The sequence below is a fragment of the Trichomycterus rosablanca genome, chromosome 7 (genome assembly GCF_030014385.1).
Source record: "Trichomycterus rosablanca isolate fTriRos1 chromosome 7, fTriRos1.hap1, whole genome shotgun sequence".
Lineage (NCBI taxonomy): Eukaryota > Metazoa > Chordata > Actinopteri > Siluriformes > Trichomycteridae > Trichomycterus > Trichomycterus rosablanca.
Genome location: NC_085994.1, coordinates 14,582,812 through 14,852,659, shown reverse-complemented (window position 1 = coordinate 14,852,659; position 269,848 = coordinate 14,582,812). Strand labels below are relative to the sequence as shown.

Genomic DNA, 269,848 nt, shown 5'->3' with positions numbered 1-269,848 from the left:
CTTGATCCTAGATATGACCATCCAGCCAAACTGGACATCCCAGTAAAAAGGCCTTGGTCATGGAGGTAAAAAAAAAATCCAATGATTACTCTAAAAGAGCTCAAAAATCCTGTGTAGAGATGGTAAAAACTGTTGGATAGACAGTTACCTTCTGGCAAAATGAAAGCCACCATTAGGTAAAAGGCAAATGACAGTTTGTTTGGAGTTTGCTAAACAGCATGAAAAGGACTCGTGCAACACGAGGGAAAAGATTCTCTGACTGATGAGATGAAAAATGAACTCTGTCAGAATAGCAAGCACTATGTCTGGCAGAAAAATGATCCTGCATATCGCCTGGCTAATACCATCCCTACTATAAAATATGGTGTATCATCATGCTATGACCGTGCTTCTGAGTAGAAGCAGGTGGAACATTTAATATTTGAGTCTCCATTTACATAATCAGCTCTACATAATCAATCACAAACATGAGTTTCACTTTTTATTTACTTTTATTTTTTTTACTATCACTTTCACCTGTCAAGCATGCCGTTGGTTCAGGTCACCTAAAACTCTGGTAACTAAGGCAGGAATACACCCAAGACTAATTAGAGTGCTAATCCATCACAGAGCAACACACTCAAACAGTCCTTCATATACAGCAGACCCTTGACTTACGAATTTAATTGGTTCCAAAGGGCTGTTCTTAAGTCAAAATGTTCGTTAGTTAAACCTATTTTTCCCATAAGAAGTAATGTAAATAGAATTAATCCGTGCCAGACCTCCCACACCACCCCCTTACCTAACCCTTCTAATGTCTTAAATGGTCTTTTTTGTTATAAATACAAGTAGATTTTCCATTAAATCCTAAATTATAGAATATACATTAATGTAATAAACAATAATAAACAACAATACACAGTAGTACTGTACTGTACATAAAAACACACATCACATTTCAGTACAGTACGTGTGCTGTACTATACACCATAATACATTTCCTTCTTTTTTATAAAATGTATTTACCAGAAACAACAATAACTCTCATATTTCTCTATTATTTCCTTCTTTATTTCAGAAGTGTTGTATTTTGTAGGTGTAACTGCTAGAAAGAAAGAATACTTTACTCAGCGAATTCCTTCTTCTCTCTCACTCACTGTCCCCTCTGTCTGATACACAGTGACAGCTACTGGCAGGAGTAATTATACAACAACAAATGTAATAAATTTGTTCATTTTCTCACCACTGCGCTCTCTCTGCACATTATTTGGGGACATTTTAATATTGAATTTCACAAAATATAAAGAAAACATCGGAAAAACACAGTCCGCTGTCCGAATGTTTGCTCACTGTATATACAGTGTATCACAAAAGTGAGTACACCCCTCACATTTCTGCAAATATTTCATTATATCTTTTCATGGGACAACACTATAGACATGAAACTTGGATATAACTTAGAGTAGTCAGTGTACAACTTGTATAGCAGTGTAGATTTACTGTCTTCTGAAAATAACTCAACACACAGCCATTAATGTCTAAATGGCTGGCAACATAAGTGAGTACACCCCACAGTGAACATGTCCAAATTGTGCCCAAAGTGTCAATATTTTGTGTGACCACCATTATTATCCAGCACTGCCTTAACCCTCCTGGGCATGGAATTCACCAGAGCTGCACAGGTTGCTACTGGAATCCTCTTCCACTCCTCCATGATGACATCATGGAGCTGGTGGTTGTTAGACACCTTGAATTCCTCCACCTTCCACTTGAGGATGCGCCACAGGTGCTCAATTGGGTTTAGTCCATCACCTTTACCTTCAGCTTCCTCAGCAAGGCAGTTGTCATCTTGGAGGTTGTGTTTGGGGTCGTTATCCTGTTGGAAAACTGCCATGAGGCCCAGATTTCAAAGGGAGGGGATCATGCTCTGTTTCAGAATGTCACAGTACATGTTGGAATTCATGTTTCCCTCAATGAACTGCAGCTCCCCAGTGCCAGCAACACTCATGCAGCCCAAGACCATGATGCTACCACCACCATGCTTGACTGTAGGCAAGATACAGTTGTCTTGGTACTTCTCACCAGGGCGCCGCCACACATGCTGGACACCATCTGAGCCAAACAAGTTTATCTTGGTCTCGTCAGACCACAGGGCATTCCAGTAATCCATGTTCTTGGACTGCTTGTCTTCAGCAAACTGTTTGTGGGCTTTCTTGTGCGTCAGCTTCCTTCTGGGATGACGACCATGCAGACCGAGTTGATGCAGTGTGCGGCGTATGGTCTGAGCACTGACAGGCTGACCTCCCACGTCTTCAACCTCTGCAGCAATGCTGGCAGCACTCATGTGTCTATTTTTTAAAGCCAACCTCTGGATATGACGCCGAACACGTGGACTCAACTTCTTTGGTCGACCCTGGCGAAGCCTGTTCCGAGTGGAACCTGTCCTGAAAAACCGCTGTATGACCTTGGCCACCATGCTGTAGCTCAGTTTCAGGGTGTTAGCAATCTTCTTATAGCCCAGGCCATCTTTGTGGAGAGCAACAATTCTATTTCTCACATCCTCAGAGAGTTCTTTGCCATGAGGTGCCATGTTGAATATCCAGTGGCCAGTATGAGAGAATTGTACCCAAAACACCAGATTTAACAGCCCTGCTCCCCATTTACACCTGGGACCTTGACACATGACACCAGGGAGGGACAACGACACATTTGGGCACAATTTGGACATGTTCACTGTGGGGTGTACTCACTTATGTTGCCAGCTATTTAGACATTAATGGCTGTGTGTTGAGTTATTTTCAGAAGACAGTAAATCTACACTGCTATACAAGCTGTACACTGACTACTCTAAGTTATATCCAAGTTTCATGTCTATAGTGTTGTCCCATGAAAAGATATAATGAAATATTTGCAGAAATGTGAGGAGTGTATTCACTTTTGTGATACACTGTATATATATAGATAGATAGATAGATAGATAGAGAGAGAGAGAGAGAGAGAGAGAGAGAGAGAGAGAGAGAGAGAGAGAGAGAGAGAGAGACGCTCGGAGTCAACTTGTTCGTGACGTTCGTACACTAAGTTGAAAAAGATCGTTCGTAACCCAAAATGTTCGTATGGTAAACCGTTTGTAACTCAAGGGTCTACTGTACTCACTTACTCATTCACACACAGAGGCAATTCAGAATGACCAATTCACTTTTTTTAGTGCTTTTAGAGGGTGGAATTAATTGTGAGTATCCAGACGAAACTTAATATTCGCAGGGCATGTGACCTAAAGTACCAGTTTCATGGACCTTAAGACCCTGATGGCTGATGTGATAATAGTGGACCAAATATACTGATGTTACCCAATTATCTTCTGATGAAAGAACTTAGAATATTTCTGTTTTAATGTGAGCAGTGTTTCTGTGATTACTAATTTGACCTAAAACCAAATTTTATGATCATAATCAGCTATTTAAGATCACATGGAAATCCTTTTTTTTTTTTCAAAGCACAGTAAGAAATGTTTCCAGCATTTCCAGCATTTTGAGCAGACAAAGGCACTAGCAATCTATTGCAGACTTACAGTGAGGGGAAAGCATCCAACACTTTTGGTAATGATTTAATATACTTTTAGTGCAATTATCCACTTTAAATGTACACATTTGTCTTTTAAATATGAATAAACATACGTATTCATATACATTGATATACACTGACTAGGCATAACATTATGACCACTGACAGGTGAAGTGAATAACACTGATTATCTCTTCATCATGGCACCCATTAGTGGGTGGGATATATTAAGCCGCAAGTGAACATTTCATCCTCTAAGTTGATGTGTTAGTAGCAGGAAAAATGGACAAGCATAAGGATTTGAGCCAGTTTGACAAGGGCCAAATTGTGATGGCTAGATGACTGGGTCAGAGCATCTCCAAAACTGCAGCTCTTGTGGGGTGTTCCCGGTCTGCAGTGGTCAGTATCTATCAAAAGTGGTCCAAGGAAGGAACAGTGGTAAACCGGCGACAGGGTCATGGGCGGCCAAGGCTCATTGATACAAGTGGGGAGCGAAGGCTGGCCCGTGTGGTCCAATCCAACAGACGAGCTACTGTAGCTCAAATTGCTGAAGAAGCTAATGCTGGTTCTGATAGAAAGGTGTCAGAATACACAGTGCATCACAGTTTGTTGCGTATGGGGCAGCAAAAAGGGGGGCCAACACAATATTAGGAAAGTGGTCATAATGTTATGCCTCATCGGTGTATATATGCCATAACAAATAAAAAAAAAAAAATAAGATAGAGGAATAGGAGTACTCAGACTCCACAAATTTATAACATTAGTATTTTGGTGTATTACAATTCCAGTCTGATTAGGTTAATACACCTGTAATATGTTTCTTTGCATTTATTAATTTAGGCTTACTTTAACAATGCCCCAGTAGCATTCACATAGAAGCAACTTCAAATCTTTTTGCTCTTTTATACTTTGCCTCTGGTATGATGTTCTTGGTATTATGCACAGCCCTTCTTTCCAAACATAATAAGCTGGATGATTTCCAACAAAGTTCTACATTTGTTTTATCTGACCATTGTACAGATTTTTTCACATTTATTGATAGATTGGGGCGGCATGGTGGCACTGTTGCCTTACAGCAAGAAGGTCCTGAGTTCGATCCCCAGGTGGGGCGGTCCGGGTACTTTCTGTGTGGAGTTTGCATGTTCTCCCTGTGTCTGTGTGGGTTTCCTCCAGGAGCTCCAGTTTCCTCCCGCAGTCCAAAGACACGCAAGTAAGGTGAATTGGAGACACTAAATTGTCCAAAACTGTGTTCGATATAACCTTGTGAACTGATGAACCTTGTGTAATGAGTAGGGATGTGACGATACACTCTACCCACGATGCAAAAAAAATCCTGAACCTGGCAACCCAGTAGTGACATCAACCAGGCGAGGTGAATAGCGCCAGTGCCCTCTGCTGTTTGAAGTGAATATCGATTCATTATACATGTAAACCAATTTGAATCGTTACACATGTGAATCGATTTTTAACTGTCTTGTGGTGCATCGTTACATCCCTAGTAATGAGTAATTACCGTTCCTGTCATGAATGTAACCAAAGTGTCAAACATGATGTTAAACTTCTAATAAACAAACAAACATTGATAGATTGATAGCATTCTATCTTGTATCTGAATTTGAATAAAAACTTTATGTTTAAAGTAACCTTTACATGTATAAATAAAAATAGTATTATTTTTGTCCATATTTGGAAGTACATCATAAAAACACTATGTTTCTAAATTTAAATTAAATTAAAAAAACCACTAAAATAAATGAAAGAACAAAAACAAAAGAGGTTAAATACTTGTTTTCTTTTACTGTACTTTAGTGACCCATCATATTGTAGTCCTGTGATGTGTTTTTTCAAAAGACCATTTGGCCCTGTTTTCCACAGTCTACTGAAAGGAGAAAAATCAATGGCCAAAGCTGTGTATATAAGCTTGCATAACCTAATCCTTATGTAAACTGTACAATGCATCTCTGATACATACATGCATCTAGTATTGTAAGTACAAAATACATATTAGCTAGGAAGTCAAGTTTTAATTGAAGTCCTGTATTAGTCTAGACTTCTAGACAAATACAGAATTGTTTAATATACAGAGGAATATATTGATGCAAATGCTATTACTCACTCAAGCCTCCAGGCTGCTGCTCTTATAAAACAAATAGAATTTTACATGTAGTGCTTGCTTCAACAGTCCACAGACGGCACTGCATCAAGAACACTACAAAGATCCGACCATAACCCCACTGAGCACTATTGGTTTTAAGTCAGGTGAGAAACATGATTGTTTACTTCATAGAACAAGTGTTAGTACATCACATCAACCAACACTCTGCATTGCACATGGTAAATTGATCTTTACATCTGGACTTCACCAAATGAAGTCCTACCTTGCCTACCTTATTATGAACAGTAAAGAATCTAGGAGTCAGGAAATATGACACAGACTGGTACTTGGCAGAACTAGAATAAATATCTAGAACTAGAACTACAAAAGATCTTCAGATTAAAGTTTTTAACTCTCCAAACAAAGATCAGATATGTCCAGATGACAGCCCTCTCTAAGGTTATTTCAGGATGTTGAAGCTAGACAATAAAATGTGGGACAGGAAGAATATTGATGCTGAATATTGATAATGAATTTTGGATAGCAAAGAAGACAAGAAAACAAATTGATCCTCAGCCAAATTAAATCCAACCTTTCACTCGAAGCCCATTTAACCAAACCAAAGCTCTTCAGCTGCCAGTTTGTGTAAGTCTGTGTCCATTCTAACCTTACATTTCTGTTGCTGCCTGACAGTAATGGAACCTGATTTAGTTTTCTGGTGGTCAAGTCAACTCATCTTGTGCATTCTAAGATGCTTCACAATTTGGTTTTTGATGTAAACATTAACTGAAACTCTTGATTTGTGTCTCTATAACATCATGCTCACTGCTGCTTCCACATAAATGATTGGAAAATGACATTAGTAGGTGTACGTGTTCCTAAAAAGAGGCCAAGTGTCAAGATTATAAATACATACAGCATGATTTAATTCATATACTGTCAAAACACATTGAGAGTAAATATGAAGTGAATATATGCACTGACAGTAATGATGATTTTAATTTATAGAGGTGGTAGTGTTGGTGCTGCTTCTGGTTTTGGTAGTACAGGGGGTCTTTTCGGTATAGGAGATCTCTCTGAACAAATAGCAGAGAAACTGGGCCTTTATTCTCTTTCCCTGGAGCTTGAGTGATAAATATTTGATGATGTTGGAGCTCAGTGTTCGTAGTGTCAGTCAGAGTAAAAAGGGCAATAATTTGTCTGTGATAAAGTCAGTCTCTCTTCATATCTAAAGGGCTCAGCAGTGTTGCTCTTTTAGATGTTTTCCTCTGATTAAATCGTCCTCACGTCACCTTGCCCAGAGCTACAGTAATTTACGATTTAGGATTTACTGACATCTAGAGGTCAGTGCTATGCAGTGCAAGTTGCTGGCCTATTTTTATGAGCCTTTTTAGGACATTTTCACTTGTCACTTTTTTCTTGTCCCTGACATTAAGGGCTGAGTCAGAAATGTGTAACGCACTCATTAACAGGTCATTTAAAACCATGAAATAAAGAAATGCCTTAAGAAAGACAGACAGACAGACAGGCAGACAAAAAGAAAGAAAGAACTTTATTAATTCCAATGAAAATTGTTTCGTTAGATCAGCAGGAACACAAAAAGTAAACAAGACAGAAATAAGTCTACACTATTAGCTCAATGAAAATGAAATATACTTAAAAAAAGCCATCTTACTGCCATCTTACATCCATCTGTAGTACAATAGACCCTCGAGTTACGAACGGTTTACCATACGAACATTTTGGGTTACGAACGATCTTTTTCAACTTAATGTACGGATTACGAACAGAAATTCGCGAAACACGTGACGTCATGAACAAGTTGACTCCAACCGTCTCTCTCTCTCTCTCTCTCTCTCTCTATATATATATATATATACAGTGAGCGAACATTCGGACAGCGGACGGTGTTTTTCTGGTGTTTTCTTTATATTTTGTAAAATTCAATATTAAAATGTCCCCAAAGAATGTGCAGAGAGAGCGCAGTGGTGAGAAAATCACTATTTGTTGTTGTATAATTACTCCTGCCAGTAGCTGTCACTGTGTATCAGACAGAGGGGACAGTGAGTGAGAGAGAAGAAGGAATTCGGCTCAGTAAACTATTCTTTCCTTCGTGCAATTACACCTACAAAATACAACACTACTGAAATAAAAAAGGAAATAATAGAGAAATATGAGAGTTATTGTTGTTTCTGGTAAATACATTTTATATAAAAAGAAGTAAATTTATTATGGTGTATGGTACAGCACACCTACTGTACTGAAATGTGATGTGTTTTTTATGTACAGTACTACTGTGTGTTGTTGTTTATTATTGTTTATTACAGTAATGTCTATTCTATAGTTTAAGTTTAAGATGTAAGGAAAAATATACTTGTATTTATAACAAAAAAGACCATTTAAGACATTAGAAGGGTTAGGTAAGGGGGTGGTGTGGGAGGTCTGGCACAGATTAATTCTATTTACATTATTTCTTATGGGAAAAATAGGTTTAACTAGACGAACATTCTGACTTAAGAACAGCCCTTCAGAACCAATTAAATTCGTAAGTCAACGGTCTACTGTAGTTGGTTGTGTTAACATTTTAATTTGCCACAGGTAGACTTTAGAATCTGTTTTTTGATGGATCCTAAATATCATAATATATCTAGGTACATTTCTTTTTAGAATAAGGTCACAAATATAACAGTTACCTGTTTAACTACAACTAATGCATACATTTCAGCCTGGTAGGTGTGTGGATCTGTAGGGTGATAAAATGTTTAAAACCCTAGCAAATTGTATGGATTGGGCCCCTTGTTGTCGCTCAACCAGTCACACTAATAATTTATAACCTAATGTTTTAGTTATAATTACATAATTTTGGCTAATAATTCCTACTTTACTTGCATATATCTGCTTGAAATTCCTTGCAACAGACTGCATACAGAGCACGGGAGAGCCGCTGTGTTCCAAATACCATCCTATGTACTAAATAGTATGCTAAATTGGAATTTGACCAAGTGCAAGACCAATACTTCCAACACGTTGTATAGAATTTTATGTGCGAATTGAGACACAGCCCTTCAGCATCAACAAGCTGCTGTGTTCCACATACAACCAGAGGAACTAAATGTTGGAAAATTAGATTTCGGCCAAGAGCGAGACCACTGCTTTGAGCACACTGTATAGAATTTTGTGTGCAAACTGAGACACAGCCTTTCAATTTTCGGTCAGAGACGGTGCGTTTTGTATATTCTTCCAAATATTTTATGTTGAGTTATTGTGCATTCTGTAAATGAGTCTTATTTATATATTTTAAATGTAAATACATTTTTACAATACTGCACCGATCATGCAACATATTAAGCAGTCAGTATATTTTAACTTATCTTTTAAAATATTTTTATTTAATTGACATTATAACTTTTTATTTATTTTTTTTAAAAATCATTTGTAGGTATTTCTGTTATCTAGGCCTACTGATTAAACATTTGATTAGGAAGTGTATTATTTAAACAGTGACTTGACCAATCAAGGGCATTTTCATTTGTATTAAAATAACCACAAGGTTGCCAGATTTCCGACAATGCTGCATCAACATTCCACACTGGGTTATTTACAGAAGGTTCATATTGCTATTTAAAAGCACTATGATTTAAAAGATGTTGTCACACTTAACTGTTATGCAACTGTCTCATAAACATTCTGCACGAATTTGTTACAATTAAGACAATATCCATTAATTGAACATTGGAGGGACCAACACTACCAGGGGGACATACTGCCATTCTAAAATACAGTATTTAAAGATTCACTAACACATGAGATGAACCTACTTTAAATTTTTTGGCTAATAGTGTATTGTAATGGAATACACAATGGATAAGGGATTAATAAAGCACAACCATAATCATCAACAGAAATTTATGCATTTTTATATTAAGCCAAGTGCTTGTTTTTATTTACCTACAATTACACTTGGGTGGGTGGCTGGGACATCTGCCCTGTTTTGCATCTGCTCTCCTCTTAACCTATCATCTCCTCTCCAGCCTTCTCTCCTGCTCTCCTCTGGTACTATATTCTAAACGCCTCTTCAATATCTGTTAATTTTCTCACTCACCTCAATGTCACTTGTTCTCACTGCCTTGCCAGGAGTGAACATGAAAGACATATTATCAGTAAACAACTGTTATTTTTTACCATGGTGTTCAGGAGTAGAGTATTAATCATAACTGATCTGACTGGCCATTATTATATTAAGAAACACTGACTAATCTCTTGTACTACTGTATACTTTCATCATCTGACTAGAACCCATTAAAATGGTGAATGTGGAATGTGATTGTGGTGAAAGCTGTTGAATGAAATATGTTTACATTTTTACATCATTATATTGTGGTACATTTTGAGCATATTGGAATATTAATCACAATATGTTTTAACAAGACAATGACTTAAAACACACAGACTTAATACACAATTAAAATAAAGAAATCATACATTTGTAGAAACCAGTAACAAACCAATTTCAACTATACTAGCTGGGGCTCACATGATGTAACTGACCAGGAAAACAAACCTAGAGGAGGGGTTTTCCCACCAGGAAGACAAAAATGCTCCTTCTTCCACCAGAGAGCAGCTAAACGGTGCTAAACGGTGAGTAATGATTTCACTATCTCTGTTGGGACCCAAGCACCTCATCTGTAAGGTCAGATTTGAATATGGCTACAAGTCCTTTCTGATAGATCATCTACATGAACATGTACAACATGTGTTACAACAAGTAGAGGTAAACTAGGGAATAACTGTTATGAACCGCTAACAAACACTAACACTGATTAACAAATTAAATGAAGTTGACTAGGCAAAACATGAAATATCTTGGGTTCATACTGTCTGCAATGAAATAAAAGTCAAAGAAAATATAAGAAGCCCTGGGTTTTTCATTTGCATTTTCCATACTGTCCCAGCTATTACTGATTTGGGGTTGTAAAGCACTCTGCCATTACCTTCCAGAGCAGTGGAAAACACATTGATAAATCAAGTTCACCCACTGCAAATCTGATAGATAAATCTTATAGTTTGGATGCAGAACACTACATTTGGCTGCAGTATTTCCCATCTTTGCATGACATTGCAAAACGAATGCACAAAGCGAGGTGCATCTAGAAATATTTTGCTCACATCCGTATAGAAGAACTTTTATTAAAGAACTCAAGTTTGTGCAGAACTTAACTTCAAAATTTTAATCCTTATATATGAGTGGAAATGGTGACTGTGAATCAGATCTTATCATGCAACATCATTGCTTTTTTCAGTAATGACACTAATGAAAATGAATTCCAGCAGTTATGTTCCAAAACTCAGCAGCCAAGGATGGAACTCATATTAATGCCCATGGATGTTGGGTGTAGACAAACCTTTGGTAATGTACACTGATCAGGCATTATGACACTCACTGTCCATTTTGTCAGCTCTACTTACCACATAGAAGCACTTTGTAGTTCTACAATTACTGACTGTAGTTCATCTGTTTCTCTACATACTATTTTTAGCCTGCTTTCACCCTGTTCTTCAATGGTCAGGACCCCCACAGAGCAGGTATTATTTGGGTGGTGGATGATTCTCAACACTGCAGTGACACTGACATGGTGGTGGTGTGTTAGTGTGTGTTGTGCTGGTACGAGTGGATAAGACACAGCAGCGCTGCTGGAGTTTTTAAGCACCTCACTGTCACTGCTGGACTGAGAATAGTCCACCAACCAAAAATAGTGTCCTGTGACCACTGATAAAGGTCTAGAAGATGACCAACTCAAACAGCAGCAATAGATGACCAATCGTCTCTGATTTTATATCTACAAGGTGGACCAACTAGGTAGGAGTGTCTAATTGGAGTAAACATTGAGTGGACACGATATTTAAAAACTCCAGCAGCGCTGCTGTGTCTGATCCACTTATACCAGCACAACACACACTCCACCACCATGCCAGTGTCACTGCAGTGCTAAGAACCATCCACCGCCTAAATAATACCTGCTCTGTGGAGGTCCTGTGGGGGTCCTGACCATTGAAGAACAAGGTGAAAGCAGGCTAAAAAGGTATGTAGAGAAACAGATGGACTACAGTCAGTAATTGTAGAACTACAAAGTGCTTCTATAGGGTAAGTGGAGCTGATAAAATAGACATGTAGAAACAAGGAGGTGGTTTTAATGTGATGGCTGATCGGTGTAGTGTATGTGTGTACATGTGTACATATTTCAACACTATAGTACTACTATAACTTCAAATGTTAGCCTGCCTAAAATTTAAAACCACTCAAAATGTCCTGTTGTGTTTTTGACCGAATAAACATCATTTAATGTCTGACAGGATCTGTGTATTCCCTCAAACTGATGAAAAACCAACTGCTGTTTCATTCATTATGCAGCCTAATAAAAGAGTAATGTACTAAACGCAGTGTGAATGTCAAACCGAAGTCAACAGATATTTGTCACCGTTGATTTCTCGCCATATCCTCTCCCGTCTGTGGCTCTTTTGTTTCATCTGCCGTGAGCTGGGCGCTCTCAGCCAGATGCTACAGCACATTAATATTCATGAGTGTATATTACCTGAGAGAACACATGCAAGTATGCGTGGCTGATGAATAATGAAAGAGCGAAATGCGCGAGAGCAAATTGAACAGTGTTAGTGTTGTGTGTAGTAGTATCTAGGAGCTGGTGTGGATGGGTATCTGTGTCCGCGTATATCCATCTGCAAACCTTATTTCCACAAAAGTTGGGACACTGTGTGATTTGTTCATTCTCTTAAATCTTGATTTAACTAAAAGTTACAAAGATAAATATTCAATGTGTTCAATGACTAACTTTATTGTTTTTTCATTTAATTTCATCAATTTTTTTTTTGGTCAGGGTCATGACAGTGCCGGTTCAATATGGGTAAGGTAGGAATACCCTGAAAAGGGTGCCAATCCATCGCAGGACTTCGGCCACCCTCTTCCACTCAGACACAGCCAATCGGCTGGGCCAATAGCATACCTGAGATTCAAACCATGCACTGTCCCACTAGAGCATTCCACCATAATTATATTTTGTAAATACAGAGGAACCTCGATTTAACGGGCTAAAAGGGAGGAGCACTGGTCCGTAAAATGCGATTGTCAGAAATAGCGAGGTTCTTTTCCAGGGGGTGCGAAAATATAAAAAAACGCAGCACTAAGGTCAACAGCACAAAACACAGAGTTAAAAGGCAAGAACAAAGCGAGCCATCCGATAAAGCCTATGAATCATGTAAACAAAAAGACGTGCACCAGCTAGCTGACACTTACTGAACTACTGGTCTTGGTACATTTCTCGTGGGAATTTGAAACAATTGGACTGGACGTTCGGTTTTCCAGCTTTGGTCCATTAAATCCGAAATCTGCTAAATGGAGGTCCGTTAAATCGAGGTTCCTCTGTATAGACCATCTTTAGAATTTGCACAAAAAAGTTGGACAGAGGCAGTTCCCCACTGTACTACATCACCCTCTCTATTAATTACACTTTTTAATCATTTGGAAACTGAGGACACTAATTGTTGCAGTTTTGTCTATTCTTGCTTGATACAAGACTTCAGCTGATCAACAGGCTGTGGTCTCTGTTGTCTGTTCTCTGTTGTCTATCCTATTTGTGATGCGCTGTGCATTTTCAGTAGGAGTCAGATCTGGACGGGCGGTCAAGCACACACACTCTGTCTACAAAGCCACGCTGTTGTAACATGTACAAAATGAAGCATGGCATTGTCTTGTTGAAATAACCATGGACTTCATGGGAAAAGACATCACCTTGATGGTTGCATATGTCTCTCTTTAATCTCAACATATGCCTCCGCTTTAATGGTACATTCACACATATGCAAGTCATCCATGCCGTAGGCACTGATGCACCTCCATACCATGACAGATGTTGGCTTTTGCATTTTTTTGCTGTAAGAAGTCTGGATGGACATTATTGTATTTGGCATTTACGTTACATTTACATTTTCGGCATTTATCAGATGCTTTTATCCAAAGCGACTTATAGTACTGTGACAGTATACTGTCCAAGCAATTAAGGGTTAAGGGCCTTGCTCAAGGCTCCAACAGTGGCAACCTGGCAGTGGTGGAGCTTGAACCAGTGACCTTTTATTACTAGTCCAGTACCTTAACCACTAGGCTACAACTGCCTTATTTGGCACGGAGGCCTGTTACTCTTATTTTGACCGAGTCCCAACTTGTGTTGAGTGTGTTGCAGGCATCACATTCTAAATTTGTTCATATTTACAAAGTACAATCAAATTAGTCAGTTAAATAAAAAAGCAGATAAGTTATCAAATCAAAGACAAAACAAAGATTCTTGTTTTATTGCATTTTACAAAATGTCTTAACTTATCCAGAAATTGTGTTTCGGGTTTGTATTTGTATGTTATGTGCATATTATTATACATTCTACTATACTATACATGCTTCTGTATATACTATGTATGAGAGTATTATTTTATTTGGCACTATCAAAAATCCATCCATCCGCCCGTTCGTCCATCCATCCATCCATACACCTCTTTTTTTTTATTTTATATTTACATATATATATATATATATATATATATATATATATATATATATATATATATATATATATATATATATGATATGTATGATATGTATTGTTTTGTTTGGCACTATTAAAAACCCATCCATCCATCCATCCGCCCGTCCGTCCATCCATCCATCCATACACCTCTTTTTTTTGTTAATATTTTTTATTTATGCATTTTCTCCCCTTTTTCTCCCTTTTAGCGCGTCCAATTGCTCGATTGCGTCATGCTTCCTCTCCACCAATGCTGATCCCTGCTCTGATTGAGGAGAACGAAGCTAACCCACGCCCCCTCCGTCACGTGGGCAGTATGCCGTATGCATCTTATCACCTGCACTTTGACAAGTGCAGTGCAGCTCAGCGCTGTGTATGGAGAGACACACCCTGAGAGCACTCTTTTCTAATCTCTGTGCAGGCGCCATCAATCAGCCAGCAGAGGTCATAATTGCACCAGTCATGGGAGAGAGTCCCTATCTGGCTTAGTCCCGCCCATATCTAAACAACTGGCCAATCTTTGGTCATGTGGCCGCTCAGCCTTAGCCGACAGGCAGAGCTGAGATTCGATACAATGTATTCGAGATCCCAGCTCTGGTTCCAGCATTCATACACCTCCTAATCATTGAACTTGGATGTTTTATACAGTCCCAGTCCAGTTTGCAGTCTACCTTTACAAACACATGAAAAAATAGGTTGTTCTAAAATTCTAACTGAACTTGAGCGTGCTTCTTGTAATAGGATACCATAGCAACTCAGACACAAAGTGGCAGACGACATAACTGCCGAGTTCCAAACCTCATCTTACATTAACATCAGCAAAGAAAGTGTGCCAGGAGCTTCATGGCACAGGTTTCCATTTCTGAGCAGCATTAGATTGATTGGTGTAAATCATGTCACCAATGGACTCTGGAGCAGTGGAGACGTATTCTGTGAGGAGATAATTCAAGTTTGGTGATTGCCAGGAGAATTTTACCTGTTTGACTGCTTTATGCCAACTGCCAAAATATTGGTATTGGAAGAGATAATGCTATGGGATTGTTTTTCAGAGGTTGGCCTAGCTCCAGCTGTGATGTTTAATATACAGTATGCATAGAGCAAACCAAGGTTGTTATGATACCAATAGTGTTTAAGATCAGCAATATTACATAGGGGTTGCTTCTGTAAAATAATTAATTATTAATTTTCTTTGTTCATTTGCTATATATTTGAACTAATTTTAATAAAAATCCTTAATGTGTAAGAATATATCATAAAAATAATTTCTGTTCAGTCTGCAGTAGTTGTTTAGCACACATTCTCCAAAAGGTGGCAGTAAAGGAACAAGCAAGTGGAAATGTGCAAGTGGATTTTTTTTCCCTCCACATGAAGGTTTTGGATCCTAATGAGAGCTGTCCTTTGTACTGATTTGGAACCAAGTGTCATCCAAATCCAAACCTCAGTTCAAGAAGTTTCTTTGCGCTCAAGCTCACCTGTAATGGACTGATGCACATGCATTGTGGTCTGACAAAGTCAACCATTTAAATGTTTATGAGTGGCACAATGGCTCGGTGGGTAGCGCAGTTACCTCACAGCAAGAAGGTACATGTTCTCTGCGTGTCTGTGTGGGTTTCCTCCTCGAGCTCCAATTTTCTACCACAGTCCAAACACATGTAAGTAAAGTGAGTTTGAATGACAAAATTGCCTGTGATGATGTTTGACATTAAGCTTGAACTGATGAATCTTGCAAGCCGTAGCCTAGTGGTTAAGGTACTGGACTAATAACCAGAATGTCGCTGGTTCAAGCCCCACCACTGCCAGGTTGCTGCTGTTGGTCACTTGAGCAAGGCCCTTAACCCTCAATTGCTCAGACTGTAATCAAAGTGTAAAACATGACGTTAAAACCCTAATAAACAAACATTGTCTGTCTTACCAATGCTTTATCCTATTGGGTCACGGTGGGTACAATTCACTGGCCAAAAGGCAACCCCCAGGAAACCCCCCAAAGACAGATCACCAGGTTAAAGTACAAAAGGTATGTGTTATTGGTACATATGGGTGTATGGGTGCACTGTTCTATAAATTCATTCATTCATTCATTGTCTGTTTTGGGTGGCACGGTGGCAAAGTGGGTAGCACTGTCGTCTCACAGCAAGAAGGTCCTGGGTTCGATCCCCAGGTGGAGCCTTTCTGTGTGGAGTTTGCATGTTCTCCCCGTGTCCGTGTGGGTTTCCTTGTGTAATGAGTAACTACCATTCCTGTCATAAATGTAACCAACGTGTAAAACATGACGTTAAAACCCTAATAAACAAACATTGTCTGTCTTACCACTGCTTTATCCTATAGGGTCACGGTGGGTACAATTCACTGGCCGAAAGGCAACCCCCAGGAAACCCCCCAAGGACAGATTACCAGTCTATCACAGGGCAAACACACACGCACCTTGGGGGACTTCAGTATCCCCAATTAACCTGGCTGCATGTCTTTGGACTGTGGAAGGAAACTGGAGCTTCTAGAGGAAACCCACACAGACACGGGGAGAACATGCAAACTCCACAAAGAAAGGTCCCAGACTGCTCCCCCTGGGAATCAAACCCAGGATCTTCTTGCTGTGAGGTGACAGTACTACCCACTAAGCCACCATGCCATCCTGTATTATACACTGCCTGGCCAAAAAAAAGGTCACACACTCTAATATTTCGTTGGACCGCCTTTAGCTTTACAGCACGCATTCACTGTGACATCTTTTCCACAAGCTACTGCAATGTCACAACATTTATTTCTGTCCAGAGTTGCATTAATTTTTCCCCAAGATCTTATATTGATGATGGGAGATTTGGACCACTGCGCAAAGTCTTCTCCAGCACATCCCAAAGATTCTCAATGGGGTTCAGGTCTGGACTCTGTAGTGGCTCTTTCACAATTTGAGACCGATCTTGGAATATGCCCGTGCCATCAGGGAAGAAAAAATCCATTGATGGAATAACCTGATCGTTTAGTATATTCAGGTAGTCAGCTGACCTCATTCTTTGGGCACATAACGTTGCTGAACATAGACCTGACCAACTGCAGCAACCCCAGATCATAGCACTGCCCCCACAGGCTTGTACGGTAGGCACTAGGCATGATGGGTGCATCACTTCAGCCACCTCTCTTCTTACCCTGATGCACCCATCACTCTGGAACAGGGTAAATCTGGACTCATCAGACCACTTGACCTTCTTCCATTGCTCCAGAGTTCAATCTTTATGCTCCCTAGCAAATTGAAGCTGTTTTTGCCGGTTAGCCTCACTGACAAGTGGTTTTCTTAAGGCTACACAGCTGTTTAGTCCCAATCCCTTGAGTTCCCTTTGCATTGTGCATGTGGAAATGCTCTTACTTTTACTATTAAACATATCCCTGAGTTCTACTGTAGTTTTTCAACCATTTGATTTCACCAAACGTTTAAGTGATCGCCGATCACGATCATTCAAGATTTTTTTCTGACCACATTCCTTCCTCAAAGATGATGTTTCCCCACTGTCCTTCCACTTTTTAATAATGTGTTGGACAGTTCTTAACCCGATTTTAGTAGTTTCAGCAATTTCCTTAGATGTTTTCTCTGCTTGATGCATGCCAATAATTTGACCCTTCTGAAACATCTTTTTTCATGACCACAGAATGTGTCTTTCGACATGGTTGTTTAACAAATGAGAAGCTAATCACTGCATCAATTAGGGTTAAATAACTTGTTGCCAGCTGAAACATAATCACCCATGCAGTAATTATCCAATGGGAGGCTCTTACCTATTTGCTTAGTTAAATTCAGGTGGTGACCTTTTTTTTGGCCAGGCAGTGTATATGGTTATAGATATATAGTCATTTTGCAGACCTGTCAAAACAAACAAAAAAATAAATGCCAAGAAATACTGGATAAAGTTGCTCTTACCCATGAGAATGAATGCATAAAAAGTAAAACATTGCATTAAACCATTAACAGAAGGAAATAAAGAGTTAAATTTCCTATGCTGAATGCTAAATCATCATTACAATAAAATATATTGGTAAGACAGCAGTGTGTCCCATGTTTAATTTAATGAGGGATGACGAGGGATAAAGAGTAAAATATCAGCTCACACAGCAGAATATGACACTTATACATTTAAGTATAAAACCATAAAAATCAGGTGTGTGTGACAACAAAAAAGTAAAATTTTTGTATTAGGCCACTATCAGTGCAGCCAGCTGTACAACGTGGAAAAAGATGTGTTGTACAATAACCAAATTGGACGACCAATTTAAAAACCAGGGACATTAATATTACATCCCCTTTCTTTGTGGCTATAAAAGCTTGCACTCTTCTGAAAAGGCTTTTACAAGATTTTGGAGTGTCTGTGGGAATTTGTATTCATTTAGTCGAAAGAAAAATGTAAGATCAGGTGTTTCAGTTCATCCTGGAAATGTTCAATGGGATTGGAGTCAGGTCTCTTTAAACCATGTCTGTATGGACAAAATGTCAAAGGCATGTAATGTATTTTAAATAACTGATTGGGCAGCACGGTGGCTAAGTGGGTAGCACTGTCGCCTCACAGCAAGAAGGTCCTGGGTTTGATCCCCAGGTGGGATGGTACAGGTCCTTTCTGTGTGGAGTTTGCATGTTCTCCCCGTGTCTGCGTAGGTTTCCTCTGGGAGCTCCGGTTTCCTCCCACAGTCCAAAGACATGCAGGTGAAGTGAATTGGAGATACAAAATTGTCCAAGACTGAGTTCGATATAACCTTGTGAACTGATGAACCTTGTGTAATGAGTAACTACCGTTTCTGTCATGAATGTAACCAAAGTGTAAAACATGACGTTAAAATCCTAATAAACAAACAAACAAACAAATAACTGATTAGTAGGGCCCTAATAAATTTACAAGACAATGTGCTTAATTTTACGAACCTCATTTTTCAAAAAATCACAGATTTTACGTGTTTTTACAGACGGCAGTCATTAAATAACACTCATAAATTGAATGATAGAATAAATAGAAGCTACAATACACAGCACAGCCTACCTTAATAGTTGAACGTAAACCTAGAACCTAAGACAGTCCATGTTTTGACACCCCCGTTACTCAGTTACCTAAATAGTGTTTTTAGCTGCTTTAGACTTCAACATCTTGGACATTTTGACTAACTGATTGCTAACTGAATTGCCATAGGATTGCTAGGGTAAGAGACTTTCCTGTGGTGTAGTGTGCTGACAATGTTTGATGTACTCAGCAAACTCTAGGACCGCCTCATAGTGCAAATTTCCGGGTCCTTTCTGTTTGGAGTTTGCATGTTCTCCCCATGTCTGCGTGGGTTTCCTCCGGGAGCTCTGGTTTCCTCCCACGGTCCAAAGATGTGCAAGTGAGGTGAATTGGAGACACTAATTTGTCCATGACTGTGTTTGACATTAAACTTGTGAACTGATGAATCTTGTGTAACGAATAACTACTGTTTTTGTCATGAATGTAACCAAAGTGTAAAACATGACATTAAAATCCTAATAAACAAACAAACGTAGTGCAAATTAACCAGTAAACGAGAGGCACTTGAATGCTATGCGAATGAAAAACATTAAATCGCTAAATACAAACCTCAAATTTTTCAGACTGCATATTACATGGCTCATTTCACGGTGTGATGCAATTTTCATGACCGTACTGATTAGAAATAGAGGGATCTGAATATAAGGGTTGTTTACTTCTGGCCTGATTTACTGATGAACATAAAGCTTTTTTAATTAGTTAGAAAACTTTGCCAGGTTGTTTATGCCTTGGCAGATGACTGAGCATTTATCTGACCTTTGGACACTTACTTTTCCAGAAATAACTGACCGTTGTTAAGTGACCATCTCGCCCTGTGCTGTCCTGCACTGAATATCGTTCCCTGGAACATAAGGGCAACAAAAGATTATAGTTCCAAAAAATGGCACCAGAGAGATGCAGTGAACAGATGTTTGCCTTTTTATGAGCCAAGTATGAAAAAAGAAACAAGTCCACAGTGTGGTAAGTGCGGTAATTGTGATTAATAAGCGCAGGTGTGGGGGCCATAGGAGCGAATGTGGAGAGAGCGTCGGCTGAAGTGTGGGCTGTTGACTGGCTGCAGGCTGATATTTTTGGATTTCTAAGCACCATTGACATTGCAGCTGCGATGGTTTTTGAGTGCTGCTGGGAGGGGTGTTGGCACTCTTGAGGATATTAATGCTTACTGGGGACTGTGTGATGAAGAGAGGAGCATAAATGGAGAAGAGGGCAAACAATAGGCAGTTAATAATATTTCATAGCTTTGTATAAAAGCATCTTCTAAATGCTATAAAAGTAAATGTAGATACAGAGTGTATGTGATTGACTGGCTTGCCTGCAGTCCAGATCTGCACATCATGAAGAGGTGTATCAGACAATGGCATTCACTGCCTGTTGAGCAGCTGAAGTCTTGCATCATGCAAGAAAAATGTGGCAACAATTAGTGTCCTTAGTTCCTAAGTGATTAAAAAATGTAATTAATAAAAAGGCGATGTAAACATGGTAAACATGCCAACTTTTTGAAGTGTTTAGTAGCCAACAAATTCTTAATTTGTTTATATTTACAAAGCAGAATGAAGTTGGTGTTCAAAAACATTGGAAATCATTTCTTGTGTACTTTTGTCAGATAAATCATGAAGAAAAACAAATAATTTGATTACATTTTATAAAATGCCTGAACTTTACTTGGACTTATATGATTTTTTAAATACTGGGTTAACCTATCATACAGCACATCTTGATGTTTGTTTGTTTATTAGGATTTTAACGTCATGTTTTACACTCTTTGGTTACATTCATGACAGAAATGGTAGTTACTTGTTACACAAGATTCATCAGTTCACAAGTTTAATGTAAAACCTCTCTTGCATGTCTTTGGACTGTGGGAGGAAACCTGAGCACCCGGAGGAAACCCACGCAGACATTGGGAGAACATGCAAACTCCACATAGAAAGGACACGGCCCGCCCCACCTGGGGATTGAACCCAGGACGTTCTTGCTGTGAGGCGACAGTGCTACCCATGCACATCTTGAAGTTATCTAAAACAGTTTAATACGGTGGCTGGTTTGAGTGCCTTCATTATTATTTATTTATTATTTATTAAGATTTTAACATCATGTTTTACACTTGGAGATGTGGGAGAACTTGCCAACTCAACATAGAAAGGACCCGGACTGCTGCACCTATAGGAGGATCTTTTTGCTCTGAGAAGACAATGCTACCCACTGAGCCTTTATGCTGCCCTACTGCCTCCTTTAAAAGTCCTCTTCCAAGGTTGAAAAGTATACCCAAACTGTAACCCTTTCTGCATAGTCATATTAAATTAGAACACCACCAAAAAGGCAGATCTACCATGAATTAGAAGCTGGAAGATGGGTGACATTGTCCACAGTCAAGCAAGCTTTAAAGAACATTAAAAGCTGCATTTTATTTAAGTAGCTTTTAAGTTCTAGCAAAATATGTTTAACCATTAAGCCAAATAACCTCTCAGCATAAGATGACAGTGTAGGTATCCTTCACAATCATGGCAAGAAACCACTGTCCTCAAAGTACTGAAAGTACTGAAATTAGAAAAAAAATTATATAATATCTTGACCAGCTGTGCCCACATGGGACTCGGGAAGCTGTCATGCCACCGGTTTTAAAATTTGAAAATAAGGGAAGCCAGAGCTGAAGAATGCTAGCAAGGGATTTTTAAATCTGCACAAATGAAATATAACATTCCTTTTTGGAAGCTGTACTGTAGCAGAACTTCAGAATGCAGGTAGGACATGGGCTTACTGATAACACTGCTGCTGTAAAGTGAGGGTTCGATTATTCAGCACCTGTAACAGCACCTACGAGAAAGTTCACAGTGCTGTTGGTAACATGGCTGCTGTGCAGTTGCTTGTTGGGGTTATTTATTTCAGTCCCCGTTTATGTGTGTGCACATGAGTTCATTTGAATTACGTTGCTTCAGCCCACCTTCATAAAACATCTTCCCGCATGCCTGCATGGGTCCCATGTATTTGGAGATTGACCTTGGGGATTGATTATATCTAAGGCCCTAGCTAATTCATGGCCTTGAAAATCGTGTCACGGACCGTGAAAATGAGCAGTTTCCTGTGTAATATACAATCTGCTGTGAAATTCAAAATTTAAGGTTTGTGTCTAGTGATTTACCATTTTTATTTGTGTAGCGTTTGAAATATGAGGCACAATATGAAGCAGTCCTAGCAATCATACTGCAATTAAGTTAGTGTAACAGACTTTTCTGTGGTGTAGTGTGCTGACAATGTTTGATGTTTATGTATCGAGTGCATTTCGTCTCTTTGGGGATTCCATAATCAAAAGCTTCTCTACACACGTGATCATCCCTCTTTGACGAGTGCAGTGCAGCTCAGCGTTGTGTACAGAGAGGACACACCCTAAGAGTGCTCTTTTCTAATCTCTGTGCAGGCACCATCAATCAGCCAGCAGAGATCGTAATTGCACCAGTCATGGGAGAGAGACCCCATCCGGCTTAGTACCGCCCATATCTGAACAACAGGCCAATCGTTGTTCATGTGGCCACTCAGCCTTAGCCGGTAGGCAGAGCTAAGATTTTATACGATGTATTTGAGATCCCAGCTCTGGTTCCAGCAAGTGTTTTTACCGCTGCGCCACCTGAGCGGCAACCCAGGACCTTCTTGCTGTGAGGCAACAGTGCTACTCACCAAGGTTTATATAGGGCAGGATTTTATGTACAAATATCAAGATTCAGATCTGGCATCTTTTCTTGGCATTTATTTATATCAAAATCCCATTTTTGTCATTGGCAAAACCTTTAATCCATTTTATCCCTAATGGTTTTGCTCAAAGCTGGTTGTGAGAGCATGTTCTAGAAAGCATGCATAATGCAAAACATAGCAAAAACACAAAAGTCTGTTGCATGACTACTTACACATTCTTTCTGATTCACCCCCCTTCTTCACCATGCCCTTACTCACTAAAAGCTTCTTTCATTGATGCATAGAGAAGGTCTGCCCTCACTAAGCTCCAGATATAGAATGCAAAATGTCTTCACATGATTTCATTCTGGTAATTGCTGAAGCAGCTTTTGTGCGAGAGACAGAGTGAAAGAAAAAAATAGGAAGAGATTTCTGCAATACGTCTCTCTCCCACAAGGCCAAGGAAACTTAATCCCAGATTTCTGTTTTTTTTTTTTATAGGATTATGGAGCCAGGGCAGCAGAAGAGCAGCTCAGTGGCACCTGAAGGATTAGAGAAAACCCTTTTTGCAATGAGAGGATAAGAAGGCCAAGAAGAACAGCACAAAATAAGTTTGGTGCCTAAATGAATAAATTTTCTTGTTATGTTTTACAAAGCTGAATAGCGCAGTCCCAGAAGTAAAAGTACATTTACACCAATTAGATTTTTGTTCAAACCTCATAAAATGGAGTGATGATGACCTAGATGTTTTTAAACAAGGGCGGCATGATGACTAACACTTTCACCTCACAGCAAGAAGGTCCTGGGTTTGACTTCTGGGTGGAGTGGTCGGTGTCCTTTCTGTGTGCATGCAGTCAGGTTATTAAGGGATACAAAAGTTCCCTAGGTATTAGTGTGTGTGAAGGTGTTTGTGAGTGTGTTTGCCCTGTGATGGACCGACGGCCTCTCCGGGGTGTTTCCTACCTTTCGCCCAGTGAATTTGACCCACCGTGATGACAAACTTATGACTGTTAAGTGTATATTATTACTATTATTTATTAGGATTTTAACATCATGTTTTATACACTTTGGTTACATTCATGACAGAAATGGTAGTTACACAAGATTCATCAGTTCACAAGTATAATGTTAAACACAGTCATGGACAATTTTGTATCCCCAATTCACCTGACTTGCATGTCTTTGTACTATGGATTAAAAACTGGAGCTCCTGGAGGAAACCCATGCAGACATGGGGAGAACATGCAAACTTCACACAGAAAGGACCAGGACCATCCCACCTAGGGATTAAACCCAGGTCCTTCTTGCTGTGAGGCAACCATGCTGTTAAGTGTGCTGTTAAGTGTATATAAAAACACTCTCATTAAGAAACAGTATCAAACATATCCTATTTGTACTATTTTTAACCACTAAATCTAAGTTTTATTAGTAAACACATCACTTTTACAAAAAAATTGCATTGATTTGACTGTCTTCTGTAATTCAGTTTTTATAATGTACTTACTGCCCAGCACAGACATACAGTAAATGTGTTTCTTCAGTCACAAAAGTAGCTATGCAATTAAACAGAATATACAAAATAATGTCTATTATAATAAGGATACATATAGCAATCAAAGGTTTATTCATCAATCGGGATTAAATAAGATTAAATTAAAGCATTATCACACTAATATTAATACCTTTATTTTGGTTCTGTATAATGTTTCATGTTTAGTCCTATTACCTATAATTTACCTGTATATTATAATATACCTATAATATATTTATAATTACCTATAATTTTGTTATAGCCTAAATTTATACAAAAGTCAATGCTTTTGTATTCTGTATTAGGCACTATTGTGATTGTTGTTGATAAATTTAGTAAAATGCCATGTAGGTGATTAAAATAACAGAAAACTATCACTTATTATATTTTTATTTTACTAAAACAGACAAAGGCGTATTGGAAAATATATTAGGGGTCCACTCGCTAGCACAAAAATACGCTAGCACACCAGAGCTGGGATTTTAAATACATCGTATTGAATCTCAGCTCTGCCATCCGGTTGGGCTGGGTGGCTATATGAACAACGTTTGGCTGTTGTTCATCCAGGTAGGGAAAAGCCGGATAGGGACCTCATAACTGATGCAATTATGACCTCTGCTGGCTAATTGATGGCGTCTGCACAGAGTAGAGGAATAATGCTATCAGGGTGTGGCTCTCTGTGCACCAGGCAGATCCGCATATAAACTCACCTCGTGCAGGTGAAAAGATGCAGTCGGCTACTGTACACGTGTCAGAGGGGGCTTGTCAGGAATGGAGATCAGCATCGGGAGAGGTGAAGCATAATGCAATTGGGTAAAATTGGATGCGGTAAAAATCGGAAGAAAAAGGGAGAAAATGCATTAAAAAAAAAGAAAATATATTAGGGGAAGGAAGCATCTGACAACATTCAGAAAATAATTTAGGAATCTATAAAGCACTAAAAAACAAATATGAGCTCATATTATTATTACAAAATATGACCAAAATGAGACTGTAATGTATATAATAAACAGAGATATTGAAAACTAATGAGCCAAGAGAAAATCTCTAAAATGCCAAACAAAAAAATGCCTGCTTTCGGAATCGTCTGTGTCATTATATTCTATTTGGCCCCAAATGGCTTGTATTTTCTTTTTTCTTTAGTTACTAAAGTTTGGAATCAATAGTTAATAGAATATCTGACAGCTTCCAAAAGTAGTCATTTAATTCAAATTAACAAAAAGAGAGTCCCTTTATGTTAAACTAAATACTGATTTATCACATTGGTAATTCATTTATTTAATGTCTGTTTTACCACAGCTTTATCCTGGTCAGGGTCACTTTGGGTCTGATTTATTGGGCAGAAGGCAGGATACACCCTGGACAGGTCACCAGTCCATCACAGGGCAGACACACAAAAACTTAGGGCAGTTTATTAACTCCAATTAACCTGACTGCATGTCTTTGGACTTGTAGCCTCAAAAGAAAACCAATGCAGACACAGGGAGGAAATGCTCCACAAAAAAACCCAGGCCCTTCTTGCTGTAAGGTGACAGTGCTACCCACTTCAACTCTCTTTAACTTAGCGAGCTTGTTGACTTTCCCAATTAATTAATGAATTAATTCTGGCTGCTTTGCCATATGGCTGCAAGTGTAAATAAAGGTTTGCTCAACATAAACATCCCAGTTGTGCTAACTCTGGCTGGAAAAATATAATCTGATGCTCTAAAAATATGTGACTAATTACTCAATTTGTCTAAACTGACCTCTCCAAATTGCTTCCACCTCTTTAGTATTCTCATGACGTAAGGAAGCATAAAACAAGATTTAGATCTTCTTTAAAGGAACAGTGCAGCAAAAAATGATACCATAAAAGACCATGCCTAAAATCCACTTTATTATTATTCTTATTTTATTTATTTAATTTTTTATTTTTGCCAACCTCCCCCCCCAATTTTCCCCCCTAATCTAGTCGTGTCCAATTACCCTAATTGCATCCTCCACTGATTTAACCCGCCACCGCTGACTAAGGACGCTTCTCAACTGACACACGCCCCCTCCGACACATGCTCAGTACAGACTGCATTTTCACCTGCACGAGTCGAGTTCATATATACCGATCAGCACTGTGCATGGAGAGCCACACCCTGATCAGCATTATTCCTCAGCCCTGTGCAGAGGTCGTAATTGCACCAGTTAAGAGGACCCATGATCTGGCTTGCCCCTAACCCTATGAACAACAGCCAATCGTTGTTCATGCAGCCTCCCAGCCCAGTCGGAGGCACGGCTGAGTTTCGATACAGGCTTTATTTTTATTTTATTAATTTTATTAATTAACTATGAATTCACTTTATACACTTCAGTAATTGTCTCATCAGTAGAGGTCTGGCTGTTAAGCCTAAAGCAGAAGCAACCAAGACATCCAGTGCAGGTTCTCAAGTTCCCTCTGATTTAACAGCCTCACAAACACTTCCCACAAAACTGTTATATGGAATTGTAGTCTTCACTCACACAAGGAAATGATTTTCCTTTTCTCCCAATGTAGTATATTAGAAAATACATTTTGGTTCTAAAGTGATGACCAAAAGTGTATTTTTCTTGGTGAAGGGTGATTTAAAAAAATTTTCCCCAGTATTCTTTAGTTATGTTGCTATTAATCTGCATTTTTTGTAATATCCGAAAGAAAAGCCCAAAAAGGATGTTTAATTTTACCTGCAGCGTTTTTCCTGTTGAACAATGTGGATACACCCCAGACAGGTCACCAGTCCGTCACAAGTCCATCCAAGGCAGACACACAAACTTAAGGCATTTTATTAACTCCAATTAACCTGACTGCATGTATTTGGACTTGTAGGTGGAAACCGGAGCAGACACAGGGAGGAAATGCAAACTCCACACAGAAAGCACCCTGGCCATTCAGCCAGGGAATCAAACCCAGGCTTTTCCTGCTGTGAGGTGACAGTGCTACCCACTTTATCTCTCTTTAACTTAGTGAGCTTGTTGGCTTTCCTAATTGATTAATGAATTAATTGTGGCTGCATTGTCATATGGGTGCAAGTGTAGATAAAGGTTTGCTCAACATAAACATCCCAGTTGTGCTAACTCTATTTGTATTAATTTTATTAATGAACTATGAATTCATTTCATACACTTCAATAATTGTCTCATCAGTAGAGGTCTGGCTATTAAGCCTAAAGCAGAAGCAACCGAGACATCCAGTCCAGGTTCTCAAGTTCCCACTGATTTAACAGCCTCACAAACACTTCCCACAAAACTGTTATATGAAATTGTAGTCTACACTCACACAAGGAAATGATTTTCCTTTTCTCCCAGTGTAGTATATTAGAAAATACATTTTGGTTCTAAATTGATGACCAAAAGTGTATTTTTGTTGTTAAAGAGTGGTTTAAGTAAAGCCCAAAAAAGATGTTTCATTTTACCTGCAGCATTTTTCGTGCTGAACAATGTGGATGTTGTTTGTGTAGATGACTGAATAAAATGGAAATCCTTCTTTACAGTACATAAACACTCTCTCTGCACATTCTGTAGCACTCTCTGCAGTAATCAAATGAAACATGTGAAACAGTGTAAATGTTATCAGTTAGAAAAGTGCAGTAAAAGCAGGATGTCTCATCTCTATAGTATATCATTGCACCGTGTTGTGCACTTATCTTACTTTAAAATTATTATGATTTTTTTTCCAACCCTGATTGCCGGGGTTTGTCCTTTGTTCTTCAGTTGTGTGTGTGTATGTATGTGTGTGAGTTTGATAGTGCTTGTTGCTCTGGGAGAGAAAATGTGATTCATTTTCACTTTCTCTGTCTGAGTTTGGATCAGCTCTAGTGGAGCAGAGAAGAGAGAGCAGAGAGAATACAGAACTGTTAAATCATATAGTGTTTTCCTTTCTGCTGTTGCCTTAATAGCTCCAAGGTTGCAATGTTCCAAGGTAATGAGAGAAACATTCTTATACTGTAGTAGTTTGACTTCTCTTATCTTATATTCTTTTCTTTACACTTCTTTTCATTTCTTTTCTGTTCTCCAGGGTTAAATTGAAATATTCTTATTGCATATTGACTGACAAATTGAGTTCAGTGAGAAAGTGGCACAGGATGGAGTTTTATGTGACATGGGTGATGGGGTCTTAAGTTGTATTTTTTAATCTGCTTAACTTTTTTTTAATATACAGTATATATATATATATATATATATATACACACACATATGTAGCACTTTGTAGCTCTACAATTACTGACTGTAGTCCATCTGTTTCTTTACATGCTTTTTTTTTAGCCTGCTTTGACCCTGTTCTTCAATGGCCAGGACACCACAGAGCAGGTAAGGTATTATTTAGGTAGTGGATCATTCTCAGCACTGCAGTGTGTTGTGCTGGTATGAGTGGATCAGACACAGCAGTGCTGCTGGAGTTTGCCACTCACTGTCCACCTTGTAGATGTAAAGTCAGAGACAATCGCTCATCTATTGCTGCTGTTTGAGTTGTTCATCTTCTAGACCTTCATCAGTGGTCACAGGACGCTGCCCACGGGGTGCTGTTGACTGGATATTTGTTTAGGTTGGGGAACTATTCACAATCAGCATTGCTGTGTCTGATCCACTCATACCAGCACAACACAAACTAACACACCACCACCATGTCAGTGTCACTGCAGTGCTGAGAATGATCCACCACTTAAATAATATCTGCTCTGTGGTGGTCCTGTGGTGGTCCTGACTATTGCAGAGAAATAGATGGACTACAGTCAGCAATTGTAGAACTACAAAGAGCTCCTATATGGTAAGTGGAGCTGATAAAATGGACAGTGAGTGTCGAAACAAGGAGGTGGTTTTAATGTTATGGCTGATCTGTGTGTGTGTGTGTGTGTATATATATATATATATATATATATATATATATATATATATATATATATACATACAGTGTATCACAAAAGTGAGTACACCCCTCACATTTCTGCAAATATTTTATTATATCTTTTCATGGGACAACACTATAGAAATAAAACTTGGATATAACTTAGAGTAGTCAGTGTACAACTTGTATAGCAGTGTAGATTTACTGTCTTCTGAAAATAACTCAACACACAGCCATTAATGTCTAAATGGCTGGCAACATAAGTGAGTACACCCCACAGTGAACATGTCCAAATTGTGCCCAAAGTGTCAATATTTTGTGTGACCACCATTATTATCCAGCACTGCCTTAACCCTCCTGGGCATGGAATTCACCAGAGCTGCACAGGTTGCTACTGGAATCCTCTTCCACTCCTCCATGATGACATCACGGAGCTGGTGGATGTTAGACACCTTGAACTCCTCCACCTTCCACTTGAGGATGCGCCACAGGTGCTCAATTGGGTTTAGTCCATCACCTTTACCTTCAGCTTCCTCAGCAAGGCAGTTGTCATCTTGGAGGTTGTGTTTGGGGTGTTATCCTGTTGGAAAACTGCCATGAGGCCCAGTTTTCGAAGGGAGGGGATCATGCTCTGTTTCAGAATGTCACAGTACATGTTGGAATTCATGTTTCCCTCAATGAACTGCAGCTCCCCAATGCCAGAAACACTCATGCAGCCCAAGACCATGATGCTACCACCACCATGCTTGACTGTAGGCAAGATACAGTTGTCTTGGTACTTCTCACCAGGGCGCCGCCACACATGCTGGACACCATCTGAGCCAAACAAGTTTATCTTGGTCTCGTCAGACCACAGGGCATTCCAGTAATCCATGTTCTTGGACTGCTTGTCTTCAGCAAACTGTTTGCGGGCTTTCTTGTGCGTCAGCTTCCTTCTGGGATGACGACCATGCAGACCGAGTTGATGCAGTGTGCGGTGTATGGTCTGAGCACTGACAGGCTGACCTCCCACGTCTTCAACCTCTGCAGCAATGCTGGCAGCACTCATGTGTCTATTTTTTAAAGCCAACCTCTGGATATGACGCCGAACACGTGGACTCAACTTCTTTGGTCGACCCTGGCGAAGCCTGTTCCGAGTGGAACCTGTCCTGGAAAACCGCTGTATGACCTTGGCCACCATGCTGTAGCTCAGTTTTAGGGTGTTAGCAATCTTCTTATAGCCCAGGCCATCTTTGTGGAGAGCAACAATTCTATTTCTCACATCCTCAGAGAGTTCTTTGCCATGAGGTGCCATGTTGAATATCCAGTGGCCAGTATGAGAGAATTGTACCCAAAACACCAAATTTAACAGCCCTGCTCCCCATTTACACCTGGGACCTTGACACATGACACCAGGGAGGGACAACGACACATTTGGGCACAATTTGGACATGTTCACTGTGGGGTGTACTCACTTATGTTGCCAGCTATTTAGACATTAATGGCTGTGTGTTGAGTTATTTTCAGAAGACAGTAAATCTACACTGCTATACAAGCTGTACACTGACTACTCTAAGTTATATCCAAGTTTCATGTCTATAGTGTTGTCCCATGAAAAGATATAATGAAATATTTGCAGAAATGTGAGGGGTGTACTCACTTTTGTGATACACTGTATATATATACATATAGACATGAGTGGCTATGCTACTGCATTGCGTCCAGTGATTTTGGTAAAGCCGGACCCATCAGGATCCTGACCAGTGGTAAAAATATTAAAATGAAATAAAAAAAGACTAGACATAGACATGTATTTGGAGGTGGGAGAAAACAGGAGGACACAATGTATTATTTCCTGCTGTTGTATCATCCTACCCACTAACATAGTCCTATCATTTAAATAAATATTTAATCATACGTTTTATTTATGTAGCACCCAACACAAACAAAATACACACAACAGAATTCTGTAGCTGTACTCGTACTCATATTATTGTGTTATTGCTAGTTACAGTCATGCTGATGTCTGTATGGCCGCAGCATCAGAGCTGTGCTGGGAGGCTATAAAGTAGCTTATGGCATAATAATGGTAATGCTAACCATCACAAACTGAGAGCGAATATAGCAAAATACACCCTCATTTCCTCCTCATTAGCAAAATGCTGCAAAACTTATGACAAACATGCAGGTGTTCCAGAGCACAAAGAACAGCTGGATTAAAGACCATGAAAACCGCAACCCAGCCACAAGCCTATTAAAGTTCCACTGTGACTATAAACCATAAATCAGCTTTATGTGACAAGCAGGTAACTGTAGAACACAACAGATCTGAAGACATCAGTAAGAAGGGGTATAATATTTACCATAGAATGGTATGTCGACATTGCTCCAAAATGTTTAGTTTAGGTGTTTAGGCAATGCCTATACCTAAATAACAGGTGTATAAAATTTATGAGGGTTCTTCAAAAAGTTTCCGCACGTTTTTAAACTCTATTGATTAAGAATTTCAAAAACAAATTACATGACTTTTTTACATAGTCACCTCCTGATGCATTTTTCTCAGCATCGTACCATCGTAATGCCATCAGCAAAAAATGTTTGTTTGTTTCTTCCCCTTAAAGCTTCTTTGAGCGTCCAAAAAGGTGGAAATCAGATGGCTCTAAATCCGGACTATAAGCTCTCTCAGTTTTTCAGACACGACCAATTACTACTCCTCCCTCTCCTACCGGTTCCAACCAACATCTCCCTTCAGATACCGAAAACTGTTAAATTGTCACTGAGTCAGGGCCGCTCAGGTGGCACAGCGGTAAAAACGATGCATACGGCATGCTGCCCATGTGTCGAAGGGGGCGTGGGTTAGCTTCGTTCTCCTCAATCGGAGCAGGGATCGGCATTGGTGGAAAGGAAGCATGAAGCAGAAGGAGAAAAAGGGGAGAAAATATAAAAAAAATACAAAATTGTCTCTGAGCCAGAATTTTCAAATAAATTACATTGTGAGCCTTTAAAAAATTAAAAATCAATAAGAATTCATTTACATTTGAAAGTACCTATGTTCACTGCGCCACATTTGTCCATCATATTTGTAATTTTTTGTGAGAAAAGTTGTTCCGCACTGAATGCTGGGATTGCCTTTATCACTAAGGAAGCACTAGATGCTCCCTCGTTATTCAGTCAGTTTATAGCTTTGAAATAATGCACCTTAGTAGGCAGCATGTTAAGGTATCTAAGAATTTAAACAGACATCTTCTCAGAAGAACATGTAGGATGACGTAAAATGCTGTCTATGTAGAGAGATCACTAGGTTTTCAGACCGACCCAGTGTGACCCGTCATTCTCTTAGTGACAGTCACCTGTGACTCATCAGCTCTGATGTGCTCCAGGAGGCAGGTTTTCTATTTATATCGTAACTTCTACTGTCCTCTTTGTCAGCGCATTAGCTGGCACATCTATTTTCTCTTGAAATCGTGACGCCGGATTGCTCGGCCCGCTCTGGTTTTCGCTGACGCATAATGTCAGCATTATTTTGTTTTCTGGGAACTCACTGCAGTGTTTTGGTGTTTAGGGCCTTGTGAGAGCGGAATGCCCCAGTTGTGCTGCAACATTCCTGTTTCCTGGGGTTAGACATACACGTAAATCCACTTGGATTTACAGAGAAAGCGAGAGTATGTTGTCCACTTGTTAAGGACCAGCACTGGACAGCACGGAATGTTCCCCTTACTGTCACCTTTCCAAGAACTTGATAAGTCGTGGGCGGCCAGAGCAGCCTGTCATATCGCATATCTGCACTGTCCTCTTTACTGTCCACTTTTCTGTCCACTTTTCTCTGTAGCAGGTTGCCGACATGGTATTTTGTTCCATTATTTCTTTGTTACTTTTTATTTATTTATTAGGTGCTTTATTATTTAAATTTGTTTTTTTAGCCACAGTATTATTCTAACTTGGATTAAATATCTGCATAATGGGGTCTAATTTCCCCCAATTAGGTGTGTGGGGAAGCGTTCTCCCTTATACTGTTTGTATTTTGTAACTGGGTGGCACGGTGGCTCGGTGGGTAGCACCGTCGCCTCACAGCAAAAAGGTCCTGGGTTCAGTTCCCAGGTGGAGCGGTCTGGTCCTTTCTGCGTGGAGTTTGCATGTTCTCCCCATGTCTGTGTAGGTTTCCTCCCACAGTCCAAAGACATGCAAGTGAGGTAAATTGGAGATACAAAATTGTCCATGACATTAAAGATTTAAACTAATGAATCTTGTGTAGCCAGTAATTACCTGTCCTGTCATGAATGTAACCAAAGTGTGTAAAACATGACGTTAAAATCCAAATAAATAAATATTTTGTGACTAAATGATTGGAACACATACCTCTTTAAGTTCTATCGTAACTTTATTGAGGTTTTTTTAAATATACAAAAACATCTAGTGATGTAGAAAGTTTGATTATGTAATTTAACCTTGTGGTATGGCCTTTTGGTATGGCCATTAATGATTATAATGGGCCCAAATAAATAGGGGTAGCTTGACTATACATATAACAAAGTACACAAACATTGGTCCCTTTGCCAAGGTTGAAAAAAAAAAAATACAGACTGAAACACAACCTTTTCATTCTATATTAAGAGAAAATGTGTCTAGATGGTTGGGTGTAGTCCAATAACAAACCAAAACAAGTCTGCCATGATGTAGAACTTGCTGGAGCAGAAGTGACTCTTCATGGTCAAGTGAGCTTTTTATCACCATGAGCTACAATGCAAGAGAAAAGTTTTGGCCCCTGCTTATTTTTTTATCTAGTGATCACAAAAAATAAAAGAAATACATTATTTTTATTTTATTTATACTTAGGTGGTGCAGCAGTAAAACACGCTAGCACACCAGAGCTGACATTTCAAACTCGTCGGTTCGAAACTCTGCCATACGGCTGGGTTGGGCGGCTACATGAACAACGATTGGCTTGTTGTTCATACAGGGTGAGAAGCCAGATAGGGACCTCATAACTGATGCAATTACGACCTCTGCTGGCTGATTGATGGCGCCTGCACAGAGTCGAGGAATAATGCATTGATCAGGGTGTGGCTCTCCGTACACAAAGCTGATCCGCATATGAACTCGCCTCGTGCAGGTGAAAAGATGCAGTCGGCTACTGCACGTGTCGGAGGGGGCTTGAGTCAGTCTCGCTCTCCTCAATCAGAAGTGGAGATCAGCATTAGTAGAGAGGAAGCATAATGCAATTGAGTAATTGGATACGACTAAATTGGGAGGAAAATTGGGAAAAATGCAAAAAAAACTCCAGTTGAGCCTAAAGGTGCTGATCTAAAAACAGAGGCTTTTTTCTTGTGTTACAGGCTTTATGATCTTTCTGATGTAAAGCTTGTTTGACTGTAAACCTTCAACATCAAAAAATTAATGATTATATATTTTTGTATATATAATAAACATGAAACAAAGATCATGAATTCAAAAAAGATGTCTTTTTATTAGGGCTGTCAAACGATTAAAATTTTTAATCGCGATTAATCTCAGAATTTCATATAGTTAATCGCGATTAATCGCATTTAAAAAAAATCTGTGTAAATGTTATAGAAAACAAGGATTTTTAAGTGAAATGTTACAATTACAATGGTGAACACATTTTATGCTAAATGTACTAATGTTAAAAACTGCTGGGACAAGAGAAAACTGTAAGGGAGTTTTATTCACTCACATACTAGGCAGTAATACTATCCAGTGGTTTAATGGACGTTTCTACACGAACTGAGTGTGTTTAGACTAGGGTGGCCAGATTCATAGTAACAAAAAAAATTCATTACACCCCAAAAAGCCGGACATCTTATTAGGAACAGGGGGACATGCTATTGCAACACACAGAATGAATCCAGAACCCATATAACAGTTTTTGACCAATTTAAGCAAGAATTATATAACAAATGACTGTTTTACTCACTAAATGTTGTGTCTTTTCATATTTAGGTCCGTTCATCGCTGCCTCAAAAGTTTACTTTTTGGCATTTTCACCGCGTTCCTGATCATGAGAGCTGAGTGATTGACTCAGGTAGCGCGGTGTTTACAAAACAGAGAGGGCGGGCGAAATTCAACCACCCAATCACAGACTAGCATTTAGAGGGCGGACCTTCTCCGATTGGCCAGTGGTAGCTCTATAAGGAGTCAAATGAGGCTGTTAAACCAATGAAATAAGCAAGCATTATAAATAAATAAGCAATAAATAAGAAATAAATAAGCATTTGTTTCGACATGTACCTGAGCCAATGGTAAATAATATTGATCAAAAATGAAACCAGTTCACTCCAAAAGGAGGATTTTTAAGTGTCCGTCCTAGCGTTACGTGAATGGAGGACTGGCAGCTTCTTTATTATGCAAGTGCATTACTACGACACAACCACGCTCGGTAACATTATGTTAACAAACCGCAAATAAAAAACGGTGGCAAGTCCGACATTAAAACGTTTGTTCTACCAGTCAAGTCTCAACATGAACTAGAATTTGCGTTAACGGCACTAATTTTTATAATCGCGTTAAATTGAGATTGCGTTAATGCGTTATTATCGCGTTAACTTCGACAGCCCTACTTTTTATACATGTACTGTACTTAGACTGTACTTAGACATTCAAAACTGGTTCACCAACACAGACACAGGTGCAGCTTTCATATGCTAATACTGGCATTTTACTCTTCCAGAATATCTCTCTCTCTCTCTCTCTCTCTCTCTCTCTCTCTCTCATATTTTGATTTTCAAAAAAGAGGACACTTGTTGGGGGGTTGGCGGTTTGGATTGGCAAAGTAATTTCATGTAATTGGTGGCACCATGGCAATGTGTATGGGTTAGGAGTTTAAATATTTGACAAATGCATTAATAACCATGCAACTATTTATTGCATTTTTTTTCTATTTTATTTATGCATTTTATTCCAATTTAGTGTAGTCAATTTATCTTCCCCTGCTGGGGGATCCCTGATTGCAGTCGAGGTGGGTATATTGCTGCTCACGCCTCCTCTGACTCGTGCGCAGCCCTCTGCGGAACCCTTTTTCCCCCATGCATTCTGCATAGATGACTCTCCATCCGCCAGTCAGGGTCCTTACACAGCGTTTGAAGACCCCACCCACATAGTCCGGTCATCCCACGCAAGCAGAACCGTGTCTGCTGCAGGCACTGTCAATTATGCCCGCTAGATGGCACCCAGCCGTTTCAAACCAAGGAGTTCAGAATCTCGATGCTGGTGTGCTAGCGGAATATCCCGCTGCGCTACCTGGGCACCTGAAACAGCTACTTTTTAACAAGACACCTAACAAATGCATTTATGGTCAGATAATCTTAATTCTTTCCATTCAGCGTTTGTCCCTAAACAATAATAACAACAAATCAAATAATTCATTAGTAGAGCTATTTCGACAGAATGTGGCACTATCACTGCATTACAATGACCACTATCTTAGTGCTTCCCAAGGATCCCGACCGAGACACAAACACAAATTTTGTTTCTGTAATTTGTCTGTGAATATTTATTTGCATTTGGGCATTTTTTAAGAGAAGTGCGATAAGGAGGGACCTAAAGAGAAAGGTAAGATAAGTGCAAAAAAAACCCACAAAGAATAGTGCACGCAGACTACAAAAGCCGAATTCCAGACATTTTTGGTGATTTACAAATCGGATGCATTTTATAGGTCCTAAAAATAGGACATGTCCAGGAAAAAAGGACATATGGTCACCCTACTTACAATTATGACTGAATACAATTGAAGCAATTGATGTTTAGGATCCTTGCCCAATATTGTAATGGAGTTTGAACTGACAACCTTCTGATTACTGGTCCAGTACCTTAACCACTGAGCTAACACTTTTTTATTAGTAGCACTTACATACATAAATTACTAATTCATTATCCATTTAATAATGAGCTACATTATATGTATACAACCTTTTTTCAATTTTCAGTAGAAGCAACAGTAAATAAATTACATATTTAACAAGTAAACCCTTAGTTCACTCTTAATTTGTAGTTATATGAATTAAGACTATGTACACATCAAATTAACTGATGAGAAATAACTCTCATAAGAACTTATTAGCACTAGAAATGTAACGATGCACCACCAGACAGTTAGAAATCGGTGCACATGTGCCACGATTCGAATCGGTTATTCATTTAAGATGAATCGATATTCACTTTAAACAGCAGAGGGCACTGGCGCTAGTCACCTCGCCTGGTTGACGGCACTTCGCAAAGTTGCCAGGTAGGGGATTTTCCAGTCAAATTTATTTATGTGAGGATACTTTCTTTATTTGTATTATTAATGTATTTATATAATGTTGGATTTGTTTTAAAATTTCATTTAAGTTTTTTTACACAATAAGCATTTTTTTTGGCATAGTTTGTACCTACCTCAGAAATAAAAGGGCATTCATTGTTTAGATAAATAAAAGATGAGCACAAATACATGAATACAGTATTTTATTTTTTAAAAGAGAAATAATAAAAGGAAACTTTGTCATAATTCATCTTCAATTTCATTTCGTTTAAAAAAATCGGGAAAAAATTGTATCGTGAACCCAGTATCGTGAATCATATCGCATCATGGGTAGAGTGTATCGTTACATCCCTAATTAGCACTCATATAAGTCCTGGTAATCAAGCTAATGCTCCACAAATTAAGCTAATGATGTATAGCTACACTTTAAATGTGTATTAAGCAAAGCAAATGTGTAGAAATAATAAAAATGGTCAATAACAACCCCCTGTTGGGCTGCCTAATGAAAATAGAAAATGTAGCTTTACATCATCAGCTTAATAAGAAGATCATTAGCTTAATTAACAAGTCTAGTGCATTAGCATTAGTAGATCCCTATGCTACTTCATTATAAGATCTAATCTGCTTATCAGTCAACTGGCTGTGTAATGAGCAGTTATAGATTGTGAGTATATGATATGCAGTATATATAAATGAATGTTACGTTATACCACACATGATACATACACTATATGGACATATTGGTCCCATTTTAATTTTTGAATTCATGTGTTTCAGCCACAACAATTGCTAACAGGTGTAATAAAACATACACTGTTTAAAGGAAATTATATGCAAAGCAAGGTCTACAAAGTCACTAAGAAAAGCTTGGTTTGAAGAAACAGAACCCTGACCTCAGCCCCACTAAACAGCTTTGGAATAAACTGGAACATCAGTTATGGCTTTCTTGACCTACATTAGTGCTTATTTGTCTCAGTGGGCACAAATTCCCACAAACATATTTCAAAGTCTTGTGAAAAGCCATTTTCTTTTGAAATGGGATGTCCAACAAGCTCCTAGTCAGATGTCCAATTACTCATACTATACATCGATCAGCCATAACATTAAAACCACCTCTTTGTTTCTACACTCACTGTCCATTTTATCAGCTCCACTTACCATATAGAAGCACTTTGTAGTTCTACAATTACTGACTGTAGTCCATCTATTTCTCTACATGCTGTTTTTAGCTTGCTTTCACCCTGTTCTTCAATGGTCAGGACCCCCACAGAGTAGGTATTATTTAGGTGGTGGATGATTCTCAGCACTGTGGTGACAATGACATGGTGGTGGTGTGTTAATGTGTGTTGTTCAGGTATGAGTGGATCAGACACAGCAGCGCTGCTGGAGTTTTTAAATACAGTGTCCACTCTATTAGACACTCCTACCTATTTGGTCCACCTTGTAGATGTAAAGTCAGAGACGATCGCTCATCTATTGCTGCTGTTTGAGTTGGTCATCTTCTAGACCTTCATCAGTGGTCACAGGACGATGCCCATGTGACGCTGTTGGCTGGATGTTTTTGGTTGGTGGATTATTCTCAGTCCAGCAGTGACAGTGAGGTTTTTAAACACTCCAGCAGCGCTGCTGTGTCTTATCCACTCATACCAGCACAACACACACTAACACACCACCACCATTGTCACTGCAGTGCTGAGAATGATCCACCACCTAAATAATACCTGCTCTGTAGTGGTCCTGGGAGAGTCCTGACCATTGAAGAACAGCATGAAAGGGGGCTAACAAAGCATGCAGAGAAACAGATGGACTACAGTCAGTAATTGTAGAAGTACAAAGTGCTCCTATATGGTAAGTGGAGCTGATAAATTGGACAGGAGGTGGTTTTAATGTTATGGTTGATTGGTGTATATTATACATATCACTGCTTTTTCCTGGCCAGGACTGTGGTGGGTCTGATTCATTTGGCAAAAAGCAAGAAACACCCCAGACAAATCACCAGTCCATCACACACACACATTCACATTAACATTTAGGGCAATATTTAGTTGCTCCTATTGGCCTGACTCCATGTCTTTGGACTTGGTGGGGAAGGGGGGGGGGGGGACCAGAGCACCCAGAGGAAACTCATGTGGACACAGGAAGAACATGCTAACTCCACACATAAAGTTTACACATTTACACTATCATACTCACATTACTACCATACATCATTTTGCTCAGTGTAAAACTACCAAAACACACACATTTTTCCACCCACATGTTACCAGAACATCTATGGGTACTGGTGCTTGAGTCTTCTAAATGTAGGTCTGACATCCATTCTGGGTACATTTTGTATTACAGACTCTCTCTCACTCTCTCTTATCCCACACAAACACACTATTGTGCTATTTATTTGGATGGCATTGAACGCATCTCAGTATGTCAGTCACAATTTCCAAAAATTGTAGGTCAGCTGAATGGTCTATGAACAAAAACTACTGAAGGACCTCTTTATTTAATGAGCCAAAACAAAAAGGACATAAAGGTTATGACATTAACAAAACACTTAACTTGTTTTTGCCAGGGAGATGGAGTGTTTATAAAAGGTACATTTATGTTCAAGCCTCTTACTGCCTAGTTACCTTTAAGCAAGGCCCTCAACCCATTGTATTTGTCCACTATTGTAATTTGCCTTAACTAAAAGTGTCTGCCTTTATTGTAAATGTAACAGACTGTCTTATCCAGAGGGACTTACTGAAGTGTTTTGTATTTGCCCAATGATTTCCGCCCCACTTTAGTATAAACAGACAACAGTTTATGGACATCTGCTGAAAACCTGTCAGTAGACAATATAGGTAGGATAAATAAATACCGTTTAATAAAATCACTAGGTGCAACGTGACTTTAGTCTTTAGAACAGAACAGACAGTGGAAGTTCATTCTACCCCCTAGATGCTGGTACAAACAAAAAAACCTTTATGGCACCCCTAGTAAATGTACAACCCCAAATTAGAAAAAGTTGGGACAGTATGGAAAATGCAAATGAAATAAAAATGCAGTGTTCGTTACATTTACTTTGACTTTTATTTGATTGCAGACAGTTTGAACCCAAGATGTGGTTTCATGTTTTATCTGCTCAACTTAATTTAATTTGTTAATATACCTCCATTCCTGCATTTCAGGCCTGCAACACATTCCAAAAAAAGTTGGGAAAGGGGCAATTTAGGGCTAGTAATGAGGTGAAAAAACTAAATAATGATGTGATTCCAAACAGGTGATGTCAACAGGTGATTGTAATCATGGTTTGGTACAAAAGAAGCATCCAGGAAAGGCGTCTTTGCTGAGCAAAGATGATCAGAGGATCTCCAGTCTATCAACAAATGTGTGAGAAAATTATTGAAATGTTTAAAAACAATGAACCTCAAAGACAGATTGGAAGGGGTTTGCATATTTCTCCCTCTACAGTGTATAATATCATTAAGTGATTCAAGAAATCAGGAGGAATTTCAGTGCATAAAGTCCAAGGGCGCAAGCTTAAACTGAACGCCCGTGATTTTCGATTCCTCAGACGGCACTGCATCAAGAACCGCCACTCTACAATAGCTGATATAACCACATGGGTGAGGGATTACTTTGGCAAACCTTTGTCAAACACTACACAACTTTGCAACTTTATTGTGCAAAAAGAAGCCTTATGTTAACCATGTCCAGAAGCGGCGTCAACTTCTCTGGGCTCGGAGGAATCTAGGATGGACCATCACACAGTGAAAATGTGTACTGTGGTCAGATAAATCAGCATTCCAGGTCTTTCTTTTTGGAAAAAATGAATGCCGTGTGCTCCGGACCAAAGACAAAAAGGACCCTCCAGACTGTTATCAGCAACAAGTCCAAAAGCCAGGGTCTGTCATGGTAGGGGGCTGTGTCAGTGCCCTTGGCAAAGGTCATTTACACTCCTGTGATGGCAGCATTAATGCAGAAAAGTACATTCAGATCTTAGAGCAACATGTGCTGCCTTCAAGACGTCATCTGTTCCAGGGACATCCATGCATTTTTCAACAAGACAATGCAAAACCACATGCTGCACACATTACAAAGGCATGCTGCAGAGGAAGAGGGTACGGGTACTGGACTGAAGAATGGGACGAAATAAAAGCTAAAACAGTAAATCACTTGGTATCCTCGGTGCCAAAACGTCTTTTAAGTGTGGTGAAAAGGAATGGCAACATTACAAAGTGGTAAATGCTTTACAAACTTTTTTTTTTAAATGTGTTGCAGGCCTAAAATGCAGGAATGAATGTTTATTAATAAATTAAATGAAGTTGACCAGACAAAACATGAAATATCTCATGTTCATCCTGTCTGCAATCAAATAAAAGTCAAAGTAAATGTAAGAAACTCTGTTTTTTTGTTTTATTTTTTTATTATTTGCATTTTTCATGCTGTCCCAACTTTTTCTGATTTGGCATGCTAGAAAATTAATACTATTATTAAATTACAAAATATGAAACAATTATTATTATTGTTTTTTATTAATAGTAATAATATCTTTATTAACTGGGCACCAATCCTATTGATCAAACAGCTTAAATAAGATAAACTTATTTACAGTAACATCAAGTAGATATGAAACATCAATAATCTGCATAATATCTACAGGGAATTTCATTGCTCAAATTAAGTGAATTCTTTGTTAGTTTGTAGAACTCCATTGTGACAGTAATTAAATACACACCAGTAAAACTTACACAGTTTACAGTTACAGTTTAATAACAACAGAAGAAAAAGAGAAAAAAATATAGAACATAAAATTAGGACGCATTCACATGAGAAGCGGCAAAACAACTTTTGCACAGACTGTTCCATTGTTTTCTATGTGTGGTGGTAAAGAAACATTTAGCTTGCCGCTGCACTTCCCTGCTGTGCCTGATTAAAGTTTACCTGAATGAACTCTCACCCAGTTTGCCACTGACTTGTTCAAAGCGCCTCCAATGAGACAAACTGTTTGATATGATGTGGTAAAGCGACTCAGGCAGTACAAGCGATGCTCAACATGAACAAAGCTTAACGTGACCTATTGATTTAAAACAACAACCGAGGAATTCAATTAGTGGAGAGAACTTATGACAAGTAATAAATAAGAGAAGTTTAGTGATCCTCTGTCGTTCTTTTAGTACATTAAACCATGTTAAGCTTTTATAACGAGAAGCATTTTAAACTCTCAGAAAAGCTATTTCTCAGCACCTCGAGCTGTAACACAATATTAAAAATGAAACAGTGAGGAAAATACAGTTAAACATAGATAAATGTGGATGCTTTCAGAGTGGTTTTAACAGTTATATCACACAAATGTATATTCGTGCTGTGGTGCACTTTGATGACGTTTTACCACACTGATTAAGCGAAGCGCTGAACAAAGCAGCGATTTGCTTGGAGCCATGTGGTTTTGCCGCTTCTCATGTGAATGTGCTTTTATTGATATTAATTTAAAAAGATAAATAATGAAATAATTGTATGATTAGTAATTCAGTGAATTTAAATGGTAAACATATACTGATGTAGGGTGGCACGGTGGCTCGTAGTAGCTTGTAGTGTGTAGTGCTGTTGCCTCACAGCAAAAAGGTCCTGGGTTTGTTTCCCAGGTCGAGCAGTCTGGGTCCATTCTGTGTGGAGTTTGCATGTTCTCCCTGTGCCTGTGTGGGTTTCCTATGGAAGCTCTGGTTTCCTCCCACAAGCCAAAGACATGAGGTCAGGTTAATTTGTAGCTACTAAAATTGCTGTGAGTATAGGTGTGTGATAGGTGTGTGTGTGTGTGTGTGTGCTTGCTCTGTGATGGACTGGCGACCTGTCCAGGGTGTTTCCTACCTTTCACCCTGTAAATTGGACCCACCACAATCCTGAATAGAATAATATGGTAGTAAAACAGACAATGAATGAAAAAATAAATGATGTAGGTTCTGATTTTCTATACATGTCTGATCCACTATACCAACATTTAGGAAGGTAAGTAGAGAAGCCTCATTAGATAAAATGATTTAAGATGACGATCCATGATGAGTCCTCAGTTATACTGACAGACTAAGATCCCACTGATTGTCCACCTCTTACATCAACTGGGATTGGCCTTGGTATTAGATGAGTCCACTTGTCCACTAATCAGGGATGAAGTCTTATGACTCATTTGCACTGATTCTAGAGGAGATTGCACTAGAGATTAGCCATGCCACTAATCACTTAAAAGAAATTGCACTCACAGTTTTACCTTAGTGTCCTCTTCTGGTGATTAAGCAGGGCGAGATTAATAGGAGATCAGATCTGAGCTGCTGGAGATCCAGTCTGATGGAAGTCCGATGCTAACTGACGTGAAAGTCTCAGATGTTCTCCTTGGTGTCATAGTGGAGTCTGACTAAGATTGACATGTGAGAAGCCAGAGGTTTGTAATTGGTCAAAAACATGACTGAAGTTGATCAGGTATCCTGAATGGACTGTCCAATACTCAGCTAAATATTTTAGTGAGAAGATGTTATGTACACTCCTAGGTGATAGAGTTGGAGTTGTTTTTCTGTTGTATGCTGGGTATTCTGGGCATCCTATTAATTTTTTAGAGTGAAATCGTTACACACTGGCACTGCTTTTTTTTTAACATAGGGGCCACCACAACCTTGACACATAGATTTGAGCTGGTGGCTGAGTCACAAGTGTATCATGACTCATAGTTCCAAAAAACGTAGATACCAAGTCAAGTGGTAAAAAGAATTTTGTCTGGTAAGAACACTCATCATTTTAGAAACTAAATTCTAAACGCAATAAGGTATGCTGTTAAAAAGTAGCTAAAAGGGCTAAAATGATAAAATGGACAGTGAGTGTAGAAACAAGGAGGTGGTTTTAATGCTATAGTTGATACCATAACCATAACATTAAAACCACCTCCTTGTTTCTACACTCACTGTCCATTTTATCAGCTCCACTTACCATATAGAAGCACTTTGCAGTTCTACAATAACTGACTGTAGTCCATCTGTTTCTCTGCATGCTTTTTTAAGTCTGCTTTAACCCTGTTCTTCAATGGTCAGGACCACCACAGGACCACCACAGAGCAGGTATTACTTAGGTGGTGGATCATTCTCAGCACTGCACTGACACTTACATGGTGGTGGTGTGTTAGTGTGTGTTGTGCTGGTATGAGTGGATCAGACACAGCAGCGCTGCTGGAGTTTTTAAATACAGTGTCCACTCACTGTCCACTCTATTACACTCCTACCTAGTTGGTCCACCTTGTAGATGTAAAGTCAGAGACGATCGTTCATCTATTGCTGCTGTTTGAGTTGGTCATCTTCTAGACCTTAATCAGCGGTCACAGGACGCTGCCCACGGGGCGCTGTTGGCTGGATGTTTTTGGTTGGTGGACTATTCTCAGTCCAGCAGTGACAGTGAGGTGTTAAAAACTCCAGCAGTGCTGCTGTGTCTTATCCACTCATACCAGTACAACACACACTAATACACCACCACCATGTCAGTGTCACTGCAGAGAATGATCCACCACCCAAATAATACCTACTCTGTGGTGGTTCTGAGAGAGTCCTGACAATTGAAGAACAGCATGAAAGGGAGCTAACAAAGCATGCAGAGAAACAGATGGACTACAGTAAGTATTTGTAGAGCGACCCTAATTGGATAAGCGGTTAAGAAAGTGAGTGAGTGAGTGAGTGAGCATTTAGCAGACGCTTTTATCCAAAGTGACTTACAGTACTGTGACAGTATATTGTCCAAGCAATTGAGGGTTAAGGGCCTTGCTCAAGGGCCCAACAGTGACCATTCCATTACTAGTCCAGTACCTTAACCACTGGGCTATATTTAGTGAGAAAAAGAGAGGTAGAGAGCAGCCTTTAATCTAAAGTCAAAATAGAAAAAGGGAAGAGGTGCACAGCTATCTAAGTAACTCAGACTTTCCTTATTGTCCTGCAGCACTATGAGCTGCTGTTTTTCAAAAGCAAGAATGCCAGACAGCCAGGGATTGAAAATTGCTGGTCTAGATGGTTTGGAAATAAGAGGAAAGAGGGAGTCCAGAGACTTGGAGAAAGTGTTGTAAAGGGTAGCAGCAGCTGTATCAGCATGGTTTTCTGAAGAAGAATCTCTGGGTGATAGATGTGAGAGCTCAGCTAAGGGAATAAAGAAAGGGACAGAGTTTTAGGATTTCTTCTAACTGTGGAGATAGTGAGAAGGAAAATTGTGCTCAGGACCAGTGGAAGGAAAATGATGCAAACACTGGTCAGAGACAAAGCTGAGTTACTGGGAGGATAAATACAGTAATTCTCAGTAAAAATAAATAAATAAATATGAAGGTCGTCTTTTGGCTAATGATATTTTACACAAAAATATTGTTTTGAAGATTAACATCTTTCGATTTTAGATTAAAGTCACCAAGATGACCTGTTGGGCAATAAACTACAATCCTTCAAAAGTCTATTTAAGTTCTGAATGTAATGGTGAAAAAGGCATAGACTATTTGGCCAGAGTTATGTGGACAGTAGGGGTGTGTGATATAATATCGTTCACGATAATACCGGTATAGTTGTAAATTCGATATTGCGATATTGTTAGCAAACACACGTCACTCACTCTCAAGCGCGTAACAGTGAAATAATGGCGACCAATGCAGAGAGTAGTACCGCAGTTAGCACTGAGGACGAACTAGTCCCTAAAAGGGGAGCTACATCACTAGTTTGGAAGTTTTTTGGATAAAGAAAGACTCCAAACAAATGACTGTAATTTGCAAAACGTGCAAAAATCCTGTGACGACAAATGGGGCAACATCACATTTATTTCACCACCTAAAGCAAAAGCACCCGCGTGAGTACAACAAGTGTCAGTCACTACGTGAGTCCGAGAATGATGTGAGGCCAAAAACTGTGTCAGTGAACGAACACAGAATACACAGGTTACCAACCGAGAATATTTAAAACACAAAAGCGCTAAGCGGAACGCTTTCCTTCGCGTATGAGCATGAAAACTGAATCACTGAGTCAATGAGTCAGAAACGACATCGCAAAAATATCCCAAAATATCGTGATATTATTTAAAGGCCATATCGCCCCCACCCCTAGTGGACAGCCCCTCTAATTACTGAGTTCAAGAGTTTCAGCCACAACTATCGCTAACTGGTGTACAAAATCAGGTATATAAAGCAAATGATATGCTTTCTTTCCTGTTCTTCCATGACTGGCCTTGTGCACAAAGCGAGCACCTTCATTGACCCATACAGATCTCAGACCTGCGCCATTTGAAATACACTAGTGATTAATTCAAACATTGATTAGATCATCAGTGCCTGACCTCACCAATACTCTTTTAAATAAGAAAACATTTAACAGAAACGCCTCCAAAAAGCCTTCAGTAAAGAGCGGAAGCTGTTATGGCGTCAAAACTTTGTTATGGTGTTTCATCACATTAATGGCCATTTTTTTTATATAAGATGCCCAACAAGGTCATGGTCAGTTCAGTTGTCTATGCACACACACACATACACCGACAAGGCATAACATTATGACCACTGACAGGTGAAATGAATACCACTGATTATCTCTTCATCATGGCACCTGTTAGTGGGTGGGATATATTAGGCAGCAAGTGAACATTTTATCCTCAAAGTTGATGTGTTACAAACAGGAAAAATGGGCAAGCGATTTGAGCGAGTTTTACACAGGCCAAATTGTGATGGCTAGACGACTGGGTCCTCAAACTGCAGCTCTTGTGCGGTGTTCCTGGTCTGTAGTGGTCAGTATCTATTAAAAGTGGTCCAAGGAAAATTTAATCCAATCGAGCATCTGTGGGATGTGCTGGACAAACAAGTCCGATCTATGGAGGCCCCACTTCGCAACTTACAGGAGTTAAAGGATCTGCTGCTAACATTTTGGTGCCAGATACCACAGCACACCTTCAGGGGTCTAGTGGAGTCCATGCCTCGACGGGTCAGGTCTGTTTTGGCAGCAAAAGGGGGACCAACACAATATTAGGAAGGTGGTCATAATGTTATGCCTCATTGGTGTGTGTATATATATACAGTATATATACATTTATTAAAATATTTGTCACCATGACAACCATTTGTGTTTCCATTTAACAGCAGCATAAAAGCAGTAACCATAAAGGTAGTAATTATTAATAAATTCTTAATTATTATTAATTACTAATTAATTCAATGTTATCACCGTATGAGATTATTTAAATTTCCAGAGAAAAACTAGAAAAAGAGAGGACTTGATTTTTGAGTAAGATCTGTCAAACTGGTAGCTATGAAAGATGAAAGCGTGCATAATTATGACAGAATAACACAAGTTCAAGAACTGGTGCTCGGCCAAGAGGACAAACCTCTGAACCATCGGTCAACGTGTTAAATTTCTAGGGAAACTGGACTTAGCCAATCGTCAGTCTGAGTTATTATTATAATTTTTTTTAATGCATTTTCTCCCTTTTTCTCCCCCTTTAGCGCGTCCAATTACCCGATTGCATCGTGCTTCCTCTTCGCCTATGCCGATTCCTTCTCTGACCGAGGAGATCGAAGCTAACCCACGCCCCCTCCGACAAGTGGGCAGCAAGCCGTATGCATCTTATCACCCACACATTGACGAGTGTTGTGCCACCTAGCGTGTATGGAGAGACACACCCTAAGAGCACTCTTTCCTCATCTCTGTGTAGGCGCCTGTAATCAGCCAGCAGAGGTCGTAATTGCACCAGTCTGACAGAGAGAGAACCATATCCGTTGTTCATGTAGCCGCTCAGTCTTAGCCGGCAAAGCAGAGCTGAGATTTGATACGATGTATTTGAGATCAATTAACATGTGCCAAAGTTATAGGCAAAGGTACATAGCTTCAGAGTTATAGATGAATATGAGACAGATCACCTCTTTAACCTGTAGCTACAAAAAACAAAGCAACATGTGACTGTTATGAAATACAGACAATACGGTTTACAGCTGGTTTTCATACACTGAGATTTGTTATGACAGGAAGACGAGGAAGACCAAGAAAAAGTAGGATTGACAACGTGACAACATGACTGCATTATCAGGGGCTAGTCTGCTACAAGCTACATAAGACAGAAGGCATTGAGAAATCTGTGCAGCCAACCATCGCAAATCGATGACAGCATTGTGACATGACAGAGATTTACACTTCTAGAAGAAAGGGAAAGGGGAGGAAAAGAACGCTTGTTTTACCGGGTGTCTGTACATTCAGGTTATATCTCTGTTTTAAATCTGTGTGTGAGGGATGAAGAGAGTAATAGAATGCCGGAGAGGGACTTGGCCACCTTGATGAGGCGTTGACAGATGAGAGGTGTCAGGTTGTGCTTGTTACACCCACAAACACGCAAATACATTGGCTGTTCTGCTTCCCGGAGACACATCTGCCACACCAACTGCTGTTCAGCTGCTCGCTCATACATAAAACGAGGTCAAGTGTTGATCTAGCGCTACCATTTAGGCACTGTTATGCAAACCCTAAGCCAGAGGTTACATCATAACATAATGGAATAATGTTAGGGACATGCAAGCTTTGCAGCTATGCTAAGCTAGACACATGCCATTAAAATTTCTGAAATATGTTCATGACTGTGCAGTCCCGGGAGTAGCATTAGCAGGATTCGCTAAGGTGAGCTATAGTCTTTGTATCTTGCTCTCTCTGGCTCTATCTGGCTTGCCAGGGTGTCAGAGCAGCTGCCTTAAAGGCTGCCAATGCAGAACAAACAAACAAGTGTTGCCAATGTTCCCGGATACATAAACAGCCACACACACACACACACACACACACGAAGGCATGAAGTGCTAACAGGCCTTTTCTCTGCTGCCATGAGGCGTAAAAGCACATGATGATAATGTGTAAATACATACCACTTTCTTTTTCTTACTAGATACACATGAGAGCACCTCTCTCTAATATTAATGCATTGCAGCAGGCAGCAGATGCCATGAGCTATTCACACGCACACACACACACACACACACACACACACACAAGCTAAGCTGATTTGGCCAAGACTGAAACATTATGTGCATGCTATGAGAAGCAAAGGCTTACATTTTACTGGTAAAATTTTACTGGATTTTACAGTCCCCTCCACAATTATTGGTAAGGATGAGTTAAATGGTTATAAGAAAAATACAGCTTTTGGTAAATAAAACTAATCTTCAAATAAAAAAATACTGTATTAAAGTCACATGTGCTACAATTATAGAAACACATTTCGATTTGAAGTTTATTGGAATGTCAATGATTTTTTTTTGATTAAGCTCACTCACTCACTTTCTTAACCGCTTATCCAGTCAGGGCCGTGGGGGGTTGCTGGAGCCTATCCCAGCTTTTCAATGGGCGCGAGGCACACAGTAACACCCTGGACGGGGCGCCAGTCCATCGTAGGGCAGACACACACACACACACACCCATTCACCTATAAGGCAATTCAGTGTCACCAATTAACCTGACTGCATGTTTTTGGACTGTTGGAGGACACAGACATGGGGAGAACATGCAAACTCCGCACAGAAAGGACCCGGACCACCCCGCCAGGGAATCGAAACCAGGACCTTCTTACACTGTATAATCTTACACTGATAATTTATTTTTATTTTATTTATTAGGAATTTTACATCATGTTTTACACACTTTGGTTACATTCATGACAAGACAGGTAGTTAGACTGTGGGAGGAAACCGGAGCTCCCGGAGGAAACACAGACACAGGGAGAACATGCAAACTCCACACAGAAAGGACCCAGACCGCTTTACCTGGGAATCGAACCCAGGACCTTCTTGCTGTGAGGCGACAGTGCTACCCACTGAGCCACCGTGCCACCCCACACTGGTGTTTTTAAAAGTTTATTGGAATGCCAATGGTTTTTTTTTTATATATACGATAGTGCTGGAGCCTATCCCATCTTTTCAATGGGCGCAAGGCACACAGTAACACCCTGGACAGGGCGCCAGTCCATCGCAGGGCAGACACACATATACACACACACACGTACACTCAACCATTCAGCAATTCAGTGTTTCCAATTAACCTGACAGCATGTTTTTAGACTGTGGGAGGAAACTCACGCAGACACGTGTGAGGCAACAGTGCTACCCACCAAGCCACCGTGCCGCCCTCTAAAGATTCAGCTTTTCACTATTCAGGTTAAACTTTTCATTTTAAAAATATGATCATACACAACACTGTATAAAAAAGGAGTGTGGCTCGGTGGGTAGCACTGTCACCTCACAGCAGGAAGATCCTGGATTAGATTCCCAGGTGTAGTGGTCTGGGTCCTTTCTGTACAGAGTTTGCATGTTCTCCCTGTGTCTGTGTGAGTTTCCTGCGGGTGCAACGGTTTCCTCCCACAGTCCAAAGACATGCAGTCAGGTTAACCGGAGATACTAAAAATTGCCTTAGGTATGTGTTTGCACTGTGATGGACTGGCGACCTGTCCAGGGGTGTTTCCTACCTATCCTAAATATGAATGAAGAAGGAATGCAAAAATGTGGTACTTCCACTGGTGGTCTCAGACTTTTGGCTCCCATTGTGTACAGTATAACAGCTCAGCACCTGGTGTGTGTTCTCATGAGGACTAGAATTTCAACCTTAAAGCTCAGCTATATTTTATTACTGTTAGCACGGGCAAAGGAAAGCAGGAGTATGGGTTTCTTACCTTCATGGAAACCTTAAAGCTCATGGCTTCGTCGTGGAAATTGACACCTGTGTTCCAGCAGCTAATATTTAATGATGAAGCTGTTTTGGTGAGAAGCCAACAACTGTCTAGCATAGAGACTGTGATTTAAATACACACACCTCCACTTGGAGCAAATCTCAACAAGGTGCAGGTTAGGAGAAACTTGAATGTCAATCATGTAGCATTTCATTTTATCACATTATTTATTTAAATTGTTCTTTTTCACATAAATAATCCTCTTGCAGGGAGCTAGATTTTTACACCACAAAACTAAAACAGTAAAGTAAAGACTCATCCCTCATCATTTATATGCAAGCATAATTTTATTACAGATCCTTTATTACCTCACTTAGTATCCACCACTGTCTTGGCCAAGCGTTCCACACTTTAGTAAGCATGCTAGCATTTTCTCTGGACATATTTTGACTTTGAAGCTCCAGTTTTGGCCCAGGAGGCTCGTAAAAGTGACACAGAGACCATGACAGAGTAAAGGTTGTTGTTTGTAGATGCAACCAGTTTCCAAGGCCAGCAACATATAAAAATGACAGCTTTGTATACATTTTTGTGGTAGCAATCACCCCCAGCTCAATACAGACACCATAAACAAAGACACTTGTCTGATCAAATACCAGTGCTCTAAAAGTATTTACTGTATGTGTAAATAATAACTACACTTTCCTAAAGTTCTTTGTTGTGTTTTCCATTAAAAGACAAAGAACAATTGAATATATTCTGAATGTATAAATACAGTCATAATTTTCCTATTACCTAACAATAGGTTTGCTGGACATACGATTCTAAAATCATTGGCAATAATTTGGAGTTGACAGCTTTGATTTTAGATGTCTGTGGGAATTTGTGGCCATTCAGTCAACAGAACATCACACCACAACTCGACAGATGGACACAGTCATAATAGGACAGGAAAAGGTCTTTACCTGAAATTAAATGCATATTATTGATCATTTGTAATAGCTGATTTGGGGCGACATGGTGGCTAGGTGGGTAGCACTGTCGCCTTACAGCAAGAAGGTTTTGGGTTTGATCCCCAGGCGGGGTGGTCCGGGTCCTTTCTGTGCGGAGTTTGCATGTTCTCCCCTTGTCTGCGTGGGTTTCCTCTGGGAGCTCCGGTTTCCTCCCACAGTCCAAAGACATGCAGTCAGGTTAATTGAAGACACTGAATTGCACCCCGTCTAACTGTGCCTTAAATAACTAACATTTATTTATTAGGATTTTAACATCATGTTTTACACACTTTGGTTACATTCATGACAAGACAGGTAATGACAGGTTACACAAGATTCATCAGTTCAAGTTTAAGGTCAAACACAGTCATGGACAATTTTGTATCTCCAATTCACCTCACTTGCATGTCTTTGGACTGTGGTAGGAAACCGGAGCTCCCGGAGGAAACACAGACATGGGGAGAACATGCTCCACCAGGACCTTCTTGCTGTGACGTGACAGTGCTACCCACTGAGCCACCGTGACACCATTTACACACAGTTAAATGCATAAAATTGATTATTTTTAATAGTTGATTTAGAAGTAGGTGTGACTAAGACATCTGAATTCTATAGTTAGGAAGGGCGACCAAGCACTTTTGACCGTAAAGTGTACATACATTACATATACATTACATATCTGGTCCCATTGTGGTTTACAATATGTAACGTAAAGCCTCCATGAAGGGGCGTTTGTGTACAAGTTAATTTCATGTTTATGTGCCTGTTAAAATTAGTTAATTTTTTTCTGCGACCCATTTTTTTGGTTTCCGACCCTCCCAAGGGTTTGAAAAACCCTGCTTTAAATAATTTAAAATATTTGCAACAAAATGTGTGTTTTTTCCTTAAAATCTTTTATTTATATTAATAGCTGCAGTAATATGTGATCAGACCGGTCTTAATTACTTTTTTGCACCAGTGTAGAGTATAAATAGGTTCCGTCTTTTGTGTTTTGCAGACTATGAACTATCTGTTTTATTTGTTAAGGACATACTTAACCTTGGAGTGCTAACAAGCATGATGAATAAAACCAAGCGATAGGTGGTTATTACATTTCCATTTGCACATCACTCTCACATATTACTAGCCATATTTACATGCTTGAGTGAAGTATTGCTCTAGACCTAGGACTAATAAACACATTTGTGAAGTGCCGTCAGTAGAAATAAATAGGTATGGGTTCTAACAGTTCATTCAGTGTGGCATGCACTAAACAACAATGCCATTTAAGGACACATCACATAGAGAACTGTACCCATGAGTAGTATGAGTCAGGTACCTTATATAAAATGCCCTAACACCTCTACACACATTGGACATTCAGGAGATGTATGCCCTCTAAACAATAGCTGACACTCCATACGTCCTCAAAAGTGCTTTATGCTGTGACACATCTATAAATCTAAAAGTCTTCTAGTCTTGGCCTCAAAAAACTTCATCCTAAACACATCCCACTTTAAACTATGATACAAGAGTACTTTCTTTTCAGTGTTTACTCATTAATCAGTATAGGATACATTACATCACTGTTTCTCTGTAAGGTACTCAGACGTGCACTGCACCATTACTCAGGAGGACACCTTCCCTTCAAATGAAAGGCCAGAGAGCAAGAGAGGTAGAGCGAGGAAGGAAGGTAGGTCTGTGAAACATCTCTTTTAAGTGTAATGGAGGACATTACTTACCATCAAGAGAAATAAACTTCAGCCAGTTGTTATAGACAACGACAAATACCTTTTGAAAGGCTTTTAGCAAAGCCATCTAAGGCCAAATTACCCAATCCTACTTACCCCTCTCTTTCTTTGTCTCTTTACCTTACTGTTTTCTCCCTTTGCCTGCTTTATGTTACTATTGTAACCATTTCTTTATGTGTTAAGGTGGTTGGATGCCACTTACAATGGGTGGAGCCAGGCTTTGCAACCATAAATACCCCAAAATGATCTTCTCTGTCAGCTTTTGTGAGAGCTCGTTACTTTTCACCATGGTTGAAACACCCTGGGTGAGGTAGTGTTTATATAACACACCAAAGCTAAAGCAAATTAATTGTTGTTATTATGTTGCTTATGGTTTAATCATGCTGTAACCCAAGTTTAGGTCATACAGGCTAGAAGTGAATGTAAAGATCAGTATGTACACTGATCAACCATAACATTAAAACCACCTCCTTGTTTCTACATTCACTCTTTATTTTATCAGCTCCACTTACCATATAGAAGCACTTTGTAGTTCTACAATTACTGACTGTAGTCCATCTGTTTCTCTGCATACTTTTTTAGCCTGCTTTCACCCTGTTCATCAATGGTCAGGACCCTCACAGGACCACCACAGAGCAGGTATTATTTGGGTGGTGGATCATTCTCAGCACTGCAGTGACACTGACATGGTGGTGGTGTGTTAGTGTGTGTTGTGCTGGTTTGAGTGGATCACACACAGCAGTGCTGCTGGAGTTTTTAAATACCGTGTCCACTCACTGTCCACTCTATTAGACACTCCTACCTAGATGGTCCACCCTGTAGATGTAAAGTCAGAGATGATCGCTCATCTATTGCTGCTGTGTGAGTTGGTCATTTTCTAGACTTTCATCAGTGGTCACAGGACGCTGCCCATGGAGCGCTGTTGGCTGGATATATTGTTGGTTGGTGGATTATTCTCAGTCCAGCAGTGACAGTGAGGTGTTTAAAAACTCAATCAGCGCTGCTGTGTCTTATCCACTCATACCAGCACAACTTTCACTAACACACCACCACCATGTCAGTGTCACTGCAGTGCTGAGAGTGATCCACCACCCAAATAATACCTACTCTGTAGTGGTCATGGGAGAGTCCTGACCATTGAAGAACAGCATGAAAGGGGGCTAACAAAGCATGCAGAGAAACAGATGGACTACAGTTAGTAATTGTAGAACTACAAAGTGCTTCTATATGGTAAAAGAAGCTGATAAAATGGACAGTGAGTGTAAAAACAAGGAGGTGGTTTAAATGTTATGGCCAATTAGTGTTCATACAATTTAAAAAACAATAATATGACATGTTGATGATTAAATTAGTGGCAAGAAAAGTTTGTTACATATAAGAGTTTAAATTAAATGTCCTACTTATATCTAATTAAAAAGCCCTAAACAATAAATTCACTTCATAAAACAAAACAAACATCTTATGAATCAAGGGAATTGCTCTAATATAAATTTTGATTCTAATATAAGATTACGCTCAATGAAATGAAAAAGCCATTACTTAGTAATTAACAATTATTTTACCCCGTGGGCGTTTCCTCCAGTGCAATATATTCCTATTATATAAATTATGTATGTGTTTCTTGAGTTAGTCACTATCACTGAAGAAACTGCTGTAACATTGCAAGAAATGTTACTTTTGGCTTTGTGTTACTGTGTGCAAGGGAGGTCATGTTGCAAAACTAGTAACTAGTAAGCTACTGCAATTTTATTACAGGTATTTAAGTGCTAACCTATCTAGTCATTTATTATTATTATAATTATAGTTATTTATTTCTTTATAAATGTTTGACTCAGTAATAGCTCTGGCTCTTGCTCTCCTGCAAGGTCATTGGTTGACAGTGATGTACAGTATATGTTCTATAATATAATGAAATGTATTTGTTACAGTAAGATTAACTAAAAGCAAAACTTTTGGGTGTGTCTGAAAACCTAGTAAGCTCTCTACATAGACAGCATTTGACATTGAAGAAGACTGTCTAAATTATTACGTACCATAAATGCTGCTTACTCAGGTGCTTTATTTTGAAACTACAAACTGACTGAATGATGAGGAAGCATCTGGTGCGGCTTTTCTCACCAAAAATTACAAATATGGTGGATGAATGCGGAACATCTAACGGTTGGATAAAGGTGTACAAGTGTCATTGATTTGCAAATCCAGGCTTGTCAGTGACATTTTAACAGTTCTACACTGAGGGAGATGTTGGCTGGCATGCTGGCGGGTTGTGCTGCCTTAGCCCACTGGTCGGAAACTGCGGTGACGTAAACACTGTCTAGGTAGTGGGTCTAAATAACCTGGCTGATAAGTTTGATGTCTTATTAGAATCCTCTCTACCTAGGCACATGCCTAGGTAGGCAGTAGGCAGCAATGGAGCTCCCTAGAGAGCTCATTTCAGACAGACCCACAGTCATTTAAGATATTTATTATAGTATTTATACAGTATTAAAAAGATATAACAAACACAATTGAATACAGAAACTGTAAAGTGAACTGTAAGTGAACGCATTGTACATTCTTTGGTGAATATTTTGCAGTGATTGTATTATGAAAATATTCTCCTTAAGTAACCAAGACTATGTTATAAAGATGTGGAATCATTTTACTTGACTAAAACTATAATTTTGCTTGTTTTCGTGGCAGGGTGTTGCCAGCTCGGTGCATTCTTGTCTTTATTGCTTGGATGTTGGTGGTTCACTTTTCTCTTTCTTCCTTTTTAGGATGCAGCAGTGACTTAGGAATGTTATTCTGAATAAATGATCCACAGGCATTTAAGAATAACTTCCACAAATAATCCAATAATAATTCTAAGCTAAACATTGTTTCCTGGAGCATTATTTTGGTGTGATTATTTCTCACCCAAACTGACCCCATAAGCTTGCATATGCTTTAGAATCTACTTGCTTATGCGCCGAGATAACTAATTCATATACACGACCAAAAATGTGGCAAATAACACAATAATAGCTCTGTGGTGAATTCTAAATAATACAATAAGCACCAGAATCCTCCTTGCTTGCTTGCTTGCTCACTCACTCTCTCTCTCTCATGGGCAATTTACAGTTTCTGTGAAGTGAAAGGAAAGCAGCTGTGGGAAAAAACATGCCAAACTCATAAAGGAAACTGACTGTAGATCAAGTATTGCCTAACAGAGAGCACATGTGAGCACATTGTGGAACATACCATAGTTAGGGCACCAAAACATTAGAAGGCATCACACACATACACACGCCTGGAGCGAATGTATTGCAACCAATTTACCTTCTGCTTGTTTTTGGAAGTTAAAAGGAAAACGCAGGCATTACACCGAGGTGGGATACCAGAAACCCTCGTGATGTGCAGTGCCCACACTTCAACTCCTAAAAGGTTTGCATATTCTTTTGGTTCTAGCATGGATTTCCTGACAGTATCAGGTAACCCCTACATCCAGGGTTTTTTTTGTGTTTGTACTGTTTTGTGACCTACTGAGACCCTGTTTAGGATGAAGCAGTTAGTGAAACTAAATGCCTGATGATATTCTGATGATAAAATCTCTACCTTTTCTCAACTCGACCCACCCGCAGGTATCTATACAAGTCAGCCTGCACGTCAGTAATGTTCCCGCCGCTGGGGGGCGCTAGAGGACCGTCAGCATCAGTCGGTACAGACTAGGTGGAGATCAGTACAGAGAGAGACAGTGGCACAGAGCTTCACTTTAGTCAGACCTTCCACCCTCTCCAGTCCTAACGTGTTAGACGTAATCGGATCTCACCTCTGCCTTTTCTCTCAGACTCACAGCAGGAGAATATCGCACAGCACTGCGCACAATACAAACTGTACCGAGGATTTAATTCATCTAACCAGCCCGAGAAGCTCTGATGCCAAGTTTCTGAGAAACATCCAGCCGAGAGCGCAGCGCCAAGCGCAACTTTTCCGCAGGCGCGCAGCCGACACGCATCCAGCGCTGACTTTTCCGATGCGTCTGAGAGGACCAGGTCGGAGTTTTTTCGGGTAGTGCACGATAATCCGATTGTTTGTGGGTACATTTCAGAGGGACAGGGGATCAGAAAGCGCGCAGTGGAGTGGATGGCCCGAGCCTGGTGCTGGGCAGAGATACAGGATACCAGAGCGCGTATTCAGTCCGATAATGGACCGGCAATGAGAGAGGACTTTATACAGGAATAAATACAAGCGCCGCACCAACAGGTAAGGCACACAAATATTTGTTTTTTGTTTCTCTATTTATTTATTTTATACTTTTTTACTTACTTAGGCAAAATCTAAAATCTAAAGTGCTTCATATGTAACTGCATATGTAACTACACCACTATATATATATATATATATATATATATACAGGGGTTGGACAAAATAACTGAAACACCTGGTTTTAGACCACAATAATTTATTAGTATGGTGTAGGGCCTCCTTTTGCGGCCAATACAGCGTCAATTCGTCTTGGAAATGACATATACAAGTCCTGCACAGTGGTCAGAGGGATTTTAAGCCATTCTTCTTGCAGGATAGTGGCCAGGTCACTAAGTGATGCTGGTGGAGGAAAACGTTTCCTGACTCGCTTCTCCAAAACACCCCAAAGTGGCTATATTAATATTTAGATCTGGTGACTGTGCAGGCCATGGGAGATGTTCAACTTCACTTTCATGTTCATCAAACCAATCTTTCACCAGTCTTGCTGTGTGTATTGGTGCATTGTCATCCTGATACACGGCACCGCCATTGGATGCACATGGTCCTCCAGAATGGTTCGGTAGTCCTTGGCAGTGACGCGCCCATCTAGCACAAGTATTGGGCCAAGGGAATGCCATGATATGGCAGCCCAAACCCTCACTGATCCACCCCCATGCTTCACTCTGGGCATGCAACAGTCTGGGTGGTACGCTTCTTTGGGGCTTCTCCACACCGTAACTCTCCCGGATGTGGGGAAAACAGTAAAGGTGGACTCATCAGAGAACAATACATGTTTCACATTGTCCACAGCCCAAGATTTGCGCTCCTTGCACCATTGAAACCGACGTTTGGCATTGGCACGAGTGACCAAAGGTTTGGCTATAGCAGCCCGGCCGTGTATATTGACCCTGTGGAGCTCCCGACGGACAGTTCTGGTGGAAACAGGAGAGTTGAGGTGCACATTTAATTCTGCCGTGATTTGGGCAGCCGTGGTTTTATGTTTTTTGGATACAATCCGGGTTAGCACCCGAACATCCCTTTCAGACAGCTTCCTCTTGCGTCCACAGTTAATCCTGTTGGATGTGGTTTGTCCTTCTTGGTGGTATGCTGACATTACCCTGGATACCGTGGCTCTTGATACATCACAAAGACTTGCTGTCTTGGTCACAGATGCGCCAGCAAGACGTGCACCAACAATTTGTCCTCTTTTGAACTCTGGTATGTCACCCATAATGTTGTGTGCATTGCAATATTTTGAGCAAAACTGTGCTCTTACCCTGCTAATTGAACCTTCACACTCTGCTCTTACTGGTGCAATGTGCAATTAATGAAGATTGGCCACCAGACTGGTCCAATTTAGCCATGAAACCTCCCACACTAAAATGACAGGTGTTTCAGTTATTTTGTCCAACCCCTGTATATATATATATATATATGTGTGTGTGTGTGTGTGTGTGTGTGTGTGTGTGTATATATACAATTATGAAGTATTATTATTATGAATTATTATTAAGTATTATGAAGTACTGCATTTCGTTGCCTTGTACTTGTACATGTGTAATGACAATAAAGTTTAATCTAATCTAATCTAATCTAATCTAATCTAATTAAGTCGAGTTAAATTTATTTGTATAGCGCATTTTGCAATAGACGCTGTCTCAAACCAACTTTACTGATTATCAGACTAAAAAAACCCATGCTGAGCAAGCCGAGGGCAACAGTGGCAAGGAAAACTCCCTTAAAAAGAAGAAATCTTGAGAGCAACCAGGCTCAACAGGGACCCATCCTTCTTGGGTGGCCTGGAGTATAATTTAAACAAATATTTGGGTAACTTCGGTAATACATACTGTATTAAACAGGTTTGGAATCATTTTACTGGCCAATCAGGACATTACATATGACCGATACTATACTGTAATGTTGCACTTTTTAGTGGCATGGTGGTGCCAGCTCTGAGCATCCTTGTCTTTATTGCTTGGATGTTGGATTTCCTTTTCTTCTTTTTTATTAAGCAGCAGTGACTTAGGAATGGTCTTTGTAATAGATTGTCTACACCCACTTAAGAATAACTTTCCCAAATAATAGAAAAATTATTCAAAACTAAGGAAATATTATTTCCTGGAGCATTATTTTGATGTGATTATTCCTCACCTGACCTGACCCCATAAGCTTGCATATGCTTTCGAATCTATTCGCTTATGCACTGCAATAACTAATGCATATACACCACCGAAAACGTGGCAAATAACCCAATAATAGCTCTGTGGTGAATTGTAAATAATACAAAACACTTCTTCGCTTGCTCGCTCTCTTTCTCTCTGTCTGAGCAAGCTGAGAACAGCAATGGCAAATAAATAAAAAAAAACTCCCTTAAAATCACAAGAAAGAAACCTTGAGAGCAACCTGGCTCAACAGGGACCCATCCTCTTTGGGTGTCCTGGAGTATAATTTAAACAAATAATTAGGACCCTCGTTTGACCCACACATCACATCTCTGAAACTTTATGCAGCCTACAAATAAGTATGATTAAAAATGAAAACACAACCTGATTGTGTAAATACATGGGAGAACTTGATTGGCAGAAAAACAACCTGAAATCAATATGCCAGTCAATCATAATGAACATACTCAATTAATGCACTCACTTACATGCTCACACCTAAGGGAAATCTAGAACAGCCAGTCCACCTACTGGTATAAAGTGGAGGACAACCAGAAGTGCTCACAAGAAAAGCATGCCAACATTAGGTTGAAAACAGGTCATTTTGACTTTAAATCTATGCAACACACTGACCATCTAAATGAACATCGGAACCACCTACCGTTATCTACATTGTTGAAGTACTTTGTGATGAAATCTACCACAGTCACCTAGTCACCTGCACTGCTGAATAACCATATGGTTTAAATTAACTCGTATCACAGCATTACATGTAACCTTCCACAGTCTTTCTGTCCTTGCTTTAAATAAGGGCCAGATGTAATGACAAACTGGCCAACCAGTGAAAATATATGATCAGCCTAGGAATTATGGTTAAGACTTGAGTGCCTAGGACCAATAGGGTTAAATTAACACCATTGTCTTCAGTATGAATAATATCTATTTTGGCTGAATTAACATCTAAGGTTTGAAATGTAGTTTTACTGCGCTGAATTTATACCTATATATATAATTTTTAGAGTAGGTAAAGGTTCTGAAATTACTCCTAAGAAAAAAAAATTGTGTAAAATAACTGCAATAATTTAAAATGCCAAATTTAAATCTAAGATGTTAATAACAGAAAGCTGTGATTTGTAAAGTGTCTTGTAGAAGTAATTGAAAACCTTGATTACTGTATTTATTGATTATTGTAATTCTATGCCTAAAATACCATTCAAAAAAGTTGGTAAGCTTGTTGGATGGGCGAAACACCTGTTTTGAAACCATTTACAAAAAAAAAGTAAATTGGTAGCAGGTAATGCTATAATAATGGGTTTAAAGGGGACTTTAATGAAAAGCATCCTTTACAAGCAAGAATAGGTCAAGGTTCACAACTTTCCCAATGATGATAGTAAAAAAATCCCATATCCCATATATACAGTACAGCTTATGTGGAATTATTGCTTAAAATGTCAATATCTGTTTAGATGAGTTAAGAGCTGTAATGCTTAACACCTAGAATATTCATTTCATAATACAGTGTGAAACATAACATCTACAAAGTGCCCGAGGGCCAACAGTCCCTGATGACTTTATTTTAAACAATAAAATATGCATATAATACGCTGTTATTTAATAATTTTATTTTCACACAGTGAACAATAACCAAATGTAAGCATTCATGTGCCAAACATGGTTTGGGTTTAAACTATAACAATGCATGGCTACCTTTGGAGTATTTCCTGGCATACATAACCATAAGACAAAAGAGAAAAAAAGACGTTCATATTGAACAATCCTTGACATTTTGCTTATCTGGCTAACTCAGAAATCATGCTTTTCAAAATATTTTAATCTAATATTAGGCATCAATAAAGCATCAAAACACAGATACGATTATTTCATAGATCTATTAAGAAAACCTTTAATACTGTGTTGTGAAGAAACAAGACTGGGAAATACTGTTCTAAATTACCATTTAATACCTGTAAATACCTGAAACAGTCAAGTTACCAGACAATATCTTTACTTTGTAAATCAAGTTATTGCCTGTAGCTACAAAAAAGTTCAATTGTGTTAATTAATACAGTCCGTGTAAAAACTTAGTCCATATAAATATCAGATACAAACATCACAAATATAAACCATATGATTGAATAACCTGAATAAACTGTAGAGATCAAACATCAAGCAGCAAACAAGTTTCACTTCTTCTCAAACAGTACCGAGAGGAAGGAGGCGGAGATGTACGGTTTTGATGGACAGGTCTAGCAGCCAGTGGAGATACTTGTTAAAGAGAATGTGTGATTTTCATCTTTTTATTGGTCATTTTGATATTCGCTGCTATGGACAGACAGAGATTTATACCCACAATCAACACATGTAAAACCGCTTAAAGTGGAGATACGTGTTTTTCATCAGACAGAGACAATATATTTTTTTCTGTTTGACTGTGCTGGCGGGCCACAAGTAATGCAATTTAAGACAAAAGATGCGGGCCGTATAAAATCCGGCCTGATCTAGGGTGTTAAATTTACTCTAAAGGTTAATGAAATTAGTCCTAAGGAAAAAAAAAAAAAACGTATACTTACAATACATTATAATCTTAAATTAACATATACAATGTTAAGTTACTGTTTGCACTGCTGAGTTACTATGTTAGCTTACCAGCTTCAGAGCCAAATTACTCTTATTGGGTCAGACTTTTACTCTGTTGAGATTAAAGTCTAGTGAATCTGTTGGATGATTTTGATTGGAGAGATGGGTGGGAACAAATATTCATCAGGAAGGGAAACAAACTTAGTCTATGCCCCCGGAAAGTGGAGCTTAAAGTTAAGAAAGTTAGGGCAGCTTTATCCTAGTGGTTAAGGTAGTGGACTAGTAATCAGAAGGTTGCCTGTTCAAGCCCAACTTTTGCCAGGTTGCCACTGTTGGGCCCTTGAGCAAGGCCCCTAACCCTCAGTTGCTTAGATTGCATACTGTCACAACTGTAAGTTGCTTTTGATAAAAGCGTCCACTAAATGACATAAATATAAATGACAGTGTTTGAAGCAACTGTGTCTCAAATCCTGCACCACTGTATTAAACAGGGAGTCTTATTAGTGTACTCTTTATTGTACTATTTATGCATTTTCCCTTTTTCTCCCAATCTTGTTGTATCCAATTACCTTGGTTATATCTCTTCTTCACTGCTGCAGACCCCTACTCTGACCTACCTAACACACACCCCCTTTCACATGTGTGCAGTTGCTGACCACTTCTTTTCACCTGCACAAGGCGGGTTCACACAGGGATCAGAATCTTGTACTGAGAGTCACGTCTCTGTCCAGGCACCATCCGCCAGCCACCAGAGGCCGTAGTTATGATCAGCAGTGATGAGGACTCCCTCCGGCCCTCCAACCCACCACACATTAGCCAAACAAGTCTGCGTGTGGGTGCCTGGTCAGCCAGTAGGTCTCAGCACTGATGGACTAGTGTGTTTTACCACTGCACTATTATCAGCTATGCAGTATCTAGGACAAAGGATGTGGTTTGGGACGCAGCCAGGAGATTACTTGTAAACTGTGTGCATAAGTAAAAATGATCAGATAAAATATTAATTAAGTGTGAAGTTAATGTTGCGTTACAGGTAACGTTACAGTATTAGGTAGGCTTAATCATTTATAAGCAAGGTCAAGGTTCACCACTTTGGGAAAACAGCTTAGCAACAGTTTAAGAGTAATGCACAGTTGACAGGCCAGACCGGTCTCCCATTAAAAATGTGTGGCGCACTATAAAGCACAATATACGACCTGGACCTCAGGCTGTTGAGCAGGTGAGGTAGTATATCAAGCAAGAATAGGAAAGGCATAACATATTTACTCAGTCATTTACACAAATCAACACTTAATAGGGCAAAACAGTGAACTTGCTTAGGTAGATCGTTTCCTTTAATGATGTTATGTGTTGAGTTTGGCATGTTCTTTTGATCCATGTGAGTTTTCTGTACATACATCCTCTCACCTTCCAAAAACAAGTCATCAGGTGACATTGGATGCTCTAAATTGGACTTAGACATGAGCAAGTTACCTGTTGTTGACCTGACCTGTATTTCTTCCTGCATCTAGTGTTTCTGAGACTGGCTCCAAACCCACCATGACCTTGACCAGGACTGAGCAGTTCCTAAATGGAAACAAATTAGTGATCACCTTGACAAGTCCTATAAATGTCTGCAATGTCAAATTAGGGCAATTCACTGCCGCAAGAGTGTTTGCTGCATTTCTAACTATTCTACTTATCCTGGTCAAAGTCATAGTGAAACAGGAGCCTACTGATGTTGAAAAGCAAAATTAAACCTGGCACTCTTTTGGTATATAGGAAGAAACCAAAGTACCAAGTGGAAACCTACACAAACACTTAGAGGATGTCGAAAAACCACACAGCGAGGCAATTAGGGGCAAGATTTACCCTGGGTTCCTGAGTATGTGCAGTACCAGAACTATTTGTTAAGCCACCATACTGCCCTGTTTGCAGCACTGAAGGGACTATTTCACAACCGTACGTGTAAATTGGACCATGTGCATGCTAATTCAGTCCTACGGATGCTGAAATGAGAGGTTTAGCTGTTCTGTAGATGGTAGCAGTCCCTCGTGTCTGTCGGCAGGCATCACTCGTCTCTCTCTGCTCTTAACAAGTTGCTGAGCATTATGGGACAAAGGTTGTCTATGTGGATTGACTTTTAATTTACAGCGAGAAGTTTTTTGACAGATTTAGGCTGCCAGACTAATAATTCTTTTTTTAAAGCCTGCAAAAACGACGCCTCAAGAGAAAGTTGTGAGTAGGACACCAGTAATAGCAGATATTAAACTCCCCTGAAGCGGCTGCTAGATTTGGGCCATTTATGTGACAGCCTATTCTACAGTTTCATGGGGGCAGGTCATAGCAGACCACACATATAAATCTGCTCTGTTAACACCCACAGTGTTTGTGAGCGCAGTGTTGAGTTAACAGTTAGCTCAAAGCACTGTATTAAGTTTTCGGAAGGTCTCTGGTTCAAGCCCCAGCACTGCTAACTTGCCATTGTTGGGCCTCATTCTATATAAATAAATACAGACCGCTCTCCCCTTAAAAATGTGTGGTGCACTATAAGGCATGATATACGACCCAGACCTCGGGCAGCTAGTGTTGGGCTCCTGATTCTGTATAAATAAAGATTCTACGTATATAAATTAATAAATAATGACAGGTTAAAAAATTAACATCCTTTTTTTGGAATGCATAAAAATGCTGCCCAAAGCCAGTTAAAAATAAAACAAAATAATAAATAAATAATTAATTAAATAAATAAGAAAAAAATAAATAATGCCTCTGGGATATTTAGACAGGTAAAAAATTAACATCATTTATTTAAAATGCATAAAAATGATGCACAAAGCCAGTTAGAAATAAAACAAAATAAATAAATAAATGAACAAATAAATGAATAAATAAATAAATAAATGAATACATAAGTAAATAAATAAATAAATAATGAATTATTCAGACAGGTTAAAAAATTAACATCCTTTATTTGGAATGCATAAAAATGCTACACAAGGCCAGTTAAAAATTTAAGTCCATGATGTTGTCAAACTCAGTTGACTGTGGACTGTCATCCATGTTTCAGCAACTTCTAATTTATAACATGTTTCCTGTTTTGGTGATTGTTGGACTTGATCTGATCATCCAGAAAAAAGCTGCACAAGATATCAGTAGGTTTTCCTCAACCATGTGTGTGTTGGATGTTTAGCTGGCTTGACTCTGGACAATGTTTATATGGAAAAAGAGAAGTCACCAGCTTTATCCATTCATGGCACAGGGACTTCTTTAAGGTAGATCATAAATGGTTCACCTTTGTGGGCAAGCATTATTGTTTTAAACTATATGCGAGAAGCTACGAGAAGCCAGTGAAGAGAACACATCAGTTGGGTGATGTGGCACTGTTTGGGTTGGTTAAAAACGGGAAGCTGCATTTTGAATTAGTTGCAGGGGTTTAATAGTGGACATGGGAACACTTGCCAGGAGCGAGGTGCAGTAGTCCAGCTGTGAGATTACACGTGATTGGACAAGAATCTGAGTGGCTTCCATGGAGAGAAATGGCAGAATCTTCTTGATATTGATACTGACGTGATCTTGTCATGTTGGCTACATGAGTAAAGAAGGACAGGACAACACATTATCAGATGGTACACCACCAAATTAAATAAATTTAACATTTAGAAAACCCACAACAAACTTTGCAGATAAAAAGTAGTGAAATTCCAAAACTACATTGATATGCATGTTCTTTATCTTTTGCTTGTCAACTGGCAAATAAGCACAAACATTTTGAACAGAGTGATGCTGCAGACGGCAATCGAGGTCTGCTGCCAGCGCTCCAGAACTTTGAATTGTAATTAGACTGAGTTTACAGCGAGCTGAACACTCATGATGGTGATTTACTAATCACTATACCAGCAGGAAGCATCTGCTGAGAAAAACTGAGAGACTAAGAAAGAAGAGAGGAGAAAGTGAGCAGAAAAAACAAAAAACAAAAACAAAACGGGGGAGATAATTACGTTTGGCAACTTCCTCAAAAGAGGTTGTGTAAAGTAAAAGCGTTTCAGAGCTTTGTGTATCCGGGTGCATTTCCTTTTACTTCAGAAAGCACTGTTTGAAACCACTTTCTCAGGTCATCACATCCTCTCCATTTGCCTTATCCGTCTAACTGCCTGACAGTCTCTTTTATCTTCATCGAACTGTCTCTCTTATACCTGTCTGTTTCTTCTGTGATGTCGTGCTTGCTCCATTTTTCCATTATGAGAGTATTTGCAAGTTTAGAGACAGTGGTAGCTTAGTGGGTAGGGCTTTGAGCTATCAATTCAAAGTTAAGATGTGAGTTCAAATCCTGCCTCTGCCACTGTTGGGCCTATGAGCAAGGCTCTTAAACCTTTTGGCTTTAGGGGCATCGTACAATGACTGACCCTGCACTCTGACCCCAGCTTCCAAACAAGCTGGGATATGCGGAAAAATAACTTAATTGAACTATACACATGTAAACACTGATCAGCCATAACATTAAACCACCTCCTTGTTTCTACACTCACTGTCCATTTTATCAGCTCACTTACCATATAGAAGCATTTTATAATTCTACAATTACTGACTGTAGTCTATCTGTTTGTCTACATACCTTTTTAGCCTGCTTTCACCCTGGTCTTCAATGGTCAGGACTCTTCCAGGACCACTACAGAGTAGGTATTATTTGGGTGGTGGAACATTCTCAGCACTGCAGTGACACTGACATGGTGGTGTGTGTTGTGCTGGTATGAGTGGATGAGACACAGCAGCGCTGATGGAGTTTTTAAGCACCTCACTGTCATGGCTGGACTGAGAATAGTCCTGGGTAGCGTCCTGTGACCACTGATGAAGGTCTAGAAGATGACCAACTCAAACAGCAGCAATAGATGAGCGATCGACTCTGACTTTACATCTACAGGGTGGACCAACTAGGTGGGAGTGTCTAATAGAGTGGGCAGTGAGTGGACACGGTATTTAAAAACTCCAGCAGCGCTGCTGTGTCTGATCCACTCATACCAGCACAACACACACTAACACTAAATAATACCTGCTCTGTGGTGGTCCTGTGGGGGTCCTGACCAAAGCATGCAGAGAAACAGATGGATTACAGTTAGCAATTGTAGAACTGCAAAGTGCTTCTATATGGTAAGTGGAGCTGATAAAATGGACAGTGAGTGTACGAACAAGGAGGTGGTCCTTTTTGATGATGGTTCTTTCTATATAAATAATGTAATTTTGGGGAATGTAATAATGGTGGAATGTACTCCTTTAATTCTATTACCGTCTGATTAATTAGAGTTGCCCCACATGAGGGTTTGTATGAGGGTGTGTGTGTGTGATGCAGAGTTGGGTATTATTACTATGTAGATATTTGTGGGAATTGCTGATGGCTAAAGGTGAGAGTTCAGTTCTCATGAGAGTAATATAGAACTAAGTGTCACTCTGTGTGTGTGTGTGTGTGTGTGTATGTCCCACACAGTGTTAAATTTCATCTACTTTAAAACCACTGAGAGCTGTCTGGGAGGCAGGATTAATGTCTAACAGACCTCTGCTCACCCATTATCCTGTAATTGATCGCCTGTTAGGTGATTAATCCATCAAAGACATTAACAAAGACAGAGCGTCTGAATATCTGTGTGTGTCTGTGTGTGTGTGTGTTTGTGCATCCAGGGGTGCTGATAAGCTTGAGGTTTTCTTATGTTAATACAGATCTTGTTCCTCCAGCACAAGCAGCACCTGTAGCTCGACTAGGATAATTTGCTGAACAGTGTTGTGTTTTCTGCTCAACGAAAGACAAATAGTGTTTTGCCAACGTTAACCAATCCAATAACCAACACGGGTCCAGATATAAAAAAAGTTACATTAAAAGAATGAAATTGAAGTAAGGCAGCATCTAATACAAATGTACTCAGGTACAACGGTACTCGTTACACAGGATGATGAGAAAAAAACTATGTATAGATTAATCACTTCACTGACATTATTGAGCAGACTGTACGAATGTACATACAGGTTTAACCAAGCTATACAATACAAACCAGCTATTCAGCAGTCAGAAACTGAAATCACCATTAGATCAAACATTCCTTAAAATAAATACCACTCTTATAGGAAAACACTGATTAAATTTTTTACAACACAAGCACTATTTTTGTTGTTATATATGGTACCTGCCTTACACAAACAAAGCCTAGGTAACATAGCCTAGGTAAAGGTCATGGCTGCTGTACACATTTTGGTTAGTTCCAAGTTTTAGTATTTGAATATGCTTAAATATGTCAGCCTATTCGTAAAAATGTCAAATAGTATGTCAGCACAGCACAGGCAAAGTAAATATAGGTTAGAGCTAAAGCTCAGATGTTGTTTACCCATAGACTTGCTTTTAAAATGATCAGTTCTAAAGCATAGACCACACCTGGGCATTGTACGGCCCACATCCGGCCCTTTGGTTGTCCTTAATAAATATATAAATGAATGCACATCACACATAAAATATAACCGGATTGTTTTATTTTGAAGGGACCGCTATTTCTTTCAATTTACGTGTGTGCGAGTGTATCCAGCTTCACCGTAATGTGTTGGCGAACAAAACTGAGTGTGATTGATAGAGACGGTACAGTTTTTAACCCAACATAAACTTACTCAAGGATCATAATTTAAATCTAGGCTTTAAATCGCCATTATGGTCCTAAACACACAGAGAAAAAAAGAACTTGAATAATGTGAAGAGGTCACATCTGAAGCTTTGATAGCTAAACTGCAAAATAAACAAGGACTTTTACACATCCAGGACTGGAGCCATCCAGATCAGCTTTGTGATTTTCAAAAAGAATACTGTACAATAACAAAGGACTGAAAAACAGCAAATGATGTAATTAGACTCCAAACAAAACAGCATTAGTAATTTGTGTAAAGTTAATAAAAAAACCTGCACATTTTGTTTACAAAATGCATTCGAGAAATTTGATTAAGTAATAAAATAATGTTGATGTTTTTATTCTGCCTGCTTCTCATTTTCATTGCCTGATTGTAAAATGTACTCTATACAATTTACAATTTATAATTCACTAAACAATGTACTGCTTTTTTTATAAAGAGATCAAATTAATATTGAGCAGAATTAAGTTCACCCTATTGGTCTGGCTCTTAACAGTCCCAGTTTTCCATGTGACCCCTTGGAAAATTTAATTGTCCACCCCTGGCTTAGACGATTGCTTTCCCCATAGACTTACACTTAAGATCATTAATCTTTTTTTGTATGTGAATATGAGTAAAAATGGGTTACAACTAAAGCTCAGAAGCTTTTCACCATAGACCTACATTTAAAATAATTAGTCCTTTTGTGTTGTGTGTGTGTTTTTTTATTTGTATGATTATAATCAAAGGTACTTGGTGAGTCACATTGTTATATTCCTATTGTCATGACGTCATTAGTCCTTTTTTCTTTTTTTTTTTACACAAATATGAGTAAATATGGGTAACAACTAAAGCTTAAACTATAGCTGCGTCCGAAATCCCATACTTCCATACTCAATAGTACGCGAAATGAGTACACGAGAGCGGTTAGTATGTCCGAATACATAGTATACACAAAAAGGTACGCGAGAAGTACCCGGATGACCTACTTATTGGGCAGCCATGTTTGAGTATGCAAGCGATGCACACTTGTGGTCCGCGAATGTATCCCATAATGCAACTGGAGATGCGTAGGCATTCGAAGCGGAATAAGAAACAAGAAAGATGGCGGAAAACGGAGAGTCCTCTGTTTACAAGTGTAAGTAAGATAAATAAAATAAAAAATTTAAAGACGAATAAATAACAAAAAGACGATAAATATCCAAAATTTTGGCGAATGGGGTTTGTAATGAGTCTGTAACTATGGTGATATTACGTCATCACATCCTCACGTCATCACTTGACGTTGGTAAGATGGCGGATGTAGTACGTAGCGGTGTTGTGTGCATACTGCACACTTCTGTACTGAAAGTATGTACTTTTTTACCGGCCGAGTAGTGCGTACTTCCTCCAATCTAGTACGTACTCTGTAAGTATGCGATTTCGGACGCAGCGTGTGTCTTTACCTCATAGACTTACACTTTCGTCTGACCATAAGACTTTTTGTGTTGTGTGTGTTTTTTATTTGTATGAATACAATTATATTTTCTTAGTAAGTCACATTGTCATACCAACTGGCTCCTATTGGTATCATCAGTCATTTTTTGTACGTAAACATGAGCAAATATGGGTAACAACAAACCTCAGATATTTACCCATAGACTTATATTTAAAACCATCAGTCCTTTTTTGTCTTTTTTTCTACGTAAACAACTTAAGCTCAGATGATGCCTTTTTCCCATAGACTTACACTTAAGATCATTAGTCTTTTTTTGTATGTGAATATGAGTAAGTATGGGTAACACCTAAAGCTCAAATGATGCCTTTTCCCCATAGACTTACATATAAAATCATCAGTTGTTTTGTGTTGTGTGTGTTTTTTATTTGTATAATTACAATTGAAGTTTCTTGCTGAGTCACATTATCATACCAACTGGCTCCCATTGGTATAAGATCATCAGTCCTTTTTTCTTTTCTATGTATGTTAATATGAATTACAACTGAAGGTCATATGTTGTTTACCCATAGACTTATATGTAAAACCATCAGTTCTTTTTTTGTCATTTTGTACATAAATAAGAGTAAATATGGGAAACAACTAAAGCTCAGACAATGCCTTTTCCCCAGTTCTTTTGTGTTGTGTGTGTTTAATTTGTATGCTTACAATCACAGTTTCTTAAAGAGTCATAACAACTGACTCCTATTGGTTTGACTGGGAAAATGTGTCTATGCGATACCTTGCATCTTTAGCAGCCTTCACTTTTCTGGAAAGGCTTTACAGGTTATAAAAAGTGTCTGTGGAAATTCAGAATAAATACAGTAATGGTGCACTGTTTTGTTTCAGAGATTAGAACTCGGATTCATGCTCACTAACCAGTGCATTCTAGTTATATTATAGTGGGCTGGGCGCCACCTGAAAACACTAGGTGCAGGAAAGGAATAGTATAGCAATTTAAGACATGGTTAAACATTTACTTACTCACACCTAGGGGAGTTTTAGAGCAAACAATTTATCTCTGTCATGTTTTTGGAAGGTAGGAGACAAGGATCAAACAAGGTTGCTGTGTAGCTGTGCCACTACTTATTCTTTTTTATTTTGCTCCTTTTTGTCCTCTTCCTTTTTCTTGTAATCACTTTTTATTTCCATAACATTTTAATTTTCTCCTCCCTTTATGTCCCCTGTTTATACTTCTTCTCCCTTTCTTTCCTGCATTGTTCTTTATCTGTATCATTTCCTTCTACCTATAACGTATTTTCTTTGCTACCTCTCTTTCTAGATAGATAGATAGATAGATAGATAGATAGATAGATAGATAGATAGATAGATAGATAGATAGATAGATTAGATACTTTATTAATCCTGAAGGAAATTTCTTACATACTTTTATCTTCAGTTAGGTCCAGATTTTTCTCAATTCTTAACCTCCTTACACCTTTTTTGCCTTCCTATTTCTTCTATACCAATTTTAGCTGTGCTTAAGTAGACTAAAAAAGCCAGGATTGCTATCTCTCCTTGGCTCTTTTTTCTCCACGGTGAAGGACAGAGATAGATAATAGTCCCAAAAGAGGCTCACTGGGAATTCTCAGCTTGCTTTTCACCTGCAGGCACCATCTCTCTTAGCAGTCTATCAGGCAGAACTTAAACAATGGTTACTCATCTGAGTCCATGAAATGCTGCCATGTCTGAAGATATCACGCCTAGAAATTTAGTGTGTGAACTGTTTAAAATAGTGAAGTCCTTCCAATAACTTTCCTATAACAATTAATAAGCATGCACAGTAGGTTTCTACAAATATAAAACAATGCAGAAATCAAGGGCACCACTACACTAAATCATACCAGTTTTATGTAGACTGTCAATACTGTTATTAAAAAGAGTCTTCTTTTATACATGGCAGTCTCAAAGCATATTATGTTGTATAGCTTGCTTGACAGTAGAAAGTGTCACTTGCGTTCCAGTCGCTTCGTATTTTTTGTTGTTCTTGAATTGCATCTGACCAGCACAACACATTTTCTCTAAGTGTAAGTTGAGACTTGAGATTTTCTTCCTGACCTTGGTAAAGAAACCACTATTCTGTGTGCCTTGTAATGGGTGAAGTCTAGCCCTTTTTATGAATACTGAAAAGTCTAAGCTTTAGTCAATCACAATTTCTACCAAGAGATTAGGAAGTCACGCCACAAAGTTAATATTCAAATGTTACAGACATTTTTATAGCACCAAGTTATTAATCTGAGTTGCTTAAAATGTGTAACTATTTGAATGAAAAAGCAAGTTCCAATCTTTAAGTTACAGAAAAAGAACAGTTGCAGATAATCCCAAGACTGCCAGGGCTTACATGTGCTTGCAAACATTTAAATTCATCTGGACATGCATGTTTAAACTGACTGATGTTTAAGCCAGTTTCTGGCTTGGGACCACCAAGCAGAAGCTGGAATTTCAGGCCAGAGAAGGTTGGGCTCCTGAATATTGCTTATTTATAACCAACTTCATTTACAATAAACAGATCTAATCCCATTTGAGTTTAGGCAGTAAGTAGGGATAAGGCTGGTCAGTAGTGGAAGTACCAGGAGATATAAGCATCTTAGGTGAAAGTTGGGGCTCTGAAGTGTAAGCCCTGGGTTAATAATTGAAGAGCTGGCTTTACCAACCTGCCTTTAACTAGAGCTTGCTAGAGCTAAGGGTATAATAGAGGAAGTAGAAAAAGCTGCACAAGTCTAAGACAAGCACTTTAGTGTATAGTCCAAAAAAGAAAAAGAACCCAACTAACAAAAACATGTACCTTTTTGTTGAGCACATGATACCAGAGAACAAATGACAAATGGGTCTTCATTATATCAGTATGTTTCTTTATCATGTGTACATACACTCAGATCAAACAACTGATCTGTCATTGAATGTTAATGGTGTCATTTTTTATTTAATAAGAGGGTTTATGGTTTATGGCGGGGTAAAACTTATTTTAATATACTAGCTTACCTTTATGGAGACCTGGGTTTGAGTCTCAGCTATGCCACTGTGTAGTTTTATAATTTTATGGCCTGTAGTTTTATAATTTTATGGCCTGTTGTTTTAGAGATCGAGTTATATTCTACATAAATTTACAAGACATGTAAAGTCTATCTATCTATCTATCTATCTATCTATCTATCTATCTATCTATCTATCTATCTATCTATCTATCTATCTATCTATCTATCTATCTATCTATATGTCTGTCTAGCTGTCTATCTATCTATCTATCTATCTATCTATCTATCTATCTATCTATCTATCTATCTATCTATCTATCTATCTATCTATCTATCTATCTGTCTGTCTGTCTGTCTGTCTAGCTGTCTATCTATCTGTCTGTCTAGCTGTCTATCTATCTGTCTGTCTATCTATATAGCCGTCCGTCCGTCCGTCCGTCCGTCCGTCCGTCCGTCCGTCCGTCCGTCCATCCATCCATCCATCCATCCATCCATCCATCCATCCATCCATCCATCCATCCATCCATCCATCCATCCATCTATCTATCTATCTATCTATCTATCTATCTATCTATCTATCTATCTATCTATCTATCTATCTATCTATCTATCTATCTATCCTTTGAGAGTTACCACAACTGTAAGTCTGATTGGACACTACTCTACAAGCAAGGTTATTCCAGTTTTCATAGAACCCCCTCTCAAGCCCCATCTGACTGGATGGCAAGCTTCTGTGAACTACAATCATCTGGTCTCTCCACAGAACCTTGATAATTCTATTGAAAGTCTATTTGTGGGTCTTAACTGGGTCTTTACGGCTTGGGTTTGTGTCCTGGCAATGCAGTGTAAATTGTGAGCCCTTTAAACACACAGGTGTGTGCTTTTCCAAGTGAAATTGCAACAGGTGGACTGCTATATATTGTGCTTTGTGTTAACAACTGGCTGTTAATCATATGGAAGGGGCATGACAGTTCGCTAGTGTAATTACAACATTATAAGCATTACACCATAATATGAGCTTAATATAAACTAAATGGAAATATATTTAATCACTATGATAAATATTGGAGAAAATTTCATAATCGAGGTGAGTCATGCTGCCGCTCTCACAGCCACAAGCAGATAAACAGAGGGAGCAGCTTGCAAGTGCCGTAAGGCAAACAGCCTGTGGTTACAGACCAATCACAGAAGATAGTATGGTTCTGATTGTGAACCTACACACATCACGCTGTACAAACCTGAGTCATACTCTCTTGTTCTTTGATTGTTTTTTGTTCAGAAGAAAGGTTTCTAAACCTGTGGGCTTGTGTGCCATTTGTGGCCATTGATACATATAGGTGCAGCCTGCAATTTGAGTCTTGCAGCCTGCAATTCTGTGTCTTAGACCTTTTCTTTCTACATTGATGCTTGAGCGCAGACTGCGTGTGGCTTTGAGCCTTAAAACAAATGATCTAAAGTACAGTACTAGTTCAATCATGTTCTACACAGGATAAAATGTGTAATAACAGCACATATTTGCCATCTGTCTGTCTTTTCACTGTATATTATGTTGCATATATCAACATTCTGTGCATTCAATAAGTATTCTGACCCCTTGACATTTTGCACACATTTCCCAATTTTGAATGGATTTATCTGCCATTTTTACTGATCTCTTTACACAAAAGTAAAGAGCTAAAAGTAAAAGCTGTAGTCAATCACAATTTCTACCAAGAGATTAGGAAGACATGCCACAAAGACTTCCTTTTTGAGCTATATTAAGCAGCAAGTGAACATTTTATCCTCAAAGTTAATAGAAGCAGGAAAAATGGACAAGCGTAAGGATTTGAGCGACTTTAACAAGAACCAAGTTGTGATGGCTAGACGACTGGGTCAGAGCATCTCCAAAACTGCAGCTCTTGTGGGGTGTTCCCAGTCTACAGTGGTCAGTATCTATCAAAAGTGGTCCAAGGAAGGAACAGTGGTAAACCGGCGACAGGGTCATGGGCGGCCAGGGCTCACTGATGCATGTGGGGAGCGAAGGCTGGCCCGTGTGGTCTGATCCAACAGAAGAGCTACTGTAGCACAAATTGCTGAAGAAGTTAATGCTGGTTCTGATAAAAATGTGTCAGAATAAACAGTGCATCACACTTGCAGGGCTGTTTTGGCAGCAAAAGGGACCAACACAATATTAGGAAAGTGGTCATAATGTTATGCGTGATCGGTGTATAAATTGATATTATTTTTATGTATCAATTAGTCTTTAATAATTCTTAAAATCTATTTATCAATGCTTTGAAACATCAGCTAGATTCTAGGATTGTGGCTATATTGCAGGACTTCGGGTGGTATTCAGCAAAATTACTGCACCTATCGAGCACACTTCACCAGTTTGACCTCAGAATCCCACTTCACCACATTCCCTTTTCTTACTGAGCATGCTCCAAAAGCCTCCAGGAGTACAACATGACATCCAGCAGCACTTTCTCCTGCTGATTTACCACTTCAGTGGCCGTTCTCACCAGGCTGATTTAAAAGAACATTTTGACTTTTTTTTTTGTAGTCTGCAGTGTAAAAATTGACAATGACCTTTAAGTACCTTGCTAACTCTCTCTCTCGCTCTCTTTTCACACTGAGTGATCTGTTCTTTTCCACCATGTAGGGCTGATGCTGTATTTGTGTGATTATGGCCGTGTTAACCGTGATGCTGCATGACATTTTACTAATGTCAGAACTGCTTCACACCCTCACATGGTGGCCTTTTCATAATTGGTTGATGTCATCTTTCGTCTCTACGGCTCCAGACCATTTTTGCCATTTCATAACAGAGATTTAGTTAGGATACAGCGTGGGCGTACCTTAACATTTAAAATAAATGAATAAATAATAATAAAATAAATTATAAATTATAATAATACATTTAATTATATAACCAATTATTTCAGTTATTTCTGCAAATATTTTTATGAGTCTAAACAATTGTAACTTTGTTAAGTTTGAGTTTTATTTATATGTTTATTGTGCTTTTTATGCTTATTTACAAAAAAATAAAGCTAGAATAACTGCACCTATTGTATAGTAAATAGAAAAGTGGTCTCTTTGCCAAGGTTAGGTAGAAAAGCCTAACTGTCACATTATGCTAAGATAAAATTTATTTGGATTTTTAATTAATGTTTCAAAATTTATTATAAGAATGTCTTTGAGTACCACTGTACACAGTCAAGCAAGCTTTACATTATCATGAACTTTGGATTTTGTTCAATTAAGAATCCTCTGCACATACCGTTTGGTGCTCTTTTAGAGTGACCGTTGGGTCCTTTCTAACCTCCCCGACCAAGTTTCTTCTGGCCTGGATACCCAGTTTGGCTGGATGACTGTCTTTGAGTACCACTGTACATGGTAAAGCAAGCTTTACATTTACATGAACTAAAGGATTTTGTTTAAGTAAGAAGCCACTACTTCCAGTATATCTTCATCCATATGAACTTAATCCAAGTTATACGGTGGTGATTATGAAACAGGACTCTTTTTAATTTAATAAGTATGTGTTCCAACCATTCAGTCACATGGCCGCTCGCACACGCTAGCACACTAGAGCTGAGATTTCGAACACATGAGATTTCGAACACTGGGCGGCTACATGAAAAACAATTGGCTGTTGCCGGACCAGGGTTTCTCATAACTGATGCAGCTACGACCTCTGCTGGCTGATTGATGGCGCCTGCACAGAGTTGAGGATTAATGCTGATCAGGGTGTGGCTCTCCGTACACAAAGCTGATCCATATATGAACTCGCCTCGTGCAGGTGAAAAGATGCAGTCGGTACTGCACACATGTCGGAGGGGACGTGTGTCAGTTGCGGCACTTCTCAGTCAGCAGTGGAGGGTTGTATCGGTACAGAAGAAGCGTAATGCAATCAGGGTGACTGGATACGACTAGATTAGGGAGAAAACGGAAAAAAATCACAACACTAATACTTTTGAGGATGCTTTATATGACCTAAATCAAGAGAAATCCATGACCATTTTTTGTGGACATCTGTGGACATTTTGTGCATCTTCAGTTGGACACTTACTTAATTTACACTCACTTACACGTAGGGGCTATTTGGAGTAGCCAGTTTACCTATCAGCATGTTCTGGGAGACTAAAGGAAAGCCATATGTCCAAGGGTAGACCAAGACAAAGGAGCAATGATTCTTAACCTCTGTGTGTGCTAGCCTTCAAATGGCCCACAAGCCACATGTTCACTGAACTGAATAGCTGAACTAGAGCATTGGATAGACACTACATGGACCAACTCCTCTCCAACAAACAAGAGCATTATTTTGTGCTTCATATTTTGTGCATATCCAAACCTACTGAGTGTAAGTGATTAAATAACAAGTTGCCAAGACAGACCTGCATTACTTAGAAAGATTGTCAACTAACTAGGGTTAAATATTGCTCAGATTATAGCCTGCCAAGACTCCACTGGTGCAAATACAATTTAAAAAGTGGCATTTTCCGAACTTCATTGTAAGAAAGATGTATTTTAAATCAGCTGTGCATGAAAGTGTGTCTAAAGGTGCATGAAGCTAAAACTGGCTGGAGAGAGTGAAAGGTGCTGAGATGGTGGTTCTGCCAGGCTCTTTCTAATAAAAAAATCAGTGTTCTCTGTAACACGCTTTTGAATCTGGACACATATTGTGAGCGGTGGCTCAATGCAGTGAAAGATTTCTGCTGAAATAGATACAACACTTTTAGACATACAATTACTCTCACACTATGCAGGGAGAAAAGGAAAGGGTGTGAGGTGAAAATCAGGGCAGTACAGGGAGGGAAGAAAATTAAGAAAGAAGAAAAAGGTAACAAAGATTTGAAAGGTTGAAGGTTTTGTTTATGAAGTATACCTTCAGTGAACATATCCACTTTAAATTTATACACATAATGTTTTTCAACATATAGTTGGGCGGCACAGTGGCTTGGTGGGTAGCACTGTTGCCTTACAGCAAGAAGGTCCTGGGTTTAATTCCCAGGTGGAGCGGTCAGGGTCATTTCTGTGTGAAGTTTGCATGTTCTCCTTGTGTCTGAGTGGGTTTCCCTTGGGAGATCCGGTTTCCTCCCACTGTCCAAAGAAATGCAGTCAGGTTAATCGGAGATGTGTGTGTGTTTGCCTTGTGGTGACCAATTCACCCAGTGAATTGCACCCACTGCAACCCTGACCAGCATAAAGTGAAGGTAAAACAGACAGTAAATGAATGATTGTTTTTAATGTTCATTTTGAAATATAAATATATACATTTATATAAATATAGATATAAGGGAAAAGTACTTTCATAGCTCACTATGATTAAATGTATGTATATCCTCACTGAGCACTTTATTAGGTACACCTATCATCTTTCTTACCTTTGTAGGATATAAAATTACTGACTGTAGCTTATATGTCGCTCTGTACACTTTGTCATCCTCATATCCCCTTCAATTCCAAGTGTATGTGAGCTTTTTCAAGTTCTAATTTGCATTTCATTTTTGTCAACCACTCTATCCTGGTCAGGGTTGCGGCGGGTCTGGCTCAATCTGGAAACACTGTTCGCAAGGCAGGAATACCTTGGACAGGGCACCAATCCATCGCAGGCTATTTTGCTGCGCCCCTTGAATATGCTTTCTAACGTTCATTCATTGTATGTTTTACCACAGTTTTATCCTATTCAGGGTCACTGTGGGTCTGATTCCCTGGGCGAAAGGCAGGAAACACCCCGGACAGGTCGTCAGCCCATCACAGGGCAAACACACTCACACACACTGTACACACTCATACCTAGTAAGACTTTAGTATCTTCAATTGACCTGACTGCATGTCTTTGGAGAAAAACCAGAGCACCAGAGGAAACTCAAATGGACATGGGGAGAACATGCAAACCACACAGAAAGGGCCTGGGAATCAAACCCAGGACCTTCCTGCTGTGAGGAGACAGTGCTACCCATTGAGCCAACACTTTAAACATTTATGTCAGTACAACTGCTGTAATAGTCATCCACTCTTGCATAATCACTAGTAACTTGTCTATCCCCATTAGTGGGTATGTTAGCCTATTTCCCAGTCCATCTGTTAATGCCTGAAGTAACTAAGAGTTTGAACATGAAGACTGACAGCATTAAAGTTTCTTTACTTTGCGGCGCAGCGGATTTTCCTCTAGCACACCAGCACCAAGATTCTGAACACTCAGGTTCACTCTTGGCTCGGCCACCGGTCGGCTGGGCACCATATAACTGGCACAAATGACAGTGCCTGCAGCAGACAATAATTGGCCACTGTGTCTGCTGGGTGAGATGACCAGACTAAGTGGGTGGGGTCTTCAAACGCTGTGTAAGGACCCTGGTTAGCAGATAGAGGTGCCTATGCAGAAAGCATGGACGAAAAGAAGGGGTTCGCTAGGAATGTGCATGGGTCAGAGGAGGCGTGAGCAGCAATATACACTTCTCTAATGCAATCAGGGATCCCCAGCAGCAGAAGACAGATTGACTACGCTAAAATCAGGAGAAAAAGAGGAGAAAATGCATAAATAAATAGAAATATAATAGAAAAAAAGATCAAATCAAACCACATCAGGAAGAGTAAAAGAAATAAGTAAATACTGTGTTAACATGCTTTCTAGCTATAAAATACTTATTACTTACTGTGTTAAAAGATTTCTTTCACACTCTTTCATTAAATGTACTGTGTTACAAATAAACCACACAACAGCTAATATAATTTATAATAAATGTTACAGTTTTGCATTAAGCTTCTCGATATTTACCCATTATACACCAAAACTTTAAAATCCCACACTGGTTTGATTTAAATGTTTTAGTGATATTGAAGAAGCTATTACATTTTATTATGTCATGTTACGAGTCTTCTCTCACACTTTGCAGCCGTCCACTCTCTTTGATTAATAGCTAAAAATCTCCTACCTTAGTTTTAAACAACAAAAACACTCGGATTTCAGACTTTCGTTTTCAGACACACATCTGAAAAAGCATATCACAGCCTTCAGGCCTTAAAAACTTTTTACTCAAACATGATTAATCCTTTTTTTTACATCGAAGAGGCGCTTTTCACACTACACTACATGTGCTTTTATATGTATTCAAGATCACACCGAAACAGACTGTGATAGCACTCTAACGTGCACTGTGAAACTTCGCCATTCATTGGCGCTAACGATTTAGCTGGATGTAGCTGGATTTTTTTAGACACTTCACTGAGAGGCTGGTTTTTGATTGGCTGATTTTTATTTGGTTTCTAGACTTAAAGGTGTATTTGCCATCGTAAAATGTTAATAAATACCCAGTAACAAAATGTTTCAAGTTGATTTTCATTCAATAGAAAGTGCCATACTTGCACTATGTGCAGTGTATCTTTGTATCTCACACTGGTGGACTGCTTTGTTTTAAAACTTCAATACGTGTAACACTATAAGACAATGTGTAACAAAATAGCAGTACAAACCATCAGGCAACTGAAGTAACAACTGCAATCAAACTTGTAATAATTGTCTTTTACATAACTATGGAGTAATTTTGGTTATTTTTTTGCAGAATTGCTTTATTGCAGTTACACTGGAGGGTCTTTGTGCATGAACTGCTGGTTTAAGGTCTTGCCACAGGATCTCAGTTGGATTGAAGTCAGTATTTTGACTCAACCACTCCAAAACTTCAATTTTGCTGTTTTTGAGCCATTCAGAGGTGGACTTGCTTGTGTGCTTCAGATTATTGACATGCTACATAACCCAACTGCACTTGAGCTTTAGGCCATGAACTGGCAGACGAACATTCTCCTTCAGGATTTTTTGAGAGAATTCATGGTCTCATTAGTTATGTCAAGTCTTCCAGGTACAGGCAAAGCAGCCCTAGACCATCACAATACCACCATTATGTTTGACTGTTGATATGAAGTTCTTATGGTGGAATGTGGTGTTAGCTTTATACCAGATGTAATGTTTACCAGGTCTTTCAAAATATTCCACCTTTGACGTATTAGTCCACAGAATATTATAACAATGTCTTGGAAGTCTTTTTTTTTGGCAAATGCGAAAATACATTTTATGTTCTTTTTGGTCTGCTGCGGTTTGCTCCTTGCAGCAATTTCATGGATTCCATTTTTGCCCAGTGTCTTTTTTTTTCTATTTTATTTATGCATTTTCTTCCAATTTAGCGTAGTAGTCAATTTGTCTTCCGCTGCTGGGGGATCCCTGATTGCAGTCGATGTGGGTATATTGCTGCTTACGCCTCGTCCGACCAGTGCACAGCCTGAACCCTTTTTCACTTATGCACTCTGCACAGGCGCCTCTCTATCTGCCAATCAGGGTCCTTACACAGCGTTTGAAGATCCCACCCACATAGTTCGGTCATCCCACCCCAGCAGAACCGTGTCTGCTGCAGGCACTGCCAATTATGACCGCTAGATGTCGCCCAGCCGACCGGTGAGTTGCGAGGAGTTCAGAATTTCAGCGCTGGTGTGCTAGCAGAATATCCCCCTGCGCCACCTGGGCGCCGCCCAGTGTTTTTTTTATTGTGGAGTCATGTACAGTGACCTCAACTGAGGCAAGTAAGGCCTGCAGTTTCTTTGCAGAGTCTTTGATGTGTTATTGGTGACATTTTAGTAAACTGGCCACTCCTGGGAAGGTTCATCACTGTTCTAGGTTTGGTCCATTTGTGGATAATGGATCTCATTGTAGTTTGCTGGAGTTCCAGAGCCCTAGGGCTTGCAACCATTTTCAAAATGTGGGATCATGTGCTGCTTTTTAAGAACTTCTAACCTGCTTCACGTTGCCAGAGAGGTTCTATCTAAGTAATGTTTAGATTCAACAGGTCTGGCAGTAATCATGTCTAGTTGTGGCTAGTGAAATTAAACTCAGTTGCCAATTGGATTTTGTGAACTGGCTGGTTTAGTAACAGAGTGAATTACCTTTTCACACAGAGCCACACAGAGCCAGGTAGGGCTGAAAGCAGCATTTTCTGTTCAATAAATGACATGATCATTAAAAAAAAGACTGTTGAGTTTACTTGGGTTATATTTGTCTGATATTAATATTAGTTTAATGATCTAAAACGAATATGCAAAATAATAATGATCATTTAAAAAAAAAGACTGTTGAGTTTACTTGGGTTATATTTGTCTGATATTAATATTAGTTTAATGATCTAAAACGAATATGCAAAATAATAATGATCATTTAAAAAAGAAAACTGTTGAGTTTACTTGGGTTATATTTGTCTGATATTAATATTAGTTTAATGATCTAAAACGAATATGCAAAATAATAGAAGAAACTGGGACAGGGTGAATACTTTTTCACAGCAGTGTATACCACATGTGTCTGTATTTCTGTGTGTTTGTTTAACAAACACAAATTTATGAGCTCTGGGCTGCCAGATCCAGGCTAAATGAGCTCCTCTGAGCATAATTAAACCGCCCTGACTGCACCATCAAATATCTAGCTGTAACACACAGAGTGACTGATGATTACATCAATTCTAACCATCTGTAATCAGTAACTCCCCTTTGTCAACACAAATACACAGTGTCTGCTTTGTGTATACCTTCAGTGCCCATACTACAGAGTAATTTAGTTCTGTGTAGCCCTAACATCTGGCAGTCGGTGTTTTGTGACTGTATATGATTCAGCTTTCATTTTTGCAGATGCTTGCCAGGGATGAGTGGCAGTGTGTGTTACACCAGGGTTTTTTACACCAACATTTTTCAAGCGACTCACATGATGTCCATGATTTTTTATGCGACCCAGGCAACACAATGCATCTTATGCCTGATTCACACTACACGATTTTTGCCCTGATTTTCACTCGCCGACAGGTCGCTACTAGATGTGCCGGCTCTGAGGCAGCTCGACGGTCGCTCAGGGATTGAAACTTGGCTCTCGGTTGCTATGTGTGAACTGTTCAATGACCTAAATGGCTTGCAGAGCACTCGCAGACTCAGGAAAAATATCTAGCATGCTAAATATCTGGACCTGTTGGCGACTCAGATGTAGCATGTAGTGTGAAAGGCCTTGCGATCAGAGTGTTATGTGGAACTACAGCCAATGCGAATGCAGAATATGGGGTGAGGGTAAACCCAGGGGAGGAGTTGTAAAAACGTGGGACAGGAGGATAATATAGTTTCTATCCAAATATATTGGCACACACAAGCTTTACATTATATGTGATCTTATCGTCCACGCCAAACCATAATACCCATGCTGCATTGCAAAAAATATTTATTAACCTCCAACTCACTACAGAACAGACAATCATTGCTGGTCGCTGCACATCAGTGCACAAACAACTTTAAACTCTCGCTTCTTGTTGGCATGCATTTTTGGACATGATATCATTAAACCCCTTATCCCTTCTCGCGTGTGTTTTCATGACAAAACATAGTTTGACCAGACAGACTCATCTGAGATTCATCTGTAGTGTGTGACCCCCTATGGCCGATCAGTCGTGTAGTGTTGACTTATAAGACTCCCGATTACAAGAGATTGTGTAGTGTGAACTGTATAGCGATCTGACAGCTCTGAAAATTGTGTAGTGAAATTTTCTCTGTTTTTTTAAACCCTGCTTTATACCAATTTGTGCTTGCCTTTGCTTATGGTAAACTTGGCTTGTGCAGGGGTGCCTAGTCATGGAAACCTAATCCAATAGGCTTCCAATAAGCAATTATTGTGCCAAACATGCTACCAAAAGTAACTGGGAACTTAATATTATCTTACAGGTAATTCATTCACTTCCCCTTTTGGAAGTTTGCAGTTTTATTCTATTTATTTATTAGGATTTTAACGTCATGTTTACTCACATTGGTTACATACATGACAGGACAGGTAGTTAATCATTACACAAGATTCATCAGATCAAGTCTTTAATGTCAAGCACAGTCATCGTCAATTTTGTATTTTCAATTCACCTCACTTGCATGGCTTTGGACTGTGGGAGAAAACCAAAGCTCCCGGAGGAAACCCACGCAAACATGGGGAGAACATGCAAGAGACCCGGACCGCTTCACCTGGGAATCAAACTCAGGATCTTCTTGCTGTGAGGCAACAGTGCTACCCACCAAGCCACTGTGCCACCCCACAGTTTTATTCTATGAGCTTGTGTGGTTTGAGACATTGCTGCTTCACAGTAATAGCACTTTAAGTTGATTAAGGCATCTCTAATGGCAGGAAAACCTGTTAATGCGTTCCATGGTCCCGTGGAACTGCATATATTTTAGGCTAATGTAAAATAATAGAGTTGTTTTTGACACTTAAACACGTGACTTAACGTGACTTATTGTACTAAAACGAGCGAGGAATTTTGAGGGATTCTTACAATTTTTCAGCACCCCAAGCTATAACAAGTTTAAAAGTGAAACAGGAGGAAAATCCAGATACACACACATACATGTGGAGCTTTCAGAGTGGATTTGACAGTTATTTCACACAAATGCAGATTCATCTCATATTGGCACTTTGATGACGTATTACTGCGCTGCTCAAGCTGAGCGCTGAACAAAAGGCTGTTCACTGTTAATTTTAAATTACATAAATCACTGTATATCACTTCATGTGCAGGAGGCTCCAGTTGGTAGTGTAGGAGTTTCGCTCCCTGTCTGTTCTATTTCCGAGGGCTGGTTTGTCTCAGACGGCTGAAGATGTCATATTGTGACAACCAGTTTTGACTTGGCTCTATCACTGCTCTATCCACTTTCTCTATTTCTAATAATTCGGCCTCCTTTTAATTAGTAATTATTCCCTTTATGTTACTGGTTTTTCATCCACAGTATTGTTTTACTTAAAAAAATATATATATGCATTTTCTCCCTATTTTCCTCCCTATTTAGTGCAGTCAATTTGTCTTCCGCTGCTGGGGGATACCTGATTGCATCCGAGGAGAGCATGTCGCTGTACATGCCTCTTCCGACACGTGTACAGCCCTATTCTTCTCGCTCCTGCATTCTGCACAGGCGTCTCTTCCACCAATCAGGGTCCTTACACAGCATGTGAAGGTCCCACCCACACATTGTCCTGTTGTCCTGCCCTAGCCGATATGGTGGCCAATTAGTATCTGCTGCAGGCACTGCCAATTATGCCCGCCAGATGGCATCCAGCCGACCGATGGCAACGCTGAGTTTCGAAACAAGGAGTTTAGAATCTCTGCGCTGGTATGCTAGCGGAATATCCCACTGCGCCACCTATAATTATGCATTCGCAACTTGGATTCTATCTCTCTTCTTGCAGAAGTGTGGACTCGCCTCGCTCTGCAATAGCGAGGCACGTCCGGCCCTAAATTCGCCACATACAAAATGTCACTGTGCTTGACAGTGCTGAAATAACTGTAAGGCCAGGACCCAAAGGGCAGTCTTTTGTGTCTTGTAGTTTTTTTCCAATAAAAGCTGCAGTTTCGTAGAAAAACAGCAAATCTTGGTGGCCAGTCAATTGTTTGTGAAAGGTCAGTTTGGGGACGTTTAGTTTTCACAAAGGGCTGAAATCATGTACACACATTAGGACCTGACCAGTGGGGCAGAAACAAAACAAAACAAAAAAAATCAGCTTCTGTTAGAGCTCTGTGTTGGCATTAGTGGAAATATACTCACAAAGCAATAATAATAAAACTTGGTAACTTTACATTCTATAGAATGTAAAGCTGGTTCAGTGTTTTGTTGACACTAGAAAGGTCCAGAGGCTGTAAGGAGTGTTTCTTTGAGTTTTTATGTCACATTAAGCCAATGTGTGTACCTGGTACTTGAGTAGCACATGTTTTAGGTACAGTAGACCCTTGAGTTATGAACGGTTTACCATACGAACATTTCGGGTTACGAATGATCTTTTTCAACTTAACGTATGAACAAATTTCGGATTATGAACAGAAATTCGCGAAGTTCACTCCAACCTTCTCTCTTTAAATATATACAGTGAGCGAACATTCGGACAGCGGACTATGTTTTTCCTGTGTGCAGAATGTGCAGAGAAAGCTTAGTGATGAGAAAATGAAAAAAAAAAAATCACTATTTGGTGTGTTGTATAATTACTTCTGCCAGTAGCTGTCACTGTGTATCAGACAGAGGGGACAGTGAGTGAGAGAGAAGAAGGAATTCGCTAAGTAAAGTATTCTATCTTTCATGCAACTACACCTACAAAATACAACACAATTGAAATAAAGAAGGAAACAATAGAGAAATATGACAGTTATTGTTGTTTCTGGTAGATACATTTTATAAAAAAGATTTGTTTGTTAGGATTTTAACGTCATGTTTTACATTTTTGGTTACATTCATGACAGGAAACGGTAGTTTATCTTTACACAAGGTTCTTCAGTTCACAAGGTTATATTGAACACAGTCATGGACAATTTAGTATCTCCAATTAACCTCACTTGCATGTTTTTGGACTGTGGGAGGAAACCGGAGCTCCCGCAGGAAACCCACGCAGACACTGGGAGAACATGCAAACTCCACACAGAAAGGACCCAGACCGCCCCACCTGGGGATCGAACCCAGGACCTTCTTGCTGTGAGGTGACAGTGCTACCCACTTAGCCACCGTACTGAAATGTGATGTGTGTTTTATGTACAGTACCACTGTGTATTGTTGTTTATTATTGTTTATTACAGTAATGTCTATTGTATAATTTATGATTTAAGGGAAACTATTCTTGTATTTATAACAAAAAAGACCATTTAAGACATTAGAAAGGTTAGGTAAGGGGGTGGTTTGGGAGGTCTGGCACGGATTAATTTTATTTACATTATTTCTTATGGAAAAAATAGGGTTAACTAACGAACATTTTGACTTAAGAACAGTCAAATTCGTAAGTCAAGGGTCCACTGTATTAGGTTCCGGGTTTCAATCTCAGCAGTGCTGTTGGTCAGCCAAGCATCTACATAGACATGATTGGCTGAAGATGTCTGAGGATGGCAGAAGCCCTGCAGTGAATTGGCGTTTTGTCCAGCTGCTGTAGGTACTGAGGAGTTACTGCTTTGCTCTAGTGGTTTGTGATGTCCTTTTTTTCTATTCATTTATGCATTCTATCCCTTTTTCTCCTGATATAGCGTAGTCAATTTGCCTTCTGCTGCTGTGGATTCCCAATTGCATTCGAGGAGGGTATATTAGCAGACCCCTTCTTTTACGCCTATGCGTTGGTTGATTCGCACATAAGGCTCATCCTCTGTCTGCACAGGCACTTTGGTCTGCTAACCAGGGTCCTTGCACAGTGTTTGAAGACCCCACCAGCAGACACGGTGACCAACTTTTGTCTGCTGCAGGCACTGCCAGTTGTGGCCGCTAAATGGCACCCAGCCGACCGGTAGCGGAGCCGAGATTTAAACTGGAATGTTTAGAATTTCGGCACTGGTGTGCTAGCGCCACTTGGGAGTGATGGCACTTTGTAGTTCTACAATTACTGACAGTAGTCCATCTGTTTCTCTGCATACTTTTTAGCCTGCTTTCACCCTGTTCTTCAATGGCCAGGACCCCCACAGAGCAGGTATTATTTAGGTGGTGGATCATTCTCAGCACTGCAGTGACACTGACATGGTGGTGGTATGTTAGTGTGTGTTGTGCTGGTTTGAGTGGATAAGACACAGCAGCGCTGCTGGAGTTTTGAAATACCGTGTCCACTCCTACCTAGTTGGTCCACCTTGTAGATGTAAAGTCAGAGACGATCGCTCATCCATTGCTGCTGTTTGAGTTGGTCATCTTCTTGACCGTCATCAGTGGTCACAGGACGCTCCCCACAGGGTGCTGTTGGCTGGATATTTTTGGTTGGTGGACTATTCTCAGCCCAGCAGTGACAGTGAGGTGTTTAAAAACTCCATTAGCATTTCTGTGTCTTATCCACTCACACACTAACACACCACCACCATGTCAGTGTCACTGCAGTGCTGAGAATGATCCACCACCTAAATAATACCTACTCTGTAGTGGTTCTGTGGGGGTCCTGACCATTGAAGAACAGCATGAAAGGGGGTAACAAAGCATGCAGAGAAACAGATGGACTACAGTCAGTAATTGTAGCACCACAAAGTGCTTCTATGTGGTAAGTGGAGCTCATAAAATGGACAATGTGTGTAGAATCAAGGAGGTGGTTTTAATGTTATGGCTGATCGGAGCAATACCCAACATTCGCTCCGAGCAGCAGTAGCATTAGGAACTAGTCTCATGAGTATAGTTGTTTTTTTTATCTCTCTGGCATGTTGTACTGTCTTATTTTATATTTCTGTTTGTAAATGTTTAATTTTAAAATTAAGCACTACAATTAAGCACAGTCATGTCCACAGTTTTTCTAAACTTAGCACAACAGTGGAAGAATTGAATGAGCACATGGAGAACATTTTAATGTAAAGAAGCCATGAAAGTTAATAATTTAAAAATATAATAACAATCTTAATCAACACTTTTGGGGGCATTTCATTTGCAAAACACAGCTTTTCATTTATACGATATCTATTGATTTTTTGTACATATATAGACATTGTTTATAAGTGATTTCCCGGCTGTGTCCCAAAACACACCTATGTGCACATGATATGTAACTGTAGCATTCAAAGCTTGTTAATTAGATTAAGATATATAAAGTTTTTTTTTAGATGTTTGCTGTTTAGTAATCCAAACATATACTTCAGCCAGTGGAACTCTATTAATTCGTGCTTTTTAGCTCTTCTCTTCAAGTCATCAAATGTTAACTAGACTCATGTTTACTCACTTACATCCCTGCAACACTCAGTTTTTGGCTGAGAACAGTCCCTTGTTCACATTTAAACAATTTTCTCTCGCCTGCTTTGCTTGAAGCTTTCAGTTAGAACTATTTGGTATATCTTTTATTCTCTTGCTTATTTTTAGTACATTGCTTTTGAGAGGTGTGGAACTTAAATGTTAGAAGAGGTCTCTTTTCAGCATCCCCTGCAGGGAGGAAAAACAGTGTTATTAAATTCTGCTTATTTTCTCTTTTTATCTCTCTTTTCCTTTCTTTTGCTCATGTCTGCATCTGTGTGCACTGAAAACAATAATGTCTGCATTCCCATTGCAGCAAGAATCATCCGACCATACTTACAAATGATATTCATTTAATTATTAATCTGCAATATTCAGTTTTTTCCTGATTGGGGTCTAGACTAGGGGTGTCAAGGCACCAGTACTCGAGGGCCACAGTACTTTAGTTTAAACTTCTTTTAACAGAACTGATTATCTTATTTATTAAGGCTTTCTAGTGAATTAATTTTGGTTCATTAAAAGGGCAAACACAAATCTCTATAGGGCCATTTCTGATGGGCGGTGTGTCAGGGTGTGACAGATTTAAAACAATTTAAAACAACTGTTGCAGACCTCCATTCCTGACCGAGGATGGTCGCAACCTTTACACGCCTCCTTCAACACAAGTGCAGTACTGACTGGATCTTTTTATCTGCACTAGGTAGGTTTATATTGGGATCCATTACCCCCATCTCACTGTGCTGACGCCATCGATTAGCCAGCAGAGGTCGTAATTGCAGCCACCTTGTTCAGCCATTGTCCCACATCTTATAGACACACAGCCAATCATGTGTTTGTGTAGGCCCATGGCCAACTGAGAGCAGAGCTAATATTCAAATTTGAGAGGTTGAGATGTCAGCACTGGTGGACTAGCATATTTTACCCTATTTGCCCTATTCCTACAAGATTAAGATCAAACATGTTTACTTTTTAGATTAATCTACAGTCCATAACATTATTATTATTAATTTAATATTTTTGTTTATGCATTTTCTCCCCTTTTTCTCCCGGGTCTTTAGCATATCCAATTACCCAACTGTGTTATGCTTCCTTTCTACTGATGCTGATCCCCGCCCTGATTGAGGACAGCGAGACTGACACACGCTCCCTCCAACACGTGTGCAGTAGCCGACTGCATCTTTTCACCTACACGAGGCGGGTTCATATGCGGATCAGCTTTGTGTACGGAGAGCCACACCCTGATCAATGCATTATCCCTTGACTCAGCCAGCAGAGGTCGTAATTACATCAGTTATGAGGGCCCTATCCAGCTTCCACCCTGTATGAACAACAGCCAATCGTTGTTCATGTAGGCACCCAGCCCAGCCAAGTTTCGAACAGACGAGTTTAAAGTGTCAGCTCTGGTGCACTAGCGTGTTTTACCGCTGCGCCACCTGAGCACCCATCCTTAACATTATTAAAAGATTCAGAAGGTCATAGCAGAAAACCAATACTGACTTCCTGTGACTTTCGATCACTCACATTTAAATGAACTTTTAATAAATATGAACACATGGTCTTGAAAATAGTTGTAAAACCCATATCAGTAACATAGTTTGTAACTGTATCTGTAACTGTAACAAAGTCCAGATGTTGCTGACTAATCTGGGCTCAAGCTCACCTAAGATGGACTGACACAAAGTGGTAACATACTGTGGTCTGTATTGCAATATAAAACATAATTCATGACAATGGAGACCCAGGACTGATAAATCACATTCACTGCGAATCATGCCAGTTATGAATTTAATCCCCTCTATTTCTCTTGCAGCTTTTGGTGCTAATGAGTTCTCTATTTCACGAGACACAATATTTATTTGTTTTTCTCACTAACACCACACTAAGAGACAGAATTAAAAGATACATTTGCAGTGTACAATAATGAGCTAGGTCTTATGCACCACAATGTCCTCTTGAAAGATATATAATAAATGCTCCATGTGGGCGGCAAATACCACGCTATCAAGCTTGAGCTAGATTATAATGAAGAGAATATGGGATGAAGAGTCATTGAACCTTTGTGTCTGTAATTAGTAAATGATTGAGGATAACAGAACAGAAGTGTTGGCATTGTCACTGAAAACAGGGATCCAGACAGTGACCAATTGAACACGGCCTCTCACACTCTTTAATAAATAGAACATTGAATACAATGCTACTGATAGAATGCTACCAGGAGCCTGATATTAATAATTCATGGATCATAATTGTTAGCTGCAAACACTTGGACTCTGATAGTATAAACTGCATTAAACACAGTGTTGCAGTTACTTCAACGTGTGTTTGTTACCATATTTAGGAATGTTGAGGCCATTCTTATTTTTTTACCTGTTCCTGTATAAATCTCTAGATTTAAATAGACTGTTTTGTTCAGTGTCCTCAAGACTGATATATAGTAACGGCTCAGTGGTAAAACACACTAGCACACCAGAGCTGATATCTCGAACTCGTGAGTTTAACTTTCCAGCATAGTTCTTAAAAAAAAAGTCTGGGTCTCCAGAAGCAGAACTGGACCTCATCACAAGTTAAAAACAGTGGTAATAAATATCTCCTATGATAAAGAATGATCTCTTTTTCCCTGGAGGACTTTTTAATTTACACTGAACCTCTTCTAGTGTTTCACTGAGCGATCAGTTCAGAATTGCTATTAGAACATCAGTTTTCGGTGGGTAGCACTGTCGCCTCACAGCAACAATGTCCTGGGTTCGATCCCCAGGCAGGGGCGGTTCGGGTCCTTTCTGTGTAGAGTTTGCATGTTCTCTCCGTGTCTGCTTGGGTTTCCTCCCACAGTTCAAAAACATGCAGTCAGGTTAATTGGAGACACTGAATTGCCCTATACTGTAGGTGAATGGGTGTGTGTATGTGTGGACTGGCGCCCCATCCAGGGTGTTACTGTGTGCCTTGCGCCCATTGAAAAGCTGGGATAGGCTCCAGCACAAGTCCCCCCCACCCCCACCCCACGACCCTACGACCCTGATTGGATAAGCGGTTAAGAAAGTGAGTGAGTTCATGTATTCATTACATAATTACATTATTTAGTTCAATAATTAAAAACAATAATTAATTATTTGTTCGGTTATTACCTTGGGTTAAAAATAAGTAGAATAAAGAATGTAGAATGTGTGCTTTTTCAAGGGTCTCCATCTGATTATTTAAGTGGTGAAAAGGGTGTTCCACAAGGTTCCATTTTAGGACCACTTTTTTTTCTCCATTTTTATTAATGACCTACCTCGAGTATGCTCAGATCTTGTTCTTCTTTATGCTAATGACACTGTTATATACACGTCCAACTCTGACATATTACAAATCCAGAACTCTTTACAGTCTGAAGAAATAAGAAATCAGCAGTATGTTTTATGGTATATAACACAGTCACTTACAGTATATTATTTTGATTTGCATATTAACTTTAATGATGGTTCACTTCTTGATAAAGGTTCTTTTTTTTTTTTTTTTTTGGGACTTTTAATTTGTCCTAAACTTTTTTAAGCCTCATTGATTTTTTTTTTTATAAAAAGAACATACAGTTGTCTGAGTTCACTTCATTGTATTGCTGTATATATATATATACATATATATCCCTGCCGATCCCTGCTCTGATTGAGGAGAACGATGCTAACCCACGCCCCCTCCGACACGTGGGCAGCATGCCGTATGCATCTTATCACCTACACTTTGATGAGTGCAGTGCAGCTCAGCGTTGTGTACGGAGAGACACACCCTGAGAGCACTCTTTTCTCATCTCTGTGCAGGCGCCATCAATCAGCCAGCAGAGGTCGTAATTGCACCAGTCATGAAAGAGAGACCCTATCCGGCTTAGTACCGCCCATATCTGAACAACAGGCCAATCGTTGTTCATGTGGCCGGCAGGCAGAGCTGAGATTCGATACGATGTATTCGAGATCCCAGCTCTGGTTCCAGCGTGTGTTTTTACCGCTGCGCCACCTGAGCGGCCTTCTGTAAATTAGTTTTGAGGTGTCCATACAGAACTCACCACTGTTCCATGTATGAATCACACAACTGGTTACAGCCTAAATCTAGAACACAATTTCAAATGTGTTTATTTTAATTATCCTTCTTACCTGAAAAGGTTTTGTTCCGAATAGATTTTTATATCCACTCAGACACATGCAATATCCCTTGTTCTGCATTGCCGAGAATTTTTAAAGAAGTTGGACTTATTCCAATACAAAGCTCCTTTTGATTGAAATAATTTTTTTGCGTTTTGAGATCTATTATGTCTTTGTGCTGCTTCAGGACATTTTTATTTTCTCATTTCAAAACAATGTGTAGATGCTTTTAATGTGTGTGCACTTCATGCCACAAATAAACAGAAAATAGAAGATAAACTGTTTTAAATTCTCTTTATGCTGATGTAATTGATTTATTATTCCAGTCATTGCAGTTCATTTTACTTGTATAAATACTAAGGGTTGAGGTTGTGGGTGGGAAAGGGGGAACGAGCTGTCTGTGCATTCGTAGAGTGTGATATGTAAGTTGTTTTTGTTTAAATGTGTTTATCCTTGTATTTGTGTTTATTTCAATAAATTTAACAGTGCTGGGAGTTTGAATCTCAGCTCTGCTACCGGTCGTCTGGGCGGCACCTAGCAGGCACAATTGGAGTGCCTGCAGCAGGCCAAAATTAGCCACTAAGAGTCTGCTGGGTGGAAAAAGGCTGGACTGAAAAAGGGGTGGGCTCTTCGACACAGTGTAAGGACCCTGGTTAGTAGCCCAATGCACCTGTACAGAAATGGAGGAACACGGTGATCAGTGCATGACACTCAGTGCCAGAAACTAACCTCACGCTCGAATCCCCTAAAGTATGGGCAAATGGGCCGCTCAGGTGGCGCAGCGGTAAAAACACACCCTAGCACACCATAGCTGGGATCTTGAATACATCGTATCTAGCCTCAGCTCTGCCTGCCGGCTGGGCTGAGCAGCCGCATGACCAACGATTGGCTTGTTGTTCATATAGGGGTGGGGTATTGAGCCGGATAGGGACTCTGTCATGACTGATGCAACTACGACCTCTGCTGGCTGATTGATGGCGCCTGCACAGAGACGGGGAGAGAGTGCGGATCAGGGTGTGGCTCTCCATACACAGAGCTGGTCCGCAGCTGATCTCGTCTGGTGTAGGTGACAAAATGCATACGGCTGCTGCCCGTGTGTCGGAGGGGGCGTGGGTTAGCTTCGTTCTCCTTAATCAGAGCCTTGGCCGGCATTAGTGGAAAGAAAGCGTGACGCAATCGGGCAAAAGGATGTGCTAAAAGTTGGGAGAAAAAGGGGAGAAAATGCATAAACAAATTATATAAAAAAAAAAAGTTTGGGCAAATAAGAAGTGGTCGGTGTACTGTGCATGCTTTAAAGGGAGCGTATGTCAGGCAGATGTGATCTGGGGTTTTAATTTGGGATCTCCAGGAGCGAAAGACTAATTGGCTATGCTAAATTGGGAGAAAATGCATAAATAAAATAGTAAAAAAAAAAAAAACATTCAATAAGTTTTAAACATAAAGTTGATTTAGGTTTTTGTCTTCTACTTAATGATTTACTAGACATTTTATGGAACTACTTATAGTTTTTTTTTTTTTGCAATTTTCCTCCCAATCTAGTCGTATTCAATCAATTACCCGATTGCATTACACTTCCTCTCTACCGATGCTGATCTCCTCTGCTGATTGAGGAGAGCGAGACTGTCACACGCCCCCTCCGAAACTTGTGCAGTAGCCGACTGAATCTTTTCACCTGCACAAGGCGAGTTCATACGCGGATCAGCTTTGTGTATGGAGAGCCACACCCTGATCAGCATTATTCTGATCCTCGTCTCTGTGTAGGCATCATCAATCAGTCAGCAGAGGTTGTAATTGCATCAGTTATGAGAGAGTCCCTATCCGGCTCCCTCCCTGTATGAACAACAGCCAGTCGTTGTTCATGTAGCCGTCCAGCCAAGCCGGATGGCAGAGCTGAGTTTCGAACCGGCGAGTTCTAAATGTCAGCTCTGGTGTGCTAGCGTGTTTTACCGCTGCGCCACCTGAGCGGCCATAACCATTTCTAAGTTTGAGAATCTGAGCTATAAGGGATGCAGTGGAGAAGCATGGGATATTTGTGTAATACATGTACTATGCTGAAGTAAAACGTTTCTGCCCACTTTACTTTTTACTTTGCTGAATTTTTAAAGAAAGCACACTAGTTATTCCAGGCAGCACTGCACTCCGTTATCAGCTCTGAAAAAGTAGTATCACGTCCTCTTTTTTCCCATGATAAATAACTAGTACTTCCCAAAGGACTTTTAGTGTTAGTCAAGATGATTTAAAACAAGTCCCAGTAGAAATAGTACTCACTGTTTGTGCTGAGTGGTGATTTTCCTGAACTTTCCCTAGCGAGTTCTATGATTTGTAGCGACTTAGCTTTAAGTTTTCTAAAAATGTCATGTTATAATTCCAGGACTTGTACACTCTAAAAAGTCCAGACAGTGCAGCTTTTGATGAACATACTGTGCTTCAGGCCTCCTGCTGTAGTTGTTCGGTGTGTGTTTGTGTACGTAAGTGGGGAAGGCATGATGTTGCGTGTTTTAGATGCTCTCCCTGTAGAGCTTACAAACTGAAAATCCCAAAGGGGGGCGAGAGAGAAAGGAAAATTGCGAGAACCAGAGAGGAGAGTGAGAGAATTTGGAATGCAATTCACAATGCTTCCAGCTTGCTCTGTTTGTCTGCAGAGCTTTGATAAAACTACCATGTATCTTCTCACTTTTTCATTTCCTGACTTGTCGTGTGGTGAGGCTGACTTTGACTCGATGCTGACATGAGCTCACACCCTACAGAAGATCCGAAGGGGAGCAGAGAAAAAGAGAAACGTGTGGATGGGAAGTTTGTTGTTCCTTTTCCTCTGTCTGGCAGTCCTGTACCGGAGAGGCTTTGTAACTGCTAAGCTAGAAAGAGTCACAGTAGCTGCAGTCGATGTTTGTGTGTCTCAATCTTTTAATTAATCTGCACTGATTAATGTGAAAATGCCACTAACATCTGTACATAATTCATTTTATGTCAATTTGGGCTCGTTTATTGACAGTTTGCAGGAACGACAATGTTTTTGTATGGACAACTAATTTATACAATTTGGATGTTGGGCACAAGTCGCCTCTCAGCAAGAACAGCCTGGGTTTGGTTCCCTGGCTGGGCAGCAAGGGTCCTTTTTTGTCCTTTCTTTTTTTCTATTTATTTATGCATTTCTCTCCCGATTTAGCATAGTCAATCTGTCTTCCGCTGCTGGGAATCCCTGACTGCATTAGAGGCGGTGATGTTTGCTGCTCACGCCTCCTCCGACACATGTGCAGTCCTAGTGAACCCCTTCTTTTTGCCCATGCATTCTGCACAGGTGCCTCTATCTGTTAATCAGCATCTTTGCACAGCATTTGAAGACACACCCACATAGTCCGGTCATCCCGCCCTAGCAGACATGGTAGCCAATTAGTGTATGCCTGCTAGATGGTGCCCAGCCGACCGGTGGCAACGCCGAGTTTCGAACCGTGGAGTTCATAATCTCAGCGCTGGTGTGCTAGCAGAATGGGCACCTTTGTTGTCCTTTCTGGAGTTTGCATGTTTTCCCTGTGTCAGTGTGGGTTTCTTTAGGAGGTATGGCTTCCTCCCACAAGTCCAAAGACATGCAGTCAGGCCAATTGGAACTACTAATAATGCCCTAAGTGTGTGTGTTTAAATGCCATTTAATCTAGCCTCAATCACACACACACACACACACACACACACACACACACACACACACACACACACACACACACACACACACACACACAAACATTTCCAAATCCAATCTTCAAGCTGTTGTTAAACTATTTACTCATACAAACTGGCGAACTTTGACCCATCCTGGCTTGTGAATGACTGAGGCTGCGTTCGAAAGGGCGGCTTGGTGGCTAAGTGGGTAGCACTGTCGCCTTACAGCAAGAAGGTCCTGGGTTCGATCCCCAGGCGGGGCGGTCCGGTTTGCATGTTCTCCCTGTGTCTGTGTGGGTTTCCTGCGGGAGCTCCGGTTTCCTGGACAAGGCTGTGGGGTCCAATTCACTGGGCGAAAGCCAGTAAAAGCGATAGCCAGAAAAACACCCACAGTCGCACTTAGGGCAATCTTTAGTATCTCTAATTGACCTGAGTGCATGTCTTTTGACTGTGGGAGGAAACAGCAGCACTTAAAGGAAACCCTCAAGGACACAAGGAGAACATGCAAATCCAGGCCCTTCTTGCTGAAAGATGACCTGAGCCAGACATCTAAATTGTGTAAATTAGTTGTCCATACAAAAACATTCTTGTTCCTGCAAGAAACTGTTCATAAATGAGCCCAAATTGATAGAAAGTGAATTATGTACAGACGTTAGTGGCATTTTCATATTGATCAGGGCAGATTAGGAGACTGAGGCATGGCTGCTGTGTGATCCTTTCTTGCAAGGACCTTGGGAATCAAATCCAGGCCTTCCTTGCTGTAAAGCCACAGCACAACCCACTGCACCACCATGCCACCATAAAATAACATATGTGGTTGTAACAACAAGTAAAGTATGTATAAAAAATATGTAAAAAAAAAAAAAAAAAGTAAATATATATAAAAAGGCTTTCAGTTTTAGTGTGTCAGTCTGCTGATGGAGTCAGCACAGTCATAGTTATGTATGTGCTCATATCCCTGCCTTTCCTCTAAGCTCTGCTACTCGACCCAGAGAACAAAACACTTAACCCGAATGTGCTCTAAAGGTTCTGTAACATAGTGGCCACGTCACATAAGATGGCAGACTGACGGAGAACTGCTGAGCTTTTAAAGCCCAGCTGTCAGTCTACTGTTCTGACTTGAGACGATTCCCAAATCTCACAGGGACTGGGTGCCACCCAATATATGATACATGATGGAGTGAGGTTTTGTAGGGCAAAAAAGGGGGTAAATGGTGCTGCTGACACTATGAAGTGTATGAATTAGTCGAATTATTGGAGAAAAAGTGACAATTATTTGAAACACATACTCATTCGAGTCATATTATTATGACCACTTGCTACTTTGGACAGCGGCAGCACGTAGCTCATGAAGGAAGTCATGTTTTGTGAGCTGGCTTGGTGGGTATATAAGGTGCGTGATAGGCTGTCTGCACATATATTTCTTGTTGCTGTCTTTTGTAACTTGGGCGATTTATCAGAGTTACAAACAGGAATGATTATTGGTTTTTGGGCCAAGGGTGTCAGTATGGCACCATTGCGAATAAGCCACGTAAAAACTTCGGAGCACCAAGCGCAACTAATGTGAGAGGTAAACGTCGGCTATGAAGGTGTGTGAGGAGGAACTTCCATGCTACAGTGGAGCAGCTTGCCACCAAAATAAACTAGAGAGCTACCGGACCAGATGTGTGTCTAAAACAACAGTTTAGCAAACCCTACTGCGTATGGGGCTCCAAAGCAGACGAATGGTCACTGCAACTCTGTGAACATAGTTGCATCGGCCAGAAAGGCTTCAATTTTAATGGCAGTATCGGAATTGGACCTTCGATGATAAGCACAGGGTTGCCTCGTCCAATAAGTAACGTTGTCTGCTTCATCAAACAGCTAGACATTGGCGGGTCAGATGAGAAACATCAGAAAACACCCTGCAGCCATTGCTGGAAGAACACAAGCTGGGGGTGGCAGCGTTATGGTCTGGGGTATGTTTCCGTAGCATCCTCTGTGCCCATGCATCCATGTGTATGGTGCCCCTGGAGCCGAGAGGGTTAAGGGTATTGCTTAATATATATGTGTGCACGGAGTGTGGTAGAAAGGTGAAGAAGAGAGTGCAGGCAGGGTGGAGTGGGTGGCATAGAGTGGCAGGAGTGATTTGTGATAGAAGGGTATCTGCCAGATTAAAAGGTAAAGTTTACAAAACAGTAGTGAGTGCTGTTATGTCATATAGCTTTTAGACGGTGGTACCGACACAAAGACAGGAGAGGGAGCTGGAGGGGGGCAGAGATGAAGATGTTAAGATGCTCTTTGGGAGTGAAGAGGATGGAAAGTGAAGGTAGAATGTTTCAGGAGAGAAAGTAAGGGAGGTGAAATTGAGATGGTTTACTAGAAGTTAACTAGGGTTAAAGTCAGGGGTCTAAACAGATATCAGTAGTTCCTCTACATCACATTTGTCAAACCATGCTTTTATAGACTGGTCTATACACAGAGGTTTAGTCATGCTGGAACAAAGAAGGGCCTTTTCCAACCTCTTGGCACAAAGTTTAAAGCCTATAATTCATTTCACACCGACTAGGCATAACATTATGACCACTGACAGGTGAAGTGAATAACACTGATTATCTCTTTATCACGGCACCTGTTAGTGGGTGGGATATATTAGGCAGCAAGTGAAAGTTTTATCCTCAAACGACTAGGTCAGAGCATCTCCAAAACTGCAGCTCTTGTAGGGTGTTCCCGGTCTGCAGTGGTCAGTATCTATCAAGTGGTCCAAGGAAGGAACAGTGGTAAACCGGCAACAGGGTCATGAGCAGCTAAGGCTCATTGATGCACGTGGGGAGCGAACGCTGGCCCGTGTGGTCCTATCCAACAGACAGAAGTTAATGCTGGTTCTGATAGAAAGGTGTCAGAATACACAGTGCATCACAGTTTGTTGCATATGGGGCTGCATAGCCGCAGGCCAATCAGCGTGCCCATGCTGACCCCTGTCCACCGCCAAAGGTGGTCATAATGTTATGCCTGAATGGTGTATATACCTTTTAGCAACAGGTGCTGAAACTAGTGAACTCAGGATGTGTTTCAGGATGTGTGATGTGTGACTTTTTACCATTTTGTAGGTGTTTATTTATATGGTTCTATTTATTTAATCTTTATTAAATGTGAAAAGTGAAAATCATGATAATAAAAAAAACATGACAGTGAACTAAAATGGAGAAGTAAAAAAGTGGAAAAAAAACAGCAATGTGCCCTTTAAATAAGCCGGAGTATAAATCTGCCACTCACACGATCCGACGAAGATTAGGCTTAATTCCCATCACTCTCGTTTCATACCGGCTTGGTTACTTTTAAGACATCTTTCCTCCCACACGTGTCATTTTAATAAAACTTCATTTGGTCTCTTGGCATGGAATAAGACGTATAAATGAGAGAATTTGTTGCTTTAAATTGACTTTACTGACTTCGGAGATTGAACCTTTTAGTAGATTTAGCAGCTAAGAGAGGTATTACGCTTCAGGGTTTTCTTGTAGAGCACGCATTTTATGGGGTTTGGAAAGAATATGCGAGTGGAAAATAGTTTGTCCATGGTGCGTTTACTGCTGGGATTTCGGTTTGTTATGATAATGTATTTCCCCTGTTGCATTTGCTTCATTTTCAGACTCAACGTGTCTGTTTACTGTTTATTAAGCATTGCTGGCATACTTAACTGACTGAGGATTGTAACAATTTATAATTTATTATTATTTTAGACAATGGCTAATGATTTCTTGATAAGCTGAAGCTGTTACTGAAGTAGAACCACATTGTTCAGGGTTGTGACATTTGACAAATATTGTTCATTCATTCATTGTGTGCTTTACCATCGCTTTATCCTATTCAGGATAGGGCAATTGTAGTAGCTCCAATTAACCTGATTGCATGTCTTTGGACTGTGGATGGAAACCAGAGCTCCCAAAAAAAAACCCACAAGAACATGCAAACTCCACAGAGAAAGGACCCGGGTCGGTCAACCTGAGAATTTTGCTGTGAGGAGACAGTGTCACCCCCAAAGAGATGTCCCTTTTTTATGCATTTTCCTCCCGATTTAGCGCACTCAACTTGTTTTCTGCTGCTGAGGGATACCCGATTGCATCCGAGGAGAGCATGTCGCTGTACACGCCTCTTCCGTCACGTGCACAGCCCTCCTCTTGTCGCCCCTGCATTCTGCACTGGCGTCTCTTCCGCCAATCAGAGTCCTTACGCAGCGTATAAAGATTCTACCCCACACATAGTCGGGCCCCCACCCTGCAGATACGGTGGCCAGTTAGTATCTGCTGCAGGCACTGCAATTGTGCCCGCCAGATGGGGCCCAGCTGACCAGTGGCAACGCCAAATTTCAAACCGAGGAGTTCAGAATCTTGGCACTGGTGTGCTAGTGGAATATCCCGCTTTGCCACATGGACGCCTTGAGATGTCCAATTTTTTATATAATAGAAATATTAAATCAGAACATTATTCGGTGCTTAATACTGATCAGATTTCCTTATAGTAAGCAGGCTGATATTTTCATTATGATCTAAATGTCATTTCAAATGCCATCTTTCCCACTGAAACAGCATGATGAGTTATGCCCTGCTTTAAACTCCTCATCACAGATAGTCATGATAACGCTGGTATTTAAATACATAAAAATACAAAACAGCCGGACTTTGTGCTGCACTTTTCAAACAAGAGCTGGACGTTTTGAAATGGTATTTCAGTTCCAGAGAAATGTTGGTGTTTTAACCTTAACCTCCCTGCTCTTACAGCCTTTTAAATAACTTCACCAAACAAAGCCCCAAAACTTTCATTGTTTCACGATGTGTCAGCACCTCTGAAGCAGGATAAGCTTTCAGCTTCATTGGGTCTGTGGTCACAAAGGCCTGATGGGATGAGCGTTTGTGAATCTTAACTTAATTCCAATTCAGTCAATTTTTCACATCAGCAATCCAATTTGTAGAAAAATATTGATTATACTGGTCTAAAACCTGCCCAAGACTAATTGAATTAGTGTAGCCAGGCAGAACTGACATCCTGTTTTGAAACTGCTGCGTGAATAGGCACTATGCTTCATGGATTTACAGATTTATCATGCAGATGAGGAGGCACTTAAAATTTGGAAACTTGAAGGGAGAAAATTCTAAATTTAAAATTAGGATTTTTTTCCAGAACTTGGTGTGAATGTGTTTCTCTGGATGCTTTGTTTACCCAAATGTTGATTTATTATATACAGTGGTACCCTGAAACTTGACGTCAATTGGCTCTTGGAGTGGTGTCGAGTTTAAAAGGCGTTGAGTTTTAAGTAATTTTTTTCCCATAAGGATGTATGGGAAACCGTTCCATGGTCCTGTTACGTTCCAACAGAGTGCCAGCTCACACAGCAACTGCTGTAACTTGATGACATCATTAACATGTGCCACTGATCCGCAATAGTTATTCAGAAATTAAAAACACATTGATTTACAACTCATTCGCAACAGCCAATCAAAATTAAAACACACTGATCTACGTACTTAAACTTTTAACATTTTAAGTAATTTTAAATCATCTACTACTGCCACCTCTAAAAACACTGTTTAAACACAATAAAAATTGCTTTATAAATGATAAATCACTCACCTGAAATAAAGAAAATCTTGTTCCCTATCTTGAACCTATCTTATCTCTTGGTGATATCTCACATCCTCAGTGATTAATCCATTAGTGTTATGAAAAAAAAAAAAAAAAAAAACACCATTTCCCGTTTAGCCACAGACATCCTCTTCAAAATCCAGCAGGGTTTAATAATTTAAAAACGAGACAGAACTTTAATGGAAAATCTCAACTCTGCATCAATTCTAATTGGTCCATTGCGTTTGATTGTCATCCACATCTTCCAAATGTAGACACTTTTGTTAAACAAGCCAAAAATGCTGCTAAATGTTCTGTGTGTAAAAGTGAAAATAAAAACAGTAGTTTTCATAAGTGTGATGTTGTAGGTTCTGTATTTATTCCTTTAAAATATTTGTTTCACAGTCTAAGTATTGTTATTTAGATAGATAGTTTAACCATGGTGCATTGAGACATGTATTATTACTGCTGTTTGAGAGGAGAAATGACGGTATCGGATTGGTATCAGTATCGATTGCAGTATCGGTATTGGACATGAAAAAGTGGTATTGAGCCAGCCCTAGTAAAAACACTAAAATACAATTGAAAACAGTTAGAAATCAATAAAACCTGCATTTTACCTTTACTTCTTTATTGTTTCCTTATGCTTCTTAATCATGAAGATGCTTGGAATACCGTATTCCTTAGCAAGTATAGTAAAGACGCATTTACATGAGTGCTTTTGCGCTGGCTGTGCCTATATTTCCTATGGAGTGTGCCGGTGCACAAAGCCTAACGTGACATTGTACTAAAACGAGTGAAGAATTTAATTAGTGGAGAGAACTTATGAGCAGTAATAATTAAGAGAAGTTTAATGTTTCTATGTCGTTCTTTTAATACATTAAGTCACATTTTAACAATAAGCGTTTTAGACTCTCTCGGAAAAGCTGATTCTCACAATTTCTCAGAACCCTGAGCTATAACACGAGTTTAAAAGTGAAACAGGAGAATAATCCAGATAAACACACATAAATGTGGAGCTTTCAGAGTGAATTTGACTGTTATTACACACAAATGCAGATTCAGCTCATATTCACACTTTGATGACGTCTTACTGCACCGTTCAAGCCAAACTCTGAACAAAACGGTAGTCACACACACATCAAGTTTAAGGGAAATGTCAAGTTTAAGGGTACAAGTTTTAAAGATTTCAAATTAAAAGGACGTCAAGTTACAAGGTACCACTGTATTAGACTTTCCTACTTCTACATAGTTGTTGTTTATTGCAGCACTGTGGGAACTTGTGCGTATTTGCAATATAATGTAACACTACATACTTTATTGTCATTCTAAACAATGACTGACAACTTGCTATAGGCATAACAAAGCAAAGACAATTTTCACTGATGTGTGTCAATTTGGCACATTGATTCTTGATCTTTAGGGCTTCAAGTGCTGTTGCATCAATAGCATCATGAGAGAAATTGAGGGAATATGTATTTTGATACTATTTTCAATATTACATTGTTATCAGAGCTCTGAATATTGGCCAGTACCCAATATTACTGCAGTACTTTACTTGCTACATAATCTAAAACATCAACAATATAAACTGAAGGATTTAAGCCAAGACAAATGTCATTATTCCCACCCAATCTAATGCAAATTTGGCTCTCTAACTACTAGCTGGATGACTATTGTAACTAAAGTCAGTATTCAAACTCAGACAGAAAGCAAACGTTTTATTGTTGTGCCACTTGGGAGACTTAAACTGCACTTTTTAATTAAGAGATGAACAGGATGGCATTTTACTATGTTATTTTAGTTCCAAACTATTTACACAATGTTCTGACTCAATGTAATATATAATATTCATTAAGCACAGTCTTAGACTTAATTTAAAATTGCTCTTTTAATTCCATTCCTATTGTCTGAATTGTTGTCCTGGACAATGACTAATGGTTTGTTGCTGAGCTAATTCTGGATTATTAAAGCAGAGGCACATTGTTCAGTACTGTGGCATTTTAGGACGTTTGACATTTTCATTTACAGCCTCTTTTTTATAGTCTGCAACCAAACAGCCCAAACAGCTCAAAAAACAAACGTATCTTAATAGATATTTCTATCCCTTTTAGAGCATCACTACTGTGATTTTTGCTTGCTGTTGTAAAATCCTGACCCATGTTAAGTTTATGATTTATATGAAGTTTATGGTGTATAATTCAAGGAAATTCAGCAAATTATTGCAAACCAAAACATTGCCTGACTGTAAAATCCTCTGTTTTTGTCTGTAGCTCATCAGAATCAAATTAGAATTCGTATTCTACACATACACTGATCAGCCATAACATTAAAACCACCTCCTTGTTTCTACACTTACTGTTAGGGATGTCCTGATCACGTTTTTTTGCTCCCGATCCCGATCATTCATTTTGATCCCGATCCGATACCGAGTCTCAAACCGATACTTGTATTTTCTCGATATTGTCTAGATAAGAACTAGATAATACTGTTCACACAGTGCACACTTCAAGTACATTACAGTTATTCAAATTAATCCAATGTATATGTTTAACAACTGAATAGCTCTGCAGTGCTGTAGGAAAAAAAATTGCCTGCTATTGCATTTTTGTGCAGCATTGTAGTAGTAAAACTAGAACACTCAAAATGAGTGAGATAATTACAGTTTCACTTTGAACTTTACATTCAAAGAACATGATTCTGTTTAATGCAGTGATACACTAAAAATTAACAGAAATCTCCACTCAAAAGTGGTGTAGCAGCTTAACTTGAATATAAAAAAAAACAGTAAAATCTGAATACCAAAATAAAATGGAAAGTCACTCTTTTGTTATGAAGGAAAGCCAGTTCTTAAAGTGCTTGTATTGTGACAATGGTTTGATGGACGTTTCTACGCGAAGTGAGTGTGTTTTGACCCTTTGGGGCTTCCATAGTGCATGGAATAGCGTGCTTGGCTCTAGCTGTCCGCTATTCGGTATCGTAACAGAAGAAGTTAATAAAGTGTTATGCTCCCGACAATTTGCGAATATACCGTGTATTTATTTCTTTATTAAGCAAGTGCATCACTACGATGCTCGGTTACATAACTAAGCCAATCAGAGCACTTGATACTGGGATATCATTCAGTCTTGTAACACATAAACTCGTAAAAGCTGTATGTTATGGTCCTGAAGTTTTCATACTCGGATTAAAAGTTATTGTTTTGTAAACCAGTGTGATCCTTGACTCACACACCATATAAACAGTAAAATTCTACAGTAATGAACGCAGCTCTGCTACTACCGCATTGCAGACATTACACTTCACTGTTGGACTTGTTTCACTTTCCAATTTAAAGTATTTCCACACAGCGGACATGCTGACGTAAAACAAAAGATCGGGATTACGATCGGCATTAGTAAAGCTGATACCGATCAGTTAAAAAATGCCTTGATCGGCCCCGATTCCGATCTTTGAGATCATTTGGGCTTGTCCATTTTATCAGCTCCACTTACCATATAGAACCACTTGTAGTTCTACAAATACGGACTGCAGTCCATCTGTTTCTCTGCATGCTTTGTTAGCCCCCTTTTATGCTGTTCTTCAATGGTCAGGACTCTCTCAGGACCACTACAGAGCAGGTAATATTTAGGTGGTAGATCATTCTCAGAAATGCAGTGACACTGACATGGTGGTGGTGTGTTAGTGTGTGTTGTGCTGGTGTGAGTGGATAAGACAGAAATGCTGCTGGAGTTTTTAAACACCTCACTGTCACTGCTGGACTGAGAATAGTCCACCAACCAAAAATATCCAGCCAACAGCGCCCCCTAATAAGCATCCTGTGACCACTGATGAAGATGACCACTTCAAACAGCAGAAATATATGAGCAACTTCTCTGACTTTACATATACAAGGTGGACCAACTAGGTAGGAGTGTCTAAAAGAGTGGACAGTGAGTGGACACGGTATTTAAAAACTCCATCAGTGCTGCTGTGTCTGATCCACTCATACCAGCACAACACACACTAACACACCACCACCATGTCAGTGTCACTGCAGTGTTGAGAATGATCCACCACCCAAATGCTCTGTGGTGGTCCTGTGGGGGTCCTAACCATTAAAGAACAGGGTGAAAACAGGTTAAAAAAGTATGTAGAGAAGCAGATGGACTACAGTCAGTAATTGTAGAACTACAAAGTGCTTCTATATGGTAAGTGGAGCTGATAAAATGGACAGTGAGTGTAGAAACAAGGAGGTTGTTTTATTGTTATGGCTGATCAGTGTACAAGGTATTTGTCTTGGTGAGAGCACATAACATGTAACATATTTAACAGACCAGACAGCATATATACTGTTAACAAGTATTTAAGGGAAAGGAGCTACATGTGTGTGAATATGTATACATGTAGATAGGAATATTTATACCTATGCATATCTGAATAGAAATATAGTAATATAGGGCATATTGCAGAATCATATAAATATAGTAGAAATGTAACATCTGTACAGCTGTGCCATTAAGGATTACATTACAGAAGTCATACTGTAATACCGTAATGAGGTTTGATGACTTCTGAGTATCTGCAAAGCAACTGAATCTAGTCTCTGAGCTCTTCTGTTCCCAGGTTAAGGCAAAAACATTTTTTTTCAATGGTAACTTCAGATTCCCTGAAGCTTTTAATAATAATATGCACTGTATATAATGAATTACATAAAATACTGTATTTGCTCATATAAAATATTACTCATATTGGAGCACAGGAGCAGGCTTTTCATGGATAATGATTTTATATAATACCATGATTACATAAACTATTCCAAGGTGTTTTCTAATAATATCACATTTTACAACATTCCTAATATAACTGTAATCCAGGGCTAATTATAATTACATCCAGAATGCTTTACTTTTGAATTGAATTGAACAGAGCTTTGAGATTATTGAAATTAATTCCACGTCTCTGGGGTTCATCTAACTGTACACTATTATCTTTACTTGGATTAATTATGCCAGCAGCTACAGCACAATTTCCAGACCTGTAAAAACACTTGCCATTAATAAGTGCTTGAAAAATCTAATTTCAGGGATCTATTCAAGTGCGACAATCCCGGGTCTCTCCAAAGATCTTGCAGCATTGTTGAGCGACATGTCATTTGGTGGAACGGCACTGCTCGGTTGACACAAAAGAAATTAATCAGAGCCTCTCAGGTGTGGCAGGAGGTCAGAACAATGCTCTTCAGAACGTTTTCATCTGACCACAGGGCTCTGAAGGTTAAAATAATCATAGGATTTCAATGTCATTATGCAGACGTTGCTGGGAGGATAAAGACGGGCAGGAGAAATGTGTAGCGGATTTAGAGAAATGTAAGAGAAACCTTCTCTGACAGAATTTTATTTCATATTAATGGGCTAATTATAATGATCGTTATCAGCTGAGTATTAACATCTTTATAAGAATGCAGTTTATTCCATTTCATTTCATTTTCATCAGCTGCTTTATCCTGGTCAGGGTTGCGTCAGGTCTGGCTTCACAGGGAAACACTGGGTGGAAGACAGGAATACCCTGGACAGGGCACCAATCCATTGCAGGGCTTGGGCCTCCCTGTCAGAAATAAACAATCATGTCTGTAGACAGCTGGAACCCAGAGGTGGTGGGCTAGCAAAATAGACCACTTCGCTACCCAAAGGCCTTAACTCATCATTCTGACTACAAACATTCTGATACTTACCTGGCAGGTGCAAGACCATGATCACGAAGGTGGCTCATCCAGGGTGAGGCTCAGCCATTGCAGCCGGTTGTGCTGACCCCTGCGGATTTCCCAAATGTGGGAATCTCGACTGCATAATCTGGGACAGTGGTAGCTTTGTGGCTATCAACTGAAAGGCTAAGAGTTTGAATCCCAGCTCTGCCCTGCAGCCACTGTTGGGCCCTTGAGCACGGCCCTTAACCCTCTCTGCTTCAGGGGCGCCGTACAATGGCTGAACTCATTTCAAACTCATTGTTTGAATCTCAGCTCTGCCATCTGGCAGGCTGGGCACCTACTGTACATGAACAACGATTGGCTGTTGTTTAAGGGGGGTGCCGGAGGGGACCTCATAACTGATGCAGTTACGATCTCTGCTGTCTGATTGATGGTGCCTGCTCAGAGATGAGGAATAATGCATTGATCAGGGTGTGTCTCTCTGTACACAAAGCTGATCCACATATGAATTCGCCACGTGCAGGTGAAAAGATGCAGTCGGCTACTGCACATGTGTGTTAGTCTCGGCTCTCCTCAGTCAGGGTGGAGATCAACATCAGTACAAAGGAAGCGTAACGCAATAGGGTGATTGGATATGATTAGATTGGAAGGAAAATTGAGAAAAATTGCCAGAATGCAACCTTTTCAACAAGCAACTTGAGATATAGATATTTTAAAAACAAAACATTGTAGCCTTCTTGTATTCCTTTCTTTTAATTTTGTAGTATTACAGCAAGAACACTTAAGGTCATGTGTTATCTCAAATAACACCCTGTCTAGCAATTATTCTATTATTAAAACGCTATCTCTGAAACTTTATAACCACGTCTGTCTGTTTTTTCTTGTTAAATTTAACAAGCTTATTTTTCACAAAACCCTTTGTGAAAACTATAAAAGTCTAAGAACCTACTGGGATATGTGGTCCAGCCTAATTACCATCGCCTTCACTACCGTTCATGTATTAAGGTACTATTATTATGAGTCAGAGGTAGCTGCTAAGTGAGTGCTAATATTAGTGGCGGTGAAGGAAGTGTTATCCCACAATAAGGAGAATGCTAGAGAGTGTGGATCCAGTTTCCGAGTTATATAAAGAGTTTTTACCAGAACTGCTATTAATACAGCACAGGTAACAACACAGTAGATAAATGAGGGGAAGTTCATACTTTATAAACTTTTGGGGTCTACCAAAACTATAAAACCCAAAAAAAACCTAAAAACCAAAACCCAGTGTGCATGTACAACCCCAAATCAGAAAAAGTTGGGACAGTATGGAAAATGCAAATAAAATAAAAATGCAGTTTTCCTTACATTTACTTTAACATTTATTTCAGTGCAGACAGTTTGAACCCAAGATATTTCATGTTTTGTCTGGTCAACTTCATTTCATTTATTAAACATCCCTGCCTGCATTTCAGGCCTGCAACACATTCCAAAAAAAGTTGGGATGGGGGCAATTTAGTCGTCGACTTTTCTGGGCTCGGAGGCATCTAGGATGGACCATTACACAGTAGAAACGTGTATTGTGGTTAGATGAATCAGCATTCCAGGTCTTTTTTGGAAAAAATGAACGCTGTGTGCTCTGGACCAAATACGGAAAGGACTGTAGGGTACGAGTACTGAACTGGCCTGCCTGCAGTCCTGACCTGTCCCCAATAGAGAATGTGTGGAGTATTTTGAAGCGAAAAATGTGACAACGACGACCCCGTACTGTTGCACATCTTAAGACGTGTTTGCAAGAAGAATGGGACAAAATAAAAGCTGAAACACTAAATCACTTGGTATCCTCGGTGCCAAAACGTCTATTAAGTGTGGTGAAAAGGAATGGCAACATTACAAAGTGGTCAATGCTTTACTGTCCCAACTTTTTTTGGAATGTGTTGCATGCAGGAATGGATGTTTATTAATAAATGAAATGAAGTTGAGCAGACAAAACACGAAATATCTCAGGTTCATCCTGTCTGCAATCAAATAAAAGTCAATTTAGTAAATTGTAGTAAATTGCAGTTGTAGCCTAGTGGTTAAGGTACTGGACTAGTAATTGGAAGGTCGCTGGGTCTAGCCCCACGACTGCCAGGTTGCCACTGTTGGGCTTTTGAGCAAGGCTTTTAACCATCAATTGCTCAGACAATTGTAAAATGAAAATGGAAATTACAAAAAGTTAGAATTAGAGGTCTAAAATGTCTCTCAGCATTAATGGTTGGCTTTAGTCATGTCATGGGCAACATTACACCTCCAAACTATAAAAGATCCTGGATTTGAACTTTATGACCAACTACATTTATTTAGGACAGTCTGTGAAAGCCTTCCCTGTGCAGGCTGTTTTTATTTAATTATTAAAAATATAAATGTAAATATTAAATATTATAAATTATTAATATTGCAGAGCATTAAGTGGTGGTTTTCATCCTTGAACTTTATACAAATTATAACTCCACATTTTCTAATAATAATTAGAAATAAGATAAGCTTTTAATAATAATATGCACTGTAGATAGTGAAAGGCAGTAGCCTAGTGGTTAAGGTACTGGACTAGTAATTGAAAGGTCACTGCCAGGTTGTCACTGTTGGGCCCTTGAGCAGGACCCTTAACCCTCAGTTGCTTAGATTGTATACTGTCACAGTACTGTGAGTCGTTTAGGATAAAGGTGTCTGCTAAATGCTGCAAATGTAAAACACATAAAATATTTGCCATTCCGCACAGCACAGTGACAGAAGTAGTCCTTTTATAGATAATGTTTTATATAAACCTATTATAACATACAGTAAACTATTCCAAGGTGTTCTATAATAATGTCTCAATTTACAACATTCCTAGTGTAACTGTAATCCAGACCAGCACACCGCGGTTCAGTACACTTTAAATTTTAAGATGTCCATTTAAATAATTCACACACTTCTCTTGCCAGCCTATCACTATCACTAGTGCTTGTTTTTTTCCAGAGAAGTGAACAAGTGGACTTGCAGATAAACTCATCCCAGTAAGCTTAAAACCACACTCTTTTGTGATTCTCTTATTTTCTTTGGACAGAGTAAAAAGAACAGTTTTTCTTAATTGAGGACAGTTATTGAGAAAGTACAAAGTATATTACAGGGAGATTGCTAAAGGTGAGAAAAATAAGTTGTAGTTATAAAAGCAGTGCACTATATGGCCAGATTGTAGCAAAATACACTTACAATATTTGTGCATTTTTTTACTTTTCTCCCCAATTCCCCCATTGTAGTACCTTAGCCACTTACAACCCCAAATCAGAAAAAGTTGGGACAGTATGAAAAATGCAAATAAAATAAAAATGCTGATTGCAGACAGTTTATACCCAAGATATTTCATGTCTTATCTGCTCAACTTCATTTCATTTGTTAATATACCTCCAGTTCTGCATTTCAGGCCTGCAACACATTCCAAGAAATGTTGGGACAGGGGCAATTTAGGGCTAGTAATGAGGTGATAAAACGAAATAATGATGATGTCAACAGGTGATTGTAATCATGGTTTGGTACAAAAGTCTTTGATGAGCAAAGATGATCTCCAGTTTGTCAACAAATGTGTAAGAAAATGATTGAAATGTTTAAAAACAATGAACCTCAAAGAAAGATTGGAAGAGATTTGCATATTTCTTCCTCTACAGTGCATAATATCATAAAACGATTCAAGGAATCAGGAGGAATTTCAGTGTGTAAAGGCCAAGGGCGCAAGCTTAAGCTGAACGCCCGTGATCTTCGATCACTCAGACGGCACTGCATCAAGAACCACCACTCAACAATAGCTCAACAACACCACATGGGTGAGGGATTACTTTGGCAAACCTTTGTCAAGCACTACAATACAGAGTTACAAGCACAAATGCCACTTAAAACTTTACTGTGCAAAAAAGAAGCCTTATGTTAACCATGTCCAGAAGTGACGTTGAGTTCTCAGGGCTCTGAGGCATCTAGGATGGACCATCACACAGTGGAATTCAGATGAATCAGCATTCCAGATCTTTTTTTGGAAAAAATAGATGCCGTGTGCTCTGGACCAAAGATGAAAAGGACCATCCAGACTGTTATCAGCAACAAGTCCAAAAGCCAGGGTTTGTCATGGTATGGGGCTGTGTCAGTGCCCTTGGCAAAGGTCATTTACACTTCTGTGATGGCAGCATTAATGCAGAAAAGTACATTGAGATCTTAGAGCAACATATGCTGCCTTCAAGACGTCATCTTTTCCAGAGACGTCAATGCATTTTTCAGTTTTGGAAAATGCAGAATCAAAATTGTTCTCATTTGCAACACTCACTGGATTTGGACTAAACTCTAAAGCCGTGTACATATTTCTTTCTCAACTAATGTTGGATTCTAATGGATGAATCAGGGTTGACACATTACACCAAATAAAAGTAAGGTTTAATAGAAAAAGAATGACCGCCATGGCTGTTTTGATGCTTTAAGCTTGGTCCGGTAACGGTACATTTCAAAATGTTGTGAAAAGCTTTAGCAGCAAGGAATATGGTTTTAAAACCTGAGCGCTTGATTTAGCTCATATTTTATTGTTAATTTGTAATTTTAAATGATTTAATCATTGATTGGATTTCGTAAATGTTAAAGGAATTGATTTTCCCATGTTTAAGCAGCTTTTTGCTGCTCCTTGTCATGCATAACTGTTGCAAAATAGTCAATGCCATGCTCTTTGGGAGGGCGTCACGGTGGCTAAGTGGGTAGCACTGTCACCTCACAGCAAGAAGGTCCTGGGTTTGATCCCCAGGTGGGGCAGTCCGGGTCCTTTCTGTATGGAGTTTGCATGTTCTCTCAGTGTCTGCGTGGGTTTCCTCCGGGAGCTCCAGTTACCTCCCACAGTCCAAAGACATACAAGTGAGTTGAATTGAAGATACAAAATTGTCCATCAGTGTTCGATATAACCTTGTGAACTGATGAACCTTGTGTAATGAGTAACTACTGTTCCTGTCATGAATGTAACCAAAAGTGTAAAACATGACGTTAAAATCCTAATAAACAAACAAAACAAACATGCACTTTGGGGGTGGCTCTAATGTTTTGGCTCTGAAATGTATATGAAAAACTATTTTAAACTAAAGGTGGGAAGACGCTATGTTGAACGCCTTTCTCTTAAACCCTGGAACCTTCTGTTAATCCTTCTGACTACACCAGATTAAACCAGACTGCCAAATAGAAGCAACTGTTAAAACCTAGCAGTCTGTCTGACTAAAGAATCAATTCAGAAAATTTTGAAGCAATTAGAGGGCAAGGACAGTTCCCACTGAGCGAAACAGGGACACGTATGTCAGTGGATAAATAATTAAAACCCATGTCTTCATGGCAGTTGCTTGGGTTGAGAAGTTGGAAATGACTCTGGCTCATAGCATGCTAATTAATGATGTGTGTAAACTTACCTCATTAAAAAGAAAAAAGGCCTCTCTGTTCGGTCTCACTTTTCACTCTGTCTTTCCCTCACACCCCATCTGTGCTTTCTTTCACTCTCACTTCCTTTCTGTTTCACTGTGGCTCTCTTACTCGCTCTCTCATTTCTCTCTTTCTTACATTCTGCAGCTGACCTCCATGCACGGTTCTTATAGCGGTTCTAGCAAAATCACCTCTCTGAGTCAAGGTGCTCTGGGCATAAAGGTGCCATAAAAGATTGATTAGTGATGGTTCAGAGACAGGGGTATCAAGTGCTGCTACTTTTCCCCTTCTGAGCCCTGAGACAACGTACCGCACAACAGAGCTCCAAATCTTTACACTTACAGAAAAGGTCATCATGCACAGAATCAGTGAAGCCAGTCGAAAGAAAAGCAGAACAAGAAGAGCATTTAATACTAAATCATTCCAGTTTTATAGTCTTGATTAACCTTTTATCAGTTCTATTATGTAAAACACTAAATGTTGATATAAATATAATTACTGATGTGTTCAAACACTCTACATTTACTAAGTGCTGTATCTTAAAAAAAAGCTGCATGCTGCATTCACACATTACTAATAACTAAGGCTGTACCAACCAAAAATCACCAGAGCAATTAAATAATCAATGTATTCCTTTACAGATAGACTAATTGGAGACTTCTAATCTTCTAATTCTGCCAACATTTTATGAATTTGTAATGTTCATTTTTGATTCCATTTCTATGGTTTACTACAGCTTTTATCTGGTCATGCACGTGACAGATCTCGTTTTCCCAAAATCACTGAACGTGTTGCAGTAACACATCACAGACAGGATGCCAATCAATCATGGGGTCTCAGTTATCCCCTCTTCTCTATACATAGCCAATTATGTCTTTATGTAGATGCTTGACCGGTCGTTAGTACTGCTAGGGATTCGAACCCAGTGGTAGTGGGTTAGTTTAATTACCAATGCGCCACCTCAGTGCCCAGTGCAGTAGTTTCAGTATACTGTAGTTATACTTGATGTATATGTAAAAAAAACAACTAATACGATAAAAGACAAAGTATTCAGAGACCACAAATAACAGTTTTACATTGTTGTAAAGTCATTACTGGAATATATGACTTATAATTGCCCAAATATGGCTGATTTTATCTAGCAAATCACCTTTTAATCCTAAACGATATGAACATTTCTTGTTAATTGGCCTAATTTTGAAATGAAAGAAGCCCGGCATAACATTGAACCTTCCCAGAGTTTCTAGAGTACGCATGTGACTATAAGAACAATTAAAAAATCCTTTCACCTGCTATTTACTTAACAATCTACACTCAAATACCCATAATCATGTGACGTGTATACATGTTTTAAAGTTTTTCAAAATGAATTAAAATGTAAAGACTTGTGGGGGTCCATTTCGAACCAGTACAGTGGGGTGAAGTGTACACAGATGGACTATAGTCAGTAATCATATTTACATGTCTGGTATTTAGCAGACCCCTTTATTCACAGCGACTTACATTACAGTTACAGTATACAGTCTGAGCAATTGAGGGTTAAGGGCCTTGCTTAAAAGCCCAAAAGCAGCAATCTGGCTGTAGTGGGGCTTGAACCAGTGACCTTCTGATTATTAGTCCAGTACCTTAACCACAGGACTACAGCTATTTCCACAGTTCCACATATAATAATACATTATATACCATATAATGTACCTAATAAAGTGCTCTGTGAGTGTAAAATTGCTTACACATCATGAATTGAGAGACAAACAGCCAAAACGGTGTCCTCTAGAGGGCAGCTTTGAGTGAAAGAAAAAGCTAAAAATATTTCTCCCATCACCTCAGGCTTAAACAGTGCCGAGGATGAGAATGCTATTTGCCCGAGGCTAACCAGCAATCATTTAGCTAAAAGAAGGTGAGCGAGATGAACTGCCGACATGTGCAGGAGGCTAAATGGCAGTGGCAGTTGGCATAAGTGAGGCAGCGCAAACTGGCAAAAGACCAGCATACACAGATGCTTGAGTGCACATCTTTGCACAAATAAAAACCCACACCGGTCTTATTAGTTAAATGAATGTAGAAAAAAATAATAAAAAACATCGAATATAGCTTTGCTCTGTAATGCTGTCACTGTTTACTGCTATGCTTTCTGTAGCAACATTCATCCGACTTAAGTACTTGTTAATTGCTGATTAGTGTTAGTGGGTAATGAATGGTGACTAATCTTTAGCTGTAATGGCAGAAACAATATTGCAATAATTTCACTCTTTCAGTTGTAATGAAAAGACTTAGATTGAGAAAGTAAACAGGAATTGTGCACAAACTAGCTTATTCATACAATAATAATGAAGGAAAGACTGACTAAGTGACTTTTTCATTTCAAATTAGGCTCATTTCTTGTTTCAACATAAGCTTTCAGCTGGCCCAACTATGTTAGAGTGAATAAACATTTATGTACTAACCCATTTTCCAAAAAAAGTTGGGACATGGGTCTGTGATTTGTTAATTATCAAATTATTTTTTTGCATTTTTCCCCAAATTTTCTCCCAATCCAGTCATATCCAATTACTTGATTGCATTTCGCTTCCTCTCTACTGATGCTAGCCTCCACTCCTGATTGAGGAGAGCAGTGACTAACACACACCCTCCCCAACAAGTATGCAGTAGCCAACTGCATCTTATCACCTGCACAAGGCGAGTTCATATGGGGCTCAGTTTCACACACGGAGAGTCACACACTGATCCTCATTATACCTCATCTCTGTGCAGACGGCATCGAGACAGAGGTCGTAATTGCATCAGTCATGAGGATGTACCTCTGGCGTCCACCCTGCAAACAAGCCAATCATTGTTTGTATAGGTGCCCAGCCTGCCTGAGATTCGAACTCATGAGTCTGCAATACCAGCTCTGGTGTGCTAAGGTATTTATACACCGTGCCACCTAAACGCCAGTTGTCTTGAATTTTTATTTACCTGACCAAGGTACAAAGAAAAGTAAATTTTTAATCTGATGCCTGGAATACAATAAAAAAAGTTGGGACAGAAGTAAAATAAAAGTACACTCACTTACACTTTCAGAATTTAGCAGACGTTTTTATCCAAAATGACTTACAGTGCTGAGACAGTATACTGTCTATGCAATTGAGGGTTAAGGACCTTGCTCAAGGGCCCAACAGTGGCAACCTGGCAGTGGTGGGGCTTGACCTTTTGATTACTAATCTAGTACCTCAACCTCTAGTTGGGGTATGAAGCGTTTACATTTACAATTTTTTATCCAAAGCGACTTACAGTATACAGTCCAAGCAATTGAGCAATTAAAGATTAAAGGCCTTGCTCAAGGGCCCAAGAGTGGCAGCCTGATAGTGGTGGGGTTTGAATCAGCAACCTTCTGCTTACTAGTCCAGTACCTAATAAACCTGTCTGATACAGGTAAAAAGAAGCGGTTACCTACTGCAGACCTGTCGGAGGGAGTGTGTTAGTTATGACCCTCCTCATTCAGGAGTTGAGGTCTTCAGCAGCAGAGCTCATATACATATATTCATAGAGCACATCACATATATTCATATATATAGAGCACATCACATATATTCATATACATGTTGGTTTTCTTTAGGAAGTTAAGTTTCCTTCCTCGCCCCATACAAAAGGTAGAGTAACTACTACACCAAATTGCCTCTAGGTGTAAGTAAATAAGTGTGTGTAGCTCTGCAACCCATTAGCACCCTGTCCGGGATGTATTCCTCCCTTGCGCCCAGTGTTTCTTGGTGACACCGACTGGACCAAGAACCTGTTCAGGATTAAGCTATTTGCTTGCTGCAAAAGCTGATTGCTGCCTAGTAGCCATGGTAATTCTGCCAACCCCTCTATTCTAAAAGCTTATTACTACTATACACTACCTACTCACTATTCCAGACACATAGGTTTTAATGTATGCAGCGTGCTTTTGACCACAGTTGCAGACCAGATAATAAAATATTCAATAAATTAGTATTTCGCAATTTTTTTTCCTTGGTCTCATCCAGTCAGGTGTATCTTGGGGTCGGATTACATTTTGTAAATTCCTCAAAACCAGTTACTGTTTCATCTGTGCTGCTGTGTTGAACAGGCAAACAAATTTGTGGCCTTGGAGGGAGAGAAACCAAATCATTCACAGATCTATTTGCTCTGACAGGTAGTGTTTGTTCTATTAGAATGGTTTCACACTGAGATTGAGGAGGAAACCAGAACTGTGTATTTCTTTGAGATGACTTGTGTGACTATGCATGCGTGTATGTGAGTAAAACAGCTCTGCTTGAAACACAGAATATATGAAACACAGAATATATGAATCTGTTGCATGGCAAATGTATACAGTATCTGAAAATCTTAGTCTGTCTAGGGCAAGGCCGGAAACCACAGTTGAATCTAAGTGATCATCAAGCCCTTAAAAGGCTTTGCCTGAGAAACCATTATGCTACTGTGATACATTTAGCCACATGGGCTGGGAGTACTTTGGAAAACCATTGTCAGTTAACACTGCCTAGCGCTGCATCAAGAAAGGCTGAAACATTATTATGCAAAAAGTACTTTAGTTCTGTGCAGTAATGCTGCTGAGTTTACTGGCCTCATCTCAGATGGACTAAAACAGTGGATACATGTGGTGTGGTCAGATGAGTTAACGTTTCAAAAATAGTAATAAATAATGAACCTCTTATAATAATAATAAACCTCTTCACTAAGCACTTCAGTTGAGAACTAACATGCACATTCTAATCCTCTAAAATATCCATCAAAATATCTTTGGTTCTAACATGGTTTCAGCAGATTTGTATTTTTAGACTGTTGTCTTCTTGAACTAGAGTAGGAAAATGAGTAGAGTAGGAAGCTCTTCTGTAAGTCGCTCCGGATAAGAGCATCTGCTAAATGCTGAAAATGTAAATGTAAATCTCCGTGCCAAGAACTAAATGGTCCATCCAGACTGTTATCAGCGAAAGGTGCAAAAGCCAACATTTGTCATGGTATAGAGGTTCATTAATGCTCACAGCAGGGGCGACTTGCATAGCTGTGAAGCTAGCACTTATACAAAGTGATGTTGTGATATAAATATGATGTTGTGATATAAATGTTGTGATTTTAGAGAGTAGTGGTAGCTCAGTGGTTAAGGTACTGGACTAGTAATCAAAAGGTTGCCGGTTCAAGCCCCACCACTGCCAAGTTGCCACTGTTGGGCCCCTGAGCAAGGCCCTTAACCCTCAATTGCTCAAAAATTATGTTCAGTCATAACTGTAAGTCGCTTTGGATAAAAGCATCTGCTAAATGCTGAAAATGTAAATGTAGAGAGACACTCTGCAGAAAAGTCCTTTTTCTTTCATCAAAACAATGCCAGGCCTCATTCTGCACATGCTACAACAGCGTGGCTTCAAAAACACAGAGTGCATGTGATTAACTGGCCTGTCTGCAGTCCTGGTTCATCTCCTACTGAAAATGCATGGCACATCATGTACAATGTACATGTACACAGTCATGTATCAAGCAAGAATGGACAAAAATTCCCTTTGCAAAACTGAAAAAAACTAAAACTTTTTTGAGTGTGTTGGAGGCATCTAATTCTAAATGTTGTTTATAAAATGCAATTAATTTGGTCAGTGGACACATTGGAATTTGACAAAATTCCCCTTTTCTTCAAATGAGGCTTCTTAATCAAGTCTAATTTATTTAATACATATTTAACCTTTGTCTAGGTGATTATTTTTTATATTAATATTCATTGTAATACACTGGCAGCCGGATTAGTGTCCATTGGCTTTTTATATTTTTACCTTCTTCCCTTTCCTATTTCTTATGTCTTTATCTAATACTGACAATTGTTGCATGTTAACCTTGCCAATCATTTATTGGCAGGTTATTTATTTATTTATTAGGATTTTAACATCATATTTTACACTCTTTGGTTACATTCATGACAGGACAGGTGGTTACTCGTTACACAAGTTTCATCAGTTCACATTCAGTATCGAAAACCATCAAGGACAATTTAGTCCTTGCATGCCTTTGGACTGTGGGAGGAAACCAAAGCTCCCGGAGGAAACCCACGCAAATCCAGGGAGAACATGCAAACTCTACACAGAAAGGACCCAGACTGCTTCACCTGGGAGTCAGGACCTGTTGCTGTGAGGCAACAGTGCAACCCACAGTGCCGCCTCTTGGCATATTAGCTGGTTGAAAGAAGATACATGTACACTACCTATAGAACAGAAAGTCTTCTCTTTAATAATATCATATAACTACCATCATAAAATAGAGGCTGTCATAGCTACAGATGCTTTATTAAATCTATATTTATACCATATGATTTAAAACAGGATGTACAACAAGCTCAGAGACATTGTTCATATAGTGTTAGTTTATATAGTGGTTACTGTAGCAGATGTAAAACTCACAAAGCCCAACTGGCCTTCTGGGTTTCCTGATTGCAAATCTACTACAGTCTGGGTTGCCAGATGCAGTAAATAGAATAGAATTTCTGAAAAATGTGCATATGTGCGCATAGCTGTGCCCCACTGGCAAAAAATACAATGCATTTCTAAAAAAGTACATGGAACAGAGATCCAGGAAGAGAACCCAAACGTTCACCTTATGTTGAGCGGAAATGTGTCCAGATGGTCAAATGTAGCCCAAGAACCACTGAAAAAGTGGTTCTACAATAAAATAGAAGCTGCCAGAACATTGTTGACACTGAGTACAGTCTACTTTAAGGGTGCTGTGCAGGAATGAAGCAATTTTAATGCATTTCCCTCCAACTTTACTAACAGTCTAGTTTACCTGATTTTTATTTCCTCCACTCCTGACAAGGGGGGGTCAAAAATAACACACACACCCTCCGACACATGTTAGTAGCTGACCACTTCTTTTCACCCTCACCAGGCAGGTTTATATGGAGATTCGTATTGCACATGGAGTCACGCACCAATCATTATCCACATGACTCATTGTGGAAGTGTCATTGATCAGCCAGAAAGGGCCGTAATTGCAGCATCACAGCTTGTCATCTGTGTTCCAGCAGCTTCTAAATCAGATGAAAAACCTGCTTTTTGTGGTTACATTCAACATAAGGTAAAACTTTTGGTATTGTTCTTGATATTCACAAAACGACCACTGTTCCATGTACATTTTAATGGATGCATATTATCAATAATCATAATTAATAAGCACTCACTGGTGAAGCAGTATATTATGCAAACCCACCACCCCTTAAATCTGGGATCGCATCTACAGATACAAATGGCCATTTTAAAGAGAGGTCACCAGTGTCTCCCACTGTCTGGTTAAGGCACTGGCACAAGTGGCAGAGAAATAGCTGATTACAACATTTTCAGTGTGTGCCAAGACTTGATTTAGAAGTCCGTTGCTGGCTGGTGGAAAGAAGACTCTGATGGCTGTATGTGTATTGTAGGGGCGTGTGGATGTTGTTGTGCATGTTGTACAGGTTGACAATGCACTACTGGGGATTGGACATTTATAAAACAACCATAATAATAATAATAATAATAATAATAATAATAATACACTAAAAAGCAAACCCAATTAATCAACTCAGCTATTAGAAAATTCTTAAACACTTAAAATAAAATAAAATAAATTGATATTCTTTGCATATGGACATGCCAATTTAGGATTAATCAAATATTTTTACACTTGTTAATCTAAAATGGTAAATAAAGGAGATTTATTGGTGTTGCATCAAGAACATTTGACAGAAATCCCACTACTTAGCTAAGGGCAGCTTTAATTATTAACATACTGATTAAAACTGGAGCACAGGCTTTTATAGGGTCTTTGGGCCACAACCTGATCTATATTAGTTGATTTACCTATGGACGACAGAAGAACAGAAGCACAACATGTCGCAAATCCTTTAAGCTTTATTTGATTTAACCAGACATACTGTGTAATTCCCAACAGCTCCTCCCTTTGGGACATCACTATTGCCATCTGTGTTCTAGCCTACTGGGAGGAACTGGAGCAAATCTAAAAGGTTAAGCCAGTTATGTGGAAGGTGAAATTGTCTGAAACTTGTGTGGTATTTATGTAGATTAGTCACAACGCTCATGCTGACAGCTATAGCACAGTGACTGTGCAATCAACATGAACGAGTTTTCGGCTCTCTGGTCCAGCCTGTGAATAATGGGACTGTAATAACTACAGAGCTTTGATGTGAAAGCTCACACAGTCCCAAAACAGCCTGATGTCTTTTCAGTGAATTGAACCGTGGAGTGAGAGACCAGCGAAAGAGGCACTGCTGGTGTCAGTGGGAAAAAGAGAGCATTATTCACTGTGGGACACTGGAAAAATACTATTAGTGGAAGCGAAACAGTAAAAGAAAGATACAGTGTTAGGCGCTTTGAGAGCAGATAGACTGAGTGAAGGAAGGAAATAGATTTAGTGGCATTGGGACAGTAAGAAAAAGAGAGCATAAGTGAGAAACAGTATTAGTAGCACTGCCAGAGTGAGAAACAGTTTAGAAAAGAATCACCATTAGAAAAGTGAGACAGTGGGTCTGTCTGAAAACCTAGTGAGCTGCCTTGCTGCCTATTGCCTACCTAGGCAGCTGCCTAAGTACAGATGATTCTAATAAGACATTGAATTAATTAGGCAGATTATTAGACACACTACTTGGACAGTGATTACGTCACTGACTGTACACGTAGTTTACGCTTGCTAATTTAACAGAGTTCGCCTCAGGCTATTCAAACCAATGGGTTAAAGGCAGTGAAACAGTGTCAGAAAGGCAGGATTGAAACCAGTGAGGCAATAACAGAAAGACAAGATTAAAGACAGTGAGACAGTGACAGAAAGATACTGCCTTAGGCAGTAATGGAAAGACAGGATTACATGTAGTGAGACAGTGACAGAAAGACAGGATTAAGGGCAGTGAGACAGTGAGAGAAAGACAGGAATAAAGGCAGTGGGATAGTAACAGAAAGACAGGATTAAGGGCAGTGAGACAGTGACAGAAAGACAGGAATAAAGGCAGTGGGATAGTAACAGAAAGACAGGATTAAGGGCAGTGAGACAGTGACAGAAAGACAAGAATAAAGGCAGTGGGATAGTAACAGAAAGACAGGATTAAAGGCAGTGACACAGTGTCAGAAAGGCAGGATTAAAAGCAGTGAGACAAAGCCATAAGACAGGATTAAAGGCAGTAAGACAGTGACAAAAAGGCAGGATTAAAGACAGTGAGACAGTGTCAGAAAGGCAGGATTAAAGGCAGTGAGACAGTGACAGAAAGACAAGATTAAAGGCAGTGAGACAGTGACAGAAGGACAGGATTAAAGGCAGTGAGACAGTGACAGAAAGATACTGCCTTAGGCAGTAATGGAAAGACAGGATTACATATAGTGAGACAGTGACAGAAAGACAGGATTAAAGGCAGTGAGGCAATAAAAGACAGACAACATTAAAGGCAGTGAGGCAGTAACAGAAAGACAGGATTAAAGGCAGTGAGACAGTGTCAGAAAGGCGGGATTGAACGCAATGAGACAAAGCCATAAAGACAGGGTTAAAGGCAGTGAGAAAGTGACAGAAAGGCAGGATTAAAGGCAGTGAGAAAGTGACAGAAAGGCAGGATAAAAAACCAGTGAGACAGTGACAGAAAGACAAGATTGAACGCAGTGAGACAAAGCCATAAATACAGGATTAAAGGCAGTGAGACAGTGACAGAAAGGCAGGATTAAAACCAGTGAGACAGTATCAGAAAGACAGGATTAAAGGCAGCGAGACAGTGACAGAAAGACAAGATTAAAGGCAGCGAGAGAGTGACAGAAAGACAGGATTAAAGGCAGTGAGGCAATAACAGTAAGAACCCCGTCTGTTATAAAGGCAGTGAGACAATGCCATAATAAGCATTAATGGTTGTTCAGTGGAATTAGGGGCAGTGAAACAGTGATAGAAAGACAACTTTAATATCAGTCAGCATTAGAGGCAGTAAGGAAATGACAAAAGGACAGCATATTGGTCATTTTTTGTGAGCAAAATGGTGCTACACTGAATGCTAGGATTGCCTTCACCGCTAAACAAGCATTAGATGCTCCCTCGTTATTCAGTCAGAATGTCGCTCAGAATAAGGCACCTCTGTAGGCAGCATTTTAGGGCATCTCAGACTTTAGATTAGATTAGATTAGATTAGATTCAACTTTATTGTCATTACACATGTACAAGTACAAGGCAACGAAATGCAGTTCTAGAAGAAACAAGAAATAATGACCACATTGGGAAAGAAGGAGATAAACTCCATTCAGCACACAAGCACATAAACATGACAAACATAACATAGTCACACAACAAGCCACGGGTAGGGATGTTGGGATTGGAAAAGTAACCAAACTACGACAAGCAGCCATCTTGCGGTTCGCAGCCGATCGGCGCGCGCTAAGACCCGTCTCGCCGTATTGGTGGGGTTAAGCTTAGTTTGGAAGGCGTCGGGTGATGGGTTGGGAAAATGTCAGTTCTTTCATTCCTGCAAAAAGTCTGTACAAAGTTCGCGATAAGATGGCGACACAGCAGTTGCTGCCCAGAATGAAAACAGTCAACATAGAACAGGGGAGGGAGGGTGAGATGACCCTTAGCGCAGATCTTCCGGAGGAATTTCCTTATCAGCAAGGCCATGCTGATAGCAGGGAAAGCCAAAGAGCAGAAATGACCTGTTTTTGTAATCCGAACACGGTTAAAAATTTCCTTAACAAATGCTCTGAGATTGATTCGGTCTCTGATTCAAATCCCTTTGCAAAGCCGCTAGTTTCTCCAAGATAAATTCCATATTGCGATTCATAGTCACAGTCTGAGTTCCGACGGCTTTGCCCATCATATCAATCAAATTGGGCAGTTTCTGGGGACCCTTGACAACTGACCCAACTCTTTTAATTTCCCGATACAGCAGAGTAAAGCCTAATCCAATCAGCAAAAACCCCACAATCAAAGTTCCGAATAGGTAAACATCTTCTATGTCCTCTAACGAAAGAGGTGCCAGGCACACGACTCTCCACTTCGCCCACGAGTCCATCGCGTATCCTGCCATCTGCGTTCCGCCGGGGCATGTGGGTTCCCCCGAACCCGAACTCCTCGTTGAGAAGATGGTGTCAATAGCATTCAGAGACCATTTAACCAAATCCATAATTTGTTCTTCGAAGAGCAGTGCTAAGAGAATCTCTGAAGAGTAGAGTAGACGAGACAATATATACAGAAGAAGCCAAGCAGGAGAGATAAGGGAGCAGGGAACAGTGCGTCCGCCTTCCACGAGAGCTTAGAGCTATAGACATAGACAGGCTGCTTCTCAGGAGCATGCATAAGATGACATAAAATGCTGTCTATGTAGAGAGCTCACTAGGTTTTCAGACCAAGTAAGTAAAAGAAAGACACTCAGCTGGCCTTAAAATAGTGATGCATGAAATAAAGTACATTGGTGGCAGTTAGACAGTGCACTAGAATATTATTGGCAGCATGAGACATCATTAATGGCAGCAAGAACGAACATTAGTGGAACTGAAAAAGAATTTGTGGTAAACAGCTTTTACAATGAGAAGCATCATAAAGAGACAGCATTGGTGACAGGAACAGACAGAATTAGAGGCAGTAAGACGGTAACAGAGAGAAAGAGCAATAATGAAAATGAAACCACACTCGTGAGGGTGAAAGTGACAGACAAGAACAATAACGGTTGTGACACAGCATTGATTACAGCGAGGCAATGACAGAGATAGCATAAATAGAGATAGCATAGAGTGAAAAAAGGCAACATTGGAGGCAGTGACTTTGTGATAAAGTGAGGCAGCATAAGAGCTACTAAGATGGTAACAGAGAGGCAACATTAGTGGTAGTGAAGCAGTATTTGTAACTGTGACACAGAGACAGTATTAACTGTATTGGAAATGCATTGCTGACAGCAAGGCTGCAGTCACATGATATGAGGCAAAAATGCCTTTTTCTGCTACTTTTTATGCATTTCTCCCTTTTTCTTCCAATTTAGCATAGCCAGGCAGTGAGACAGTGAAATAAATACATAATTAAAAGCAGTAAGTGACAGAAAAGACAGAATTAAAGGCAGTGAGACAGTGTCAAAAAGGCAGGATTGAAACCAGTGAGAAAGTGACAGAAAGACAGAACTAAAGACAGTGAGGCAGTGACAGAAAAGACAATATTAAAGGTAGTAAGACAGTGCCAGAAAGAAAGAACTGAAGCGGTGAGACAGTGTCAGAAAGGCAGGATTGAAAGTGAGACAGTGACAGAAAGACAGAACTAAAGGCAGTGAGGCAGTGACAGATTAAAAGCAGTAAGACAGTGACAGAAAGACACTGCCTTAAGCAGTAATGGAAAGACAGAATTACATGCAGTGAGACAGTGACATAAATACAGAATTTAAGGCAGTGAGGCAATAACAGTAAGAAAGGATTAAAGGCAGTGAGACAGTGACAAAAAGACAGGAGTAAAGGTAGTGAAACAGTGAAAGAAATACAGGATTAAAGGCAGTGAGGCAATAAAAGTAAGGGCAGTAAGACAGTGACAGAAACACAGTATTAAAGGCAGTGAGGCAATAACAGAAAGACATGATTAAAGGCAGCGAGACAGTGACAAAAAGACAGGAGTAAAGGTAGTGAAACAGTGACAGAAAGACAGGATTAAAGGCAGTGAGGCAATAAAAGTAAGACAGGATTAAGGGCAGTAAAACAGTGACAAAAACACAGGATTAAAGGCAGTGAGGCAATAACAGTAAAACAAAATTAAAGGAAGTAGGACAGTGTCAGAAGGACATGATTAAAGGCACTGAGACAGTGACAGAAAGACAAGATTAAAGGCAGTAAGACAGTGACAGAAAGACAGGATTAAAGGCAGTGAGACAGTGCGATAATAAGCATTGATGGTTGTTAAATGGCATTAGGGACGGTAAAACAGTGATAGCGAAACAACTTTAATATCAGTCAGCATTAGAGGCAGTAAGGCAAATAGCAAAACTGCCAGTGACAGAAAGACAGCATTAAAATTCAGTAAACAGCATTAATAGAAACAAGACAATGTCAGTAATACAACATCAATGTCAAACAGCATTAGAGGCAGTGAGGCAGGGAAAGTGAGACGGTATCAGAGAGACAGCACCAAAAGCAGTGCGACAGCGAAGGAGAACTCATTAATAGCAGAATGAGATCATTAATGGCAGTGAGACAACACTGAGGTGGTCCAACAGTGACAAAGAGACAACCTCAGCGGCAGTGAGACAGTGGGTGAGGCATCTTTATTAGCAGTGAGAGATCATTAATGGCAGTGAGACAGAGACAGAGAGATCAATAACAGCATAATGAGGTCATTAATAGCAGTAAGACAGCATCACTGGCAGTGAGACAGCGAAAGAGACGTGTCAGTAACAGCACTGAAACAGCAACTGAAAGAGAGAGAGGGGGGCGGACAGTATCGCTGGCAATGTTTAATCAAATCTGCAGTATGTTGATATCCTCACATTCTCTACCCATAATAGCACACAGTTATCAAGTACACCAAAATACAGGGACACGTGCACTAAAGGTGCGGTGATGAATGTGGTACAAGAATCGCACATGTAAACCAGGACATTATATCATAAAAAGATAAGGGACTTCCCCTGCTTACGTCATTGGTCATGGAAGCGCCGTATCCCATGATGCAGTGCATCCACGGCTGAATTGTTAATTAGGGGCAAAACAGGATTAATTTACATTTTCGGCATTTAGCAGACGCCTTTATCCAAAGCGACTTAAGTACTGTGACAGTACACTTTCTGAGCAATTGAGGGTTAAGGGCCCGACAGCAGCAACCTGGCAGCGGTGAGGCTTGAACCAGTGAACTTTTGATTACCAAACCAGCACCTTAACCACTAGGCTACAACTGCTTAGGTTTAATGAATAAATGGCATTTGGTTTATAGTTTGTATTAAATGATCAACAATTGAGTATAATTACACGATAGACCTGCAGTTTTTAATACTGTTAGCCCTGTTGAACCTAAACATCACTCTAATACAGGGGTGTCCAAACTTTTCTTGTTGGGGGTCAGATGAAGTAAGGTTTAATTTGAGTGACTAATTATCTATTGTTGAGAGTGTTGTATAAACTAAGCTTCTGCCCATTTCACTCACCAGTTGATAATAGAAAGATTATTATATGCCTAAAATCTGCATTCGGGACCATTAATGTTTTGAGTTGGGGAAAAGAAGATGGGGAGCGTTTTAGATCTGTTTTATGTGATAGCGACACCCAGAGTTCAAACAGTTCAGGCAGTTTTTTTTTTTTTTTTAATCTGCTTAATAACAGGCCAACTTATTAATTAATTTTATTTCTAAAATACCTTGCGAATGGTAAATGGTAAAAATGGTAACGTAGTTTGGACATCCCTGCTCTGATAGAACCTTTCCAACTGATTGACATAGGCTAAAAGGTGTCACAATCAAAAGAAATCTCAAAAGAAGTAAGTAGGACAGGTTTTGAAATACGTTCATCTGGACACGGATGGATTTGTGAGGCTACAGGACTCCAGCGAACTACAGTAAAACCTAGTATCTCAGAATGGAGAAAGCTGAAACAGTGTTGAAGCTCCTTAGCATATCTAAGGATCTGGAAGCTTATTTTTTAATACTTATTTCCTAATCACTATGTCTATAAACTTAAAGTGGATACAATAAATGAATAAATAACTGGTTAGACATTTGTATTCTTACATTGTGGACTGGAATGTAACTCTCTGTTTATGTTTTGAATTCAGGTCATCTGCAAACTGCTGAAAAACATAAAAAAGCAGGATCATTAGTTTTAATTTGCTTACAGAGCACAAGACATTAAACTAATGATGATTACCAGATGATTATCTGGTAATTTGGTGATGACCTCCTGTAAAGTCTTTATTTTTTTTTCTATGTAACCACCCTTGTGCAAATGCAATTATACCACCATGAATAGACATGAGCTCTCAAGGTAATTTAAATTCTAGAAATTTTGGGACATTATGTAAAATGCTAAAACATGATTTGGTTTTACAGAACTAGAAGAAAATGAATGCCTTTGTGTCATACAGGTCCTTCTCAAAAAATTAGCATATTGTGATAAAGTTCATTATTTTCCATAATGTAATGATAAAAATTAAACTTTCATATATTTTAGATTCATTGCACACCAACTGAAATATTTCAGGTCTTTTATTGTTTTAATACTGATGATTTTGGCATACAGCTCATGAAAACCCAAAATTCCTATCTCAAAAAATTAGCATATCATGAAAAGGTTCTCTAAACGAGCTATTAACCTAATCATCTGAATCAACGAATTAACTCTAAACACCTGCAAAAGATTCCTGAGGCTTTTAAAAACTCCCAGCCTGGTTCATTACTCAAAACTGCAATCATGGGTAAGACTGCCGACCTGACTGCTGTCCAGAAGGCCATCATTGACACCCTCAAGCAAGAGGGTAAGACACAGAAAGAAATTTCTGAACGAATAGGCTGTTCCCAGAGTGCTGTATCAAGGCACCTCAGTGGGAAGTCTGTGGGAAGGAAAAAGTGTGGCAGAAAACGCTGCACAACGAGAAGAGGTGACCGGACCCTGAGGAAGATTGTGGAGAAGGGCCGATTCCAGACCTTGGGGGACCTGCGGAAGCAGTGGACTGAGTCTGGAGTAGAAACATCCAGAGCCACCGTGCACAGGCGTGTGCAGGAAATGGGCTACAGGTGCCGCATTCCCCAGGTCAAGCCACTTTTGAACCAGAAACAGCGGCAGAAGCGCCTGACCTGGGCTACAGAGAAGCAGCACTGGACTGTTGCTCAGTGGTCCAAAGTACTGTTTTCGGAAATCAAGGTGCCAGAGTCTGGAGGAAGACTGGGGAGAAGGAAATGCCAAAATGCCTGAAGTCCAGTGTCAAGTACCCACAGTCAGTGATGGTCTGGGGTGCCATGTCAGCTGCTGGTGTTGGTCCACTGTGTTTTATCAAGGGCAGGGTCAATGCAGCTAGCTATCAGGAGATTTTGGAGCACTTCATGCTTCCATCTGCTGAAAAGCTTTATGGAGATGAAGATTTAATTTTTCAGCACGACCTGGCACCTGCTCACAGTGCCAAAACCACTGGTGAATGGTTTACTGACCATGGTATTACTGTGCTCAATTGGCCTGCCAACTCTCCTGACCTGAACCCCATAGAGAATCTGTGGGATATTGTGAAGAGAAAGTTGAGAGACACAAGACCCAACACTCTGGATGAGCTTAAGGCCGCTATCGAAGCATCCTGGGCCTCCATAACACCTCAGCAGTGCCACAGGCTGATTGCCTCCATGCCACGCCGCATTGAAGCAGTCATTTCTGCAAAAGGATTCCCGACCAAGTATTGAGTGCATAACTGAACATAATTATTTGAAGGTTGACTTTTTTTGTATTAAAAAAACTTTTCTTTTATTGGTCGGATGAAATATGCTAATTTTTTGAGATAGGAATTTTGGGTTTTCATGAGCTGTATGCCAAAATCATCAGTATTAAAACAATAAAAGACCTGAAATATTTCAGTTGGTGTGCAATGAATCTAAAATATATGAAAGTTTAATTTTTATCATTACATTATGGAAAATAATGAACTTTATCACAATATGCTAATTTTTTGAGAAGGACCTGTATATACGGATACAGGTGTACAGTACAACGTCAGAGCGCAGGGTCAGCTATTGTACGGTCACCCTGAAGAAAAAAGGGTTAAAGGTCTTACTCAAAGACCCAACAATGGCAGCATGGCAGACCCAAGATTTGAACTCTGAACCTTAATAGCCCAAAACTTTATCTGCTAGGCTACCACTGTCCCACAGTGGTAACTTATTTAATGATCTAAATACATAGATTCATTTTAAATTGTTGCTGCAAAACACTGGGTCAGGTACAGGTACTGGGAGCATAATATCTTAAATATCTGTAAAATATCTTAAACAGGTGATGCAATCATACACAGTATACAAAAGCATCCAGCAAATGTTCTGTGTTCTATCAGCCAGGGTAGCTCAAGGCTCAGCACTGGCAGAGGAGAGAGAAAGAAAGAGAGAAACAAAAAAAAACGTATGAGCAATTAGAATGATTTTAGGTATTTCACCTCTTCAGTGCATAATATCATCACAACTGAATGGGGAACTGAACATTTAATAATACTGCATTAAAGACTGGCATGCTTTAAGAGGAACACTTTGGCAGACCATTGTCAATAAACACTGTTACTTTCTGCAACTACAAATGGAAGCAAGAACTATACCGTAAATAAATGAGGTGATATGTTGAGAAATTCTGTGTTTTTTTCTGGCACTAAGCTCCCTTTAAATTGACTACAATGTGGAAATGAGTAGTATGTTACCCCTAAAGATTGTCTGTGGAAATAATGCCCATAGTTACAAGCAAAGTTTAGGCACATAAGTCTTATATAGGTGTGATAGAAAAGTATGAGTAAGGGGCTTCTTATAAAATCATATAAAAGTATTTAACATATTTAAAGTGTAAGATGATTTTCACATATCCAGTAAGAAGGTTCGTAGAACCACTGTGACTGAGGTCATGAAAGAGAACAGAACGTGCAAACCTAAACATAACAAGGATGTAAAAACAAAAGATATCTAAGGAAGACTATCACATCACAAGACCAGAATTATTTAGAACACAGCAGACTCTATGGCACCAAGATGTATCTTCTTATTTTTGAATGTTTCATAGCATCTTACTGATTCTCTTTGTGTGTGCGACTCCGAGGAGGAGGGGTTGGCGATGGAGAGGGCGATGTAAAAAACCTATGTAAAATCAATTAGTTGTTCTTACTGCGGTATGCCTCTATGCTGTATGTAAGAATCCGCAATTGTGCTTTAATTAAACTTCAATCCAGCTAAAAATCTCGTGTCTGAGTTTGCTTTCTGACAGGAAATGTTCCACCACATAGGATATAGGAAAGGTGAACATCTGTGAGAGCACCAATAATGCTAAAAGATCATTTGACTTTTTGCAGGGCTTACAGTCTTTGTTCTAGCTTACACCAAAGGTCTTCATTAGGGTTGAGGACATGGCTTTGTATAGGCTACCAGACTTATCAAAGATTTATTTATCAATTGTGCTTTGAAGATGAACATTAAGAGACCTTCCTTAAAAAGTTGCAACAAAGGTAATTTATCGTATAACAATGATTTTGTACAACTGTTAGTAGGTAGTGTGTCTGAACCACAGATACCCCTTTTCCACCGACATGGATCTGGCTCCGTTCCGGTTCGAGAACTTGATTTTGTACTGGTTCTGCGTGTTTCCACCGAAAAAAAAAGTTCCACACATAAAGTTAATACGGCTAAACACAAATACAGGTGGAGCTTTTAGAGTGAATTTGATGGTTATTTCACACAAATGGATGTTCGTGTCGTGGAACTTTAGTGATGTTTCACTGCTCAAGCGCTGAGCAAATCGGCTATTTGCGCCGAGGGTCGCGGAGACAGCGAAGCACAAAATGCTTCTCATGTCAATGAACTAAAGAAAACAACAACTGCGACAGACACGTCTACATTTTCTTATCACCAACAGCGATGCTTTTTGCATAAAAACGAACATCTGTAACAACAACACAAATGCTCGCACATAATCTACAAGCTCCGCCATCATGTTACTACTCTTTACTTTCGTTGTGTAATGCCCACCGTTAATGACGCATGCTTGGTTCCCAAAAACTGGTGGAAACACGGGTCGGTTCTCTACAAAACACGAGAAACCTGAACAGAACCGGTTCAAGAACCATGGTTCTTTTGGTGGAAAAGCGCTAAAAGTGTAGTTCCAGCAGATTTACAGAAGTGCTTCCACAGTAAACATTTCCCTACTCTAGTTTAGGTAGACAACAGTCCAAGAACACAAACCTGCTGAAACTGTTGGAACTATTTTTAAGAAGAGAAATTAATAAGAGCGATAGTAAGTACAATAAGATTTTAAAGACGTCATCGCACACTTAGTGGTTGTTTTTATTTCATTTTCAATTGACCCTCATTGTACCTGGTCTTCTTCTTGTCCAGTTACCAGATGTACCAAAGCATGTGGAGCAAGAAACAGTGTAGAACAATAATTGTTCTAGGTTTGTTGTATTAGCAGCCATGCGGCCCAGCCTGTAAGCTCTGTCCACAATGGGTCGATATTGAAATTTCTCAGCTCTGAAAACCCCTTCTAGTTTTTCTGGTATTCCTATTACGCGAATGTAAGCTCTCCTCGAACGATTTTCCAAATCGTCCAGTTTACCGAGAAGTTCGGTGTTGCGGACTCAGAGAGATTCGCATTTCTTTTCCAAAGTGACAATCCTGTCGCTATGGTCAGATGAGGCGTTCTCCAAAGCTTTAATGTGCTTGCGTGTTCTGATGAAAGTGATTGTTCTAGTTTTTCAATGCTGGTAAAAACCAAGGTGGAGACACATCAGCGTCATTATGTCGTTCTTTCTCTGTTGTATTACTTTAGCCGAAAACATTCGTTCAGTGGCGGGTGTGCGAGTTTCAGAAGTCTTCAAAGTTGTTTTCTCTCTCAAATTGCATGACATCTCGTATCCAAATATACTTCCATAACTTATCTCCTACTCGTTACTATACCAAAATAGATAAAAGCCGGTAGGCAGAGCTGAGATTCGATACAATGTATTCGAAATCCCAGCTCTGATTCCTCTGTTTTTACCGCTGTGCCACCTGAGCGGCCACGTGTGGTGCATTTTGATGCACAAAATACAACAAAGGCCTGGTATTGCTGTGCAGCTAAAAACTTGCATCATGAAGTAATGGGAAAAACACAGCTGTTTAAACTGGATTAATTGGTGTCTTTAGTCTCCAAATGCTCAAAAGTTATTGAAAGAAAACATAATGTAACCTGAGTTGTAAACCTGATCAGAGAGTGTTGTAGGCAATTAATTTGGAATTTGGATTTTTTTTTTTTACAGACTAAATGAAAAAAGAATAAAGAAAACATCAGGTATCTTGTTATGCTTGATGCAGAATGATAAATTCTAGTGCCTGGGTGATGCAGTGGTCTATTATGTTATCCTATTACAGCTGAGCCAAAGAATTATCTAAACGTGATAAATAAGATTAAAAAGCAGTTATTTCTCCAAAACTAAGACCTGGGCTATTTTTCTTAAGCAACAAGGTGAGCACTAAAAAGGATCTTTCTGTCAAATGTAAGAAAATGTGTCAACAGGGCTAATTAGGAAATCATTGTGAAGATTTTATTACCTTTTAATAGAGGGAAATTAACCGTTTTACTTTTAATGGGTGCATTCCAGTTATATTTTCTGCCTCTTAAAATTGGCCTCTAAATATTATTCACTCTTCATTTGCTCTAGAGTGTAAAGTGCAATGAAGCCACTAATATATTAATATCACTTTATATGTGGCTAGTCACATATGTTATTAAAGTTATATCATATTCAGTTTTCACTACAGTTATTAGTAGACATTTCTATAAGGAAAATGCAAGTAAAGCATGCAAATATAAGGCTGGCTCAATACCACTTTTTTATGTCCGATACCGATACCGCAAATTGAGTATCTGTCGATGCCGATACCGATACCAATCCGATACCATCATTTCTCCTCTTAAACAACTAAGCAGTAATAATACATCTCAATGCACCATGGTTAAACTAGCTATCTAAATAACAATGCTCAGACTGGCTGCTCAGGTGGCACAGCTGTAAAAAAAGTACACTAGCGCACCAGAGTTGGGGTTTTGAATACATCGTATCAAATCTCAGCTCTGCCTTTCTGACTGGGCTGGGCGGCATGAACAATGATTGGCTGTTGTTCATAGGGGTAAAAAGTCAGACCATAGGTCCTCATAACTGGTGCAACTGCGGCCCCTGCTGGCTGACCGATGGCGCCTGCACAGGGCTGAGGAATAATGCTGATGGGGGTGTGGCCCTCCGTACACAGTGCCCGTCAGTGTATGAACTCGACTCGTGCGGGTGAAAAATGCAGTCTGTACTGACTGTAAGTGCCGGAGGGGGCGTATGTCAGTTGAGAGGCGTCCTCAGTCAGCGGTGAAGGGTCGAATCAGTATAGAGGATGCAATCAGGGTAATTGGAGACGACTAGATTAGGGGAGAACATTGGGAAAAAAAATAACAATGCTCAGACTGTGAAACAAATATTCTAAAGGAATAAATACAGAACCTACAACATCACAAAACTGCTGTTTTTATTTTCACTTTTACACACAGAACATTTAGCAGCATTTTTGGTTTCACTTACGTTCAAGCTGTTGTTCACGTGACACATCTCGCTTTACGGCGTGTCGTCCAAAGTGTCTAAAATTGGAAGATGTGGATGTCAATCAAACGTGATGGACCAATTAGAATTGACGCAGAGTTGAGAAGTTCTGTCATGTTTTTAAATTATTAAACCCTGCTGGATTTTGAAGAGGACATCTGTGGCTAAATGGGAAACAGTGTAGTTTGTTTTATTTCATAACACTAATGAATTAATCGTTGAGGATGTGAGAGATCTCCAAGCCGGGTCAAGGTAGGTTTTTTTTTTATCTCAGGTGAGCGATTTATCATTTATAAAGTAATTTTTATTGTGTTAAACAGTGTTTTTAGATGTGGCAGTAGTAGATGATTTTTTAAAATGCTAAAAGTTTAAGTAGATCAGTATGTTTTAATTTCTGAATGGCTGTTGTAGATCAGTGGGACATGTTAATGATGTCATCAAGATGCACCTTGTTACGGCAGTTGTTGAGTGAGCTGGCAATAAACGGCACTCTGTTGGAACGTATCTTCATGTGTTATTTGCTTTACACACAAACAATGGCCTTATTTACATTGTGTTATTTACATTAAGCGACATTATCAGATCGGATTATATGTTTTTTTCCTTCCGATATCCGATCCAGTGATTTGGGCCAATATCGGACCGATACCGATACAGAGTATCGGATCGGTGCCAGCCCTATTTATAATGTAATTTGACGGCGATGGGGTGGTGCAGCGATCTGTTATGCTAGCCCACCACTGCTGAGATCTGGGTTTTAATATCAGCGGTGCTGTTGTTCTACACATACATAATTGTCCCCCTCTAAGACCTGCAATGGATTGGCGTCCTGTCCAGGGCATTCCTGCATTTCTTAGTTTTACCAGTGGGCCCACTATGACAATGACCAGGATAAAACTGCATCTTTTGGAGCGTTTAAGGATATTTAAGCAGTCATGAATAACTTTTTATTTTACTTATCATGCCAGCTTTTATTATATAAAATATCATGAATGCCATGACAAGAGCCAGTACTTTTATGATCCCTCACATCACCTGTTATGACTAGGACCCTACTAAATTCCCGCGAAAATTTGCTTAACATTACGGATCCAACCCCCGCATCTACAGAATTGGTTGGGAGTTTTCCAAACTTACTTACCCAAGTAGTGTTTTTAGCTACGTTACACTTTGACATCTCGGACATTTTGACTAACCGATTGCTAACTTAATTGCCATAGGATTGCTAGGACCGCCATATAGTGCAAATTAACCAGTAAACGTTATATTTCACAGCAAATTGCATAATACATGGGAAACGGCTCATTTCACGGTCCGTGGCGTGATTTTCATGGCCGTGATTTAGGTTGGGCCTTAGATATGACCAACCACAACAGCATAACATCTGGCATAACTGATTCATGTCATTCTTTTTATCAGTGTTATGTTAAAAGGTGCCCAGTTGGCACACCAGCACCGAGATTCCGAACTCCTCGGTTCAAAACTAGGCATTGCCACCGGTCGGCTGAGCGCCATCTAGTGAGCATAATTGGCAGTGCCTGCAGCAGACATGGTTCTGCTAGGGTGGGATGAACGGACTATGTGGGATGACCGGACTATGTGGGTGGGGTCTTCAAACGCTGTGTAAGGACCCTGATTGGCAGATAGAGAGGCGCCTGTGCAGAGTGCAAAAGGTGAAAAAGGGTTCCGCAAAGGGCTGCGTGCGGGTCGGAGGAGGCGTGAGCAGGAATATACCCACCTCGACTGCAATCAGGGATCCCCCAGCAGCGGAAGACAAATTAACTACGCCAAATTGGGGGAAAATGCATAAATAAAATAGAAATAAAGGGTACAACTAGAATTACAGCTAAATTTTTATGATAAGAGAACTCCATCAAGGTGTGCAAATAGTTTTCAATTCAGATAAGGATTGTTTCTTGAGGTCCTGGAGGCTTTCGCAGTGTTTTGATCTGCTCTTAGTGATCTGATTAAGCCTTTGTGGGTTGGATAAAGTGTGTTAGGGAAAGAGAAAAATGTCAGGGCAGTGGGCCTTTAGAACTGATGTTGGGAAACCCTGCAGTACATCACCTTTTTTTTATATATATTTTTCTTTTTGCATTTTCTCTCTTTTTAGCGCGTCCAATTACCCGATTGCATCATGCTTCCTCTCCACCAATGCCGATCTCTGCTCCGATTGAGGAGAACAAAGCTAACCCACGCCCCCTCCGACACGTGGGCAGTATGCCGTATGCATCTTATCACCTACACTTTGACGAGTGCAGTGCAGCCTAGCATTGTGTACGGAGAGACACACCCTGAGAGCACTCTCATCTTTTCTCATCTCTGTGCCGGCACCACCAATCAGCCAGCAGAGGTCGTTATTGCACCAGTCATGAGTGAAAGAGACCCCATCCAGCTTAGTCCCGCCCATCTGAACAACAGGCCCATCGTTGTTCATGTAGCCGGCAGGCAGAGCTGAGATTCGATACAATGTATTCGAGATCTCAGCTCTGGTTCCAGCGTGTGTTTTTACCGCGGCGCCACCTGATTGGCCCAGTACATCACTTTTTGGTGTAAAAATGGTGTAACATAGATCTTTAAATCCCCTCTGCTAGCGCTTTGTAATTGTAGCCTGCATCGGTTTCATCATTAGGCTCAGAATAGAAGAGCATAAATGAACAACGTAGTAAAAGATAAGACCCAGCTGAATCAGTGGATGAGATCAAGGATATTTTAAAATAAATGAAAACTAAAAGCTGTTTTGGTTAGGACAGCACTTCTACACAGCGACTAAATCACTTCTGTCTTTAGTAGTTGGGATGAGTAACTCGAGCTGATTTCATACTTCATAAAACACTCAGGCCTGCAGTTCTTTCATATGCTAGATATTCATATATTCACAACTCCTCGACGCTCTGCAGAGATTGTTTTAAATTGGGCTGCAGGCGGACGTGGGTGCCTCTGCTTTGGAGGAGATGCCGGAGATTAAATTATAGTGGGAGAGAGAAAGAGGCGGCCGTGTGGGAAGCCATTCTGTTTGGGTGGGAAAAGCGTTCTCAGATTGCAGTGAGGATAAAGAACGATGAGAATAAAAAAACAACCGGCGTACACCACACACAAAGCCACGTTTATATGAAGTGTACAGCACACGCGTGCGGATCCTATTTTTGTCGTAATGTGATTGTGGCTCTGGGAAAATGTTACTCACTGCACCCGTAGAACTTCACATTTTCTTTCTAAAGAGCCTGGATGAAGATGAAAACATCAGCACATATTCACAGTGGAGCCTGACATTGGCTGCCACAACTTTTGTGATGCTGTACATTTTCAGCATTTAGCAGATGCTTTTATTCAAAGTGACTTACAGTACTGACAGAATATTGTCTAAGCAATTGAGGGTTAAGGGCCTTGCTCAAGGGCCCAACAGTGACAACCAGTGACCTTTTGATCACTAGTCCAGTCTCTTAACCGCTAGGCTACAACTGCTCTCTGCTGTATATCAGCGGAACCCAACCTTTTTTGCACCATGGACCGGTTTCATATAAGATATCATTTCACGGACCGGCGGGGAAGGGAGGATTTAATTATACTGCTTAAAAATGATGTAAAATTAGCTTTTTTTTACGCTGCAACGAGACGGTGCTCCCACCTAGGGGTGATATGAAACAATAACACCCGAAATATGAGCAGTAAAAACTGCTTTCGTAGCGATCTCTAATTATTATTTTTTTCTGTGCGGCCCGGTAATAAATGACCCTCTGACCGGTACCGGTCCACGGCCCAGTGGTTGGGGACCACTACTGTAGATTATCTGATTCATTGAAATAGGCTAATTCTTTGGTTTTTCCAGTGTGACGTGTTTCTGTCCATCACGACATGGAAGTCTAATAAATGGATGGATGGATGGATGGATGGATGGATGGATAGATACTCTATTGATCCCGAAGGAAATTAAAGCCCCAGTAGCATAATACAACAGATAATTAACAGTACAAAACAAAAAACAAAAGCAAACAGAAAAACTAGAACTGAGTATTTCTTGTAATTTACATAAAATGAATAACTGGTAACTGTAATGATGCATGAGATATAGTTTCAGTGTAAAGATTGAATAGTAAATAAAGGGGCGTTTTATAATAAATATAACATAAATGAGAACAACAGCCAATCATTGTTCATTTAGCCACTCAGCCTGCCAGATGACTTTGAAACCGATGAGTTTGAAATGCCAGCTCTGGTGTGCTAGTGTGTTTTACCGCTGCACCACCTGAGTGCCAGCTGTGGAACTTTTGTGCTAATGAGCGCTGCAATACATAGAATGTGTAGTCTGATTGGGATTGCTTAGGACGGAAGGCAATTGACCCACTGCATAGTTGTCGTCATTTTTACTGTCTCCCCTGTTAGTCAATAGCTGCCAGTCTTAAAAAGTGCAGGCTGGCACGTTTCTTCCAAGACATGTAAATCAATCTAACATATCTTTACAGCTAATGCTACATCATTAGGTAAATCAAGGTGGCCTGACATGTCATTAACTGTTCCATCTCATAAATACAAGCCCACAATCTGCCAAAATTGATGCACTTTTAATTTAATGAAGGACTTTTAATTGCATTTTGCTCAGCACTGGCTATGACCTTGTTGAGGCTTGAACATGCAATGTCATTACTACACTACTTGCATTACAAAATGTTTTTTGCACTTGTGATGCTTTCAAGACCAGGACTTGCACCATCACCTCCTTTTTTCTGCATTAATGCTTAACTTGACCTTCATATTCATACATTAAAATAAACACTTGCATGATTTAAATGCAGCTCCTTCATTCAAAATATTTTGGATTACCTATGAACATTAGCACACAATTATGTAAATGACATGCAAATAAGCAGATACTAAGAAAGCCTTGACCTGGGTCCAGACCAGCATGCATTTTAAAAAGTATGGTAAGAGGATGTGAATGAACCAGCCACCTCTGCTGTTAATGTTTGCATATTTTTGTGCCCTTGAATACCATCCTGTTAAAGCAGTGAACCTATCACCCTGCCCATAGCAACCAGTGTGGAAACTAAGCTAGATGTACATTGATCAGCCATAACATTAAAAACACCTATTTGTTTCTATTTGAGTTGGTCATCTTCTAGACCTTCATCAGTGGTCACAGGTTGCTGCTCACAAGGCACTGTTGGCTGGATAGTTTTGGTTGGTGGACTATTCTCAGTCCAGCAGTGATAGTGAGGTGTTTAAAAACTCCAGCAGTGCTGCTGTGTCTTATCCACTCATACCAGCACAACACACACTAACACACCACCACCATGTCAGTGTCACTGCAGTGCTGAGAATGATCCACCACCTAAATAATACCTGCTCTGTGGTGGTCCTGGCCATTGAAGAACAGGGTGAAAGCAGGCTAAAAAGTATGTAGAGAAACAGATGGACTACAGTCAGTAATTGTAGAACTACAAAGTGCCCCTATATGGTAAGTGGAGCTAATAAAATGGACAGTGAGTGTAGAAACAAGGAGGTGGTTTTAATTATTTTAAAAAGTGTATTTTAAAAGGTATTCTTTGTTTCTTTTGGACTGTAGTTTTATGCAGCACCGAGCAGTAAAATAACGGGCATTCAAGTATTCATTATTAAAACAAATGTATGCAAAGTGCCCAAACTCTATGCTGGAGAAAACATCAACCCCAGTCTTATTAAAAATTAATTAAATTCTGCATAAACAGGGACCTGGCAACCACTTCAGGCAATAAGCGAATGATATGTGACTAAACTGCACCTTGTTTTGGAGGTAGGAAGGAATTAGGAGCAAAACTGACTGCTACTAATTGCCCAAATTATAAAAAATGACGTGAATTATAAAAGACAAGTTAAGAGGTGCACTTGCATTTTATATTTTTTTTTTTTGCATTGTTTGCACTTTTGCATTATTTCCTCCCATCTCTCTCTTTTTTCTATCTCTTATAGTGTTTTAATTAGCTTGGGTGATGGGAAGGTCGTGTCAGATTTGGTTAGTGAAGCAGTGGCAGCAGGAGTGGAAGCAGCTGGAGTGGTTTACGAAGGCAGATTAAGATTTTAAAACAGGTGAACCGGGTGATAATTGAATTTTATACCAATACTGACATTTAATTTGGATTATCATGGTTATTTCTGGAATTGTTATATTGTTCATAGCATTGTTGCAGGTGCATTTCTAATATGTATCTGTCTTTGGGGGAAAATACATGTTGGGACAAAGTAATGTTGTATATATTATGCTGAAGTCACAGTCAAATAACATTAGCAAAGAGAAACAGTAGTAGTCACAACTCAAAACTTACTGATGAGTGTAGACTGCACAAGCCTCACAAAGCTGGAATTCCTAACACATCTGTATTTAATGTGCAATACTCGTCACTTTATATTTAATATTTAATCTATATTTCATCTGTACCATGTACTGTATACTTGGAACTGCACCTTCCTGCACTTTTAATTCCATTCCATTTGTTTATTTAATTCCATTCCTTTTGTTTATTTACACTCAATCCATCCTCATCATTAATAACTGTTCTGTAGTTATGCAATATATGTAACACTCAGGTTACCTTCGATCTTGGTTATGTTTGTTGAATTTTTATAGTGCGTATTTGATGTATAATGCTACTGGGACTCTAATTTCTAATTTCCTTCGGGATCAATAAAGTATCCATCCATCCATCCATCCATCAATCTATCCATCTTTTAGGTCTACTGTAAATTCATACTGCAAATTATAGTGATCAATTCTTATTTTCTGCTTAAATCAAATATCATTGCTGATATTTCCATTTGTGTTTAAATTCCCGCTAGTCTTCCAACACTAGTTTGAAACAATAGTTGACACTAGTTTGAACCACATGGCATGGCATTAGATCAAACTTTCATTTTATACTGGTTATTATTTATAATGGGAGAACATGATGAGAGATAATGACAGAACCGATGACTAAAAGTTCCCCAGGACCCTGGTGTAGGGTGATTTAAAATTTAAGGTTACATGCAATTTGTTGTTTCTGCTGTCAGAAAAGAGTAACATCTCTTGTTTTTATGAGGGAAAACATCCTATTAGAGCCACTTATGCCAGAAATGTGGACAAAATGTGGCCAAGACTGGAATAAAAGACTTAGATTACAAGATTACAGTGGTAGCTTTAAACTCAACGTTATTTGGTTCTGGGACTGGCATTGAGTTTAAAAGTCACTGAGTTTTAAGGTATTTTTTCCCATAAGGATGTATGGGGAAACCTGTTAATGTGTTCCATGCATATATTTTAGGCTAATGTAAAACAATGGGATTGTTTTTGACACTTATACACTGAAAATAACACAAATACAATATACAAAACACTGAAATACAATTAAAACAGTTAAAACTCAATAAAAATACAATAAAACCTGCACTTTACGTTTACTTCTTTGTTTCCTTACGCTTATTAATACAATATTTCGTTCAGTTAAGGTGCATTCACATGAGTAGTGACAGAATAGCTTTTCCACTTTTTTCACTGTGCACCGCCTGTGAATGCGCCTTTACTAAACGGAATATGGTATTACAAGATGAAGCATCTCCAAATTAAGAAGCACAAGGAAACAATAAAGAAGTAAAAATAAAGTGCAGGTTTTATCGTATTTTATCATATTTTATATAGAGGCGAGAGAGGAATTTCATTAGTGGATGGAACTTATAAGCAGTAATAATTCATAATTAAGAGAATAATTAGTGTTCATTTCTCCTTCTTTTAGTACATTAATCCACGTCAAGCTTTATTTTTTACGATAAGCATTTAAAACTTAAAAAAGCTGATTCTCACAATTTCTCAGAACCCAGAGCTATATTGCAGATTCGTCTCATATTCGCACTCTGATGATGTTTCACCGCACCGCTCAAGCAGAGTGGTGAACAAAACGACTGTTCATTGTTTATTTTATTTGAATTTTCTATTTTTCCCACTTCCCCCCCAATTTTCTCCCCTAATCTAGTCGTGTCCAACTACCCTGATTGTGTCCTCTACTGATTCGACCCTCGCCGCTGACTGAGGACGCCTCTCAACTGACATACGCCCCCTCCGACACATACAGTCAGTACAGACTGCATTTTTCACCTGCACGAGTCAAGTTCATACACTGACGGGCACTGTGTACGGAGGGCCACACCCCCATCAGCGCCAGCAGGGGCCGCAGTTGCACCAGTTATGAGGACCTATGATCCAACTTTTTACCCTCTTACCCTATGAACAACAGCCAATCGTTGTTCATGCAGCCGCCCAGCCCAGTCGGAAGGCAGAGCTGAGATTCGATGCGATGTATTCGAAACCCCAACTCTGGTGTGCTAGCGTACTTTTACTGCTGTGCGACCTGAGCTGCTCGGCTGTTCATTGTTAATTTGAAATTAAATAAATAATATTTTTAAGGCTGAACACGTCGAATTTAAAGAAAACGTTGAGTTTAAGGGTACAGATTTTTCCACGAAGGGAGTCGAGTTTCAAATATTTCGAGTTTAGGGGACGTTGACTTACAAGTTACCACTGTATGTGCTTTTCTGTTCATACTGTCTATTTTGTGCAGTGTAAACCTGTTGTATTAATCACTGCTGATAGTAGTATCAATCACTACATGTACGCCTACTAGGACAGGCCAGCCAGTTTCTGTATGTATTTAGACAGGAGCCAGACAGAGTCTAAAATGAGTATTGATTACACCAGGACTGATTTTGATAGGAACTGCAGATAGATGGCATGAACGTGTCTATATTATTAGCATTGCTTAAAGATCGTCAAGGTGGAAGAGGTCGTTTTTTCGCAGCTCTCAACCACAATACTAAGCACACACATCACTGCCTCTATTATCTTTATTCTCCTAGAACCCTGTGCTATCTTATGGGTATCAGAGGGATTTGTAGGTCACTGCAATGTGATAATTTAGTGGTTTGCTATGCTGCGAGGAGGTGACATGAATTAAAGAGCGTTACTCACTCGATAAAGTGGTGGTAAAGGTAGGCTGTAACTTCCAGACTTGGCTCAAGGGTTTGTGTTGAGATTTATTAAACTGTGACCAGGCTTTCTATGTCTGGTACATGAGCAATTGTCTGTGTACCAGGGTAGTGATAGCTTAGTGGTTAAGGTACGTGACTAGTGTTCAAAAGGTTGCTGGTTTAAGGCAACCGCCAACATTTGCCAAAGTTGGGCCCATGAGCAAGGCCCTTAACCCTCAATTGGTTCACTTTTCTCAACTAGTCATCACTTCTCTTTAGCAAACACTTAATCCTGATCAGGGTTTTTTTGTAGAAAGAAACCAGCACACCTAGAGAAAACCCACATATACTTGGTAACAACATGCCAAAATACTCACACACAGTGATCAAAGGCAAGAATCACCCCCAGATCCACAGGAATCTGGTGCTGTGCGCATTTCTAAGAAGTGCATAAAATCAATGCATTTTAAATAAATTTGCAGTGGAACTGGTTGAAGAAAAGATCTCATAGAATGACTAATTTTGCTCTGCTCTGCTAGAGCTGCCCCGGGCATCTGTATGTGCTGTAGTCATAAAAGTCCGGGAGTAAGAACAGCTCAGCCACAAAGCAATTTTTCAAAATTCATAGAACATAGAAATGCTGGTAATTGGCTGTAGCTGTGACTGTAACCATGTAATTGAAATATACCAGTCTGGAAAGGGTTACAAAGCAATTGCTAAGGCTCTGGGACCTAGGCAAACCCCAGTGAGTGATTGAGAACAATGGTAAACCCTCCCAGGAGTGACTGGCCTGTCAAATTTTTACCAAGAACACATCAAGGACTGGTTCAAGAGGTCTAAAAAAAACCCCAAAGGAACATCTATAGAAATACAAGCCTCACTTGCTTCGGCTGAGGTTAGTGTACACAATTTTACAATGATAAGACACTGGGCAAAAATAGCATCCATGTGAGAGTTGCAAGGTGCAGTCTCATTTGCCAAAACATTTAGATGACCTCAAAGACTTCTGGGTAATATGATTATCCAGTGAAATGATGAGTCAAAGGTGGAATTTTTGGAACCTAAGAACATCATACCAGCAGGCGAACATGCTGGTGGTAGTGTGACGGTCTGGGACTGCTTTGCTTCTGCAGGACCTGGACGCCTTGACATAAGAGATGGAACCATGAATTCTGCTCTTGATCAGAAAATCCTAAAGGAGAATGTCTGCCCATAAACTTGTGATCTAAAGCTGAAGCCCTGTTGGGTTATGCAGCAATACAATGATCTAAAGCACATAAGAAAGTCTACCAAATTAGAGTTTTGGCATGGCAGAGTCAAAGTCCTGACTTGAATCCTGTTGAGATGCTGTGGCAAGACCTTAATAAGGCAGTTAATGTCGGTAAACACTTAAATGTACCGCCCAATTGAAACAATTCGCCAATGGCGTCTGCACAGAGTTGAGGAATAATGCTGATCAGGGAGTGTCTCTCTGTGCACAAGGCTGATCGCATATGAACTTGCTTCATGCAGGTGAAAAGATGCAGTCAGCTACTGCTCACGTGTCAGAGGGGCCGTGTGTCAGTTCACTCTCCTCAATCAGGGGCAGGGGTCAGCACCAGTAAAGAGGAAGCATAACGCAATTGGGTAAAAAATTGGATGCGCTAAAATCGGGAGGAAATGCATTAAAAAGAAGAAGAACAAAATAAAACAATTTGGCAAGAAAGCATGGGCCAAAATTCTCCCAAAGTGATGTCAAAGATTCATCACAAGTTATTGCAAACAGTATTCGGTTTAGTGAGCAATTAATTTCTCAAATGTTTAAAGTCCGAATTGTGAAAAAAAAGGGCCAAATTGTGATGGCTAGACCACTGGGTCAGAGCATCTCCAAAACTGCAGCTCTTGTGGGGTTGTTCCCGGTCTGCAGAGGTCTGTATCTATCAAAAGTGGTCCAAGAAAGGAACAGTGGTAAAGCGGCAATAGGGTCATGGGCGGTCAAGGCTCATTGATGCACGTGGGGAGTGAAGCCTGGCCCGTGTGGTCCGATCCAACAGACGAGCTACTGTAGCTCAAATTGCTGAAGAAGTTAATGCTGGTTCTGATAGAAAGGTGTCAGAATACACATCACATCGCAGTTTGTTGCATATGGGGCAGCAAAAGGGGGACCAACACAATAGGAAAGTGGTCATAATGTTATTCCTGATCGGTGTATATTACGCTAAATAAAAAGTGGAACTTCATCACACAAATCCTACTTAGATTTAAGGTTGGCACAGATAAATTTAATCTTTTTTTTCCCATTGATGATCAAATACCAGTCATCTCACAAACTACCTAAACACACATCACACAAACATATGACTGAACAGCTGACTGGTCTTAAATGCAATTGGTTTTAGTATGTTATGGACATAAAATACAAAAATAAACAACATATAATCACCAAATTTTAGCAGCATGGTTGCTTGAGCCTCAGATCTTTTAAAAATATATATATTTTAATTTTTTTACCCAATAACTCAGGTCCTGGAGTTTGAACATTGATGGCACCAAAGGCCTGATCCAACAATCCCCTCTCATTAAAAAGTGTGTGTGTGTTTTGTGTGTGTGTGTGTGTAAGTAATTCATAAGGCGTATTATTTTATTTTACACAGCCCTGTAATTATTTCTTTGGTCAATCATCAAAGTTAACCCAGCTATCAGCTCAGTGGGTGTCGAACCACCAACACCAGGTCAGATCTCAGCTTTCATGATTTACCGATTTACCGCTCTCGTGCTGCTTTTTTAAAATGTATTTATGCATTTGCTTATCAGGGTCTTTACACAGCATTTGCAGACCCCACCCACACAGTCCGGTCATCCCCCCTAGCAGACACGGTAGCCAATTAGAGTCTGCTGCAGGCACTGCCAATTACGCCTGCTAGATGGCCCAGCCGACCAGTGGCGCAGCCGACCAGTGGCAATTATTTGCTGAATTTTCAGAAAAAAAAACATAGGGAAAAAAGAGAACTTAAAAATTGTAATTAAAAATTGGTAATATCTAGGTGCCCATGTATATTATTCCACTAGCACACCAGCGCCGAGATTCTGAACTCCTTGGTTCGAAACTCGGTGTGGCCACCAGTCGGATGGGTGTCATCTACTGGGCATAATTAGCAGTGCCTGCAGCAGACATTAATTAGCCATTGTGTCTGCTAGGGCAGGATGGCTCTATGCATCACATTAAATTGAACTAGACATGTAGAAAAAAAAAAGAAGTATTTACTGAAGTGTTTAAGCATAAAACTGATACCATGGTGTCAACTGTGTTGTTTTTCTTTTTTTCTGAAATAACTTGGTGATAAAAAATGACATTTTTTAAAAGCATAAAGATTTTTTTTATAAAGAAATGATAAAGTTCACAGACTTTATTGAAACCTCTAGACTGATGGCAGGTCTCAGCTCTGCACAGCTATGAAATCGATAGCAGCAGATTTTGACAACCTGATGACATTTCCAAAATTAAAAGGGCCGAGCAGTAATATTAGTTTAAACACTGACAAGTGTTATTGAATTTGCCTTTAAATAAATGCTTATAAATCACTCTCAGATAAAATGACACATGTCTGGGCAAAAAGTGGTGTTTTTATTTCATTTTTACTGCCATACTAAATCAGTAATGGAACCTTCTGCTGCTTCTTCATGCCACATTCAATTCTTACGAAATAACTAAATAAACATTCATTATGGAATAAATATCTGCCTATTTATTTCCAGTAGGATCTAATGGAGTTATGTGTTTATTACTGTGTTATGCCCATTTATAGGTGAACATTTATAGTGAATATTTGATATGAACCACTTGGAGGAAACATAGATACATGTCTGCAGTAGAACAGCGTTGTGAGTCAAGGCTGTAATCACAATATATTCAGACACATCTCCCCCCAATATTCAAATATGCTCAAAATGCCCTCACAATATAGTGATGTATTAATTAATATTTTATTAACATTTCTTTTCACAAGCTTTGTGTAATGTTAGGATCCATCAGTGTTCCAATCAGTTGTTGATATGGCCGAAATGATTTATTGACAGGACCCCATGCCATCCCACGCCCGTAGATTTTGTCCCCCCAATATTTAACTCATGGCTACTACCTTGATGTGAGTAACAAGAACAGCAATAATAATAATAATAATAATAATAATAATACTATCGATACAACTACTACTACTAATAATAATAATGACAATGATGATGATAATAATAATGATAATAATAATACTATTAATACCATGACTACTACTACTGATAATAATAATAATAATAATAATATAATGACGATGATAATAATAATACTATGAATACAACAACTACTAATCATAATAATGTTAATAATAATAATAATAATAATGCTGTTATTACTATACTACTACTACTAATAATAACAATAATAATAATAATACAATGACTACTACTGATAATAATAAAAAAAATGATAATAATACTATTAATACAACTGCTACTACCGCTACTACTACTATTTCTAATAATAATGAAAATGATGATAATAATAATGATAATAATAATAATAACACTATTAATACAACAACTACTAATCATAATAAAGTTGATAATGTTGATAATAATAATAATAATAATAATAATGCTGTTAATACTACTACTACTACTACTAATAATAATAATAATAACCATAATAATAATAGTAATAATAATAACCATATTTATACTACTACTACTACTACTACTACTACTACTACTACTACTACTACTACTAATAATAATAATAATAATAATAATAATAAATCCTAATATATCACTTAGAAAGCAACTACTGATAATGTTTGTTTACTCTAATTTAGTTTTAAATAATAGGCTAAAAATATTTAAATGTATTTCATTAATAAATATAATAAATATGTTGCTACTCCTGTAAAGGAGTTATAATATTGTATTAGAGAAAAGCATTTGGTCAGAAAACAAATACATATTCAATAGTACAGTACAACACATTTGTCTGAAGTTGAATTAAAAAAGAAAAAGAAAATGTAATTTAAGACATTTTTATCTTGCACTGTTAACCTAGCCATAGAGATAAATTAAATAACTCACAGTGTGAGGAGCTGTCATGTTTACAGGGCAGCTTCTACTGCTTTAGCATATTTTAATTACAATGCAAATGAGACGATAATTAAAAAAAGCCTTTTTTTTCCACAGCTTGACAATTAATTTTCTTCACTGGTGGCCATTGTTCAGTGACTGTGTGATTATGGATGGATGTAAAAGCAGACAGCCCGGGCACAGTGCAGTTAATTACTTAAGCTGTGTAGTAGGCAGTAGAGGTGCTTGAATTGAATTAAAAGGTTAACTCTTTTTGGCTGGATTCCAAACTACATTACTAAATTACTAAATAGTTTGTTAAATCGGTTTCAGTAACAATGCTGTCGATTGTAATCTGACCCACTATGTAGTATGTCAGCGGTTAAGATATTGGAGTAGTAATCTGAAGGCCGATGGTACAAGTGAGGCCCTTAACTGTATTTAGTCATAAATGTAAGTCGTTTTGGATAAAAGTATCTGCTAAATGCTAAATGCTGATATACACTGATCAGCCATAACATTAAAACCACCCCCTACTTTCTACACTCACTGTCCATTTTATCATATCATATCACTTACCATATAGAAGCACTTTGTAGTACTACAATTAATGACTGTAGTCCATCTGTTTCTCTACATACTTTTTTAACCTGCTTTCACCCTGTTCTGCAATGGTCAGGACCACCACAGTGTAGGTATTATTTAGGTGGTGGATCATTCTCAGCACTGCAGTGACACTGTTAGTGTGTGTTGTGCTGGTATGAGTGGATCAGACACAGCAGTTTTTAAATACTATGTCCACTTACTGTTCACTCTATCAGACACTCCTACCTAGTTGGTCCACCTTGTAGATCTAAAGTCAGAGACGATCGCTTATCTATTGCTGCTGTTTGAGTTGGTCATCTTCTAGCCCTTCATCAGTGGTCACAGGATGCTACCCACGGGGCGCTGTTGGCTGGATATTTTTTGGTTGGTGGACTATTCTCAGTCCAGCAGTGACAGTGAGGTGTTTAAAAACTCCATCAGCATTGCTGTGTCTTATCCACTCATACCAGCACAACACACACTAACACACCACCACCATGTCAGTGTTACTTCCATGCTGAAAATGATCCACCACCTAAATAATACCTAGTCTGTAGTGGTCCTGTGGGGGTCCTGACCATTGAAGAACAGGGTGAAAGCAGGCTAAAAAGGTATGTAGAGAAACATATGGACTACAGTTAGTAATTCACACCATCACATGAAAACCTTCTTCCCCTTAAAGCTTCTTTGAGCGTTTCAAAAAGATGGAAATTAGCTGCCTAATTCAGACTATAAGCTCACTCAGTCTGTCAGACATGTCCAATTACTACTCCATATATACATATCAGTGGCGGCTGCTGGTCTTTGAAAGAGGGGAAGCTCATTGTCGGCTTACATCATAAAATTTGTCAATTTATTTATACATAAATTCTGCCCTCCGTTCCTTTTCAAGAAAATGGCCTGTGATCCTATCGTACCAAGTAAGCGTCTTTTCCAGGGACTTGACCAGTGTCCTCTCAATGGCCAGCAAATAGCTGTCAATCAAAACTGGATTCAGCCTTTCGACTGATCATCTTGCAGAAGCTCCGCGTCCAGACCCGTCCGGGGGCGGGACAAAATCGTGGCATTTAGCCAATGACCGGCGAGTTTCGAAGCAATGAAAAAACCGTTCCATGCAGTCCCGTTGAAGTGAATAGACACTCAGCTTCTACGGGCAAATGCTTTGATGCCACGGGAATGTATGAGAAGTTAACAAAATCGAGTCAGTCGATTTGTGATAAGTAGCTGATTCTGAACGAACTCGTCTTCGATATGAACGTGTTCTAACGCATTTGTAGTCAATGAAACGTTAACACAACTGTACATATTTGACCATTTAATTTTTGCAACATATATATATGCAACATGAGCACTTTATTAGATACATCTACTGTTATATACATTAATTGGGTATTTTATCTAGCTACCCCTGATAACTGTATGCTATCGTACATAAATGCTGATTGTGTCTTTGCAGTTGCAACTTTCGATATCATAGGGGCGCCTTTCGTTTCAGTCAAGGCTAAAGTTAACTTTTATCCATCTTTTATGTATGATTTATGGACAGAACTGTTTTTTTAACAGTGCTGTACAAATAATTACATAATAGTGTGTGTAAAACTTATATAGTATAGTAGGTGCAGCAGTGTTGTTAAATGGCAGTGTGCAGATTTTACAAAACCACAGATTTGATAATTTTTTGCACACCACTGACAGGATTTACACTAACACATAAAACACCTTCCTCTGTTTGCCACTGCGGTAGAAGAATGACCCTTTTGTAGATATTTCTTTCTCTCTATTACTACATGACCTTGTCCTGCTACGCTCTGCAAGTTCACTGCCAGTCACTCGGTATACACTCCTCACTTATGGGACAGACCAGGGACATAAAGTAATTTTCAATCAAGCCTTTAGGCTGAAGTGCAATTGAGAGGCCTTGTGCTCTCCCAAATGATTAAAAAGTTCCTGCTGGCTGGCAAACTCTAGGAATAAGAATGGTCTGGATTTTTGATTGTAAGTGCTGTTTGGCTGTGTGTGTGATTTAGAATTGCAAAGCTTAATCTTGTAATGACAAAATGTACCCTAATAATACTGTTTGTTTGTTTATTAGGATTTTAACATCATGTTTTACCCTTTGGTTACATTTATGACAGGAATGGTAGTTACTCATCACACAAGGTTAATCAGTTCACAAGGTTATATCGAACACAGTCATGAACAATTTTGTATCTCCAATTCACCTCACTTGCATGTCTTTGGACTGTGGGAGGAAACCAGAGCACCCGGAGTAAACCCATTCGGACATGGGGAGAACATGCAAACTCCACACAGAAAGGACCCGGATCGCCCCACCTGGGGATCGAACCCAGGACCTTCTTGCTGTGAGGCGACAGTGCTACCCACTTAGCCACCGTGCTGCCCCTAATAATACTGTAACAATTCATTCTAGACAAGTTAACTGTGTTCAATCGTGTAATTAATTTTTGAGATTTGATAAATGTTTAGCTATGGTAGAAGTACCAGCAATTCAAGCCCAGGTGGCGCAGCGGGATGTTTTGCTGGCACATCAGTGCCGAGATTCTGAACTCCTAGGTTCGAATAATTGGCATAATTGGCAGTGCCTGCAGCAGATACTAATTGGCCACCGTATCTGCTAGGGTGGGACGACCGGACTATGGGTGGGTGGGATCTTCATACGCTGTGTAAGGACTCTGATTGGCAGAAGAGACACCTGTGCAGAATGCAGGGGCAAGAAGAGGAGGGCTGTGCACACCTCAGAAGAGGCATTGGCAGCGACATCCTCTCCTCAGATGCAATTGGGTATCCCTCAGCAGCGAAAGACAAATTGACTGAACTCAATTGGGAGGAAAATTTGGAGAAAATTCATTAAAAAAATACCAGCAAATAATTTTAATTAAAAATTTAAATGAAAAAAGAAATATAATATTAATTAAACAGGAATATTAATACAGTGTATCACAAAAGTGAGTACACCCCTCACATTTCTGCAGATATTTAAGTATATCTTTTCATGGGACAACACTGACAAAATGACACTTTAACACAATGAAAAGTAGTCTGTGTGCAGCTTATATAACAGTGTAAATTTATTCTTCCCTCAAAATAACTCAATATACAGCCATTAATGTCTAAACCACCGGCAACAAAAGTGAGTACACCCCTTAGTGAAAGTTCCTGAAGTGTCCATATTTTGTGTGGCCACCATTATTTCCCAGAACTGCCTTAACTCTCCTGGGCATGGAGTTTACCAGAGCTTCACAGGTTGCCACTGGAATGCTTTTCCACTCCTCCATGACGACATCACGGAGCTGGCGGATATTCGAGACTTTGCGCTCCTCCACCTTCCGCTTGAGGATGCCCCAAAGATGTTCTATTGGGTTTAGGTCTGGAGACATGCTTGGCCAGTCCATCACCTTTACCCTCAGCCTCTTCAATAAAGCAGTGGTCGTCTTAGAGGTGTGTTTGGGGTCATTATCATGCTGGAACACTGCCCTGCGACCCAGTTTCCGGAGGGAGGGGATCATGCTCTGCTTCAGTATTTCATAGTACATATTGGAGTTCATGTGTCCCTCAATGAAATGTAACTCCCCAACACCTGCTGCACTCATGCAGCCCCAGACCATGGCATTCCCACCACCATGCTTGACTGTAGGCATGACACACTTATCTTTGTACTCCTCACCTGATTGCCGCCACACATGCTTGAGACCATCTGAACCAAACAAATTAATCTTGGTCTCATCAGACCATGAGACATGGTTCCAGTAATCCATGTCCTTTGTTGACATGTCTTCAGCAAACTGTTTGCGGGCTTTCTTGTGTAGAGACTTCAGAAAAGGCTTCCTTCTGGGGTGACAGCCATGCAGACCAATTTGATGTAGTGTGCGGCGTATGGTCTGAGCACTGACAGGCTGACCCCCCACCTTTTCAATCTCTGCAGCAATGCTGACAGCACTCCTGCGCCTATCTTTCAAAGACAGCAGTATGATGTGACGCTGAGCACGTGCACTCAGCTTCTTTGGACGACCAACGCGAGGTCTGTTCTGAGTGGACCCTGCTCTTTTAAAACGCTGGATGATCTTGGCCACTGTGCTGCAGCTCAGTTTCAGGGTGTTGGCAATCTTCTTGTAGCCTTGGCCATCTTCATGTAGCGCAACAATTCGTCTTTTAAGATCTTCAGAGAGTTCTTTGCCATGAGGTGCCATGTTGGAACTTTCAGTGACCAGTATGAGAGAGTGTGAGAGCTGTACTACTAAATTGAACACACCTGCTCCCTATGCACACCTGAGACCTAGTAACACTAACAAATCACATGACATTTTGGAGGGAAAATGACAAGCAGTGCTCAATTTGGACATTTAGGGGTGTAGTCTCTTAGGGGTGTACTCACTTTTGTTGCCGGTGGTTTAGACATTAATGGCTGTATATTGAGTTATTTTGAGGGAAGAATAAATTTACACTGTTATATAAGCTGCACACAGACTACTTTTCATCGTGTCAAAGTGTCATTTTGTCAGTGTTGTCCCATGAAAAGATATACTTAAATATCTGCAGAAATGTGAGGGGTGTACTCACTTTTGTGATACACTGTAAATAACCAAAAGATGGACATCTTAAACCGTTTAGATTAATAAGTCTTTTAGATTAATTTTGAGACGCTGATTGGGCTAACTGGTTAAGCATGTCTTATATATCTGGTCAATCCACCATTACCATACATTTCCACCATTACCATAAATTTCCCGTGTGAAAAATATTGTCTTTCCAAAGAGAAATTGAAGAAGACCAATTTCCAATCTTTATCTGCCCCAGAGGAATGTGTTTGTGCTTTTGTCTTGCCTGACCTGTCTCTGATTGGCATTTTTATTGCCGTGTCAGAGAGTTGAGTGGCATCAAGTGTGTTCTCTTGGGAAACAGACATGACTGATAAGGATGCTGTGCTTCCATTATGTGCGCTGTGGGTAATTAACCTAATCTCCTACTTAAAATATGAAAAATCGCCTCTTTAATTGAATTAAATTTAATCTAAGAATAACAAACACCCTAAAGCAGGTCTCACATTATGTTGAAAGGAAATGTTGGAGGTTTGCCAAAATTTATTTTCAAAATTTGCCCTTCTTGGCCAGTATAATTCTTAACTGTAGCCATTATGTAAATACCACATAAAAATATTAAATGCATTTCCCAAATCTAACAAAGTGTTGGATAAATAAATAAATATTTATGCAATAAAAACGTAGGTATTATGATTTTGCATGGACGATAAGGTTACAAGTACTGTAATGCATGTGTGTATGTCAATGTTTTCCTGACGAAACTTCTCTCACTCTGTATGTTGCGTTTTCATTGGCTGTAGCTCGACACCCCAAGCACTGCCCAACCTGGTCAAAACACCTTTCACACTGGAATCACCGACAGGTTCAGATATTTAGCATGCTAGATATTTTCTAAAGCCTGCAAGTGATCACAAAGAGCCCTTGGATCACGTCTATGAACAGTTTACACATTACACATGAAGAGCTGACTTTCAAGTTCAGAGCAAAGACTGATTTGTCTCCAAAAAATTCAGGGCTAAAATCATGTAGTGTAAATATATAAAAATATATACAGCGGAACCTCGATTTAACGGACCTCCATTTATCAAATTTCAGATTTAACGGACAACATCTGGAAAAACCAAATATCCAGTTGGTCTGATTAGTTAAAATTCAGGCGACCAGTAGTTTAGTACCAGAGAACTAGCGTTCTAATCTGGCACCACAGAATACTTGGTTTTTCGGCACAAACCGTGACATCATCTGTGGCCGTGTCACAGTGTAGAGGTTTGGGTGCTTTTACATGAGAAGCTGCTAAACCGCATTTGGGCTGCACTTTCATCTTTTAAAGTTCACCTGATTACATTTTGAGCCAGTTTGCCGCTGATATTCACTGATATTTTCAAAGTGATGAACTGTGTGATAAAAGTGACCCGGACAGTATAAACGCTTAACGTGAAAAATAAAGTGTAACACAGCTTGTTGTACTAAAACAATGAATGAAAAATTTGGGCAGTACAGAGCACTTATAACCTGTAATAACGGAGAGAAATTTAGTGTTTCTGTGTCGTACTTTTAGTACATTCAGCCACTAATAGTAATTGTCCACTAGCTGGCGCACATCTCTGTTTACATGAGTGATAGGCTTTATTTAGTCGGGAGGCTCACTTTGTTTTCATCTTTGTTTTTTGTATATTATGCCTAATTTTTGCAAGTTCTAGTACTTAGTAATGCACCAGCACTGCTCCAGTAGCCACCAGCAGTGCTTCAGACTCAGAATAATAGGTACTACTATATGATCATGGCACAAAAAAAAAGAAAACATCCCCACCACCACACAAGGTAAATGAAGATAAATTAACAACCATCTTGGGTTCCCCCAGGACGCCCCACCTGCTTACGACCACTGTATCCCATGATGCAGCGTGCCCACAGCTGAAACAGTAATAAGGGTTAAAACGGAATTAACGGTTACATTGGTTTAGGAGCGTTTGTGTAGAGTGAGATGTGTGAGATGTTTAATGAGTTTGTAAAGTCACCATTTTGGGTTAAGTGTGCTGTTTATAGTGACCTATGTGTTCAGCTTCACTTGTTCAGCATAGTGGGAGGGATCTGCTGTATATCATCAGACCAGTGGCTATGGCTTTACCAAAACCAATTTTTGCTGATGGCATAAAAAAAAATGGTACAATGCTGGGAACAATGCATTGGAAGGTGGCTATGTAGAAAAGTGAAACTTGAAGTAAATCAGCAAAAACACTCACTCACTTTCTTAACTGCTTATTTAATTTGGGGGGGGGGGGGGGGGGGTTGCTGGAGCCTATCTCAGCTTTTCAATGGGCGCAAGGCACACAGTAACACCCTGGATGGGGCACCAGTCCATTGCAGTGCAGATACACATACACACACACTCATTCACCTATAGGGCAAGTCAGTGTCTCCAATTATCCTGACTGCATGTTTTTGGACTGTGGGAGGAAACCGGAGCTCCCGGAGGAAACTCAAGCTGACACAGAGAAAACATGCAAACTCTGCACAGTAAGGACCCGGACCATCCCGCCTGGGGATCGAACCCAGGCCCTTCTTGCTGTGAGGCGTTAGTGCTACCCACCAAGCCACCGTGCCACCCACAGCAAAAACAGCATCAGAAAAATAGCATCGGAACTACATGTGGTAAACATCTAAATTACCTTTCTGACTAATCTGACTAATTTAAAAGTAAATGTTTGCTTGGGCCAAGCAAAGCATGAAACTGTGAAGAGTCATTTCCCTGGCACAATTAAACGCCTCCAGTGACCCAGACAGTCTGTTCACCTCTAGACTTTATGCGATTTTAATCACATACACTGCAGGCGTGATGAATGAGACCATTCAATTGTCATCACCATATCCTATAATACACCATTCCGCTCACCACTGGAGCTTGTGTGTGTGTGTGTGTGTGTTTTATTGCAGAGGAATTAATATTGATCATCAGAGACAAAATGCATGAGTCAGGGAAAAACACAAGATAACGTCTCAACCTGAAAACCATCCATATTTTTATGCGAAGCTACAACACTGTGAATGTGTGTATGGCATGCGGTGGCTGTGAAAATGTGCGTGCGTGTGTGTGTGTGTGTGTCATCATTTGCTGATGACATTAGCAGGACAGCTGTAATCTGAACCCATCTGTTGGAGGCTCATGATCATCACTGTGTGTGAAGGGAGCTAAAATACTTTGGATTACAAGTACACACATACACACACTGCCACGCTGGATGCAGACCCGGCGTGTAAATGAATACTCATGGCAAGGATTTTATTATGCCATTAACAGTTCATTTGAGTCTGTAATTAAAAATATCTGTCGGGCCAGAATGAACCAATAGGCCTTCCTCTGGGAGAATCACATTGCCAGGGACAATACCACAGATGAACTGGAAACCTGAGTGAAAGACGGGAGGAAAAGAGAAGTGGAGCGTTTGTAGAATATAAGATCAAGATCGAGTAAAGTTTGAGTCGGGAAAGGGGCATGTGTCAATTTAATCCTAGTTTCTAGCCTCATTTGTCACACTAGATGGTTTTAGATCATTAAACAAAACATAATAATGCACTCGTCCTGGCAACGTGATTCTCCCAGAGGAAGGCCAAATGGTTCATTCTGGCCTGACGGATATTTTTAATTACAGATTCACATTAACAGCTTTGGTAGCTGAGCAGTTAAACGCACTGGTCTATTGATCTGAAGGCTGCTTGTTCAAGCCCCACCACAGCCAGCCTGTTTTTTTTTTTTACCAGACAGTGGCAAATTCCAATAGGGAGCTTTAACATGCACACAGGAACAGTTCTGACCCGGCAAAACACCACGTCATGTTTGAATAAATAATAATGCTTGCTTTTGCCTGATGTCATGAATCCCTAGTTGATTATAGTGTGATTTTTTTCTGTCAATAGAACAATATTCCAAAAGATAAGGCACTGGACTATTGATCTAAAGGCATCTGTTCAAGCCCCACCTCAAGTCAAGTTGTGCAGTTCTGAAGAGGGAAGTGTGTAAACATAAACCCAGTTTCCAGCCTCATTTGTCACACTGGATGGTTTTAGATCATTAAACAAAACATAATAATACACTAGTCCTGGCAATGTGATTCTCCCAGAGGAAAGCCAAATGGTTCATTCTGGCCTGGCAGATATTTTTAATTACAGATTCACATTAACAGCATTGAGCAGTTAAAGCACTGGACTATTGATCTATTGACTATTGGGACAGTGGTAGCCTAGTGGATAGAGCTTTGGGCTATCAACTGAAAGGTTGACAGTTTGAATCCCAGTTCTGCCATGCAGCCACTGTTGGGCCCTTGAGCAAAGCCCTTAACCCTCTCTGCTCCAGGGGTACCATACGATGGCTGACCCTGCGCTCTGACCGAACAAGCTGGGATACAAGAAGAAAGAATTATATTACACTGTACGTCTGTATATGTATATATGACAAATAAAGGCATTCTATCTGAAGGCTGCTTGTTCAAGCCCCACCACAGCCAGCCTGATTTTTTACCAGACAGTGCCATATTCCATGCACAGAAGAACATGCCAGAACATGTGCATTTCCTGACACTGCAAAAGACCCCCTACTTCATCACACTACCACGTCATGTTTGAATAAATAATAATGCTTGCTTTTGCCTGGCTTTGTAAATTCCTTGTTGTTTATAGTGTGATTTTTTTCTGTCAATAGAACAACATTCCAAAAGATAAGGCACTTGACTATTGATCTGAAGGCAGTTTGTTCAAGCCCCACCTCCGCCAGTGGTAGATTCCAATACGGAGCTTTAACATGCACAAAAGAACTTTCCAGTCAAGTTGTACAGTTTTGAAGAGGGGAACGTGTAAACATAAACCCAGTTTCCAGCCTCATTTGTCACACTGGATGGTTTTAGATCATTAAACGAAACATAATTATACACTCACCCTGGCAATGTGATTCAAATGGTTCATTCTGGCCTGGCGGATATTTTTAATTATAGATTCACATTAACAGCTTTGGTAGCTGAGCATTTAAGGGCACTGGTCTATTGATCTATTGACTATTGGGACGGGGTAGCCTAGTGCGTAGAGCTTTGGGCTATCAACTGAAAGGTTGGGAGTTTAAATCCCAGCTCTGCCATGCAGCCACTGTTGGGCCCTTGAGCAAAGCCCTTAACACTGTCTGCTGACCCTGCGCTCCGACCGAACAAGCTGGGATACACAAAGGAAACATTATATTACACATTATATTATTATCAGACAGGCATTCTATCTGAAGGCTGCTTGTTCAAGCCCCACCACAGCCAGCCTAATTTTTTTACCAGACAGTGGCAGATTCCATGCACAGAAGAACATGCCACAACATGTGCAGTTCCTGACACAGCAAAAGACCCCCTACTTCATCACACTGGACAATTGATCTGAAGGTAGCTTGTTCAAGCCCAACCTCAGCCAGTGGCAGATTCCAATAATACACTCGTCCTGGCAATGTGATTCAAATGGTTCATGCTGGCCTGGCGGATATTTTTAATTACAGATTCACATTAACAGCATTGATAACTGAGCAGGTAAAGGCACTGGTCTATTTATCTGAAGGCTGACAGTGGCAAATTCCAATACGGAGCTTTTTATGCATTTTCCCCCAATTTAGCCAACATAGCCATTCAATCTTTCAGTGCTGGGGACCCCAATGATGTACAAGGATGGTATATTTACCTGACACACGTTCCCTCCAACGCATACTCAGTCCCCCAATCCCTTCTTACTCTCTCATACTTTGGTGAATTTGCGCGTGAGGTTGGTTTAGCTCCTTCACCTCTGTACAGGCACCTTGGGGAACCAGGGTCCTTCAACCAGCGTTGAAGACCCCACCCCCTGTTTAGTCTGGTCTTTTCCCACACAGCAGACTAGTGCCCAATTTTGTCTGCTGCAGGCACTGCCGATTGTGTCTGCTAGAGTGCCCAGCCAACAGGTAGCAGAGCTGAGATTTAAATATGGGGAGCTCAGAATGCCAGCGTTGGTGTGCTAGCGGGAACGTCCTGTTGCGCCACCTGGGTGCCAAAATCTAGCACCAATAGGGAGCTTTAACACACAGAGAAGAACATGCCAGTCAAGTTGTGCAGTTCCTGACAGAGCAAAAACCCCCTACTTCATCACACTACCATGTCATGCTTGAATAAATAACAATGTTTGGTTATGCCTGGCTTTGTGAATCCCTTGTTGTTTATAGTGTGATTTTTCTATCAATATAACAATATTCCAAAAGATTATGAATGTAATCCAGTCAGCAAATATCAAATCAGCACAGTTTAGCAATGATTCACTTTTACCACAATTATTTATCAAGTCCTAAAGACTTTGACTGAAACCATATAAAATTGTAGCTCTTTAATTAGGGGGATAGTTTATGATATCTTGGAAAGGTGGTCACTGAGCTCATGAATTAATACCAAAAAGCAACAAACAAACAAATGAAAACCCACTACAGATAACAGAGATTAATAATAGCCGACATAATAATGTCTCGAGCCCAGACTCCAGGCATAAGCCCATTAGGAGGACATGGGGAAATGAGGAGTTGTTCTGAATCTACACTTCCATAAGCAGATAATAAACTTGAGCTTGTAATTTGTAATATGGATGTCAGACTTGGCACAATCTTTTGTGTTTGAGAGCGAGAAAGGTAAAGTTATGACCTTTTTCTGTGCTATTCTGCTGTGGGGCTCATTAGTGTGTGTTCACTCATTACCATTCTCCTGTTGTCCCTGGCCTTCCTGACATGCATAACACAGCTTTCACATCCTCCAAGACTGGGTTTGTGTGTGTGAGAGAGAGAGAGCGAGAGAAAGAGCGAGAAAATCGCTCAAGGGACAGCGTAGAAATTAAGTGTACAGGAAGAATATGACACATGCGAGGCGTGATGAAGGTAGGGCACATCCAGAACTGTGCTATATGGATTCTCTATTTTAGCAACAAAAACATGGGGTCTGGCCTTGATGTTGAAAGATTAATTATTTGGTTTCTCCAGAATTTCATTTTATTTCAGCTAATCTCTGGCTCAGGTTGCTGTAAAGGCTCCTAAAGTACAGTAGTGAGCTCTCTACATAGACAGCATTTTACGTCACATATGCATGCTCCCGAGAAGAAGGCTGTCTAAATTCTTAGATGCCTTAAAATGCTGTCTACTGAGATGCCTTATTCTAAGTGATATTCTGACTGAATAACAAGGGAGCATCCAATGCTTGGTCAGTGGTGAAGGCAATCTCAGCATTAAGTGCAGCGCAACCTGTGTAAAAAAACAAAAATAATAATAATAATATAGCAGACGAATGCAGAAAAATGTAAATAATTTTTCTTAATTAATACAGAGGTGTGCATGTGTAATTAATTTGCAAATTTGGGCTTGTTGGTGACAGTTTAATCATTTTTGGTACACTGATAGCGCTTTTCCACCAAAAGAACTCTGGTTCTTGAACCAGTTCTGTTCGGGTTTCTTCGAACCTTGTTTTTTTTTTAGAGAACTGACACGTGTTTCCACCAGTTTTGGGAGCCAAGCATGCGTCATCAACGGTGGGTGTTGTGCAACAAAAGTTAAGAGTAGTAATGTGGGGCAGCTCAGGTGGTGCAGCGGTAAAAAAGTACGCTAGCACACCAGAGCTGGGGTTTCGAATACATCATATGGAATCTCAGCTCTGCCTTTCCAACTGGGCTGGGCGGCATGAACACTGATTGGCTGTTGTTCATGGGGTAAAAAGTCGGACCTTAGGTCCTCATAACTGGTGCAACTGCGGCCCCTGCTGGCTGACCGATGGCACCTGCACAGGGCTGAGGAATAATGCTGATGGGGGTGTGGCCCTCCATACACAGTGCTCGTCAGTGTATGAACTCGACTCGTGCAGGTGAAAAATGCAGTCTGTACGTGCCGGAGGGGGTGTATGTCAGTTGAGAGACGTCCTTAGTCAGCGGTGAAGGGTCGAATCAGTATAGAGGACGCAATCGGGGTAATTGGACACGACTAGATTAGGGGAGAAAAATGGGGGGAAAAGTGGGGGGGGGGGTTTAAATTAAATTCAAAAATAAATAAAAGAAGAAAAAGATAAAACAATGAAATGTAAATTAATACATAAATATTTACTATAGCCTGATGGTGCAGTAAATAATTGTGCTACCTTACTACCACTAAAAACATTAAAAAAAACCATGAAAATGTAACAAAAATAAATAAATGAAAAATAATAATAATAATAAAGTTGCATTTATATAGCACCTTTCTTACACTTTACATATCAAAAGATGAGGGGAGAAAAAGAAAATCGAATGATTTTGTCTCTTGAGGCATTTCTTGCTTTTGAAGTAATTATTTTTATTTTCATGGATTGAAAATGCCAAGTATTTATTTCTGTGTTTGTGAAATTTCAAATTAATAAAATTCCAAAGGCAACATGAGTTTTTATATATGATAGAAAGTACATCCAGAGTACTGTCCAAAGTACTAGGCTTTAGACACTTGCAACAGACCTGACAAAAGGTTATTGAGTTTTAGACAATATATCCTTCCTGACTGACATCTGAAATTAACACAGCACATATGATATAGAGCAATTACATGCTCACACATGTAACAATGCTTACAGAAGGTTTTTACAGCTCTCTCTTTTTTTTCTTTGTACATGCAGTATTCTGTATAACACTGTGTATCACAGCAGGAAAATGATACGATCCTGTGAATGTGGCATCCTGGTGCCACAATGCTTAGCAACCGCAAAAGAGAAACAGAGGCGTTTAAAGTGCTGCTTGTAAGAGAAAATGGTGCATGAAATTCCTCTGGAGGTTCATTATAAAAAGAGCTTGGTCTTTAAATGACTGCGAGGGAAAACAGGAACAAGCCACAGACAGAAATGTGATGTTACAGTAGGTGGGTGAATCTTTCAGAATAGATTGTTTGTCTTCTTTTGATCAGCATGGCATCAGAAAACTTGGAAACTTTTTAAAAGATGGTTCATATCTCAGTCAGGTAGAGTTTTGTGCTGTAGAGCAGTCAATTTGTGCATTGTAATGTATTTGAAAAGCAATAAATGAATTATTCATAATCAATTTCTGGGGAGTCTCAACAGTGCATTTAGAGTAGAACAACCATCCATTTGTCGATGCATGTAATGGATGGCACAGAGCTCCAAATCCTCATTTAACACACTTAGACCCTGTTCAAACTGTGGCCTAACCCTGCAGTCCTCCTTTAAAATTTAACATGTTTTTCTGTAGTCCTTTTACTAAAACAGAAGATGCACTCTGAAATTGTACGTTATTCTTTGGTCTGAATAAAATCCATCAACTGCGATTGGTCCCAGATAGTATCGCAGGAGTTGCACTCATTCTAGGGTTATGAGGTAATCAACTGTCCTTTTTTTTCCTGATGCCCTGCACCATCACGCCCATCCTGCATCCTTGCCCTCTAGCTAAGATCACCAGAGGTACTGAAATTTTCCACTCTATGCCTAAATCCATTCTAAGCTTAACTTTCTATAATAGAATAGAATGCTTTCATTTGTCATACACTGATCAGCCATAACATTAAAACCACCACCTTGTTTCTGCACTCACTGTCCATTTTATTTTGTAGTTATACAATTACTGACTGCAGTCTATCTGTTTCTCTACATACTTTTTTAACCTGCTTTTACTCTGTTCTTCAATAGTCAGGACCCCCACAGGACCACCACAGAGCAGGTATTATTTAGGTGGTGGATCATCTGATCACACTGACACAGTCACACTGACATGGTGGTGGTGTGTTAGTGTGTGTCATGCTGGTGTGAGTGGATCAGACACAGCAGCACTGCTGGAGTTTTTAAATACCGTGTCCACTCACTGTCCACTCTATTAGACACTCCTACCTAGTTGGTCCATCTTGTAGATGTAAAGTCAGAGACAATCGCTCATCTATTGCTGCTGTTTGAGTTGGTCATCTTCTAGGCCTTCATCAATGGTCACAGGATGCTGGTGTTGGCTGGTGGACTATTCTCAGTCCAGCAGTGGCAGTGAGGTGTTTAAAAACTCCAGAAGCGCTGCTGTGTCACAACACACACTAACTGCTGAGAATGATCCACCACCCAAATAATACCTGCTCTCAGCATAAAAGGGGGCTAACAAAGTATGCAGAGAAACAGATGGACTACAATCAGTAATTGTAGAAATACAAAGTGCTGTTAAAATGGACAGTGTGTGTAGAAACAAGGAGGTGGTTTTAAGGCTGATCGGTGTATGTCTTATATAATAATATAATGTGATATATAATAATAAAAGATAATACATGTCTCTTCAACTGTGTATGTAAATTAATGCACATATTGTTACCCCACCCATATACACCCTGTTATTCCAGCTTATTACACTTTCTCTGTTCTACCTAATTTGGTAGGCCATGCATGTGACTCCACAATTCATGAATTAATTTTTTTTTAAAGCCTTTATACATTCACACTACCCCTCACAGTTAATGAAGCATGCCAACAGAACTGATTCCTGCCGGACCTAAAGCCTAAAAGTCTAAATGCTGATAACTCCCATGACTGATGGCTTTGATGAGAAATTAGTGGAACGGCTTTGAACCAGGCGTTTGCTCATTTCAGAGGAAGTGTCTCCTCACAGGAACTGCCCACATTTATTTTAGGTCACTTTCAGTGATCAAATAAAAGTGCTTCTGATGTACGTCACAAGCTCAGATGGCTTTCGGTTTGATCCGGCAGCAGCACTTTTGTAAATGTGGATTTGGTATTTAAGCACAGCATGAAGCAAATTTAACAAAGCTCATGAAAAAAACTGCTCATGTAAGTGCTGATAATTCTATGACAAAGATACTAGCTTGCTAACAAAAATTATATAACCCATGGGTTTTAGCCATGGGGTCACTGGATATTATGTGGCAGAATATTATGTGGCAGTCTAGACAGATAGATCCAACTTATAGACATTATTAATGATTTTTTTAAAGCACGACATAATTGTATTAGATTAGACCGCCTAATCAATGTGAAGCTTCTGTCAAGGTCAATAAAAAATCAGCTGAGATTCTAAACTCTCAGAGTTCCAATCTCAGCTCTACTAGTGGTCGGCTGGGCCCTCCTCTAGCAGACAAAAATTGGCCACTAGTCTGCTAAAGACAGGACTAAACAGGAGGCAGGGTGCTTACATTGTGTACATTGTGTAAGCACCCTGGTTAGTACCCTGAGGCGCATGAAGACCACTCTGTGACTCTCCATGTGCAAGACCTGTTAGTGGGTGGGATATATTAAGCAGCAAGTGAACATTTTATCCTTAAAGTTGATGTGTTAGAAGCAGGAAAAATGCCAGATTTGAGTCTGGACAAGGGCCAAATTGTGATGGCTAGACAACTGGATCAGAGCATCTCCAAAACTGCAGCTCTTGTGGGGTGTTCCCGGTTTGCAGTGGTAAACAGGCGACAGGGTCATGAGCGGCCAAGGCTTACTGATGTAAGTGGGGAGTGAAGGCTGGCCCGTGTGATCCGATCCAACAGACAAGCTACTGTAGCTCAAATTGCTGAAGAAGTTAATGCTGGTTCTGATAGAAAGGTGTCAGAATACACAGTGCATCACAGTTTGTTGCATATAGGGCTGCATATCCGCAGACCAGTCAGGGTGCCCATGCTGACCCCTGTCCACCTTCGAAAGCGCCAACAATGGGCAAGTGAGCATCGGAATTGGACCACGGAGCAATGGAAGAAGGTGGCCTCATGTTTCTTTTACATCACGTGGATGGCCGGGTGTGTGTGCGTTGCCTGGGGAACACATGACACCAGGATGCACTATGGGAAGAAGGCAAGCCGGCAGAGGCAGTGTGATGCTTTGGGCAATGTTCTGCTGGGAAACCTTGGGTCCTGCCATCCATGTGGATGTTACTTTGACACGTACCATCTACCTAAGCATTGTTGCAGACCATGTACACCCTTTCATGGAAACGGTATTCCCTGATGGCTGTGGCCTCTTTCACCAGGATAATGCGCCCTGCCACAAAGCAAAAATGCTTCAGGAATGGTTTGAGGAGCACAACAATGAGTATGAGGTGTTGACTTGGCCCCCAAATTCCCCAGATCTCAATGCAATCGAGCATCTGTTGGATGTGCTGGACAAACAAGTCTGATCCATGGAGGCCCCATCTCGCAACTTACAGGAGATAAAGGATCTGTTGCACACCTTCAGGGGTCTAGTGGAGTCCATGCCTCAATGGGTCAGGGCTGTTTTGGCAGAAATAGGGGGACCTAAACAATATTAGGAAGGTGGTCATAATGTTATGGCTGATTTAATTAAATATTTATATTTAATTTTTGTATTAATTATTTTATATATTTTTAATTAATGAATTAATTTATTTATTGACAACTAAATCTGCTGTGCATGTCTTCTGGGATATTTTTGGTTAAAGTTTTATGCTTCAGATCTAGCAGAGCCATCTGCAGCAGTGTGTGGTGACGCCATTAACACGAACGTTGCAATTATGATTGTGTATAATTATGAAAAATAATTAGTCTATGGATTGGAACTAAATTAGTTCTCTTCTCTCTTTTTATTCCTCAGTTCTCTTCGGGCTTCTCCTCTCCACTGTCAATAATTTATAATAGCTTGCAAAAGTTTTTCTATCTTCCACAGAAACTGCCACTTTACAGCGAAATCATTAATGATTCAACACACACTTAGAAACACACACTCTTGGACACACCTCTGCCCCCACACACAACACATTATCTTTTAAAAACAAACAGGAGCTGAGGTCACCGCTTTATTATTCTTATAAAACAACATTTTAACTTTCGCTTGTGCTTTTCATAGCTTGAGGTCCCTTTCTTAAAACTGACTCACAGATGGTAACATGAAATGAAACCAAGAGTTATTGCTATAAGGTGGAAAATAATTGGCCTGTTTACGTCTGCTCAAAAACTAGTCACCTATTACTATGTTTTGAGGAGGTGGGAAAGTGGAAGATTCTGCGGAAAATCTCACCAACAAATGCCAAGCTTAACACAAACAGTACACATATCAGGGCACCCTTAGTGTCGGTCCCAAGCCCAGATAAATAGAAGGGTTGTCAGGAAAGGCATCTGGCATAAAAACTGTGCTAAATCAAATATGCGGTCAGAAGGTCCACTGTGGAGACCCCTAATCGAAGCAGCTTAAAGAAATTATTCATTTATTTATCATCATGCTTGTGGTAGGTGCCATGATTTATTGTTAGGGTTGTATTTTCTAATTAACACAAAACGGTCTAGCATTTATAATAGCTGAACATCAGAAATATACTGTGGTAAGCGGCTAGCTTGCTGGGAGCTAATTGGAACGGGTGGTGCCATTTTGGTACTCCCAGAATGATGTGCATCAGTGTTAAATGACAACCCCAAATCAGAAAAAGTTGGGACATAAAAAACCAATGTAAGAAACTCTGATGAAGCAGACAGGATGAACTTGAGATATTTCATGTTTTGTCTGGTCAACTTTATTTTATTTATTAATAAACATCCATTCCTACATTTCAGGCCTGCAACGCATTCCAAAAAAAGTTGGGACAGTAAAGCATTTACCACTTTGTAATGTCGCCATTCCTTTTCAACACACTTAAAAGATGCTTTGGCACCGAGGATAACAAGTGATAAACACGTGTTAAGATGTGCAACAGTTTGGGGTTGTCGTTGTCTCAGTTTTAATCTCAAAATTCTCCATTTCTCTATTGAGGACTGCAGGCAGGCCAGTCCAGTACCTGTACCCTCTTCTTCCACAGCCATGACTTTGTAATGTGTGCAGCATATGGTTTTGCATTGTCTTGTTGAAAAATGCATGGACGTCTCTGGAAAAGATGACGTCTTGAAGGCAGCATATGTTGCTCTAAGATCTGAATGTACTTTTTTGCATTAATGCTGCCATCACAGAAGTGTAAATGACCTTTGCCAAGGGCACTGAAACAACCCCATACCATGACAGACCCTGGCTTTTGGACTTGTTGCTGATGATAGTCTGGATGGTCCTTTTTGTTTTTGGTCCGGAGCAAAAAAGACCTGGAATACTGAGTCATCTGACCACAATACACGTTTCCACTGTGTGATGGTTCATCATAGATGCCTCCAGATAAGTCGACGCCACTTCTGGACATGGTTAACATAAGGCTTCTTTTTTTACAGTAAAGTTTTAAGTGGTATTTGTGCATGTAACTCTGTATTGTAGTGCTTTACAAAGGTTTGCCAAAGTAATCCCTCATCCATGTGGTTATATCAGCTATTGTTGAGTGGCGGTTCTTGATGCAGTGCCGCCTGAGGAATCGAAGATTACGGGTGTTCAGATTAAGCTTGCACCCTTGGCCTTTACAGACTGAAATTCCTCCTGATTCCTTGAATGGTTTAATGATATTATGCACTGTAGAGGGAGAAATATGCAAATCCCTTTCAATCTTACTTTGAGGTACATTGTTTTTAAATATTTTAATAATTTTCCCACGCATTTGTTGACAAACTGGAGTTTCATCTTTGCTCATCAAAGACTCTGCTGCTTTTGTACCAAACCTTGATTACAATCATCTGTTTGGAATCACATCATTATTTAGTTTTTTCACCCCATTTCTAGCCTCTAAATTGCCCGTGCCAACTTTTTTTGGAATGTGTTGCAGGCCTGAAATGCAGGAATGAAGGTATATTAACAAATGAAATGAAGACAAAAACATGAAATATCTTGGGTTCAAGCTGTCTCCATAAAATAAAAGTCAAAGTAAATGTAAGGAACACTGAATATTTATTTTATTTGCATTTTCCATACTGTCCCAGCTTTTTCTGATTTGGGGTTGTACATTACTCACTGTAACGGTTAATATAAGCTGTGTTGTTGCCATGCTCTGGTTTTGGTAACCCTTGGCCTTCTGTGTGTGTTGTAAGCCTTTAAGGCCGGTCTGTCCATCTGTCCTTACCCTCTGATTCATTTAAAATGAGCAAAGACGTTCCTTCTGCCTCATCCATGTCTGCGTCAACGGCGCAATATTTCAGGTCCTAACTTCTAACGTCATTACTTCTAACAGCTTGCCGCAAACTGCGGTTTGTTGTGTGTACGGCAAGGGGGCTCATTAGCGTTCAAGAACTCTCTTTGGGCTCTGTCAACACAATTAATTTGGTCATTTGGGTACTGCGGGATCCACGTGAAATTCTTCAAGTGTGAGAAAGACAATAGAGAAAGAACAGAAAAATGAGGAATAAGGAAAGAAATGGACTTGGGAAATCCAGAGCAAATAAAAAATGATGGCAATATAAAAATCTGCAATCCTAAATCTGTCATGATACACACGAGCTAGGAGTATGAGAGACAATGACAGAGCACAGCACCAAGGGATTCCTTCATTTCATGCAGATTGAAGCCGCCAGAAAGAGGTTTATTTCAGGCCAAGACATGCACAGTGCATCAGTGGGGCTAAGATAAGTACGAACACAATCTGTGTTTAAACTGGATTAAGTCCTGTGTGGGGATACTGGGTAAAAAAGATAAGAAGTTCTGCTACCGGTCAGCTAAGCGCCCCCTAGCAGGCACACTAGTCTGCTGGTCTGACTGAAAAGGGAGTGGGGTCTTCGACGCAGTGTAAGCACCCTTGTTAGTAGCCTGAGGCACCTGTACAGTAGTGAAGGAACATGGAGATCAGTGTTCTTATTACTGACGAATAAGAATGGGTCGTTGGACTGTGCACACATTGGAGGTGTATTGGTGTATATTAGGAAAATATACCCTCCTTGAATGTAATCGAGGTCCCCAGCAGTGGAAGACTAACTGGCTATGCTAAGTTAGGAGAAAAAAGTAGAAAATAGTTAAGAAAAGAAGTCACGGCTATGTTGAATAGTGAAGTAAGAGCATTTATCAAACTCAAAGTATTGGTACTAAACAGCTGTGTGGCCATAAGGAAACCACTTGTTAGTGAGGCTAATGGGGAGAAAAACAGGATTTAATGTGCAGGGGAGCGTAAATATTGGACTCTTGAGCACTGGAGAAATGTCATGTGGTCTAATGAGTCTAAATTCACTCTATTACAGAGCACATCTGGTTAAGAAGGGAGGTGTATGAAGTGATGCACTCATCCATGCACAGTGTCCACTGTACAAGCCTCTGGAGGCAGTGTTATGATCTGTGGTTGCTTCAGGTGGTCAGGTCAAATCTCAGCAACATTTAGTGGCAATAAAATGAAGTCAGCTGACTTTCTGAATACAAAGAATGACCAGGTTTTCCCCATCAATGGATCTTTTCTTTGATGGAACGGGCAGATTCAAGCATGACAATGGCAAGATTCACTGGGATTAAATTGGGAAAATGTGGGTCAGGGAGCTTGAGGAATTAATTTCCACACATGAATTGGTCCTGACCTTAACCCCAATGAAAGGCTTTAGGATGTTCTAGGAAAGACTTATTGTCATTAACAGAAAATCTCGGCCCAAATTAATGCAGCTCCAGAAAGAAAGAAAGAAATGTTGTGACATTGCATAAATGGCATGACAAATGTGCTGCATAATCAAAACTAAAGGCAATTCAACATGATATTAAATATGAGTTAATGTGTATATATATACTGTATATATATACTGTATATATATATATATATTCTCCTGGTTAAGTTCTTTCTATTAGCTCAAGGGACATCACTTTAAGTGACTGAGTAAAAACCTAACAAATGGTGGAGGATGCGGGCATTCCGACCAGGTAAGTGATCTGGTTATTCCAAAGCTACTTATCTGATTACTCTGTTTCCAAATATATATTTAAGACAAGTTCCACTCACTGTGCCGCTGCAATATTGCTTTTCCGCTACTGGGTGATTGCGCTGATTGCGCCCAAGAAGGGTATATTTGCCTGACCTGACACACCCTCCCCCCGACTCTTTGATATTCTCCGATACTTCACAGGACATAGGTTACCTTTTTTATTTATTTATTATTTTTTTTTTTTTTACAGTATTAATTCTAAGGGAAGGATGCTCTCTCCCCACATGACCCTGTTCACAAATTTAAAATCATCCAGGTGCTACACATCTTTTTTTTACAGGATATTTTATTATATATGAAATAACATAAATAATAAATATAACTGTCCAGTCAGCAAGAAGGGAACTTTGCAGTGTAGTAGAACGTTGCAGTGCTGGGCTGAACTCTGCCCGTGTGAGCGTTTTGAAGGTTATGACCTGAACTCTGTGACTGTGTTTGATTTGTGTGGAAGTGATGAGATGCTTTTAGACAGATATTATCAGCTTCTTTATCAATCATGTCCTTCCACTGCTGTAACTGACATCTAAGCAGGCTTATTAAGGCACCGCTTCTTTATGGCTGAGATAAGTGAGACGTGCATTCTGGGATTGGACGTTTTGAGATTGATGTCGCTATTCATCCTGCAGCGCCAGGGCTAAAGGTGGGCAAGGTAATGGTGGCAGCTTTTAGAAATCAAATTGGTCTTTTTCACTTCTTACTTATACAGTAACTTTCAGTTTATTCATTTTTTGTGTATTTATGATTTGTTTAAATCCAATTAATTCAAACTATTCTCCAGGCCACTGAAGCAGGGTGGGTACATGCTGAGTCTGGTTCCTCCCAAGGTTTCTTCCTGTAATTTTAAGGGAGTTTTTTTCTTGCCACTGTTGCCCCTTGACTTCTTCAACAGGGGTTTTTGGTCTGTTAGTCCAGGATTCTGTAAAGTTGCTTTGAGACAATGTTTATTGTGAAAAGCGCTATACAAATACATCTGACTTGACTTGACAGCAGAGGTCGCTCAGCCACAGATGAGAAAAGTTGGTGAACCAAAGTAACTGAGTGGAGCTGCTATTTATTGAAGCCCAGTGATGAACCACCGAAAAAGCATCAATGGGGCGGTGAGGGGGCCCCTCCTCTGGTGAAAGTGATTTGGTGTTGCCAGGGCTGTTAAAAGACTGAAGCAAGCATGGTGCAACAAAGCAGGTACAGTGCTGTGTAGCAAAGCTGCAGGGCAATGACAAGAAGAGTAGTGAAAAGCAGCCCGCTGGCCGTTCGGGAGTGCCCCATGCACTGTTTGGTTTCAATGGCGGAGTTGGAACAAAGGACCCGGCATGTTTGGTACTGTTCAGGGACACTGTAGTGGGCTAGGCGGCAGCGAGGGCTACTATGGGCTTTTGTTGCAGCTCACAGGTTTGTGGAGTGTTTGTAGTGCCTGGGTAGGAATGTGTACCAGGGTCTGTTGGTGTAGATTACCAGATTATTTACTGTAATTGAGATTGTCTGGTGTGCCGTTTGGGGTGGTGCTGATTGTAATTTATTTGCAGTCTAGACCTTACAAAGAGATGTTCTATTTATAGTTAGGCTTTAGTTTTTGTAATGACGACTCTAATGTAAGACAAAGATGTGAAAATATATTAGGGATCCTTAAAGAGCACTCGGGTGGTATAGCGATCAATTATGCCCATCCAGGTGACTGGGGGGATATAATGACCAAAACCCAATGATGGATTGGCAGCAATGTTTCCCAGTAAAGCCAGCTGTGATCCTGACCAGGATAAAGCAGTTAATGAAGTAAAAAATGAATGAACCCTACATGCACAAGCATTAAACACTGACATCATTACTACTGTTAGACCAAAACAGACATTTGAGTCTCTGTGCAGTCACATGACATAGCATTTATTCGTGTTGTTTAACAATAGTGGGTCTGTGCAGGTCAAAACGCTGCTTTTACGTTCTTCCTAGACAATGGAAGCTGTGTATATACTCCCTGACCTTATAAATTGTAAATTATAATACTGTACATTGTTTGTTTTGATTTAACATTCATGAACTTTAAACTGCCAGTTTAACCAACCAGCTCTAAATAAATGTTTTTAAAAACCCGAATTCATTAAGCAGCATTCACACATTAGCTTGTTTTCATACAATTCTTGATAAATGTCTCATTTGCAGCTCGGTGTTTCTTCCAGCCTCTGCTACTTCCTCTCTGGATTGTCAGATTGCTATTTAATTAGCTGTCATGTCTCCTGCCAGCATTTGATTGGTATCTGGGCTCAGGTACAGGTAGGTGGGATGAGCAGCCCATTGGTAGTCATGTAAGGTTAGCTGTCTTGCCGAGTGCCTGCCAAGCTTCTGACAGCTGAGCTTGGGAGCTGCAAACCAACAATCCAACAGAGCACATGCAATCTCGTCCTATTCTACGTACCATTTCCTATTTCCAACCCTCTTGCACAGATTCCATCTCTGTATCAAAAATGGACATCCTTCACAGCAATGGGAGAGGCAGTCTGAGTCAAAAATTCACACATCATTAATTCTTGAAGGGGTGTAGAAAATTCCAGTTGAGTTTTGTGTGGATGAGTATTAAACAGTAGAAAGAGGTTATGCCTTCTTGAGTAAGTTAGATTGCCATCAAACATGGAAATACTCAGGTCTTCTTTAACGTTCTTGAGTAAGTTAGATTGCCATCAAATATGGAAATACTCACTTCTTTAATGTTCTAAGAAACCAATAAACATAATTGTTTTCATTCACTTTTTTATGGACACTCAAACATGACTTTGTTGTACATCATGACACCAGGATGCACTATGGGAAGAAGGCAAGCCGGCAGAGGCAGTGTGATGCTTTGGGCAATGTTCTGCTGGGAAACCTTGGGTCCTACCATCCATGTGGATGTTACTTTGACACATACCACCTACCTAAGTATTGTTGCAGACCATGTACACCCTTTCATGGAAATGGTATTCCCTGATGGCTGTGGCCTCTTTCAGCAGGATAATGCGCCCTGCCACAAAGCAAAAATGGTTCAGAAATGGTTTGAGGAGCACAACACTGAGTTTGAGGTGTTGCTTTGGCCTCCAAATTCCCCAGATCTCAATCCAATCGAGCATCTGTGGGATGTGCTGGACAAATGATCCATGGAGGCCCCACCTCCAGTTCGTGCCTCGATGCGTCAGGACTGTTTTGGCAGCAAATAGGGGGACTTAACAGAATTTAAGCAAGGTGGTCATAATTTAATGCCTAATGTTACGGGGTCGACATTTCCGGCTTCTTCCCGTTAGGGGTCGCCGGCGGGATTTGGCAAAGTTTTACGCCGGATGCCCTTCCTGACACAACCCTCCCCCTATTTATCCGGGCTCGGGACCAGCACTACAATGCACTGTTCTGTGCATCCCAGCGGCTCGGTAACTATGGGACAATTCTGTGTCTCCAATTAGCCTAGTGGCATGTCTTTGGACTGTGGGAGGAAACCGGAGCACCCGGAGGACACCCACGCAGACACAGGGAGAACACGCAAACTCCGCACAGAAAGGACCGCCCCACCCGGGGATCGAACCCAGGACCTTCTCGCTGTGAGGCGACACTGCTACCCACTTAGCCACCGTGCCGCCCTCATATTTGCCTTAATTGACTCATTTTTAACCTGAATGTGTTTATTAAACTATTATTTAAGTGCTTTTAGCTAATATATACATATAAATGTACTGTAGCGTGTCTGTTCATTATGATCAGAGACAACAGATGAACATATTTTTGAAAAACTTTGCATATGTGAAGCCAAGTATGACCCTAAACTTAGATATAGTCTCGGAGGAGAAGGAAGATAAAGAGAAAATGTGAGAAAGAGACAGAGAAAGCGAGTTAAAGAGAGAGGGCATGTTCTCCAGTCAGTGAAGAAATGAAACAGAAATGTCTCTGTGTGATGAACTTGCCATCTGCAAAGGCGGAAGACCAGATTCCAGCGGGATTAATTAAACGAGCGGAGCCCGCCTCTGTTTCTCTCTTACCGCCTCTCTCTCTTCAGTAAATGAATGTAATGTAGCTGCAGAGCAGCAGTTTCGAGACCTTAAACTCACGCTTTCTCAATGAGGATAAAATTATGCTTTGTTCTGGCATGTTTTGCTTCTTTATTAAAGAATGCCTTGCTCTCACCCCTACGGATGAAAATAATTGATAAGCACCATGAATCTGGCCCTGCTTCATATCTCTGTTTGAGCCTGGAATTGAAATAGTACAACATTAGAGCTTTCCAGGTAATGAAAGGTCACGCTGGGTGTTTGTGTGGCATTGTGTGGTGGCAGAGAGAACGGCGCATCACGACTACGGCTTTGCCGACTTGTCTATTTAATGCTGGAAGAGTGAATGCGTGTATGTGTGTGTGAGTCAAGTGCTTTGGCACTGCTATTGATAAGACACATGATTCTCTAATGCGTAGATGTTACCACATGCTTCTAAGAAGAAAATTGATTTTTTTTCTCACCCACATCTCTCGCTCTGAAGTATTTATCAGATTTTTTTTCTATTTATAATAATGCAGGAACAAAGAAACCCTGAAAACAAGTGGATTGGTTGCAATTAGGTCCGAGCCAGAGTGTAGTCAGTAATTAGGCTGTTTACTGTTCGGTAGTACACAGCTGCCGAATGAATAGAGCTGATGAACAACCAGTATTTGTTTTGCCTTCAAACTAGTATATATAGCATTAGTGTTGCTTTTTTCAGACCTAGACACACACATCCTTATTAAAATTTATTTACATTTTTATAAAAGTAAAACACTGATATTTCCATGTAAAATAATTTTACTATTGTACTACAAATTTAATTTCCAGAATAGTTAGGACATTTTGTAAATTGCAACAAAAACAAGCCCCTGTAGGGCTCAGGTGGTGCAGCGGTAAAACACGCTAGTGCACCAGAGCTCTTCAATTCGAAACTCAGCTCTGCCATCCGGCTGGACTGGGTGTCTACATGGACAACAACTGGCTTGTTGTTCATACAGGCTGGGAGCCAGACAGGACCTCATAACTGATGCAATTACAAAATTTGCTGGCTGATTGATGGTGCCTGCACAGAGTCAAGGGATAATGCGTTGATCAGGGTGCGACTGTCAGTACACAAAGCTGATCCACATATGAACTCGCCTCGTGCAAGTGAAAAGATGCAGTTGACTACTGCACACGTGTCAGAGGGGGGGGGGGGGGGGGGGTGTCAGTCTCTCCTCAACCAGAGATCAGCGTCAGTTGAGAGGAAGCATAATGCAATTGGGTGACTACGACTAGATAGGGAGGACATTTGGGAAAAATGCAAAAAAAAAACAAATACGAGGGATCTTCAAAAAGTTTCCACACTTTTATATTTTGGTTGGAAATGGTGAGGGCGGGAGTAGTAGTAATTGGTCGTGTCTGAGAGACTGAGAGAGAGCTTATAGTTCATATTTAGCGCCATCTGATTTCCTCCTTTTTAGACCGCTAAAAGAAGCTTTAGGGGAAAAAGATTTTCATGTGATGATGTGAAATCAGTGGCTATGCGCTCAACCAAAACCATTTTTTTGCTGATGGCATTAAAAACTTGGTACGACGCTGGGAAAATGCATCGCAAGGTGACTGTGTGGAAAAGTGATGTAATTTGTTTTTAAAATTCCTAATAAATAGAGTTTTAAAAGTGCGGAAACTTTTTGAAGAACCCTCGTACAAAGAACAAAAGGTAAACATAAAATTTCCACACACTAATTTTTCCTAATAATTATACCTGCTTCTTTATTTAGGGGTCACTATAGAAGACCAGACTTGGCATAGTTTTTACATCCCCCCACCTTGGATATTAGCCCATCATGTCTGTGCAGATGCCCGACCAGCAAATAGCATTGCTGAAATTCAAACCCCGGATCACTGGATCTTAGCGGTAGTGGGCTAGCACACTTCTACTGCTGTGCTACCTGAGCACCCTGACCCAAGGTCATTCCGTTATTTTTAAATTGATTTATTTTTAAATTAAAAACCTATTTTTAATAGATAAGGCTATGTGAAAATCATTGTGAAAATTGTCCATTTTCATTCATTCATTCATTCATTGTCTGTTTTACCACTGCTTTATCCTATTCAGGGTCGCGGAACGATTCACTAGGCAAAAGATAGGACAAACACACACCCGCATACAGGGCAATTTTAGTATCTCCTGTTAACCTAACTCAGCGTCTTGTAGGAAACCCACACTGAGAGAACATGCAAACTCCACACAGAAACAACCCTGGCAGCTCCACCTGGGAACTGAACCCAGGCCCGTCTTGCTGTGATGCAACAGTGCTACCCACCGAGTCACCATGCCACAACAGAATCAATGTGTCAGAGGAAGTTCTTATGCAACCTTTTTTTGCATACTGGGCACATCATCGGCATCATTGAAGTGGTCATGCTTTATTTCAGTGGGCTGGACTCATTATTGATCACAGACTTTATTGATTACAGTGAGGGTGCAAGGTGATGATGTACTTTAGTTACTCCAGACAGTGTAAAGGAGAGGTTGATTACACAGTTGATGGATGGTGTGGAGGTATGTACATAAGAGATTAATCTTGGTCATACTTTTTTGTGTATTTTTCTTTCCTCTGTCACTTTCTTCTCTTTCTTTTGTCCCCAACAGTCATTTTCAACTTTAATTGAGAGTGAACATCAAATGTTTATATACAGTTGGAAGGTACATGAATGGCATGTAACTTATTTCTTCAGCTTGTCTTCTGGTTTACATGCAGCATCAACTATACGATGGCTCGGTGGGTAGCACTGTCGCCTCACAGCAAGAAGGTCCTGGGTTCAAACCCCAGGCGGGGCGGTCCGGGTCCTTTCTATGCAGAGTTTGCATGTTCTTCTTGTGTCTGCGTGGGTTTCCTCCGGAAGCTCCGGTATCCTCCCACAGTCCAAAAACATGCAGTCGGGTTAATTATATTAATAACTTAATAGCCCTATAGGTAAATGGGTGTGTGTGTGTGTATGTGTGTCTGCCCTGCGATGCAGGGTGTTACTGTGTGCCTTGTGCCCATTGAAAAGCTGGGATAGGCTCCAGCACCCCCCCTCTTAATTGGATAAGTGGTTAAGAAAGTGAGTGAGTGAGTGAGTGAGTGACTACTGCTGGTGGCTTCTCTGTGCATATGTCAATTGGGTTAGTTTAACTGGCACTATCTTCTTATATAATCTTCTGTATAATCCAAGAAACATACATACTAGAGATAAGAAGACAAATAATTGGTTCGCAGTTAATTACATAGCCAGGGCTCTAGAGTGCGACCAATTTGGTCGCACATGCGACCTAATTTCTCAATGGTGCGACTAAAAAAAATCTCAGGTCGCACCGGTGCGACCAGGCGTCCGAGGGAAAAAGAAACAACAGACACACATTAGGCCAATATCATGGTCTAAACCAATCAGAGATAGTGAAGGGCGGGACAATATTGTAGCGGTGATATGTGAGCGACATTCAGCTCAGCCAATCAGAATGCAGCACCAGGTTTATACACGTGCGTTCGGACGTTCTGCCGTAAGTTTAGTTTTGTATATGAGACTCGCCGGATGTTCCAGAATGGAAGTTCGGGTTCTGGAGCTCTGCGGTGTAAAGTGTTGTAACGCTCACTTAAGTCCTGACTAAACAGTTAAAGTGACTCTACCCTGCCGTGTGCCTTTATTCCCACACCTCCACCACCGCACAGCAAAAGACCCGAAGCATCCCCACCGGACAGCGGCTAGGTGAGCCGACCCTCTACAGTAGCAAGGGGCTAATGCTAGCGGTAAAGTGCGGCGATAGTGAAAGTAAAAACACGACAATATTTTCGTTAAGTAAAATATAAAAATAACTAAAAGACCAAAATATATTACAATACATGTAGTGAAAATACGCAGTGAGTGCACCGCAAGCGATTTTGGGAATCTGTGTAAAAGATTCAGTAAAGCCGATAATATAATGCACTGCATTTAAGATTACACTCTAACACACACACAAACATATACATATAATTTTAAATATACACACACATATAAATGGATATACACACATACATACACATTTACTCTATTATTTTTATAATTTTTATAAGTGTGCTATAATTAGTCTGTAATACTATAATTAACTGTAAAGAAGACAGTGGCCGGCAATAGTATATTTGTGACTGGTTCTAATACATTTCGAATTGAAAGGCTGAAAAAGCCCAATGCATCTATAAAACACATTACATGCCGCGATAAATGCACTGCCCAAGTGTCCCCTCTCCCCACTGCCTTTCATTGTCAGGCAGCAGCAAACAGATCATCAGACGAGGCCATGTTGACCAGATTGTTAGTTATTTCCAAGTCAATATTGCCTGTATGGACAGTGATTTAAAAAAAAAAAAGAAAAAAAAAAGTGAACCTGTAAAACAGGTGTTAAATGCGATGCGGTCGAAAATTTGGGTGCACCTAACTTTTGTGCTGGTGCACCTAAGAAAAAAAGTTAGGTGCACCAGTGCAACCAGTGCAAAACGTTAGTCTAGAGCCCTGATAGCTGATACTGTCCACAGTCAATCGAGTTTCACATGTCCATGGGCACCTACACGCAGGGATGGACTGGCCATTGGGAGGGTCGGGAGTTTTCCCGGTGGGCCGCTCTGTATGTGGGCCGCTGAGAGAGTGAAAAATAAATTCTGTTTTAAATATTCCTGAATAATAATCCTGAAGTGTGCATGTCCATTAACCAATCACAGAAATGTCCCTCCCCCAGGATAAACCGTAATCACAACCACCAGTACAAAAACTATGAATGAGTGCGAGATGGAGAAAGGGTCGAAAAAGCGTAAAGGAGGTGCAGAAAAAGCCTGTGATAAAAAAACAGAAAAAGCTGCAAGCAGATGCAGAAAAGTGCAGGAAACTGAACAACATGTTTGGCAGTGAGGAACTACAGCATATCCAGAGAGCAGAAAAGGAAAAGTTAGTGTTCAGTGCCTCTGCTTTGTCAGGGGCTTTCAACCAGCCGTTTTAAGAACGATTTTTGTAAAAGTTCTATGATGCCATGTCCAACATAGTGCACTACATAGGGTGGTGGATATAATTTGAGATGGTACCATTAGTCTCTTCAGAAAAAGTAAACACTATGTTTTACTCTATAATACAGAAAATGCAGTTGTTCAGGACATTTCCCTTGTCAACATATAAAGTATTTACACATGCGATTTATTTCTTTGCGCTAATTTGGAACAAACGTGAATCACGTGTTAAAGTGCGAAAAAAGCTTATTTACCAGTTTTAAAGGTTTAATGAAAGAAAGGTTTAATTTTATTTCTTGCGGTTTAATGAGACAGGATGGGGAAATCCAATAGAACAATTAAGAAATTGTAAATTTTATGTGTGTGATAGATGGATAGAACTATTAATCCCAAAGTAAAGTTTTGGAAATATATATATTTGTAGTTATTTTTTTTTATTATTTTAATTTTTATTATAGTGAGTTATTAACTTTAGTGGTAAGATAGATCAAAACTATTAATATCAATCATCTAACATTTGATTAGGGGATGATATGTGTGGCACGATGTGCTTGTAGTGGGCTGGTCAAGAAAAAAGTCCAGGGCTGAATTTTGTTCCCAATCCAGCCCTGCCTACACGGACAATGATTGGCTCGTTCGTAGGATGGCTGCCGGAGGGGATTCCTCATAACTGATGCAATTGCGACCTCTGCTGGCTGATTGATGGCGCCTACACAGAGACGAGGCATAATGGGATCAGTGCGTGATTCTCCGAGTGCTAAGCTGAATCCCATATGAACTTTTCTTGTGCAGGTTAAAAGATGCAGTCGACTACTGCACATGTCGGAGAAGTCACGGCAGTCCAAAATTTGGGGAAATAATCAGCACCTTAAAACTTGAATATAATATGTGACTAATCACATATACACAAAGCAGAAGCATGGTGTAGCCTGTAAATTCTGTTTACAATATTAATTATGTACTTTCTTTATAGCTGTAAAAGCTGAGATCTGGATCTAATCCTGGCAAATCCCCTAAGAGCTTAAAAAACTGGTGAATAGGATTTTATACACAAGCTGTAGTTTTAGCATGATAGGTGCTTGTTTCTTATATCTCAGATTCAGATTATCTTGAGACTTTCCACTCTGGGACTCTGTATACTGGGATAATGAGAGTAATGAATTAGCTTAAAGTTTGAATGACAATTTTTGCAGTTTTTATTAATATTTAATAAGCTGGTCTAGTTCAATTGCAGTAAATAATTTAGAAAAAAGTACAACAGTAAGAGATAAACGGCAAGAAGTCATAACAAAATGCTTTCCAATGGAACAAGTCATTGATTGATAAGCAATGCAACAATGGAATTAAATGCAGCTTTTAAAGTAGGTGTTCAAAATACTAAGTAGTGAAACCCCATGTCTGTGAAACTGGTGAAACTGCCTGCTACTACACCCTCTATGTCAACTTTTTAAATAGTTTGCACTCCTTGATATAATATATTGTAATGACATGAAAAGGCAAATGGCCAAAAACAAGACAAAATTACAACCCTTGGAAAAGTAGACCTTATACACCAATCAGCCATAACATTAAAACCACCTCCTTGTTTCTACACTCACTGTCCATTTTATCAGCTCCACTTACCAAATAGAAGCACTTTGTAGTACTACAACTACTGACTGTAGTCCATCTGTTTCTCTGCATGCTTTGTTAGCCCCCTTTCATGCTGTTCTCCAATGGTCAGGACCCCCACAGCAGGACCACTACAGAGTAGGTATTATTTAGGTGGTGGACCATTCTCACTGACATGGTGGTGGTGTGTTAGTGTGTGTTGTGCTGAGATGAGTGGATAAGACACAGCAATGCTGATGGAGTTTTTAAACACCTTACTGTTACTGCTGGACTGAGAAGCTTGCAACTGACACTCGCTCCCTCCAACACGTGCACAGTACCGACTGCATCTTTTCACCCACTCGAGGCAAGTTCATATGTGGTTCAGCTTTGTGTATGGAGAGCCACACCCTGATCAGCATTATTCCCCAACTCTGTGCAGGTGCCATCAATCAGCCAGCAGAGGTCGTAATTGCACCAGTTATGAGAAACCCTGGTCCGGCTCATCCCACCCTAAACATGTAACAGCCCAGCCCAGCCCAGCTCTGGTGTGCTAGCGTATTTTACCGCTGTGCCACCTGAGCGGCCGTATAACCCTTATCTTTCTTTCCATGTGGTTGTGCAATATAGGTTTGTGTATGTCTATCAATCATCTATCTATCTAAGAAAGAATGCCACAAGTGTGTGTAGCTATTATATCTGTAAAGTTGTTTACTTTGATCAGTCAAACATTAATATTAGAAATATATAGGGTGACCGATACATGACTTGTAGTTACATGTTCTTACAACTTGTACACCTCTGTGATTGAGAAATCAGTGTTAGAAATATCCAATCTGACGCCCCTCTCTCCTCACTTTATTTATTTTTTGTCTGTATCAGCCTATTATTGCACTTTTTCACCTGACAGATTGGAATGTTATATCAACATATAATACTATTTCATATCGGCATCTTGTATTTTATCATAATTTTCAGTGTCATGTGACCTGTACTTTAGTTATTTCATGCTTTCTTTTAAATGTCCTTTCCCTGTAATTTTTTGAATGTAAGATCATAGATATTATAAGAAAGAATAAAAGATACACTTAAAAGCAATCATTGTAATGCCCCTGGCTAGTAATTTCCAGTCAAGAACAAGACCAGGGTCATATCTATTTAAATATGGGAAGAGCTAGGACACCAAAACTTTAAGTCATGCAGAAGTTTCAATAACTTCAATTACAACTACTGTCGTTCTTGTCTTATTTGGCTTTGTAACAAAAATAAGTAATAGGCATGCACAACCAAGTTTACTGTTGTTTCTATGGTAGCAATTCCTATGGTAGGCCGAATCTCAAATGTCCTCTTACTCGTCTACATTTTTGCTTTTCAAAACCAAGGCTTTGACTCCATAGATGGTAAAATGTAGCCAATATTTAATAAATTGGGTTTACTAATGTCAGATGTATGTACTGTACATTTTTTTAGGCATACTGCTAACTAGTTTTTTCACATTTCTTGTTCTGTTAAAAGTGAATTGTTTAGGATTAATCAGTCATGATTAATCAGTTTATCCTGGACAGAGTTCTTGTTGGTCCCAAAGCCTATAACCTATGTAGGATTTCAGTCGATTACTCATTTACTCACACTAATTTACACCTAGAGGCAGTGTAGAGCAGCCAATACTCCTACCAGCAGATGCCAGAATAAAGCAGAGGAAACTCACCATGATACTGGAAGTGCACAGCAAAGTCCTGCAATTTTTAATTGCCTGAGCTCAGGATCAAATCCAAAATTCTGAAGGTGTGAGGCATTACCACTACCTACCGAGCCACCTTTTCACTTCATGTTTCAATATTGGTTTTATTTATTTACCCACAATATTTCTCTGTCATTGATATCCAGCTCAGATTTACATCTTCAATTACTTATTAAGTGAGAGTTTCACTAAACCCGGACTCTTGGTGTACTTTCTGACTTCTGGCTTGTTCTGTCTACGTCAAGGTCCTCTGACTTTCTTGCCCGTAGCTGGATTTACCTCTATATAGCTCTATACCCATAGCTCTGAGTAAGTGTAAATGAGTTTGATGAATTTGAGCTGTACTGGGTGTACTCATGCCTTCTGTCCAGTGATTTCAGAATTGGATTTAGATGCACTGGAAACCACTTCCAAGATAAAGTGGTTACTGAGAATAAAGAGAATAAAGAAATGAATTAATGGAAGGGTGGATACATTGAATAACGTATCCATCCATAACACTTTGCTTTATTGGCTTTACTGCAAGGCAAAGAATCTTGCTGCCTGACACACTCAATAAGAGCCCAATCTGTAGACAAGCCAGAGATTCATGCATAATGTAATTTCAAATGAGCTTAAGGCGGGTGGTATGGTGGATTCAATCTTCACCTTTATTTATTGTTCAGTGGAGCTTCATTTCAGATACTTGAATTTTTTTAACTACTACAAATAACTTGATCAGGATAACAAGCTTACTTTGCAAGTTTGTCCAGTGTACAGTTTCCCAGAAGACTTATGCTGATCAGTAGTTAAAACCTGCTCTTGACATGCACTTCCACAATACCAAGCATCAATCAATCAGAGAGTCAAATGGAGATTAAGTCAGTGATAAAATAAGAAAGGCTAGTTAGTAATTTATATTTAAAATTGCTAAATTTTCCTAAAATTTTTATTTATTAACAGTTACAAAACTTTTTAAAACTTTACATTTTTAGCATGTAGCAGACACCTTTATCCAAAGCAACTTACATTTGTGACTGTTTTACATAGCAAGGTTGCAACACTGGGGCTTAAACCAGTGATCTTCCAGTTACTGGTCCTGTACTTTATTTATTTATTTATGAATTCATTTTTTTCTATTTTATTTATGCATTTTCTCCCATTTTAGCATAGTCAATTTGTCTTCCGCTGCTAGGGGATCCCTGATTGCAGTCGAGGTGGGTATATTGCTGCTCACGCCTCCTCCAACCCGAGGGCAGCCCTTAGTGGAACCCTTTTTCACCTATGCACTCTGCATAGGCACCTCTCTATCTGCCAATCAGGGTCCTTACACAGCGTTTTGAAGACCCCACCCACATAGTCCAGTCATCCTACCCTAGCAGAGACGTGTCTGCTGCAGGCACTGCCAATTAAATTATGCTCGCTAGATGGCGCCCAGCCGACCGGTGGCAACGCTGAGTTTCGAACAGAGGAGTTTAGAATCTCGGCGCTGGTGTGCTAGTGGAATATCGTGCTGCGCCACCTGGGTGCCCTGGTCCTGTACTTTAAACGCTGAGCTACCACTGACAATTTATTCTCTGCATTTTGCAGATGCCTTTATCCAAAGCAACTTACAATGCTGTGACAGTATAGAGTCTGAGCAATTGAAGATTAAGGGCCTTGCTCAAGGGCCCAACAGTGCCAACCTAGCAGTGCTGGGGCTTGAACCAGCGACCTTTCAGTCACTTTCAATTACTAGTCCTGTACCTTAACCTCTAGGCTACAACTGCCCTTTAAAAGTAAACATAAAGTGTGTCCCAATCACTGATGGTCTGTAACACGTTACTTAGTAACGCGTTACTCTAATCTGACCACATTTTTCAGTAACGAGTAATCTAACGCGTTACTATTTCCAATCCAGTAATCAGATTAAAGTTACTTATCCAAGTTACTGTGCGTTACTATTTTTGTCATTTTCCTTAGTGAAAAGATATTTTTGCTTTCTTCTTGGCAGGGCGGAGCCAGGGGGTGGCCAGTGGTTGCCATGGCCACCATAAAGTAATCTTCGGCCACCCCTCTGGCCCCCCCACCACCGTTTTGCCGGCATTTCTGCACGCAGGAGCAGCGCACCTCAGATGAGTAGTTCTTCACCAAAACAGTGCAGTAATACACTCAACATAAATGTCAACCACCAACACCATTACAGAAGTAGTACTATTTAGTAGTATTCGTGGCGCGCTACGAGTAAAAGCGCCAGCTGGCTCTGCGCATTCCAGTGTTGCCAGATTGGGCGATTATCCGCCAAATTGGGCGGATTTTGTTGGAAAACAATTTAATAGCAGGTAAATAACACTTCTATTTAAAAGAAAATCTTCCGTTTTAAGAAGCTCCAGCATTGTAGAAGGCTATTAAAAGTAAAGTCAATTTTCAATGCTGATTTAGCGTAAGTGTGTTGGTCAGTCTGTATCATATTCTTGAAAGAAAATTACAATTTGTTTTCCATGCATTCACACTAGCATGTTCTGGGATTCAATGAGTCTCATCAGTACACACAAGTTGGCAGCCAAATGATAAAGTATTGCAAAGGAATATCTTTGAAATATTCCGCATTATATAACTAATAAAGTAACTTGTAATCTAACTTAGTTACTTTTAAAATCAAGTAATCCATAAAGTAACTAAGTTACTTTTTAAAGGAGTAATCAGTAATCAGATTACTTTTTCAAGGTAACTATGCCATCACTGGTCCCAATACAGTATTATACTATACAATTTTTCTCCCCTTTTCTCCAAATTTAGCATATGTAACTTTTCTCTCAGTTAGTCTTCACTGCTGTTGACCTTGATTGCATTTGAGAAGGGTATATTTGCCTGACAAACACAAGTCCACAATCCAGTCTTGCACATGGAGAGTCACGCACTGATCTCCACATTCCTCCATTTCTTTACAGGCACGTCAGGCTACTAACCAGGTTCCTTACCTAACCAGGGTCCTTAAACAGCGTCGAAGACCCCACCCACTTTTCAGTCTGGTCTTTTCCCACGCAGCAGACTAATAGCGAATTTTGTCTGCTGCAGGCACTGCCAACTGTGCCTGCTAGGGGGCACTCGGCAAGTTCAGAATCCCAGTGTTGGGGTCACGAGCCAAAAAATGGGTCAGAGAGAAAAATAATAGTAATTAAATAAATGAATTTTAACAGCACAGAAAAATGAAATGAACTTGTACATGATCACCCCCTTTTGGAGCTTTTATGTTGCATCTTGTAAACTACAGTGGAACCAGATTGTACAGAGCAAAACAGAGAGAGTAAGATGCATTGTTTGTGCTGCCTGGGTCGCAGAAAAAAATCTTGGACATAATGTGGGTTGCTTAAAAGGAACTAAATTTTAAGGTACTAAATTTTAAGGTCCAGACTATCACAGCACTGGGCCCTTAGCCAGACAGGACACACGCCTAATATCAACCATGCTGATGGTTTCTCCTCTTCCTGCCAAATGAAATAAAATACCTCACTCTCTTCTGAAAACAGCAATTTGTTCAACTCCGACTTATCTATCTACACGATCAGTTATTGTAAAGAGTCACATGTGTATTCTCACCCTGTCTTTCTCTTTCGATGACATTCACTGAACATGATGGCACATTCCTAAAGAATTAAATTCCGGATGAATTTTTTATTAGGAAGCGAAAGTAAACTTACACTCCTTTCATGCTGAAAAAGCTGGCTGAAAAATAATCTCCACTCAAACTGCAGTATTGATTCTTATCTGCACCGGTGCTCTGTGTTGTCCTCCAAACTGACATTTCAACATTACCCTTTCTGTACATGTCAAACTTTTAGCTTCATCCAAGTTAAAGTAGGAAGCAGCATTTTATAAAGGTGTTTTCACACTTGGCATGAATGCTAAAGTTACCACCCACACTGGAGAGACTACAGAACTGCCAGCGCAGACAATCGCCTCAGGCCTGAGGATTTAGGTATATGAGGCAGGGTACTTAAGTACAGAAAAATGTTAAATAAAATGGACTTATCCATTACAATAATAAAAATGTTTATAATATATACAACATTTTTAATGTAGAACAATTTACAATTTACCAATGTAACAAAGTTCTTTAAAATGGATTTGATTTAAGTGGAATTAAGTAATTCATATATAGAAATAGAATGCTTTTTTTCGCATATCCCAGCATGGTCGAAAGCTGGGGTAAGAGCGCAGCCATTGTACGGCGGCCCTGGAGCCGAGAGGGTTAGGGGCCTTGCTCAAGGGCCCAACAGTGGCTGCTTGGCAGAGACAGGAACTCTTAACCTTTTAACTGCAATGGAAACCCCAAAACTCTTCCCACTAGGCTATTGCTGTCCCTAGACCTGCAAAAATTGCCATGTCCATCTATATTTCAAGTCATCCAGGAGCAATATTGGGTAAAGTTTCTATATATAAACTAAGTTGTATATAAGTTGTGTGTGTGTGTATATGTATATATATACATACACACACACACACACAACTTATATACAACTTAGTATATATATATTTACCCAGTTATATTTACCCAGTATTCCTTCTGGATGACCGATACTACCCTCCACTACTGACTGAGGAGCGCCGCAACTGACACACGCCCCCTCCGACACATGTGCAGTACCAACTGCATCTTTTCAACTGCACGAATGAACGAAGACGAGTTCATATGCGGATCACCTTTGTGTACGGAGAGCCACAGCCAGCAGAGGTCGTAGCTAGTTATGAGGAACCCTGGTCCGGCTTTCCCACTCTGTATGAACAACAGCCAATCGTTGTTCCCAGCCGAATGGCAGAGCTGAGATTCGAAACGATATGTGCCACCTGAGTGGCGAGTCCATTTTATTTAATATGTTTATGTTTAATGATAAAGACAAAAAAAATCACAAACCCTATTTCAGGAAAAGCTCAATAAAACAAAAATCTGTGAAAGGTTGGACCAGATGCATGTTTACCAATATGTTACCTTATTATTCCAATTAATTATACTTTTTAATCATTTGGAAGCCTTGAAAGTGCTTTTTCTTGACTTTGTGGTTGCCTTTGTCTGATTTCCCTCTTTATGATGTGCCATACAGTTTCAGTAGAAGACAAATCTGGACTGCAGGCAGGATAGTCAAACACATGTACTCTATGTCTAAGTAACCGTGCTGTTGTAGCATGTGTGGAATGAGGCTTGGAATTGTCCTGCTGAAATATACTGTGTGTATATATTTGATTATAGTGATCATAATTTGTTTGCTAGGATCATGTTTTACACTTTGGTTACATTCATGACAGGACACGTAGTTATACATGATTCGCCAGTTGAAGTTCAGGGTCAAACGGCAATTTAAAAAAAAACATATTTAAAAATATCATATAGGGTGCTGAGTTAATGACATATTCTCATGTGGGAACACATTTAAACGATGTACTTATATGCGTTTGTGGATGACAGTAATTGGCTAGGGGACCACTGCCTATTTAGAAAAATCTAGTTTGTGTATTTGTGGAAGGAGACCATCTATCTAATGAATTGTGCTTGTGTTTCAGAATGCGGGAGCGGGACATCCAGAGTGTTTGTACATGGCTACTGCTGCTCACCCTAACACTCCTGTCTCTCTGGGGTCATCTCACCCTGGCATCCTCACACCGCAACCACATAGGTATGTTGAGGTTTTTCTACATTTTAAACAACAGAAGCAGCTTCATTTAGGTGCTGCATGGGTGTAAACAATAATCCTTACAGTGTGGGAAAAAAATCACATCTCCTCCCCAAGAGATTGTGATTTTCAGTGGTAATGTTAAAACCTGAAATGACAGAGTTACAGTAAGCTAGCAAATTGTTATATAAAAGTAGATGCACTGGTCTACATGCATTTAATTTTACTAATGTTTAATTGTTATTATATAAAAAAAAAACAACAACACAAAACTGTTAAAAGTGTCATGAAAAACAACAAAAATTTACCACAGTTGCTTACATTCTTGCTAGTTACTTTAAGGACGTGTTTAGGACAAAGAATTAACAGTACAAATACACACAACTAAAACTAAACAGTTCCTGTAGTTTACATATAATAGATAGCTGTAGCAACTAACACTGCAATAAGACAAATACAGTGCCTTGCAAAAGTATTCAGCCCCCTTGAACTTTTCAACCTTTTGCCACATTTCAGGCTTCAAACATAACGATATGAAATTGTAATTTTTTGTGAAGAATCAACAACAAGTGGGACACAATCGTGAAGTGGAACGAAATTTATTGGATATTTTAAACTTTTTTTAGAAATAAAAAACTGAAAAGTGGGGCGTGCAATATTATTCAGCCCCCTTGCGTTAATACTTTGTAGCGCCACCTTTTGCTGCGATTACAGCTGCAAGTCGCTTGGGGTATGTCTCTATCAGTTTTGCACATCGAGAGACAGAAATTTTTGCCCATTCTTCCTTGCAAAACAGCTCGAGCTCAGTGAGGTTGGATGGAGAGCGTTTGTGAACAGCAGTTTTCAGCTCTTTCCACAGATTCTCGATGGGATTCAGGTCTGGACTTTGACTTGGCCATTCTAACACCTGGATACGTTTATTTGTGAACCATTCCATTGTAGATTTTGCTTATGTTTTGGATCATTGTCTTGTTGGAAGATAAATCTCCGTCCCAGTCTCAGGTCTTTTGCAGACTGCAACAGGTTTTCTTCCAGAATGGTCCTGTATTTGGCTCCATCCATCTTCCCATCAATTTTAACCATCTTCCCTGTCCCTGCTGAAGAAAAGCAGGCCCAAACCATGATGCTGCCACCACCATGTTTGACAGTGGGGATGGTGTGTTCAGGGTGATGAGCTGTGTTGCTTTTACGCCAAACATAACGTTTTGCATTGTGGCCAAAAAGTTCGATTTTGGTTTCATCTGACCAGAGCACCTTCTTCCACATGTTTGGTGTGTCTCCCAGGTGACTTTTTATAGATATCTTTGAGAAATGGCTTTCTTCTTGCCACTCTTCTATAAAGGCCAGATTTGTGCAGTGTACGACTGATTGTGTCCTATGGACAGAGTCTCCCACCTCAGCTGTAGATCTCTGCAGTTCATTCAGAGTGATCATGGGCCTCTTGGCTGCATCTCTGATCAGTCTTCTCCTTGTTTGAGCTGAAAGTTTAGAGGGACGGCCGGGTCTTGGTAGATTTGCAGTGGTCTGATACTCCTTCCATTTCAATATGATCGCTTGCACAGTGCTCCTTGAGATGTTTAAAGCTTGGGAAATCTTTTTGTATCCAAATCCGGCTTTAAACTTCTCCACAACAGTATCTCGGACCTGCCTGGTGTGTTCCTTGGTCTTCATGATGCTCTCTGCGCTTTAAACAGAACTCTGAGACTGTCACAGAGCAGGTGCATTTATACGGAGACTTGATTACACACAGGTGGATTCTATTTATCACCATCAGTCATTTAGGTCAACATTGGATCATTCAGAGATCCTCACTGAACTTCTGGAGTGAGTTTGCTGCACTGAAAGTAAAGGGGCTGAATAATATTGCACGCCCCACTTTTTAGTTTTTTATTTCTAAAAAAAGTTTAAAATATCCAATAAATTTCGTTCCACTTCACGATTGTGTCCCACTTGTTGTTGATTCTTCACAAAAAATTACAATTTCATATCGTTATGTTTGAAGCCTGAAATGTGGCAAAAGGTTGAAAAGTTCAAGGGGGCTGAATACTTTTGCAAGGCACTGTACATGGAGTCCGTCAAGTCACACACACACAAGCCTCTACAGTGTAGTTTTAATAAATGAATAATATAACAGCAGCAACCTGGCAGTGGTGGGGCTTGAACCAGCAACCTTCTGATTACTAGTCCAGTACCCTTACCTCTAGGCTACAGTTACAGCTATTATTAAATAGTAAAGTGACTTATGAGACAAGTATTGCGCAATGAGTTGAGCCAACATTGCCATAGATGGATGGATGGATAGACAGATAGACAGACAGACAGACAGACAGACAGACAGACAGACAGACACAACCCTACCTACACTTCCAATTCAAAAGTCAACCAATATCATTGTTGTAAACAGGGGCTCGGCCAAAATATAGGACTGACAAAATATAAGTGATCAGACATGATGTCATTTCATAAGACAATTTCAGTTAAAATAAATAAAACTTTGCCCACATGTTCTATATAAACTTGACAGGGCAGCATATGTTGGACCAGCCTTTGCAATAAGGTTAGATTCACAATGTGGTTATAGGGTCAAACTGCCTGCCCTTTTATTACTGCGGGAAATGGCGTTTAATGGAAGATGACAGGCAACTGCAGGATTATTAATGCATCCTAAAACCCTTATGGAAAGTGATAACCTTGTAGTAATCACTTCCCATAAAGGTCTCAGAAAAGGTAAAAAATAATAATAGTAATAATAAATACCGAACATTTCAATACAGAATTAGGAAGACAGGTAAATTTCAGCATACATGATATTTGCAAATGATCTTTTTTGATGTATTTATTTATTTTATCTTATTTATTTATTGATTAGGACGTCATGTTATGTTTTACACACTTTGGTTACATTCATGACAGAACAGGTTGTTACAGGTTACACAAGATTCATCAGTTCACAAGTTTAATGTCAAACACAGTCATGGACAATTTTGTATCGCCAATTCACCTCACTTGCACGTCTTTGGACTGTGGGGACAAACCGGAGCTCCTGAAGGAAACCCACACAGACATGGGGAGAATATGCAAACTCCACACAGAAAGGACCTGGACTACCCTACCTGGGGATCGAACCCAGGAGCTTCTTGCTGTGAGGCATCAGTGCTTCCCACTGAGCCACCGTGTTGCCATATTTATTTATTTTTCTTCACGTTTCACTACCCTTTTATCTCGGTTCATCTTTCACGGAATCACTGGTGCAATGCAGCAACACACCCCTTGCTGGGCGCCAGTCTATTGCGAGGCCTTGTCAATCTTCCCTCAGCCATAGCTAATTAAGTCTGTATGTAGACCCCTGTCTGGCTGATAGCACAGCTACCATATGTCAGTGTCACTGCAGTGCTGAGAATAATCCACCACCCAAATAATACCTGCTCTGTAGTGGTCCTTGGAGAGTCCTGACCAGTGAAGAACAGCATAAAAGGGAGCTAACAAAGCATGCAGAGAAACAGATGGACTACAGTCAGTAATTGTAGAACAACAAAGTGCTTCTATATGGTAAGTGGAGCTGATAAAATGGACAGTGAATGTAGAAACAAGGAGGTGGTTTTAATGTACATATAAGTGCATTCAGTTTTCTTTCTGAATATAAAACAATATTATATATAAGAGTCTCTCCCACAATCTGAGCAGTGATCTACAAACTATCTCTGCAGGTGAAACATGTACCTGTATTACAGTAGACATCAGAGTGTTGCTCTATTAATCCTAATATATAATATATTATTATAATTATTATCTTAGCTATGATAACACCCTTTTATTTCAGGAACCTTGTTTAACTGATTAGGTTAGAGTTTGGATTGGTTTTGAATATAATTAGGTTGCTTATTCATATAAACCCTTCAAACCTCATCTCCAAAGCTCAATGGCCTCCTTGGAGAAAAAGCACTAACTACATTTTGCTCCATGCATACTTTTTAGCTCATTAGTGTTTGCAGTGGCGGATTTTAAAGATGGGAGGCCATAAGGCTGCACTGTGTGTGTTCTCTTACACACAAATAAGAGCAGAGCTGCTGCATTGCTGTTCTCTGATAATGTTATATTGGTAGCACACACATTTAGGTGCTAACCTGTTAACTGTTGTGTTCATCGCACCATTTAAGTAAGCAATTAAGTTGCGAAACAGTTATAATCTGCCAAAAAATAAACATAAAGCTTATACAAACTAACTAAACAAGACCCGTGTATAACCTTTGGGTGGTCAAAGAACTTTAAATTTTATTTTTTATTTTATTAGGATTTTTAACGTCATGTTTTGGTTACAATTTGGTTACATTCATGGCAGGGCAGGTAGTTACTGGTTACACAAAATTGGTTAGTTATTAGTTAGGACAGTTAGTTACTGGTTACACAAGATTAGTTAGTTATTAGTCAGGACAGGTAGTTAATGGTTACACAAGATTAGTTATTTATTAGTTAGGACAGGTAGTTATTGTTACACAAGATTAGTTATTAGTTAGAACAAGTAGTCACTGGTTACAAAGGATTAATTATTAGTTAGGAAAGATTGTTACTGGTTACACAAGATTAGTTATTAGTTAGTTAGGACAGGTACTTACTGATTACACAAGATTAGTTATGTATTAGTTAGGAGAGGGAATTACTGGTTACACAAGATTAGTTAGTAATTAGTTAGCAGAGGTAATTACTGGTTACACAAGATTAGTTAGTTATTAGTTAGGAGAGGTAATTACTGGTTACACAAGATGAATTAGTTATCAGTTAGGACTGGTAGTTACTGGTTACACAAGATTAGTTATTTATTAGTTAGGAGAAGTAATGACTGGTTACACAAGATTAGTTAGTAATTAGTTAACAGAGGTAATTACTGGTTACACAAGATTAGTTAGTTATTAGTTAGGACAGGTAGTTACTGGTTACACAAGATTAGTTAGTTATTAGTTAGGACAGATAGTTACTGGTTAAACAAGATTAGTTATTAGTTAGGACAAGTAGTCACTGGTTACAAAGGATTAATTATTAGTTAGGAAAGATTGTTACTGGTTACAGAAGATTAGTTAGTTATTAGTTAGGACAGGCACTTACTGGTTACACAAGATTTGTTATTTATTAGTCAGGAGAGGTAATTTCTGGTTACACAAGACTCATCAGTTCAAGTTTAATGTCAAAAACAGTCACTGACATTTTTGTATCTTCAATTCACCTCACCTGCATGTGTTTGGACTGTGGAAGGAAACCAGAGCTCCCGGAGGAAACCCATGCAGACACTTGGGAGAACATGCAAACTCCACACAAAAAGAACCTCCACCTGGGAATTGAACCCAGGATTGTTTTGCTGTGAGGCAACAGTGCTACCCACTAAGCCACCATGCCACTTACTTAAATAAATAAATAAATAAATAAATAAATAAATAAATAAATAAATAAATAAATAAATAAATAAATAAATAAATAAAAAATGTATGCTGACTTTTTACCCATTTTATTTTCATGTGTAACCTTTGGTAAGTCAAAGAGCCCTGAACAGCATGGCAAGCATGTTACAGGTTTTTATCACCTCCCAAAAACAGACATTGTAAATTGCCAGCTATAGATTGTCTCTGGGTGGAAGTGAAGAATTATATAAAGAGTGTCTTGCGCTGAGATCAGGGGTGAAAGTAGACCAGAGAAGTCTGGTACTTCATACTGCTAAATGATCTGAATCAAAAGTAGAGCAGCTGCCTGCCCAAACCCACTTCAAAACCAGCCACAGTCGCCCTTTCAGCGAGAAAACACAGCTGCTAACGTCATCTCCTTATCAATTACCTTAAAGTCGTTCTGAATCATTTTTGAACCGTCCGTGCTGTGTTTTAACCTGTGCTGGACCGAGCCCAGCTGCCTTTCATTACTGCAAGTTAACATTAGCGACAGCTTGCCGTGCAGCAGCTGACCGATATCCAGTGCTGTGGGATTTTGGCAGGCAAATGTTTGTTGTGAAAGCTTGCAAATAATAACCGCTATGCTCTGCCCTATGTGAACCAAATACCTGCTGGCATTTAACTAACTGGAAACACAGCAAGATACACCGGAAATGAATTGCACCAGAATTTGTTTAGAAATGGACCAAGACCCCCCCTTTTTGTATTTTTCCCAATTTTCCTCCCAATCTCGTCATATCCAATTGCCTGAATGCATTAAGCTTCCTCTACTAATGCTGAACTCCACTGCTGATTGAGGAGAGTGAGGCTCCCCCTCCGACACATGTGCTGTAGCAGCCTGCATGAGTCGAGTTCATATGCGAATCAGCTTTTTGTATGGAAAGCCACACCCTGATCACAATATTCCTCAACTCTGTGCAGACGCCATCAACCAGTCAGCAGAGGTCGTAATTGCATCAGTCATGAGGTCTCTATCCCGCTATACCCTCCCTGTATGAACAACAAGCCAATTGTTGTTCATGTATCGGCCCAGCCCAGCCGGATGGTAGAGCTGAGTTTTGAACTGACGAGTTTGAAATGTCAGCTCTGGTGTGCTAGCGTGTTTTACCACTGTGCCAATTGAGTGGCCGACAATTTTGTATCTTCAATTAACCTCGCTTGCATGTCTTTTGGAGGAAACCCAATGCAAACTCCGCACCACCTGGGAATCGAACCCAGGACCTTCTTGCTGTGAGGCGACAATGCAACTCACTGAGCCACTGTGCAATGTTTGTTTGTTTGCTTATTAGGATTGTAATGTCATGTTCCACACTTTGGTTACATTCATGACAGGAACGGTAGCCACTCACTACATAAGATTCATCATTTCAGGTTATATCAAACACAGTCTTGGACAATTTAGTGTCTCCAATTCACCTCACTTGCATGTCTTTGGACTGTGGGAGGAAACCGGAGCACCCGGAGTAAACCCACGCAGACACGGGGAGAACATGCAAACTCCACACAGAAAGGACCCGGACTGCCCTACCTGGGGATCAAACCTACCAGGACCTTCTTGCTGTGAGGCGACAGTGCTACCCACTTAGCCACCGTGCCGCCCCCGTGCAATGTAACGAATGTATACAGCATGTAAATGCACATGCTTGTCTTTATTTATTTCCTAAACACAGTGCCTGTGATACGTTCCATTTTTAGCAACCAGACCAGAGACGATATTAATGTCATTTGCACCAGTACAGAACAAGTAATAAATAATTATTTGTATTTATTATTAATGGTTGCACCTTCGCTATTAAAACTTTTTTTTTGCTTTGCAGAATGTCAAATGTTCCAAATTTCTTTCTACTTCAAACAGGTATTAAAATATTAATAGTTTTCAAGGATGCATGAAGCTACAGGAAGCATGAGGAGATGAAGGTTATGGTAGTAGTACCGGCAATAATTTAAAATAACTTTAAATCCCGCCTGAGATTGATTGGCACCCTGTAGTGTGTTCAATTGCTCCTCGACCCACCATGATCCTGATAGACCAGAAGAAGCAGTTAGTAAATATTAATACATAAATTCTAGTAAGTAGGACACAAGAAAGAAAGAACTGACAAAGCATAGCAAAGAAATAATGGAGAGAGGAGGGTCATCAATAGTGAAGAACAAGGTTGACCATTGTCCTGAGCCCTATACTCATTATGTGTGTGTGTGTGATGTTCTGTTCCCTTATGTCCTGTAATATATGAATCCTTCTTTAGACGTGTCCCAAATACACCCATCAAAATACTAAACCACTGACTCACAGCTAATAGTGAAAAATAGAATAAAAACTTTTCTAGGTCACATTGGTCCAAAAGATGATACGTAGATCATGAGGTGCCAGACCCTCTAACATTCCTCACACCGCCGTCCTTGTCTAGTGACGCCCTCTCGTCCCTCAGCTTGCTAAATCTGGCCCCAACTGTTTGAAGTAAATTAAGTGCCAGGGATTTTAGTTCATTTGAAATTGAGAAATAAACATGACATATACGGCCTAGACAACTAAGACCATAGTATTTAGAGACCTAATATCAAGACCACATGTCATAAGACCAAGACCAAGTTTGAAATGACTACCAGCTCACTTTTTGGTAGTGGGTGGCCAATTCTAACTAGCTGTAATACAAACAAATATCTTGCCATCACACCAAAATTCATTATAAGTGGACAAAGACGCCTCTGCTCAAGGCTTCTCAGTTCACATATACACCGATCAACCATAACATTAAAACCACCTCCTTGTTTCTACACTCACTGTCCATTTTATCAGCTCCACTTACCATATAGAATCACTTTGTAGTTCTACAATTACTGACTGTAATCCATCTGTTTCTCTGCATGCTTTGTTAGCCCCCTTTCATGCTGTTCTTCAATGGTCAGGACTCTCCCAGGACAACTACAGAGCAGGTATTATTTGGGTGGTGGGTCATTCTCAGCACTTCAGTGACACTGACATGGTGGTGTGTTAGTGTGTGTTGTGCTGGTATGAGTGGATCAGACACAGCAGCGCTGCTGGAGTTTTAAATACAGTGTCCACTCACTGTCCACTCTATTAAACACTCCTAACTAGTTGGTCCACCTTGTAGATGTAAAGTCAGAGACGATCGCTCATCTGTTGCTGCTGTTTGAGTTGGTCATCTTCTAGACCTTCATCAATGGTCACAGGATGCTGCCCACAGGGCGCTGTTGGCTGGATGTTTTTGGTTGGTGGACTATTCTCAGTCCATCAGCACTGCTGTGCCTTATCCACCCATACCAGCAAATCACACACTAACACACCACCACCATGTCAGTGTCACTGCAGTGCTGAGAATTAACTACCACCCAAATTATACCTACTCTGTAGTGGTCCTGGGAGAGTCCTGACCATTGAAGAACAGCATGAAAGGGGGCTAACAAAGTATGCAGAGAAACAGATGGACTACAGTCAGTAATTGTAGAATTACAAAGTGCTTCTATATATGGTAAGTGGAGCTGATAAAATGGACAGAAACAAGGAGGTGGTTTTAATGTAATGGCTGGTCAGTGTATATAATTGAATGTGTCAGTTTACACCACTAAAAATGTCTCTTGAAGACAGTAATACTAGAGCATGTGTATGTGTAAGTAGGTTTTAGCTTTCCTTATTCTCTCCATATGGCATGAGAGTGAAAGGCAGGATGGAAATTAAAAATGTGACATTTTCATAAACGCTGCTATCCCACACCGCTCTGCTCCATCTGCGCTATAAAACATGTAGGTCACATTCAGCATGCCATTATTACAGCTCCAGCTTCAAAAATACACCTATGCCACGAGTACAACCATTTATTAACCTTCAACCAGTGAGCCCCCCCCCCCCCCCATCCTGTGCTTTTATCTTACTGTTCTCTCATGCATACATGAACACATATATATTCAAATGCACTCACTTTCCATTTAGAAGAAGAAGAAAAAACGTTTAATTAATTACCTTTTCTTCTTTTTAATTAGCATTTAGATTAACAGTAAGCTTAATTAAACCGCTGGGCATTTATACTTCTGTTGCTGTTAACAAGGTTATAAACTGGTTGTAAAGGTGAATTGTGTGTTTTTTTCTATTAGCACTTTTTTCTTTTTAATTATCCTATTAAAGGTCATCATCATCTGGGAATCTGGAAAACTTTGTGCACACCTCAACTTCTAATGCCTCAGCATTGTGGCACAGCTGGTGTAGTGGATGCCGCATATGAAATGAGTCCTAAGGACCTGGGTTTAATTAATCTGTGAAAAGTTTTGCATGTTCTGTATCTATTTTGCTTGTCTAAATATTATTATTATTATTATTATTATTATTATTATTATTATTATTGTTATTATTATTATTAATAATAATAATAATAATTATTATTATTATTATTACTAGAAGTAGTGGTAGTAGTAGTATTAATTGTTAGTATTATTAATTATATTAATATTTGTATTAGTTGTAAAAAAGAATGAATTGTTAGTATTAGTAATTATATCATCATTATTATTATTGTTATTATTATTACTGTTATTATTATTATTATTATTATTATTATTATGACTTATTATTACTAGTAGTAGTAGTAGTAGTAGTAGTAGTAGTAGAATTAATTATTGTAATTATTATTATTATTACTGTTGTTATTAATAAAATAATTATTATTTGTTGTTAATTGTTATTATTAATTATATTATTATTATTGTTATTAAAGTAGTTATTATTAGTATTATTAATTATATTATTATTATTATTAGTAGTAGTTGTAGTAAAATTAATTGTTAAGTATTATTAATTATATTATTATTATTATTATTTTTACTGTTATTATTATTAATAAAATAATAATAATTATTTGTTATTCATTGTTAGTATTAATTATATTATTATTTTCATTAGTAGTAGAAAACGTAGTTATTATTATTAGTAGTATTATTAATTATAATATTATTATTATTATTATTATAAGTATTAATTGTTAGTATTCATTCTATTGTTATTATTATTAATAATATTAAATTATTACTATTATTATTATTAGTATTAATAGTGTATTAGTATTGTCATTTGAATAATAATAATAATAATAATAATAATAATAATAAAGTGTTTTTAAATCCTAGCAACCATATGGTCTTTTGCCTGGTTCTGCAAGTTTCTTAATGGCTTTTTCTAATGTTACTCTAATTGCATCCATTCATCTTGTTGCTGGCCGTCCTCATCCTCTTTTACCTTCAACTGTTCCAAGCATAATTGTATTTTCCAATAAACTGATTCTTCTAGTAATGTTTTCAAAATTAGCCTACTCTAAATTGACCTCAAGTATAAATAGTTAGCAGTGCCATCATTTCAAAATCACTTAAACCTCTGGATAATTCTGTTCTTTTATGTTACCTTCTTTTGTTATTGCTTCACTATGCAAATATTTTAAATTAGCTGCCATAAAAAGTCAGCTCTTTTTGTGATGCACTGGTGTGTCTTTATATGTGAACCCTGCCAATAATGCTCATCAGTTATACAGGTCTCTGTTAAATTGCTACATTGACCCTTATGACTTTATAACTATTTTTATCTGATACTGAGTATTAGCTGATACACAATTCTTATCTGATCCTGACATCCTGACAGTAATGGACTCAAGTTCCTGAAAGGTACTGTTAACAACTTATCTGAAACGAGATGGCGTGGGCTTTTAGCCATTTAGGGTCTTATATTCTTGTAATAAATCTGTGTCTTGTCAGTTATCATTATAATCCATGTTCACAGTATGAAGTATGTCAGTGGATCAGATTGGAAGAGTGTCAAATGCAATTTATCAGTCCAGTGATACATAAACGAGTTATTTTCAAATTAAATGCAGTAAAATTCTAATTCTTATGTAAAAACTTTACATTAAGTATTAGATGCTAGTGAATAAATACTTTGAGCGTGTAATGAAATATAAATCGCTGTCTTAAACAGCATTCTATATGCTGTGTTTTAGGGCGGCACGGTGGCTCAGTGAGTAGCACTGTAGCCTCACAGCAAGACGGTCCTGGGTTTGATTCCTAGGACAGCGATCTTGGTCCTTTCTCTGTGAAATCTGCATGTTCTCCCACAGTCCAAAGACATGTAGTCAGGTTAATGGGTGATACAAAAATTGCCCTAGGTATGAATGTGTGAGTGTGTGTTTGCCCTGTGATGGACTGACGTCCTTTTAAGGGTGTTTTCTATACATATCACTCAGTGAATTGCACCCACAGTGACTATACACCTCTGTACCTGACTATGCAATACCTATTATGGTATATTATGGTAAAAAGTAAACTTGTCATACTTTACACTGCCGTTCAGGTGGCGAAACGGTAAAATACGCTATTGGGTATTGGGATTTCCAATACATCCTAAAGAATCACAGCTCTGCAATCCAGCTGGGCTGGGCGACCACATGAACAACGATTGGCTGTTGCTCATCCAGGGAGGGAGCCAGATAGGGACCTCATAACTGATGCAATTACGACCTTTGCTGACTGATTGATGGCGTCTGCACAGAGTATAGGATTAATGCATTGTTCAGGGTGTGGCTCTCCGTGCACAAGGCTGGTCCGCATATGAACTTGCCTCGTGCAGGCGAAAAAAAATGCAGTTGGCTACTGCTCACGTGTCAGTTCACTCCCCTCAAGCTGGGCGGGGGTCAGCACCAGTAGAGAAGAAGCATAACGCAATTGGGTAATTGGGTCGCTAAATGCATTGATTGATTTATTTTGTTTTTTATGTAGATGATTAGTAAGTGCATGTTAGTTCTTAGCTTAAGTGCTTAATAAGAGATGGGTCTTTAATCGTCTTTTGAATATGGTAAGAGACTCAGATGTTCGAACAGACGGGAAGTACATTCCATCACTTGAGTGCTAGTACAGAGAAGAGCCTTGATGCCTGTCTACAAAGTGGGGTTTTATGAGTTCTTTAAGGTAGCTGGTCCATTTTGGCTTTGTATGCAAGCATTAGCGTTTGAAACTGAATGTGGACAGCTACAGGACACCAGTGTAGACAACGCAGCAGTGGGGTGATGTGGCAGTGTTTAGGTTGGTTGAAAACCAGTGTTTTATTAATAATCAGATGTTCTAGAACAATGACATTTGTAATGTAGAGCACTAGATACAGTACACACACAGCAGTTGCAGATTGACAGAGTTTACCAATTTCAAATACTGAACTAGAATGACATGTTACTACAGACACAGACCGTCAATTCTGGCTTTTAAAATAGATAGTTCCTTACATGCCATGTTAGAACAGCCTGCAAAACAGTTGGCATTTCTGCATATTATAGAACTGTGAGTGTTTAAAGCACTTATATTAAAAAGGTTTATTTTATAGCTGGTTATTTTATAGAATCAGATTTTGTTGCATGTATTGTACACCTCTGACGTCATTAGGATTTTCCTAGGTGGAGCTTTTGCTACTTCAGAAAAGCAATTTCTTTTAATTTCAATACATCAGGTGAGCAGTTATATTTAACTGGTAAAAAGGTACATTAATCACAGTAAAATGTCATAAAGCAAAAATATAGATAATTATATAACTACTTCATCTTTTTTACAAAATTCTATTGTTACAAAAGTCTGTTTAAATCTGTTATGTCTCTTTAGCCAAAATATATTATATTTATACACTGATCAGCCATAACATTAAAACCACCTCCTTGTTTCTACACTCACTGTCCATTTTATCAGCTCCACTTACCATATAGAAGCACTTTGTAGTTCTACAATTACTGACTGTAGTCCTGTAATCTGTTTCTCTACATACTTTTTTAGCCTGCTTTCACCTTGTTCTTCAATGGTCTGGACCCCCACAGGACCACCACAGAGCAGGTATTATTTAGATGGTGGGTCATTCTCAGCACTGCAGTGACACTGACATGGTGGTGGTGTGTTAGTGTGTGTTGTGCTGGTATGAGTGGATCAGACACAGCAGCGCTGCTGGAGTTTTTAAAATACTATGTCCACTCACTGTCCACTCTATTAGACACTCCTACCTAGTTGGTCCACCTTGTAGATGTAAAGTCAGAGACGATCGCTCATCTATTGCTGCTGTTTGAGTTGGTCATCTTCTAGACCTTCATCAGTGGTCACAGGACGCTGCCCACGGGGCACTGTTGGTTGGATATTTTTGGTTGGTGGACTATTCTCAGTCCGGCTTTGACAGTGAGGTGTTTAAAAACTTCAGCAGCACTGCTGTGTCTGATCCACTCATACCAGCACAACACACACTAACACACCACCACCATGTCAGTGTCACTGTAGTGGTCTGAACACCTAAATAATACCTGCTCTGTAGTGATCCTGGGAGAGCCCTGACCATTAAAGTACAGCATGAAAGGGGGCTAACAAAGCATGCAGAGAAACAGATGGACTATAATCAGTAATTGTAGAACTACAAAGTGCTTCTATATGGTAAGTGGAGCTGATAAAATGGACAGAGAGTGTAAAAACAAGGAGGTGGTTTTAATGTTATGGCTGATGTACAGATCATGTCATAACTTCAGCACTATGCTAAAAACATACATTTACAATACATTTATTTCCGTTCACCTCAGCCTCATTAGTGGAAAAACAGTTTCAGACTTGCTTACAGTCTTAGTTATGTAACATAAAGACTTATTAAATGTGCACATATTAAAGTAAACCTTATTACATCAAAGCTATTTGCCAGGAGACACAATTTAGGCTAGTGTGAGTATATTAAAACAATAAGATGTAGATTTTGTTGTCTAGCAGAGCAGTCGAGTCTTAAGGCTAACCATTAATGTGAAAATTTTTTTCTTTAACTCCACTCTGAATAAAGCATAGCAAGCAATCTGAGCTAGCAATCAAATTATTCCCATATATCAAGATTACCTTAGGATCTCATAAGAATAAATAGAATTTTAAGTACTGTAATGTATAATATTATACCATTCTTACGGCAGTAGACTGCAGTGCATCCAAATTACGGAATATTACCTGTAACGTTAATGGGTTTCATAACAGATTGACACAGTTAGTCATCGTTACATATTACCCATTAGCACAGACAATGTGAACGTTGTTTCCCTACACTGTGCTTGTAAAGCTTCAGTAATTCCAGGTGCCAAGACTCTGTTATGACCATCTGTTGGCTCAGTTTAATGAAATTAAAGGAACAAAGTCTGACTTGTGCTGTTCTGAATTACATTTATTTAAAAGCTTTGTAAAATTTTGGCATTCATTTGATGTGATTTTGTGAAAGGATTTTAAGCACCTGCCAAAAGCACAGATTTTATTTTACAGATATTAATACAAGCAACATGGAGGCAAATCTGCTGTGTAATCATATACATACATACACACTGATCAGCCATAACATTAAAACCACCTCCTTGTTTGTACATTCACTGTCCATTTTATCAGCTCCACTTACCATATAGAATCACTTTGTAGTTCTACAATTACTGACTGTAGTCCATCTGTTTCTCTACATGCTTTGTTAGCCCCCTTTCATGCTGTTCTTCAATGGTCAGGACTCTCCCAGGACCACTACAGAGTAGATATTATTTGAGTGGTGGATCATTCTCAGCACTGCAGTGACACTGACATGGTGGTGGTGTGTTAGTGTGTGTTGTGCTGGTATGAGTGGATCAGACACAGCAATGCTAATGGAGTTTTTAAACACCTCACTGTCACTGCTGGACTGAGAATAGACCCCCAACCAAAGATATCCAGCCAACAGCACCCCATGGGCAGAGTCCTGTGACCACTGATGAAGGTCTAGAAGATGACCAACTCAAACAGCAGCAATAGATGAGTGATCGTCTCTGACTTTACATCTATAAGGTGGACCAACTAGGTAGGAGTGTTTAATAGAGTGGACAGTGAGTGGACACGGTAATTAAAAACTCCAGCAGTGCTGCTGTGTCTGATCCACTCATACCAGCACAACACACACTAACACACCACCACCATGTCAGTGTCACTGCAGTGCTGAGAATGATCCACCACCTAAATAATACCTGCTCTGTGGTGGTCCTGTGGGGGTCCTGATCATTGAAGAACAGGGTGAAAGCAGGCTAAAAAAAAGCATGCAGAGAAACAGATGGACTACAGTCAGTAATTGTAGAAGTATATGGTAAGTGGAGCTGATAAAATGGACAGTCAGTGTTGAAACAAGGAGATAGTTTACAGGTTTAGAGAACAGATCAGGCAAAACTGTAAATAAGAAACCATGATGTGTAGAAAAACCACCACCTGAAGCGAATTATTAAAAATATCAGCATTGAAATCGGTTAGAGAAACCAGCAATGCAGATACAAGAGCTGCAAATATAGAAGCCAGGAGTGAAAGATCATACAGCTCACTGACATTTGCCAAGTCACAGGATGACAACAGGGAAATTAGGTACAAATGAAGAAAGAGAGAAAGAAAGACCGAGAGACACTGAGAGAAAGGTAAAATATCAGATGAAGGAGTAAAGGTGCTATCTCTCTCAGATTGGAGTACAACATCTTCCAGATTGGATAGTCATCAAAATGTCACTTTTTTTTCTCCGAGCCATTTATTCAGGCTGCCTTTGCAGGTATTCGGGGTTGCAGGAGCATGTACAGAAGGAAGCAGGGCCTCGGGATATTTGTTTGTGAGTTAAGCATTTGTGATCAGAGTGAGCTGTAGGGTTGGAAGGAGAGATTGCTGAAATCATGACCTCTGTATTATTGGGAAAAAGCCTGAAAGCACCTGCCAGCTATTCTAACTCTGACTTTCATATGTTCTTACTCTGACTTTCATATGTTCTTAACATTGTTCTGGCCGTAGCCTGATATTTTAAAAAAACTCAGAATGTAACCTTCATCCTGTCATTCCTGTCAATGCATTTGGTTAATGAAGAGAAATGCTCCATCTATTTCCCTCTCTGAAAAACCAGAGGGTAATGTGATGCATTTATGATTGTAATTTCTTATTCTAACAATTATTTGCATTTATTTAACCCCAAATCAGAAAAAGTTGGGACAGTATGGAAAATGCAAATAAAATAAAATGCAGTGTTCCTTACATTTACTTTGAGTTCGAGTCGAGTCACGAGTCTTTAGACTAGAGCTTGAGTCAATATAATATACACATAATAAACATATATTGCAAGTATAGCGTAGAAATAAACAAATAATATGTAAATAAGTTCAGATAAAAAAAACAACAACAGATTAGCGACTGTATTTTGGCGTTTTACTTAGTGCCTTTACTTTCCTAGGTACCAGTTAAAAGCTTAAATTGACGTTTTGTTTTCATTGCAAATTACTGCACAGCGGCCAAAATCCCAAACACAGCAAAAAATCCATAATACTGCTTACCTTACCTTGTTCCAGATGCTAATAAATTTATAACTGTGTTGTCCCATTAGAAATATAATCCGTTATTTTGTAAATGTGCTTATAATTAAAAACCTCCAAACTTTTCCCGGTTGTGAAGTAAAACACTAACTCATTAGAAAGCCAATCAAGCGTTTCATTGACACATCATCTGTGTGATGCTGCAAACTAAATGAATGCAAATAACAGCATTTCTTACTACAAATTACAATCAGAAGGTTTGATTGGTTCAGAAAGCGGTTCTTAAAATCATTAGCGCCAATTCTGTAGGCGCGTTCTATTCACATTATCTGTTACTGTGAAGTGCACTATGTAGGGTATTCCACCATTTTAAGTAGAGAGTGACGCTTCATCACTTCGCCGGAAGCTGGAACATTGATGATTGTCACACATAACTAATGTTGCTGACTTTTGCTGTCCACTAGTCATTTTTTACGAGCCAAATCCGAGTCATTTGAAACGAGTCCGAGTCAAATCTAAAGTCGCTGTGTGTGTGACTTACGTGCGACTCAGACTCGAGTCCCCATCTCTGGATGAACCTGAGATGTTTCATGTTTTGTCTGCTTAACTTCATTTCATTTGTTAATATACCTCCATTCCTGCATTTCAGGCCTGCAACACATTCCAAAAAAGTTGGGACGGGGCAATTTAGGACTAGTAATGAGGTGAAAAAACTAAATAATGATGTGATTTCAAACAGGTGATGTCAACAGGTGATTGTAATCATGGTTTGGTACAAAAGCAGCATCCAGGAAAGGCTGAGTCTTTGATGAGAAAAGATAATCAGAGAATCTCCAGTTTATCAACGAATGTGTGAGAAAATTATTGAAATGTTTAAAAATGATGTACCTCAAAGAAAGATTGGAAGGGATTTGCATATTTCCCCCTCTACAGTGCATAATATCATTAACCATTCAAGGAATCGGGAGGAATTTCAGTGCGTAAAACCCAAGGGTGCAAGCTCAAGCTGAACGCTCGTGATCTTCGATCCCTTAGATGGCACTGCATCAAGAACCACCACTGCACAATAGCTGATATAACCACATGGGCAAGGGATTACTTTGGCAAACCTTTGTCAAGCACTACAATTACATGCACAAATGCCACTTAAGCCACAAATGTCACTTAACCATGTCCGTCGACTTCTCTGAGCTCGGAGGCATCTAGGATGGACCATCACACAGTGGAAACGTGTATTTTGGTCAGACGAATCAGCATTCCAGGTCTTTTTGGAAAAAATTTCATGCTGTTCTAACTTTTTCTGATTTGGGGTTGTAGTTAGAAATTTCCAATGCAGAGTTAGTTTTAATGAATATGACATTTCATCATCTAGATTCTCGTTAATGGATCATGTCTCGTTAATGACATGGCATGGGCTGAAATCCTACAGTTAATGGAGTCGTATTAAGAAGTGGTCAAAAGAGCAAATTTTATCTTTCATTCTGCATTAATCTGTTAATTTTAGGGGCAGATTCTCAGTGATGTGCACATACTTATCTCTTTGCTGCTTTTACTGATGACTTCAGTAATCTAATGCACACTTTTTTGTAGATCATATTTATTGGGTCAGTTAAGTTTAGGATATCACCGGATTAAATGTTGGTGTTAATCAAGATGCTGTATTTCTGGATGGCAACTGATCTAAGTTCTCCCAAAGACTGTCTGGTTCTGATTCTATACTGTTATTTATGAAGTTATTAGGATTTTAACATCATGTTTTACACACTTTGGTTGCATTCATGACAGGACAGGTAGTCTCGTTACACAAGATTCATCAGTTCACAAGTTTAATATCAAACACATGCAGTCATGGACAATTTTGTATCTTCAATTCACCTCACTTGCATGTCTTTGTACTGTGGGAGGAAACCAGAGCACCCGAAGGAAACCACACAAATATAATGAAAAAAAAAAAATGAACAGTACAAAGAGGGTCGAGCAGTAGGTCTGTATTTTTATCATAGTTAAAGATACATTTCTACCGATTGACAAACGTGTAGAGTCTAAGCACATGGCCAAGATGATGGAGGCTTCCCTTTAAAACAAAGAACAAAATTTTAAACACACTTAGTATTAACAGTCATATTAAATCAAGTGTACAGCCTTGTACAGAACAAGAGAGCTGCAGATTGGTACCCTCATGCAATAAGTGAACAGTGTGCTCCACAGCAAATAGGGATGCAACTTTTTTCCAGTGTCTGATGAATAACCCTAATTAGTCAGTGGTTAACCAATAGTGAGGCAGTTGTAGATTAAGTTGTGGTTAAGGTACTAGAAAAGTAATCAGAAGGTTGCTGGTTCAAACTGTATGTGTATATGACATATAAAGGTGTTCCTTTTCTTCCTAAAAGTATTATATACAGTTGATATATTAAAGCTCTGTGTAAACAGTAGTATAGATTTCATAAAAAGGTGGGCAAAGTTTTACTTTTATACTGGAGCATGATGCAAAATATCCATATAGTTTATATAGGAAAATCATATTCTTGCATCATGCATTCTTGTATCTTGGAACATGATGCAAAATATCCATATTTCCATAAGAAAATTATATGGGTTTTGCATCATGTTTGAGTTTCTATAAGAAAACAAACAAACAAGTTTTGCTGCTTGGATTAGAATGGTTAAACTCTAAAAATATCTGGCACATGCACACTGATGGTAAGCCTCAACATGGCAGTCTGAGCTCTTATGTGTGTCGAGATCTGTACTTCCAATTTCATTTGAAATCATTTACATTTTGTGCATTTAACAGAGATTTTTATCCAAAGTGACTCACAGTTATGACTGAACACGATTTTGCTAAATATCCATATAGTTTATATAGGAAAATCATATTCTTGCATCATGCATTCTTGCATCTTGAAACATGATGCAAAATATCCATATTTTCATAAGAAAATTATATGGGTTTTGCATCATGTTCCAGTTTCTATTAGGAAACAAACCAAAGAGGGTTAAGGGCATTGCTCAGGGGACCAACAGTGGCAGTGGTGAGGCTTGAAATGGCAACCTTCTGATTGCTAGTCCAGTACCTTAACCACTGAGCTACCACAGCTCATAGCAAATCAAATGTCAGCTGTTGAAAAGGTAGAAGAAGACATGCCTCACACAAGATCACCTTGCGTAATTCCAAGCATTAGCTGAAATGGTTGAAAGCACGCTGCTAGTTTAACGAATTGAGCTACTGTTCCATTTTTGAGACTGATGGTTTAGAATTAACTGTCGAAGCAGATATGAATATAGTGTTTAGCTGTCCACATACTTTTAGCCATGTGCTGCATATCTGTAAAGACACATCCTCTGCTAAAGGAAATGAGCTTAGAGGATTAGTCAGAACCCTCTGTGAAGCCGTGTAATGTCAAGCTGCAAGCAGGCGTTTTGTGAGGCTTGTATTTCTGTCCTCCACCCAGATTTTCCAGGTGGATTTGGAGCTTTATAGCTGTAATTCGTATCAAGATTATCTTGCTACTAAAGATAAAAATAAAATAAGATTGCTGCTATATTTCATTACTTAGGGATTGTAAAGGGGAAGAAATGAACCTACATGTTTTGTACATGCACTATATTGCCAAAATTATTCGCTCGTCTGCCTTCACACGCATATGAACTTGGGTGACATCCCATTCTTAATCTAATTTAATATGATGTCGGCCCACCCTTTCCCAACTCTTTTGGGAAGGCTTTCCACAAGGTTTAGGAGTGAGTTTATGGGAATTTTTGACCATTCTTCCAGAAGCGCATTTGTGAAATCAGACACTGATGTTGGACGAGAAGTCCTGGCTCACAGTCTCCACTCTAATTCATCCCAAAAGTGTTCTATCGGGTTGATGTCAGGACTTCGTGCAGGCCAGTCAAGTTCTTTCACACCAAACTCGCTCATCCATGTCTTGATGGACCTTGCTTTGTCCATGTCTTGCACTGGACCTAGAGTCCAGTGACGGCGCGCTTTACACCACTGCATCCGACGCTTTGCATTGCGCTTGGTGATGTAAGGCGTGGATGCAGCTACTCGGCCATGGAAACCCATTCCATGAAGCTCTCTACACACTGTTCTTGAGCTAATCTGAAGGCCACATGAAGTTTGGAGGTCTGTAGCGATTGACTCTGCAGAAAGTTGGCAACCTCTGCGCACTATGCACCTCAGCAGCCGCTGACCCGCTCTGTCATTTTACGTGGCCTACCACTTTGTGGCTGAGTAGCTGTCGTTCCCAATCGCTTCCACTTTGTTATAATACCACTGACAGTTGACTGTGGAATATTTAGTAGTGAGGAAATTTCACGACTGGACTTGTTGCACAGGTGGCATCCTATCACAATACCACGTACCAGTCTGCATGCCTAGGTGCTTGGTTTTATACACCTGTGGCCATGAAAGTAATTGGAACACCTGAATTCAATGATTTTGATAGGTGAGTGAAAACTTTTGGCAATATAGTGTATAACATTATTGCCACAGACACTAATCTTTTCCTAATCCTTTTTTTCTAAATGAAAAAAACAATAATAATAATAATGATAATGATGATCTTGCAATGTATCTAGATAGACTATGTAACTATAAAACTTAGAACTAATTCACAGCCGTCAAAATCGTGTCAAGAACCGTGAAATAAGCCGTTTCCCGTGTAATATGCAATTTGCTTTAAAATTCAAAATTTGAGGTTTGTGCATAGCGATTTAACATTCTTAATTCATGTAGCATTCAAGTGCCTTACGTTTACTGGTTAATTTATCCATCACAGGGCATTGATGGCAAAATATATCTCTCCATCAGTACATCACACATGTACAAGTCTTACTGATGCACCTCCACTCCGTGACAGATGTTGGCTTTTGCATCTTTCACTGTCTGGATAGTCCTTTCTTTATTACAGTACATGTTCTTACTTCTAAGATGAGTTTGAACCCAGAGAACCTGTCAGTGTTGATTTTCTTTATAACATAACAGAGCTTCAGGTTGCATTTCTTAATACACCAGACTGTTTTGTGTTAACGGTGTAATTCCAAGCTCTTGTTGCTATATTTATCAGAATAGCATAACAGTTTCTGATGCATTGCTGTCTGATGGCTCAAAGACCATGCACATTCTACAGTGGTTTCTAACCTTGCCCCACATGCACGGATTCCCTGAATTTTTTGACAATATTATGTACGGTAGATGGTAAAATACATAAATCTTTGCAGTCTTTGATTGTGATGGTGATTGCCTGATTGCCACTGGTAAGCCACAACCCATCTTTGCTTGCAAAGACTGAGCCTTTGTGGGACCAATTTGCGTTTAGATTTGCATCATATATAAATATGCTGTATTTTAAATACATTTTACTCCTGCATTTGTAACACACAACTGCCAACCTATGAAATCTGAAGCCAGTATAGACCTTCTCGACCTGTTTTTGTTGACGCTTTATTAACTATAAAAGTGAAACAATAGACTGAGCGGGTTTGTTTGATTTTGCTGACATATTTCTGTGCAAAGACATATGTGGCAACCAGCAAGCAGTTATTGTTTTGTTTTTTTACAGTGTCCGATAAGCAGATTTCTCTGCTCAGATGATGCACTGTCAGCCTTCGGGTTCCATCTGGATGGGAGCAATCATGTGCATGTTTTTGTACCAATAGTGTTTCTTGTCATCCTGTAGCCAAAACATGTCATAACACCAAGTCTTCAACAGATGGACATAACAATTTACTAACTGACATCACTTCCTCCCCAGCTGTTCTCACAGATATAACACTTAGAGTAAGGGTTAAAGAGGATAAACAAAAAACATACATAAGTAGGATATGACACCTCCTATAAGTGGAACACATTTAAATTACACTCATACAGTATTTCACCAACACAGGGCTGCACGTACTACAACAGTGTGGCTTTGTAGACAAAGAGTGTATGTGCTTGACTGGCTTGGCTGCAGTCTAGATATACACTGATCAGCCATAACATTAAAATCACCTCCTTGTTTCTACACTAACTGTCCATTGTATCATACAGAAGCACTTTGTAGTTCTACAATTACTGACTGTAGTCCATCTGTTTCTCTGCATGCTTTCTTGGCCCCCTTTCATGCTGTTCTTCAATGGTCAGGACTCTCCCAGGACCACTACAGATCAGGTATTGTTTGGGTGGTGGATCATTCTCAGCACTGCAATGACACTGACATGGTGGTGGTGTGTTAGTGTGTGTTGTGCTGGTATGAGTGGATCAGACACATCAGTGCTGATGGAGTTTTTAAACATCTGTCACTGCTGGACTGAGAATAGTCCACCAACCAAAAAATATCCAGCCAACAGCACCCTGTGGGCAGCATCCTGTGACCACTGATGAAGGTCTAGAAGGTGACCAACTCAAACAGCAGCAATAGATGAGTGGTCGTCTCTGACTTTACATCTATAAGGTGGACCAACTAGGTAGGAGTGTCTAATAGAGTGGACAGTGAGTGGACACGGTATTTAAAAACTCCAGCAGCACTGCTGTGTCTGATCCACTCATACCAGCACAACACACACTAACACACCACCACCATGTCAGTGTCACTGGAGTACTGAGAATGATCCACCACCCAAATAATACCTGCTCTGTAGTGGTCCTGTGGGGGCCCTGGCCATTAAAGAACAGGGTGAAAGCAGGCTTAAAAAAGCATGAGAGAAACAGATGGACTACAGTCAGTAATTGTAGGACTACAAAGTGCTTCTATATGGTAAGTGGAGCTGATAAAATGGACAGTGAGTGTAGAAACAAGGAGGTGGTTTTAATGTTATGGCTGATCGGTGTATGTCTCCTATTACACTTGCATGCCACATCATTAAGAGAAGAATCAGACAACTGAGACCATGTACTGTTTATAACAAGCAAAGCTGAGCAAAATTTTACTTGCAAAACTGCAACAACTTTATTGTTTTTACTGCATATTTCAACCATCAAAATTTATTTATTTATTTATTTATTTGGAAATAGGGTTAGTGTGTGTATGTGTGTACTTTTATTGATAAGGTGTCCTGTGGGTCCCTTATTCTGTGGGGGCACTTTGCTGGCTACACTGTAAAAAATTTTATCAGCTTCAACTCAAAAACTTAAGTTAAAAAGCTGCCTTAAAGTTTCAAGTAAAATCAAATTACAAATACTATTTACTTCAACTCATTACTTTAAGTCCAGTTCTGCTTTGGATTCCTGTTTTCAGGTTGATATGACTATGTAATGCTTGTTGTTTCAACTTAGAAATGCAAGTTTAAAATACAGATGACAAAACATTATGAGTTTTGTTCACTTGTCCTAATCATTGGCTTCAACCTACATATTTAAGTTAAAATCAGTCTTGACATTAGTTTTTAAGTTAAGATAATGTAAAATTATTTAGAGTTTTAAATTGTAAATTATAGTTATAACAACAAACAAACAAACAAACCATTTCTGAGGTAACAACTCACTTTTATTTTTTTTGGATGAACAGTTGAATTCAACACCACATTTCAGTGTGATTACATGTTAACAAAGAAAGTACAAAAATAAATTATTTAAAGTGACAAACCAAAACATTAGGAAATTTAATTAAATATTGAAACACATTTCAGTCTCCAAGAGCAACTCACTACATAAGAACGCATGTATACACTGATCAGCCATAACATTAAAACCACCTCCTTGTTTCTACACTCGCTGTCCATTTTATCAGCTCCACTTACCATATAGAAGCACTTTGTAGTTCTACAATTACTGACTGTAGTCCATCTGTTTCTCTGCATGTTTTGTTACCCCCTTTCATGCTGTTCTTTAATGGTCAGGATCCCCACAGGACCACCACAGAGCAGGTATTATTTAGGTGGTGGATGATTCTCAGCACTGCAGTGACACTGACATGGTGGTGATGTGTTAGTGTGTGTTGTGCTAGTATGAGTGGATCAGACACAGCAGCGCTGCTGGAGTCCTGTCCACTCTATTAGGTCCACCTTGTAGATGTAAAGTCAGAGACGATCGCTCATCTATTGCTGCTGTTCGAGTTGGTCATCTTCTAGACGCTGCCCACAGGGCACTGATGGCTGGATATTTTTGGTTGGTGGATGATTCTCAGTCCAGCAGTGACAGTGAGGTGTTTAAAAACTCCAGCAGCGTTGCTGTGTCTGATCCACTCATACCAGCGCAACACACACTAACACACCACCACCATGTCAGTGTCACTGCAGTGCTGAGAATCATCCAGCACCTAAATAATACCTGCTCTGTGGTGGTCCTGACCATTGAAGAACAGGGTGAAAGGGGGTAACAAAGCATGTAGAGAAACAGATGGACTACAGTCAGTAATTGTAGAACTACAAAGTGCTTCTATATGGTAAGTGGAGCTGATAAAATGGACAGTGAGTGTAGAAACAAGGAGGTGGTTTTAATGTTATGGCTGATCGGTGTATGTGTATGAGAGAAAGTTTGAGTGCAGAAGGTTTACTTAAATGCAACAAAATATTTAACACAATTCAATCCACATGAGAATCTAAAGGGTGAAACATTAGATTTAAAAGATTTAAAATTCCACAAAGGGGCAATTCACAGTTTCTCTATTTCTCAAGTGTCTTTTTAAATGAATCACATATTGTTTGATGTTGCTTGGAGTAGAAAAAGTACAAAGCTCACAGCGAAGTTTAGTGACTAGATTGGTTCCTTTTCTGTGTTTCTTCACATGTTGTGCAAATTCCACATGGGACTATATTCTGACCAATCACCTAATGCAGGATAACACATCCTAAAAAAATTTACATACATAAATTTGATGTGTTTATAATGCTTTTGCATTTGATTCTGTGCTCAGTAAATTGTAAAATTTAACATATAACAAGTAGCCTTACTATCTTACTATTATTTATTTATTATAGAAGAGGAAGGAGGAATGTGGGCTGGTAGTTAAAAGGCAGAGGCAGGTTAGTATGGTGTCCCTGGCTTGCACACGAATGTAAACATGCTCACATAAAACATAACGACACACACGCCTGGTTTATGTCCAGACATTCTGCCCAGATGTTTTTTCTCCTCCTTTGATTAAACCATAAAATTGAAGCACATGCAGTTTGAAAGGCATTCTGTAATAATGACAGAACATTCTCCCACATATATCCCACACAGAAGAGGAGATAAAGAGCAGCTTGTTGAGCTAAAACATGATTTTGACTACTGGGAATATAACCATTATTAAAACACATCAGTTATAAACACATTACTAATTATCTCTATGAAAACAATGCTAGCTAAGTATTTAGGTGCATGACCATGAATTGTTGGACATCCTATTAAAACATATTAATATAGGGTGTGTTCGAAAAGCTAGTGCGCTCTCTACATAGACAGCATTTTACGTCATCCTACACGCTCCCAAAAATGAGTCTGTTCGAAATCCTAGATGCCTTAATAAGCTGTCTAGTTAGGTATCTTAAAATTTCAATGCTATTTTGACTCAAGAACGAGTGAGCATCGGAAGCATCCTTAGTGATAAAGGCAATCCCAGCATTCACTTATTAATTATTAATAAATAAATTATTATTGATTTTTAACTTGTATAAACTTGCACAAGTGTTTTTATTTGCAAGTTCGGGCTTGTCAGCGAATTTAACCATTTTGGGTACACGAAGGGAGATGTTAGTTGACATGCTAGTGCACTGTACCACCCCATCCCATTGGTTTGAATGGCAAGATGCTAAATGCCAAATGCGAAACCCGATGTAATCGCTGTCTAATAGCACGTTCGAATAACCTGCCTTATAAGTCATTGACCTATTAGAATTCTCTCCACTGAGGCAGCTGCCTATGTAGGCAGTAAGACAGCAAGGCAGCTCCCTAGGTTTTCGAACAGACCCATAATATGGAAGTTGCCTTCATTTGTAGCTGTAACTTCTTCTAAAACCATTTTATCCCTATTTAGACAAAAGAGCATTCATGAAATCAGCCACTTTGAAGGTCACAAGGTGTTCAGTGTGGTTGAGGTCAGGGCTTTTTGTAGGCCACAAGGGTTTCAACTATGTTCTACAGCAGAAATTAATAAGTAAAAGGGATTTTAACATACATTTGGAAACAGTGTCAATATAAATTATACCAGTAAAACTAATAAAAATTACATGAATTATATGGCTCTAGTACACTGACAAGGCATAACATTATGACCACTGACAGGTGAAGTGAATAACACTGATTATCTCTTCATCACGGCACCTGTTAGTGGGTGGGATATATTAGGCAGCAAGTGAACATTTTATCCTCAAAGTGTTAGATGTGTTAGAAGCAGGAAAAATGGGCAAGCATAAGGATTTGAGTGAGTTTGACAAGGGCCAAATTGTGATGGCTAGACGACTAGGTCAGAACATCTCCAAAACTGCAGATCTTGTGGGGTGTTCCCGGTCTGCAGTGGTCAGTATCTATCAAAAGTTGTCCAAGGTAGGAACAGTGTTAAACCGGTGACAGGGTCATGGGCGGCCAAAGCTCACTGATGCGTGTGGGAAGCGAAGGCTGGCTCCACAAGAGCTGCAATTAAAAATGATGCATTTATAAACGCTAATTGGTCGATAAAAAGGTACAATTTACAAGTGGATTTAAAAAGCGGTGATGCTACTGACCAAACATCCCAGAGATAAATGAATACTAACTGAAAGAGAGATTGACAGGCTCATACTGCACAGTTTGGCTTTAAGGTAGAATAAAGGTTTCTATATTTGTTATAGCAGATTTGTGAAGGTGGTTTTATTGAACTCGTCTATTGGACTCGTCTACAAATCTCATACACCGTCCTGCTCCAATGGGAATCGACACCAAAATACCAAACACCTCAGTAATGGTTCAGGATCGATGGCTGTGCCCTTTTCCAGGTTGGTGTCTTTAAAAATGAAGCATCTGTGTTTCCTGGCAGTGCCAGGCAAAGAATAATATTGCAGGAAGTGCTGAATATAGCCGTGAAACACAGGGGAGAAATTCCCAGTATACCTTCAACTGGCAACAGACCAGCTGAAATACTGATCAAAACAGCTGTGCTTTTAACAACCGCCAGCACGCACGCACACAAACAGAGACCCTGACACAAGTGTATGTCTGAGCTAAAATGATTTGTGTGTACATTAACTAAAACATTTAGCACATGATTTTTTTTTTATGTTTACTATTATCTCTTAATCTCCATTATGTCTGCTATCAGCGAAGGTTTGGATGTAATTAGAAAATAAATGTACTTCACAAAAAGGGAGTAACTACAAGCCCAGTATGCCCCATTAGTGCCATTTTCCATCTCATTACAGCACCCATTAGCATCTGACTTATCAACACAAGACAATTAAGTTCGGAGTAATTGGAGCAATGCTATTACTATTTTATAACTATGTAATAACATAGTAATAGTATATAATATTGCTGTCATACTGTAGAACAAAACACCATTGGATTCTGAAGCAGAAACATTATTCTGTGTCAAATCTGGTTTTGAATAGTCCTTTCCAAAATGTGAAATGTCAACTTTGATGTTTGGTATAGCAGGGTTTTGTGTTAGCCCTAGTGCTAGTATAAAGAGTTTTTCCTACAACACAAACCTAAAGCACACGTTTGTTTGTTTCTTTTATAATGCCATGTTATCACAGCAGAAATCAGTTTTGTGCTAGTTTTATTGGTCTTGTATTATATGTATGCTTTCAGCCTTATACAGTGGTACCTTGAAACTCAACTTCTGGGAATGGCGTTGAGTTTAAAAGGCATTGAGTTTCAAGGTATTTTTTCCACATTGAGTCATGCTTCCTCTCCACCAATGCAGATCCCCGCTCTGATTGAGGAGAACAAAGCTAACCCCACGCCTAACTTGGGTGGCTTTTTCCCAGATTTTAAGAGCAGCTTAGATTCGAATAGTGTTCGGATGTGTGTTTATTTATTATTATTATTATTATTATTATTATAGGCAATGTCTGTGGCAATGTTATTATAGGTGCAGTGTTTGTGAGTGTCTGTGCTATTGCAGCTGGATTTAGATTTATGTCTTTTATGTGTTGCTTTATTTATATCCCCAGGGGTTTTATTGTTCTCGGTTTGTTTTGGTATAGGGTTTGATGGTTTGGCCAAAGCACATGATTCTCGAGAATGTGGTAACAGTTTGATGAAGACCCTTTTCTGTTTTACCATGATAATGCTTTCATGTTCAAAGCAAGTATTGCCTGGAATGGAAATAAGTGGTCTAGAAAAAGGGCTGACCAACATGACTGGGCTGAAATGGAGTACAGACCACTGACCAGATTTTTACGCAAGATCATTTCTTGACTTTAGCAATGTTATATCAACAAAAAGGGAACCGACTCTGTCAGTGTCCATTGACTCGGATGTGACGTTCGGGTGTCATTTATGCATATTCTGGACAAAAGTAGCAGATATTAGTTATCAGTCAGTAAAACCGCACAGAACATTTCAGCATGTGCTTAATTTGATATTGCTTATCAGAAAACGTAATGCCTCCAGTGCTTAATCTTTCTGTCATTCCTTTAAAGAATGTCCTTTCTGACTCTCTGAAGGGCTGACTAGGCAAGGACTGGGTCTCCTTGTCAGTCGAGACAAGATGATGAATAGCCCATGTACAAAGGATGAAATAATAAGGTGCCTTAAGTCAAGAAGACTCAGTTTATGATAGCGGGTGCGCGTCTGTGCTCGTGTGATTGTGCGCTCATGGCAAGTATGAAAGACAGTCTATAAAGAAATCATATTAAGACTTTTCAGACCCACACACACACACACACACACACACACACACACACACACACACACACACACACACACACACAGCTGCCCTTCCACATTAGGATTAGCCTTGCTGCAGGGGTTAATGTATTGCTAATATATTGAAGCTTATTAACTATTTATAGAGTTCTAATAATAGAACATCTCTTAAAGGAGACAGAGTGAGGGTGTTGTAAAACATTAATCTCTCCAGCTATGCAGATGTGACCATAATTTACTATAAAATGTATAAGTGATGTTAAACTTGCTCAATTTCATTAACATTGACAATTGAAAAGAATGTATGCTTGCAATGTCAAGGCTGGAAACATTCATGGGCATGCGCAAGGACTTTATATCCTTTGGAAGGCAAAGTGTGGAGGCTATTTTTTTTTTTTTTATTAGGATCTTAACATCATGTTTTACACACTTTGATTAATTGTTACACAAGATTTATCATTTTAGGTCTTTCAATGTCAAACACAGCCATGGACAATTTTGTATCTCCAATTCACCTCACTTGCATGTTTTTGGACTGTGGGAGGAAACCAGAGCTCCTGGAGGAAACCCACGCAGATACAGAAAGAACATGCAAACTCCACACAGAAAGGACCCAAACCGCTTTTATTTGGACTGTGGGAGGAAACCCACACAGACACAAGAAGAACATTTAAACTCCACACAGAAAGGACACGTACTGCTCCACCTGGTAATGAAACCCTTGACAGCATTTTATGTCAACCTACATGAGCTTCTGAGAAGTTCTTAGATGCCTTAAAATGCCGCCTACTGAGGTGCCTTATTTTAAAGCTATGAACTGACTGAATAATTACAGAGCATTCAATGCTTCTTTAGCGGTCAATGTCTAATTAGAATCCTCTCTGCTTAGGCAGCTGCCTAGGTGGCCAGTGGCAGCAAGGCAGCTCACTAGGTTTTCGAACAGACCCCTAGACAGCATTTTATGTCATTCTATGCACAATCCCGAGAGGAGGACTGTCTTAATTCTTAGATGCCTTAAAATGCTGCCTTCTGCGGTGCCTTATTTTAAAGCTATAAACTGACTAAATAACAAGGAGCACTTGATGCTTCCTTAGCGGTGAAGGCAATCCCAGCATTCAGTGCAGCACAACTTTTCTTACAAAAAAATAACAAATATTGCAGATGAATGCAGAGCAAGTTCTTTTCAAATGTAAATAAATTCTTATTAATTTATAATTTCTATAAAGGTGTACAACTGTCATTTATCTGCAAATTTGTGCTTGTTAGTGACAATTTAACCCTTTTCAGTACACGGAAGGACATATTAGCTGGCATGCTGGCGGGTTGTGTCTCCTCAGCCCATTGGTTTGAATGACCTGAGGCTGACTGTGTTAGATTAGTAACCAAAAACTGTAGTCACTGTCCAAGTAGTGTATAACTAATCTGCCTTATAAGTTTAATGTCTTATAAGAATTCTCTTTACTTAGGCAGCTGCCTAGGTAGCCAGTGGGAAGCAAGGAAGCTCACTTGGTTTTCGAACAGACCCCTAGACAGCATTTTATGTCATTCTATGTACAATCCTGAGAGGAGGACTGTCTTAATTCTTAGATGCCTTAAAATGTTGCCTACTGCGGTGCCTTATTTTGAAGCTATAAACTGACTGAATAATGAGGGAGCATCTGATGCTACCTTAGCAGTGAAGGCAGTCCCAGCATTTCTCACAAAAAAAACAAAAACAAAATTACAAATATGATGGACGAATGCGGAGCAACTAACAGAGTTCTTTTTTTTTTCAAATGTAAATAAATTCTCATTAATTTTTAATTTGCATAGGACATATTAGCTGGCATGCTGGCGGGTTGTGTCTTCTCAACCCATTGGTTTGAATGGCCTGAGGCTAACTGTTGTCTTGTTGTCTGTGTTGTTGCTGTCTAAGAGTGCATCTAAATAATCTTTGATGTCTTATTAGAATCCTCTCTACTTAGGCATCCAGAGATGTGTACCCATAATGCTATACTTGACACCCAATCACAGATTGTTAAAGCATTTTGAAGGTTCATATTTAGAATCTTCCAACGACTTTGAGACTCATTTCAAGACATTTTTACACGAGCTGGAAAATCAGATTTAGATACAGAGAGCACATAACAGAAGGTTAGTGATATTTCCTGTGTTTGACCATGCCGTGTGATGTATGAGATGTACCGCAGTGCTCGGTTCAGCTGTGATCAAGATTCCCCTTACACCTTCACCACAATCCCTCCCAGATGAGCGGCCTCGGGAACGGCTGCAAATGATGACAGAGAGCCCTTTACCATCGAGACAGCAGGAGGTTGTACCATCTCTTCCTCTCTTTTACCCCCTCTCCCTCTTCCTGCCTAGGGAGTTAATAACTTTGGATAGTATTAATGTAGGGGTTGCTGAGCTCCTCAAGGGACTGTGATTAATCAGTCTAGCAAACACACACACACAACACTGATGAAGAGCTCCATCCACTTTACTACCCTACTCAGTCACATACTGATGGTTTCAAACCATTTCCTACTCCCACCATCCACAGTCCAGCCAACATTATATGGACGGTCCTCCTAATAAGGTTCGGGTGTTTTATCCACACTCATTGCTAACGGGTGATAATGTGGGATGAAGTGAAACACTGATTCTGAACAATAAAACTTTTCCTAGGCCTTCTCCTCCAGATTTAATGCCTGGCTTGCAAATACTCTTAAGTAATTGGACTCAGATTCCCACAGACACATTTCTAAACTCAATCCTGTTGTATACAAGAAAGAAGAAGAATGCCTTTATTCGTCATATATAAATATACACATGTACAGTACAACTAAATTCTTTTTCCGCATATCCCAGCTTGTTTGGAAGCTGGCATCAGAGCACAGGGTCAGCCATTGTATGGCAGCCCTGGAGCAGACAGGGTTAAGAGCCAGACTGGATTAAGCCTGGCATCATTGTTTCAAGAGAAAAGCAGAATAAAATCTAAATAGCTAGCTGGCCCAGCTGGCCCAACACACACCAGGGTGCAACTTATCTGTAACTGCCAAGTCAACATATTGGTGTCTATAAAATAAATGAAAAGTTCAGCAGTAAAAAGGTGCCCATAGAAACAAGGAATTGGTGTATCTAATTAAAATAAATACATAAATAATAATAATAACAATAAGTAAATACGTAAATACATAAATAAATAATAATAATAATAAATAATAATAATAACAATAAGTAAATACCTAAATACATGAATAAATAATAATAATAAATAATATTAATAATAATAATATTAATAATAATTATAAAACAAATTGAGCAATAAAAAGGTGCTTATATAAACACCCACTGCCAGAAAGAAGGGAATTGGTATATCTAATAAAAGTAAATTAAATTAAATTATTATTATTATTATTATTATTATTATTATAATAAATAACATTATTATTAATATATTATTTATTATTAATATTATAAAAAATATTATTATTAATAATAATAATAATAATAATAACAGTAATAACAAACTCAGCAATAAATTAATTTCTAATTAAAATAAATAAATATAAATGATAATAATAATAATAATAATAATAATAATAATAACAACTAATACAAATTCAGCAATAAAAAGGGCCTATAGAAGCACCCACTGCCAGAAAAAGAGTTGTTGTTTTTAATTGATTGATAATTTGAATTAATTGATGATTAATAATAATAATAATAATAATAATAATAATAATAATAATAATAATAATAATAACAAATTGAGCAATAGAAATGTGCTTATATAAACACCCACTGCCAAAAAAAAAGGTAATCGATGTATCTAATTAAAATAAATTAAATTATTATTATTAATACTATTATTATTAATCATAATAATAACAACAACAACAACAATAATAATACAAACTCAGCAATAAAAAGGTGCCTATAGAAGCACCTATTGCCAGAAAAAAAGAAATGTTGTTTTTAATTAAAATAAATTATTGTTATTATTAATAATAATAATAATAATAATAATAATAATAACAATGTTAGCAGTAAAAAGGTGCCTATGGAAACACCTACTGTCAGAAACAAAGGAATCAAGCCCCTCTGTTGCATGTTAAAAGTGTGGTCAAGATGAAAAATCTTGTCATGTTTAAAGGGAAAATAAGAGCAGGCAGGTTTTAACGATTATTTTCCTGAGTGTGTGCGCACACATTCACAGCATTCTCCCCTCTTACATGCAGTATTTATTAGAGCATTATCTTATTGATCGATAGACTGATGAAGGCAGGGTTGTATTGCCACTCTAGATCTCAGGCAGTTTGTGTAATGAGTGACTTTGGCCGCACTCTCACACTCCCAGCGAAGCAGCCGAGTCAGATCAGGCATCTCCTGCAGGATCTGCTTTAAATCATACTGCAAATTACCACACCGCCCCATCAACGCTGATGGGAATTTAGCGTCATTACAGCTTCCCGCTGAGATGCCCGTGTGTACCACAGAGGTGATCAGATGCAGGATGGGAGGGCGGCATTTCTGAAACTGACAGAGAGAAAAAAGGAGGGGAAGGAGGTATGGTCTAGCCATTAGGAGTTGGATTTCCTTTGTGGAACTGCTTCTTGTGTATGTAAGTGTTTTCTAATGAAGGTTTTTAATTATCCAACACAGTAGAGCTGCAAGAATACCAAATAAATATAGCGGATCATGTATTTCATACTAACCTTCTCTCATCCTAAGTTCAATTGTCTCTCTTTCTAAAGTGCTAATGAAAGCAGTGCACTTTTGTTTAAAAGTGTGATGAGTCAGTTTTGCTGACTAATATCTTTCACTAAAGCAACTCTCAGGAAGATGCAGCATCTCCATTTTATCTTGCTCTTTACAGACTGTTTGTGCCTGAGAATCTTTGTTTGGTCAGCAGTCTGCCTGGTGATCACAGCATTTTTAGCTTTCATCTGATAAGGACCTGCTGATTTGTAGGTTAACAACCTGTTTAGACCTGACAGATGTGTCCAGCTTTGATATCCATAACCCAAAAGTTGCAGCTGTGTTCAAAACATGCACATACACCGATCAACCATAACATTAAAACCACCTCCTTGTTTCTACAATCAGTGTCCATATAGAAGCACTTTGTAGTTCTACAATTACTGACTGTAGTCCATCTCTACATACTTTTTTAACCTGCTTTCACCCTGTTCTTCAATGGTCAGGACCCCCACAGGACCACGACAGAGCAGGTATTATGTAGGTGGTGGATCATTCTCAGCACTGCAGTGACACTGACATGGTGGTGGTGTGTTAGTGTGTGTTGTGCTGGTATGAGTGGATCAGACACAGCAGCACTGCTGGAGTTTTTAAATACCGTGTCCACTCACTGTCCACTCTATTAGACACTTCTACCTTGTAGATGTAAAGTCAGAGACAATCACTCATCTATTGCTGATGTTTGAGTTGGTCATCTTCTAGACCTTCATTAGTGGTCACAGGATGCTGCCCACAGGGTGCTGTGGACTGGATATTTTTGGTTGGTGGACTATTCTCAGTCCAGCAGGGAAAGTAAGGTGTTTAAAAAAACTCCATCAGCATTGCTGTGTCTGATCCACTCATACCAGCACAACACACACTAACACACCACCATGTCAGTGTCACTGCAGTGCTGAGAATGATCCACCACCCAAATAATACCTACTCTGTAGTGGTCCTGTGGGGGTCCTGATCATTGGAGAACAGCATTAAAGGGGGCTAACAAAGCATGTAGAGAAACAGATGGACTACAGTCAGTAATTGTAGAACTACAAAGTGCTTCTATATGGTAAGTGGAGCTGATAAAATGGACAGTGAGTGTAGAAACAAGGAGGTTTTAATGTTATCGCTGATCGGTGTATTTGTTATATAAAATTTCCTCCCAATCTAGTCATATCCAATTACCCGATTGCATTGTGAATCTCTTCCAGCACCCTCCTCCCATTGCAAAGGGAATTTTTCTACATTCATTCTTGGTTCAAGACTTCAGCTTTCTAACACCCCAGTTGTCTGATTCTCCTCTTCATGCTGTTCCACACATTTTCAATAGGAGACAAATCTGGACTGTGGGCAGGCCAGTCAAGCACATGCACTAAAAAAGTAAGAGTTGCAGATTGCATTTCGTGATGAAGTGGTGGACTGTGTTAAGTGAGAACTGTTATCCCAAAGTATGTCAGAGCCCATAAAGCTATATTTATCACAGTAGCATTATGGTTTTCAATGCATTGCCATCACACACATTCAGCACTTGTTTCCAGCCTTGCCCTAGATGGGCTGACGTTTATACAGAATCTATGAATCCTTGAATTTGTTTACTATGTTATGTACTGTAGATGGTAAAAGGCTGAAATTGTTCGCAATCTTGCATTGAAAAATGTTCTGTTTAAAGTGGTTGATAATTTTCTTACAAAATTGGGTACGAAGTGGTGAGGAATGACCCATCATTGCTTGTATACCCAATCATGCTTTCTTTACTAGTTACCAATTCATCAGCTTATTGTAGAATGTTTCAGAACACTGTCACGTTAACAATCTATATACTTTTTGTTCTTATTTTGTCTCTGTCCCAACTTTTTTAGAGTGTGTTGCAGGCATCAGATTCTAAATTGTGTTTTATATTTACAAAATACAATCAAGTTGATCAGTGAACACAGTGGGAATCTTTTCTTTCTACTTTTGGCAGTTAAATCAAGACACAGGAGAATTACCAAACCACAGGATGGTTTATATGCTGACAGACTCCCTTGTGTTTTAGGAAGGAAAAAAACACCAGTCCTGCTGTGCAACAAGCCTAAAACTGTTTAAGTCTCTATAGAAGTGTGAACTCTGAATACAGATGGGTACAATTCTGTTATCTTTATCTTACATGCACATACTTTATCTATTAATACAGCTCGAAGGACCTACTTCAGTGCACTGTAATGCTGAAAGGCGTCTCTAGTTTTCTTCTTACAACTGTCTCAGAGCTGTCATGGCTAACCTAATATTAAGCAAGTGACACATAAAGGCCCAGAGTCAGAATTAAATTATCCTCATAACACACAGCAGAGCAGTTTGTCACAGGGGTTCTCGACATGGCCTTGAAACTCAAATATTACACTAACTATATTAAATATGTTTTTTCTCCATTACATGAAGTACAAAAGGGAAGCTTAATCTGTTTTGTGTGGTAGGTCATAGCATTCACATTCTCAAAACTACTTGAAAAAGCATGGTGGCTGTTTATAAATGATGCTATGGCCTTTCAAGTCCAGGGTTAAGGTAAGGCTTTAAATAAAACCAACCTCTAGTCCAAACGGCAAAGTTAAAAATGCAGGTAGTTGTCATTACTATAGAGCTCATGTGTCAAACTCAAGGCCCGCAGGCCAAAATACACTGTAATCATCAGCGTTTAAAGACAGTTTTCCAACAAGTGATATTGAGAAATATTTGCAAATAATCCCAAAATGTACAAGAAGAGAAAATTGAATCAGAAGGAGGTAATTTATTGAAAGATGGGAAAGTGAATACAAGTTTGTGTTTCAAGAAGAAAAACCGGTACATTTCATGTGTTATGAGGCCGTGTCTGTGGTAAAGGAGTACAATATAAATGTAGATATACATTATAAATATACAGTATAAATTTGACTTTTTGACACCAAACAGAATTTAGTCTCCAAGAAATACAACAAATTGTCCAAGACTTAAAAGGCAGACTGCAATGACAGCAGGATACGTTACAATCGGCCCTCTAAGGGCCACCATAATGTGGCCCTCTGTGAAAATAAGTTTGACACCCCTGCTATAGAGCATAACACATCTGGTGTAATATGTCCATGTACTTGAGAGCATCACACACAACACACACTTTTTTCACACCTAAGTGCAATTTCAAGCAGCCTATACACCTTCTGCATGATTTGGGAAGGTGGGAAATAAAACTAAAACTAGGGTACCCAGAGAAGGTCCATGTGGACACACAAGCAAAACAGACCAAAGTAACCAAAGATGGGCATTAACCCAGGTCTTTAGCACCCACAATCTAAAGTCAGGGTTAAGATAAGGCTGTAAATAAAACCAACCTTCTGTACAAATGCCAAATTTAAAAATGCTGGTAGTCATCATATGACCGTGTAATATAAAGTGCACTTGCTGAGCATCACACACACAATACACACACTTTCCCCTACCTAGGTGCAATATCAAGCAGCCTATACACCTGCTGCATGATTTGACTAGGGTACCCAGAGAAGGTCCATGTGGACAAACAAGCAAAACAGACCCAAGTAACCAAAGATGGGCATCAACCCAGATCTTTAGCACCCACAATCTAAAGTCCAGGGATAAGGTAAGGCTGTCACAATAAAACCAACCTCTAGTTCAAATGCCAAATTTAAAAATGCTAGTAGGTGGGAAATAAAGACTAGGGTACCCAGAGAAAGTCAATGTGGATAAAGAAGCAAAACAGACCAAAGTAATCAAATATGGGAATCAACCCACGTCTTTAGCACCCACAATCTAAAGTCCAGGATTAAGGTAAGGCTGTCAATAAAACCAACCTCTAGTACAAACGCCAAATTAAAAAATGCTGGTAGTTGTCATTACTAAAGAGCATAACATATCTGTCATATATATCCATGTTATATAACGTTCACTTGCAGAGCATCACACACAATACACACTTTCCTTTACCTAGTTGCAATATCGAGCAGCCTATACACCTTCTGCATGATTTGGGAAGGTGGGAAATAAAAACTAGGGCACCCAAATAAGGTCTATGAGGACAAACAAGCAAAACAGACTAAAGTAAACAAAGATGGGCATTAACCCAGGTCTTTAGCACCCACAATCTAAAGTCGAGGGTTAAGATAAGACTGTAAATTAAACCAACCTCTGGGTCAAATGCCAAATTTAAAAATGCTAGTAGTTGGCATTACTATAGCATAACATATCTGGTGTAATATGTCCATGTAATATAAAGTGCACTTGCAGAGGATCACACACACAATACACACACCTTCCCAGACCTAGGTGCAATTTCAAGCAGCCTAGACACCTTCTGCATGATTTGGGAAGGTGGGGAATAAAGACTAGGGTACCCAGAGATGGCCCATGTGGACAAACAAGCAAAACAGACCAAAGTAAACAAAGATGGGAACCAACCCAGATCTTTAGCACCCACAATCTAAAGTCCAGGGTTAAGGTAAGGCTGTAAATTAAACCAACCTCTGGTTCAAATGCTGGTAGTTATTATTACTTAAGAGCAGAACACATCTGGTGTAATATGAGCTCGTGATATAAAGTGCCCTAGCAGAGGATCACACACACACAACACACACTTTCCCATACAGAGGTGCAATTTCGAGCAGCCTATACACCTTCTGCATGATTTGGAAAGGTGGGACATAAAAACTAGGGTACCCAGAGAAGGGAAAACCAAAGATGGGAATTATTAATACATGTCTTTAGTACCCACAATTCAATGAGTTAATTAATTAAACTGCATTGAGGCTGTGGCTTGTTGAAGTGCAAATCCGAATCCCAGGGCAAGACCAGTCCTGAACCCCATGTGTAATTGGACGGCTGGTGGAATGTGTGTGTATGTGTGTAGTGTGCAGGATGTGTGCAGTCGCTAATGCATGTTTCAATGTGTCTACCTTCACCGTAATAGCCATTGTATTTAGAATGGATGTGTTTATCTGATTTATAGACGCCATTGAGGGGATCGATAAAAGCCGGGGCTTTGCTTTTGAAATGGTTAGTCTCAGTGACTGTGTTATTCTCGCTCTCTCTTTCTTCTTCTCTCTCAGAAGCTTTTTAAAACAGGTCTTTATGCTGAAAGTCAGAAGCAATATTCTAGAGGTTGTGTGTATGTGTGTGTATATTTAAAAGTGCAGGAAAAGAGGGCAAGCTAGTGAGAGGATCCCATACATTAAAATGACTACAATAAATGACTTATCTGAGCCTGTAGAAATGGTGCTAGTCTGATGAAAGTAGTCAGTACAATGCCACAGAGGGGAAACAATGACTGCAGTGGGAAGGTCTAGATTTTTTGTACAGATCACAGGAAGCATGTTATAGATTTTTACTATTCAGGAATGTCACCTGAAGCCATTACTTATTTATAGCAATTGCTTAGACTGTATACTGTCACAATACTGTAAGTCAATTTGGGTAGAGGCGTCTGCTAATTGACAAAAATGTAACTAACTAACTTTAGTCAAGATCTTTAATGCTGTATACACACACTATAGGGACAAAAGTATTTGGACACACATCTTAATTATTGAATTCAGCTGTTTCATACAGTACCATTGCCACAGGACTAAAAAAATCAATCAATCGGGATGAATAAAGTATCCATCCATCCATCCAAACACTTAGGAAAGAATGGGTCATCTAAGGAGCTCACTGAAATTGAGTGTTAGTGTAATAGGATGCCACCTTTGCAACAAATCAGTTTGCACATTTTCTTACCTCCTAGATATTCAATGATCAACTGTGAATGGTATTACTGAAAAATGAAAGCATTTAGAAACCACAGAAACTCTTCCACGAAGTGTCAGACCATGTAAAGTTACAGAAGGAATCACGAGTGCTGAAGCGCATAGTACATAAAAGTCGACAACACTTTGCTGACTCAATAGCTATGAGTTCTAGACCTCACAAGGCATTAACATCAGCACAAAAACTGCGCTGGGAGCTACATGGCTTGGTCGAGCAGCTGCATGCAAGCCTTACATCACTAAGCACAAGCGTGGGATGGAGAGGTGTAAAATATATATATATATACAGTGTATCACAAAAGTGAGTACACCCCTCACATTTCTGCAGATATTTAAGTATATCTTTTCATGGGACAACACTGACAAAATGACACTTTGACACAATGAAAAGTAGTCTGTGTGCAGCTTATATAACAGTGTAAATTTATTCTTCCCTCAAAATAACTCAATATACAGCCATTAATGTCTAAACCACCGGCAACAAAAGTGAGTACACCCCTTAGTGAAAGTTCCTGAAGTGTCAATATTTTGTGTGGCCACCATTATTTCCCAGAACTGCCTTAACTCTCCTGGGCATGGAGTTTACCAGAGCTTCACAGGTTGCCACTGGAATGCTTTTCCACTCCTCCATGACGACATCACGGAGCTGGCGGATATTCGAGACTTTGGGGCATCCTCAAGCGGAAGGTGGAGGAGCGCGAAGATGTTCTATTGGGTTTAGGTCTGGAGACATGCTTGGCCAGTCCATCACCTTTACCCTCAGCCTCTTAAATAAAGCAGTGGTCGTCTTAGAGGTGTGTTTGGAGTCATTATCATGCTGGAACACTGCCCTGCGACCCAGTTTCCGGAGGGAGGGGATCATGCTCTGCTCAGTATTTCACAGTACATATTGGAGTTCATGTGTCCCTCAATGAAATGTAACTCCCCAACACCTGCTGCACTCATGCAGCCCCAGACCATGGCATTCCCACCACCATGCTTGACTGTAGGCATGACACACTTATCTTTGTACTCCTCACCTGATTGCCGCCACACATGCTTGAGACCATCTGAACCAAACAAATTAATCTTGGTCTCATCAGACCATAGGACATGGTTCCAGTAATCCATGTCCTTTGTTGACATGTCTTCAGCAAACTGTTTGTGGGCTTTCTTGTGTAGAGACTTCAGAAGAGGCTTCCTTCTGGGGTGACAGCCATGCAGACCAATTTGATGTAGTGTGCGGCGTATGGTCTGAGCACTGACAGGCTGACCCCCCACCTTTTCAATCTCTGCAGCAATGCTGACAGCACTCCTGCGCCTATCTTTCAAAGACAGCAGTTGGCTGTGACGCTGAGCACGTGCACTCAGCTTCTTTGGACGACCAATGCGAGGTCTGTTCTGAGTGGACCCTGCTCTTTTAAAACGCTGGATGATCTTGGCCACTGTGCTGCAGCTCAGTTTCAGGGTGTTGGCAATCTTCTTGTAGCCTTGGCCATCTTCATGTAGCGCAACAATTCGTCTTTTAAGATCCTCAGAGAGTTCTTTGCCATGAGGTGCCATGTTGGAACTTTCAGTGACCAGTATGAGAGAGTGTGAGAGCTGTACTACTAAATTGAACACACCTGCTCCCTATGCACACCTGAGACCTAGTAACACTAACAAATCACATGACATTTTGGAGGGAAAATGACAAGCAGTGCTCAATTTGGACATTTAGGGGTGTAGTCTCTTAGGGGTGTACTCACTTTTGTTGCCGGTGGTTTAGACATTAATGGCTGTATATTGAGTTATTTTGAGGGAAGAATAAATTTACACTGTTATATAAGCTGCACACAGACTACTTTTCATTGTGTCAAAGTGTCATTTTGTCAGTGTTGTCCCATGAAAAGATATACTTAAATATCTGCAGAAATGTGAGGGGTGTACTCACTTTTGTGATACACTGTATATATATACTGTATATATATATATACACACACATACCGATCAGCCACATTAAAACCACCTCCTTGTAGCACTTTGTAGTTCTACAATTACTGACTGTTGTCCATCTGTTGCTCTGCATGCTTTGTTAGAAGCCTTTCATGCTGTTCTTCAATGGTCAGGACCCCCACAGAACCACTACAGAGTAGGTATTATTTAGGTGGTGGATCATTCTCAGCACTGCAGTGACACTGAGATGGTGGTGGTGTGTTAGTGTGTGTTGTGCTGGTATGAGTGGATAAGACACAGCAGCGCTAACAGAGTTTTTAAACACCTCACTGTCACTGCTGGAATGAGAATAGTCCACCAACTAAAAATATATCCAGCCAACAGCGCCCCTTGGACAGCGTCCTGTGATCACTGATGAAGGTCTCAAAGATGACCAACTCAAACCGCAGCAATAGATGTGTGATCGTCTTTAAAAGTGGACCAACTAGGTTTGAGTGTGTAATAGAGTGGACAGTGAGTGGACACGGTATTTAAAAGCTCCAGCAGCGCTGCTGTGTCCACTCATACCAGAACAGCACATACTAACACACCACCAACATGCCAGTGTCACTGCAGTGCTCAGAATGATCCACCACCTAAGTAATATCTGCTCTGTGGTGGCCCTGTGGGGGTCCTGACCATTGAAGAACAGCATAGAACAGCATTTGTTTTCTAACAAAGCATGCAGAGAAACAGATGGACTACAGTCAGTAATTGTAGAACTACAAAATGCTTCTATATGGTAAGTGGAGCTGATAAAATGGGGTGATTTACTACATAGAGTCCAGTGATTCTGGGGAACCGGACCCTTTACAGTCTTGAACAGCGGTGGTAAAAACATGAAAATAAATTGAGGTGATTGAGATGACAGAAAAAACATCATAGCACCGATTGGCTAAATGACTCTCGGTTGGCTAGCGATAGAGGCCGGTCATTTTGTCAGAGTGAGACTTTGTCTCTGGTGGGATTTGCTCGGCAGAGTGATTCTGTTGACTACATGATAGCCTTAAAACACAGCACTTCCTCTAAAATAACATGTTACCAGCAAGACAAGCAAGCTGTGTAGGGTGCAGCGTGCTGAGCGCATTCGGGAAATCTTTCTTTAACAGGATTAACTGCAGAGCATGTTGCTATGAATCTCAGACATCTCCATCACAAATATGAGACATTTTTGTCAAAGCTGAGGACAGAAGTTCTGGCCTGCAGTGTCTCTGGGCTGATTATAAGACTGTGTGAGTTCAGGAGCTTCTGACTGGCTTATTCAGAGGGATAGTCATCATTCAGCGAGCTCTCCATAAGCGCCAGTGAGAGTCGACCACGGTCTCCCATAGTGAGCCAGCTGAGGCCTTTCAAGCTGGAGTAAGGCTAAGCTTCAGCAGAACAGTTTAATCAGCCTTTAGCCCTCCATGAGTAGTTAAAGGCGATGCCTCAGGATTGTCTGCAGTAATGGCTTCATTTAGAGGAAGAAGGCAGGGGTGGAGAAGAGCCACAGCACTCCTATAAAACCTGGCATTAGTGAGGATGGCGCATAGCCATAAACCAAGCACTGCAGCTTCTTGTTAAAAATAGATGATATTGTTGAGCAGTCAGTGGAGTTATTCTCACGCAAATGGTTCCTGGAATACACTTAGCTTTTCTGCCCTCTGTTTATAACCCACGATCCAAGAAACAGATCAGAGGAGCTGAGGATTTTTAATGGATCATTAAGTCTTTAATTCATTTTGCTCTCCTGGAACTGCCCCATATTGATCAGGATCGATCACTGGGCAACAGATAACTTAACATCCACTAGGGATGTAACGATTCACCACAATACAGTTAATAACCGATTCAAAAACTCCACAATTCAAATCAATTTGACATGTAAAATGAATCGATATTCACTTTAAACAGCAGAGGGCGCTGGCACTATACACCTCGCCTTGTTGAACGTCAATGGCGCTATACGCCTGGTTGCCAAATTCTGGGATTTTCAGCCAAATTGGGCTTAATTAAAAATTGTTTTGCATAGTTTGTACTTACCTCAGAGATAAGAGGGCGTTCATTATTTAGATAAATAAAAGATAACCACAAATACACTTTTATTTTCTTTTTTAAAGAAAAATAATAAAAGGAAACTTTGTCATAATTTGTCTTCAAGTTCAGTTTAAAAAATCGAGAAAAAAATCATATCGTGAACCCAGTATCGTGAATCGCATCGCATCGTGGGTAGAGTGTATCGTCCCTAGCATTTACTAATTCCTACCTGGGGCTAATTCCCCTACTGGCACCTCAACTCAAATACCCGGAGGAAACCCATTCTGACACCATGTAGACATGGTACTGCGATCCAGGCTACGCAAACGATGCATCAAAATGAAAACGAAGTAAATGAAATATACTTAATTAATGAAAATGAAGGCAATCTGGTCCCACTGTGGCTTACAAGACATAACAAACACGAAATGAACTTGTACATGTACGCCCTCTTGTGGAGGCTTTGTGCTTGTTTATTTAAAATTTGTTTATTTAATTACTATTATTTTTCTCAACGACCCATTTTGTTTCCTTGCTTTTCCTTGCTCTCAGTCAAGAGATGTGACCCAAGGTTTGAAAAACCCGTCCTACACCATCAGGCAGCCTTTTGTTAAGAAATTTTTTCCCCTTTTTCTCCCGACTTCCAATTACCCGATTGCATTATGGTTCCCTCTTTACTGATGTCGATCCTTGCCCTGATTGAGGAAAGCGAGCCCCCTCTGACAGTAGCGGACTGCATCTTTTCACCTGCACGAGGCGAGTTCATATGCGGATCAGCTTTGTGTATGGAGAGCCACACCCTGATCAGTGCATTATCCCCCGACTCTGTGCAGGCGCCATCAGTCAGCCAGCAGAGGTCGTAATTGCCTCAGTTATGAGTAGCTCCCTGTCCGGCTCCTACCCTGTATGAACAACAGCCAATCGTTGTTCATGTAGGCGCCCAGTTCAGCTGGATGCCAGAGCCGAGTTTCAAACCAACAAGTTTGAAATGTCAGCTCTCATGTGCTAGCGCGTTTTACCACTGCACCACCTGAGTGCCCGTGTATACACCAAAATTTTACATCTAATCTAAACTTATTAAATGGAAAATTTAACATAATCTAATCATTAACAGGTGAATATTTAACAAAAGGTAACACCAACAACTGTCAGCTTATAAGAAATGAATGGACATGGCAGAAGTAACCAATCCCACAACATAAAACAGAAGAGTGGCGTCTTTGCCAATTTTCTAAGGCTGTTTTTTATACTTCTTAGCTTCTACCCTTCAGTTGGAAGCACACAGTTCTCCAAGGTGCTGTGTGGCACGCCCAGCGTCTCCTACACCAGGGTTTATCAAACTTTTTTCTTGTTCAAGCAACCCACATTTTGTCCATGATTTTTACCGGGACCCAGGCAACACAAACAATGGATCAAAATGAAACACAAAGCAAAATATACTTAATGAAAATGTTGGCAATCTGGTCCCACTGTGGTTTACAAGACATAACATAAACATACATGTACAAGTTCATGTCGTATTTATGTGCCTGTTAAAATTTGTTTATTTAATTATTATTATTTTTCTCTGAGACTCATTTTTCTGGCTGGCACCCCACCCAAAGGTCCTGACTTAGGGTTTGAAAAACCCTGTCCTACACTGTCAGGCAGCCTTCCGTTAAGACGTGTCTACACCAAAATTTAACATTCTAATCTAATCATTAACAGTTAAATGTTAAACAAAAGGTAACACCAACTGTCATCTGATAAGAAATGAATGAACATGGCAGAAGTAACCAACACCAGAACATAAAACAGAAGAGTGGCGTCTTTGCCAATTTTCTAAGGTTGGTTTTTATACCTCTCAGGTTCTCAGCACCCTTATTTTCAAAGACTTACCTTACAGTTGGAAGCAGTTCTCTGAGGTGCCTTTTTTTGCTGTAGCATTGGGTGTTCTCATAACTGGAATGGATGGGTCCAGCCCAAATAATTAAAAAAGCTTCAGGCTATTTTCACTCCTCCAACAGTGTTTTACAGTTGGCACTTTGGCAGCATTGTTCTCACAGATTTGTCCTTCTGACTGGCAGATAGTGAAGCATGCCAGCACAGTGCTTGTGATTTAATTGTGTACAGTTGGCTTAGCCATGAAAATCTATAAACTAACAGCGAATACAAAATGAACAATTTTTGTGCTGATATTGCTTTGAGAGGCAGTTTGGAACTCGAGATAATTGAGGAAACTTTTGAGGTGCAACTTTTTTGCCCCTAAAACTTTCAGATTTTACACACATACACACACACACTATATGGGCAAAAGTATTTGGACACCTGACTATAAGCTTAAACTGTTGCTACAAAGTTGGAAGCATATTATTATTTAGGCATATTATTGGACAGACAGACGGACGAACGGATGACAGGATAGATAGATAGATAGATAGATAGATAGATAGATAGATAGATAGATAGATAGATAGATAGATAGACATAGGATAGATAGACAGAAAGGATAGATAAACAGACAGACAGACAGACAGACAGACAGACAGGTGGATAGATCGACAAATGAACGAATAAGCAGATAGGATAGACAGACAGACAGACAGATAGACAGATGGACAAACGAATAGACAGATAGGATAGATAGACAGACAGACGAATAGATAGATAGATGGATGGATGGATGGATGGGCAGGTGGACAGACGGACGGATAGACAGATAGGATAGATAGATAGATAGACAGACAGACAGACAGACCAACAAACGAACAAATAAACAGATAGGATAGATAGACAGACAGACAGAAACTATATATATAGTAAAGTTTTTACTTCCACAGTTTCAAGGTCATAAGTGCATCTGAAAAGCAACTCTGACACTTTGCTAAAGGCTATCAGGAAACGAGACGTCATTATAACTGCATCACGAGGACTCGCTAATACATTTTTAATTCACATTTAGAGCAATTAACAGGGTCCTGTGTGGCCTACGAGCATGTTAGCTCAGAAATGTCCCTCAGAAGTGTCAGATTGTGCCTCATTTCCCTCCGCACCCAGTCTGAGTCTGTCTCTTCCACATTCGAGGAGCAAATAACAGAAATATTTGCATTTGACATTTGGGGTTGATTTGGACTCTGGTCTCTAGAGTTAGTCATTTCAGCGTGTTTCTCTCTTTATGGGATTTCTAGCTGTAATAAAATGTCATTTATTGCAGCACGAAATCAACACTGCATGATCCTAAAGGTTTACAGTTCTGCAGTCAAGTCCTTTGAGTTTTACTCATAAAGCTGTAACAAAGGGGGGGGGGGGGGGGGACCAAGCTAGTCATACCAAGCCAGAAACGCCAACAGTGATGTAAACGATTAATGTAGCATCTTGTTTATACCTATTGTTTCTGTTATTGGGCAAAAATTAGGCATCCTTAATGATTTATTGGTATGCACTTTAAATGATTGATGTAGAACTCCACATCAGAGGGTCTCTGGGGGTAAACTTATTGAAAGGATTAAAGTGAAGAGTAACAAAGCAGAAAACTGTGCACCTTGTCACTGGGAGATAGCTGGTTGAAGTCTCATTGCTCCATTCTCTCTGGGTGGGTCATTTTCCCATGTCATTTAAAGCAGTGGTCCCCAACCACCGGACCACAGACAAGGTACCAGGCCACACAGAAAGAATAAATAATTAGAGATCGCAACAAAAGCAATGAAAAATGCTTCCATTTTCAACATCCTATCATTGTGATGCGGGGTTTTCTGCAGTGAGGGCAACCAAAACAAATTTAAAGTAAACTGGACATAAGGAACACACTTCGGGTGTTATTGTCTCATATCACTAGGTGGGAGCGTCTCATTGCAGCGAAAAAAGCTCAGGGTTCCCACTGATTTTACATCATTGGTGAGTAATATTGTTATGCACTGTGTGTTTTTTATCATGCTCGTCAGATAATTTTATTTTAAATCCTCATGACCCCGCCGGTCCGTAATATTACATCTTATATGAAACTGGTCCGTGGTGCAAAAAAGGTTGGGGACTGCTGGTTTAAAGATCCAGTGCATTTACATTTTCTGCATTCAGCAGACGCATTTATCCAAAGTCTAAGCAATTGAGGGTTAGGGGCCTTGCTCAAGGCTCCAGTGGTGACAGTCTGGCAGTGGTGGGGCTTAAACCAGCACCCTTTGTTTGTTATGTTTTAGGGACAGTGGTAGTCTAGTAGCTAGAGCATTGGGTTTTTAACAGAAAGGTTGAGGGTTCGAATACCAGATTTGCCATGCAGCCACTGTCGGCTCGAGAGGTGTCGTACAATGGCTGACCCTGCACTCTGACCCCAGCTTCCAAACAAGCTGGGATATGTGAAAAACATACATATATATTACTATAATCTCTTCATCACAGCACCTGTTAGTGGGTGGGATATATTAGGCAGCAAGTGAACATTTTATCCTCAAATCTGATGTGTTAGAAGCAGCAAAAATGATCAAGCGTAAGGATTTGAGTGAGTTTGACAAGGGCCAAATTGTGATGGCTAGACGACTGGGTCAGAGCGTCTCCAAAACTGCAGCTCTTGTGGGGTGTTCCTGGTCTGCAGTGGTCAGTATCTATCAAAAGTGGTCCAAGGAAGGAACAGTGGTAAACCAGAGACAGGGTCATGGGCGGCCAAGGCTCATTGATGCACGTGGGAAGCAAAGGCTGGCCTGTGTGGTCTGATCCAACAGACGAGCTACTGTAGCTCAAGAACTTCCTGGTTCTGATAGAAAGGTGTCAGACTCCATGCCTCGACGGCTCAGAGCTGTTTTGGCAGCAAAAGGGGGACCAACGCAATATTAGGAAGGTGGTAATAATGTTATGCCTGCTCTGTGTATATAACACATACTGTATATACATACACACATATACTGGACTGGACATGCTCCTAGGGTTTAATATGCATTCATACTGGTGTCTCGGAGTGTAATGCACTCTGTTCTTTACCACTTTCTCCCTGCTGCTCTCTGGAAATACTTTAGCACTTATTAAATGGAAAAGTGGTGTTTTGCTATCTGACTTCCGGGAAATAAAGGATGGACAGTTTAGGATAAAGGCCCAGCTAGTGTTTTATTGATCCAAATCAAAACATTTTAATGCATGAGACAGGATCTGTGGATAGCTCTTTAACAAGTTAATGGTACTGCATGTTGGTGGGAAGTAGTGTCCACAGTATAAACAAATATATTAAGATAATAAATTACAAACTACAACCCCAAATCTGAAAAAGTTGGGACAGTAAGGAAAATGCTAATAAAATAAAAATGCAGTGTTCCTTACATTTACTTTGACTTTTATTTCATTGCAGACAGTTTGAACACAGATATTTCCCAAGTTCAAACTCAGCATCCAGGAAAGGCTGAGTCTTTGATGAGCAAAGATGATCAGAGGATCTCCAGTTTGTCAACAAATGTGTGAGAAAATGATTGAAATGTTTAAAAAACAATGTACCTCAAAGAAAGATTGGAAGGGATTTGCATATTTCTCCCTCTACAGTGCATAATATCATTAAACCATTCAAGGAATCAGGAGGAATTTCAGTGCATAAAGGCTCTGAGTTATTAAGCATGGACCATCACACAGTGGAAACGTGTATTGTGGTCAGATGAATCAGCATTCCAGGTCTTTTTTGGAAAAAAAATAGACACCTTATGCTCCGGACCAAAGACGAAAAGGACCATCCAGACTGTTATCAGCAACAAGTCCAAAAGTCAGGGTCTGTCATGGTATGGGGCTATGAGGCATTTTCCATGCTGTCCCAACTTTTTCTGATTTGGGGGTTGTAGTTTAATAAGCTGAATAGAGAGAACAATACACCTGGTCATTTTAATAAGTGGTCACTTTAAGTTGTGAGAAGCTAATGACTCATGTATGATGTCCTGGTGATTATTGTTGACATGTAAATCTGTGAAATCTGTGAATTATTTTGTATGATAATTTTTTATTATTGTAAAGTGCCGTCAAGTCGATTCCAACTTTTGGCAACTATACAGACAGTGTTTTTCTAGAACATTCCATTTCTTTTGGGTCTTCAGGCTTCTTAACAGCTTGTTCATTGTTCATCTAATTGTATCCATCCATCCTGTTGTTGGCTGTCCGTTTTCTTTTTTTACCTTCAGCACTTCAGCATAATTGTCTCTCCCAATGAAGTTCTAATCATGCAGCCAACATAAAACAGCTCAAATCTGGTTATCTTCTGATACTAGCAACCAACACACAAACCCTAAGCTTTATTACACTGGAATATATTTTGCGATTCACACTCCTCCCAACATTGTAATACATGGTGGTAAAAGTGACTGATTATAAGTGAGCTACTGGTGAACTGCACCAGACCTTGAGTTTTTGTAAAGAGGAGACAGATATTAGGTGCAGCTATTGGTTTTGCAGCACTACTTGATTAAGTACTTTGTGTGTTTGTGATTTTATCTTGAGGACTTTTACATCTTTAGCAAGCTGTTAAAATTCTAAAGTTTCATGTAGATGGATTGAGTGTATTAAGTGTATTTTTGATTCACGACTTTTCTTGCACTAGTGTCTCCAAAAACCTTGCTATCAACAGGCTGCCAGTTCTAACGTTTGTTTATTTAAATGTAATATCATTATTTTAGGTGCCCAGGTGGCACAGCGGGATATTCCGCTAGCACACCAGCACCGAGATTCTGAACACCTCGGTTCGAAACTTGCCATTGATCGGTCGGCTGGGCGCCATCTGGCGGGCATAATTGGCAGTGCCTGCAGCATTTACATTTTCATTTACATTTTCAGCATTTAGCAGACGCTTTTATCCAAAGCGACTTACACAATGAGCAATTGAGGGTTAAGCCTTGCTCAGGGACCCAACAGTGGCAACTTGGTGGTGACAGGGCTTGAACCGGCAACCTTCTGTTTACAGCGACGTGCTCTTCTCGCATGCAATCTGGTATTCCTCAGCAGCGGAAGACAAATTGAGTGTGCTAAATCGGGAGAAAAATGGGGAGAAACAGCACATATATATATTTACAAATTTTAGACACATACCATCTATTGCACAACTACTAAAGCTAATATTTAATCTAATTTATTCAGATAAATAACAAGTATGGTGCTTCCTGCTCAAACACAAGTGGCTACTTGAACACGATGTCTATAGAACATACACACTTTTTCCTAATTCCAGTTAAATTTATTTATTTATTTAAGATTTTAACATCATCTTTTACACACTTTGGTTACATTCATGACAGGACAGGTAGTTACTGGTTGCACAAGATTCATCAGTTCACAAGTTTAAAGTCAAACACAGTCATGGACAATTTTGTATCTCTAATTCACCTCACTTGAATGTCTTTGTACTGTGGGAGGAAACTCACGCAGACACAGGGAGAACATGCAAACTCTACACAAAAAGACCCGGACCACCTAACCTGGGGATCAAACCTAAGACCTTCTTGCTGTGAGGCGACAGTGCTACCCACTGAGCCACCGTGCCGTCCAATTCAAATTACAAAAAAAAAAGAAATACTCATAAAAAACTCAAATACACATGGTTATGCATTATTAATGCTAAAGCATTTTTTATTAGTTTGCATCTGAGAGCTACATAAATTTGTGGTTTATTATGAGGCAGTGTGCACCATAAATCTCTAATTGTCTGTTTTCTCTGCACCCAAAGTATTACATCTGCCGTTTCAGCTTTTTTGTCAATGTATTAATTTATTTTACATTTTTAGATTTAAAACCTGGCACTAAACTGAAGTTGCTTGGTTGTATTCATCAGTTTCCTTTATGTCGTAATATTTTCATCTTATGCATTTGTTCCTATTTTTTCCCAGTCTAGTCATATCCAATTAACTGATCACATTTTGCCTCCTCTACTGCTGCAGACCTTCTTACCGTGATTACATTCATGAACGGTAGTTACTCATTACAAAGGATTCATCAGTTTACAAGTTTAATGTTAAACACAGTCATGGACAATTTAGTATCTCCAATTCACCTCACTTGCATGTCTTTAGACTGTAGGAGGAAACCGGAGCTCCCGAAGGAAACCCACGCAGACACAGGGAGAACGGGCAAACTCCATACAGAAAGGACCTGGACCGCCCCAATTGGGGATCAAACCCAGGACCTTCTTGCTGTGAGGCGACAGTGCTACCCACTGAGCTAAAAAAGCTAAAAATATTAAACAGGAACAGCACTGAAGAGAAATTGGACATAGATGGGAAGGATAACACAATTAGAAATCAACAGTTGAAAATAACTTGAATGAAGCATAAGCATACATTTATCAACCAAAATAACCTATCATCTTGTGCACTGTTTAGGAAACTGTGCAGTGTTATTCATTTTATTTTCATCTGCTTAAAGTAGTAACAGTGCATGAGAAACTGACATGTTACTGTGATAAATATAGTCACATATACTGTGAATCATTTCGAAAAACCATTGAGCCAACTGCTGCATCAAAAAAGCAACCTAAAACCTTTATAAGCAAAAAGAAGCAAAAAGCCATACATCTATTATATACCGAATTGCACCAGAGAGTTCTCTTGACCCGAATGATCTCTAATGTGTGCAAAACTAAGCCCCATATGACTTCGCCGTTTGCAGGTGAAAAGATGCAGTCGGCTACTGCACACGTCGGGGGGGTGGGGGTGGTTAGTCACGGCTCTCCTCGGTCAGGAGTGGAGTTCAGCATCAGTAGAGAGGGAGCAAAAAGCAATCAGGTAATCGGATATGATTAGATTATGAGAAAAATTTGACTTGCATATGTGTAAAGGTAGCAATGACACACAGGCATATATTGGAATCTTAGAGAAGCATAAGCTGCCATCAAGGTGACTTATTCCCCCTGGAAGTCCAAGTCAATGCCAAGCGTCATTCTGCACACCTTAAATCAGCGCATAATATTAGAGCTCGTGTGGCACTTGCCCAGCCTGGCTGCAGTCCAGATGTGTCCTATTGAAAATGTCTGGCACATCATGAAGAAGTGATTCAGACAAAAGTGATCACGGACTGGCAAAAGTGGTTTCCATTTAATGTGTCTAACTATATGTTTGCTAATTGAAAATATATCCTATATACCACTAATTTCACATTCGTATGTATTACCAGCCTAATTATATATATGACACACGCCCCCTCCGACAGGTGTGCAGTAGTCGACTGCATCTTTTCACCTGCACAAGGCAAGTTCATATGTGGATCAGCTTTGTGTACGGAGAGCCACACCGTGATCAACGCATTATTTCTCGACTCTGCAGAGGTCGTAATTGCATCAGTTATCAGGTCCCTATCTGGCTTCCCACCCTGTATAAACAACAAGCCAATCGTTGTTCATGTAGCCACCCAGCCCAGCCGGATGGCAGAGCTGAGTTTCGTACCGACGAGTTTGAAATGTCAGCTCTGGTGTGCTAGCCTGTGTACCACTGTGCCACCTGAGCAGCCATAATCATATTCCTTTACGCATGTGTGTGTTACTATTTCTACAGGGCACGTGAAGGACGGGACATGTGAAGTGATCGCAGCCCATCGCTGCTGTAATAAGAATAAGATTGAGGAGAGATCTCAGACAGTCAAATGCTCCTGTTTTCCTGGACAGGTGGCCGGGACGACTAGAGCAGCCCCATCCTGTGTCGATGGTAAGGTCACATGATTGTTTTTTTGATTTTACACTAACTTTTTAGAAAAGGTCAACCTATAAATGTGTACCGCAAGTTGTTTGAATGAAAGTGTAGCAAGCCGGTGATCCTCATCAAAAAGGTGCAGTTGTGAGGGAAGTGTCTATATTTGAAATGCCTCTGTTAAGCCGGGGGGCATTCTGCCACAGAGCAGAAACAAAAAGTCTATTTCTACAAACCAGCTAGAAAATATTAGTGCCGTTTTTGTCGTTTGGTAAAGGTATTGCTCTGTCAACAGTCTCTAACGCTGCACTCATTTCACAATTTCGGGTCGTTTTCTTTCCTATATTGTTTCAGTATTTTTACTGATTTCTTTTACTAGTCTCACAGTGTCTGTCTGCTTGATTCATTTAATACCGTGTCAACACCGTCCACTTGATGGCACGATCGATTCTGATCTTGTTTTCTTTACCGTAAGAGCATTGTCTGTTCATCCTCTCAACAGCCTGCCTGAGAGGAAATGTCAAATAAAACACCACTCTCCATCCTCCTCCTCCTCCCTTCCCCGTTTCAATCACTTACTTTTAGCCAGCTCTGTTTTCTAAGTGTGCTTTCTGCCACTGTTACAGGTTTATGATTTAGACTTTATTTGAAAGTACTGAGGAGTGATTAGTCAACTATAGATTAGTCAGTTAATTACTTCTATAAGTAACCACATAATAAAATACTACAAACAACTACAAATTGGCTTCTGTCACCCTAACAAAGGGCTGAGTGTTGTGATAATGTTCAATGTCTGGCAATACTTATTTGTCTTAATTGGACATTTATATTGTAATAAAAGTTATATAAAATGAAATTGGAAATGAATCCATTTGTTTACTCAGAATTGAAGATGCTGGCTTAAAAAAAGCAATGGTACAATGTCAATCTGGACTTTGTACCAAACATTGATTCCTTCCTTGCTCCATCTCATCCCTACATCCATCCCTCCACTTACTTAGTATGAATATCAACATACAGTAACTATCATATCTACATAAACAAAACGGGCGGCACGATGGCTAAGTGGGTAGCACGGTTTCCTCCCACAGTCCAAAGACATGCAAGTAAGGTAAATTGGAGATACAAAATTGTCCAAGACTGTGCTCAAAACCTTGTGAACAAATGAACCTTGTGTAATGAGTAAGTACCGTTCCTGTCATGAATGTAACCAAAGAGTGTAAAACATGATGTTAAAATCCTAACATAAACAAAACAAACAGAATAATAATATATATATTGGGAATATCTAGTCATAGCTGCTAGATTTTTGCACTAAATGGTCAATTTATACATATATAGTATATATATATATACACACACACACACACACACACACACACACACACACACACACACACACACACACACACACACATATATATATATGTATGAACCCTAAAACCAATGCACTCTGCACAGACGCCTTTATCCGCCAATCAGGGTCCTTACACAGCACTTGAAGACCCCGTCCACATATTCCGGCCATCCCTCCCTGCAGGCACTGCCAGTTATGCCCGCTAGATGGCGCTCAGCCAACCGGTGGCAACGCCGAATCTCGGCGCTGGTGCGCTAGTGTAATATCCCGTTGTGCCACCTGGGCGCCTTATTCTTTTTTCTTTTTCTTTTTGTTTTGACCAGTTAGTGCTATGATTGTATGGCATAAGTCAACCATGATTACTTAATTCTATTTAGACATTTTGTATTTTGGTTTAACTTGCTTCATAGTCAAGGCAACAGTTCAATATGGATGACTGGATGGATGGATCTTTGGATGGATTTTTTTTTATTTAATTGCCCGAGTCAATTGCTGGAAAGAAAAGCTAGTAGCTCAATAGTCTAAGCTAGCCCACCATCAACAGACACAAATAGTGACAACTTAATACAATTTTATGCATGTTTACACTAAAAATTAATTAAATATTGTTTTCTTGACTTATGTAGCATTAAATATGTCATTTAATTTAAAACCTAAAGAAAAATAATACACAGTTACTAATTTTATTGAGGGAAAAAATAGCTTCTTCAATTACTTTTGCTGGCTGTACAGTTTATTAGTATTTATTCCCTATGTTTGATAATCAGCAGCTTTTACAGCCACTAGTCTTTTGGGTTAGTCTTAATTATGTACTACACAATGAGGAATAATGGTCCATTACTGTTCTAAAACGCTGTTGAGCAGGTGACTAAAAATGCACAGTACTGACCACTTAATTAGGTACATCTATCCAGTATGTGCATGTACTGCCTAAATACAAGCTACACCTACTATACAGAACTATAGGTGTAGGTGCTTATAACATAATCAATAAATGTATATACCAGTTTTTGTGATCCAGTTTTTGTGATCCAGTTCCTCACGTGTTGTGTGTTAATATTTTTTGTGTTGTGCATTTGTGTGCAGCATCAATAGTAGCCCAGAAATGGTGGTGTCAGATGCAGCCATGTCTGGATGGAGAGGAGTGCAAAGTTCTTCCAGATCTCACAGGCTGGAGCTGTAGTACTGGCAACAAGGTCAAAACGACAAAGGTAAGCATGCACAAACACACAAACCAATCAGCTATTTTCTTTGTGTACTTTACAGTTGCGTCCACCCGGTACGAAATTAAAAATCATATTTTTGTTTTATTCTTGCCTACAATGTTGTTGTTTAGTGTGCACATCTCAGTATTTTGTATTGAGAGAGAGAGAGAGAATGAAAGATTCCGCCCAAAATCTGATTGGTTTTTACAGTTGTTTTTCCATAGATACGAGCACAGCTTTCCGACTCAATTCCAGTGGATCATTCGTTTGAAAGGAGTTGTTTCCGATTTGTTATTACTCAGTGATTCAGTTTGCTTTTTCACAGACTGAAGAAAGGTGAAGAAATTGGGGTGGGGGGGTTCGACTGAGTTATATATGCAGTTTGACGGAATGCATTAACAGGTGTCCCATACATCCATATAGGGAAAAATACCTTAAATCTCATTGTCTTTTAAAGTCAATGCCAACGCTAGAACCAATTGACGTTGAGTTTAAGGGTAACACTGTAGCTAGACAGTAGATGTAGCAAATATACAATGTGTTTATATACAATATACAGTGTGTAAAAAAAAAAAAAAAGGATAGTAAAAATGTAGTGTAAGTAACTAGGTGGGTGATACAGGAATAATATAAATGAGATGTACATGGTAGAATGTGAAAGCTGTGCAAATGGCAACATGGCATAAACTAAAACTAAATCTAAACGTAATAATAGGAGTAATAAATGTATTCTTATGAACAGTATATACGAATGTGTGTGTATCTATCTACATATGCACATATTTATGTATGTACAGTGCTGGCCAAAAGTATTGGCACCCCTGCAATTCTGTCAAATAATACTCAATTTCTTGCAGAAAATGATTGCAATTACAAATGCTTTGATATTAAAATGTTCATTTAATTTGTCTTCAATGGAAAACCACAAAAAGAATTGTCAAAAAGCCAAATTGGATATAATTCCACACCAAACATAAAAAAGGGGGTGGACAAAAGTATTGGCACCCTTTGAAAAATCATGTGATGCTTCTCTAATTTGTGTAATTAACAGCACCTGTTACTTACCTGTGGCACATAACAGGTGGTGGCAATAACTAAATCACACTTGCAGCCAGTTAAAATGGATTAAAGTTGACTCAACCTCTGTCCTGTGTCCTTGTGTGTACCACATTGAGCATGGAGAAAAGAAAGAAGACCAAAGAACTGTCTGAGGACTTGAGAAGCAAAATTGTGAGGAAGCATGGGCAATCTCAAGGCTACAAGTCCATCTCCAAAGACCTGAATGTTCCTGTGTCTACCGTGCGCAGTGTCATCAAGAAGTTTAAAGCCCATGGCACTGTGGCTAACCTCCCTAGATGTGGACGGAAAAGAAAAATTGACGAGAGATTTCAACGAAAGATTGTGCGGATGGTGGATAAAGAACCTCGACTAACATCCAAACAAGTTCAAGCTGCCCTGCAGTCCGAGGGTACAACAGTGTCAACCCGTACTATCCGTCGGCGTCTGAATGAAAAGGGACTCTATGGTAGGATACCCAGGAAGACCCCACTTCTGACCCAGAGACATAAAAAAGCCAGGCTGGAGTTTGCCAAAACTTACCTGAGAAAGCCAAAAACATTTTGGAAGAATGTTCTCTGGTCAGATGAGACAAAAGTAGAGCTTTTTGGGAAAAGGCATCAACATAGAGTTTACAGGAAAAAAAACAAGGCCTTCAAAGAAAGAACACGGTCCCTACAGTCAAACATGGCGGAGGTTCCCTGATGTTTTGGGGTTGCTTTGCTGCCTCTGGCACTGGACTGCTTGACCGTGTGCATGGCATTATGAAGTCTGAAGACTACCAACAAATTTTGCAGCATAGTGTAGGGCCCAGTGTGAGAAAGCTGGGTCTCCCTCAGAGGTCATGGGTCTTCCAGCAGGACAATGACCCAAAACACACTTCAAAAAGCACTAGAAAATGGTTTGAGAGAAAGCACTGGAGACTTCTAAAGTGGCCAGCAATGAGTCCAGACCTGAATCCCATAGAACACCTGTGGAGAGATCTCAAAATGGCAGTTTGGAGAAGGCACCCTTCAAATCTCAGGGACCTGGAGCAGTTTGCCAAAGAAGAATGGTCTAAAATTCCAGCAGGGCATTGTAAGACACTCATTGATGGTTACCGGAAGCGGTTGTTCGCAGTTATTTTGTCTAAAGGTTGTGCTACCAAGTATTAGGCTGAGGGTGCCAATACTTTTGTCCGGCCCATTTTTGGAGTTTTGTGTAAAATGATAATTGATTTGACTTTTTTTTCATTCTCTTTTGTGTTTTTTCATTGCAAGCAAAATAAATGAAGATATTAATACCAAAGCATTTGTGATTGCAATCATTTTCTGGAAGAAATTGAGTATTATCTGACAGAATTGCAGGGGTGCCAATACTTTTGGCCAGCACTGTATGTATGTACAAATTCCTCTACTAGCAGTAAAAGCGAGGTGATCGTTCTCATTCTGTTCATCTCTTTGTTACTAGTTCTTTGTATGAGACCTCCTGCTTTGTGGGCTTACTTCCTCTTCTTCTGAACATGCTCAGAGAAGACTAGAGAAATCAGCTGTAAGCAGATCTTAAGAGTGTTAGATGTGACATTTAACACAGAACATAAGAGAATGAGTGAGGAGAGAGAGAGTGGAGAGAGCAAAAACAAAAACACAACAGGCCCAGAACTGGACATCAGATCAGACAGGCAGCACCAGTGTGCACTAACAAATTGAGCATGCATCAAGAGACAAATAACACAAAAAACCACCCAGGACCAGTCATGACCTGCTGTGGTTGGCTGGTCTGGCTGAAAACAACAAAGGGTTCATTTAAAGCAATAAATCAAAACTATGACCAAAAGAATGTAGACACCCTTCATAATTATTGACATATTATTTAAATTGTGGCCCATGAGAGCTTAAAAGACATGATTGACTTAAAATACACTGTAAAATTGTACATAAACTGCATCTCCCACAATGCATGCCGATTTTATGACGCGCAAAGTGACCGCATCCCACCACTAGATGGCAGTGTTTCCACATCAGCGTTTAACTGAGGCGGTTTTCTAACAAGTGATGTTGAGAAATATTTACAAATAATCCCAAAATGTACAAGAAGTGAAAATTGAAGCAGAAGGAGGTAATTTAATAAAAGATGGAAAAGTGAATACAAGTTTGTGCTTTAAGAAGAAAAAACAGTAGGTCTCTTGTGTTATGAGGCCGTGTCTGTGGTAAAGGAGTACAATATAAATGTAGATATACATTATAAATATATAGTATAAATTTGGTATTTTGACACCAAACAAAGAATTTAGCCTCCAAGGAAAACAACAAATTGTCCAAGACTTAAAAGGCAGACTGCAATCACAGCAGGATACGTTACAATCGGCCCTTTGAGGGCCACCATAATGCAGCCCTCGGTGAAAATGAGTTTGACACCCCTGGTGTAGAGGACGTCCAATGTCTTGAACAGAAAACAGACCCCAGTGAACACAGCTATGGAAAAAATTACATATTATCTTTGATATCACCTGAATATTAGTATTTTGCTGCTTGTGCATTAAATACTTATAGTCGTTAAATCCTTTTGTGGCTGCTTAAGATGTGGCTGGAAGTCTAAAGTACAAAGATAAGCAACTTGTTGGTAAGCTGTAAGCAAATAACAAACCACACTGTCCATTTTATCAGCTCCACTTACCATATAAAAGCACTTTGTAATTCTACAATTACTGACTGTAGTCCATCTATTTCTCTGCATAATGTTTTAGCCTGCTTTTACTCTGTTCTTCAGTGGTCAGGACCACCAGAGGACCACAGAGCAGGTATTATTTAGGTGGTGGATCATTCTCAGCACTGCAGTGACAATGACATGGTGGTGGTGTGTTAGTGTGTGTTGTGCTGGTATGAGTGGATCAGACACAGCAGCGCTGCTGGAGTTTTTAAATACCGTGTCCACTCACTGTCCACTCTATTAGACACTCCTACCTAGTTGGTCCACCTTGTAGATGTAAAGTCAGAGACTATTGCTCATCTATTGCTGCTGCTTGAGTTGGTCATCTTCTAGACCTCCATCAGTGGTCACAGGACGCGACCCACAGGGCGCTGTTGGCTGAATTTATTTTCGGTTGGTGGACTATTCTCAGTCCAGCAGTGACAGTGAGATGTTTAAAAACTCCATCAGCGCTGCTGTGTCTGATCCACTCATACCAGCACAACACACACATTGTCACTGCAGTTCTGAGAATGACCCACCACCTAAATAATACCTACTCTGTAGTGGTCCTGTGGGGGTCCTGAACATTGAAGAACAGCATGAAAGGGGGCTAACAAAGCATGCACAGAAACAGATGGACTACAGTCAGTAATTGTAGAACTACAAAGTGCTCCTATAAGGTAAGTGGAGCTGATAACATGGATAGTGAGTGTAGAAACAAGGAGGTGGTTTTAATGTTATGGCTGAGCGGTGTATAATTAAGCAGAGTGGATAATTATGGTATGCTTACATGATGACACCCTTGTAATCAGTCAAGTTACAGTCCAACAACAGGCCACACAAACTCTTAGATTGTAAACGCTGTTAAACCAGAGTTTAAAAACCCTGTAACTGTTTTGAACACTCATTACTGAGGTTCAGTAGAGCATCCAGGATATGTTACACATACGTTATGCATCAGGTGTCCCGACGTTCAGGCGGCAACTAACAACTTGGCTGTGAAACACTATGATCTAAAAAAAAGTCGCAATTAGCTGTAATGTAAACCATAAGCCTTCTGCACAAATTGGATATATTCCTTTATGGAGCCTCATTAGCAAGAAAGCAGAATGACAAAATGTCTGGTAGGACATGAGATCAATGCTGCCGTGCAGTGAGGGTTTGACTATTCAGCATCTGTAACAGCAGGTAGGATAAAGACAGTAGTGTTGTTGGTAGCATTAGCGTCTGCTCATGCTATTCTTTTCATTCTGTGTGTGAGTAACATCTTCCGGACTGCCTAGTGTAAGAATTTATGTGTTGGAGAACCTGGCACATTATTTAGTACTTTTGTACAGCTTTGTTTCCGAAATCAGTGGCACCCTGCTAACTGTAGCCTCGACTTTTTGTACAGTCATGCATCATGGATGCTGCAGAGAGGAGAGGGCATTTTTATTATAAAAACAGACTATGCTAGGCAAACACACACAAATTCTAAGTTAAGTGATCAATACATTTATGGCATTTAGCAGATGCTTTTATCCAAATCAACTTACAATACTGTGACAGTATACAGTCTAAGAAATTGAGGGTTAAGGGCCTTGCTCAAGGGCTCAACAGTGGCAACCTGGCAGTGGTGGGGCTTGAACCAGTGACCTTTCCATTACTAGTCCAGTACCTTAACCACTAGGCTACAACTGCCTCTGAGGCTGATAACACTTTGTTTTTGGCACTCTGGTGACAACTGGCTAATAAGTTTTGATGACTTTGTACACTCGAGAAAGAACTGCTGAAGTTAGCGCCATAGCGCACAGGCTATTAGACTGCCCGCTGTCTGGGAAAATATTCAAACCTGCTCTGGTAAAAGTGCACAAAGGCAAAAATTGAAAATTGCAAAATCAATGACAATACAAAGCCAAAGCTGTTTATTAGAGGAATAGGGTAGCATAGCAAAGAGGGTTACACAACAAAAAGTATTGCAATTTAAATTATTCATTAAATAATTATAATAATAAAATAATATCTTAATGATTCATCATTAGCAAACCGCCTCATAAAAAGTCTCAAATTGCTGCCCCTTCAAAATGTACAACTAATCATTATACTAAAGTAGGTCTGCACAACAAATGTGGATTTTTGAAACTACATTGATCAGCCTAAACATTAAAACCACCTCCTTGTTTCTACACTCACTGTCCATTTTATCTGCTCCACTTACCATATAGAAGCACTTTGTAGTTCTAGGATTACTGACTGTAGTCCATCTGTTTCTCTACATACCTTTTTAGCCTGCTTTCACTCTGTTCATCAATGATCAGGACCACCACAGGACCACCACAGAGCAGGTATTATTTGGGTGGTGGATCATTCTCAGCACTGCAGTGACACTGACATGGTGGTGGTGTGTTAGTGTGTGTTGTGTTGGTATGAGTGGATCAGACACAGCAGCGCTTCTGGAGTTTTAAAATACCGTATCCACTCACGGTTCACTCTATTAGACACTCCTACCTAGTTAGTTCACCTTGAGACGATCGCTCATTTATTGCTGCTGTTTGAGTTGGTCATCTTCTAGACCTTCATCAGTGGTCACAGGACGCTGCCCACGGGGCTCTGTTGGCTGGATATTTTTGGACTATTCTCAGTCCAGCAGTGACAGTGAGGAGTTTAAAAACTTCAGACGCACTGCTGTGTCTTATCCACTCATGCCAGCACAACACACACTAACACACCACCACCATGTCAGTGTCACTGCAGTGCTGAGAATGATCCACCACCTAAATAATACCTACTCTGTGGTGGTCCTGTGAGGGTCCTGACCATTGAAGAACAGCATGAAAGGGGGCTAAAAAAGCATGCAGAGAAACAGATGGACTACAGTCAGTAATTGTAGAACTACACAGTGTTTCTATATGGTAAGTGGAGCTGATAACATGGACAGTCAGTGTAGAAACAAGGAGGTGGTTTAAATGTTATGGCTGATCGGTGTATGTCTCATTATACTGTACATCTGTTTGTTTTACCATGGTTATGGTATGTAGCTTTGGTCATTTTTATGCCTTCCCAAAGTATGTATTAAACAGTATTCAAAAAGTACCCGGATGACCTACTGCATCGGCAGCCATTTTTGAGTATGCAAACGATGCACACTTGCGGTCTGATAATCTATCCCATAATTCAAATAAAGCTGCAAAGGTGTTCGTAGCAAAGAAGAACGATGGCGGAAAGCAGAGTAAGACAAACACTAAAAATGCTTTATTAGTAGCTTTTTGGATAACGACAATTAATTCTGTTACAACTGTTGTTACAACTGTGGCGATGTGACGTTGGTAAGATGGCGGACGTAGTATGTACGAGGTTGTGTGCACATTGCACACTTGCATACTGAAAGAGCGTACTGCTTTACCGGCCGAGCAGTGCACACTATCTCCAATTTATTACGTACTGTTTAAGTATGCGATTTCGGACACAGCCAAAGACTAACATTTAATTATAGTATTCCAATGTTTTTGTAAGGGCGGCACGGTGGCTAAGTGGGTAGCACTGTCGCCTCACAGCAAGAAGGTCCTAGGTTCGATCCCCAGGTGGGGCGGTCCGGGTCCTTTCTGTGCGGAGTTTGCATGTTCACACTGTGTCTCCGTGGGTTTCCTCCGGGTGCTCCGGTTTCCTCCCACAGTCCAAAAACATGCAGCCAGGCTAAATGGAGACACTGAATCGTCATATAGTTACCTAGCCGCTAGGATGCACAAACCAGTGCATTGTAGTGCCGGTCCCAAGCCTGGATAAAATAGGGAGGGTTGTGTCAGGAAGGGCGTCCGGCGTAAAAACTGTGCCAAATCAATAATGCGGATCATGATCTGCCGGAGACCCCTAACGGGAAGAAGCCGAGGAAATTGATTGATTCCAATGTTTTTGTAAACACTAACCCCTGTTACTCTACATGAATGTATTTATATCATCCAAATAAATTAATGGTTTCTTTCTTTCTAAGACATTTGGGGCTACCCAAATGCTTAAGCTAAGTGGTTTATTGCGATTTGAGGAATGAGTTACTGCTTTAGTAAATTGAACTACTGTTAGAAGTAGTGTGAGGGCAAATTGCAGTGACCTAAAGGCACACCTGGTATTGTGCTTCATCACCTTCATACTGCCAGCCCTCAGTCCTATATTAACATATGGATTGAGACCCTATCCATGGTGTGTTTCTGGGTACTGAAGACCACCACACTGATTACATTATACAGGAACTAATCTGTGAATCCATGTGTAATCAGAGCAGAGAAACACTTGAGTTGTGCAGAAAAGTACTAGATGTTTACTCAGACGAGAAACCAGAAATAAATCAACACAAATAAGCTTATTTTGGTCATTTGAAGCTTTTGTTTACTATTTTATTTATGAATTTTCTCCTAATTTAGTTTTGCCAATTATTCTTCCACTGTTGAATTGCATCTGAGGAGGGTAAATTTGCACTTTGAGGCCAGTCTTGCACATGGAGAATCACACACTGATCTCTTTGTTCCTCTACTTGTATATAAGCACCTTGAGCTCCTAACCAGGGTTCTTATGCAGCGTCAAAGACCTCACCCGCCTGCCTTTTCCCAGCCAGCAGACTAGTGCCTGCTAGGGTGCCCAGACGACCAGTAGCAGAGCTAAAAAAAATATATATACCTGGGCGAAAGAACTTTTGTAAAGATACTCTGCTTTGCCTTAATGCTGGAGTATACACCGATAAGGCATAACATTATGACCACCTTCCTAATATTGTGTTAGTCATCCTGCCAAAACAGCCCTGACCCATTGAGGCATGGACTTCACTAGACCCCTGAAGGTGTGCTGTGGTATCAGGCACCAAGATGTTAACAGTGTTCTAATACAACGATCAGCCATAACATTAAAACCACCTCCTTGTTTCTACACACAGTGTCCATTTTATCGGCTTCACTAACCATATAGAAGCACTTTGCAGTTCTACAATTACTGACTGTAGTCCATCTGTTTCTCTGCATGCTTTGTTACCCCCCCTTTCATGCTGTTGTTCAATGGTCAGGACTCCCAAGACCACTACAGAGTAGGTATTATTTAGGTGGTGGATGATTCTCAGGACTGCAGTGACACTGACATGGTGGTGATGTGTTAGTGTGTGTTGTGCTGGTATGAGTGGATCAGACACAGCAGGGCTGAAGGAGTTTTTAAATACTGTGTCTACTCACTGCCCACTCCTACCTAGTTGGTCCACCTTGTAGATGTAAAGTCAGAGATGATCGCTGCTGGAGTTTTTAAACACCTCACTGTCACTGCTGGACTGAGAATAAGTCCACCAACCAAAAATATATTCAGCCAACATCACCGCGTGGGCAGCATCCTGTGACCACTGATGAAGGTCTAGAAGATGACCAACTCGAACAGCAGCAACAGATGAGCGATCATCTCTGACTTTACATCTACAAGGTGAACCAACCGGGTAGGAGTGTCTAATAGAGTGGACAGTGAGTGGACACGGTATTTAAAAACTCCAGCAGCGCTGCTGTGTCTGATCCACTCAGACCAGCACCACACACTAACACACCACCACCATGTCAGTGTCACTGCAGTGCTGAGAATGATCCATCACCTAAATAATACCTGCTCTGTGGAGGTCCTGTGGGGGTCCTGACCATTAAAGAACAGGGTGAAAACAAGTTTAAAAAATATGTAGAGAAACAGATGGACTACAGTCAGTAATTGTAGAACTTCAAAGTGATTCTATATGGTAAGTGGAGCTGATAAAATGGACAGTGAGTGTAGAAATATATATATATATACAGTGTATCACAAAAGTGAGTACACCCCTCACATTTCTGCAGATATTTAAGTATATCTTTTCATGGGACAACACTGACAAAATGACACTTTGACACAATGAAAAGTAGTCTGTGTGCAGCTTATATAACAGTGTAAATTTATTCTTCCCTCAAAAAAACTCAATATACAGCCATTAATGTCTAAACCACCGGCAACAAAAGTGAGTACACCCCTTAGTGAAAGTTCCTGAAGTGTCAATATTTTGTGTGGCCACCATTATTTCCCAGAACTGCCTTAACTCTCCTGGGCATGGAGTTTACCAGAGCTTCACAGGTTGCCACTGGAATGCTTTTCCACTCCTCCATGACGACATCACGGAGCTGGCGGATATTCGAGACTTTGCGCTTTTCTGCTGGTCGCTTGAGGATGCCCCAAAGATGTTCTATTGGGTTTAGGTCTGGAGACATGCTTGGCCAGTCCATCACCTTTACCCTCAGCCTCTTCAATAAAGCAGTGGTCGTCTTAGAGGTGTGTTTGGGGTCATTATCATGCTGGAACACTGCCCTGCGACCCAGTTTCCGGAGGGAGGGGATCATGCTCTGCTTCAGTATTTCACAGTACATATTGGAGTTCATGTGTCCCTCAATGAAATGTAACTCCCCAACACCTGCTGCACTCATGCAGCCCCAGACCATGGCATTCCCACCACCATGCTTGACTGTAGGCATGACGCACTTATCTTTGTACTCCTCACCTGATTGCCGCCACACATGCTTGAGACCATCTGAACCAAACAAATTAATCTTGGTCTCATCAGACCATAGGACATGGTTCCAGTAATCCATGTCCTTTGTTGACATGTCTTCAGCAAACTGTTTGCGGGATTTCTTGTGTAGAGACTTCAGAAGAGGCTTCCTTCTGGGGTGACAGCCATGCAGACCAATTTGATGTAGTGTGCGGCGTATGGTCTGAGCACTGACAGGCTGACCCCCCACCTTTTCAATCTCTGCAGCAATGCTGACAGCACTCCTGTGCCTATCTGTCAAAGACAGCAGTTGGATGTGACGCTGAGCACGTGCACTCAGCTTCTTTGGACGACCAACGCGAGGTCTGTTCTGAGTGGACCCTGCTCTTTTAAAACGCTGGATGATCTTGGCCACTGTGCTGCAGCTCACTTTCAGGGTGTTGGCAATCTTCTTGTAGCCTTGGCCATCTTCATGTAGCGCAACAATTCGTCTTTTAAGATCCTCAGAGAGTTCTTTGCCATGAGGTGCCATGTTGGAACTTTCAGTGACCAGTATGAGAGAGTGTGAGAGCTGTACTACTAAATTGAACACACCTGCTCCCTATGCACACCTGAGACCTAGTAACACTAACAAATCACATGACATTTTGGAGGGAAAATGACAAGCAGTGCTCAATTTGGACATTTAGGGGTGTAGTCTCTTAGGGGTGTACTCACTTTTGTTGCCAGTGGTTTAGACATTAATGGCTGTATATTGAGTTATTTTGAGGGAAGAATAAATTTACACTGTTATATAAGCTGCACACAGACTACTTTTCATTGTGTCAAAGTGTCATTTTGTCAGTGTTGTCCCATGAAAAGATATACTTAAATATCTGCAGAAATGTGAGGGGTGTACTCACTTTTGTGATACACTGTATATATTTGAAATTGTCAGAAATCGTCAGAATCTTAAAAAATACTGTGATATAAATTTTTGGTTTTACTGGCCAGCTCTAGACCCCTATGGGGTGTCCTAATTTTTTCACATGACTGTACATCAGAGAAAAATACAATATTTAAACAAACAATACACCAAATCTTTCACTATTTTGTAATTTTACTTAATTTAATGTATTAAAATTATCATTTAAATGTTATAACCACATCAGAGAACCATATCTGTTCTCTGTTCTCTGTTCATATGAGATTTGTTAGATGAACGGAATACATCAAAATCTCATGACATCTCTTATGGCATCGCTGATTTCATTGATGAAATCTGATTAGTGCCCCAGATGTTCAAACAGAAGCTCTTAATGATGAATTGTATTCCGCGTCAGAGAGGAAAGCATGATGAAAGCGGGACCGTATGGCTGATCAATCACATTGATCAATAATATCGAGCAGCCTCTTATGGACCCATTACAGACAGGCCGTTCATTATGAGAGACATCACAGAGAGCGAGAAGACAGGGCCAAGGACAGAGAGAAGGAGAAAAAAAGCAGGAGAGATATTTCTAGTGCTCTTAGGCTGGAGACATTAAAGGTGAGGGCCGTGATGTGAATGTGTGTGTAGCTGCCGAAATCCTATAAATCCTGCAGAGACGGACGGAGATTAGCTCATGTTCTACACTATACACGCTAACACGCTCTCACTTCTGCTGTCATCACCCGAAGCTGATTGGCTCAGAAGTAACAATATACTGGAGCACCCAATTTATCCTTCCAACCTTTAACCTTTTGAAGTAATCTCACCCACTCAATTAGAGTGATGAATTAGTCAACACAGGTGATCATTTCAACTCATCATGGAATCAGGACAGGCAGGAATCAGATTCCTGTCTCATGAGGCCAGCCATAATCAATAGCAATTTTAAAAGTGTTAGCAAAAGTTCACTAAAAGTTGTGGTCAAATAAACAGTGCTCATGATAACACACCAGACATCCCAAGTCTCCCGGAAGTTCCGGGAGTCTCCCGCATATACATAGCGGCTCCCTGATGCCCGCAAGTCAGATAAAATCTCCCGGAATCTAGAACGAGCGGCCAAGAGCGCACACACACGCGCACGCAGGCGACACAGACTTTTTTTCCCCGATCGCGTATTAAATCCGTTATCTGATATACAATTTAGTGCACTATGTAGGGAACATAATTAATTATGTAATACACTATCTAGTGCACTATGTAAGGAACACAAATCATCATCTAGTTATACTTTCTAGTGCACTATGTAGTGAACATAAATGTGTTATCTAAAACACTCTCTAGTGCACTATGAAGGGAACATAAATCCGTGATCTGATATACAATCTAGCGCACTGTGTAGGGAACATAAATCAATTGTCTAATACACTGTCTAGTGCACTATGTAGGGAACATAAATCCGTTATCTGATATACAATTTAGTGCACTATGTAGGGAACATAATTAATTATGTAATACACTATCTAGTGCACTATGTAAGGAACACAAATCATCATCTAGTTATACTTTCTAGTGCACTATGTAGTGAACATGAATGTGTTATCTAAAACACTATCTAGTGCACTATGCAGGGAACATAAATCTGTGATCTGACATACAATTTAGTGCACTATGTAAGGAACATAAATAATTATCTAATACACTATCTAGTACACTATGTAGGGAACATAAATCCGTGATCTGATATACAATCTAGCGCTCTGTGTAGGGAACATAAACTAATTGTCTAATTCACTATCTAGTGCACTACGTAGGGAACATAAATTCATATCTAAAATACTATCTAGTGCACTATGTAGGGAACCTAAATCCGTTAACTAATACGCTACCTAAAGCATTATGTAAGAAACATAAGTCTATTATCTAGTACACTATCTAGTGCACTAAGTAAGGAACATAAATTATTTTCTAATATACAATCTAGTGCACTATGTAGGGAACATAAATCTATTATCTTTCACACTATCTAGTGCACTATGTAGTACACATTAATGTGTTTTTGACGCGAACAGTTAGCTTAGTAGCTCAGTTAGCAGCTCCTAAAAGTTCTGTTATCACCCATATCCTTTGGTGTGTGCGAGAGGTTTTTTAGCTTTTTTTTTTTTGGGCTGGGGGATCGGGGTCGAGGTCCGGGGGTACCTCCCTGAAATGAGTTTTTGCAATTTGGGATGTCTGACACACACAACAAAGGAGTTTAATTCATAACGCAACCAAATGAAAATGGATTGTAATTGGAATTAGCACTCAAGGTGTTTTAATTCACTGCTGCCTTTTAGTCAAATCTTTGTGTCACTATTTATTTATTTATTATTTATTTTTATGCAAAGCGTGTCCAATTTTTACCCAATTGCGTTATGCTTTCTCTCTACTGGTGCTGACCCCCACCCCTGATTAAGGAGAGTGAACTGACACACGGCCGGATGGCAGCGCTGAGATTCGAAATGATGTGTTCGAAATCCCAGCTCTGGTGTGCTAACGTGTTTTATCGCTGAGCCACCTGAGCGGCTTTTGTGTCACTATTTAAAATGTTTATACACTCATATTACATAATACATTTCTTTATTCTATTTATTCAGCTATATTTATATATTAGGATTTTAAAGTCATGTTTTACACACTTTGGCTACATTAATGACATGACAGGTAATTACTGGTTACACAAGATTAATCAGTTCACAAGTTTAATGTCAAACACAGTCATGGAAAATTTTGTATCTCCAATTTAGCTAACTGCATGTCTTTGGACTGTGGGAGGAAACCGGAGCTTCCGGAGGAAACCCACACGGACACGGTGAGAACATGCAAACTCCATACAGAAAGAACCCAGATCGCTCCACCTGGGAATCGAACCAAGGACCTTCTTGCTGTGAGGAGACAGTGCTACCCACTGAACCACCATGCCACCCATTTAGCTACACAGTACTGTACAGTAATAAGTGCTTAAAATCCTAAAATCAAAGCCTAAAATCAGCCTAAAATTGAAACTCACAAAAATAGCTTTGTCCAGCTTTATTTACACGTTTTGCCACGTCATCAAGCAATAAGACAAAAGAAGAAAACTGTTTTGAACATGTATTTTTAAAAAAATAGAATAAAAGGAGTTTTTTTTTATCGTTCTCTGATTTAATTACGAAGTTTGATCTACCCAAAGGCCATCTATTTCTCTTCTTCCAAATTAGACATTTTGTACAACACCTTTTCCCCCACTTTCCCAATCGCCCGCCTGAATCCAAAATTGATCATTTGCTTACCCTTGACCCAGCTCAAGTAAAGTTAATTTCCACCATTTATAATTTAATTGGCTCTTCAGACATTGTTCCTACTAATTCCCTGAAAGTCTTTTGGGACCGTGATCTAGGTATATCTTTTAATGAAAGTCAGTTGGCAAGAATGTTCCCGGGTAGGTCCAATGCTTGCATTACATGCAGCTACCAGCAGACCATCCACACATGTTTTGGTCCTGCTCCAAATTGTCGCCCTTCTGGACTGAAATCTTGTGTCAGTTGTACTGGATTAGTAATCGAAAGGTCGCTGGTTGAAGCCCCACCACTGCCAGGTGGCCACTGTTGGGCCCTTGAGCAAGGCCGTTAACCCTCAATTGCCTAGACAATATACTGTCACAGTACTGTATGTCACTTTGGATAAAAGCCCTATTGGCCAGACGAGCCATTCTCCTGAGATGGAAACTCCCCTCTTCGCCTACCCATAACTGGTGGCTCCAGGAGCTCTTGGGCAACATCAAACTGGAAAAGCTACACACTTACAGAGTGGGGTCTCTACACACATTTGATAAAACTAGATCACCTGTCTTTAATACTATTAAGGAACACTGTATTATTCCAGAATAGGAGAGAGATGTCTGGTTGTCCCTCACTGTATGTTTTGGTGTGATAAAAGAAAATCTCAATAATGAAAGTGGTTAAAAAATAGCTTCATATACATTTATATAAACAAGACATAATGCTATTCAGTTTGCTGCAATATCTGCAATATAACGAGTATCCTCCTCTCTGTCTCGGTATATTTCTGGACACGAATTAAACAGTGATAGCGCAGTAGAGAGGAAACACGCTTTTGCTTGGACTCAGTTGGATGCCTTCTCATTAAGAAAGTATTCAAATATTAGGCACTCAGATACAGAGAGAACGGTGGGAGCAATGCCATCACACCCACCTTTTTTTTGTCTCCCGCCTTTTCTAGTGCCAGCAGCTGGGCATTATGCCAGATTTCAAGCCAATGAGTCTAACAAGTGCCAACTGCTTCAAATGGTGCCATGGCAGGCAGAGACATGCATGAGCAGGCCCAGGCGTGGGTGCTGCTTTCTTAGCAGACACAAGTGTTCAGACAGCACAGTTAATACATATTAGTGCCAACAGCACTAGCAGTATTGAAGCATCAGTTGGTAGTCGGCTTGAGCCTATTATGCCACTGCTTGCTGGATTTTCACTAGTGGGAGTTTTATTGAAGCAAATGAATCAAAAATAGTAGCATGTAAATTTGTTTAGATCTTTAAGTTGTAATTATAATAGATAGCTGTAATGTATGCATTTAAGTCAATTTTATATGACTTATGTGTTGTTATGCAATGGAATATTTTTTTAATTAATTAAATATTTTAACTTCGTTTTACACACTTTGGTTACATTCATGACAGGACAGGTAATCACCGGTTACGATGTGATACGTTAAGATACTATAAGATAAGATAAGATGATTCCCTTATTCAAGTAGAATAAAATAAAAATAAGACAATTATAAAAATATTAGCTATGAGATGCAATTACTATTATACATCAGTATGGTAATTACAGCTATATAATAAAACACTATATATTCTACATGTAAATATATACATGTGTGTGTATAATGAAATGTACAGTCCAGTGCTGGGAAGAGGGTGGGGGGTCTTCAGTTATTGTATGGGTGGGCTAGTCAGTGTGAGGACAGCATGTGTATTCTGCTATTGTCATACAGTCTGATGGCAGTTGGCACAAAAGAACGTCTGAAGCGCTCTGTCTTGTTCTTCGGTGGAATTAGCCTATGACTGAAAGAACTGCCCAGCCGCCATAGTTTCTCATTGACAGGGTGAGAAAGATTATCCAGGATGGCCCAGATTTTGTCCTATGTTCTCCTCTCACATACTGCCTCCAGACTGTCCAGCTGTAGACCCACAACAGAACTGGACAACAGAACTTACACAATCAGTTCAAGTTTAATGTCAAACACAGTCATGGACAAGTTTTATCTCCAATTCACCTCACCAGCATGTCTTTGGACTGCAACATGCAGAACATGCAAACTCCACACAGAAAGGTCCCGGTCCGCTCCATCTGGGAATCAAACCCAGGACCTTCTTGCTGTAAGGCGACAGTGCTCGTGCAATGGAATAAATTTGTATTGCCTTTTTTTTGTTTACATACAGTGCCTATAAAAAATCTTCATACTCTTTAAATAGTCACTCTTTAGTCTAAGAGCTTGAACTAAAACTCACAGAAATATCTTTCTCCAGCTTTGCCACACAACATCAAGTAATAATAAGAACATGAACATAAATTAAAAAAAAAAAAAATACAATAACAATGCTGGAAAAGTGATCAGTCTACTGATTTAATACTTTTTAGAGTCAACTTTAATAGCTTTAATTACAGCTAACAGTCTGTGTGGATGTCCCTATCAGCTTTGCCCACCTAAATTGTGGAATATTTTCCCATTCATCTTTGCAGAATTGTTCAAGTTCGTCAAATTTTGTGGTGACCGGCAAGGCAATGCACTGCTCTCCTCAAGCCCATCCACAGATTTCCTATCGGATGTACAGGGGTTGGACAAAATAACTGAAACACCTGGTTTTAGACCACAATAATTTATTAGTATGGTGTAGGGCCTCCTTTTGCGTCCAATACAGCATCAATTCGTCTTGGAAATGACATATACAAGTCCTGCACAGTGGTCAGAGGGATTTTAAGCCATTCTTCTTGCAGGATAGTGGCCAGGTCACTACGTGATGCTGGTGGAGGAAAACGTTTCCTGACTCGCTTCTCCAAAACACCCCAAAGTGGCTCAATAATATTTAGATCTGGTGACTGTGCAGGCCATGGGAGATGTTCAACTTCACTTTCATGTTCATCAAACCAATCTTTCACCAGTCTTGCTGTGTGTATTGGTGCATTGTCATCCTGATACACGGCACCGCCATTGGATGCACATGGTCCTCCAGAATGGTTCGGTAGTCCTTGGCAGTGACGCGCCCATCTAGCACAAGTATTGGGCCAAGGGAATGCCATGATATGGCAGCCCAAACCATCACTGATCCACCCCCATGCTGCACTCTGGGCATGCAACAGTCTGGGTGGTACGCTTCTTTGGGGCTTCTCCACACCGTAACTCTCCCGGATGTGGGGAAAACAGTAAAGGTGGACTCATCAGAGAACAATACATGTTTCACATTGTCCACAGCCCAAGATTTGCGCTCCTTGCACCATTGAAACCGACGTTTGGCATTGGCACGAGTGACCAAAGGTTTGGCTATAGCAGCCCGGCCGTGTATATTGACCCTGTGGAGCTCCCGACGGACAGTTCTGGTGGAAACAGGAGAGTTGAGGTGCACATTTAATTCTGCCGTGATTTGGGCAGCCGTGGTTTTATGTTTTTTGGATACAATCCGGGTTAGCACCCGAACATCCCTTTCAGACAGCTTCCTCTTGCGTCCACAGTTAATCCTGTTGGATGTGGTTTGTCCTTCTTGGTGGTATGCTGACATTACCCTGGATACCGTGGCTCTTGATACATCACAAAGACTTGCTGTCTTGGTCACAGATGCGCCAGCAAGACGTGCACCAACAATTTGTCCTCTTTTGAACTCTGGTATGTCACCCATAATGTTGTGTGCATTGCAATATTTTGAGCAAAACTGTGCTCTTACCCTGCTAATTGAACCTTCACACTCTGCTCTTACTGGTGCAATGTGCAATTAATGAAGATTGGCCACCAGACTGGTCCAATTTAGCCATGAAACCTCCCACACTAAAATGACAGGTGTTTCAGTTATTTTGTCCAACCCCTGTAGATCAGGGCTCTAAATTGACCACTGAAGGACAATCACCTTCCTATCATTCATTGAGGGTTGTTGTGTTGGAAGGTGAACCACCAGAGGGTGGTAGATGTACCCAGCCTCAGAACATAAAGTTGCCACCACCGTGCTTCACAGTGTGTGTGGTGATGTCTTTGGTTTTGTCTAAAACTATTGCTTGAAGTTCAGTCCAAACATTTTTCTTATGGTCTCATCTGACCATAAAAACATTTTGCCTCAAGGCATTATAACCTTTTTTTATGCCACCCTGCCAGACCAGCCACCTTTGAAAACAATCTCGCAAGTTTTACACGAATTCACAGACAAACCACTATCAGACCAATATCAATAAAGAGACTTGTAAGTCCTTCAAAGCTGCCATTGGTCTCTTGGTAGCACTGATCAATAACCTTCTAGCTCATAGATGGCCCATTCTGCATTTCGTTGCCTATCTATCTATCTATCTATCTATCTATCTATCTATCTATCTATCTATCTATCTATCTATCTATCTATCTATCTATCTATCTATCTATCTATCTATCTATCTAATCTACCTACCTACCTACCTACCTACCTACCTACCTACCTACCTACCTACCTACCTACCTACCCTTGGCAATATGTTGGTGGTGCCATACACTTTCTACTTCTTGATAATGCTCTAAACAGTACTCAGAAAAGTACTTAAAGCTGCTACAATCATTTTGTATGCTTCTTCTAACTTGTGATATTCACAACTTCATCAACATCATAACTTAGCACCTTTTCAAACATGGTGAATTTTGCACCATTTTAAACCATGCACTTCTAGTAGTGAAATCCTCAAGAAACAGTTGGTTTTATTTTGAAGTAATTAAAACAACTGATGTTGGTGATTGGTTGTACCTAAGCAAGCTTATAATCAGTGGAGATTTCTCTAAGACTGCAAGGGAAGCTCAGCTTCCCCTAAAATGTCAAAAATTAAATGGTCAAATATGTACAGTTGTGTTAACATTTCATTGACTACAAATGCGTTAGAACACGTATATCTCGAAGACGAGTTCGTTCAGAATCAGCTAATTATCACAAATCGACTCGATTTTCTTAACTTAACTCATACATTCCCGTAGCGTCAATGCATTTGCCCGCAGAAGCTGAGCATCTCTTCACTTCTATGGGACTGCGTTGAGTTTTTTTTTTTAATGCTCCGAAACTCGCCGGTCATTGGATAAATGCCTCGATTTTGTCCCGCCCCCGGACGCTGAGCGTCTCTGGGGGTGAATGGGGCTGTGGGCGGGTGTTGACGCTGAGCTTCTGCAAGATGATTGGAGGATCAGTGGAAAGGCTGAATCCCGTTTTGATTGACAGCTCGTTTGAGCGCTACACCGTCACTTCTCAAACTCAAACTCAAACCAAGAAGCTTCATTGGCATGACAAATAGGGACATTCGTATTGCCAAAGCAATACACTTCATTAGTCACTTAATCACTGGGAGCTTCAGTCCCATCGTGGATTTTGCGAGTGAAGTCGAAAGACAAACTGCAACCCATTTTAGGCCATTTTCTTGTAAAAGTAACAGAGGGCAGAATTTATGTGTAAATAAATTGACAAATTTTATGATGTAAGCCGACAATGAGCTTCCCCTCTTTGAAAGACCAGCAGTCGCCACTGCTTATAATAGTTACTCTAAGTGGCCCTTTTTAAACCAGGTATTTCACTTCCTCTTCAATTCTTGAGTATCAGTATTTTTTCTTATAGTGTCACTGATATTCATTCTTATAATGTGTAAAACATCTGGAAAAAGTCAGACTTCATGTATGTTCATGCTCTAATGTGACAAAAGGCAAGAATTGACCGGGTACAATGATTTTCTATAGTCACTGGAAGCTCACGGGAGGTGTATATCGGCTAGTGTTGCTGTTTACGATTGATGATAAAATACAGAGGAGTCAATTGTGACACTAACAGTGTTGATCATTTATTGATAAAGACTATAAAGTAAACATTTTTAATAACAATAAAGCATTTCTCGATCATGCTGATTAAAATAACACCACTACCTGCAGGTAGTGGTTGGTTGGTTACAAGTAAGTACGTAAGTAAGTAAGAAATTAATAAACAAATAATAATTTGGTGTATGAACCAATTCTCTGTTCAGCTTGTTAGAAATAATAATAAAAAAATGCTATTAATAAAATTAAAAAAAACAAAATCAAAACCCTTATTTCTGATCATTTTTTCCAGGTAACTCGGTAGTGTCATGCTCCATTCAGAAGACGACGACGTGGTGAACAGGAACCAGAAGGACTTGCTATGAAGAAACTCACCCATAGCAAAGTAATACGAGAACTAAAGACTCAGCATCTTGCATTCCACACCATTTATGAAAATAAGGACCATCACGGCGCTCAGATTCCCTCTACCCCATCGCTCTCCCAAAACACTCTTCCTGAGTTCCGTTATCCTCAGCATCTGCTGCAAATCTCATCAGCACTACTACACGGATGGAACACTGTTCGCTCACTTGAATCTGCAATGCATTGGGATCATACTCAACAGTAGAAAGCTAATTACGGTGGATGACCTACCACTCGGAACAATTTCATTTGTTTGGTTTCTTTCTCTCCCAGCTGCTTGAAGATGTTTTGTTGTGTTCTCAGAATCAGATGTCAGTCGATGCTTCCTCTAATCTCACCTTTTGTAGCTGAAATAAAATGCAACATTCTCCCTTTCCCTTCAGAAATGTTCTCATCATTTTCACTTCGCAAATAGAACTGGAATTCTGGACTTACTGACCATCTGCAGAGGATTTCTGTTTCTTTTTTTAATAAATAAATAAATAAGTCGACTTTTTAACCCAAAAGACAATTAAATGAGTAAATGTTATGGTATGATTCTGTAAAAGTGTAAAAGATTCAAAGTATCAGATTCTTAGAATAAATCTAAATAAATAAAAAGAGATCTTACAGTTTTAATATTGATGTTTTTAACCAGCCTGATAACCGCTATTGAGTACATGTGTCAGTATTATCTAAAATAAATAAAGCTATTTCAAATGATACTAATAGAACCAAGTGTGTGTTTAAAATATCTGCTGCAGATTGAATTTGATACAATATTTTCTGGCATAATGATTATGATTAGGCATAACATTATGACCCCCTTCCTAATATTGTGTTGGTCCCCCTTTTGCTGCCAAAACAGCCCTGACCCGTCGAGGCATGGACTCCACTAGACCCCTGAACGGGTGTTGCTAAAAGAGGCCACAGCCATCAGGGAATACCGTTTCCATGAAAGGGTGTACATGGTCTGCAACAATGCTTAGGTAGGTGGTACGTGTCAAAGTAACATCCACATAGATGGCAGGACCCAAGGTTTACCAGCAGAACATTGCCCAAAGCATCACGCTGCCTCCGCCGGCTTGCCTTCTTCCCATAGTGCATCCTGGTGCCATGTGTTCCCCAGGTAAGCGACGCACACGCACCCGGCCATCCACGTGATGTAAAAGAAAACATGATTCACAACATGGCGCTTTCAGCGGTGGACAGGGGTCAGCATGGGCACGCTGACTGGTATGCGACTATGCAGCCCCATATGCAACAAACTGCAATGCACTGTGTATTCTGAAATCTTTCTATCAGAACCAGCATTAACTTCTTCAGCAAGTTGAGCTATGTTGGATCGGACCACACGGGCCAGCCTTCGCTCCCCCCCTGCATATACATTCATATATATATATATATATATACAGTGTATCACAAAAGTGAGTACACCCCTCACATTTCTGCAGATATTTAAGTATATCTTTTCATGGGACAACACTGACAAAATGACACTTTGACACAATGAAAAGTAGTCTGTGTGCAGCTTATATAACAGTGTAAATTTATTCTTCCCTCAAAATAACTCAATATACAGCCATTAATGTCTAAACCACCGGCAACAAAAGTGAGTACACCCCTAAGAGACTACACCCCTAAATGTCCAAATTGAGCACTGCTTGTCATTTTCCCTCCAAAATGTCATGTGATTTGTTAGTGTTACTAGGTCTCAGGTGTGCATAGGGAGCAGGTGTGCCTTATTTAGTAGTACAGCTCTCACACTCTCTCATACTGGTCCAACATGGCACCTCATGGCAAAGAACTCTCTGAGGATCTTAAAAGACGAATTGTTGCGCTACATGAAGATGGCCAAGGCTACAAGAAGATTGCCAACACCCTGAAACTGAGCTGCAGCACAGTGGCCAAGATCATCCAGCGTTTTAAAAGAGCAGGGTCCACTCAGAACAGACCTCGCGTTGGTCGTCCAAAGAAGCTGAGTGCACGTGCTCAGCGTCACATCCGACTGCTGTCTTTGAAAGATAGGCGCAGGAGTGCTGTCAGCATTGCTGCAGAGATTGAAAAGGTGGGGGGTCAGCCTGTCAGTGCTCAGACCATACGCCGCACACTACATCAAATTGGTCTGCATGGCTGTCACCCCAGAAGGAAGCCTCTTCTGAAGTCTCTACACAAGAAAGCCCGCAAACAGTTTGCTGAAGACATGTCAACAAAGGACATGGATTACTGGAACCATGTCCTATGGTCTGATGAGACCAAGATTAATTTGTTTGGTTCAGATGGTCTCAAGCATGTGTGGCGGCAATCAGGTGAGGAGTACAAAGATAAGTGTGTCATGCCTACAGTCAAGCATGGTGGTGGGAATGCCATGGACTGGGGCTGCATGAGTGCAGCAGGTGTTGGGGAGTTACATTTCATTGAGGTACACATGAACTCCAATATGTACTGTGAAATACTGAAGCAGAGCATGATCCCCTCCCTCCGGAAACTGAGTCGCAGGGCAGTGTTACAGCATGATAATGACCCCAAACACACCTCTAAGACGACCACTGCTTTATTGAAGAGGCTGAGGGTAAAGGTGATGGACTGGCCAAGCATGTCTCCAGACCTAAACCCAATAGAACATCTTTGGGGCATCCTCAAGCGGAAGGTGGAGGAGCGCAAAGTCTCGAATATCCGCCAGCTCCGTGATGTCGTCATGGAGGAGTGGAAAAGCATTCCAGTGGCAACCTGTGAAGCTCTGGTAAACTCCATGCCCAGGAGAGTTAAGGGCAGTTCTGGGAAATAATGGTGGCCACACAAAATATTGACACTTCAGGAACTTTCACTAAGGGGTGTACTCACTTTTGTTGCCGGTGGTTTAGACATTAATGGCTGTATATTGAGTTATTTTGAGGGAAGAATAAATTTACACTGTTATATAAGCTGCACACAGACTACTTTTCATTGTGTCAAAGTGTCATTTTGTCAGTGTTGTCCCATGAAAAGATATACTTAAATATCTGCAGAAATGTGAGGGGTGTACTCACTTTTGTGATACACTGTATATATATATGGACTCTTGGATGGAAAATGCTGCTGTCAGTACGTTAAAGAGTCCAGATGTGACCCTCCAGGCCGGATTTGCCCACTGATGTCCAGACATGTACACAGTGTCCTGAGCCCCACAACTCTAGGACTCGAATCATAATGGTCCTTTCTTTGACATGAAAAAGCTTTTGTCTAACAAGGTCTGTGTCCTGATCAAGAACAAACTAAAGTGGGATTTGAACAGTGCTGGATTCAAACAGGTTAGCACTAATCCCTCTGACATTAGCCTGAGTTAGCCTGTTCTGTTCCAGACACTTACAGTCCGCTGCCAATTAGATTTAATATACTCACTGAACACATTATACATTTGACACCGAATGAATTAAATAAATGCTAAGCTGATATGGTTTGTGACTCAGAGTAAATTACCTGCCTGAATCATAAGAAAGTGTCTCACTAAATAATTTCTGCTCTTGCAGAAGAGACTACAGTTTAGAGTACCTAAATATTTAACCTACGTACACTTTAGTATATCATTTCAGCATGTAATAGCCAATACTACAAGCTTAAGTTAGCCAGAAAATGAAAGTGATAAAAAAATACACTTACTGTAAATGTGCAACTCAGCCATTAGGTTGCCAACAAAAATTTTACACAGCGAGAATAAAGTCAACCAGCTCAGTGGTTGGGGCTCTAAGCTATCAATCTAAAGTATCAATCTAAAGTCTGAGGGCAATGGAGCCTAACCAAAACAACAGGCACGATGCAGGAATACACTTACATCCATGTACTGGTATATTTCTGGCAGACAGAGCAGAAGCAAGAGTATCAAG

General features: G+C 39.8%; 1 protein-coding gene and 1 pseudogene across 3 annotated transcripts; both read left to right on the top strand.

Moving 5' to 3' along the window:
• The first annotated feature begins 57,866 nt into the window (after nucleotides 1-57,866).
• Nucleotides 57,867-266,558, top strand: tafa3b (TAFA chemokine like family member 3b). Of its 3 annotated transcripts, none has more exons than XM_062998428.1 (5): nucleotides 57,867-58,134; nucleotides 189,155-189,267; nucleotides 242,710-242,859; nucleotides 245,285-245,409; nucleotides 265,894-266,558. In XM_062998428.1, the coding sequence occupies exons 2-5, from the start codon at nucleotides 189,156-189,158 to the stop codon at nucleotides 265,903-265,905; spliced, it is 399 nt and encodes a 132-aa protein (XP_062854498.1). In that variant the 5' UTR covers nucleotides 57,867-58,134; nucleotide 189,155; the 3' UTR covers nucleotides 265,906-266,558. The 3 variants fall into 3 exon arrangements, with proteins under 3 accessions (XP_062854498.1, XP_062854497.1, XP_062854499.1); XM_062998427.1 differs by lacking the exon at nucleotides 57,867-58,134 and adding an exon at nucleotides 185,880-185,937; XM_062998429.1 differs by lacking the exons at nucleotides 57,867-58,134; nucleotides 265,894-266,558 and adding exons at nucleotides 185,880-185,937; nucleotides 247,909-247,981.
• LOC134318618 (U1 spliceosomal RNA) lies at nucleotides 108,679-108,833 on the top strand (annotated as a pseudogene).
• Nucleotides 266,559-269,848: the final 3,290 nt, after the last annotated feature.

Excerpts from the sequence above, each read along its gene's own strand:
- tafa3b (XM_062998428.1), top strand. The coding sequence starts at position 189,156 with ATGCGGGAGCGGGACATCCAGAGTGTTTGTACATGGCTACTGCTGCTC. Across the intron at positions 189,268-242,709 it reads CTCACACCGCAACCACATAG|GGCACGTGAAGGACGGGACA; the intron begins GTATGTTGAGGT and ends CTATTTCTACAG. Across the intron at positions 242,860-245,284 it reads AGCCCCATCCTGTGTCGATG|CATCAATAGTAGCCCAGAAA; the intron begins GTAAGGTCACAT and ends ATTTGTGTGCAG.